Source organism: Biomphalaria glabrata, chromosome 15 (assembly GCF_947242115.1).
Source record: "Biomphalaria glabrata chromosome 15, xgBioGlab47.1, whole genome shotgun sequence".
Lineage (NCBI taxonomy): Eukaryota > Metazoa > Mollusca > Gastropoda > Planorbidae > Biomphalaria > Biomphalaria glabrata.
Window position 1 is genome coordinate 7,848,765 of NC_074725.1, and position 288,358 is coordinate 8,137,122.

The window sequence follows — 288,358 nt, forward strand, 5'->3', positions numbered from 1 at the left end:
AAAGAAATAACGCACATTTTTTGGTTTGAAACGCGATTGCTATATTTCACCAAGAATGAATAATAGGTGAGAATATTTACCAAAAAGAAACATTTTCCGACGGTGAATGCATAAAAAAGTGTTTCTTATAGCATTGATGTAAGAACTATGTGTTCTGAAAAGACGTTGTCAATCTTTCTCTTGATAATACAAGGCGAGAGAAAGATATGGGTAGACATCCCCATTCAAATCTAACAGACAAACCAGATTTCGAAATGTTTTCTATTGCCGCTGACGAGTCTACCGACATATCTGATACAACTCAAAATTTTGGTATTTATTCGTGGTAAAAACAACAAATTTTGAAATCAGAAAAGTTAGTAGCTATGAGGAGCATGCATGGGACCGCCACTAGCAAAGTCCTGTCAAAGAAGTTAGTAGCTATGAGGAGCATGCATGGGACCGCCACTAGCTAAATCCTGTCAAAGAAGTTAGTAGCTATGATGAGCATGCATGGGACCGCCACTAGCAAAGTCCTGTCAAAGAAGTTAGTAGCTATGATGAGCATGCATGGGACCGCCACTAGCAAAGTCCTGTCAAAGAAGTTAGTAGCTATGAGGAGCATGCATGGGACCACCACTAGCAAAGTCCTGTCAAAGAAGTTAGTAGCTATGAGGAGCATGCATGGGACCACCACTAGCAAAGTCCTGTCAAAGAAGTTAGTAGCTATGAGGAGCATGCATAGGACCGCCACTAGCAAAGTCCTGTCAAAGAAGTTAGTAGCTGTGAGGAGCATGCATGGGACCGCCACTAGCAAAGTCCTGTCCAAGAAGTTAGTAGCTGTGATGAGTATCCATGGGATCACCACTAGCAAAGTTCTGTCAAAGAAGTTTCAACCATCACAGTGGATCTTTCTCTTGCTTGGGAGAAATTAATGGTAGCAACTACTGACGGTGCAACAAGTATGATTGACAGCAAGAGTTAGAAAAGTTGTCAAGTCAAATGGAACCGAGCCTCTGTATCTTCACCGAATTATTCACCAACACAATCAATGCGGCAAGCTGTTCAGTCTGGACCCTGTGATGATGATCTTTTTTTTCACATTGAACAAAGTTTGTCGTTTCGAAAATCTATCTGTGGCTGATGTATCTAGTGCCCAGACAGAGCTGCAACTGGAACTGATTGACTTACAAAACTTAACATCTCTGCTTGACAAATTGTATTGGATGCAGACAATTAATTTCTTCTCTTGTTGCTTGCTGAAACTTTTCAAAATTTCCGAAAACAAACGTTAAAGATGATCACAATCATTACAAGCACTTATTTGTGAGGACTAATCTTTTCAGTGTTGAATTGGGCGAAACCCATATTACGTAATCGTCTCACGGACGAACATAAAGAGTTCTAGATTCAGTGCTCCAACTTAGCATCTCATCTATGCAGCGGACATGTAAAGGTTGGTTAAGGATCAACTTTCATGAATCAATTTAAGTAGCCTACTAGAATTGTTTATTGTTCACTTCCTGGATATTTTTAAACGGTTTGTTGATCTGGCCCGCGTCACGACTGTCGGAAATTAAAATGGCCCGCCGACCGAATAAGGTTGAGCATCACTGATGTACACTAATTAGATATACTTCAATGACCATATATATTGATTAAAACACATATACCAGTATATGACATATAGATTATTTTTTATAGATCTATATAGGAAAGGCCTATCAGCGAAATGGCATATAAAGCGAACACCTCCCGTAATTTGTATCCATTCTTATTTATTTCAAAAGTAACTGCAGAACTAATAAAATGGTATTACAAAGACTCCATTTTTCTACATTTCCCACATATTCACTTTCGTTTTCCCTCATACAGTAAAGCATAGCTGAAGGTCAAAGTTGACATGAATTGAAATTTCCATTGTCAAAACGTTTCCGGATAAACATGAAAAGGTCCGAGAATAAGGCGATTTTAAAGCACCAATGGACATCAGCCGAAAAAAAAATCGCATATTAAGCTTTTAAATAAATGAAGAAATAGTTAGGTAGAATAGCCAAGGCTATTCATTCCGTTGAAAAAAAATACTAGAGGTGTTCGCTCAAAATGACCTTTTAAATGACCTTTTAACAAAAAAAAAAACACCTTTTCTACGAACACCCCTATAATAAGCTTAAAAGCCATTAATGATAATTTAGTAATTGATTAATTTACCTGTTAACCTGCTAGTTAACCTCTTGTTACTAATTAATGATATTACTATGTGTATAAATGCAGAATTCATTTTCATAACTTTTTTTTTTACTATAGGCCTACCTATAAACAAAAAAGTGCATTATCGACTAGAGGTCATCTACCGGCATGAATGAATTTTAATATAAGGTTTTTGCGAGCGTTGTACGTTGTGATAGGCCACACATGTTTTTTAAAAACTGGTTAGCAGGTCATCATTGGGTCTAATGGCTGTTATGAGATCCTAGGCTTTTTCAAATCTCTTCGTTTGTGATGCGGTCTTTGTACAGCAGCTCAGTTCCATTACTACGAGTCTTTTCTCTAATTCTGCAGTTAGCTTCCAAGATTCGCAAGCATTATAAAAATATGGCCATGACCAAGTATCGCATCAGTCTGATGTAGTGAAGAGAGTTAGCCGTATGCTTTTTTTGTTTCTAGATTGTTTTGGGTGTCGCTAGTGCAGCTGTGGACTTTAATTCTGTCTATTAGAGCTTCAGCCTGTGAAGGGCTCTGGTCTGCTTCAACACATCCCTACATTTAGATCTCTTCTGAGCCTTTCGTCTCCACGCCCGAAACCCAAGCTGTTGTAGATCTGCCTCCATACATCATCAATCCATCGCATTCGGGATCTGCCTTTGGGTCAATCAGCGCGTACCGCGTGTGTGTGTGTGTGGGGGGGGGGGAGAGAGATCGTAATGATTGTGATTAAGTGCACTGAACATGTGTTCCAAAAAAACAAAATAGTCGCAGTAATTAACGAGAGTTTATGAAATGGAGAGTAAAATGACGTGGACTAGCCTATAGGAAGGGGGCGAGATCGAATTTCGTAGTTTCTTTCTTTTAAAAGAAATATTTGATCACAAGTTTCGTTGGCTATATTATAAAGCTTCATGGAAAAAAATAGATGATAGAACTAATAGAATTATATTTTAACATGCTATTTCGCTAATTCTTACGGCCTTTCGCTCATTATGACTCCCGCGAAAATTGCGTTCGCTGATTAGGTCCGACCACTATCGCAAGTTGACTTGAATTATAAATTTAATAGCTGGTATGGAAAAAAGAGTCAAATTTAGTTATATCTCCCAATAGCTGAGGAGTCCGCAGATGTTTTCATTTTTTTTTTCAAAATTTAACCATTGCGAGCTATAAATTCTTAACTAAAAACTGGTACAAAAGCGTTCGCCATTGGTCCTTTTATATATATATATATATATATATATATATATATATATATATATATATATATATATATATATATATATATATATATATATATATATATAATTATGGCATACAAGGGAGATCAATCTGCTTAATTTGTCAACAATATGTCGGCCGGTTTGTGATATATCTCACAGACGTCTCAGTATCTTATCACAGGTGACAGTATGTTTACAAATTAGATCTACTTCTAGACCTCTATATAATCTAGATCTCTATATAATCTAGATATAGAACTGAAATATCTAGTCGAGGTATTAGTTTACGTGACTAGATACGCAGAATCAGGTTTCTCTTAAACTTATTATATAAGATTATTATTAAGACTAAGATGATCATGAAAATGATGATTATGATTGATTATCATGATCATGATGATTTGATAAGACATCATAAGATGCCCAGGCCAGGACCAGGACAGGAGATACCTAAATAAGAAATCTAGATCTAAATACTAAATGGTTCTAAATCGGCCACCATGTTCAACATGTTGTTTTTAAGCATATTGAGCTCCCTTTTTTTTTATCTAGAGATCTATCTATTTATTTCTATATCACTATATCTATCTAGATCTATATTGAACTTTCAATAACTTTTTTAAAGAGAGTCTAAAAATCATTAGTGATTAGAATTTAGATAAAAGATAGATTTTTTAAATTGTTTAGGTGTTTTTGTTTTAGGTGACTGGCAGAGATGCCTCTAGATAAGATTTACATTTACATGGCAACATCATGATGGAAATCCCAGACCTGGAAATGTGTATTTTGAGGGGCAAATGTGTATTTTCCTGAACTGCCTAAAGCCTTAGAAGGCTAAATATAATGAAATATACTCAGGAAAGACTAAAATCATTCAAGCATGTAACATACATGAAATGCAACAATCCAAAATATTAATTTATTTATTATAACACAGCATAAATTTATAAGATTACAATTGGTTTTTTATAATTTTTATGGATGAAAGTGTGGCTCACATCTCATCTATATGTTTATCTGTAGTGACAGCGTAGTGGCAGGAATAACTTTAAGTAAATTGCTTTAGTTCTGTAAAATGTTCACATCACAATAACTACCAAAATTATTTCAGATGCATATTTTGACAGGAACAATTTTAAGCAAATTGCTTTATAGTTCTGAAAAATGTTCACATCACAATAACTACCAAAATTATTTTAGGTACATCTGAAGGATGAAAGAATTTAATCGTATTCTAGTTTGAGATGTTAGATCATTTAGTTGGTTTTCCTAAAAGTCTCGAACAAAATAACAATCCATTTTCCACAATTTATTAAACTGTCACTTGCTACCGCTTTCTGCTTTTCTTTTGTTCCAGTTATTGCTAACATTAACATACCATTACAACCCTCCTGTTCTGGGTTTTTCGGGCTATTAGTATTAAAATGATGTGGGTTGATTTTTGTGTGATAGTAGCTAATGAGTTAAATTCTTTCATCCTTTTTTCTAGAAATCTGTTTATCTATTTTTTATTAGCAGCTGTTTTTTTCTTGTATTATCTGTGAGGTGTAGTGTGCCACTTATAAAGGTGCAATGCGCCACTTTCGGCACATGCATCATAGGTTGGCCACCCCAACTTAAAGTAATATCTCTAGAAAGTAAAATCAGTTTACTCAAATCTCTTGTCTTTTTTTTTAAATAGGCTTTTACACTTTAGTAGCTCCAGATCATGTCAGAAATAGATACTAACTTTTCACAAGAGTGTGAATTGGGGAACCCCAAAAAGTTGACTATAACTAAACCCAAACATTTCAAGTAAGTATACATGTATAACTTCATGGCTTTAAAGAATATGATGAAAATATCAAAAACACATTTCAGTAAAAAGTAAAAATCTAGCTTTATAACATCTCTATATTTTTTATATATTGACACCTAAAACCACTTTTGATTTACTGTTATTTCTAAAGCATGTAAATTTAACAAAGAGAAATTAGTATTTAGACTCAAGGAAAATTTTAGAATTCAAGTCATATTATTGCCATTATTTTCTATGATGATTTGTCGGCAACTTTTAATACAGTTTTAAAATTTCTTTTCATAAGTAATCCATTCTCTTAAAATCTAAACGGAAATGTCATGACTTTGAATCCTACTTAGATGGGATTTTAACCTCAAGATTTTTAGGACATACCAGAGTCACCAAAAATTTCTCAAATGGGTTTCCATTAGCAGGACACATTACACCTTTTTAAAAAGAGATGAGCTTTACACCTTATCCTCGGTGGACCACATGTAAAAGAAAAGTAAAGTTCCCCTTTCAGACCTTGTGGTCTATAGGGCAGATGATGTAAAGGGCATCTGTTTCTGTGGCCTACGGTTAACGAGGGTGTCATGTGGCCAGCACAACGACCAACCGCCTTTACTTTTCCCCAACTAATGTCAGGTACCCATTAGAGCTGGGTGGACTCAGAGGTGCCAGAAGATCCGAAATTAAAAATCCCAGTCTTCACCAGGATTCGAACCCCGGTCTCCGGTTCGGAAGCCAAGCGCTTTACCGCTCAGCCACCGCGCCTCCTGGACCACATGTACTGAAAGGGTAACTTTAAAAAATTATAGAATGTAAATTATAAGGAAAATTTTTGCAAAATGCAAAACACAAAGATTAAAAAAAATTATGATTAGACAAACTGATACAATAACTATTACTAAAGGTGTATGAAGCAGTCAAGTGAAAAGGTTAGATTTATTTAATAATGTGGACCTTAAGGTTTGATCCAGAACATCATTAAGTCATAAAATATCAGTTTAACTCTATCACTTATTGATCAAAATTATGACAGGCTCTTTATCAGTATTGCAATAAGACTTTTAATAATTGAAAACAAATAGGATATAGAAAGATGATGATCACCTCTGATATGAATGCCATAGACTGATGAAAAAAAAGATGATTACCTAAAGTAAAATGGTCACATCAAAATGACTAACTGGATAGAAAATTCTGAACAACACCTCTAGTTGACAGTATTCTTACTAGTTAATTTCTGTGGAATGAAAAGTATCATTACATTATGGTGCCAGCACCCAGTGCTTTTGTCACCTTTGTTGCTCAGTCATCTCTTGTTAATTTGTTTTATAATGTCATAAAAATGTTCATATAATCACTCTTTCTGTTTTTCATAATTTCTGTGAACTATTTTTCTTAAACTAAAGTCACAAGCAATGGAGAGCCTACTTGAAGAAAATGAAAAGAAAGGAAAAGAGAACTGCTGCAGCAAAAGAGAGAGAACGGCAGGAAAATAATGGTAGTGTTGTACTACATTACATATATTAGAATTTCATATAGCATTTCTTTTTTTATTAACACTATAAATACCAGAATAAGTTGGTTTGTTATTCTCATTATTTTGTAATGCAATGATCAGAAGCCGCAGATGATCTTAAAAGTGATTCAGAAGAGGAAAGAGAGCGAGAGCGAGAAGAAAATGAAAGTAGAATACAAAATGAACTTTGGTTGGAGCGTGAAAGGCAAGCTCAGGCAGCATTCAAGGCTAAGAAAGAAAGAGAGGAGTTTGAAAAGAAGCGTATAGAAGAAATTGAGGTAAGATATAATGATTATAAAATGCCTTAATTATGATTATTCCATTTCTTAATCATGTGGATAATCATCTCTGCCTGTGGTCTCTGCAGAAGATTAGGCCACAAACCAGATTCCTCCAGGCATCTCAATTCTGGGCAAGTCGCTCCAACTGTCCCCACGTCTTGCTCATCTGCTTGGCATCTGCTTCCAAATTGCTGCGCCATGTAATGCTTTAATTCATGTTGATCATTCCAGAATTATTACTTTGCCTTAAAAAAAACATTCAGTCTTGCTTTACTCAAAGAATGAAACTGTCAGACTGATGTTCCAATGTTGTAATTTCAGAGAAAAATTAAAGAAGAATGGGAAGAGAGGGAGAGAAAAGAAAAAGAGGAACGAGAGGCCAAGGAGAAACAAGAACAAGAAAAACGTCTCAAGCAGGTGATGCTATTGGCCCACTGGGTTGAATGATATCCTATAATATCAAATTAATTGTTATATGTTGTACAAGATATTATATGTTTTAAATTATATTTTCATTTATATAAAACTATAGGAAATTGAAAAAATCTTGATTTAGGATCTTGGTTTAAAAAAATTGTTCAGAACCTCTTTTTTTTTTTTTAAACAAATATCTTAATTTCATTGACATTCCTTAACCTTTGTAAGTCCTGGTACACCTTGCAGAACCTTATATGTGTGGATTGTATCTTTTTTAAAAAGCTAGTTAATTCATCATAGGTCGTCTTTTCTATATTGAAACTTAGTTGATAGGAGTACATTTGTAAAATGTTAGCTGTGATTATCTATTTTTAGAGATCTAGCAATGCTTAGATGTCTTACATTATCTTTTTAAATCATATTTTGATCTCTCATAAAGTTCAAATTTTTTTTGTTCATAAAATGGACAATTTTTGGTGAGTTATTGAAATCGAAGCAGTTATTTGAAAAAAAAAAGACACTGACATTAATGTTATAATATAGGTCACATATTTTAGTTAAATAGACTGGGACTACCATCCAATAGTCTAGTTCACTTAAATTTTCTAAAGTTTTTGTCAGATACTTTGAAAATTACATTATTACATGATAATTACCCTGTGCTGTGGGTAGAAAGCAGGGATAGAGTGAGTCATCTTATAAAATACAGATGTTACTTCAAAAAAGAAGATGATTATGCCCTACACATGTTCTACGTCAATCTATGTGTTTTCCTGGCTGACTCACGCAGTCTATCCCATGCTCTAATAGCACTAGGGAAGAAGGAGTAAATCTTCAAAACTCTTCAACTTTATACCTACATATATTTTAGTTATACAGCAAATTATGTTATAATATTTTTAGCCTTTAATTTCTTTAGTTTTTTAAATTTTTATTTGGAGAAAGAATCTTAACTCAGTCTCTAGCTTTCCAGATCTACTTAGACTTTGTTAGTTCTGAATTCTTCATCTTCTTGTCTTCATTGTTGGGTTTTTAGGACAAGCTTCTTAAGGAAGCAACAGCTAATGAAAATCCAGTAAGTATTTGTTTATACACATCTCAATATATGTCCATCAAGTAAAATATCACTCAAAACAGAAAAGTCAGAATTGAATTACACTACTTATCTACTTATCACTTTGATGCTAAACATCATTCAGAGAGCTAGGTTGGGTCCAGACCATGTCGTGGGCTATGCTGAGTTGTGTCTTAGGCCATTATTGTTTTTATTGATTAACAAAAAAAATATGTTGACTGTTATTTTTATTTTACTGTACTAATAGTCATGGAATCAGTGAAATTTAAAACAAATGCATCTTTTATACAATTGACATCCTATTTTGTACTACTTTCTCTGTTTCTATTTGGTTTAAGGAATTTTAAAATGTTTTGTTTTGGATGGTTACAAAAAAAATCTTAAGTAATCAAAAGAAATTTTTAAAGAGAGTTTCTGACACAAATTAAATTGTTCACCTATGTAAAATTGTATATTTCAAAGAGTGCCTGGCATAACCCTTTAGCCCCTGTACACTATGGAACAGAACGTCAAGTCGATGCCTGTCCTTTCTTTAAAAAGATGGCAGCGTGTAGATTTGGGGATCAGTAAGTAGAGCTTACCTGGTGTGAAATAAAACTAAAATTCATCTGTGTTTTGACATGCTGGTGTAAGAATTAAAAAGTTATCTTTGCTTTCAGCTGCTCACGTTTTCATGATTACCCTGAAGTCAGTCACACCATCTTGATACCAAACATGTTCTCAAGTTTTCAGCTGGAGCAATCTATCGTTGACAATTATGATACAGGTATATTTGTTTGTATGATTTCTAATTCATTATTTTTCTTTTACTTGTTGTTCAAATTAGTACGAGTAGACTGATATAGATCCAAAATTTTAGTAAAAGTAAAGTTCCCCTTTCAGACCAAGTTATCTATGGGGCAGATGATGCAAGGTCATCTGTTTCTATGTTGTTTCTATGGTCCACAGTTAACGAGGGTGTCATGTGGCCAGCACAATGACTTACTGGCTTTACTTTTCACCAAACTAATGAAGAGCTTGGTGGACTCAGAGGTGCCCTAAAGATCCTAAAAGTAAAAATCTCGCGCTTCACCAAGATTCGAACCCTGGACTCCCAGTTCAAAAGCCAAGCGTTTTTACCATTCAGCAACCATACCTCTATTTCTTTACTCTGGTTAAAAATATGACTAAAATTGCAATTTAAAAAAATAATAATTAAGAGTTGTTCTTTTTTAATTTCAAATTAAATTATATTTCTAATTATTTAGCAAATTCGCACACATATATGCAATTTTTGACATAAATACTGCACTGTTACCTTTTATACCTAATGTATAGGTCTGTTTGATCACTTTGCATTATATAGTATTCTGTATCACAGTAACACATAGAAGTTCTCAAAACACTAGTACTGGGTTTTTATTTTACATTTAAAATATATATTATGTTTGCCATTCGGAATAGTCAACTATATGTCATAGTATAAAACATTTTTCTTTTAAGGTCTGTCAAATGCTCAGTAGTTATAAATTTAGCTGACTTAATCCTCCCAAACCTTTATCCCTAAACCTGTCCCCTATCCCTAAATTCCCAAGGAACATGCCACTCATATCAATCTCTGTTATTTGAGCTAAAACATGCATATAGATACCTGACTTCAAACCAACCCCAAACAAATCAATTTTAAGGCTTGTGAAAAGCCTAGACCTAATGTTAACATGCCTGGTTCATCAAAAATGTGAATTTTAAGAAAATATTCAAACACTTGGAGCAGATTATTGATTGGCTAATTACTAAGCAAGTTCCACAAAATAGATCCAGCGGAATGGCACCATTTCTTAAATTACAAAAAAAAAATGTAGAGTTAAAGAGTACATATTCATTTAAACATTATTCAATTTAACTTTTTGAATGGTAAGATTAAATTTTTTTTCAATATTATTTTAATCTTAGATTTCTTATTGTTATATAGCCAAGTTGTTTATATAAATACTGCTTTGATAGTGCCACTATTTTGTAAGACACATTTTCTACTTTGTGTTCAGATGTTAGTTTGGAATATGATGAGAATGAACTGTACAATAGCTTCAAGGATTTTTATGAGGATATTGTTCCTGAGTTCAAATCTGTTGGCACCATAGTCCAGCTAAAAGTCTGCTGTAACTGTGAGCCACATCTACGTGGGAATGTCTATGTCCAATACAAAAGGTAAATTCCTGTTCTACTATGATTAATTTACTGACACGCTAATAATAATTTAATTAACAATATCTTGCCTTCATATTGGATGTCTAACTTGTAAAGTGTAATCACAACAAATTTCCGTAAGGATCAATAAAGCAGTCTTAGTCTTAGTCTTAGTGTCAGTAAAATTTAAATCGAAAAGTTGAAATCTATGCTGCCATAAAGTGACTAATTAGTACTTAAAGTCATGGAATTTTGTATCTTCTTTCAAATTTGCCGTGAAATAATTGCATTAAATTCATACTACCTAAGCTTGTCTTTCTTCACATCAGTCAGTGAATTTAACTCATGAAATGAGACAAGTCATATTTAACTCGCTGATTTGACAATAGAATAAGTTGTTTGAAACCTTTAAGGTGGCCCCAAGATATTAAGAATGAATTTGATTTTTCCCTGTATCTTAATATTTCATTTGTTTGCATGACAGAGAGAATCAGTTTAAATGCAACGAGATCCATGCAGAATTTTTCAGATATTTCCAATTCCTTATGCCAATTTTGTAAGTCCTCATATAATACTAAAATCTATATTTCTAGGTGTGAAATTTAGGTACCAGTATTAAACAAATTCTAACTAGAAAATAATATTTAGAAAGATAGCATCCACTTTAACTCTTTAGCTAACTTCAGTCACATATTGCAGACAGAATAAATTTTCTCTTTATGATGTATTAATTAAAAGGTTAATTTACTCTCAAGTACATTTTAAGACCTGTTCCATCCAAATAACTTGTGTCATGTCGGTTTGTTAGAAAATAATACAAAGAAAGATATTATCCACCTTAACTCTAGCTAACTACAGTCTGACTACTCTCAAGTGCATTGATCTACATTTTCTGCGTCCTTTTCATGCATCTTTCCAGTTGAAATCTGTGTCAAGCACAATATTATTTTCTATCTTATAGTTGTTAATGAAAGACTTGGTACTTGGTTGACAATTTATAGCTTCAATAATGTGACAATATTACATGAACAATCAAATGTTATCTCTGTCCTCAAACGTGTTTATACAAGAACTAACGTTTTCTAAAGTTCCCCTGATGTCACCTGTTAATGAACTTGTGATCTTATAGAAAGTAAGACCAGTATTTGTTTTTATTTAACTATCCCATGGTGATCATTTAGTAATAATAATTTAAAGTAAGGAGTGTTAATGCTTGCCAACTTTTAATGGTACTGTTCATTATGTTATAAAACGATTGGCTGTAACTCTGTCTTGTGTGAATTGTCAGGATAATGTTAAGTGCTTTTAATTAGTTTTAGGGCTATCTTGATACTAGTAGATTATTGAAAATGATTTCTGTTGAAAGTTTAACTGTTATGATTAATCATGGTGATTCCATAAAGTTTAATACAACTTTTTAAAAAATTTTACCTATAAAACAATTGTTCAATGTACCAGTATGTATAAATCTGCAAGCTTTTTTTTTTTTTTTTTTTTTTACTAAAGAAATAACTCTTAATTTTTGTTTCAGGGAGTCAGCAGCGCAAAAAGCTTTTGAGAAATTTAATGCTCGGTGGTATGCAAGTCGTCAGCTGACTTGTATATTTGTCAATATTGAGTCCTGGAAGTCTGCTATTTGTGGTAACTGATTAGTATCTCCTCCTCACTTGTTTTAGGAACCTCAGAATAGTACTTACATTATACCAATTAATTTATTTTTAAGCTATACTTTTTTTGCATGGGAAGATCTGCACTAATTATTATTTTTTATTTTTTTTACATTTATAATAATTTTATTAATGACAACTTAAAATCTGCATGAAAGACATATCTTTTTATTGTCAAAACAAAATTTAGGCTTAGCACTGAAGAAATGTATTGAACTGTGGTTCCGATAGGATACTGAACTAAGAAAGAAAAAAAACTGGATAATATCAGCATAAATACTGCATCACAATAGCCTGTAGAGTGACTTTTTATATATTTCAACAATGTACCAGTATATATATAAATTCAAAAGTACAAAAGCTGTGTTTTTTATCAGATAAGTTGAATGTTTTACTGTAACAATAATAAAATGAACCCAAAAAGCTGATCAAACTAATCTTTAATGATAATGTTTAACGTCTTTCATTTTATGACAAAATAAAAGATATTCATGTCCATGAAATCTATAAAAGAAAATGTTTTCTTACTTTCAGGACTGGCCTCAAAAAAACGTTGCCCCAAAGGAAAGTCCTGCAACTTTTTACATGTGTTTAGAAACCCTGGTGGAGAGTTTACAGAGTTAGATTATGATGATGTCTCTACAGACAGAAGTGACCGCCAGAATGGTAAAGACAGAGCCGGCTCTCAGAGGCATTACTCAAGAGACTCTGTACAACATGGCCAGTCTAGAAGACAATCTTCTTCCTCGTATCAGTCATCAAGACACAGGTCACGCTCTCCATCTTCATCTAGGTCACGTTCTTCCTCTAGAAGGTCGCATTCTTCAAGAAAGTCAACACACTATCGATCAAGGTCTAGGTCAAGATCAAGGGACAGAACACACAGATATGACAGACCAAGGTCTAGGTCTCCAAGACAAAGAAAAGTTTCACAGTACAGCCCCGAGCCACAACAATCTAGAAAAAGATATTCATCAAGAATGTCTGAACAAAACGCAAACAAAAATGAAACTGTAGCTGATGAAAAACATTCCAGAAGCAATAAAAGTAAATCTTCCCTGCTATCATCTTCACCATCATCAAATAGTGGTTCTGAATCTGACAAGTCAAGTTCAGAAAGTAACTCTGACTCCAGCTCAGATGAAGAAATTGTTTATGAATATATAGAGAAAACCAAAGAAACATTACATCACTAGAACACAGCCTAATTCATATTTCATTTGTTGTTGATTAAAGAAGATATTTAGTGCACTAAATTATTTTAGTGAAAGTTATTTTAGACATGTATATAAAAAAAATGTACCTTCTCTTGTTTTAATTTTTGTTTACAAAAATGTTATGTTTATAAAGTTTTTAAAATTTAGTCATTGAAGTTGATGACAGTTGTTTTAATACATTAAAATTCACTTAAAAAGAAGTTTATTTTCATTGGTCTTACATCCTGTACGTTACACTGCCATGTGGAACTTAGTGAAATATGTTGGGTGGTATTTGAACAAATTAAACATGTCCAGTTGAAGCACTTATAATGAACCCTCAACATGACAATTAAACCTTGATTTCCCTATGACTGACAGTCACAACTTGTGGCCTTTTTTCTTTTCTGGTGCTGTTTCAGGGAATGAGAAGAACTATCCTTAGGAACAGCGACCTTTTATTGTATATGTTTCTTACTTTCTTTGCACCTGGTAGTGTGCAGGTAAAAACAAACAATTCTAGCTTTTTTTTTTCAAATTATTGAGTTACTTAAAAGGGCTGATAGTATTTCAGTTTGTACAGAACTCTTATATGACTCAGTGTAGTGTATTTTATTTATTATATTTTTTTCAAACAGATTATACCAGTACTTGACTGGTTAATTAGAAACCAAAGCACAGTCACTTTCTTCATTTTATAATATTTTTTTTTCACATAAAAAAACTGAAGGTCTCATTACTTATTCAGTCAGATAAACATTAGCAAAAATTCTCAGTGGTCTTGTGCCTCTGTGGTGAAGTGACCTTACAATTTCAAGGTAAATATGCTGTCCTTACTATGCAACTAGTTTTATTTGCTGCCTACCTTGGAATCCAAATTATTACTTTAATAGACACATACATTTTCCCTTAAGATGTTCAAAAACAATTTACATTGAATAAAAAATATAATTTGCTTAACTCATTATTTGAACAATAAGCACAAACATTTTAAATATTTTTAAGCAATTTTTTTTGATCAGATGAAATCACATTTATCTTTTCAATTCAATGCATCGCATTTATGAGATTGTGTAAAGCAGTACAGCCTTAAGTTCCTTTATGTTGACAGATTTGTACTAGAATATAAGAGCTCCTATGGGTGCCTTATTACCTTTGAGCTTGAGTAAATATTGTGACAACATGCTAACTTAACAACAATGTTTTAATCATTCACTGTTGTGAATGTAATTTTAGTGCAAAAGTGTGTGTCATAATGAACAAGTTTCTTTCTTACGATCCATCCTGTACATGTCATGGTTAAACAGGTCAGCTTGTGTGGTGTTATGGGAAGTAATAGATGGCATAGCTTGCCATAGAGTAGGTTGCCCTTGTAGGGAACACTTTTAGTTGACCTAAGTGCTGTAGATTTTATTGAACAATGAGTTTAATTGTTAATGTTTGTTTATAGTCAATGGATTTTTTTATACACTCATATTTTCTAATAATCACTGAAATCACATCCACAACATAAATTGTGTTTAGCAAGTAAAGTTCATTACTACTGGCAATTTAGAAACAGGTAGAGGGTAGCACTTAGATACAGGATAGCACTCACAGCTGTCACTTTGTCAGATCATCTTCCAGACAGATGCCAACAGTCCATGAAATCTTAAACACTCTTTGTCTCATAGCACTCAAGACACCACTTATAAATCTAAAAAAATAGCAAGAAAACTGTTTCCCAATGGATCCCAGCACACAGAGGGAAATAAAAAAAGTTGAAATACTGGCCAATGAGAATGAGCAGGAAATTAAAAAGCCCATCCTTATATAGGAAGAAATTCTATATGTAAATGATAAATGGCCACCTTAAGTCATGAAGCAACTATGAATCATGTCAAAGAAGTGAGATGAATGCCTGGGTGAAGACATAAAGAGTACCGGTACTATTATCCAAGTTGAACTAATTCTTACCCATAAATCAAGAAAAACTAAGCTTATATGAAGCTCTTCCTACAGCATTAACAATTCTTTCACCTCCATACATGGCACACCAGAATGAAACAACACATGTTGCAGAAATGAAAACTGCCCTTGTGGAGTGTTACCAGCCAGAGAAAGCTGCCCAAACAAGATAATGGCAACAGAACACCCCTTTTAGAAATTAACCATTATGGAGAACAGACTGACATGTAACCATTGCACAGTTCATCTCAGATAAAAGACAGCTGTCTAAACCTAACTTCATAATGAAAAGAAGAAGAAAAAAGGGTTTAGCCAGTTAGACAAGTACATAAATAAAAAAATTTTTAGTTTGGGAGAAGTGACTAGCCAGCAATTAGCACATGTACATCAATCTCATGATAGAGTCAAGTATCCATTGTGAGAGATTGATGATTAATGTGGTAATCAAAATAGTTTTGTTATTAGGTTAGACCTTGAGTGTAAATATTGGAAATTAAAACTTGTGAAATTAATAATTCAACATAAATGTTTTTAGGCATTTTAAATACATACAATACAAATACTATCTAAGCCTTGAAGTAGATTCAGTTGTGTGTATAATTAGTTTCTCATAAAGCAAAATAAGATTTACAAGGTTACAAAGGTTGTGTGGAATATCGACCCATGAAATAAATGGTCCATCCAGACAGGTTTCAATATTTTCAGAAAGAACATCAGAAAGAAATTCTCTCAAAGACAAACAACAGAGAAGAATGGAGAAAGATGGTTGACAGATCTTGTGTGGAGCCCCAGCAGTCCAAAGGATTGGTGAAAGTGAAGTTAAATGTGAACATAGCCTAACTGATGTTTTATAATTAATATCTAATTGATCCAATTGTTATGTAAAGGGTCAATCTCTTATTCCTCAAAAAAAAACATTTTTCTTTAGTTATGTGTTCTGTGGCAGTGGTAGAGCAGCGCAGTATCCACGCGATAATATGAAAAACTACTTATTAATTGTTTCAAATTATGTCCAACTTATATGCATACTAAATAGATTTTTTTCTCTTTTAAAAAAAAAGTAAACATTTTTTCTGTGTATAACAGAACTTACTTAACTTTACAATACAAATGTAAAAAAATAATTTTTGGAAAAAATCTAAAACCGTTTGCATAAATGTGTTAAAAATATGGTAAATAGTGATTTCCCCTACTAATATTTGTTACTATTAATAGTGAATAGTTGTAAAAGTGATGTATTTTTTATGAAAAAAACTGCTTGCATAAGTTATTATGAAAATGAGATTTTTCGCTTTCAGAAAAGAAAAAAGTAGACGTTTCATCAGAACTTTGAATGGTCTAAAACAGGGGTGGGCAAATTACGGACCGCGGGCCACATGTGGCCCGCCGGAGTGTTTTATGCGGCCCGCCGAAGTCAGGTGTGCCCACAGTATATACTTATAAAAATGCAAATATATTAAAAATAATATAAATATAAATTACTGAAACTGTCATTATAAAAAGTTTCAAGCAAACGAAGACTATGCTTTTTAGCTATAACATCAATAGTTCAATACACTCAATTCTAGACACAATCTCTGATCAGTTTTATTCAATGCTATGAAGAACTATATTGAATGTTGGGTATGCTGGAAAGAAGATGACAAGGGTGACAACTGGTGGAGCTCGATCTTTGACTGAGTAAAATGGTGGAGGTTTTTAATACCTCAGGAAAGTTTGCACAAAGCTTCATAAAATTTCAACTTTATGATAGCAAAAGGTGAACAGAAATCAAACTCATTAGAACTAGGGTGTACTAACCATAGGTAGTTCCGATTATGAACAAAATAATTGAATATTTCCTCTATCTTATCATGGGCAAGGTAAACGAGAGCACTATAAAATCTGAAGGAAGAAATTGTTCTGTTACTTGAAGGACATTGACTATGACTTTGTTACCAATATTTCTAATGAAGGGTGGAAGACAGATTTCAGGTTTCATAATTACCATTGCAATGAGTTTTTTTGCATATGAAATGTAAATGTATGTTAAATCTTTTCAAACAAGGCCTTCCCATCTCTACAAGCAAGCAAAAGAAAACAGGCTTTGTCATTTTCCTTTGCTGAAAGGTGAAATTATTTCTAGTAAAATGATTAAAAGTACACTTATTTAGATTCCTTAATTTTGCAATTTATATAAGCAAATTTTAAGACGTCAAGAACCGGTTTTCAATACCATTAGCTCACCATTTAGCGCAGAAGCTGATTTAGCTCCAGAGGACATAACTCCGAGCAAAGAGAAGCTCCAGTCAGTACTTCCACAGGAGTCTTATAGGTGCCAGAAGCTGTAATTCTACACTTTAAAAAATGTGCTACTGTTCACACTATTTGTGTACACATACATCTGTTCTTCTTCTTCTTTGTTCTCATTTTACATGTTGGAGGGTTCAGATCAGTAATCCTATATCTGAGATGAACCGCGCAATGGTTTCCAGATCAGGCAGTTCTCCAAATAACTTTGGTTCTATAGGAGGGATTTGGGGCCAGAGTCCTATTCGGGTCTCTGATTTAGTATGCACCATTGAAGGACATGGTTAGCATTCTCTGGTAATGCTCCAAAAGGGCAAGTTTCGCTCGACCCGACATTTAACTTCCGGAACATATGTTGTCTCATCCAGTGAACAAGCATTATATTTTGGGTGGGGGAAATTAAACAAGTATAATTACTGGTCGATTTTGACTGACTGTAATTTGACAGCAGTCACAAGGGTAACAACTAGTAAGCTAGTTCCACAGTTCCGGAACATTATGCACGAGTGTAAAAAGTAAAATACTGCACATTAAGTACAACTGTATATTATTGGGGTTATTGTAATATAAAAAGACAACAGCAATTAAAAAAAATTATTAATTGATTTAAAAAATTGCTAACTCTTCCTGTAATTCCTTAACTTTGAGTGTGGTAAAAAAAAACGTGAATATGTGTAACTATGAATTAAAAGTTAGCTAGAGTATCTTTCTAAGTTGGATATACATATGCGGCCCGCCATTCCCAAATTTAAAGAAATGCGGCCCTTATCCAAAAAGGTTGCCCACCCCTGGTCTAAAATATTATGATGTCGGATTTTCACTATCTTTTTAGCTTACACGATCTAAACAGGGCAGACGGACATTCCACACATAACTAATAGCATCTTTTCCCCTTTTGGGGGCCGCTAAAGATGAACACCAACTTCAATGTCCTCGAATTTTAACAAGTTTTATTAGTACTTTAAAAATGTTTTTTTTTTAATTTGCAAGTTATAAATACTAACTAAAATAGTTCACAAAAATCATTCCTTTGCTTGCATACCTCTATAGCAATATCACTCAATTGTAATAAAAAAAAGAAAACTGTAATTCATTAATTATAAATAAAAATAGGTCTACTTTGTAAAACTAATTAGATCTTCGAACAAAAAAATAAGTCACAGATATTATTGAATGAATTAAATGTATTAACTTAATATATGATACATTGGTCTTTCTTTCTTCAAACAGTACAATTTTTAAGGATAAATTATTGAACAAGTTTAATAAATTCATTCTATTGATAAATTCAATAATTATCATCAATAGGAATGGTTAAACATTTACATCACTATATAAGTAAGAAAAGCAAAGGTATTGGTTTGATCACAAACAATGTTCTTAATCAATACAACACATTACTTTATCCATATTGAGTGTTCTTTATTAATCAAAAATAATTTTCAATCAAATCACATTCAAGTGGGCAAAAATCAAATGACTTATGATGCAGTGACAGTGGATGAAGATATTTGAGCAATGATAACAACTACAAGTGCTGCTGTTGATTCAATTCACTGTATGCCATAAACTAGAAAAGGTCCAAGTTCAAACCCCAATTGATAGGGGGAAAACAACCATCAGACAGGTTTTTCAGCACCTAAGAGTTGCCATAAAAATGTACACTAACACATACACTAACACAGAGAGAAGTTGAATGCAATGGGCTTCATACCAATTTTTCAAAATGTTTTGTCTGAATTAAAGCATGTAGGACATCAGCCAATGCTACACTGAGCTTATATAAAAAAATGTAAGAAAATATTCATTAAGTTTTCTTTTTAACCAATTCCTTTTCCCATGCGTAAATACAAATTGGGCAGGTTATTGGTAATGAATAAATAAAAGAAGAAAACAGCTCACAGGTCATGAAAAATATAAAGGCCAACAAGTTGATGTACCACACTATTCTATCATTTCTTGCACACTTTACGAAGCATAGATGTCAGAAATATCACTGATCTGTAGTAACTGTTCACTAAGCCATTACTACAAACTTTTAATAATATATCCATCAGCATTAAAGTTTATATGCCAAATTTGTGTGTGTGCAGGATTTTAAAAACTTAAGTATTTTCAGCAACACATTAGAATTAATCAAAGTGTAATTACAAAACAAAACAAAAAAACACCCAAAACTTTGCAATGTAGACCAATGATAGTCCATAGCCATTTTATGTCTACAGAACTTCTAAACATTTTTGTTTAAACTCTTTATTAATATGTCTTATTTATCCCAGCTGTGAAACACAATTTGGTTCATCATCCACACTTGAGAACAAATATTTCAACAATTACAATGAATCTGATTTTATGTCACACACATGCTTTGAGACAGCAACAAGGCACAAAAATATATACAACTGGTACAAATCTTTAGAACCAAGGGTAAAGGACACTTCTGAGTGTAATGTTTGTAGAATAGAAACATTCAGAAATGTTATTCTATTTGATCACAAATAAACAAAACAAAAACAAATTGAACTTTGTGGTAAAAGTTTTAAATTGTGCTTTCCTCTAGTCTCCAAAATAAACTTTGCTGGAGATGAGAGACTGTAAACAAGGTGAGTGACTTAGTACCAAGAAGGTCATCTAATTACCAGTCATGAAGCCAAAGTCCTCAAAAAAGCCTTTAGGTTCCTCAGATTCCTGTGAAGAAAAAAGGTCAAGACATGTTGATAACAATCAAGACAACAGATAATAAATTCAATACTATCATTTCAACAACAGGTCCTTGTCTTAAATAACAGTCAAGAGGTCATTTGATTCAATACAATCATCTTAACAAATGGTCCATGTCACGACATCAGTCATTTAATGCAATACAATCATTTCAGTAAACTGCTTTAAAAATGTTTTATAAGCTTTCATTAAACTCTGATCTTATTGGTAAATTGATAATGAAACAAAAACTGCTGCAAGTCAAATTGTTAATGAGGGAAACATGCCATACAGAGCTAACTAGGCTATAATTCAAAACAATTCATAATTATTATAATCTTATGTGATAAATTGGAAGGTAATGAAAACACTTAAGTTTGAATATATTTTTTAATATAATTAAACATCTCCAATAATACATTAGAAAAATGTAAATACTTACCAGCTCCAATTTATTTTAAAAAATGTGCATAAATATATTTTTAAGTTTACTAACTATAAAGAAACAAGAAACACAGAATGGTGAAAAGATCAAGCTATCAAGATATGCTCTTTGGTCTGTTTTTACAAAGAATTAGAATAATGTAATAAACTAAGTCAACGCAATCAGGAATCAATAGACTTCCCTTTAGGACATTATGTCACACCCAGACAGGTAGTTAACACAAAACAAAAACACACAATGATGTAATAGAAACAATATCACAACACAAAATATCACAATCTTGCTTACAAAAGTTCCTATCACACTTAATGAAGCCCATGGTCTAGCACACTATCCCACTGCTTGTCAAGTGGTCCACACCAATAGCACCATAATAAGACAATGAGACAAAAACGTTTGACTAAGAATGACTAAGTCAAGAAATCTTTCAACTAACTGGATTTATAAATCAAATATAAGAAAACATGCAACTTAAATAAGCTGGTTTAGCCACAAAGCATATCATCACCATTGCTGCTTGCAATAAAATAAATACTGTCTCACAATCTTAACAAAGAGTTGATCAAAGTGTACAGATGCTGAGTGTTGCAGGCCAAAGAATGACCTTCTGATGTCAGCAAGTAAAATGACTTGTGTGGGCTACATAGTCAAACACATTGACATGATTGATGAGTATCAATAAACAAGACAAAGCTGGGCCATGCTGTTAATTGGGCAAATTATTCATTCATTTCCACATGCATTTGGTTAAACTAGGAGGAAATAAATATCAATTGCATAATAGTGGGGTTTTTTTTAGTTGGCATATTATCTGTTTTGAATTGTAAACAAGCATTAGGATGTAAATAACTAACAACTTGATATGTACGAGGTACAAACAAAGAGAACTTCTGATCCAATGTGGGTTGCTGAATGGACAAACTAATTAATAAGAGCAAAGTAGTTTAAATGTTATTATATAGCTTGAAACTTTATTTTAGTTTTATATTAGTCTTATTAAACACTGATATCTTCAAATCTAGCAAAGATAATGAACTAATTAACATTATAATTAAATTATACAAACAATATTCTTTCTTTACCAACCTTTTCTTAGGATGAAGTTAAACTGACAGGTTAATTCAAAGCATTTTTCTACGGTCTAATTCAAAGCATGTCTTTGGTTTGAGATAATAAACTACACACACAGAAACTAAAACTGATTGAAACTTTAAAGAATCTATTTTTCAAGTGTTGTTGCTTGTTTTGATTTTTTTTACAAAGACAACTTTGTTGATACATTGGTTTCAAAAAGACTGAAAACAATTCATCACAAGCCTTTTATGAGTCACTTTGTAAGTTGTGGCATAAGGCTATTTTAGCATCAAAGCCACTTTTAACATAGAGGCAGACAGCCAGGATTTTTAAAAAATGTTTTTTAACCCACAGGTAAAAATATTTATGTGTATAAATGCTCACTGTCTTTGATAAGCTTATTAATACAAATATAATAAAACTTCAGGTTTAGAATGTTTACAAAACCAAATTTAATGTCCACATTTTGACTTAAAGTTCATTACATATTTATAAAGTCCACAAATGTACATAAGTTTATACACACTGACACATAAACAGAAACTAAAAAAAAAACAAAAAACATTTTTGTAACAAAATAAAAAAATGCACAGTAACTAAACTGTTTGGTGTTAACAAAATCAAAAAGTCATGGAATGAAAATCACATTTTCAACATAATAATGCCTCTGTAGTCATGTTGGAGCTAATTGTCATTGAAGATATGCTTGACTGTTTAAAAAAATAGCCACTCCTTTACTGTCCCTTATAAAAACAAGCTTAACCATTCTAAAATGAGTTATGGTTTTTCTTTCTCTCTACCTTCCCCAGCAGAAATATGACATCACCTTCTATAAAAAAAAAATGACAATCATTTTGACTTCTAATCAATGAATTAGGACCACTTTTGTAATCAGTACTTAAATTAGCACATTAGAACTGTCTCTTATGTTACACTTTATACTGAAAAAAACAACAACAACATTTTGGTTTCAGGATAGGAATAAGAACTAGAAAGTATTAAAAAAAAAACAAAAAAACAAAAGTAAATTCTATTGAAAAAAAAAAATAATAATTTACGAGACGAAGAGTTCACTTGTAACAAGGTATATTGCAGGGGATCTGTTCCTAGTGACACTCAGTCAGCACAAATTATTGATGTCCATTTTTTTAAACAACTAGAACCTTAAATAAATACTTCAGAAATAACTGAACTTGCATGTTAGACTCCTGGAATGATTTGAGGATACTGATACAGGGCTAAAGATTTTCTTTAAAACATTATAAATCAAAACACACACGCAAAAGATGAAAAAAAACCTGTAGCAACTCTGAATACAAAAATTGCCAGGGTACACAACCAAAACTCTAATTTACTTTGAATATCTTAAAGTAAATACAAAATACAGCAACTAAAACATACAAGCTTCTTATTGTGCTGTTAAGAAAACAGGCAAGGATGTCATTAAAACATATAACAGAAAAGTAATGGAATTGCTTACCTGTAGTCTATGCAAAATACAATAGTCAACATGGCATTACAAATACAATTAATCAATTTTAAGGTCTAGACTCAAGCCAATACAAAATAGCCACCAATCTCGACAGTTAATGTTGGTTTTTTTTTTCTATCATTGTTTTCTAAGGTACAGATGTTTTCTTTTGTACTATGTTCCACCCTGCAGGAGATTTGTAGAAAGGAATGCTTTTATATTTTATGAAGAAGGACATCCTTAGCTGCTCATCATTTAGTATGATCCAAATGTTCATAGTACATTTATGTCCTCCCCTTTTTGTTTATTACAAAATAATATCCCCATGAACTTTGAGTCCAGTTTATCAAGACATATAATAATAGGTTGAAATACAAATGACATTTACTTGTACAGAAATATTTTGACTTTTAAATAAAACTATCACTTAATCTCATGACAAGCAGTATACAAAATATATTTTATCAATGAACAGTATTGTTACAAGACAAACCCAATCAATCTGATTACTACCAAACATTGTGTCATAGAAATAAACCAAGATGAATGAATTCAGTCAGTCATGCAATGCAGTTAGGATGAAGGGAGTGGAAGGTGCAGTGCTGAACAGGAAAACTTTAGCCTAAGCCATGGTCCTCGAAGAATCCCTGTGGAGTTTCCTCCTAGTGGACAGAGGATAAAAAAATACAGAAATTGAAACAAAGAAAGTAAGATATGAGACAGGGTGTTGTTCTGATGAGGAGTGAATTGCTAATAAGAAAATTGAAAAGAGTGTTGTTCTGTTGAGGAGTGAATTGCTGTTAAGAAAATTAAAGAGTGTTGTTCTGTTAAGGAGTGAATAGCTGTATAACTGAACTGAGTGTTGTGCTGTTGTGTAGCAAGTGAAGATACACTGAGCCATTCAATACTAAAACATGAAGATTCAAGTAATTGTAAAGAAAAAAAAACAACAACTAAATAAATAATAAAAGGAATCCGCTCTTCAAGATTTGTTAAATACTTTACAAGCAAAATTGTAGTCAAGTATACTTAAATACTAAAAAAAATGAAAAATTATAATATATGTCATTGAAAAAAAAAAAAAAAAAAATGTGTCTACTAAAGTAGCTGTTAAAAATGCAGGATACATACAAAAAAAAAAACCTACTGTTTATTTCTTTCCTTTTACCATAAAACTCAAAAGTAACTAATTTCAAATATTGTAATTCAAATATTTTATAATAATTTTTTTATTACAATAACATACCCTTTTGCCTAGTTAAAAACAAAAAATAGGTTGTAAATATTAATTGCAATAATTAATTAACAAATACAATGCGATCCAATTTTAAACTTTACTTATTTGTATCAATATTTAAACACAAAACAAAATTACTAGTATTAAAGAGAACTTCAGCTGAAAAGAGTGCAGAAACAAAAAAAAAAGCATGTAGAAAATGTTCAACACTTGAAAGACATGCAACCAAAGTGAACAGTGAAGGAATAGTGAGAAAAAAAAGAAAGGCTGCTGCCAGTACTTAACACACAGCTGTAAAATCAAGTTTATTTATATATGAGCACCTCCTTGTAAAGCATATCAGTAGATTGATTTAAAAGTTTTCTGCACTTAGAAATGCAACTCTCCAAATTACCTCTAGAGGAAAGTAAAAAATGAAAGACCTTTTGCTGGTTGATAAAAAAAACAAAACAAGTAAAATATAAGAAACTAGTCGACCTGCGCATAGCATACGCCTCTTTTTTGCATTGCCGGCCTTAAGATCTCCTGAAATTGCAAAGTATACAAAAAATCCTGGAAATCTCCAGAAATTATTAAATCTTTTGATAACTCATACAAATCTCCTGAAAAATATAGACAAAATTGTCATTTTGGGGTGTCATACAATATGGAAAACGCCAATCCTATGCGCGATAAAAAAAATGGCACTATGCAATACCCATACTTGTGGAATCTAGTGAAAGAAGCTTCTCGCACCTCAAATTAATGAAGAATTACTTGAGATCTACAATTCTTGCATGATCTATGTAGGAAACAGAATTCTTATATGATATATTGTATGACTTCGCCAAACAAAAAGCTCGTGTAGTAATTCTGTGCGTAGTAAAGAATGAATAAAATGCAAAGACGAATACAATAAAATTTCATTACAATACAATACAGTTTCTAATACAAACTCTAAATTTTCACTCATTATACTAATACATATCCCTACTCAAACTGGGCCCCACAATGGTTAAGTCCACTACTTCTCCCCCCCCCCTTTTTTTTTCACCTCTAAAATTACTTGGGGTAACTCTAGTCTGTCCGACTTTCAGAAATAAAAGAGTTATCTTTCCATTACTTGGTGTCCAAACTCTTGAGCCATGAAGAGAATTATATATGTAAAGTTAACCCACGGCGTAAGATACCCGCTATTTTGCATAGGCCACTACAACCTATGTGACCGCAGTGAACCCCACACTTTCATAGGACCCGCGCTAATTCTAGGTGTAAATTATTAAATCAACCCATTTTATAACTTATAACAGATTTCCCGCTGCCGCCTGATTTACCATTCAATATGGGAAACGCCAATCCTACGCACGGTATGCATTATGCATTACCCGTAATTTTATAATCTGGTGACAGAAGCTTCTCGCACCTCGAACTATGAAGAATTACTTAGGGTCAACAAGTTATATATATTGATACTTTTTTTAAAAAGACAATCCTCATTTAGGAAGCTGATGACTATGTTAAAATTCAACGTTAATAAGAGGATTCGTTAAAAAAAAAAAAAAAAAAATTATTTCCCAGATCTAACTAAATTTAATGTCATTTAGGAAAGTTTGGTAAAGTTAGAAGTGAAAGCCAGCCAAGTATTGAAAGGGAATGAATCCAACACAGATTCCCAGGTAATGAAGAATTTCAATGAAATGAAAAGCAAAATTGTATCCACTCAAACATAGTAACATATATAAAGTAATAGAAATAGAGTTTACAAATTAAAATTAAAAAAAAAATTTCATAATCAATGATTATATATAAGGGTATTTAAATTTAAAAAAAAAATGCGAAAACTGATACACACTTTCTCCAAAAAGTTTCTTCTATGTCTTATATGAAAAAGAAATATTTTGAATAACAGTGCCATAAATATACAAATGTTAAATGTATTATTAAGCTAAAGAAAATAGGCCTTAATAATTCCATCATATTTTTACTTTACTTAAGTCAATGCTGTATTTGTTCATCACATTTCAATGATGCATCCTCAAAAATTAACAGCTATTGACTCCATAACTGCAGCCTCATTGTAAAGGGCCTACTGTTTAGACTACACTAGATAAACAGGTGCCAAAAGAATTACTCATTAAATTTGTCAAATAAATATTATATTTTACCACTTTACTTGATTTTAAATATTTTCATTGTTGAATATTTTTTCCTTGGACATTATTTGTACAGCATTGCAGATGAGATTATTCGAGTGGATAATTGTTTATTGGTACCTAATAACATATGAAAATATCTGTTTAAAATACCTAAACAATAACTTAACTGTGTGCTATTAAGGTATACTTTATAATTTTAACATTAATTTTTAAAATTCTTAGAAGATTCTTGTAGAGACCCTAAATGTATTTTTTTAAACTGAAGGTAACTTTAGGAAACTTTTTGAGGAAATGCATTACCAATTTTCTAAAAGTATATTTGGGGGACATCAAAGTCCTCTTTTCAAATACAATACAATGCAAATGCTTCAAAATAATACCAAAAGCAAACACAAATGATCAAACTGGATTAAAATAATGTAAGATTTCAATTGACTAGAAATAAACAGTTACCCAAACACAGGCTTGTGATGAATCTATAAAACACTTTGAAGGAATTTGACTTGAAAAATAGAATCAGCTCGAATCATACCTTAAACAGGTATTCAACAATTTTAATTCAAGTAACTTACATGAACATTAGACCAAAAAAGTCAATCTCAACTAGTGTGTGCATGATTGTATAAATTAATTGAGTTGATACTTCTAAAATAGTAATAATTAGTTTCGCAAGACAAGTTTTCAACAAGGCAACCTTTTTTTTTTTTCAATTTATATTTCACTTGAGAACAGTATTACAGGAGAGAGTTTGTGTGACACACAAAGTAACAACAAACTATCAGGTTTGCAACAAGGCAAGCTTATTAAATTAATATTTCACTTGAGAACAGTATTACTGGGGAGAGTGTTTGTGTGACACACAAAATAACAACAAACTATCAGATCTAACATACCAAGTAAAGTGTATATTAATGACTTCAAAACAAAAGAATGATTTCTTTTCTGATATACCACCATACATGTATTAACCTATTATTATCTCAGTATGTCCTATAAAAACCTTTTATTCATATCATTATAGTAAATGTTCATTACAATATTTAGAGTTGAATAGGCCATTTAGGAGCCCTTACAAGGTTAGATATTATATATATAGCTCCTGCTTCGTGTTAGAAGATGAGCATATTTCTCATATCCTATGGACTCAAAGATGACTGTAAAGTCCAATCCTCTAGGTATTATATGTCAGTGCTTAATACGTCTTGGGAGCCCTAAGCTATAATTTATGTAATCTGTAGATAAATCCAGCCCTGTAATTGTTAGATAAGCCCATTAGACTGATTTGAGCCAAGCTGTATGAAGTTGTAGACAAAATTTTATTGTTCTTTAAAAAAAAATGAAACTTGTTGAACTTTAAAGAAAATCTATTTATTAATTCTGCTAAGCAGCAAAAGTGAAGGGAATATTCTTAGTTTATATTTGATACATGTATTAAAAATGTATTTGAAAAATTAGTATATATATATGTTTATACAAATAGAAGTAGCTGAGCATGCTCATACCTTTTTTTTTTTTTTTTTACATTTTTATATATTTATTTATGTATTGTTGCTAACATGCGTCTTATAAAAAAGCTAGTGCAGTTTCATTTACTTTTTAAATACAAATAAAACAGCAAAGATCAAAATGATCTTTTATATATAATTTGAAAATAATAAAAATTGTGTAAAATTGAAATTTACAAAAAAAAAAAAAAAAAAAAAATTCCAATGCTGAACACAAGATGCAAGTAAAATGTATAACTTTCCCGATACCTGACCTACATAATGCATGAGGTAAAAATAGGGCAACCAATGCTAGTACAGGCCATATTCTTTAAGGGCTATTTCAACTGCTTCATCCTTTCAAAAGAAAGAAAGAAAAAAAAGGAGGGAAAAATATATGCAAACAAAGGAAGAAAAAATGTATTAGTATTAGAGTTTCCATTTTAGAATTCTTTTGAAAACATTATATCTATAAGTAAGATCATTGGAAACGAATATTTTTCAATATCAATTTTTCCCCCCCAATAAACTGCAATAATTAAACTATGACAACTTCATAATTAGCTCATTAAAATATTTTTCAGATTTCTAATTTTACCAGTACTAGATTCGAAATTTCAAGTAGAGAAATGAATCATAATTAGGCCATATGTGGATAGAAGCTTGACTGGAGCTGCATTGTGCCTGCTGAATGCCTAAAAAAGGCAGCATGAAAACCTCCTCCCAGATAACCCCCCACAGACACACACTGAGCATTTTCTAGCATGAACTATGTGTCGTGCGCATCTTGTTTGGTATTTTCGTTTGAGCACCATAAGGTTTTATTAGTTCTGTTCCTAGGGATGCGCTATATTGGTGTCATTGTTCTCTTGTTGTGCCTTGAGATGAGTCTCTTTGTGTGTCTCTTGGTGTGCCTTGAGATTGAGTTCTCTGTGTGGTGCTCTTCCCCAGTATTGGGTAAGTTAGTTTATTTTACTATCTTCTACATGTCGTAGATCTAAAATCGTTTCTGTTATAATCGTGAGAATGGCGGTATCAAAGGAGTGTGTATTTTTCTTATCTAGGGAGGCAGGCTAGGGACTCTGCTGGAGTCAAGTCTGAGTTGTAGGCTTGGTAGTTGACTATTGCCCGTTGGCGTTGGGTTGGCGTTGTGAGGCCTGATTGAATATGGCACTGAGATTAAGGTGTGCTATAGTCCTTGGAATGTAATTTCATGGATGCAAGCAACAGAGCCCCGTTTTGCCTGCAAGGGGGGGTCGGCAATCCTAAAAAACCTGCAAACATGATGCCTCTTATACTTCTCAACATAAATATATATATATATATATAAATATATATATATATATATATATATATGTCTTTAAATACAAACTATAAATTCTAAGCTTTTAAGCTTTTACTTAAATTACTATAATCTACATGTATGTTTAAACATACATTTCATTTATATATATATATAATATGCACATAGATAGGCCTACCTACTACCACTATATTAGTATAAATCAAACTTTGTAGCACCTATGTTAAAAGTTAACTCTATTTCAAATAAAAGATCTAATAGATCTAAATATTTATTGGCTGACAGAGTAGTCAGTAGATCTTACCAAATTTAGAACTAGTTAACTGGATCTTCTAACTAATAGTAGCTTAGAGTACTTAGACTGATTTTTATACTAGATATCTAGATCTAGTCAAGATGTCATTTTAATTATATGATAATAGTAACAGAGTAGATCCATCAATTTACACCTATCTATGTTTAGGTATAATAAAGAAACTAGTAAGTATTAAGTTAATTAAGTATTATAGATCTAGACATACAATAGTCTAAGTCTAGACTTTAACTTGTCTAGGAATAGAGTGTCACTAGAGCTACTATTTAACTAGATATTAGATTTTCTCTAGATTTAGTTCCAGATCTTGAAGTTAGATCTATATACACACTAATCTAGTAATGCTAGATCATAGAAGTGAGCCCTGTCTCCCTAGCTAGAATCATCTACTAGATCTAGAGTCTTGCCTTTTTAAAAATAAGTTTTTTTATTATTAGATCTAGAATCTAGATTTAATTAGATCTAGACTTTACTAGTAGAATATTATATCTGATAATAGATTATAATACTAAAGTAATAGATACGATCTACTTTTGATCTATGCTGCTTCTGCCCAGGGACTAGACCTAGTCAGGCTAGTTGTAGATCGTAACTGTAAGATTCTAACTAATTATTCCAATTATCTAGATCTAATAGTTAATACTCATTGAATTGATATCGATCTATCATTATCATCCACTGAGACGTCTGAGATGATCTATCGACTATTTAATTATACCACTGCCACTACTAGTCTAGTGAAGTCTAGTGCACTAGCTAGCCTGACTAGTCTAGTCCCTGGATATAATTAAATCTAGATCTAATAATAAAAAACTTATTTTAAAAAAGGCAAGACTAGAATTGACTAGATCTAGTTCTATATTATTATATAAGTTTTAAAACTATCGTTACTATCATCGTCATCATTCATACGCCGATACGGCGACGATAATTATGATACGGTACGGTAAATTCGCATTTTCGGGTAAATACTAAATACGTTCAACTTCTAAAATCATTTTAAAATGTAGAAATATATCAAGAATCTAGATCTCTAGACTAGATCTAGCCTCTAGGTCTGGTTTAAATTTTTATGCCGGCAGATCAAACTTATTAGAATTAGATATACTTTCTAGATGTAACTTAAACGTCTCAGGCCGGGGTCATACGGATTTGTTTCTAGCTTTTGTTTACGTTTTTTTGGATACAAAACGAAAGTTCGGAAATAGCGCATGCGCCGTAACTTAAGAATTGTAACTTCCTGACTTTCTTTGAATTCGACTTATTAAGTTTTAGTTTTAAAGTACAAAACGTGAATGTAAAAAAAAAAAAAAAGTCCGATACTGAGCCGGCAATCAGTCGGACTGGCGTTTGCCGGCAACCTTTTTTTTTTAACTTCGATTTTGCCGGCATGCCGGCTATAGCCGGCGATCTTGCACCCATGTGTAATTTGTAATTGCTATTGATAATTATTCCTAATGTATGCCTCATAATATCATATATCATTAACTCATTAAACCTTTGTTGTTATATGCAATATTGTTATTCACTAGTATACGTTAATATGTGGTTTATTCGTTCCTGGATATTTATTGCATAAATTGATTGCTAGACTGCAAGGGGTGCCCAGGCAGACGAGCCAAGGCTAAATTATAACCCCAGCATAAAGTTAATAAACACTTTTCAGGTGGGGAGCCCGGCGCAGTATATCATACCCTAGATGAGCGCGAGGACAAAACCCACCTGACACTATACAAAAGTAATTTTTAAAAAAAAGCATCTTTGTTAGTCAAAAATATTTTTTGAATTAATCTATTAACAATACTAGTCTTCCAAGTTTCCACCCTTGCATTTTATTATCTATCTTTAATTCAATAGATGCTAAGTATACAAGTAATAAATAGCTTCAGTTTGAATTTAAACTTTTTCACCTTAACAACAGAAAGTGGAATAGAGAAAAAAAAAAAAAAAAAGCACCAACACATGTCAAGAGAACAGACTGAAGTTCACCGATTGTATTAAATCATGATTTTCTGTTTCAATCCTAACTTGTTTTTTGTCTCCATTTATTGACATTGACAATGCTTTTTTTTTTAATAAGATTTTTAAGAAACTATATATCACAATATTTACCCAATGAGATATATATATGAAACTAAAATATCTATATTTATAAGAGTCACTCATTCTGTATGAAGAAGAAATGCAAAACAAATATAATAATATTTTAGGTTGTGGTTAGTGTGTATAAAGGATAAGAATGAAATAATACAATTTCTTTAATTATGTTTTCCTAACAAATTTTCCTGATGATTTACAAGACTTGTTCTATAAAAAACACAGTCATGTGTACAATAGTAACAGTACAAGGTATTAATCGACATAAACAGGAAATTGATGTATTGCTAGAAAAATGTCAGGCATTGAACACAACATTGTTATCAAGACTGACATTTCCATGGAGAGACAATGATGGCCTAAACTGACAAGAGTGAGAATAGCAAGTGTCAGTTCATGATGCTGTTGGACAACACACAAAAACTGTACAAAGTGAGCTGCTTGCATAAGAACAAACAAAAAAAACACCACACAAATATTTAGATATACCAAATGGTGAGAGCGAAATGTGAACAACAGGGAAAAACGAGGGCTCACGTTTAAAGCTTGGGTTTATATCAACCCATATTCTACAAGGATTTCTTGAAGAGCTTCATCCTTTAAAAAAATAAAAAGAGTAACTAAAAAAAAAAAAAAAAAAAGACAGAAAAGAAGACAAAAAAAAAAGTTTCATTTAAAGAAAAATGTGTCTGTCTTTTGACTTACCTGTCTGCATAAATGTTATTAGTAACATGTGATCCTTATATAGTATTTAGTACCTTCCTATGACTAAGTTAGACATTCACTACAGGTTTTATACTAGAAACTAAAAAAAGTTTAATGTTAAATTTAAATCATTTTGTATATTATTTAAACAATTGTTGTAAGTACAGCATTTATAATTGAAATTACTTTCTGCACTCTAGTTTTGGTTGTACATGACTAAACAATCAATGGGTTGTGTTAATGGAATGATGTTAAGTGCTGAGATGGAGAGTTTGGAAAAACCAGAGCCAGGCTTGGAGACATGTTAATATGTGTGTCAGTAGGTCATACATGTGTTAAGTGCATTGGTCACCATCTAAACAAACAAAGTGGTTCATAGAGAAATATCAGTGCCTGCTTTCAGGGTTGATATTACCCTTTGAAATAATTTTTAAAGCAAATATTGCAAAATTTATTATAGAAAAATCTGAAGATGTATTAATTGCTGCTTACTTCTGCTCCTTATGGTCACTGATATTTCCAATATTAGTATCAAATAAAAAGTTGATGTCACCCCAATTATTAACTAATCTAATTCTATGAGTGCTAAATAAATAAATGTTTGGAATTAAAAGTGAAATATAGTCTTAGCAGCCTAAAAGGTAAAGAGCCTCTACAAAAAAAGTACTTTTTAAATTTTTGTTTAGAAAAGAATGAAGAACTAATTTTCAACCTATTATTAAGGTCTTTTGATTTCGTTTGATCATTGTCTAGTATGTGCTTCAAATCGGTATGTGTTTTCATATTACAAAACACTGGTTCTGAGTTTGAACCTAGAGGGGAAGTACCAGTAGTAATAATCTTTCAAGAAAATATGTTTGTAACATACAAAACAATCTATCATTAGCCATGAAGAAGACTGATTTCATATTCTATACTTACTGTATCAGGTAATAGAATGAGGTCATTTACCAACACACATTTTATAACAAATATTTTTAATGAGCAGCATATTTTTTTTTAACAAAGCTAACAAATGGTTAAGCAGTTTTAACATGTTCTTGAAGAATGGACATGCGAGTGGCTAGCACTGACAGCATTCTGATTTCTTTAGAATAGTCCTCATTATAATAAATTTCTTTAACTCTGGGCACATCCTCTAATGCTGGAAAATACAATCCTGAACAAGTTGCAGCTGTGAAATTCAAAACCACTCAGCTTAAACTGTTTTTCTGGAATTTACTTCAACAAAAAATAAGGTTTTCGATAGGACGCAGGAAAACACAAGTCTTAACATGAGATGACCAACAAGAGCAGCATTCTTCTAAATAGCCACCTACTACTTTTTTTACTTTAAATATTTCCTTTGCTTAGCTTATCATTGTGGTGTATAACCCGAAAAGTTAAGTGCAATATGAAAGGTAGTTTATGTTACAAAAAATATATTAGTATGACATGTAAGCATCCGTTATAACACATTGTATATTAGATTGTATGAGAAATATTTTACACAAGAGTCCGTCTCCATTAAGAAACATTATTGCATAAATAAATGCACCTCTGTTTAACAAAGTAAGACCTTTCCAAAAGAGAAACAAAAAGGACTTCATTTTTGGAAGCAGTGTCACTACACAAGAAGAAAATGTGCTTTAAAAAAAAAAAAAAGAAAGTTATAGGCTTTTATAGCTGGCTGGTGGATCAGCTTCAGCCATGGAGTGAGAAAATATCTGGAATATATATTCTGCTGTAAAGGGTCACTTACTGGTCACATAGTATAACCCATATAATCCACATCTTGAAAATCCATCTGTTGGATAAACTTAGTCCTGACTACGGGTATTGGTGGTTTGCATAGTAACAATTATCATGCTTCAGTGTTAATATATTTACAGTCCTTATACTGTGTTGTCAACAGACATTGAATAAATGTTGATAGTTCTAATTTATTAAAAAAAAAAAAAAGGATTTTCTGCCTATTCCACCATTACAGTCTTAAGTGCAATTCTGGTGGTTTCAAATTTAAGGCCCAAAATCTCAGCAAATAATTTATGACCCCCCTCCCCCCCCCCCAAAAAAATTTTTTTTTTTTTTATCAACAGTAAGCACACAACTTTTAGGGGGTAGTTTTATCTTCACAAAGCTATTTCTATAACTTTCTGTGTACTGGGGAATGTATTAATTTCAATCAAAAGTGTTGGAACACTTGAGAAAAAGGAAGTCCACAAATGGTTTAAATAAATTTTTTTAAAAGGCTGAAATTTATTGATTTCATGATCCAGTTACTCTCTTTTAGATTAGAATAACTATTTCATTTACTCTCTTTTAGATTAGAATAACTATTTCATTTACTCTTTTAGATTACAGTAACTATTTCATTTAATCTTTAATTATATTCAAGGGCTAAAAAAAAAATATTTTTAATCTCTTTTTCATTCTATCAGTTTTACAAAAATGTAAGAACCATTGTTTATTAGTATCATTAGTTTTGATTGTAAAATGAAATGTATGCAGTTGAGTTTGTTAATAATTTGTTTATACATTAATTTCTTAATTATATCAAATTATTATGTCATAAATAAAATAAAGGTTATTTCTCTAAAAAAAAAAAAAATTGCTTCAAATTTAAACACCCATTTAAGAAGTAATAAATGCCAAGTTTGCTATAAATTTGTTCACTCCCTACCTCAATAGTAATCACAATTAGACGAGGTTAAAATTTCAATGTATTTGAAGCCTCCCACACAAATGGTGAAGATGTCATTATTTTTGCAGCTAACATGTTGACTCACTAACCATGTATTTTATTGAGAGGCCACCTCACCTTAAAGCTACTCAAAACTAGATTTGCTTCTCAAACACAAATAAATGTCCCGTGTTCTATACAAATCAAAAGATGTTACTGTGCCATTGTCAAACCCCAAACCTGTGCATCACATTTGACTGAAAGGTTTAATCATCATGCACAGGTTAAGTGCTCATTACATTCTATCTACAAACCTCCTGGAGTAAATCCTGGGCTGCAATGGCTTTAAGAACATTTTTCTTGCTGGTCTCTTGCACTTCCCCCCCTAACAGAAACTCATCCAACATGAAGTAGGCCTTCTCAAAATTGAAGATGATGTCAAGTTCACACACCTGCACATTGCAAGAAACCAATCAATAAGTAAATAAAATCCATTTCAATGAAGTCTAGGATATAGCTGCATGACCATTACACACATTTTGTAAATTTTCCACAATGTAAAATTTTGATAATTTTTGTTTTAACAACAAAAGAGAAATGTAACAGTAAAAACAGTGCTGTGATTGACTACAAGGACAATAGAGGAAAAGAGCGTTGATGGCAGAACAGGAAACCAGTTAGGAAGGATGCTTGAACAGGCACTCTAGTCCAGTTCAGAGTCAGCATATATATTTATATATCTTCTTTGGGCAACCACAACAGAGAGGACAAGGAAACAGTAGATCTCTATCTCTGAAAATGTTAAATATTATAAGGGGACAAGGTTTTGAAAAAGAGATCTCGTTCATGGCCAGGATCAGGCTATTCCTAGAATGGGGACAAGGAGATCCTTAGACACACTGCTGACTTCCTTTCATGTGCTACAAAGGACAAAGTATCACATAGCCAGGATCAGGCTATTCCTAGTATGGGGACAAGGAGACCCTTAGACACATTGCCAACTTCCTTTCATGTGCTACAAAGGACAAAGTATCACATAGCCAGGATCAGGCTATTCCTAGTATGAGAACAAGGAGACCCTTAGACACACTGCTGACTTCCTTTCATGTGCTATAAAGGACAAAGTCTCACATGGCCAGGATCAGGCTATTCCTAGTATGGGAACAAGGAGACCCTTAGACACATTGCCAACTTCCTTTCATGTGCTATAAAAGACAAAGTCTCAGCACAGTCACAAGAAAGAATGGTTTCTGATTGTGATTGACGTACCAACATGTTAAAGTGTATGTACTGTCTCACCTTTCTTCACATTTTTTTTTATAATAAAACTATTTAAAAACATGACAATATGTAGATACTTACACTTCCAAAATATTTGTCTAAAAGTTCTACATAGCGATGAATAACTTCAAGTGTGAGTAACTCATTGTCATCATTTTCAATTGCACAACAGAAATACAAACTGGCATATCTATTGATAAGAAGTAGAAAGAAGTTTCAAAATAGAATTTATAAAGATCATAAAAACTATTTTTATATCATTATCTATTTGTACAAGAACACGCTAGTGAAAGTGGACTATTTGAAAATCATAATCCTTTCTAAGCGCAGAAAAGACTAAATCCAGGGGTATCACAGTACCAAGATATTAATCTAAACATGGAATTTATGGGTAATATTTTAATCAGGCATTTCCTTGAAATGAAACTACAAAAAGTTGATAATCATGATTACAATTAAGCTAACGCTAAGAGTATGAGGTAGACTTTTTTTTTAAGTTTCACAAATAAATTTTCTTTTTTGCTAGCATGCCTGACACAGCCCTCAATTTAAAAAAAAATCATTTTAATCCTAAAATATTTCCACAAAAAAGTTGGCTTTAGATACTCAATATAGATATTATAAAAGATCTTCGCCAAACAGTTTATTATTGGAATAATTTGACCTCAAAAAAAAAAAAAATCATTCGTTACCTTTACCTAATTTACTTTAGATACCAAAAACCAAATAAATTGCTTTTCTTGTAAAAAGTTGACTAAAATAATTTTGTTGATAACACAATACATAAATATGACTTCTCTCCATGGGCGCCCATGAAAGAATAATAATATAGTAGTTAACATCTCAGGGGGTCATCAACTCATTTGATCCTTGAAAAAAGTTTAACAAAAAAGACAGTACTATCAATTATATTGTGCTGTAAAGTTGAAATGAAAAAAAAAATCACTTTTATTATGAAACCTTTAATGTTAAAATAGAACAATTATATTTTGGTAGTACTTTACCTTTTATAAACAATTTTTAAATCTTTCCATTCTAAAAAACTGCACATCTTTGGCTTTCGGGCTAAAACAAGTGCTATTAATTCTCTAGTTATCTTCTTCTTTGTCCTGTCTGGGTAGGCAGTGAACCATTTCTGGAGTCTTAGTTTGCCTTGTCGACTAAACAATAGCATAAACTGCATCTATTGAGATAACAATATAAGACACTACAACACTACAGAAATTACAAGCCAACAGATATAATTTACTTTATTTAGAGAAAACCTTGAGTTGAGACACCAACATCAACTCGTTAACAAAATCAAAGTACAAAACAGCAACCAAAATTTTAAAAACAGTAACTAAATAGATCTAAAGACTTATAAAGACTTATTTTATTAAATTTAATTAAAGATTAAAGTTGAACTTAACATCTCAATTTAATAAACAGACTAGATTATGACTAGATATTAGATTTAAGGAAGAATGTCAAATTTTAGCTTTGGTATTTCTATTTATATATCTCTAGAGACTAGCTACTATTTACTATAACAGTTATATAATTATTATAATACTAACTACTACTTTGAGTTTGAAGAGTGACTAGATCTAGATTCTAGATCTAGACTTAGACTTAGACAGACTAGACTGACTTGGAATAGCTAGAATCTAGACTAGACTAGTCTAGACTAGATAGAACTGTCAGTGTCACCAGACTGTCAGTGTCATTATTGTGACTTAGATCTAGATCAACTACTTACTTAGTCTTAGATTTACTTTTTTAGACTAGTTACTTAGCTCTACTAAACTCTACTTACTGAAGTTACTTTACTTTTTTACTACTAGATTACTAGATTAGATAGTTACTTAGTACATCTAATCTATCTAAGTATCTAGAATCTAGATCATCTGTACTTGTAACTTGTATCAAATTGACTATTTTACTATAAATAGTACTATTGAATACTATTGTACTAGATCTAGAATTTCTAGATTTACCTAGTTATAATAAGAGTAGCCTACTCAGCCTAGTCTACTGTTACCTGTATTGGCTGTAACTGTAACTTTTAAGTCTTTCTTAAGTCACTTAAGTTATTACTTATTAACTAACGAGTAACCTAAACACTAACAGTTTTAGTTTTAATTTTACAGTGTACTGTAACAGTGTAAGTCTGCACTGTGTGTAAGTGATAAGTCACAATAAGTGTAACGGACTGTAACCTACTCTGTATAAACTGTATTCAGTTATAATATATATAACTCAGGCTACTCAACTAACTTAGTGCCAGTGCTAAATCTATATAAATAATATAATATATATAGTAATTGATAGCTTAGACTATAATCTAGATCTAACAGCATACCATTTTATTTAAATAATGATATTTATAAATAAGAAGATAACTAAATAGGAAAAATACACTTGAAGACACAACAGTAAAGCCTGCCTGCTTTTACGTCACTTTGTAGGTAAGTCCGATTACCCAAAAGTAAAATCCGTATAATTGTTGCCAATTATACAAAATAGATATTAAGATCTAGATAGATTATATAGTGGTCTAGAGTTTGCAAAACATAATTCTAGAACAAAATATTTTATAACTAATATGAAAATTACTTTTTTATTGATGTTATATAATTTACGTAATAAACATTTCGATCTAGATCTAAACTAAAGATACCTAAAAAATTATTGATAAGAATAGTCTACCTTGTAAACTTTCGGTGAATAGAAAAGACAATTTTGGTTTAGAATATTACTACTCTTTGACCTTGTCAAAATACATTTTTTAGAAGATCGTGAACGTTTGATTATTGGACCGGGTCACCGGGTGAGGTGGGGTGGGGTGCGATTTGTTTTATTTTCATAAAGGCATTAAAGGGTGTGAGACACATTATAATATGACTCTAATGTTTATAAAGATATAATTTAAGAATGAAACGTGCGTGAAATAAGAATGTCAATTTTCGCCAATGCTGTTACTTTATTGGTAAGCATGCTGCCGGGTCGTGGGTCTCATCTATATGCGTCTGGACCATTTGTCACGATGGTCAAGAGTTTGAAACCTTCCCGCTACCATCCACCGCCGTCCTGCATGAAGATTGAGCTAGGACGTAGGTCTAGTAATATTCATTTCTTAAACAATGTCCGAAACGACAGAATAATCCACATAGATCTATAAATAATGGATCTATAAATATAGGCCTACAACAATCGATGAATGACCGATATAAACTAAGAATTTTTATATATCTGTAATACGAATATTCTACAGTATGGTTTTTACAGTATGTCTCATGAAAATCGTGTGATAGATTAAGGCCTATCCCAGAGAGGCCCAACCTTTTTTGGGCCTGGGGATGTTAAATTCATTCGTTGGCAATTATACATATAAGACGTATATGGGTTAAAATTTCGCCGTGTCATAAATAAAACTTATTACACTTGCAAAAATACTTTAAACATTGTCATCAACCTTAAAATTAACGCTCATTAGCGGTTTACTGCTCTTTTTGTTTTGTTTTGTTTCCTCAATCATACAAATTTCCATTGGATCTATTGAAACAAAAATCTGTTTTCTAAATTCACTTAATTTAAGGCCGCGACTAATTTTAATTAACTTCTCTGTGATGTAATACCTATTCTATTTCTGTCAGAAAATTCATGAACCTTCTATCACTCTGTGGTTCCATGCCTATATAGTTCGATGAAGTTTACAGATTCGAGCTAGTGTCACAATTTTCAATGAAGCTGTAGGGGTTTGAGGCATGAGTGCCTTGCGAGTATAGCTTCTTTCACCAGATGCCACGGGTATTGTAATGCTTGATCGAGGCTTGCTGTAAACTTTCGTATGTCATCACGCTGAATTTAAAGGCTCATGAAGCTGACAAGAAATCCTAACAGATTGTGGTTTGGTTTCAGCTGTTCAAATCTCGACTGCAAGGATTGAATTGCAGTGTCCACAATTCTGTTGAAGCAATTTTTCCTGTAATCCTCTTCCAAGTGTGAAGTTTTCCACATTTATCATACTGCCTTTTTCTTTTACGTTTTGGCTGGAAAGATTGAAACAACTTCCATGTTTTAGCCAACTCTTTTGCTGTAACAATTTAAGAACCTAAACAAACCCATCAACTCTCAGTTTGCTTAACAAGTCATCAAGTTGTACGAATCCATTGCATTGCTCAAATCTACAAATCTAGAACACCTGGCAGAAATTAAGAGGCAGGCGAACGTTAACAAAGCTCAGAGAAAAGTTTTTTTCAGAGGACTTGTCGCAACTAGGTCTATTGGACTTATAGATCTATAATACAGATTTACTTACTCACGTGAAATACTGCACTAATCGTACTTCAACACTGCCTTATTTATTATGTCAGAGTAATTGAGATCTAATAATAGCAAAAGATCGATACGTTTAAAAAACAAAGCGAAACTAAAAGGTACAGTTGTTTTTTTTTTAATCATTAAAAGAAGGTATCGTATTCTAGATCTGATCTAAAAATCTTTATGATAATAATAATAAATAAATCAAGACCATAGATCTAGATTCTAGATCTAGATCTAAATCTGATCTTGTCTAGATTTATCTAATCTAAATCTAGATCTAATATGCATTAACTTAACTCTGAATTGCAATATATTTCCACACTTTCTTTTATTCAGACATAGACAGCCACTTTATTTTTAGTGAGTTACATAACTTGAATCTTGAAGTAAACTTCTAAACTGACTAAACTTGACATATTTTTTAAAGTAGATCTAGATCTAGATCTAGTCTAGTCTATATTTATAATAATTATATTTATATTAATATATATTTATAATATTATAATATTTTATATAGTATAAGTATGATCATATGATTATTATGAATATGATTCTTAGGATTCTATGACTCTATGACTATGATTTATCATAATTCATGATATATTATATATATTATTATAATATTATATCATATTCATTATAATTCATATATGATATTGATAATCATAATAATTTAAGTAATGGCTGGTTACACACTTACACTTACATAACTTAAATAGGATAGAGTTTGTCCTATGTCGGCTATGTCTACTATATTAGTATAGTATATACTATATATACTATAGAGTCATATACTATATAAGTTACTAGTAAAATACTTAAATAGTAGAATAATTATTTATAATGTAAGAATAGTACGAATGTAAGTCTATTGACTATTGGAGTCTGACTATAATATTAAATATATATAGTTAATAGTTATATCTAATAGACATATTAAAAATATTTTAGACAGTATAATATATAATTTACATTATATAGATATATTATATCTATTTCTAGATCTTGAAGTTTGAAGATTTAGATAAGACTGAGGGGCAGACTGGCTATATCATATAGATCTGACTATATCGTCAGTATTTGGGCATTTGCCTGATTTGGGCAAATACCAGGTGAGGCAGGTGGGTTGGCATCCAATGGACCGATTGGGCTGCTTTCGAATGGGCCATGGCCCATTTTGAATGACAGTTCCTAAATTCCATTATATAGAATCATCATGATGTAATGAAAATTTCATTTTATTTCTGTTGATAAAGATGCTCTAAAAGATGATGTCATTGATGATTTTGACATAAATGATAAACGATGTGTCAGCTGGTAGTTTATTGATCAGGGATCTTCTTATGCTTTGTATGGGGATATATTAATGTGTAGCCTACGCATACATTAGCAAGAAGTTTTCATCTTGTTTCCTTTTCAACTATTATAAAATATCTAGATCTATATAGATGCTTTTGTAAACTCTTTTAATAATTAATATCAAATAATTTCAAAATCATGGAATCAATTTAAACTAATTAAGGGGTTGAGCTGGTACAGTACATTTTTCATATTGAGATTTCTTAATAGCCTTCCTACATTTTATGTTACGTACACTGTACATATAACATAGTATGAGAACGGGATTTAGTAATTTAATGATAATGCCATGGCTGATTTTGACACCCAGTCTGCACTTATCTACATCTATATACATATTATAATTATTATATAATAATAAACATAATATTTTTAATATTGCGATATATGGCATATATCTTAAATCTATGATGATTGAGATCTATTCTAGATTCTTTCAGAATATTAAATATAATCTATTTTATATTGACTCTAGATAGTGGATTGAAGTCCAGATCCTATGGAATAATTAAGATAGTAGATCTAGATATATATATATATATATATATATATATATATATATATATATATATATATATATATATATAGATCTACATGAGTTACTGAGTATAATCTACTACCTACTTCAAAGTTTAGCAAGTTCATTGAAGCTGGAAAATTCAAAATGTCTCTGTATCGCAATGCAGTTTGGCTTGTGAAAGGCCTTAAAGAATATACTAAGTAAGAATTAGATCTATAGGTATATATTATAATAATTACTCACGATTAACATATAATCACATCCCCAAAATTATGCTCTTAAGAGTCACACTATTCAGTTGTTTTTGTAATAAACGCATAATAATTTGTAATTTAACCTTTAATACTAGGAACCAACAAGAGCTTTTCAGTGTTTTTTTGCACACACACACACATATACATACATACAATATTTCTTCTTCTTCTTCTTCTTCTAGCCAGCTTTTGGCTGCTGAGCTGTCAGCTCTTTTGCAGACTGTGCCAAGGAAAAATAGTGTGCTGTTTTCTTCAGTTGTTCAGCACTGCCGTACAGGGTGTTGGTTATGTTCGGCTGTAGTGGTAGTAGGGTCTGCCTAAGGTGGATTAGGAAGAATTCAAAGAGGATATGGTTTATGGTTTCATAAGGGTGGGCACAGCGTCTACAAAGGGGAAGTTGTGTGGAATTTATTTTATTGAGATGGTAATTTAACAGAGGTGTGTGTCCTGTCCTTAGTTGGAAGATTTTAGATTGCTCTTTGCGGGGGAGGAAATTAATACTGTCTAGTTTGTTAGGCATGTTCATTTCTTTTTACATGGCTCTGCCTGTGTTTCCTGTTGCCCATTAATTGAGCCCTCCTCTTTGTGGTTGTTGATTAACATTGACCTAACATTAACCAGCTCTGATTGTTCCATAGATGATCCTGCCTTTGAAAGCTTATCTGCCCTTTCATTTCCCATGATGCCAATGTGTCCAGGGATGTACTGTAATGTGATGTTGATGTTTAATTTTGTCATCATCTGATGTATTATCACTATTAGTTTTGTCAACTCTCTTGGGCTTTTTGAGGTGCTGCTGTTAAGTGCTTGAAGAGTGGATTGGGAGTCTGTAAAGACAACAATATCTGATGGTGATTGTATTCCTTTATATAATTTGTTTTTGACTGTCTGCAAAGCTATGTTAAGAACTACTTAATAGACTAGATCTCTGGCCAATAAACTATCTCTCTACTTTTGTTAAGAACTACTTAATAGACTAGGTCTCTGGCCAATAAACTATCTCTCTACTTTTGTTAAGAACTACTTAATAGACTAGGTCTCTGGCCAATAAACTATCTCTCTACTTTCGGCTTGGAAGTTTGAGAAGTAGTCGCCACAGGGTGCACTTATTTAAAAGTGTATATTTTTGGGGAAGACCAAGAAGGCACCAAGACCAGCATTGATGGTGGCTTTGAAGGCTGATCCGTCAGCCTATATATTGCTGGTTGTTTTTGGATAGCTTTCAATTGTTTTGAGCTTGCCTACTTTGAGCTCCAGTGGATTTGATTCTTTTGTTAGAGTATTATTTTTAAATGTATTTTAATGGTTGGTTGTTTATAGTTAAGTCCAGGAGTTATGTTTGAGAATCTGGTAATTTTTCTCTGTTATTGGGTAGATGGTGTTTTAGGGCTAGTTCGTCTGTAAGTTGTATCAGAGTTCTTTGCTTTCTTTGCTTGTTTTTATTTTTCTGTGTTAGTAGTTTATTTGGATGGTTCTCCTCCAATCTTCTGTATCTCTCAATAGCTTCTAATGCTGCTCAGTTGCGCCTTAACTTAAGAGGTTCAATATTGGAGTCTATTGGTTTTGGATTGTGTCTAAAGATAATTGGTAGGTTTAGTTGGTGGCTACTTGTATGGATAGACAGTTATCCATGACGGATCTGACATATCCAATGTATAACTGTCTTAAGGTTTTCTTTTCAGCTCCCCAGGATGTTCCTGCTAGGTGTTTTATTATGTTTAATCTTTGTGATGCCTTTTCTTTTAAATCTGCCATAAAGTGTTTTAGAGACAGTCTTTGGTCTAGTTTTACACCAAGATATGTTGGATTTTCTTCTTTATTTATTGGCTGTGAGTCTGTTTTTAGGACTTAGTTTCTTTTTGCTATTTTGTTGCTGTGGCTAAAGATTGAATAAACTGACTTTTCTTTGTTTATTTCCATTTTCCATAATTTTGAAAATGTGGAGATAGTTGTGAGGGCTTGTTTAATATGGATCTAGTCAGCACTGGATATTTCTGTGTAGTCCATTCTTCTTCTTCTTCATCGTTCTCATTGTTATGTTGGAGTGTTCATATGACTAGACCAATACATGAGATGAACTGCGCAGTGGTTTCCAAATCAGGGAGCTCTCCATACAGTTTTCTTTCTATTGGGGTGATTTGGGGCCAATGTCTTATACGGGCCTCTTGGTAGAGAGTGCAGTTTTGGAGGACGTGGTCGGCATTTTCTGGTGATACTCCACATGGGCAGATTTCACTGGTTCCAATTTTGAGCTACAATTAATTTCTTCATTTCTTCTGGATAGAGAGCAGAGTTTACTTGTGAGTTTGTTCTCCCACTCTTGGCGAGTGTGTCAGCCTTCTCATTTCCTGCTAGTTGTATGTGAGCTGGTATCCATTGAATGACAGTTTTTTTGCTGTTGTGGTTGAGCTTTGTGAGTGCTGTTCTGAGGTTTTTAATATAAGGGAAATCAGAGTTTTGCAGGCTTTGGAGGGTTGTTTTTGCGTCTGTTAGAAAGACAATCTGACTGTGAGGGGAACTTGGATGATTTGCTAGCATGGTAGCAGCTAGTGCTAGTGCTTCCCTTTCTGCTCTGTGACTGTCAGAGAGCTCTCCAGTTGCAAAGGATTTTTCTAGTTTTCCTCCATCTGGCCATTCGATAAGTATTCCAGCTCCTCCATTTGTGGTGGCTTTATGGGATGAGCCATCCGTGTAAACTCTGATCCACTGATTGCTAGGGTAATTGGTATGTAGAAAACAGTTCACTATTTCCTTGAGCTCTGTTGGTCTGTAATCAGATTTTCTTTTTATGTTTTCAATATGGTCCCTTATAGTAGGAAGAGGGCTTTCGTCCCAGGGTGGAGATTCATTATAGTGTATCGAGGATTCCAGAGTAATTTTTTCAAGTTGGTGTTTCTTTTTTAGGTTTAGAGATTCCTGTATGAAATTGGTCCTTTTGAGACGTTTTTTTGTGCCAGTTTTGTGGATTTTTGTTCTGAGTGGGTGCCTCTCCAAGGTTTCCAATTTTGTGAATTGGGAAAGGATTTTTATTTCTCTTCTTTCATCCAGAGAGATCAGGGCAGCGGTTTCCTCCATAGCTCTTATGGGTGTTGTTTTGATTGCTCCTGTCATTATCCTTAGACCAATATTTTGAACCTTGTCTATTTTTCTAAGGTTGGTTTGGGCTGCTGAGCCCCATGCTGTGGCACCATATTCTAGTACAGGTCTTACATAACTGGTATAGGTCTTTTTCAGGATGTTGTGATTTGCTCCCCAGTCTGTGCCAGCTAATTTTTTCAAGAGGGATAGTCTCTGGATGCCTTTACTCTGTGTTTTATCTATTTGGTTTTTCCAGGTTAGTCTCGGGTCATAGGTGACTCCAAGATAAGTAGGGCTGTCATTTTTTTCTAAAGCTTCCTTATCTAATGTTAATTTTATTGTTTGTTGTTTTGTTGACAGTGAGAATATGGTATATGTTGTCTTTTTTGTGTTAATGGACATGCCCCAGTCTTTGGACCAATTATTGAGTTTATCAAGAGCATCTTGTAATCGAAATTTCGATGTTCCTACATATTCTTCTGTGCTAATTAAGGCAAGGTCATCTGCATACATGCTGCTCTTAACTTTTTTGGGTAGGTTTTGATTTAGATCGTTTATGAATATTAGGAAAAGTGTTGGGGATAGGACTCCTCCTTGGGGGACACCATTTTTTATACCCACTGTGTGGCTTCTTTGTCCTTGCATGCAAACTAAGGCTTTTCTATTATTTAGGTATTCCTTTATCCAGTTGTACATTCTGTGGGATATGTGATGCTGGATTAGCTTGAGCAAGAGACCTTGTTCCCAGACTTTTTCAAATGCTTTTTCTAAGTCAACCCACACAATTGTTGTTGGTTTCTTTTCTTGAAAGCCGTCTTCTATTTCTTGTGTGATGAAGGCAATTTGATCTTCTGTTGATCTGCCTTTTCTAAAGCCAGCCTGGGCTTCAGTGAGTAGGTTATTTGACTCAAGGATCCATGTCAGCCTTCTATTTATCACTCTTTCCATCAGTTTGCAGGTACAGCTAGTGAGGCTGATGGGACGGTAGCTATCCAGTTTATTTCTTGGCTTGCAGTGCTTTAGTATAGGGATCATAATGGCTTTTTTCCAGATGTTTGGAATTCTGCCAGATTTCCAGCTAGCATTGAATAATTGTAGCAGTTTTCTTTTGGCTTGAGGACCCAAGTGAAGAAGCATGTCATTTGATATTTTGTCTGGGCCCGGGGCTTGTTTTGGTTTGAGGGCTTTTAGGGATTCATCTAGTTCCTTCATTTTAAGATTAGTGGTCATTCCCAAGGAGTAAGCTGGATTGTTTTCTTTAAATTTATCTTGGATTTCTGAGTTTACATCTTTATTTCTACTTTCATTAATTTGTATTTGTCCTACGCTTTGGAAAAACTTAATGAATTCATTTGCTGCTTCTTGGCCTTTCAGGGGTTTGTTGTCCTTTTCTATTACTATAGGAGTTGTTCTGTTTTCTTCCTGGTTGAGACATTTGGCTATACGCCAGAGTTTGTGGCCATCTCTATCTACGTTTAGTTGTTCTGTTTTTTCATGCCAACTTTTCCTCATGGCGGAAAGGTAATTTTTCCTGAAAACTGCATTAGCTGCTTTTAGATTTATGTTATTTTCTATACAAGGGTTATTTTCTACTGTGTTTCTGGCTTCAATAGTGGCATTGTGGAGTTGTTGAAGGTGATCAGACCAGTTGGGGATATAATCTTTTCTTGCTCCTCTAGGAATTGATTCCTTAGCTGCTAGGAGTATTGCTTTGGAGAAAGCTGAGAATGACTTATTAACCTGATTTGATTTGCAGTTTATTGAAGTTGTATATAGGTCTGTGAGCTTTGAGAATAGGTGCCAGTTGGCTTTTTTGTAGTTCCATCTGGGGATGGTGGAGTTTTCTGATATTTTGAAGGAGGTATCGATACTGATCAATATGGGTCTGTGGTCGCTGGTGGCTAGCTGGTCTGCAACTTCTCTAGTGCACTTTTTGGATAAGTTGTCTGTTGCAAAGGCTAGATCTGGAGTGGTTGATGTTAGCCAGGCTCTTGAAAAAAAGGTTAGTTTGTCCTCAGGTTTATTTAGCAAGATAAGTCTGTTCTCTGCTTGCCATTCTTCAATTTCTTCTCCCCTGGCATTTAGGTCTGGGTATCCCCAGCTCTGAGAGTGACTATTCATATCTCCTAAGATTAGACAGTCTTCTTGGTCAGGTATTTGAATGTGGTCAATCTCTATTTCCTTGTCTGGTGGGAAGTAGCAGTTAAATAGATTAATATTTCCATCTGGGAGAATTAGCTTAGTTCCCATTATTTCTGATTCTGAGGAGTTGGGCATAGTTATGTCTGTGGTAGGGATATCATTTTTAATGAGGGTGAGGATTCCTCCTTTGGGTCTGATTTCTCTATCTTGTCTGATGCAGGTGTAGCCTCTAATGGAGAAACGAAGATTACTGTTCAAATGAGTTTCTTGGATGCAAGCTACATCAATTTCTTTCTCATGCAGAAATATTTTTAGAGCTTCTTTTTTCTTTTGGATGCCCTCTGCGTTCCATTGTAAGATTTTTAGACTTTTGGTCTTGGAGTGTTGGCCAGTAGTATTTACTTTCTTGTCCCTGCTCCTGGCTCCACAGGCAGAGATAGAAGAACCACCAGCTCGCTTGTGTGGGCTCCTTCGAGGCGGAGAGCCCGGCCCCCTACCTGCGCGGCGGGATTCCACAGGCAGGACGCCACATCTATTAGAATCGTTACTGAACTCCAACATAGATGAGGTTGCGTGTCAATGTGTTATGCGCCAGGAGGCCCATTGACTCCGACTTCAGCCTGCTTTTCTTTCTGGGTGTGCTCCCATAGCCTTTGATCATCCAAGATCATCTGCAAGGCAGCAGGTGTTTATTTTCGGAGTTTTCTCTCCTAGATGAACTGCTATCCCTAGCTAACGGGTTTCATCTACCCGGGTTTAGAGTTAGAGCGCCCTATACTCGCTTTTTGCAATCATTTCCCTGGATTTCTGAGATGTTTTTAGTAAATATTCTAACCACTGGAATACTTCACCTCATCCTCCATGGGTGTAGTCCAAATTAAGAGGTCATCTGCGTAAAGTGCCTTATTGACTGAAATGAGGTCCGGCAGGTCATTCATGAAGATTATTTATATATATACATACAACTAGACCTAAACAAGGATGGTCAAAAGGCCTGGACCCTTCTGCATCAGCTAGAAGGAAAGAAACAAATAACAAACCCCCAACCATTAAAAGACACTGATGACCTAATATCAGAAAACCTTAAAAAGAAAGAAACCTTCAATAAATAGTTTGCTAGCATCAACAAGTCAAAACCAAGAAAACAACTGGACCAGGCCTTTAGTAATATCCTAAAGAGAGAAGAAAAAGCTCTAAATGTCAACTGTCATATCTTTGACACTCCCTTCACTCTATATGAGCTCAATACTGCCCCAAAAAATCTTTTGGGCAGAGAGGGATGGGGTGGATGAAAGTGTTAATTTTTTTCTCTAGGGTTGGTTACCCGAATGCTAAGAACTAAACTGTAAGTGCAGTCAGTGTAGGTCAAGAAATCTAGATCTCATTGACATTATGGCAGATTATATAGGCCAACGCTTCGGTACCTTCTATCAAAGGTTTAACTATCTGTTTTAGTTGAAACTATTTAAAAAATGGATTTCTAGTTTCTCCTGTTATTAACAAAATATAGTTTAATGAATACATGAAAACCACTAAATATTGACTTAAAATGCTTCAGATTCCCACTAAAAAGCACGGCGCGCGATGTAAACACAACCACCGCGTGACTCAGAAGAAATCCGAAACAACCCCATTGAAGATTATTACATCCTAGCCCAAACCTCCTGCAGGATGATGGAGTTGGCAGCGGGTTTGAACATATGACTATCGAGACAACAGTCCAGGGTGCGTACCACATGACCAGACATTTTCCAAAGTAAAAAGTGCTTAGATATTCCAAGTACCTTGTAAGGAACAACTGGTTAAAATGTCATATTCATTGGTAGCATGTGATAGTTTGCCTGCGTGTGCTAGGTATTCCAGATTTCATTATTTATTGTAGAAGGCATAATATTGAAATCTTTTAAAATGCCAAGATTTGCCTACATTGATATTTAAAAAAAAATTAATTATTAAGTTAATATGATTACATTTTTCTTATTGGCTAATTACTTTAAATATTATATTTAACTAATAAATTCATTATTCTATTATATTGTAGAAGTGGCTTTCAAAATGCAAGCAAAAGTTTTAATGCTTCAGACTTGGATGTTAACATCAGTCAGCGCAGTTTTATGATTACAGGAGCAAACAGTGGCATAGGTAGAGCAACTGCTTTGGCCATTGCTAAAAAAGGTTTGTATTTTCTAATTGATTTAAAACAGGCACTTGTACATTTCTTTTAATTCATATTTGATGCAGGCCACAGCATATTTCATTATGGATGTATAATTTGTTGATTGCAATGATTATGTCAAATCAGGAAAAAGAAAAAATATATCTATAGTAACGTAGACCCTTTACATCTCAATAAGTGGTTCATCATCAAGATGCTATCACTCTGTTGGTAATGTTTGCATCAAAGGCTATACCCCATTTTATATCTTGACTTTTCTTTTAAGTTCTAATAGTGTTAGCTAAAGTCAAGCTATAATTTTCTACTAAGTCTAGAACTTTAAAGCCACTTTCAGTTTATATCCAATTCATTTCCCTTTTATTACAGATCCTTTACTTAAATATCTTCCTCTACAGCTGCATTAAATAGGTTATCCTTCTTTTGGATCTCATCTTGTACCTATTAATTAAAGTCTTCCATTTAAAACCATCAAAATCAGTTTTTGAAGCATATAATATAGCTTTTCAACTGTCTTAATGACCCTAGCAGGGACAAGAAATTGCTAAATATCTATAATGTATTATAGACAGGAGACAACACTTTGTACAAATGAGTTCTTACATTGGGTTTCAAAATGTACACATCACTATAATGACTTTGTGTTTAGTTTACTAATTATTTTGTTCTGGTCCACCCAGGTGGCATTGTGCATATTGTTTGCAGGAACCAAGAAAGAGGTGAGGCTGCCTTAAAAGCATTGAAAGAGGAATCTGGAAATGAAGTAATTAAAACTCCTATTTTTTTAAATATGCTAAAGAATTTTTTTTTAAATGTTACAATTTTATAATTTAATCTTATTGTTTGAACACAAATTAAAATCATAATTGAATTGTAATATTTTTTTTAGAACATATATCTACATCTTTTGGATTTGTCCAAACCAAGAGAAATAAAATCTTTTGGAGAAAACTTTAAAAACAGTGGCAGATCTCTAAATGTTTTGGTAAGCATTCTAATAGAAAAAGCCTCTAAAGTAATTTTTTTTTTTTAGTCTTGGTTAGTTTCAAGTGTTTGAAGATTATAATGTAACCCAAACATTTTACATGAAGTTAAGAACAAACAAACTGTTTTTAAATGAGACATTGCAATCCAAAAACTTTTTATTTTAATTTGATATTCTTATATAGTCCCAGAAAACAGTTTTTATATAAACTCAGCCCCAAAAAAGTGTTAGTTCAAACAGGGGCAAAAATCATGCATATATAACTGTTATTTTATTTGTGTGTATAAATTTCTGAATTCTTAAAATGCCACATCTACAACCAACTGCATCAAGTAGACTTCTTTGTACTTCTTGAATTTTTGTTTATTTGTATCTATTAGGTATATAATACAAAGATTTTACTTTTAAAAAGTCTTATCAATTTAATTCATTTCAAAAGATAATTTCTGTCTTCTTTCACTTGTTTGACAACAAACAAATATTTGTACAGATAAATTTGAAAAAAAACATTTCTGTCTATTTTATTTAGTCTCAAATACATAATTATGGTAACATAATGAATTGGGCCAGGCTTTTATAATTACCAATCATCTTTTTTTTTTTTTTTACATAATCTGTTGTTTTTCTTCAAACCAATTCACATAATTTTATTATTTCTATCAGTCTTACACTTGTTTCACATTTTGGTATCTTTTTCATTTAGCATCTGGCACCATATAATATTCAGACCTTGCAATCTATAAAACTGATGATGTAAAGGTCATCTGTTTCTATGGCCAATGGTTAATGAGTGTGTCATGTGGCCAGCACAAAGAACAATCACCTTTACTTTCCCCAACTAATGCCAGGTATCGATCAGAGTTGGGTGGACTAAAAATTCAAAACCCCAGTCTCCATCAAGATTTAAACCGGATACTCAAGCACTCTACCATTCAGCCACTTCTGTAACAATATTTCCTCCTTACACAATCGATAGTGCAGGGTACTTTAGTCTTTGATCACCAAATCATATTAGGCACAATCGATAGTGCAAGCTACTTTAGTCTTCGGTACGTGACGTTTTGGCGCCGCCGTTTTGGCGACGGGACGTTTTGGCGCAAGATATCATTTGACGATAATTTAATAAGCACGTAGCTTTTTTTTTAATGAACCCTTGAATTCCAGCGACTTAGGCAAATAACCATGGTGTCTATATATACTTAACTTAGTATTTTGAGAAACATGGTACATGTATTATATTTTTACTTATTATTAGCAAGTGTTTGGTATGTATAGCTGGAGATACCATACAGTCATTAAATAAACCAATGTTAATGTAAACAAATAATTGCATCAATTTTTAGTCTATCATCGTTTCATTTTGTTTTTAATTTTAAAGTAATATCTTAAAAAACTTTTTTTGAAAATAAAAGTGTGCCTCTTAATAAACACACATACACAAGCCAAAATGTTTATTAAAGAAAATGATGTGAAAAACAAACACACATTTACATTTAGTACGTGAAAAATATGTCTTAACACAAACACTCAAGCAAAACATAGATATGAATAATTCTTTTAAAAGAAATAATACAATAAACGTACATAACGTATTTCACGCCAAAACGTCCCGTCGCCAAAACGGCTCGCGCCAAAATGACCTTCGCGCCAAAACGGCAGCGCCAAAACGTCCTGCTTCGTTTAGTCTTTGATCACCAAATCATATTAGGCACAATCGATAGTGCAAGCTACTTTAGTCTTTGATCACCAAATCATATTAGGAAGAAAATAGTAACATTGCTTTCAAAAAGAGTTACTGGTTATGAAATATTGTGCTTAAAAGATCAACATTATTTTGTCGTTTCAGATAAATAATGCTGGAGTTTTAGGGGGTGATAAAAGGGAAGTAACAGAGGATGGACTTGAAACCACTTTTGCCACCAATACATTAGGAGTTCACATGTTGACCCAAGAACTTCTGCCAGTGTTGGAAAATGGAGAGGATCCTAGAGTGGTATGAAACTGGTCATTAAGATCTAAAAGAAGTATCTAAATCTAAACAAACCTCTAAAGCTGGGATCTGTAACCTTCTTGATATACACAAATGTTAAAAAAAAACAACTTTCACATGGAAGCTGTAAAAAAAAAATTTAATTAAATTTTTAACATTAACACATTTCTTTGTATAGTTATTCTTTAGTCAGTATAAAAATAGGAGTTGACATTGTTTTATAATGAGTGCTACATACAGTAAAAATATCTGTACAGTGAAACTTAAAATATATGCTAAGTCTGCGTAAAGTAAATTTTATTAACTCAAATCATTTCACTAATTGGTAATATTGTTTAATGTTAGTGTTATTGGAGTAATCATGAACTGAACTTTTGTGTTCCTCATGTTTGTAATCATGCTAGTACTTGTAAACTTGTATTTATATTGTAGTTTGTTGGTCATGACCTGTCAGGTACTGTGTTATTGTGTGTGTTACATATCAGTAGTGTTATATTGGAATAAATCTTTGTGTATAAGGTTATGAGTTGATTCAGTGTATTTCAGTTATTTCTTTTAATAATCTTTATCTTAGTTTTCTGTCCTAGTACTTGAATATATCGGTAGTGAGTTTAATCAAAAAAATTAAAATAAATAAACAACAATTTGTTTTGATTGTCCTTTGGATTTTATGAGTTCAAGGCAGCTAAACCATCCATCCCAATGGTGCTACAGCCCATGGAGGGCTCTGTCCTGCTTCAACACATCTCTCCATTCAGATTTCTCCTGGGCCTTTTGTCTCGCCCTAATCCCAGGCTGTTGTAGATCTCTGCCTCCACATCATCAATCTACCGCATACATGTCTGCCTTTGGGTCGCCTGTCTTTTGTTTTTTGCCTGTATATTTTCGCTCCTCTGTTATCTGACATTATTTCAAGGTGACCTGTCTAACGTCTGTTCTTTTTCTTTCTGTCACTATCGGTGGGTCATCATACAATTGATATATCTCATGGCAGTTCTTCTTCTTCTAGCCAGCTTTTTGCTGGTTGAGCTGTGAGCTCTTTTGCAGGCTGTGCCAAGGAAAAGTAGTGTGCTGTTCTCTTCAGTTGTTCAGCACTGCCGTACAGGATGTTGGTTAGGCAGTTAAAAGTTAAGTAAATTATTTCAGAGAAAATATTCCTGCACCTATAAGTTTGTCTATCTATAAAGACTGTCTAGTTTTAGTGTTTTATGCCAGGTCTCAGTTTGAATACTTAAAGACCATTCCTGTCTTTCAGATGTACATTGCTTGTTGGTACATTTTTAATGTTTGAAGAGTATAGTATAATTAACTATAGTATTGTCTCTCTTGTTTATTTTTTTGTGTATCCAAAATAATAATAATTATGCTGAAGAAAAATTGATTGTAATCTAGCAATGTTTCAATTGGATGAAAATATTAATCATATCTTTTTTTTTTCAATTCATCTTTATTCTTAAACTTCCAATCTTTCAATCACTAAATCATGCTGCAAATTTTAATTTACTTTAAATAAACTTCATGAAAACCAAGAATGCTTCAGCTATACATATTTTCTTTCCTTTCAGATCATTGTATCATCTGGTGGTATGCTGGTGCAAAAGTTAGATTTAAGTGATCTTCAGTTTGAAAAGATGTCCAAATTTGATGCCACCATAGCTTATGCACAGACAAAGAGACAGGAAGTTGTAATGGCTTCAGTGTATGCCAAGATGTATCCCAAAGTGCACTTCTCTAGCATGCATCCCGGATGGGCTGATACACAAGGTCATTGGTCTGATGATTTACATGTGATAAATATATATATATATAAAATCAATGATTTAGAAATTAGACTTAATAATTATTGACATATCAATAATGTTTCTTGTATCCATAAAATATGTTTACTTGTGTTTCAATCAAAACAAAAGGTCTTTAATTTTTAGTGTCGTGAAAGATTAGAATAAAAAAATTTCCTTAAAATACATCTTTAGGTAAACTACCTTTAACTGGAAATCCCACAGTTACAATAGTACTTTTACCATTTTGCCCATCTGAGTGAAGCTTTGCAGTGATTGTCTATGATATACTTTTGTAAGGAATACTGTTTTTTTTTTTTTTTTTTTACAAAGCTTATATCAACTCACTCTTGTTTGTCTATCTGGTAAAAAGTTATTTCTCCAACACCCAATCTCGGATCAAGCTGAAATTTTTTACAATTATTTCTTTTACCTGACAACACTAGAATCAATAAAAAATATTAACCAATTATATTAACTATTGGTAATTAATTATTTTGTTTGGTTGAAGAGAAAAAAATGGTACTTGATAGAAGTGGTGGTATAAGCTGAATTAATCCCCTTTATAGGTTACTGCTTTAAAATAACATAAAAACAAACAATGCATAACTAACAATCTGTTATAGTCATAAGAACCTCACTAGAAGAGTGCTTAGTATGTCATCATAAGGAGGATTGAGTCATGAGTCTGAATTCAAGCCGTTCCCATTTTTTTATTTTTTTTATGGTAAAATTAATGCAGATATCACGTTCTCCTCCTCTCCCCCCCCTCCCCCCCCCCTTCCCCCCCTCCTCCCCCCCCCCCCCCCCCATTTTCCAAACTGGTCCATATAAGTGATAGGATTATAGCATATTGAGAAAGCTAAAAGCACAAAATTGCACTAAATAAAAACAACAATTGGTACAAATATTTCTGAATGAACAGATTTATTGTTGTTGGTCTAGATCTATGACAAATTTAATTATGTGACTGATCCAAACTAATTGATACAATGACACTTCGTATAAGCTTTGTTTTTTAAAAGGGTATTTTTTTAGGCTTTTCTTGTTTTCATTAAAGACGAAAAAATAAATACCAAAACAGCAAAAATAAAAAAGATTTTAAAAAATGTTCCATCTTTGAGCTTAATGTCATTAAGACTTCAGAATGATACTAGCTTTTATCTTTAATTATATTATAGATCTAGAATCAAATCATTGAATTCAAATATATGACATAACACAATTAAGGAAAAGAAAAAAAAGTTGTGGTTTCATTATAAGAATAAGATGTAATTTTTTTTTTAAATACTCAGTAGCTTTAACCTAAAAATAGATAAAATATTGTTTTGAAATAAACTTAAGATTTTTCCCATTTAATAGTTTGATAAAGATTTTTAAAAAATTAGTAGGTGAATTTAGACAACTTGTCCACGACATTTTTTGTGTTGTGCAACCAAAAAGATTGTGTCATTTAGTGTATGCTAGCTCCTTCTTTTTCTTCGTTCTCTAGTATATGCTAGCTTTCTTTACAGCCTTTAATAATGTAGAGAAAATAAGTAGATTTATGTATTAGTCAAAAGAATTTAAAAGTTAAAATGAATTTTACACAAATATTTTATCTCAGGAGTACAAACATCACTTCCTGGATTTTATAACAAGATGAAGGATCGACTCAGAACGGAAGATGAAGGAGCAGATACTGTGGTGTGGTTGGCTATTTCTCCAGCTGCGGTCAAATATGAGAGTGGGTTATTTTTCCAAGGTACTCTTTACTATTATTCTAAGAATATTTTGTATATAATTTTTTTTTTCATAACTGTGATAAAATTTAATAAATTCTAAGTTTGTTTTTGTTTTATGTTTTTAACATATTTTTTTTCTTTACATTAGTTTTAATAAGGAAATTGTTTTTTTTTAGATCGTAAACCAGTACCTGCCCACTTGCCTTTAGCTTGGACAAAGTCTAGTTCTGAAGAGGAAACAAAGCTTATTGACTTATTGAACGATGTATCTAAAAAATTTTAATCCTCTTGCCATTGTTGATACATTTTGTATTTGATTCATTTGTGAAAAAAATATTTTTTTTTATATCCATTTACATATTTTAGATTGTAAATTATTTTTTTTTTTTGGTCTACAAATGACCATTAAAAAAATTTAAAAAAAAAATTTGGTTCCGGTTTGATAAAACCTGTTGCCTTTGTTTATACATTTTGTATTTGATTCAATAGCTAGCTATGTTAGGGTTACAATGCATCTTTTGTAAAATCTATGTGTTGTATACTTAACTTTGTCAGCATATTTTTCTGTATAAACCATTTATGTTATATTTACTTTTTTGTAATCAATACAATATTTTGTTTACCTATATGTAATTTTTTTGTCAACACTATAGGTTGTCATTCCCTACTCTCTCAGGAGGAGATATGTTTGACATTATATTCTTGCTCTTTCTAGAAAAAATACTCATAACAAGTATAATATAAAGTTTAAAAAATATACCTAAAAATAGTTTTCTTTTATTGTTCACATCTGTACAGTTTTGGGACACCCGAGATGTAAAAGACTACCACTATTTGAATCTTTGCTTTAACTTTTTACTTAAGTAACTATCAACATGTTTATGCAAACATGGGTACTACTTAGTTTGAAAGTACTGATGTCTCACATTTGGAATGAAATCATGTAGCTCCAATTTTCTTTTTTTTTTTGTGAGTAGCTCCAATATAGTTGAATGTCACTAATGTAAACATATTTTTTTTTTAAATACTGAATCAATTTAAGGCGCGGTGGCTGAGTGGTAAAGCGCTTGTCTTCTGAACCAGGGTTCAAAGACTGGGATTTTCAATTTCAGGATCTTTGGGTGCCTCTGAGTCCACCCAGCTCTAATGGGTACCTGACGTCAGTTGGGGAAAAGTAATGGCAGTTGGTCTTTGTGCTGGCCACGTCACCCTTCTTAACCAAAGACCACAGAAACAGATGACCTTTACATCATCTGCCCTATAGACCACAAGGTCTGAAAGGTGAACTTTACTTTTAAATCAATTTGGCTCCAGTGTTGTATACTTAAGATAGAAACAAAATGCACAGAACACAAAATAACATTATCATGAAATATGCTCTTTTTACACTACCTCAATACAGAGATGATTCTCTTGACATTTCACTCACAATTAGTTTAGCACTTTGTGTGTAAATCGTTACTTCTAGCTCAACATATTCCTTGTCATTAAATAAAGATATATGAAATCTTAAATCTTTCTACACATTTCTCATTACTCTGTTGTTGTGTGTGACATTGAGCAGCATTAAGAATAGCATTGAACTATGTGAACAAAGTTTCGTTTTCAAAATAAAGCCCAGGTGGGAATCTTGGCAGTAAAATTTCATCATTATGTATGTGTCAGAATTTGTTGATGGCCAAATGAAGATAGATAAGAAAAGCTTATTTTCCGATTATGGTTCTTTTAGAAAATAATAATATTGTTAATGTAATTGAATTGAGATCCTAATGACATTAAGGTGCTACCCAGAAATGAACTTGCAGACTTCCTTATTTCTTGGACCATCAATACTCAAAACTGTTAATGTATGTAATGTGAAAAGTTGTGTAGGAATACAGAAAATGTATGTGTATTTTTGTTTAAATGTTAAACTTCTGGTACTTTTATCAAGGATGGTTTGGGAATCTGGTAAACTCTTGGAATATCAACAAAGTACATGGTTAGCATCTGGTAAACACTTATCAACACAGCACATGGTTGGGAATCTGGTAAACTCTTGGAATATTAACATAAAACATGGAGTGTGTTTTCAGCTTGGCTGAATAGATTCTTATCTAACCATGAGAAAATTAAAGATTTTGAGGTTGTAACTATGGGGAGTGACAGTAGAGTTGAATTCAGAGATAAGAGACAGCAATTTGTTTGTAACTTTGAAACGAGTGTATTTAATTTAAATTGTTCAATATCTTATTTCCCTTGCACTTCAGAATCTATCCACATTGCAATTGAAAACTGTCTATATTGTTAATCAAAATTATGTTTATTTTTTTTTTATTCAAAGTTCTGTATTTAAGCAAATAATATGCCTTCGACTGTTTAGTTGGACTAGCTTGTCTGGGGCTACAACCAAACACCAACCTTTTAACAGTTGTGCATCTGGTAAACCTTGGGGTCTGATTCTTTGTCACTCTAGCATCATTGTCATATGTCTTTCCTAGCAGTTACTTAATAGAGTACACTCTTCATTGAGATTAAAATTTAAAAAAAAAAAAAAGATTTATCCCCAACCCTACTTCATAGCAACAAGAAACAAGTCAAGTGTGAGCTGAGCTGATTTATTTGTATCAGATTCATTGAAACATATAACAAAATGTTGAGTTTGTACAAACATTGCACAACATGTAGGAAAACCAAATGGATCAATGAATATAAATGTCTGGCTTGTCAATACAAGCAAATGATCAACAACACTGATTTGACTATACAATAATTAAATAGGTTTGATTTCAATGGAAGTAGATTGTAGAAGATGGACAAGAATCGTTTAAATGCTAAGGTTAAAATTAATTATACAATGATAATCAGAAGTAGGAAATTGTCTTACAATCTGCCATGGGACAGCATTGGAAAACTGGGTTCTACACATTTTTCCAACAAAAATAGTCATTTGTAAAAGTGAAGCAACCATAAATTAGGTACCATCTTAAATGGCAAAAATAAATAAATAAAATTGAGTAATTGAACTTCTTACAAAGATACATCATTTATTTACTGATGATTTGTTTGCCAGACTAGATCTCGAATGAGGAATTGTGTCAAAGAACTAAGCAGCAGCCCATTGAAGTAGATATCCTTCAGAGATGCTGGAGATGAATAGGCCACACCCTTTGCAAGCCTGCATACAACATCACAACAAAGCTCTCACCTGGAACCGCCAAGGTAAGAAAAGAGGGAAGGGGGGGGGGGGCAGAAATTCATGGCACTATGATTTGGAAGCAGATGCCAAACAGATAGGCAAGATGGGACAGTTGTAGAGACTCGCCCAGAACAGAGACACCTGGATGAAGCTGGTTGGTAGCCTATGCTCCTGATAAGACCAGGAGCAGAGAGATGAGACTGTGTTCTGACTATCAATTCTCTTAAAATACAAAACTTTTTCTGTTGGGTTGAGTGTGAAGCACTGCAAAGACTTAGAAGAAAAATAAAACAAGTTCTATTTCACTATCAATAGATTTCAGAAATTGATATAGGACTAATGTTTATATTCACTGAAAAACAATAGAAGCCAAATAATATATGTTCAGGACAATGCTTTTTGGACCTGAATTTGCAAATACGGTCCACCCACATTTAATATAAACTGAGGAATGAAAAAAGGAGGGGGGGGGGGTGGGGGGAGGTTCTGTCAAAAGGCTGAAAACATGATGATACTGTATTCAGCTGAAATTAGTTGATTTACTTCTACCATGAACAGAGTTGTAAGGACATCTTTCACTTGCTACTGAATTGAATGTCCTGCAGAATTGTTTTTTCACATTGTGTGTATGTGTGTTAAGACTTCATTAAAACCTTTTAGTTGACAGCTGATGTCAAGAAAATGGTGGAATTACATAAACAGGCCAAAAGCTAGTTGGCAACAAGTGCTGTGTTTTTAAGAAACAAATTTACATGTATCAGAAGTATTTACAATGATTAGGAGAAATCATAAAGTATATTTAAATTTGGCCTTTAAAAAAAGCTTTTTTTTTTTTAAAGTACTTTGGCTGTCATAAAAAGTATAATGATTTCCAAACCTTTAATGTTTTGTTGCAAAAAAAACAAAAAAAACTAGGAAAACAAAATAATGACATTCATAAAACAAACAACTTTGGTATCACATGTTTTTGTCCTTGTGTCAAAAATAAATACATTAAAAGAAAAAACAAAAGTTGAAAGTAATTCTACAATCCATTTCTTAAAAAATATTTGGAATGAATGGACTATAGATTGAAGCCTCTACTTGAATAGGTTCAGGCTCCACCCAGTTCTATCAAGAGCCTATTGATAAACACCACATTTACTTCAACTAAATTATAAAACCTGAACAGACTCAACAGATGGAGCAAACCTTATTTCATTTAAATATAAAAAATATCGGATCAGACGTTTCTTAAGTCCCTCCTCTTCATATTCTACATAAAAGCAAAGTAAAGTTGAACAGGTGTTACATTATCTAGGCCATCAAGCACCATCATTAAGATGCTCCAGATCATAGAGCAAACCTTTTTTTCTTTGGCTTCTTCACTATTGAGTTAATAATGCTCCATGTAATATTATTGCTTTTTAAATTCAATAATACTAAATTAAATACTTCATCAAATGAAACCCTCCCTCCCACCAAAACAAAAAGGCAAAAATAATTCTACTAAACATAGGGAAACATTTTTCTTATAACATTTTGTAATTTGAAATAAAACACAAAGAAAAAAATCATTGCATATGAAATAAGAACAAAAATAAAAAAACATTCTGAAGCAGCAAAAAAAAAAAAAAATGTAAACATTTCTTTCACACAATGAAAAAAAAAAAAACAACAAAGTTTGCAACACACCATTTAGACTTCTGGTATGCAATATGATGAGGATAAAACTCTCAATCTACCATACATGGTAAACAATTTTATTTGGGCAACTCAAGCATGTAAGGCATGCAAATATTTTTTTGTTCGTCAGATTTTCTCCTGAAGAAATTCAATCATTCAATCTGACTTTTTAGAACAGATAATACATTGTATTATGCTTTTTAGTTTTGTTTTGTTTCAATAAATAACATTTCATGACTGCAAAAACATGTAAAATCAAATGTCATATGAACTTTCATTTTTGCATCAACTTTGGGACATTGACCAAAAGCAATTTATTTTGAAGTCCAGATGACAGTCATTCAACTGAATAAAATAGTGAACAGAATTATAATACAAAGATAAAACACAAAATCAAAATAAAAAAATCTCTTAGTCCTTAGACACATTTATTCTTTACTGAATCTCTCCTCATTCAATGTCTCCTTAGAAACATTTCAAGTAAATGCTGTACATTACAATTTGACAAGAGCAATAGCAACATGTTCTTTGTGTGGTATAGAACTTAATGTAACACCAGGCTCATATCCCACAACTGAAATGGGAAAAAAAAAGCATTTAGATTATTAATGCAAAAATTTAACAATGCAAACACAAAACACTAATATAGGGAATTTTTTTTTTTCAAAATTTGTATTGGAACAGTAGGAGTTAAAAAGAAGAACGTAAAGGTTCTCCTTTAAGACCTTTTGATTTATGGGAGGCCGATGAGGTTAAACTCATATATTTCTGTGGTCGATGGTTAACCAATGCGTCATGAGGCCAGCACAACATATTTCAGGTACCCATTAGAGTTGGATGGACTCCCTAAAAAATTAAAAATTTCAAAATCCCAGTTTTCTAGGATTCACCAGAACTCCAGTTTAAAAGCCAAGTGTTTTACCACTCATCCACCATGCCCCTAGAAGAGATTTTAGTTTAAATAGAAAGTGAGTCTTTGGCTTTAATATAGATGAATGGTAAAATTTAAGTGAACTTTGTTTTGAGTTCAGTAAGTAAGCCTAAGTAATCCACTTTCTTGAAAAGAAACTTGAGTCAGAGATTCAATAAAATGTAAAATACAATTAATTACACTGACATTGTCATTTTGAATATTATGGTCTAGTTTATAAGCTGATTGAAGAAATTCAAAGAATTATACCATTAGATATGCAACTCACCAAACATTACCAGCAGACCTGGACAAGTAATATCATGAAACAATTTCTGGAATCTTAAAGTCCTGAATTTTAAAGTTCTAAGATTTTGATACAATTTAAACAAAGGCTAATTGAGGGAGCTGTTGTGGTATAATCAATTTTCAGATGTCACTTTTTTTTTGTTACAATAAGAAATACATAGTGAGGCTTAGAACTTTAGGTAAGATATATATAGCGAAGTTTAGAACTTTATGTTTAGAACTTTATGTAAGAGAAACATAGTGAGGCTTAGAACTTTACGTAAGAGTTACACAGTGAGGTTTAGAACTTTATGTAAGAGATACATTGTGAGGCTTAGAACTTTACGTAAGAGTTACACAGTGAGGTTTAGAACTTTATGTAAGAGATACATTGTGAGGCTTAGAACTTTACGTAAGAGTTACACAGTGAGGCTTATTGTTATACTGTTATTGTTGAAGTAAAGCTGAGGTGGACTATTGTAATCAAACTGAATTTCCATTTGTTTGGACCAACAAAACTAACCTATATTATCGCTTTATGTAAGAGATACAAAGTGAGGCTTAGAACTTTACGCAGAAGAGATCATCTCACCTTCATGACTCTATCCTTTCCTGTAGTCAGGAGAATTTTTCTAGTCTCATCCAAATGCATATGAACAATACTGTGTTTCATATCATGGAAAGTGGCATGTGGAGCTTTTCTAGATATATACAGAAAAATACTTTTTCAATTCAGTGTCTTAGTTTGACTTAAATGTGTCTTTGAATGATTTACATATTAACTATGGATTAAAATAAGTTATAAGCTAACACTGGATCAGGTAAATGTCTAAACTAACTGCCGCTAATGTTGATTAATGGACAAAATTACAGGTAGTACCAAAAAAAAGATAAATAGTACCAAAAATAAGAAAGATAAAAAGTCTTTAAAAATTTCAATGACCAATTGGAAATTCTCTCTTTCAAAAGCCTTTGCTGTTGTATGCAATGCAAATGTCACCTAAAAGGTCAAGAGCAAGTGGCTTCCCAGACTTGTCAAAACGAAATTCAAGTTTTGGACAGGCAAAAAAGAATGTGACATGTACCATAAGTCAAAGTTTAGACTGAACAATACAAAATATGACCAACAGAAAATGTTTTCTTTTGAAAAGGCCAATTTATTTAGACTTTACAGAATCTTCGCTGAAAAAAAGATCTTGAAGAAAGGGCAGTTTTAACATTTTAGAAACATTTTATTTTAATACGTTGATTTTTTTTCTGGAACTAGTTTTGTTATAGACACAGCTCAATGTGATTCAAAAAAAATATTCTTAAAAAGGGAGCTTACTCTTCTGGTGTTATTGCCTCAAAACAGCTGTCACACACTCTGACCTCATATTCATAGCCCATGTTGGGGATAGTTGACAATTTGCTACAACAATTGTTACACAGAGCCTTTCCACAGTTTCTACAGTGGTGCTGGGGACAAATTCAGAGTTGAAAGAAATTAAATATAGAATTAACAAAAATAGTTTGGAATGTCTGCTCAAAATCTCTATGATACAAAAAACAACTCATTTCTTATTAGTAGGTAAATGCAGGGTTTCTGCACCAAAGTCAATATGAAATTCCAGAAGTATTCCAGAAATTTTTTAATTCCAGGACATAAAATTCACGCCAAAATATATAGCAATAGTCAAAGTTGATGTAATTTAGGTTTAATAATTAAATTAAATTACCATACTCATGGTATACAAAATTCTGTCATCACTTTTCAGATATAATACATTTTGCGCAAACTCGGAAACGCGAATTTCATATTTATTTCCGCCACGATGGCCCATCCACTGCAATGGCGCCCAATTTTTTTAAGCCGTTTTTTTCTTAAATCGGAAAATTCCAAGACATTCAAGGAGATATTTTAAAATTCCAGGAGAGAAAAAGCTAAATGTGGCTCAGCAAAAATGTCTAAGACAGATTTTAGTAGTCAGCAACAGAGACCCTATGTCGAAATAAGACTTGACCACTTCATGAGGTTGTGACAGAGTGTCGCATGAGGTTTGTGGAACATGTCCTCTGACAGAATGAATCATGAATACCAAGAGTTGCATAGACGCCAAAACAAAGAACGCGCAAACAGGGATATCCTCGTATAACTTAATGCCACATTTCATGGAGGGTCTAAGAGAAGTGGACTGGGAAGAGGCTGCTGACATTGCCAGTGACAGATCTCTATAAAGACAGCTTGCTGCCCAATGTGACAAACAGCTGGGGAGGATCTAAATCTAAGCAAGTCTAAGTAAAGACATGCATATTTCAAATATTTATACAATTTTTAGATTTGTATAAACAAATAAAAAAAATAATTCTTATTTAAAAACTTCTTGGCTTAATTCCCAATGCCTACTAATTGTCAGAAAGTGATAAGTACCTGCCGAATACCAACTTTTCTGTCTGACCACATTTTGCGAAAATTCCAGAAAAAAGGTGAGTCACACTTTTGACAGACATCACTTTCTATCCAATCAGGAGTCTGGAATATTCCAAAACATAAAATTAATTTATAGTTTGAAAAAAACAACAATACATGACATAATGATAAAAATAACTGTTTAAGTTTGGCTTGAAGTAAATAAGCTTTCCCACGTCCACACAGCTCTGGTGAATATTACATAGCCAAATTTAACAATTGCAACATAGAGCATGTTAAGCTAAGGTAAAATGTCAGGTTTGACAAAACTGCTTGTTACTATAAAATCTACAGACCTCCAGTCTTTGGATATCCATGTCCCAAATGCCCAGAACACAGTCATCAGAACCAGACAATAATTGGCGTGTGGACTTAGAATGAGCTAAACCTTGAACCTTGTCTCTGTAATATAAAACAATTTAATTCCCTTAGCAAAAGAGATGAACTTGACACAGGAGTTCCCAAATAATAACCACGTTTGAGAACCATGGACAGAACATATCATTAATAAGATAAAATATGCAGCAATATAAAAACACTTTCATTACAAGTTAAACAAAATTGGTAATACTATCAAACATAGATTAAACAAAGTCAAAGGCAGACATAATGCTTTAGATTCCTGAGACTCCTTGTGAGCCTTAACTTCGCAACTATATCAGAAGTTCTTTTAATTCCTATCTATAACATAACTTCTTGAAATGTCATTTAGATATTAAGACTTTTGCAAAGAAACATCTCAATATATCTTTAGACTAGAATGTTTCAAAAACTTTTTCAGGAATGTATTATAAGCATGAGTGGTAATGCTACATTGGTACAGCCTTTGATTGCCCTGCCAAATTTCTTGTATTTAAATCCTGATAAATACTACTATTAGAGGGCATTTTTCACTTCACTCAAACATCTATTGGGTAAGCTCTGTTGCACTATGGACCTTAAGCTTTCAATGGGACACTTTAAACAGTTATAATATGTCTTACTTGTGACCTTGCAGCTCAAATGCTGTTCCCTTCCTGCCACCAATGTCCCAGACAATCACAGACTGATCAAAACTTCCACTGAATAACAACTGTTTGTCAGGATCCCAGGACAGACATCGAATACTACCTGTAACATAAGATATACAGCTCATTGACAACTGGAATTCAAAGGTTCAAAATTCACAGACAAATAAAAGAAAAGTTATCATTTCAGGCCTTGTGATCTTTAGGCCAGATGATGTTAAGGTCATCTTTTTCTATGGCCAATGGTTAACAAGCAGGGTGTCATTTGGCCAGCACAACGAACAACCGCATTTACTTCCCATACTAGTCAGGTAGCCATTAGAGATGGGTGGACTCAGAGACGCCTTAAATAACAAAATTCAAAATATTAGCCTTCACCAAGATTCAAACCCAGGACCCCAAGTTTGGAAGCCAACGCTTAACCACCCAGCCATCACGTTTACCATTTATAGCTTGATGTCAAAATGAATTATGTTTCAAATAAAAGAAAAAAAGCATCTTACATAATTGAACATATTGGTTAGTCTACATTTAAATCAGAAATAGTTTTACTTTTCAAACGTGTTAGTTTTGCTTTATTTAATACCCCTTCATATAAATATTTAAGGACTTAAATTTGCTACTTCTAATTAAAAAAACTAAAACCACAATAAAGCAATGACTGGATTGTCATGAGAACAACAATGTTCTTCTTATGTCAAAGTTTAAAAAGTTCTGTAAAGGTGTTCTTGAATTCAATGAAGAACAGAAAGAAAAATTAAGAAAAGAAGAAAAAAAGAAATCTAACTCCAGTATATTTAACTTTTTTTTTTTGGCATGTCAGTGCATAACAAAACTTCGAGAACAAAAGGGAAACATAACATATTGAAATGAGGTAAGACTATTGTGTGTGTGTGTATGCGCGCTTCAGGATTCTGATTTTAGCCCAAGGTTCATGGAGTTCAATTCAATACAAATGACAGATAACAAAGATACTTAAGTTTATTAAGTCATAGGACCACACAACATTTATCATGTTAGCAGTGCAGTACATTGATTCATGCCTGAATTCAGCAAGTGATATCACAGTCACAGCTGACAAGTTATCAAGCCAGTCTAATACCAAAGTACAGCTTGGTGCAGTCTGATTATACAAAAAAATGATTTCATGTATTCTGCTTGGCTGGGTTTGATAACAAATAATTTTAGAAATGTATAGGGTTTACAGTAATTAAGTCAGTGGGAAGGCATTTAAAATGTGATCAAGATAACAGCAAACCAAGTTTAGTCATCATCAAGCAATCAGACATTTAAATTTAAATAGAATTTATATCCAAACTAGCCACAGTCTGTCTTATTTAAAGTATCAAGACTAATAATTGCCCCAGTTTCATACCAACAACACACCCTATTTGTCAATGCCAAGAGTTAATGTGTGATTTATGATGCTGATGAATGGTGTGTATCAAATATAGCACACTGAGTCACATCTGTACAAACTACAGAAACAGCACCTAGCACTTGGAGCTCTTTTCCAAGTTATCAGTAAAGCTAAATGTGTTCCAATTAAACATTCATCAAATATAAAAAATCGGCCCATTTAATACATGACTGCATAGTAATCTAAAGCAAAAACCTGTCAGAGAGTGCTATGCCATAAAAGTGATCTGTTGCTTATGTGTCTTTCACGTTTTCCAAATTTAATAAATCAAAGGTTATAAAAAATTCAGGATTCAATAACTCAAATTTGTGTGATTATCAATTACAAGAGTCATTTTTCCTGCTTGGATATTATTGAATCGGAGATTATTACATACTAGCCTAAAACTTCCAGCACGATGGCGGTGAATTGCAATGGGTAGGGTTTCAACCTGTGACCATCAAGATGAAAGTCAACAAGCTTTTTTGAGTTAGGGTTAGAGTATGAACAAAACTGAATCCCCAGTAGAATTTTTACAGTTAAAAAAAAATAAGTACAAAGTTACAATAATTACTGTGCATTTTGAAATTATCATTTTCTATATACATATAGACAAAATGTAGTATTAGTTTTTAATGATTTTTAGACAACAGTGATTTAAAAAAAAAGAAAGAAAGGACGGAACTGAGCAGCCAGTAAACCCAGGATAACGGCTGATGGTGAAACATGAGCATTTAGTTATTGAAACACAACTGGGAATGTGTGCAGACAAAAAGTGCCAAAAAAACAAAAGATAAAATCCTATAAAAACCAATTACAAGCAAAAATAATAAAACTATTTATTATTCTAGAAAATAGCTTTTGTAAAAATGAAGTTATGTATTTTATTTAATAATAATTTTATGTTATATATAATATTACTAAATAGTTCTATTTCCAAAAGTTATCTAATTGGGGAAAAAAAAAGAAATTTTGGACAACAATTATTATTGTTCAAATGTTATAAATAAAAATAAAATAAATAAAAAAAAAATAAAGAAGGTCAAGGTAAGAGGAAATAAAATTTAATCATGGTGTGAATTTTGCACCTGCAGAGAATTAGTAGCCACAATTTGACTGTTCAAATGTGTTTCACTTTCCATAGAAAAGAAAACAGGCATAAGATAGCAGCTCTAGTGTTGCTTAAATTTGTTTCTGTATTCTTTGTTTCATCTATTGGTTTTATAATATTAAATATACTGTGCATATAGCTCAAAGCTCAGAGGCCAGAGCTGAAAGTTCTCCCAGAACAAAAAAAGTCACCACAGAGAAAGACTAATAAGATCATTTAAAAAGTGTACCAAAATAAAACAAAACAATGAAATAACCAGGCTTGGATGGAGTGATGATGTAGTGATAGATCTGCAACAGTATATAGCATCAAAGATTTTTAAGAAAATCAAACAAATAGATGATATAAGTGGTGATCAAGATTAAGTTGACTTCTGCTACATGGGGATAGCTTCATTTACCCTTAACAAAAGTGTTAGATGTTTTTATTGTCATTCTGATGAAATGATAATGAATTGTATTATTTTTATTTAATTACCAAAGCAAATTTATTGCCCATTATTGAGCTTGTCAAAAGGTGAACTAACTTATATAAGCCTTAAAAAACACACACTATTTGGCATGGTTATTAGCAAATGATTTGGCACATCAAAACTTCCAAATTAAAGCATCATTGGTTTAGTAAAAACTTCTGTAAATTAAATTATAATTTTATTTTCTTAAACTGATTCTTATACAATTGTATATGAGTACATCAATCTCATACAATCATATATGCATGGTATGGTTTGATCTAAAATCCCAACATATTTATGTCTGTAGGTTGAAGAAAATAGTGAGCCTATAACACTCAAATGTAGAACAAAACAATCATGTCAGCCATTTTTACAAATGGTTTTCTATATTTTTCATAAAATAACTTTTAGATACTGTGATATCAGCAGCTAGTTAAATTAGAAAATGTTAGTTGCTTAATATATAAGAATTAATATTCTTTCAAAACTTTCTTGCTGCACAGTTGATTCAAATGCCTGTGTATTCAATTCTATATTTTCTTAAAATGGTTTTCTAAATTTTTACTGATAGATTTTGTATATCATTGTCTTGTAATAAGATTAAATCTTTATTGTTTCCTTTTAAGATAATATCTACAAATAATACACAAAAGTTTTTGCATCAGAATACTTTATTTAAAAAGGATAAAATTATTTCACTAAATTCTGTTAAAAGTTGTACTTGAAAAAAAATTGAAATAATAAATTAGCATAAGACTACAAAAATTAATCTCAATTGAGAATTTAAAATTTTAATGTGTATGTTCTTTTCTTATACAATTCAATAAAAACAGAGAAGCCCTTTTTTTAAAATTATTTCAAATTAATGACTAACTACTAGAAATATTTAAAGATTTAGTTTAAAAAAAAACAATATAGTTTTCACTGTTTCTATTCAAATGTATTATTTATTTATACCACATTGGTAACGATGGAGTACAATGACTATTCAATTTTAAATAGTCATTTAACTACAAATTCTAAGATTTTAAATGCAACAATTTAAGAAACACATTCCACATTTTTAAGCTTAAAAAAAAAAAGTGAAAAATATTTTGCAAAAAGCAGTTGGAACTTAATGCCCAATGTTTCAACTGTACATGGAGGCAAGCTTGGATGTACAAGGTTTTTCTTACATTATGTGAAGAAAAATAAAAGGAGATTAAATATGTTTTAACTAGTGTGATTGAAAATTGTTTTAACAATATGTTGAGAGCCTAAAGGTGAGTAATAATAGCATAAATGTCACTACTATTGTTGTTTTTTTTTACTTTAAAAAATGTTTAAAGTTGAAATAACATTTTTAAAATTTTTTAGTCTTTAATTTAAAAATATTTTTTTTTAACTTCCAAAATTTTATTTTTATTTTTATAAAGTAGTGTTAGGTAAATTTTATGCTGACACCAAGGGTAATGTGAAGAAAGCAAATTGTTTGTGTTTGTTTACCAAGACCAATCAACAAACGCAGAGCGGACAATCCAGGGGCTGGAGTTTTTGACAAATCTCTTCGAAAATTGAGGAAGCTCACTGTGAAAAAATGGGGAAGGGTAATTTCTATAGAAATTAATAGAAGCTTAGTATAACCTCTGACCTCGCCAAGTGATAATTTATTTTAATGTTCTTCCTTTCAATTAATAGTTCAACTAAAAAAAAAAAACTGCTGCTAAACACATGGATTTAAATAAAATATAGTAGTACAAAGCTGTGTTAACTAAATATAAGAAAATATTTGCACTAAATGTGATATCACTTAAAACAAGACAAATCTTTTGCTCTATAAGACAATACTTTTTGAAAAAAACTTTTTCTTGAAACAAGTCATCAAATTTATTTACATGAGCTAAATATTAAAATCTTTAAATCATCAAAATTCAGAGAGTCTTATCATTTGCAAAGCACTCTTGCGATTCCTTGGATTTCACCAGAAGGAAATGAAGAGGAACAGGTAACACACACACAAAAGTGCATTTCAAGAACCCATGAGTTGAAAGGTAAGAGGTTAAATGGTCAAAGAAAGTACAGGATCTAAACAAAATGTAATCAAGGATTTCAAGCAGTATTGTATTATTGTATTAAGTGAAAAAAATAAACTACTAGATTTGAGTAGCACTGAAGATCTATGTGGCAGTTAAGTTAATATGTAATTATAAAGAAGAGGCTCTAAATATGTCAGGGTAGTTTCAAATCAGTGGAGATGCAGATTAATTACATTAACAATAAATATGAAATATGAAAGAAAACCAATGATCTGGTCAAATGACTTGATTTCTAATTTCATTTTTTTTTAATTTCATGTGATAGTTCTCATACCTAAACCTAAAAAAAAGTTTAATCAATATTTTTGGGTTTTAAACATTTAATTTACCTTTCAATTAATTATGGTTTAGCATAACATACAATACATAAATGAAAAAAAAGAGCACGAAGAATAAATCCAACTGCTGAACCACCAAATGAACAAGTCCACCCTGGCATATTTTATTAGTAATATTCTTTGTCAAGAAAGAAACTGATGGGGTAAGACTACAACAGCCTGCCCAGAGATCATATCATAAGGTAAACAAGCAAATCCTATTCAGCTAATAAGCCTAAAACTATGTAGCAAAATGTGTTGACCAGACCTGCATGTCCTTTGAGAGTAACAATAAAGTCAAATGAGGAGTCCTTCAACTTGAGCACTGCTACCTGGCCAGAGTAATCACCTATAAACACATATTTAGACTGTTCATCATATCTGAATTCAAGTCAAGGCTATAACCGTGTTCTGTACAAAATAGTTGAATTCCCACAAATAGGAGTTAAGACTTTCATAGTTATTAGTCAGACAGAAATAAAAAATTTGCATAAAAAATATTTTCAGTTTGTAAGATTGTTAACTTATTAACATAAGCATAAAAAGATATTTTTTACAGTTTCATAATGGTGGCTAGCTGGAAAATTTAACAAATAAAAATGCTACCAAGAACAAAGGATACTCTAAACACAGACACATTGCATTAGCTTGATAGCCACAAAACCTGCGCCCAGTTTCAGAACAGTGCCACATGAAATATTTATCTTTTCCACAGCTAAGTACAGACTCCCATGATAAACAAAACTTGACTGAAGTCACACGACTTTGGTGAGCTGAGAATAGTAAAATTATATAAATAAATAAAAAGGATCACATCAATTAGACATTGCTTAAAAAAATTACTTTAATTCACATGTTAACCTAAAAGCCAAACTTTGTATATTGTCATAGGTGGTTGAAAGACATAAGGTAAAATACAATTGTTAATACAGGCAAAGCTGAAGTCTAAAGGAAGTTCACATTTGTGCTACACATTTTTTGTAGTGGTCAGAAAAAGGATGCAGAAAGAAATGTGTACACAGAATGTTTATAAGTGTGAATAAAAACATTGGCAGGAACAATTGATTCTTAGTTTGCTATTAATGCTTTTTTTTTTTTTAAAAACTTTTATCCTATTTCTGGCTGAATTGTAAACATCTTGTTAGTAAGCAAAAGCTGTTGCTTAGCAAGACAGAGATGAAAAAAAAACAACATATCATTCTTTTAAACAGATAGGACAACAATGTACATTTTGACAATAATAATAATCTTTATTATCCATAAGAAAATTTGTCTTACAATTCGTGCATTACACCCAACAAAACTTTTAAACTATAGAAAATGTAGCTAACTACTAGTTATGTTTTTGACAAATTATTTCAATCATATTATTATTTAACTCATTGCCTTCGTACCACTAGTATTTTAACACACATTTAGCACTACAACTAGTTAGCACACTAAGCACTTATGCTAGTTAACACATTAAGCATACAAGAATAAAAATCCCATCAAGCTATACCAATGTAATCTCTCCGATGTATGAGTCTGTTGTAGTCTTCTGTAATTTCAAATTCCTGTAAAAAAAAATTTAAAATCTTACTTTTACTAATGATAAAATGTACTTATTTAAAATAATTGATATGCATGACAAAAACATAGTCTCATACAATGATGATCCCAAATGAACAACTTTACAGACTCCCTTGTAGCATTCTAATTCTATTGTAATATAAAACACACTCACAGTTTACACACACATAAACAAAAGAAAAACAAGCAATTGTAATTAATGCTGAAGAATCAACATCTTAATTGATACTAACCAAGCATCAAACTGAAGTTACATTATACATACAAGGATACATATTAATACATATAAGGAAATCTGAAACAGGATTACAATGGCAATTGGGCCTTGCTGTAACAAAAAAATGCAAGCTTTGACTATATAACCCATGGCAACTTTTCTGCAGGGAACAGTTCCAGGGAAAGAAGAAAAAGGCAGACAAAAGAAAGGGAAGAAAACAAGAAATGAAAATGCCTGTCAATGAAACTCTAATCCTACAAATACAGAAAAGAATATAGAGAGATGGTCTGGTGCTCCAAAGGTCTGAAAGCCTAAAGAACAGATGAAGATGAATAACTATTTTGTTACAATTATGTTTAAGTAAATTTTTATTTGGTCCTGAGAGTCCAGTTCATGGGTTTCTATGCTGATGGCTAATGATTGTAATAGGGTTGTACTATGCAGCCAACAGAAATGGTTTACATTCTTCCCTGCTATTGTTTATGAAATGTATTACGAGTGGCTATTAAATATGCTTTCTAAAGTAAATGTGATATTATTAATTGGCATTATCATGTAGCATGGAGTCTTTGCAGTCAAGAGATTAGTTTATGAAACAAAAGTACAGAATATAAATCCTGTTTGTTTTGTTTTTAATTAAACTCAGGACTAATAAATTTATTTTTTGTCAGCATCTAAAAGAAATTAATGTGGCAGCATTACAATATCCTAGAAACATATATATATGGCCTTCGTCAGTCACAAAGCAGCTAGGGATCATCTCAAGGAAATAAGATGAATACTTGGGCATTAGCTATGGTTGGAACGATAATGCCAACACAGCCATTCCCCCCCCCTTCTCCAGGCAGCTGATCTATCCAAAGCAAGGGCTGATTCAGTTTGGGATCAGTGGCTATATAGGCTCTGCCAGGGTATATCATTGTAAACTGCAAGAGGGTCCAGCTGCAGATTTTTCCTCAGGATTAACTTCCAGAGCCTTTCCCATGTTTGGGTATAGTGCAAGGCAGCAGAGGTTTGAATTCAGAATTTCCCTTCTCCCTAGTAGGTAGGCAGCAAGGCTAACAATCCCTTCCTGCATTGGAAACAATGACCATAGAAATATGGTATCAGTCCTTTGCCTACCTTGAAAGTAATAGGATGTATGCAGAACTGCTTGACCTGAAAACCACTGCCCAGTTTATCTTAGAAATAGGGTTATCAGAACCTCTAACTTGTTATGAGAATGTAGAAAAACCAAAGCCTTGCATTATGACAATTATACATTACCTAAAATTCCATTAAGAACAAACATCTTCCTCTGATTGTTTAGCAGGTGCACAAAAGTAGTTTATGATAACAAAATACATGAAAGTGTATTACAAAAATGAACCTACAGATATTGTACCATTGTCTTGTCCAACAAAAAGCCTTCTTGTCTCTGGGTTGTAATTTACACAAGATGCCTCAGCTAAAAGAATTCAGTTGAAAAGATCATTGAACTATCTGTATATATCATTAAAAATTCACACAATGCAATCCCTTATATACTTTACACAAAATGTATTTCCAATTTAGTGTTGATGACTAAAGCAGATTAAAAGTTAGCATTTTAAAACCTTTTTGAAATTCAGTGTTTTCAGCTAACTTATAATGTTAAATTATAATGTAAACATAGCCTATACAATCTTTTGTCAATTAAATTTACATGAAAAACAATTCAAGATAAGAGTTTTATAGTTTGTTATTCTTTGTTTTGGTGACTCAATTTTTTTCTCTGAAACTAGAGCCAAGAACCCAAGCTAATGCAAAATTGGAAAACTAAACATTTTTTTACATTTGATTTTATCATTAAAGCTCCTTCAGGACACAATACATAATTTTTTACATTTTATAATTCCAATATTAATCTTTAGGCCATTCAATTATGCTTATTAATACACTGAAGGGAACATTAGACATTCTTAACTACACAATTACAAATTTCTATATTCAATATGAAGAAAAAAATGGAAAAGTTTTCTCTTTTACACTTACATGACATTGAATGGCAAATACTTGGCCAGTATTGACCAGAGTCTCTCTTCAGCCATACTCGAAGGGTTCTGAAACAGCAATAGATTTAAATGATAAATTCTCAAACTATTTGTTTAAAATTCTTGCTATAAAAATACCCATTAAATTCAAATTTCACCAATAAGTTACAAAGATTTTTGTTGAAAGGGGTAGAATCCAGATCTAAATAATAATTATGAGTCACATATTTTTGTCAGTACCAACTAAACAATTGTGCTTGACAATTTAGATTATATGATATCAATCTAGATACATCTATAGAATATTATATAGCTTGTAGAACTTGCATATCTAGATTCTAGATATTTCTAGTTCTAGAGATAATTTTTTCCCTTTAATTTATCTTTTTTTTTTTTAACAAATAAAATAGCTCATAACAAAGACATAGATCAGATCTAAACATTAGATTAATATCACTAATAAGACTCAGAAACTTAGTCAACTTCACTTGAACTGAGTGTCACTAAGATAGTTGAGTTAAAGTGGGCCTGAATAGGTGTTCCACAAACTACTGGAATAATGAACTATTAAGCCACAAGAACCTAAATTAATGTCTCTCAAAAATAAGCAAAGTGTTCCGCTAAATACTCCAAATGTGCGAAGTGTTCCATTAAGGAAAAAGTTTGGGAAACACTGTCTATAGTAACAGTCATATATATGATACTGATAGTATAGTACCTATTTTATGAATTATAAGTATAGAATCTCTGAATCTAAAGTAAATATATAATCTATACAACAGTAACTTGTAGTTGTAAGTCTAATCATGATTGATTCATTTTACAGTTTTACTTTTGTCTCAGTCTCAGTCACTGCTTGCACTAGTAGTTATTAAAAACAGAATCTAGCACCAAGAAAGACCTTATCCTTTATAGCTAGACATAATATAACCTTATTCTAAAGAATGAGTATAAACTAGATCTATATGATAATATAGTAATTTTGATAATATAGATCTTACTAATCTATCTTCTTTTTTATTTATATATCTTTTAATATTTTTTTTTAAGTAACTGTCTCAGTCTGTTATAAAACTTTATAAGATAAGTCATCATAATGATAAGTCTAAGTCACTGTTGAAGAAGAAAAGGGAGAATGACCTCCTCCTTATTAGTTTAAGTTTAATCACATTTAATGATTATCATTATATATAATATATTAAATTTTTATATTATATAGATCTAGATCTAATAATAATAATATATATAATAAGGTAAGGATAAAGTCAAGGCACATATAAAATAAAAATAAACAAAAATCAAATGACATGATTGTCATGATTATTCATTTTTTATTGTTGATTAAAATGATGTCATCAGAAGTAAAACTTAGACGATTAGACATTAGTAAAAGACTAAAGAGTAAAGTGTCTAAAGTAAAAGTGACTAAAGTTTCTAAAGTTAAAAGTAAAAGAGTTAAGAGGGGGTAAGGTAAATATTAAAACTAAAAGTAAAACTAGTAAAAGATAAAAAGTGAAAGTGAAAATCAAAATGCTTTGAAAAAAAAAGAAATAAACTCACTTATCATCACTAACACTTATAACTCCATCCTCTCTAGGAATTATTATGGCCTCGTTAATAGTGTCTGGACATCCTTCAATTTTATTTAGCAAAATGGGTTTTCTTACATTTCCCTGTCTCCTCTCTTCTGGATTTATTTCCGCTGCCATCTTGTTAATGTTTTTGTCATTGTTAGATCTATCACGTGATAAAAAGTAAGAGCGATAACAATAGATATTTAAAAATTTGGCCTAATAGATCTATATAGAGTTTTGTAGTTGGATATTTGAAAGTTTGACTTTGGAACAGTGAATGTCTTGAACAAAGTATTTTATAGATTTACTAGTCTTCTTAGCTTTAAAAAAAAATTAAATGCGCCATAAATATAATTAGATCTATAGACTATAATACATACTACATCTACTATTTGGCAACCAGTTTTCTATTGGCGATGACGTAGCTGGCAAGGGGATTTCCTGAGTGTTTTGGCCCAGAATGGGCTATGCATTTAAAATCTAACCTAGATCCTAGTAGACCAGTGATGCCCAAAATACGGCCCGCGGGCCAGATCCGGCTCGTGGCATGGTTCCATTCGGCCAGCCGAAATGTTGGCACAAAGTGTAGAAAATCCCCCATCCAAAAAGAAATTGTTGACAAATGTATCTTTACCTACGTTAGGGCCCTCAATTTTTCTTTAATTAATTGGTACAAAGACCAGGGGCGTAACTAGGGATTTGGGGGCCCGGCGGGATTGACCTCTTTGGGGGCCCCTAGCACTTTGACATTCGACATATGACATGAGATAATGTACGCAAATATATATACGCTCAAAATCAAATTGGTTCAGTATATCAGTAAACTTAACAAAAAAATAATCATGAAGACTCTTTTAATGAATATTGCCGTTGTTTATTAGTTAAATAATGCACAAGTGACAAATCTAAATTGATATCGCTTCACGTCGTGCATTCTGTGCAGCAAAGACATCTATAACAACATCTACATCGATACTTTCTAGTATTTGTGACTTCACTGACAATAAAGCCATGATAAGCCTTTCTTGCGTCATTGTGCTCCTGAGATAGTTTTTGATGAACTTGAGCTTTGAGAATGATCTCTCACATAACGTAATGGAAGTGGCCTGAGTTAGCGGTATTTGGAGGAGGTTGCAAAGTTTGAGCACACGTAATTACCATATGAAGCCTTTTTACGTAAATATGTCTATTGGTGATTGTATTACTGGTTTGTTGATGAAAAGTACTCGTGTATCAATGACATCATTGAAAAAGCGATTTTTCATTTATTTCATCATACAAACGGGAAAAGTAACATGGTTTGTCATAAGCGTGTCTTCATCTAACAGGTGTCTTGGTTCAAGAAGAAACACAAAGGTATCCATTTTCTTTCCAGCTTTTGGAATCTACCCTTCATCTCCATATGAAATCTGTCCAGCACTTCTGTCGCAACACTTTTGAATTGCAGTTCTATTGACAGTCCTACATTAGAACTCAACTTCCCATCAAGTCTTTTCTTTCTTCTGGTTGTCTTGATTACAGGGAATCCATAGTATTCACTACCTTCTTTTGCTTTTTCGATGGATTGGATTTTTGTCAGTTTCTCATCATTTTGCAGAAAGCATGAAAGGGTACTAATTTCTTTAGCAGCTTCCCGTATATGCAGTCCAGACTTTTGTAGTTTCTTCTGAACTATATTAATTGGGCGCAGTAGCTTTGACCAGAATTCAAGATAGGCAAAAAATTCTTAATTCTCCACTGCATGAAGAAGATTCTGTGCTAATATTATATGGTATAACGTCATTGTTGGTTGTTTATGTTTTCTGCGCAAGCAAAAGGATTCAGAGCATACAAAAGTGGGAAAGATCCATATCTCGTTATGCTCGAGTATAGAAATACTCCGATAAGTGGACTGCCGTATTCACCATCACAACTGCTGACGAGTAGAAGACTCAGGGAATCATTCCAACTGATCCCAAACTATTGAAACCATCGGTAGCTGAAAATGCAGAGACATTACTCAACGAACGATAGATGAAAAGCAAAGTGAAATACGATGCAAAAGCTAGACTACCTAAAGATTATTCTGTCAGAGAGTTCGTCTAGGTCAAACATAGCAGAAAACAGTTGTCATAAAAAAACATTCAGCACCCAGATCTTACATCATAAAGACAAACGATAGAAAACATACAGAAGAAATCAACGCTTTTTGAATATGAGTTTCGATGAAGACATCTCTGGGTACTATGATACCGATGAAGACAATGAACTGCAAACTGTTGGAACAACGAAACAAACAGTTATAGACCAACGTCTAGAGAACTTGTGGTGCCAGTCAAGACAACCAGAAGTGGACGAATTGTTAAAGTTCCTAGTAGAAACTCATATTCAAAAAGCGATCTGAATAAATTCAAAAAAAGTTCAGGACTTCATAGGCCCCGCGCTAATTCTAAGTATTAAATTAAACCATTATAACGTAAATAAATTAACCTCCTGATTTTCCAGGGCCTCTAGGAAATCTCATGAAAATGGCAAATTATGCGATAAAGTCCTGAACTTTTTTTGAATTTATTCAGATCTCTTGAAGAATAGACCAAATTGACATTTTGGGGTGCCAATAAATAGAAAAGTGGCATTGCGAGCTTTCATTTGATAAAATTTATTGCAAAGACGAAAGTAGGGCTATTTTCTAATAAAAAAAATAATTTTGACATTATCCTTATCCTTACCCAGACTAGGCCCCGCGCGATCCGTTTCGCATAGGGCCCCGCAAATGCTAGGGCCGGCCCTGCTAGTAGATATCACTCTTAAGAACTTTAAAAGGAAGGGTGTGATAATATCACTCTTAAGAACTTTAAAAGGAAGGGTGTGATAATATCACTCTTAAGAACTTTAAAAGGAAGGGTGTGATAATAACTTCAAAAGGAAGGATGTGCTAATATTATGTGATATTACGTCATTGTTTGTTGTTTATGTTTTGTGCGAAAGCAAAAGGATTAGATGGAAATAAAAAGGGAGTTTCTATTGAATGGAGGAAAGATTAATAGGAGGGTAATAACTCGAGTGTGAAGTTTAATTCTGAAATTATAGACGCCAAACCCGAATAATGGACTAGTTTAGCATTGTTAAGAATAACTTTTAGATCTGTTATATATACTCGATTCTGTAAATTTTGCTTCAAGTTTAATTAGTGTAGCCATAAAATACTCGCCATTTAGATCTATTATTAGTATGGTAACAAGATAACTGGAATTCGCTGTACATCATGCAGTTTTATTCGTGGCAACAAAGTTTAAAATGTAAAATTAACTTTAAAAAAAACTTTGATCTCTGTGGGAAAAAATATTTTTAAAATGTCAACAAAGTCAACGTACTGATAGACCTAGATCTAGGTTTAGTCTTTGTGATTAAATTTAATCCATAAATGTTGAAAAAAAAAGACACCTGTTGACACTATTTGTCAATCAAATATATTAATTTATGTATTTACAAATACATTTCGGACACCCATTTGGGGGACCCCCCTAGGTGGGGGCCCGGGGGGATTTTTAAATTCTCCCCCCACATCCCCCCCCCCCTTAGTTACGCCACTGACAAAGACCTTTAATATTTGGACGGTTAGTGAATGGAACTCTGAATGTAGAAACGGCATTATAAAACAAATATGGCGACATTCTTGATTTAAGCCGCGAAAAAAAAAAGTTTAACTACGCCTACTAATTGGAAGATCGATGAGAATATTAACCCAAAAGAGAAAATGAGTCTTAGTAAAGCTAGCTACAACGTTGCTAATTTGTAAGGACGTAATCATCTTCTTTTTTGAAATAACGCCTGTATTATATAAGATAAGATATAAAGCCATTTTCTGGCGCGTGAAAAAAAAAAAGTTCAAATATCCAATTCATTAATGTAATGGTTTCAAATCAAATAGTTTCAAATTCAAGTCAATTTCAATTCGTTTTTGTACCTTTTCGTTCATGTGGCCCGCGACACGAATGTCGGAAATTAAAATGGCCCGCTGGTCGAATTAGGTTGGGCATCACTGTAGTAGACCATCAATGTTGCTATTCTACAGAAAGTTCAAAAGAGACGCATATTTCTACAATTTAGTTCTTATCGTCCAATTACTTCATACACTTATCAAAGTGTTAATCCAATCGTGCATTTAAATTATAGACTTTGCTAAAGCATTGATTTTCCTGGCAGATACAGGCGACTAATAGTTCAACGGAAGGAGCACTTGTTCGAATTTGTCCTGGCATATGGTATAAGAAATGTATCTTTTTCTTCGTGTTTTCTGGGTAGCCTATTTAATTAGGTTGTGTTTTTGTATTTCCTAATCATGTTTCAGTGTTTTACACACACACTCACACTTTTCTTTGTTCTTTGTACAGTCACATGTCTAAATCATAACTATACATTCAGACCTTATTTATAAATGCACCTTACTATAGTGTAATCAATGTTCAATGTCTTTTAAGCCATCTTAACATTTTAGTTCCCCAAAATATGATGATAATGTGGGTATAAAGTTATTGGACAAATAAGCTATGTAGGCTACATAATCATGAGATTAGGCCTACGGTAAAACTCAAAGATGGAGTGACCTCTCTATTATAAAAAGAAAAAAAAAGAACTAGCTAAATATGTAGCTGAGCGTGTGTTAGATTTTTTTTTTTTTTTTATAAATTACAATAGTAAAAATTATCTTTATTTTATGAGAGCTGGATTTCGTCACAACAATTATAATGTTCACACCAATCGTTTTTATTCTAGTGTTATTATAAAGGATGACATCTTATCTGTTTTGCAGGTTTAATTTGATATGTTTATTACCATCTAGAGATCTGGCGATTCTAACAAATCTTTGAGATTCCTATTAGTCGACAACTGTGGAATATTTGTTGTTCCGGGGTTTTCAGAAGGACAAAGTAGGCTATTTTCAGATTAGATCAGATAGTTACCTCTCTTCAAAGATGAGACCTGATAGTAACATGTCTTTAATGATTAGACCTGTTGGTTACCTCTCTTCAATTATTAGACCTGACTGTTACTTTTCTAGAAGTCAAGTTTGGCAATTGTAATCACTCTTAATATAGAATTTAACAAGAAAAATATTAAAAATTATTTAAAAAAAAAAAACAAGCTTATAAATGAAGTGCAATTGTATCAATTTGGATCACTCATGTAATTACCGTGGTTGATTTTTTTGTTATTATAGAACTCTCGAACTGAGGTCATCAGATGTGTGGTGTGTACTGTGCACATCTCCATCAACAAAGGGGGGAGTTAAATAAAACCTGACGAGCAGACGACACTAGAGCCATTCATCAAACAGCGATCTATTTTGGTTCAATGTGCCACGTGTCAAGTAATGATGACGTTCCTTTAAGTCTGCGTCCAACAAATTTAGACAATAAAACAGCGGCATTATTTGTATTTCTAAAACAACTGTTTGGATGCATCGTTGTCCTACCAGGCTCATGCATGGGCCCGCCACTGAATCCATCTAACAACCACTCAATCGAACTAGGTGTCATGGCAAGACAACTGAACGGAATTTTCTGGCTGATATATAGGCCTACTTTAGGACCTAATAAAAGAAGTAAGCAAGAACGGATCCATAACTTTTGAGCGAGAAAGGAGGGATTAAAAAACAAATCTTGAATTGAGTAAAGTTCAATATATCCTAATCCTGGCCTGAATATTTATATAGTCGCAGATCGGCACACACAGGCCTACGTATTTAATTTTTAAAATAAAAAGTTCATTTGAAAGTATTTTTAGGCAATAATCAGGATGGTTGCCTAGTCGTGCAGTATGCGGTCATCTTGATGGTCTCGGGTTCATACACTGACACTTTCCGTACACATAGTCCAGCGGCAAGTTTGGGTTATATAATATAGGGCTCATGTTAAACATTTTACAAACTAACAATTAGTCTACAGTCTACACTCTACACTCTGCACGGAAGAAAAGAAAAAGGCAATTCTTTTTTTTTTCAGCAAGTCTGGATGGATTAGGAAGCTCATTTTGTTACAAAATTATTCCATTTATTTGCAGCAGCGCAATTTGTATTTTGAAGTACAATAACCATAGACATAAAATATATTTTATGCATGTCTATGATTTTATGTCTATGACAGTCACATACAGAGTTATCTTTCTTTTATTTCAGTGAGAACCATAGACTATATATATATAGTCTATGGTAAGAATGAACACGATTGATCCAATGTTCTCCACTATATACATCATCCAAGCATCTTTCCTTTTTTTTTTTTAAAGATGAATTAAGGCAAAAATTTAGGCAGTGGCGTAGCTAGGGTGGGAGGAGAATTTGAAAATCCCCCCGGGCCCCCACTGAAGGGGGCCCCAAAATGAGTGTTTTTTACATTAAATTTAAATGTTACGCAAAATTCAGGGGCCCCCAAAGAGGTCAAGCCCCCCGGGCACCCAAACGATGGAACATTCCTAGCTAAGCCCCTGCATTTAGCTAAAAAAAAAGTAGACTACATATTAACTATAGCTTTTTTTATAGCTCTACTTTCATGCTTGTAGCATGCTTAGAGCGTTATGGTCCAATCTCATTTGTGGACCAGTGTGTGTGGACTGTAGGGGGTAGCTGGGAGAAGGTATTCCGTGCTGCCTTTAGGCGCTCAGTAAACACAACTCTGCTCGAGTCGGGTGTTGAACCTCGAGCCCTCTTTATAGGTAGCCAAGTCAAGTTCAAGCGTACTTAGCATCTCGACATATTGTTAGTTTTATAATCAATGCTTGTGGTTGTCCTTTTGGAAGTGCAGGCCGCACGAATTTAAGATACGTCGTAAGATCATACGATGGGACATAATAATAATGATTTAATTTATTAAAAAACATAATGTAGGACACTGGCGGATCCGGGGGGGGGGGGGGGGAGGTGCGGTCACTCGGCCGACCTAAGATAAGGTAATATGTGGCGTAATTTGCCTACTCTCCCAATTTTGGAAATGTATACAATACACTGGATAATGTCAAATAATCTAAATTGTACAAAAGTATGAGCTAAAAAGAGTTTAAAAAGTTTGATTCTGCATTACTAAAAAGTAAACAAAAATTATTATAGCACTTAAAAAAAACATAGCCTCCCAAAATGTCCTTTATTCTATACACCGGATATACCAGAAAGCTACCTATATTTATATTTTTTCTTCCTCAGATGAATTATTTAATTAGGCTATCTTAAGTCATACTTAGGTGTTGAGTAATGAGCAGGCTACCGTTACATTTTTATTGGTTTCGAACTAAAGAAAGCGCAACGCGGACTAGATAAGCCTAAAAAAAACAACAACAACAACAAACAAACAAAAAACTGATAGACCAGCTCAAACACTTTTTGGTAAAGTGTGAATATAGATTTAATGATTGGGAAACACAAATTGGCGAGACGTCAGTTACCCATTCTTTTTAAGTGTTTCACAGGTAGGGCCTATACAATGCTAACGTTGTTTAAAAGTAGCCGTGTGAAGTGTTATGGGAAAAAGTAAACGTAAACTAATCCTAGAGCAGCGGTTCTCAACCTTTTTAGGTCGGCGACCCCTTTTTACAATCCCCCCACTCTGCCGTGGACACCCCCCCCCCCCCGCTCACACACATACAGCAATAGAAGAACAGACTTTTTCGATGGTCTTTGGCGACCCCTGGCAAATCGTCAATCGACCCCCAAGGGGGTCGCGACCCACAGGTTGAGAACCCCTGTCCTAGAGTGTCTGAAGAATACGTTAAAGAAAACCATCCACTTTTCTTGCACAGCTCTATACGACGCCAACAACCCACTTCATCAAACCACCATGCCGCTGTTGATTTTGTCTGTCACGACGGCATGTCACGCAAGGGCCGAATGTCAACATTCCCAAATCAAAAGTTGACATCTTGAGACACTTCGTTATTTCTCAGCCCCCAAGAATACAGGGACGATAACCAGACTACAGATATTTGTTTTTGCTGCTTATATAGAGAAACTAAAGATCTAGCAATTACACTTTTGACAAGTTTTTTTTTTTTTCACTTGACGAATTGTTCAAGTGGCGGTACTTTCTATTGCCTCTATATTTTTTAAATTGCAACTTTGGTTGTGTGGATTCTGATCACTATTTTTCACCACGTGAGTAGGATTATAAATTAGGCCTATAGACAAAACGTGTGTACACACATATCTAATATATAGCTATATTTCCACATTTTAAGACTTCTATATTCTAGAATTCTCTTATCTTCATCTTATATATTACAAACGCTCATTCAAAAGAAGATAATTACATCCTAATGGAATCTTTGATTGTCTAGCCGTACGTAATATTTAGAGATTTAAAGTCTGCTAAGTCATTGGTTTTCCGGACTGATTTAGGCAACTCGTTCAATGCATTCATGGTAATAGGGAAGAAGTACGTGTACCAAATAGTCCTAGTTTATGAAGTTGTATATAATATGTGGTGGGTTTGGCACAGAACAAACTAAAGGACAAGGCGACTCGTAGGGCGATTCAAAACTGTTTATTATACATTAAAGACCTGCAGCCATACGAACACATGGTGTAGAACCAAGCACAAAAGGGAGTGGAGACGACTTAGGTCCAGTAACATACGGACATTACAGCGATACGAGATGCCGGTCGAATGGACAGTGCCCACGTTGGTCTGCCTTGTCATGCGCGGACACAAGGTGCCATCTAGGGTGAAGGGTCACGTGGATATCGGGGTGGCCGGTGTTTTTCTAAAAAGATATCCACTCCACTACAAATATAAATAAGATGTAGACCTACAAATGTGTTGTTACTCACTGTCACTGTCACTGGAAAACTACAGCAACTACTTATTCACGCTGTAGCGTCCCTTGACATTTAGAAGCGGGAGGGGGGATGGGAATAGCAAAAATTTATTGGCTCAAATATGCCATCAAAAACTAAAACATTGTCCAGACATCTAGCTAGTTAATCATTTAATATAATCCTATTAATAAAAGACAAGAGAAAAATAGAATTACAAAATAATGAAGAAGAAAGTCTTAGTTCAAATTAGGCCTAATTTTAATAGTTCCAACATTTTCATAGATCTGCATACATAAAGCCAAAAACAAAGGCAAGTAAAGACTTCTGGTTATATTGCTGGCCAAGTTGTTTGAAGTAGGCTAGCGAGTCTGTAACTATAGTGATGTGTAAGTTGATTGAAGTGTCTGTTACTACAGTGATGTGACATAAAATCCTTCTACACGCAATATTAGTAGGATATTTTTTTTTAAAGAGCTTTTGTATAGTAGCATATTCTTCCGGCTATGACGTCGATATACTCAGTACGCTCTGCGCCAATCTTTTTGTGTGTGTGTGTGTGTGGGGGGGCTATCTTGGAAAATGTTTTCTGTTGCCTTAATAAGGCGTTCATCAAACACATCTCGAGCCCTCATCCACACTTTCCAATTTTTCCTACAAAACTCTTTTAGGTTTTTCTCACAAACACTTATGATAGTAAAACATGTAATCTATTTGTATCAATAATTAAATCTAGTATCATTTTTAAAATGGGTAATTTAATATTTTTGTTCTTCATAGGGGATACCTGTTTTGAGAAGCAAGAACAAAAGCTATATAGGCAAGTGAGTCAAGACCTACCTGAGGTAACCAATATAGATCGATTTCGGCTCTCCTCTCCCACTGAAAACCTCAAATGTTCTCATGGAGAAAGGACAAAGCAGACATTTCCGGGGAGGAGCCTATCTTCCACGTCCGTTACCTAGGCTACACGGACGCTTACTTATCCAGCGGAAGTGGCTGCACTTCCAGGCCGCTGTCCACTTTATGGGACAACGTATCAGAGGAGAAACAACTCCACAGAGTCGTCGTTAAAATGGGGCTGGCAGGTCTGGAGCTCAGATATTTGGATAAGTCTATCAAAGACGAGAAAAAGACATTTCCCATGGAGCACATTTCTTACTGCGCTGCGGACAAAAGCGTCAACGACCGACTCTTCTGCTGGATCTACAAAAATCCGACGACTGAGCAACTGGAAGCGCATGCCGTTCTGTGCAGCTCTCGGGAAAAGTCTCAGACAATGGCGGCAGTTCTGTCCCGAGCGTTTCACCTCGCTTACAGAGACTGGAAGGCTGAAAGACTCAGGGAAGAGAGAAAAAAGGCGCACAGCATCAGAAGACTTTTACTGGTGGAAAATTTTCACTTACACCTGCCAGAATTCCCCGCTAATCAAAACTTGCTATCGACGAGTCATAAAAAGTCTGGCAATAGAAAGGTAGTTAAATATTAAAGCTAAGAAAAAAAACAATGACTTCATCTAAATGCATTGTACGCAATATTGTTTTGAATGTTTAAACGAACATCCTTGAATACAGCCGCATTTGATGTTAGTACAATTTACGGTACCGGAATATATGACTCATTGTCAGAGTAGGGAAAAGAAAAGTAGCCTAAGCTATTGGACTATTGCATAAACACTCATATAAACCGCTCAACTCTTTAATATATTTCAAATGTAGGCCTACATTACCAGTACAAGCCATTACTGGCAAATCAGACATTACATTTTTTAGAATTGGTTGCTGTAAATGTATATCATTCAAAGGGAAACAATCAGAAAGACTTGCATTTTGTGCGGAAGGGAATACGCTTTCTAAATATTTCATTTTTTGTAAGCACTTATTACAATTTTTTTTTCATAGTTCATTTTTATCTCCCTTTGTCATAGTGTGTGATTTTTTAAAAATGCTTTAATAAATTTCCTATGACTTTGAAAAAAAAACTATTTTTTATTTGGTTACGGTAGTTGAGTATCTGGTACTGGAGTATCTGGTAGTGGACAATAAGACCTTTGTCTCATATAGCAGTACTTTACAGTCTTATCAAACGTGGCGTTTTCATCAGAGGTCAATCCATTTCATAACATCTTATATTCATAGCTATCACAATTTTTTTTTAAAGTGCAAATATTTTGCAAGACTTAGAATAAACATAAAATTCTGAAAAGGAAAATTTTACTTGGCGTAAATACAAGATCCATTAAGTATATATGTAATCTTAAGACATATCAAGTCTTGTTGGATCTTAGTGAATTCATTGAAGGGGAGATGTTTGTTTGTAAAATGTTTGACGTGCTTCGGATGTTCCTTCAGAGTTGAAGATAATTTACTTCCTAGACCAAACCTCCCACAGGACGACGGGGGATGAGACCGAGCAGGGTTTAAACCCGGGACCATCGATACGTCCTAACAAAAGTCCAGCGCACAAACCTCACGACCAGGTAAAGGGAAAAATGGCTGCACCTCATGTTGCTTAAACTTGTATATAGAAATAGAGAGGGAGGCGAAAAAGCAAATGAACTTTATTTTATAATTTTTATAATTAATTCCTTTTTTTTTAATTATTATTTGACTTTTTATTTACATTTTTTTTTAAATTTCTACTTTGTTTTGCTGACTAGAGAATATAATCCCCCCCTCCCCCGATAACATTTTTTTTTCATGCTCGCAATATTTGAGACAGAGAAAGATTTTATCTAGAAAAAAAACAAAAAAACAGTAGGCTATCACCGCCACTTGATCGATTGTCAGACAGTAAAGTCACAAACAGGATGTTTTTGTTTTTTTCACTGACAGAGTGAGCGCAGAGAATTGTCGTTTTTATTTTTTTTATTTTTGCATGTAGTCGCTCGCTAACTTCTTGTTTGTTTTGTTTTTTTGTTCTTTATATGAAACTGTTGACTGTCTTGGTGGAGGTGATGGTATTAGTGGTGGAAATGCAACTAAACTAACAAAATGGATGCAAATGTTATCTGAAAAATGTCCAGCTAAAATAATAGATTGTATGTTATTACTCTTGTGGCAATGGGTTGTTATACCAACAACCACAACTTCTGACTGACTGACTGGGATAGTGTTGAAATCGACTCAGCAATAACTAAGTGCTTCGTGCACAAATTAAGTTTGTCGCTGCCAGTCGACGTTCGATTTGCTAGAAATAATTACAATATTAACAAATTATATATATATTTTTTTATATCCGCTACAACATCATCATCAAAGCAAAGGCATTCATACAAACATTGTGCGAGAATCTACGTGATCTACTACTAGCTACCAAAACAACGACTGCTACTACCAAGACGACGACAAGACGCATAAGAAAAAGAAGTGGCTACTCTTTTGAACCAAGTGGTCTTAAGTTTGAATCCTGGTTAATTTTTAAATTGTCTCCTAATCCATTAAGCACCAAAGGTGTGCCCAGATATGTTGTGCAAGTTAAAAATATTTGTGCCCTAGTAAAAAAAAAAAAGGGTAAGTTCCCCTTCCAACCTGGCGATCTATGGGGCAGATGATGTAAAGGTTGTTTCTGTGGCCCACTGTAAACGAGGATGTCATGTGGCCAGCACAACAAGCAACCACTTTTACTTTTGCCCCCCAACTAATGTCAGGCACCCATTAGAGCTATGTGCCCTAGCCATGTGGATGTCACCAGAGGGGCTTCACGTCTTCAACCACCACTCACAAAGTCATGGACTAACTTGACAAAGTCATTGGCTAACTTGACAACTTTGACCAAAACTATTTCCTCACAAATTTTGTTTCATGGATTTCTGTGTGAAGTTTGAGGAGAAAACAATTATTTAGGATTTCACTTAGAATGTAAAGCATTAGTGAATATGTTAATTCTTAGCTTGTCCTGCATAATTATGTTAAACATTCAGTTCAATATTTGTAGAATTATGCTTATTTTGTATGAGTTATATATAAAACATAAAGACTTTTCTGTTATCTTTATATTCACATAGCCACATTCAGTTTATTGTGAAATACATAAATTATTACTACATTATATGTTTTTAACATTACCCACGATACTGGTAATAAAAAACACTTTGTCAACCAGAAAATAACATGTATTCTGTTCAATAAACATACATTGTGACAATGGCACAAGCTATCAGTTCATATTGATAGCAATTGTAATCTATTCTATTAACTAGTTTTTCTACCTCAAAAAAAAAAAAAACATTAAAAAATTCAATCTTAAGTTAGAATTTTTCACGCATTAATCATTCATTGGGAGGAAAAGGGGGGCGGTGTGGGTGAGAAAGGATAAATGATCTACATCCTGTTTCTACCAATGCAAAAACTCAGTTACAAACCATAGGCAGAATGCATAAGACATTTACATTTGATAATTCCAAATCAAGAAAGTTGTATGAACAGTAACCTATTAGCACAGTAACAGAAAAGTGTTTAAATATCCTTGGATACACTCCTATAACACTAGCAGGATTGCTAAGTATATGCATGGAATACTACCATTTAATATGCCAAACTGTCAGTGGGTTTAACAGTGACATTAAAAATAGAATTGAACTGTTTATTAAGAAACTAGTTCCAAACAGAATTCAGCATTTTCTAACACAATTATTATTTCTACAAACAGTATGAAACCATTACACAAGAAACATGGAAGTCTTCACAGACAGAATCATATGACTTACAAATTGTAAAATTAAAAAATCAATCTAATTAGAATCTAGCAAATCATAACTTTAAAAATGAACAAGTTTATATACAAAAGTCACAGATTCAATATAATAAAGAAAAAAAAGAAGTAGAAACTTGCATTGTAAGAAATATCCTTGATATCAAACTAGAACACAACATCACTCACATTTAGTTCATTCACTTAATTAAAAGAAACATGTTCAAATATTTTCATTGATAAGACTTTCACCATTCCTTCCAAGTGTAAAGCACTTTTACTACTTTGATTATTAGTTTTTTTTTTAAATTGACTATTGCAAAAGAACTATCTGTTAGAGTTTACCTGACCTAAAGAATGCACAATGATCAAAATGATCGGCAACCACCAAGACTGACAATCATAAGAAAAAATCCAAAATTGTCTAATAGGGTACAAACTCAGGAAATTCAGTCTTACACTCAACACATCCTAGCCACATCATCCCATCATTAGGCCACAACAAAATTATTGTATACCTGAAAGTTACAGTTTCAACAATTCATTTCAAATAGGTATTTCACATTTCAAAACACTGTGCTCAGAATGTCAATTTAATGTAACTATTTTTTTTAACAGATCCAAAGCAACAAAAAAGGACAAAGTTTAAACTGTTAAATCAAGATAAGCTTTATACTGTTAAATTAATTTAAGTCTCTGCACACACATATTTATAATGCCCCCAATAAACAAAATAGTGCAAACATCAGAATGTTTCATTTGGAAGAAATACTGTAGTAAGATTTAGATTTTTACCCCCCCTGCCCAAAAAAAAAAACAACAAGTTTGAAAAACAGGAAAATATCATTTTCTTATAATTCTGTTCATATCATGGTACTCCTTATGTTTATAAAATAATTGGCATTGCCTCTGATTCTGAATATTAAGGATAAGTGCAGTACTTCACATGATCGTGCAAACCCAGAAAATACAACACAAGCATAAAATAACCATCAAAAAAAAATTCAGAGTTAGCAATCAAAATATTCAATGTTTCATAACTCCAATACTGTCCACAATAAATAGTAGTCTCAGAAATTCTTTGTGAAGGAATGTTCAATGACAACTAAATGAAAGGTCAGCCTTTACAACTTGAAAACAATGCTTTCCCTCTGTGGTAAAAAATGTTGAATCCTTGTCTGTTGCTCAACATTTCCCATGTTCTGAAAACAAAAATATTCTTTTTTTTTAAATAAAAAAACAACAACATAACATTTAAAACCGAGTGTTTCTATATTTCGCTACTATAAAATGTGCCGTTGATGTATGAAAGGGTTTAGTAGCTAAAAAGCTGCAAGCTAAATAATATGAAATAAGTTTCTGAAGTGCCATTTGAATGTTTAATATAAATAATAACTAGAATCCCTGCTGACCTCTAACACATTTTCAAAAAGCTTTAAGCAAAGTTATATATAGTAGAAGAATACATAATTCACACCCTGCATTGCCGTTTTTCTCTTAACATAATATACAACTGCAGAACATTTAAGATTATCAGAATTTAGAAATAATTCAAATTGATTTCAAAATATGTATTATTTTGTACGTACAACTTAAAAAAAAAAAAAAGAGACTCACTTTGCATCTTGCTCTGCGCTGGCTTTGATCTCCTTAAAGTTACCAGCGACATGAACCACACCATAACAAGTGATGAGGAGAGCAAAAATGCATTGAAGGAGAATCTGTTGGCAGATTAAGATTTTTTTGTGTCAGTTAATAGAGAACTGGTGCATGAATAGTGAACTACAAATGAATTATAACTTTCTATACTCTTTGAGAGCTTTCACAGTTTTTATGACACATGCATCTAGATACTTCATTTGTTTAAATGAAATCATTACAAGCATTTCTGAGGGAAAACTTTCATCTGCTGATTTATTAGAAAATGGACCAAGTCTGAAATGGCTAGCCAATATAACCTGATTCCATATGACCACAATAATGTCTACATACAAGGCCATGCCAAATGTAAAGCTTAATGAATGTACTTTTTGTCACATTGTGAATGGATCAAAAAAGGGTAATTAGTAATGACTTAATCCCTTGTGGAGGGAATAGTTTTATTTTTTAAAAATTTAATCAATGTACATACAAAATTATAAATTGATTAACTCTAATATACTTTATTATTAAAAAAAAAAAAAAAAAGCTAAATTTGAAAGTGACACTCTGGGAATGAGACCTGACGGAGGTTTAAGTCACTTTTAGAGCTTTCACAAAGTTTTTATTGAGTGCCGAAAAATAAAAGTATATTCCAAACAAAAAATCTGTAATACTATGCTGCTATTTAATAAATATTTATTATAAATTATATTTTAAATATTTAGCCCTAACTACATTCTACCAGAGTTTTCTATTCCAAATGATTAAACCAATATATATATATATATATATATATATATATATATATATATATATATATATATATATATATGACAATGAATTAATTGAAATACTTACATCAAGAGGTAACATGGTAAACTCTTGCTCTGTTAATCTCAGATATGTACGATCTAGATTTAAGAAAGATTTATAAAAATTAACATTTAAACAACTCAATTAAAAAAAAAAAGGAAGATCACATTTGATTGTTATAAAGCCAGTACAAAACAGAATTTCCCTATAATGAATTGCAATAGTTGGAAGAAATTCGACCAATCTCAGGTAAGAAAATCCAGAAGAATCACACAAGCGGAGATGTTTTGAAATGCTATAATGCTTTCTTCAAAAAGTTTTAATCCAAATTGTTGCATACCCCTCTCGTGAAAACAGTCTACATTTGATAAGGTCTTATTAAAAGATGAAACGACGTCTTTTACATAAGATATCTTAATTTATAAACATTGGTAATATTCAGACACAGATTAATAACTACAATGAAAATAAAACAATTTTTTCATCATCCCCTCCATTTGTTGTTGGTCTGATGATGGGTTGATGCTCCTAACAACTAGATCTAGTAGCCTACAACTTAATTGTAGATCCATATCTATGATCCAAAAATATTCTACGCTTAACTAACTAAAAAGGTAACCTTGGAATAATGATTTGACCTCCCCTAACATTCGTCTGCCTGCGTGCAATGCACACATTGCACAATAGATAGCGGCGGTCCTGGATTTAGCAATGGCAGGGGAGAGCATACTTAATATAAATTATTTTGGGAGCAAAGGGAAGTAAATCTACAAACATTTTTTAGTTAATTTGTAAAAAAAAAGTTGTTTTTTTTTTTGTCAAAATAATGTTAAATAAACATGTATTTATAAATTGCTTGAAAAGTGTGTTTTGTTATCTTTTAGATACTAAAAATTCACTGATAATGTTTATTTGAATGCTTTGAGCATTAAAAAACATCGCATAGAAATACATGAACACTAAAAAAAAAATTATTTGATATTGTAGCATTTTTAAAAATGGTAAATCTTATTGATCACCCCTTATAACTCTGAATAGGCTTAATGAAAAGCAAGGGAAGTGTAATATATATATTCTCCTTTCAATCCTGAATCCAAATATAAACGTCTTGCTTGGCTAATGCACCATACAGTAGCCTTAGTTCCAGAAGCACCCCCATTCATGTGTATGAAGTCAAAATAACATGCTTTCATACCAGTGAACTTTATCCACTAGTAGAAAAACGATCTTGCACAGGAATACAAAAAACTATATGTGTAAAAAATAGAAAAATGGATCACACACAATACCACAGTATTTCTGTACTAACCATCTAAATAAAGATTTTAAAATAAAAATAAGGTGAGATGTCCGATATGGTATATGATACAAAAGAAGGTGTTTCTTCTTCTTCTTCCTCATTCTCATTTTTTTATGTTGGAGCGTTCAGATGACTAGACCAATATATATGAGATGAACTGTGCAGTGGTTTCCAAATCAGGGAGCTCTCCATATAGTTTTCTTTCTATTGGGGTGTTTTGGGGCCAGTGTCTTGTACGGCTCATGGTAAAAAAAGAATTACAGTTTTGAAGGACATGGATAATGGTCAACATTCTCTAGTGACACTCCACATAGGCAGATTTCACTGGTTCTGATTTTGAGCTTCCGTATGTTGTCTCTTTCTGTTGTGTCCGGTCCTGAGTCGAAAGATTAGACGTTGATCTTGTCGGGAGAGCTTATAAATACTTATTATTAAGTTATAACAGGCATCATCTTTCTTGAAAATTCTTGTGATTCAACGAACATGAGAACTTGTCCATTTCTCATATTTTTTATTTTATTTTAATTTACTATTAATAATAGTCTTATTAGACAATTAGTAGTAGGGCCTAAGTATTAGTTTCTTCATTTCTTCTGCATAGAGTGCAATGTTTAATTGGGTGGGGGGGGTGATATGGCAGCTTTACTCTAGAGTACTCTAACACACTGTACCTAGTAGTTATTACATAATAATAATAATCATATGATATCAATTTGTCATTATTATCCTGTCCACGGTCTGAGTCAGTGTAAGTGACAACTGAGTCACACTGACTTACTGAGAGTAATGTTAATTAGTATATGACTCAAAATGAGTGTTACTAACTACAGTTGTTACAGTTACAGTAATTACAGTGAGTAATACTAGATATCTAGAGTCTAGTAATAGTCAGTATTACTATTATGTATATTCAGACTCAGTCTCAGTCTAACAGTAACTTTACTAACACTAGTCACTAGTGTTACTAACAGTACTGTAGTCTAACTAGAGAGTCTCTATTAGAGACTAGATAAGTAGATTAGTTATTTAGTTAGTAGAGTACTAAGAGTAGAGTGACAGTGACAGAGTCAGTAGAGTAAAAGAGTAGTCAGTAGATCTATAATATATATTGATAATCTACAGAATAGACAGATCTAGAGCCTGTAAAGTTACAGAGATATAGATCTAATACTAAATTGGAAAAAATTACCACTCAGTTATAGTATGGGACTTACGTTGAGCCGCAGAATATGCTGCATGCGCAAGAGCTATCAGGCCCAAAACAACACACAACTTGTGAGCAGCCATGTTTATCAAGCTAATAATAGATCTAGGAGCAAAGAATTGCCAACTTGAACTATTTTATTTTGACAATTTTGATGTTTTTCTGGATAGTTTCGAAAACTAGTACTTTTTTAAATCTCTAGAGTACTCTAGACGTCTATATAAGTTCTTCTTGAATGGTACCTAGTCATGGCCGGATTTACCTATAGTAGACTATAGGCAACTCACTAGCTCGAGTTATAATTCACGTCGAAAATCCAGCACGGAAACCATCTCCCAGATTCCCCACATCCCCACCCTCAACTGAACTGCTCCACCCCCCTCCACGCATACAATTTAAGTGATTGGAGAAGCGCAATGAGCGTGTTGAAAGCATGAAATAATCAGGGGTGGACTGGCATTCAGGTAAATGTCCGGTGGGACCGCCGAACAGGCCGCTTTGAATGATAGGCCCTCGCTTTACCTACAAGATCTTAACAGACTTTACTGAACGATACTGGACACTTTTTCTGTAAAAATGGTTTAGCCTTATATTATACAGTGCTTCTGGTAAGCTTCAATTCGAATATTCTATTTAGTCTATAGCCCTAATTATTAGATCTAGTCTCCCTATAGATCTAGGGCCTACTTGCACTTAGGCTTTGATCTACATTAACACTCTCGAGTCAACTCTTTACTGATCTTTCAATGAAGTCAAGCAGACTTCCAATGTAGAGCTGGGTGTGTGCAGATAGGTTCTGACCAGTCGATGAACACTAAATAATTCATCATTCTAACTTTAGATGTCTGTCTTCTGATTTCCTTGATGATATACGGAGAGCAAGCATAAAGGATTGGTCCTGGATTACAGATAGATTGCTTACACACCAGAAATAGCCTAGAAAGAAGGTCTGATGATTACAGATGCTCAACTGTGACTGCAGTTGTGTATCAAGGATTTAACTGTCCTTTTTTAGTCACACGAAAATTTGCAAAGGGAAAAGATCGTCTCTCGAGACATTTAATGCCTCAGATTTAGATAAGTCTATATTAAAATCATAATGACATTTATTTTCTATATCTAAGCCTCCACATGACCAATATTTCCTAAAGCTATGTTGGTATAGACTATAGAGTAAGAAAATGATGTCGAAGTGGTATTAAGATGTTGCTGCATATTGTGTTCTCTCATTTTACGTGATGCTGGTTAGTGATACTCATCTGCCTGCATCAGTGACATACGCTTCTTTCCAGTCCCTCTCTACTTTACCTTAAGTGATGCCTGAAAAAAAACATTATGAACACTGGTGCTAGCTCGTTGCTTAGTTTTGAGTAATCTGGTCCAGGTTTTATTTTGGCTATTATCTAGTTTTTGAATCCCTTTTTTCTTGTATATCTTTTCCTCCGAGAATGGTATTTATTAAATTTATTATTGCTTTAATTCATTATGACCTATGTGTTTTCTCCTTTCAATTGTGGTATTCCTGTTATTAGATTTAATGTATGACCATCATTGTTACCCTTTGTACTACACGATTATATAGTTGTTCAGCAGCTATATACTTAAGTTTTTGAGTTATATAATAGGTGAGGTGTTAAATTGTATAATATTTTTATTGACTCTTATCTGTGAAAAGAATATCTAAATCGACCACCTGCGGACAATATATATGGTTATGCTTGCCTTGGATGTGGCAAAATATGTAGGTCATAATTGGGCTACGCAGCCACGGGAAATACTGCATTCCTCACTGATCTTTGGACTCAAGAATTTGTAGGCCTACTCAAAGGGAAGTTTACCAATTAAGATGAAATCAAGACGGTAAAACTAACTCGAGTAAAATTATACAAAGTCACCATATGGTTATTTGGTGGAGCCTTCCTGTTATTAGCAGGCTAAGATCACAGCCACATACCCTCGATAAATACTGCACCCCCTCCTTAATATTCAGACTCAAAAGACTATATAACTGGCTAATTGTATGTACTATAAAGCACTAGAAGACAACACAATGAAGCACATTTCAAATGATCATTTATTGTGGACAGTTGCTGATGAAACCTAACATCTTTAATGTATGTACTGGGACAAACTGCCAACACAGTCTGGACAATAGCTGTTTTATGTTAGACAACATACTATAGTACAAGTTTGGACAAGAAATCATTTAGTATCATTTGTAACAAAACAAAGAATTAAAAAAAAATGCATTGTATCTAACAAAAAATCTAAAGGATAATGCAGACAAACCCAACCACCTCCCCAGAATATTTTGATTTTGTCATGTTGAAGTACACTGTACCAGCCAACCTTTTCAAGAATATGTTTCTGCTGCAATTAGTTTGATTAATAGTCATGTACACATTTAATGTTATGCAAAGCAATGTATTGGAACACAAAAAATGTTCTAGGTCATGCCACAAGGTAACTATCATGTTACACTAAGTCATTCATCTCATAACATTGACAAAGAAGATTTGATTCAAGAGAAAACAAAAAGTTCCAAATTCAAGGGGACTGGGATGGGGAAGAGTTGGCAGTGTTAACTAAAAGTACTACAACTAGAGACTTAAATGAAGGCCTCATTAATTGTCTACTGGTGGATAAGTCAACAAAGAAAGAATAAGAGGAGATTTTTATTATCCTGACATTTTAACCTCCAACATAATTGTGTGTTGACTGTGACATCTTCTCATAACAATACTTGAGCATCATTAAATATATGACATCAGTCTTTAGCTGGACAAATTGGTGAGCAAGTGCCTCTTGTTCTTACTTTCAAATAGAAACCTAACAGTACATTGGCTTAGTTTAGATAAACCAAACACACACACAGATTATGCTGTTTTACAAATTGTATTAGAACACTATGATGTGCCTTTATAGCTTTAGTGAACTTAAATCTTGTTCAAATTTCCACTCTTACTGGAATCTGTTACTTGTTTATCAATTTCAGTTGGTACACAAATTGTTACATCTAATAGAATATGGTAGAGAAAATTTATTTTTAAATACTTTTTTTTTGTAGCCTAAACAACAGTATTTAATAATGACTGTTTAGCATTCCCAAACAAGATCTGACAACAATGGGGTGTCAGCAGGCTTACTCAACCAAAATGAAGTTCAAAAGAGGGAGTTATGTTTTCTTTATTACTATATTTCTTGTTTTAACACCAGCAGTAGTATGTTGTGTAGATGAAGGTCTGGATTTCTTTGGACAAAGTCAACAAAATATAGACATGTAACCCATTGTCCAGTGACAACACAGACTCAAGTGAGATCCCATAATGAGCATTTGGATGATACCTTTGCTAGTGTTCAACAAGACGAAATATTTTCTCAACATTAACATTGTAAAACTTGTACATCCAAAACATTTATTCTCAAACAGCGTAGTCTTTGTATAGAAAAATATAGATTGCAATTCAATTAGTACATCCACTGACAATAAAATCAAAGTTAAATACCGGTACATTTAAGTTCTGTATTGTTGATTGTAAAATGATTTACATGTTTCGGTTGTTCCATCAGAGTTGAAGATAATCTACTTCCTAGTCATAATTTCCCGCAGGCTGACAGAGACGAACCATGGACCATCGAGTCAACCGAATGCCAGTACAGTGTGCAAACCGCACGACCAGGCAGCCACTTGTTTAGAAATATATACCTTACCAAAACAATGTTCTATTCAATGTCAGAGGATGGGGTGGTAAGACACACTGCCTTACATTGAGATCAGTGTAGTTGTAGACAGGTTTCTGCTTGGTCTCTTGCTTGTTTTCAATTCAAAGTGCAGTTTCAGTTTTAAATGAATGCCACAATTTTTCTGTACTAGTACAATTATCCATTTAGAATAACAAATTATCCCAATCATATCTAGCAAAACTTATATGATATTTAAAAGGACTTGAAGCAGTGTCAACTCTATTCTTTACTGTATAAGACTGGTTAATTCTTGCTCAGTTTTTGTTTGTGTTGGTACATAACTATTTATACATAACTTAAAATAACCTTTGTAACTGAACAAAGAAAATAATGATAAAAAGAAACTAACCAACTATAATTTCATTTACTAAATTTTAAAAGAAATGTTTTCACTCTTTTGAGTGTTACCAAAAATATATCTACAAACTAGCCAATACAAAGAATTTACAATTGAAACAATTGATTAAAAAAATGTCTAAAATACTGACAAGCAATAATCATACCAACAAGCACTCACTATTCTTATTTCATTCCCACTGTTACTTACAACACAATACATATCAATTACAACCAAAGAAGCAGTCAACTTGCCAGTGTAACAGACACAAACCACACCATGTAGTAGCTAGATTTGTTTGTTTATAGATATATACATATAGTGTTATGACACACCATTTCATTGTCATACACATAATCTTGTATTCACAATACAAACTGGGTTGCAAAGATATTCCTGAACTGCTCAAAATAAAATCCAAGGAATATGCTGACATCACACTACTAATACAAAGGGTTGTCAATGGATGAAATATTTTCTTATATAGTAAATTACTATAAATAAACATATTTTGTGTAAAATTATTCAGTAAAAAGGGGAATTTTGACCAAATATATATTTTGAAGCCCTATTAGTTATTGAGATAACAGACACATGAATTTATGGCGACATAATGCATTTTATTAGATGGGTTAAAAAAAATAAAGATAAATGAACCACCAATTGGAACACATTGAGGTAAAAAAAAAAAAAGTTTCGTTAAAAAATATCCTTATGCAGTAGTGTCCCTTGCCTTATGAAAAAAAAAATCCACTCCAGTTCAGTTATCAAAACTTTGTCACACACAGCGAGGCGATCAAGATTTTTTTGAAAGCACATTTATTCATGGAGATATATTCTGTACACACTAACAAACAGCAGAACTAGATTGGGCTGCACAGCCCCAGTCAAACCAGTGGCACTCTCACAATACTGGCCCACTGGCCCAATCATAAACATTCATTGCAAATGATAGCAATGAGAGTGAGCAGACTGAAGGACAAGCACACAACTCAGAGGTCTCAGAGTTTGTCTTTAGCTGGTACCCAGATGTGTGGACCCGACTGATCACTAATCACTTCTTTGATTTTAGAGTAGATTTCATCAGCTGTGTCGCCTTGCACCACAGCTGAAAAAAAAAAGACAAATTGAATAAGCACTGCCATTACAAAAAGTATATATATACACAACATATACAACACAAAATTTTGTAAGAAACTTTGACCATGACACTCTAACTATAGTTAACTACAACCTTTTAAACAGAGCAATGACTAAAAAAATGTAGGCATATTTGATATCTATTACACTATTACAAAGAAGCACTAAACTTTATTTAGTTCTGTAGGCTAATAATGTCCACAGAGAACAAGAACTGTCACAAGTGATAATATCCTGAATAAACACAATTTTAACATCTCTAAGAAATACTTAACACCTTTATCTTCTGTTTTATTTCTTAGTGATCATAACTTGATGTCACCCTTAAACTGTATTAAACAAAAATATCCAGAAACTAAAGTGAAGTAAAGCTTACACAAATCTTAATCTCAGTGGTTACTGTATATAGCCCTTACCAGTAAAATATTCTCCAAACTCTGCTTCAAGTTTCAATGCTCTTTCATATGTCTTCTTGGCTTGTTCTTCAGTTATTCTTTTATTCATTTCCCTGATTAAAATTTAAAAAAAATGAAAATAAGGTAGGCTCCATAAGCAAGTTCATTCCCCCCCCCCTTCCCAAAACATGTACCGGTACAATAAAATAAATAAAAAATCTATTGGGTTTTCATCATATTTAATTAGCTAATTTAGACTACAGCCTTTAATATATATACACATAAATCTATTGGGTTTTCATTATATTTTCTAATTTAGAATACTGCCTTTATATATATATATATATAAATATAAATCAAAATGCTATTAACAAAAGCAATAACTCCATACTTACATTATAGACTCTGCTGACTTTGGCTTAATAAATATAGCTATAGGATAAAGGCCTGCCACTTGTAACCTTTTTATTGCATTACCACTTACATCTAAAATACAATGTTTGCCCTGGAGATAAACACAATAAAGAAATAGATCAAAACTTTTCTTAAGCATTATAAAGCATTCAACTTTTTTTGTTTAAATTTAAAAGCCACAACAGACAAAAGATAAGCAAGAAAACAAGTCGCTACAATCAAACAGGGAAAATAAATGCACACACTATTTAAAGGACATTTATTTAGCCTATGAACCTGGTGAATTATTTCAATGGCATAGATTTAAAAAAAATAATTTTATGCTACATCAACTTACTGTTAAATGAAAAATGTCTATCTAGTTTTTTTTTAAATAGTCAAATATATGTTAATACTCTAGTTTCAGTTCCCATGTAAACCATCTAATCTACATGGGACTATTTCAGGTCAGGACAGTGGCTGAAGGCTGATAGCCATATAACAATATAAGTTTAGAAAGATGATTAGACAAGGAATAATATTTTTATTATATTTGGGTGACCCTGACCACGGCCAATTTGTTTTCCAGCAAAATAAGCTTGTTAGGTGACCTCTTTGATAGATATTTTATACTTCTAACAAAAATTGTGATTTCATTAGTTAACCCAGTTAATTTTTTTTCCAATTCCAAACTATATAAAATAGGAACACTTTTCAAATATTTTTTTTCCAGTTGAACTACAATCCTTTCAATACAATGATAAAAATGATCCTTTCAATACAATGATAAAAATGAACAGAAATAGTTTTTTTTTTAATAGTCAATTTTAAGTTTAAAAATTAAAGAAATATAAACAATAAAAGTATGAAGAAATCAGAAATGATGTTCACTTTCGTACATTATCAAGATACATATATATATATATCTATATATATCTAAATATAGTCTAGTCTCTCTAGACATTATGCCATAGAACAGAGATCAATAGAATAATGCCACATAACCTAAATCTAGTAGATTATCCTAAAGATTGCCCTCTTTGGCGTTATCAATTACTCTCAGTATCATCACTAGATCTAAAATAAATAATATTATCATTCGATATAGCCAGCACTAACATTAGACATTGCTTGAAAAAATCTCAGATAAATACCCAATATGTGAACTAAGACATAAGTGTTGTTTTTTTTGTACCTTGTTTAATAGACCTGGGAGTTAAATAAAAATGATCACTTAAAAGCAGGGATTAGCATAGAAAACAACAGTCCAAGATTTCCAGATTATATCAGATTTGATGCCACAGAACAAAATGGCGCCATAATAATGGCACTTTGTGGGTTAAAAATAGTGAGAATAAATTGTTTTTTAAGAAGCAAAGCAAGCCCTAAAGAATATCATGGTTGTCTTCTCAGGGGAAGAGTCAGATCAAGGAAGTACTGGCTATTATACTTACTTGTTCTGCTACTTCCTTAACAGATGCTACACTAGTTCCATATAAATTATCATTATATACTCCAGCTTCAATAAACAAATGATTCTGTATGTCTTTCTCCATCTGTTCCCGGGAAGCAACAAAATGATAATCTCTTCCATCCTCTTCATGTGGCCTTCTTTCTCTTGTTGTATCTGTATCAAACATCATCAGACTATTATTTGGAGCTATTCTAGATGTAATAATAACTATCATTATATCCCATCATACAATAGTTTTACATTCTTTTTAGATCAATTTGATATGATATACATGACATTACGAAAAATAATTCTAAATCACAACAAATTTCCAATACGGATTAATAAAACAGTCTTAGTCTAAATAATATAAAAAAAAATGATTTATTTTTTGCACAAACTTTCTTGCTCTATTATTCTTTCCCATCAGGAGAATGACCCTCCCCCTCACCTCCCAGTTATGCCACTAGGCCACACATTTCTAAATTCAATTGGCTGGTTATGGTTTATAACTTACACTCACGCTAATAATTATGGCTAAAGCTTACTATTCTGATGTACACAATTTATTTTTTAAAGTAAAAATGCAGAGAAACCCCACATTTATTTTGTATTTGTTCAATGGACAGCATAGGCTATTAAATGCATGTTTATCCCAATCTATTTACAAGCCATATATGCCAGTCTCCAATAGTTGCTGCGCCTTTGGACTTCTCCATACCTGAACATTGTTGATAAGAAATCAATATCTGTTAGAAATGTGCATGTGCCCTACTAATTGAATATACTAGTTCCTCCCAAACTATAAAATAAAGTAGCATGGATGACAAACGCTGTGGCCGATTTCTCTTATGTGATACATACTTCACTTTTACATATTCAAGAGAATTTACAAACCAATACTTACGTGGAACACAGCTGCCAAATTTATCTGGGAATTCTGAAATGAGGTCATCATTAATTCTATCTTTTTGTGGACCTAGAATAATGACTGGTCTGGTATATTTCACTGTAGATACATTTAAGCATGAGAACATACAGTACAATACTTTGCACTAATAGAAACATTTCCATAAACATGATTACACTAGATAACTTTTAACTGTATAGAGATAACTACTTTAAGTTATTTACCATTGTATAAGTTACTTTCCATTGTTTTTAAGCATTACTCCACATTTTATAGAGATTATTATACTCTGAAATTCTTGCATTGTATATATAACTTAAAACTTTTATTTACACTGTATATCAAGTTATAAAGAATGGGCACGCCTGCCATCGAAAGTGATTCTATTCAAGGCAAAAGAATGAGAAGAATGGAGAAATACAGTCAACAGATCATGTCTAGTGCCCCAATGGTCCAAAAGACCACCTAAAAAAACTGAACATTTTATGGAGCTTAAGTCTGTTGTTGATAATCCATCATTTCTTTTTTATGACTGCAAGATTAATAGCATTTTCATATTTTTCTAAGGTCACTCAAAATGAAGGCACTAGACTTTTAAACAACCTCTGTGGGTCTGACCATTGCTATTTAGAGGGCATGTTAGTGTAGATAAGCACTTTGACAGGTTCAACAGAACTCTTCTTGTAAGTATAGCATAGAAAATGTATTACGTTACAAAGTTTGCAATAACTATGAAGACCTGAGATGAATTAGATTTTTTAGTTATTTACTTAAAAAAAACAGTTGACACATATGTGCATACTTTGTTAACATTTATGTCTTGTGTTTCAATGTATTTTTAATTTACATATGAAGACTCAAGTCAAAGTCCTTTTTTTTTTAAAGCATAATTCTTTTATTGGTATTTATTTATTATGCTTTGCCAAAAATTAATTTCTTTACTGCAAGTAAAGTATTCAAGGATCTCGTCAAGAAATATTGTATTATTTATGGAGCTCCCATGACTGGTAATCTTAACTTTAAAAAATACAGATGTAATTTTAAAAGAGAAGATAATTAATTATGTTCTACCCATGTGTCAATCTAGTCATGCATGTTAATCAGAGACTTAAACTCTGCTAAAGTTTTCATGGCTGATTCAGGCAATCCATTTCATGCTTTAATGGCACTAGGGAAGAAGGAGCACTTGTATGATTTGCCTCTCTCTCTGTGTCTGAGTATTTTATTAGGCTTTGTTTTTTAAATTTGTAAATCATGGTTGAGTGTTTTTACTTTTAGTTTTCTGTCCTGAAGCATCTCTAAATTTACTGATCTGAATAATTGTGTTATTCTAATCCAGTGTTTCCCAAACTGTGTTTTGCAGAACACTGAGGCCAAATTAGGTGTTCCACTAACTACTGGAATATTTAAGTAGCCACCACATGAATTAATTTCTCTAGAAAAAAATATATAAGAAATAACTTATAATGAACTTGACAATTTGCATGTTTAATGTTTAGAACACCAGGAAAGCACCTACCCTTAAAGACATTGATTAATTTCATTTGTAATATGTTCTCTTGACAGACAATACAAATACAATAACAGTACATGTATTGCTAAAACAAAGGGTACTTAAAGAAGAAAAACAATTCACTTACATTCTTGTTGCACCACAGTCTCATAAGAAAGAATAGGTTCATCTCCTCCTGAAAATAACAAGCAGACCAAGTTATTAAACAACAGATATATTGGGTTTCCCTCAATCTTTTCATGTCAGGGAGACAAGCACAAAACTCAAAGCCAAAAGTTCATACAAATGACCTAGCTACAAACATTGTTAAATTACTGCAGTCTTTACTGGCAAAAAACTCCAAAATTTGAAGATGGCATATTAAAATGGTAGTATCTACACTTGTAGTTAAATAACACATACCAAAATAATGGGACTTTGAAAATGCATTTTCATTATATAATGATAAAATACATGGGAGAAGCCAATAGTCAGTTCCAGCACAGCTTACATGCACTATGTCAGATTGCACTGAGTGTTTACATATACATTAAAAACATTATAGGACTTTAATTGGCTTTAGTACAAATGTTGACTTGATAAGTCATATTTTTTGTGTGTGACATGTTTTGCAGCAGCTGAGTCATTTGTATGTTCCATGATATATCTATTACAAAATAAGAATCATTTGTTATACCAGGTATGACCAAATCCTCACAAAATTGTGGTTTAAAAAAAGTTATAAATAATGCTGACAACTATCTAGAAGCATGCTCAGACACACACACACACTGAAACAACACCCTAGCAACTAAATAAATAAACTCATAGACTTTCACAATTGTAGTTAAAAAGCAATAAATTATGGGTAAAGACATTACAAATGTCAGAAAGAATATCAGTCAACAAGTTATGGATCAGTATCAAATACTCACTAGAGCTTGCCTCACTATCACTGTGGTGGTTGCCTACATCACAAGGAGGAGAGAAAACAAAATAAAAACATTGGCTCATGCAAACAGGCTTACCAAAGTCAAACATTTGAAAATACACTCATTTTTTTTTATGTACATAAAAGTTGGATGATTTTCACTGATATTATTAAATAAAACTTACAAAAAGACCCATAAAAACTCTAGATCTAGCTGGCAGAAATAGCTCTATAAGTAAAATAATCAAAATTTTGACTTTGGCAGAGAATGTGACTGACTGGTTTTAAAAACAGTTGATTTTAAAAATGAATTTAAATTAAAACAAAACAAAAATTTAAAAATTTAATTTCTCTAAAAAGTTTCTAATGACTAAACTAATCTACAATATTTACAAGCCAGTCTTTTTCAGTCAAATGCACAATATTAATTATCAAACAAAATATATCTTCTATGTTTGTTATATTTAACTAATACATTGACCACAATTATTCATAAGCATTAGAGAAAAAAAAGGTTGAATTAGAAATATATATATATATATACCAAAATAAAGTCCAAATCAATTAGCCTTATTACAAGAAACTAGTTACAACCATACTAGGAATGATCGTTTTAAAAGCACTACACTAAATATGCACAATTCCATCACTACTAACTAAGGTTTTAACAACTAATTAGGTATATGAAATATTCTGTACAATTTGATTGGCTAATATTAAAACCATGTTTGGATAAACAGAAATCTTTAGTTATATACTAGTAAATATACAATTATGCTAAAGTAATTAAAAGAAGTCTTTTGAATGGTGGTTGCAATAAATACATGCATTAAACACTTTGAAAACAAACATTCAAAAACAGAATGTTTAAGAGAAGACCAAGGCCATTAGGTGGAACAATCTTACATTATTTTATTCATGAAATTTAAGTCTACAACTGCTTTATTTGTATACAGGTGTTCTTATGTTGAATGTCAGCCCTTGAAGTTTTCTACGAATAGATAGGCTTTTGAGTCAGATCACTCTACTGTAAGCAGGGGTTACAGACAAGAGATACGCCAAACCTTTTATTGCACCTGCCAATACAACTGTCTCATAATCATTTTTTTAGTTGATTCATTAAAGCCAACAAGCAGAAAGTGGAAGTTAACATAATATTGAACTTAAATATATGCTAGCTGAGTTAAACTAATGTCAATTAGGGCACACAATTAGTTTGAAAACAGCAGTTGAGTCACAAAGTTAAACCGAGATCAAATAAGAGGCTATATTATTATTTTAAAAATACTATTTGATTTTCAAATTTGAACCAATGACAGGTGACACACATTTATTTGGAATATATTAATTGATTATAAGCAATATCTAATAGGTCACAGACTTTAAAAAAAAAAAAAAGAATTAATTATAAAACAAAAACAGTTAAAAGCTGAAGCCACATCCCACTGACTTGTAATATGTATACTGAATATTGAGATGCTCAAGCTGAGAAAAGACTTTCAAGCATAAATAAAAATACACAGAGCTAGAAGACCTGAACCAAAAGCAAGTCTGTTAACCTTTGTACAAAAGAAAATGTAAATAAAATCAGATAGTGAAAATAAAAAAAAAATTACCTTCTGCTTGGGGAGGAAAATAAGAAATGGGGGGGTGGGGATGTAAAATAAGTTATGAGGAGTTCATCATGTTTGAGCATGTCAACAAAACTAGTCAAACTATCAGCCAATGTTTAGTTTATGTTAGTTGTTATAGGTGAATGTAACACCAAACAGAACTGATCAACAAAACAGAACAACCTGTAGGTTAAGTACAACAGAGAGAAATAGAAATAGTATTTACCTTCTGCAACATCCGCAATGAACAATTTTCAAGGGGGAAAAAAAAAAAGAAACTTGTTTAAAATGTAACAACACAAGAGCTGGTAACATTTATCTTTTAGAATCTCTTGATTAAGAGCATCCAAAGTAAGAAACCAAATATTTAAAGAATGATAAATAAATAAATGAGCTAAAACAGAACTGAACCAAAAAAACAGAATCAAAATTAGTTTATTTACTAACTGTAACACAAAAATGAAAAAAAAAAAAGGAGTATTTATAGAGTAAGGATAATGTGACATACACTCTTCAGTTAGATAACATATTCATTGTTTCTAGATGGCAAATTCAAAGTGATAGTCCACCTTTCATAATACAAAATAGAATTAGCTTTCTACTTGTGGACCAAATCCACTTTATTAAGTATTTCAATGTCATGGGTGACTGACTGAATAAATAGTAGAGAAGTCATTTCATGCTTTTTTTTTTTTGTATGAATAAAAAACACAACTTTACCTTCTAAGAAATCCATCCAGATATGTCAAGATGCCATAAGAGGAAGAAAAAAAAGACAGAAATGAGTAACATGCAAAAAACATGCCAAAAGGATTTTGTTTAAATAATAATTGTTTTCTGACAAAATTCAAGTGAAAAAGAAAATCTCATTTAATCCATGGGTATATTCATCTTATCAAGAGGCTTATGGTTTGTTTTTATGGTATTCAGCTTGCTTATTGTTATAAATTTAAGCATGCATGTATCTACCCAAGGTTTTTTATTAAGATGGCTAATTGGGGAAAAAGTTGTTTAAATAGTGGATTACATCAAATTATATTTAAATGAAAACACAGGATGTGCTCAAGTGAAAGCCTAACAACTTATTAGCAAAATGTGATACATTGGAGTCGTTTAAGATCAAACAGTTTGCACTTAATGGTGCCAAGACATGCGGAGATCAAGAGAGCAAGTTTCAATCATTCCCAAAGCCATTGAGAAACTTACGTTCATCAGCACTGACATCCTCACTTCCACTTTGATCTTTGCTCTTCATAAAAGGGAAGCGTCTGGAAAATGAGAAATTTTTCTTCTTTCTATCGTTAGCTGCTGATGAGGCTGACGATGAAGTCTGTAAAAAAAAAATATAACATTATGTCAAAACAAAGGATACTACTTATCCCTGTTCAATGTCTTTTAGAAAGGGTAATAGTCATGGACATTCTTATATACCTGTGAATCTTAGACTAACAGCAACGTAGAACAAAAATGTTCAAGTGTTTTGAGTTGCTTAACAAAATTTGGACTAGAAGTGGATATTCTGACAATTATTGACAAGCACACATTAGGGTGGTACAGTTATGGATTAGAGAAACGATGCAATACTTGGCAAAAAAAAAATATTGGAGTATTGCAAAAAAAAAAAAAAAAGGAAGACATCAAGTGAATGGATCACAAATTGGACAAGATGCAAAGAATGGACAAAATCAGAAGGTAATTGGAAAGAACTGGTTGGCAGGTCATGTGGTGGCTCCAATGGTTCACAGACTTCAGGTGAAGTCGTAAATTTTGTTTATATTGAAATTAGTATTTACTCAAATTCTTTCCCTCATATATATATATATTATATATATAATTAAATCTAGCACACATGAATAAGTATGGTCACTGCTGAGAAGGAAAAGCAGCTTAGCCTGCAGTAGAGATTTAACTAATGATTAATGTTGCTTTATGATAGTTTTGAAATAACGTGATTAGATTCATTGTGGTGTGTCAGGTATGGCTAGAGTAAATATTTTATTTCTTTGTTGTTATTTTGATACGGAAGAATTATATCCCTTTGTTTACATCTCCATGTATGAATGTGAACAGTATACAAGTGATGTTTTTGAGTGTATTTATTAGTTTTTTCCATACATTAACTCAGTGAATCTGGCAGTTACTTTTGGAGATTAATAGAGAGAGGACTATATGAGATATTGTATTTTGAGACTTAAAGTGTCTCAGTGATTCTGTTCATACATTGATATATTCAGTGATAACTATTTGTATGGCCAGCAGTATATGCCTGGATATTATTATTACCATTCTTGATTCTATTCTTTATGCTCATTAAATCATATGTCTGTTTATATCAGACTTTTTTTTTTTGGTGTACTGTAACTACTTATTATAGATGTAAGTTAATCGCAGTTCAAGCTCCACTCCATTCACCTGCAAATGAATAACCCACGCTTATGTCAACCAGAGAGACACTAAATTATTACAAGCAAGCAAAAGGACGTTATATTATGGTAGCTACAACTACAGAGATCCCAGTTATACTTTTCCTAATTACCCCGTAAGCCAAATAAAAAGGAACCTGACATGTTGTAGAATGTGACTTGATTTTCAGTGATATTTCTTCTCAAGTATCATCTATATCACTAGAGATGCTTTTTACTTATGGACCTATACATAATGAGTCTATTAATTTTGACATTAAAGGCTTAACAGTAGCTTGAGTTCCTCTTTAGACTTTTATTTATTTAAAACAAAGTAAAATCCATAGCAATTTGTAAGCTTTTATTTATGTTCACTTTAACTGTAATCTCAGCAGCACACGCTGTACAAGGTAGATGTACCTACATCTGCTAAGATTCAGGGCTAAAGGGTTAAATGTAGGTGTGGCATTACCAACATTAGTTTCAGAAAATAATTGCCTTCTTTACTAGTTTTAAGCATTTTTACTATTAAGAAAATCTATTTTAAAGGGAGCAACTAGGCTAGACCTTGATAAATGGAGTGGAGAATTGAAAAAAAAAAATTATTATTTTTCTCTTAACTAATGAATGGAACATTTTTTACCCTGCCCACAGAAAAAAAAAATCCTTATTAAGTGAATGTGCAAATGGAATAGAGGAATGGTAAAAAGAAAATTCATATAGCCTTACTTAAGGCTCTAAGAAGTGATGACTAAAATAAACAAGACTAGCTTTATTAAGTCAATTAAATGATGTTAAACCTTGTCTGAATTAGTACTGTTTTTCCCTGTAAACTTGACATTTTTTAACCTTGCTCTTTCTTTCCTTTCAACTCTGGGGAAAAAAAACAACTTAATTTTTTGTTGCTGAAATTTATACAAACGTTTATCACAAAGAAAAACTTGAAACAACAAATTACAACTATGTACAATTTGATCCATCTATCAAATAGCTACACTATATATCAAATTACCACATACAACTTAACAATACTAGGAATGAAATTACTAGCTTAAAAAAATAATTAACTTGTTCATAGGTGTATTAGTAATTATCCAATCAATCTATGGTAAATCAAATGTAGCTAGTTACAGTTTCATGCTATTAAATACAAATTATATAAAACAAGGTTACAAAAGACAGTTTGTGTGGAAACACAAACTCAAAATCGGCCCCTGAAGTAAAATGTTTTACATAATTCGGATAATCCTTCAGAGTTGAAGATAGTTTACTTCCTAGTCCAAACCTCCCGCAGGACGATGGGGGATGGGAGCAGGCAGGGTTTGAACCTTCGATCGTCGATAAATCCAAACGACTGTCCAGCGCGCAAACCGCACGACCAGTGGTCCACCCAGGTAGGCTTCAATATTTTCAGAAAGAAAATCCGAATGAAATTATATCAAAGACAAATGAGAGATAAGAATGGAGAAAGAAGGTTAACAGATCTTGTGTAGTGCCCCAACCGTCTCGCAGATCAAAGGATACGTGAAAGTGAATGTAAAGTTAGATGTGAACCTGGCCTAACTAGTTTGTGGTCTATAGGGCAGATGATGTAAAGTTCATCTGTTTTTGTGGCCTACGGTTAACGAGGGTGTCATGTAGCCAGCACAACGACCAACCGCCTTTGCTTTTCCCCAACTAATGTCAGGTACCCATTAGAGCTGGGTAGACTCAGAAGTTGAAAATCCCAGTCTTCACCAGGATTCGAACCCGGGACACTCGGTTCGAACTAAATAAGTTAATTGTTTTGAAAAGGCTCAATCTCATATTTGAATCCTCAAAAAAAAAAAAAAAAAAAAAATTTCCACTATATAGAAAAAATGTTCACGAAAATGATGTTTATAAGATTACTATTCGTCTTAAATTAGGTCTAACATATAATGCATACTAATTAGCTTTTTCTTATAAAAAAACTGCTTGCATAATTAATTTTAAAAATTAGAATTTTCGCTTTCAGGAAAAAAAAAAGTAGCCGTTGCATCAGAACTTTGCATGGTCTAAAATATTGTGAAGTCGGATTTTCAATATCTCTTCTAGTTTACGAGATCTAAACGGGACGGACGGACAGACATTTCGCACAAAACTAATAGCGTCTTTTCCCCTTTCGGGGGCCGCTAAAAATACTTGTTCTTTGTGGTTGAAAACAAAGAAAACCCAGATGTTTTACTAAAAGAATTTCTAAACTAGAGTTAACTTATAGCAATTTAAAAAAAAAAAAGAGGCGTGTGGTGGCCAAGTGGTAAAATGCTTGGCGAGTGGTCAAATATTGGTGAAGGCTGAGATTTTGAATTTAAGGATGTTTACAGGATGCCACTGAATCAAGCTAACTATAATGTATACTTGACATTATTTGGGGAAAGTAAAGGTGGTTGGTGGTTGTGATGACATTCTTGTTAACTGTCAACCAAAGAAACAGATGAGCTTTACATCATCTACCCCATTGATGCCCAAAATACGGCCCGTGTCTCCATCCGGCCTGATGAAACGTCATCACAGAATATATTGTTTATATAAAGAAAGTGTGGCTGTTTTTTAAAAACAAGAACAACAAAATATAAACAGAACTTGCGCCATTTTTTTTTAAGTGTAAAGAAAAAATTCAAATATACCAATAATTCAATGTAAGTACTACATCCTCGGGTTTGAAATAACAGAGTTTCAGTTCAATTTCATTAAAGGTTTTGGACCTTTTCCATCATGTGGCCAGTGACACAAGTGTTGGAAATTAAAATGGCCCGCCAATTGAAATAGGTTGGGCATCACTTATCTACCCCATAGATTGAAAGGGGATCTTTACTTTCAATTTAAAAAAAAACAATCAAGTTGAAACCCTCCATTCATTTGAAATAAACATTTTGAATTCAAGGCTCACTACATTGCTTCAGCAACAAAGAGAGCTAAATGAGAAAAAAAAAAAAGGGTCAGGGGAGCATGAAAAAAGGATGTTATTAATAGTCATAATAATTGATGAGACTATGTTTCAGTACTCAGGTCATTTTATCATTTATTTATTAAATTTCTGTTAATTTTCTGGTTAAGTTCAATTATTCTTTCTTGTCTTCAATCCTCTCATTAATATTTCTTGAAAATATTTTTAGGTCTGCTGCTTTCTTAACTCTTTCTCTCCGTAATTATTTACGACGTTCTGACGGAATTATTAATTTAATCTGATTGTCATGCACTAACATGTTTTAATTAAAATGGTATAACTTTTTTATTTACAATTATAGAATAATATTTTTGATATTTGATAAATTAATGTCCTTTTTAGATATTACTAAATCAAATATATAAATTGAAGTGATATTTTTTTGCTTTATGAAAAGTAAAAATGAAAATCTGAAAACTCACCAATGGATGACAAAAAATTTAATCCAAGTCACATAAGAAGATAATTTCTATTCCAAACTGAATAAAATGCTATTGTTTTATAATCCTTATTCACATTTTCATGAACTAGAACTGGCACTAAAACAATAAAAAACTCATGGAGTACAAAACTGGAGCACATTATCCAATGTCACCACCATAGAAAATTTATGAGAAAAAACAGCAACTTGCAACATTACGTTCCAGTAAGAAAATAATTACACTGTACATGATATATTTCAAATAAAAGTGATGCATTTCTATTTACATAATGTTTAATATTTAAAACAATTCAAATGGATGTGTGGCACGTAATGACGAGTTTAATCCCATCATTCTAGTCATGGCCAGAAATGTATAAATTTCATGGTTAGAAACTGGTTTCCATTTTGTAAAAATGGATGTACTGCGTGCTGGAGTGTTTATTTTTATTATGTAGACTGCATAACTGTTTATGGCATCAACAAGATTATCAAAAATTGGGGAATCTAGTAGAGTAAAAAAACAGTCAAGCTCAGTTGACTCAGAATTGAGTAAGTTCATGTTGACACCTGTATATACTACATTGGCTGAAGTAGACCTAGATTCCTAAAACTAGACATATTAACACAAAGAATACATCTAGATCTAGGCCTGTTTTAACAAATTTGAAAAAATGCAGAGATGGGTACTAAAACAGAAATCAATTTTAGATTTATTCTAGAGTTTTTATGGGTCTTTTTGTAAGTTTTATTTAATAATCACTGTCATCTGAATCAATAAGGCCTCTTACTTGTTGATCAGATTATAATTTAGATCTACAAGTTTTAGTAGATCGACCTCCAGAAGGGCCAGGCTCCATTTCCATTTTAACACACACACAAAAAAAAAGACGACTTTCAAAACGCTCTGTAACATTAAAGCCATGTTGAAGGAAGTAAACAATGAACTCTTCTGCAAGCGGAAATCACGTAGATTAAGAATATAAGCAGTTAAAATTATAACCGAGAATAGGAACGAAACAAAAATGTTTAACTGCACCGACAGCAATATCGCCGCATAATCGGCTTTTACACCAAAAAAATCAACGCTATTAACGTCGCTTGGGAGAGAAAGAGTTAAAGTGGATAAGTCGGCTAACTTGTTCAAAGTGAAATGTTTACAAACCTTTGTTTACTTGGGATAATACCCATGCCCTCTTCATCACCATCTGCCAATATCCTCTTGGCCTGCCACCACTCATCATCGCTAGCATTGGTCACATGCAAGATATCGCCATAATGAAAGGCTAATCCTTTACTGGGTAAACCTGAGTCTTTGCTGGGGTCATAGTCAAACAATGCCCTGCCATGGATAGGTATTACATGCATAAATATACAAGCGCTAGTCTATTTTTCTCAATTATAGCCTGATGACCAAAGATCAGTATAGGGATGGTAAAATTACATTTCTTGTAAATAGCGAAATACTAATACAAAATAGTTTATAAGAATTTTATTGCATCATTATGTTCAATGTGTCCACAAATATCAGTACAAATTACTTACATGTCTATTTTGCAGATAGTCTTTTTAGAATATGTAAAAAAAAAAAAACAAACCCCAGAGATGCCATGAAATGTAATATTGTAGCCAACTTTTGACATCTCAGTCGATTCCTTTTAATCCACTAAATGCTCAAAGAAACCTATTTCAAATATGTCTAACTTAATGTATCCCATCTCTCAAGTACTGTTCTGTTGGTCATCAATTATATACAATAAATCTTAACGTGATTGAAAAACAAACTTGCTTCATGGTTTAAAATATACTAATACTATTTTAGATGCAATGTACACGCTTTTATTAAACAAAAAATAAAAATTTTCCAAATTTTTCACCAACCCTGAACAGCAATACAATAATTTACTGTCATGGTACCTATAAATTGTACCTCTCTCATACTAAAGCTACAACATGCCTATTGTAAATGCTTGTCAATACATTTTCCCCAATAAATAGCATAACTTTTTATGTAATACCCAATCAACACTGTATTTGCCATATTGCACCTACAGAGAGTTGACTAAAAGAAATAAGAGAAGACAGAGATGGTACTCTGGAGTGCACATTGTAATACCAATGGAATTTTAAATAACCGTTACAAGTGCTATGTTCACAGAACAATATTTCTTAAGTTTTCTTTGGCTAGGATCACATTTATATTTCCTACTTTGATGGGTAAATGACGAACTGAATGTATTTTTTTTTTAGATGTAATGCATATTCTAGTGTGAATTTGACCCCCAGAGCTATGAAATCATTCATAAATACATTTCTGCAGAAGCATTCTTCACCTGTGATACATAAATCTTATACGTAAACTATGCTTCAAAGCTAATGCTAAATAAATTTAGAAGAAATTCTGGGCTTTACCTGACAAACAATGTTTTTTTAGGGGTAGTTCTGAGACTACCAGTGCTTGTGTTCATCATTTGTTCTCTGAGATCTTGAATCTTGGCCTCAAATCTGTTGTAATCTGGAAAGAACATAGTCCACTGTAAGTCACCTGGGCATCAACACAAGCCAGTTCACTCAGAGTACTTTCAAAACATTATACAATAAAACACACTACTGAAAACTTAGCATTAACTTAAATCTTTCAATAATATCGACATCTTAGGTAACACCATAAAAAGCCTAGCAAGTCCATCCCCTGCTAACAAGCTCTCCTCTGGTAATATCACCAAGCCTGTCCATAACATAGTCATGCTCCAAAGCTTTCAGTCCTATGCCACACACTTGCAGGGATAGTCTGCATAAACAATGGTATAAACAGACAATTACTTCAGCAATAGATATATGTGTGAGTTTGAAAATGTATTGACACTGATCATTGGGGGTCTTTCTTGGCTTTCTTAACTATAAATACACACATATATATATTGTTCAACAAAAGAGACATTATTTCTTGACATTTTTTTAGTGGCTATATTTTCTAGAAATTTAACTATATTTATTTACAGCACTTTCTAAAACAAGACACAAGACGATTGATCCAATGAAAAACAAAACATTCACATTTAGTTGTAGTACTGCATAGAAACAACAACAACAAAAAAGTATGAATCTAGGATTTGGCTGGCAAGTTTGAGTGTAGCAATACTTACTCAGGCTATGCTGGTATTGTATTTATCTAAGATAAACCAATTATTTCTTTCAATGATCATTAAAAGTAGTCATGAAATATATGCTACATATCCCACAGCAGACACAAACACCGAAAGCTTAACAAAATTACAAGAAAAAAAAAAAACGCCACATTTTTTAGCTCATGCACTCTAGAAATCAACTGGCCATGAGCTCCATGTGTTGTCTTAAATGACACTTTCAACTAGAATTTTGGATGATTTTGTTCTATTGTTTCCAGCAGAAGGGAGAAGAAAAAAAAAAGACTCAACTGTTTAGATACAGAAAAACCAAGAAGTGAGCAGACCTTATAGAGTGATTGGTTGTGAAACAAAAACATAATCATCCATAAGGTCCTCTCTCCAGATACAAGGCAAAATAAATATTCTACTACCCCAAGTGCAATAACAACAGAACAAAGGACACAAAAACAACAGAACTCCTTAGATTTTTAATCTGTTTAAAAACCAAGTTTATTGGCTTGATGTCTACAAATATTTTTATTATCATGATAGAAAAATTGTGAGCAGGAAAAAAAAAAAAAACAAAAAAAAAACATACAAACTTTTAAAAGTGTTTTTGAAGTTACAAATATTCAAATAAAATGTAAAAAAAAAAATGTATGGAATGATTACTGAAAATATAAAGTAGATATGTATTTATATAAATATAGAACATAACAAGTAAGATATGTGGTCTAACAAACCAACTCACTTCTTGGTTATGTGATTGACATCACCTATTTAGTTAGTATAATTTTTATATCTGTTAGCAAAATATACATGGAATGCAGTTTTTTTTTTTAAATTCTTTAAGTAATTTGTGCTTCAATTCAAATATATATGATTATGCTTCAATAATAATACTAAAAAAAAAAAAAAAAAAAAAAAAAGTATTGAAAGGAAAAAGAAATATATACAACTCAACTAGCTCTCAAAACAGAGGAAAATCAAATGAAATGTGCACAACCCAATCAACTCAAACTGAACAAAATCTGTATGAAAATAAAAGAACACAGTATATTTGCAGCTAGATGTTTTATTGCCTTAATCATCTGATAGAAAAACAGAATTGTCTGTGCCAAACATGCTAGAATGACTTTTCTTTAATGTGGCTGCCTCTTCATAAAACCTTAATTGTATGACAAAAGGTTCTAGATTTCTTACCTAAAATGAAGTCAAATCAATGAACATGCACAAATCCCTCTAAAGCCTCTAGATAAGATTTAAGAAAAATGAAAGGAAGAGTAGATCTTCAAAACCCAGACCTTTAGACGAGGTGCATCAGATCTATAGTTTATTGATCCAGTATCAGTTAACATTTCAAGTCAACCCCCTGTGCTCACACATTCTTGCCTCAGGTATAATTAGAAAAAAATTCTTTTCTGTTGTCATAGTGAATACATAAGTAGACCATCTTACCAAGAGAAAAACACACAATCTTCCTAGCACTAAAAGAGAAATAAATGGTGGGGTGGATGGTTATGTTGCAGTCTTACAGGGAACGAGGTGCAGGGAGGAGGTGGAGAGAGAAAAATCAATGGGAGGAAACAGTAAAAGGCAGCATTTAAAGCCAGTATTGAACATGTTCTGTTACAAGGTAAGAAGAAATGGTGATAGGCAGTGAGTGGAAAAACACAACGGTGAACTCTCTCTGGGGTTTTAGTTACTTTGAAAAGAATACATTAATAAAAAAAAAAAGGATAATGCTTATAAGTAATATTTTAACTACTATTTACATTTGTTCTAAACACCAATAGCAAGAGCACAACCTCAAAAAGGAATCAGTTTCAAGAGCTGGTCAAGCCACTTGATCACTCTATTAACACTACAGCTGTTCCTGTTTTATACAAACATACAAACAAAATTTTGATTTCTTCCCCTTAATTTTGTATGTACATCAGAGAGCAAGAGTTCAATGAAAATGCAAGCACTGAAAATGTCTACCTCAATGCACATAATAATCTATGTAAAGCCAGTGCCTAATACTTCCTTTATTCATTCACACTATTACTAACTATAAAACATAATAACAAATGAATTTAAATTACATTTTAAGCTATTATTACACAAATTGTAAGGTAATAACATTATAATCTCATTAAAAAAAAAAGCAAGAATCATATACATGATGTTTAAAAGAAAATATTGATATCAAAATGTTTATTATTTATAAAACTACAAGATAAAATGCTTTACCTGACAAGACCACAACAATAAAATAGACACATGCTTGGTAATACAAAAAAAAAAAAAAAAAATGCCATGCATCACAATCCATTATGAGCTTAAAACTTTCAAAGAGAAGAAGAACAAAAGTATTGATTGAAGTCTAAAACATCTGGCAGTAACAAATTGACACAACTGGGATACAATGCATGTTAGGAGAACAAGCATGGGGGATCAAAAGTTGTTCCAAGATATCTTATCAAAATGAGGGAGACTTACTACTACAACAACCCACACACAGTGGACACTGGGAAACAAACACTCAGAAAAAACAAAAAGGACTTTATCTTGCCATGGTATTATTTAAGGGAAAGAAAAAAAAAAGGATTCCAAACAAAGTTTTGTTAAATGAACTTTAGACGAATCAATCACTTGATGGAATCCTAAGAATGACACACTCTGTAACAGACATGTAAAGCCGATGCTAAGAACAATAGGACAGTATAATAAAGAAAAAGTTAATAGGCAACATTCAATACATTTTTTGTCTTTGTAGTCTAAGTGTTGACATGACAAGAAAACAAAAAAAGTGATCTGGAAGACAATTAATTATAGTGTTCAAAGAAATAAACATTACAACGTGTGCAATGTAGACAAATAAACTGCAACACATTCTATCAGAAGGTTTCAGTGCTATAAAGACATGGAAGGAAGGAAATGAACATATTTCTGAAGATACAAAATGACAGAAATAAGGCAAGATAGAAGCATATTAAGAAAAGACAATTACAGGAGCATCATCTTGATAAGATATCATAGAATACAACCAAAATAAAGCCATTGATTATGAAATTGTTGAAGGTGTAAAATCAAAATAAATTGGAATAGCAAACATATTTGAAATTTAGCTTGAGACGTTTCAATAGCTTTCTCATTTTAAAAATACACCAACACTATATCTTAAATTGTATAAAGTTCTCAAATTTTTTATTTTAAAGAATTTTTGTTTTAAAAGGTTTTTACATACACAAATGACATAATTTTGTTTGAGTGTCCTTTTCTTAAGATAAAAACAATAAAAGACAAAAAAAATAATTGGTAAGCATTTTAATGAATGAGAAAGCGTCAAGAAAAGTGTCACAACAATTGACACAAAATTATGCACCCCAGAATGTCAATTTTTGGCTTTGACAGTATTATAATGCATCATACCTTCTGGCCTATATTGGGCTATAATCTCCACAGTATCCCCTGCTCTTTTAAGGGCCTGCGCAGCCTCTTCATGGGTAGCTAGCTTCAAATCAGTTCCATTAACCTAATGGAAGACAAAAAAAAAAAAACATAAGTAAATTGAAATAGAAAAAGTATTTTTTAAAAATTAAAAGATGATTTTTCTTTTTTTTAAATAGAAAACTTAAGCTATATATAGTTTACTCAAACTTACCGAAATAATCTGATCGCCACGCCGCAACTCCCCAGAGAGATCCGCAGGCCCTCCAGCCAAAATAAAGGATACAAATATTCCCTCTCCATCCTCCCCTCCTACAATATTAAATCCCAGCCCCGTTGACCCCTTCTTTAATACAATTTTCCTTGGCTCCCTGAAAGAAGAAACAAATAAAATGCCATTAATATGATGTCTTAGTGAAAAGATATTTTCATGAACTTTATTAAACTACACTATTTTTATTATGACCTGTATTTGAATGGTGATGGTGGAAATGTTAACTTTGGTTGACAAACTGCTTTTAAGATTTTACCCAGAGATAAAGAAAAATATAAGTGATTGAGCTTTTCAGTGACCTTTCTGAAGTTCTGCAACCCATCTAGATGAATATTTGTAGGGTCACTCTCAAACACCATTTGAGTGAGGGCTTGAGAGATTTAAATCCTCTCTTGCAAAAGCCCTGGACAGAAACCCTGCTGTCTTGCATAGTGCATACATGTCACCATACAGGTCGAGAATTTTTGGCTTCCCAGACCTGTCAAGATGAGATCAGAAAGTCTGGGGCAGTCAAACAGAATATGAGGCACAGTTTCCTTTTCTTCCCCACAGCAGGGGCATAGTGAATCGACATTTGGCCATAGCCATGTGAAATATGGGGTGGGGTAGAATTTTTTGCTCAGGTGCCTTGATAAGAGGAATCTCTATAAAAAGATCGATAATTCTTTAACCAAGCTATTATATGAAACTAAAAAAGAAAATGTCACTTTCTAAAGAATGAGTAAACAATGGATATTTTTCATTGTTATACTTCAATGACAAACGGCGAAATGGAAATGTGTATTCCCAGACCTGGAAATGTGTATTTTGAGGGGCAAATGTGTATTTTCCTAAATATAAAGAAATATGTAACATACACGAAATGCAGCAATCCAAAAAATTAACACAGCATAAAGTTCTATAAGAAATTCTTTACATTTTTCAAAATAGTTACACATTTAGTCTTTGTCATAAACTTTTCTAGAATATGTTAGAATGTTGCCATTCTTGTCACTTTGGCAATGGTTTTATTCCCGATTCCATAATAGCACCAAAAGAAAATTTATTTAAAAGAATGCATTTTATGCTAAAAGTGAATTTAGAGTTAAACTAGATGCAATGGTTTTCTTGGCTGGATAGGTGACATCTAGTTTTGTTAATAGGCGATTTCTATCAAATGTATGCAGAAACTGGCATTTTATAAGCAAAAGCCTTTGTTTTGTAAATAAACTCAGCTTTCAATGTCCTGATTTTTTCATTCTTTCAATTTAGGCTTTCATAAGTAATGGTAGCTTTAGATCTTCCTACTTTCTTTCTTTGTCATGCTAAGAGAGAGATTAACCAACATTTCTTCCATTAAAACCTCTGCCCTTCTCACTTTCACCTGTATATGATTTGTTGGTTTGCAAAAAAATCTAATCTAGATCTAGAGGCAGTTTCAGTAACAGTTGATTGGTTTTAATGTGCAAAGGCTACTTAAAGCTATTTTAATAATCCTACGGAATTGTAGGCTACTGTCTTGAATGTACTAGATCTAGACCAATTAGATCAGCTAATTTTGACAATTTTTAAATTTTAGATTCCATAAATGATAAGAAAGGAGATCAATAAATCTTTTTATAAGATGGCAGAAGTTGCTGGGCACTTGTGAGTATACATCTAGATCTATGTTAGTTTGATTTGGTTTTGATTTTAGGCACATCGGCACAATTTAGGCCATGTCGTGCCTGCAGTCCTTTAAGGACTACTCTCTCTCTAAACAACAGGGGCCAAATTCTATACAGTCATATCATAAAAATCAAGGTCTATTCACAGTTAAAATAGTAAAGGTGTTACAGATATCTAGATCTAGAACCTAAAGCTACCAGAAGTCAGTAGTCTAATTCTAGATCTATAATTAGATCTTTGATCTAGATTAAATCTCTCTAGATTTAATTCTAGTACACACCTGGTCATATCTATCTCTGAAATGCCTACATGCCAAAATAGAAATGAGTATTCCCAGACCTGGTAATTTGTATTTGGAGGAGCAAATGTGTATTTTCATAAATATAAAGAAATTTACTCATGAAAGACTAAAATTCATTCAAGCTAATAACATACACGAAATGCAGGTGTCATAAAGTTAACACAGCATAAAGTTATAAAAAACATTTTCTACATTAAAATATTTAAACTATTAGTATTTTTCATAGACTGTTCTAGAATATGTTAGAATGATGGCGTTTTTATCACTTGGTAATGATTTTATGATCACAATGCCTCTAGTGAAATTAAAATTCTACCAGATGTGATGGTTTGCTTGGTTGGATCAGTGACATCAAATTCTATAAAAGTAGTTTTGTTTAAATGCAATGTCTTTACAAGGTATCCAGACACTAAAAAATGTATAAATCACATTTTGAAAGAATTCAGATTTTCTTCTTTTAGACCATTCTTTGCAGAGTTAGCAATGAAAGCTTTGGCATCATCTACAATCACTAATAACAAACATTTTAAAGATTTTTTTAAAGACAGATGTCATGTATCATTATCAATATTTTATTATTCAAAAAAATATATTTAATTATTTAGATTAAACTTAGGTCGAGGTTGAAATTCAAATCTAGGTCGCTGGTAATTCCAATGTCTTTGACATCTGTCACTCAAACAAAAGAGGCCCTTGTCATGTGATAGAAAGCTATGATTTGATTGGTTACGCAACTGGAAATAAGAAAAGGGACGCAGTGTGGAGAACAAAGATGTGCAATATAGAATCTAAATTCTTCAGTCTATCTGGAGATTTCATAGGGTTAAGATGTATCTAGTGGTTAAATATTTATTACAGTTTACTTTTGTAATTACTGTACAATATATTTTGTGATTTCAAGTTTCTGTATTAAAAATTTGTATTTGAATTAAAGGATCTTCACTTATTCAATCTACTAGATAATATTAGATCTAGAGATATAGAATCCCCAGCATGTCACAGTAATTCATCCTATCAGCTGACATCTTCAAGTAAAGTTTATTTTATCTTATCAGATGACAACTTCAAGTAAGGTCTTCTATCTTAGCACCTCTCAGCACCATCGACTAATTAGCACTTCTTCAGCACATATATCCACAAGAAGAGAATTCCCAACATATTTAAATATATTCAAAGCAAGATAAACTTGTGACAGCAGGTAATCCTAATTAGTAATTGAACTTTTTGTAATATGAAAATTGGGCTATTGAGTCTGCTGATTAGCTGTTGTAAGAAAGCTATTCATTCTTGTTTCTGATGCTTGAAGTTGTTTTAAAAAACAATTGTGTTGAAGGAGGGCACAAGGAATCAAGAATTTAATGATTTTTGTCAGCATAAAGCTTTTCTTTTGCAAGCACACTCAGCCTTGAATGCCTCTGATTTCAATCTTTGAATTTAGGCCTTGTGGGACCTAGCTAGTCACGTGACTATATCAGTAGCTTTTGATAGGCCACAGAGCAAGAGCAAGATTAAGCTCAAACAATATTTCTTCTATTAAAACCTCTGCCCTTCTCACTTTCATCTCAAAAGAACTCTCACCTGAATTTAGAGTTGAGTTTGAGTTTAGGCACATCGGCACAATTTAGGCCATGTCGTGGCCCCTGAATTTAGTGGTTTACAAAAATCTAATCTAGATTTAGAATTTGTGAATGTGAAATATTAGATCTAGACAAAGTTAGAAAAGTTATTTTAGATTCCATAAAGAATAAGAAAGGATATCAATAAATCTCTTTATAAGATGGCAGAAAATGCTGCTTTTAAGTGGATCTAGATCTACCTACCAGTGCCCAAGAAACCAAAAATAGATTGCTTAAATGATTTCCGCCCAGTAGCACTAACACCTATTGTTATGAAATGTTTTGAAAAATATATGCTTAAACAACTTGTAGCAAAAGTCAATAACAGCCTAGACCCTCACCAATTTGCATACAAAGCAGCTAGAGGAACTGAGGATGCCATTCTATTGCTTTTGGACCAGCTTTATAAGCATCCCGATATACCCAAAACATATGCACGAGTCCTCTTCGTAGATTTCTCCTCGGCTTTCAATACCATACAGCCACATCTAATGATAAACAAACTGAGTAACTTAAATGTAAGCCCTTACTTACAAGCATGGGTTCTAAACTTTTTAACCCAACGGCCCCAGTATGTTAAAGTCAACAACACCAAATCGTCAACTCGAGTACTATGTACGGGTGCTCCACAAGGTTGTGTACTTTCTCCTGTACTATACACTCTTTACACTAATGACATAAGAAGCATCTATGACTCAGTTAAACTCATTAAATTCAGGACACGAAACTCAGTATCAAAGCTCGATAGAAGAGTTTACAAACTGGTGCACCGACAACTTTCTAGAACTGAGTGTAACAAAAACTTAAGAACTTATTGTGACAAGTCAAAAACTCGCTGTCAGAGTCACTCTAAATTATCACAGCATTAATTATTATTATTTATTTATTTTATTTCAATTATTTCCCCGTCCTAACCCCAATTTCTTCACCCGCGCCACCTTTTCCTCTCCAGGCTAGACTTAGTTGACCACATTGGAGATAGCTAAGGCGCGTCCTTTCATTTATCTGCCCTTGATCGGGGAAAGGTAAACACACAATCTCTTTTGTCTTACCCGCCAGATGTCTGAAGGACGGTCGCGGTTTACACCACCTTGGTTTGAATGCAAGCTAATCCCCCCCCCCTTCTCTCACGTCTCTCTTTGATCTAAGAGATTACCCTGGTCAACACACCGCGTGATATTCCAAGGTGCGACTCCCACCTCGAGTCAAATCCACCCACGTGTAAGATAAACCTTAGCCTAGGACATTTCCTGTGTCCGCCCGCACTTTCCAGGCTTATAAAAAGTAAACCAACTCAAATCAGACTCTCTTTCATTCTCATTCGAGCTGAGCTATCGAGTCTGGACCATATCATTTATTCTCCCTCCTAGAGGAATACCTGGTGGTAAGCCGAACTTAATCACAAGTTCCATCTTAATTACTCTGTGTATATTTCCATTGGATTTTATCATGTGTAGTTTATTATTTCATTTATATTTAATTAGTGCATTGTGTATTTCTCACTGTCGTAAGTAGAAAACATGAACATGGCTAATGTATATTTTATGTATTGCATTAATCTATTAATGCTACGTTGCATCAATTGATCATTGATGCAACCATGTATATATTTGTACACCTTATTTTATTTCCTGTATCTCGGTTGACAGCCTTGATAATTCTACTATCGCACTAATACTGCGCTTAGAAAGGAGATATGAGTTATCTCCCCTTTACTCATTTTACTCTAATGAGAGTTGCGCCGCTTGAACGGACACACCATTCAAGCGCGCTCCATTGTTCTCGACCCACGGTCATATGTAATCATACCGTCAGGGTCGCTGACCACCGCCCAATTCAACCCCCCCCCCTTTTCTTTCTCTATCCACCTGTGTTGTTTATTTGAGATTATTATTTCCCCTTTTATGTACATTTTTATATTATTACTTTCCCTTTTATGTACCTTTTATATTGCTACTAGCAGCCATCTATTATTCCAAATCCCATTTGTCATCATCTCCCCTTTTGTGCTCAAAAGCAATTTTACCAATCTGACAAATGCGCCTCAGTCGAGGGCATTGATAAGATGCATGAGAGACATGTCCTAACTTGTCTTTATTTATCCGCAGCCTCCCTCAGGTGTCTGCCTATTGCCTACTTATTGGATCAACGATCTATTTACCTGCAGTTGTGCTTAGTGCTATTCAGCGCTGCACTTCCCTATTTAGTTGATATCAAGAATCACCTACTATCTTTGTGCTTAGTGCTATTCAGCACTGCACTAGCTCACTGACCTGCCTATTTATTCATTGGATCAACGATCTATTTACCTGCATTTGTGCTTAGTGCTATTCAGCACTGCACTTTCCTACTGAGATCTGCCTATTTGCTGTTGCTGTTCAGTGTCTACACGACACTACTCAACTCTACTACTTGGCGCTATCGGCATTGCCCGCCTATTCGACAGCCCACCTGTCATCTTATTAGGTGCGACGTCCCTATGGACTCAGGTCTGTGTGAGACGTCATAGCTACGCCAACCCTCTGCGACTCACTGGACATATCCTGTCAACTACGCTGCCCACGGCAGATCCGCTCTGCCCGCAGTAACCTTGTGCCCACGGTAGCCGGCCACCCGCCCTACTGTGCCCACTACAGATATTAGATTTTGGGGATTGAGACTCCACAAGAACTATATCACCGGCGTCCCTCTATCCGCTAGAGCGCCACCTCCAGCTGCAGAACCTCAAGCCAGGACACAGCCAGCTGCGACATCAACAGGACAACCAGCTAAGTCAGAGGACAAAGTGACATGCTCTCTTATTAAGTGCTAGAGTGATGATCAAAATACCTTACTAATTAGAGATAGATGCAAACCCTCCCTCTTTTTATTCTTATATGTATATTTATGTAAATAAATATTCTTCATTTTTAACTTTTGTATCTATCTTTCATTGCTTTGTCTAGATTTACATAAATTCCATTAGATCAATTATTAATAGATCTAGGTGCCAGGCATTATAAAATATCTCTATTTCTAGATCCAGTCTAGATAAATTAAAACTAATTAATCAATTTCTGTCTGTTTCTACAAATGGAATATATATAAATAAATAAATAAACATATATAGAAAAAAAAAAGATCTATGTCTATGATTAGATTTAGGTCCTGTTGAAGGCAGTTATGTTTTCAAAGGATTGCTGAATATACACACACACAAAAAAAGCCTTCTAGTAGATACATTTGTGGTTATAGAAAACTATTTTGTGAATCACTACAAAAAGAATAATTGATAATGTATTTACAGACTTTAATGCAAGTATAGCATAATTCTATTCTCTTTTAAAAAATCTTATAATTTAAAAAACTTTTAACAGTAGTGTTACAGGTGCTACATTGTCCCACTTTTTAAACTGAGCGCAAACATAAGTGCTCAACATCTCCAACGTCTCTATCTAGTAGCTCATTACAATAGAAAGAGAGAGAAAGAAAGAGAGAGAGAGAGAGAGAGAGAGAGAGAGAGAGAGAGAGAGAGAGCTATAGTATATGAGTTTTTGGCACATCTGCACAATTTCGGCCATACAGTTAAATCATTAAAACAAGGTCTATTCACAGTTAAAATCATTAAGGTAGTAAAAATTTAATAATTAGTAAAAATCTTATGTAAATATTATAGGGTCATAATTTCACAAATCAGATCTTCGTAGTCAACCCCACCTCCCAGACAAAGCCCAGTATCATCCCTGGGTCAACATTGTCGAATAGTGTTTTTAAGTTGTGATCTCCAAAAAATTTTTCCTTAACATCCCCTTTCTTCAGCACAAAGGAATGTGTGATGTAGGTGTGTCCAAACCTAAGTCTGGAAATGGTCGTGCTACCACGCCTTGTCAGACACATCAATGTGGGCCGCCACCTGACATCTGCCTGAGTTTGTTGTGAGTCTCAGCCTCCCATTTTTTAAACTGAGCGCAAACATAACATAAGTGCTCAAAATCTCCAACGTCTCTACCTAGTAGCTCATTACAATAGAAAGAGAGAGAGAATAGTATATGAGGCCATAGACTATAAATACATCTTGCAGAAGTGAATCTACTTCTTCTAATACATACAATCTAGAGTAGTTTATGCTATTCAAACACCTATAGGCCAAAAAAATTCAAAGTTTGACTTTGACAGCGCATTATTTGATAATGGTTTGACATAGAAAAGAATCTCTAAGTTTAAGGAGAATAAGATGACTACTTATATTTGTACCCCTAACCTATATTTCTTATTATATTTAAGGTCAAAGAGGCCATGTGTTTTATTTAATTCAAACAAATTTTACAAACATTAATTGATTCCAAACACCATATAATTTATTTCAAACAGTCTCTATATTTTGGCATCAATAAACTCAAGATTTTTATTCTATATTAATATTAACTAAATTTTAAGATCCCAGGCATAGTCCCTCACATGTAATCATAAAGATGTTTTCAAATTATGCATAAATACGAACACAAAAAATAAAAATATGAACACATTTATTCTACCAAAATTAGGTCAATGGGATAGCGACTTCTACACTGACTTTTAGACATTTTATGTTTGCATGATAAGATGTGTGTTGAATGTTTGTGCTTTTTGTTTATTCATTTAATACATTTCTAATACAGAATAATATTCTTGCCTAAATAGCTGAATCCTCTATATTCTCTCTATATAAATCTAGATCTATCTAGTAGGTCTAGAATCTGATCTAGGCATTTAACTTCATTCAATGTATCAAGCTCACTCCAAACATTTGCCCATTTATTCTCTATAAAAAACAACAACAAACAAACAAATATAATATAAGATCATTAACAATGATGTACAAAACTGGCTGTTTGAAATAAATTTTGTTAAGAAAATCATTATTTAAAACAAACACCCTATTAATTTTTTTTTTATGGAATCAAACAACTTGGCTTATGAATGAATCAAATAAAACAGCTCCAAAAACAGAATAAATATTGCCGGGCTCATTAGCATAGACTTAGCCAACCAAAAAAATATAGTCTTAACCCTAGGAAGAGGTAAAGTCATCCTGGTAACATAGGAAAAAACAACAACCTAACTAACAAATTTGAAATTCTTTTTTTTCTTACATAAATAGACAGCTAAATGGAAGGAAACTGGGTGAGAATCATTAGAAAATGGACAAGCACATTATTTAGCATGCTAGTTTCATATTAAATATCAAAATAAAAATGTAATTACCACAAAACAGCAAGTGTTTGAATTCATGTAATGTTCAGAATAAATAAAAACTACTCTAAATAATTTTAAATGAACACAATTATAATTTCTTAGCAACTAGATCTAGACGTTCAGCGATGGTGATCAGTGACACTGACACTAGAGTAAGAGTGACAGTGTCCAATGAATGAAAATGAAAGGGAAAGCACAAAAACTGCGTTCACTATAGGTAGGCCATAGGGCAGTATATAGGGGAATGAAGTGACCCAATTTATTTTAAAATAAAATATTGAGTGGTATTACATCGGAACACAGCTATTTTTTATTGTCCATTAGTTGAAGAAGAAGAATCTGCTTTCATTTAATTTTATTTGTAAGTTAAACCTGACCTTCGGCTTCATCAATAAAAAAAAACCCACTAAAATTGACTAAAATTTGACCTAGATCTAGATTCTAGTCTAGTTCCGGAAAGTCGGTGTTCAGAATCTACGATAGATCTAGACTGATGGATTTAAGTAGCCTACTAAGCAAATTTAAGTTAGCAATTCAATAAGCATTGTAACGATCGTTGAGTGACAAATTGAAAATCAGTGGAAATGAAATATGAAATAAGAAAACAAAAATGACTCACCTACGAACCCTTGGATCATAGAAATAGGGCTCTTTTCGCCCTTCCGTTTTATACATTTTATTATCTTTAGATTGATTAATGTTAACCTTCCATTATACGTTTAATTAATCCACCAAATTAAAATTGATTTAGACAAAGTATCCCAAAGAATTTTACATTTCCTTAAACAATTATCTTAAGTGACTTAAGGAAGCCATCTTAAATCGGAACGTGAACCGAACTAAACCGTTTTGTAAATTCCCATTGGTTGTACGAGTCGGAACTAATCGGTAAAGTAGCCATTCGCATACAACTTTACATTTCCTTATAAATCGATGACCTACAAGTCTTCTTAAAATAGAAGACGAGAGCGGCATAATGCTAAAGCCGGTGCAATGCTGACAGGGGTTTTAGGGTGTTCTATTCATAGCCAGACTACACATACTGACATAGATATAGATCTAGAATCAACTGCAAAATAAATTATAAAATAGAACCAAACTAGTTCTAGTCAATACTGATATAGAGTGAACAGGGTTAGGGTTATTTAGAATTTACGCGCCCATTTTCTTATCTTATTCTAATTATGACTAATATTTAGTAATATGATAGTTTCAGGAAGGAAAAAAAAAAGACTTTGGAAATAATCTATTTAATACATTCCATAATACAAGTAGAACTAGAGTACTGTGATCGTAACTGCTCTGTTTTTGTTTTTTTTTTAATACAGCGTCTTTATGAGAGAAAGTCCTTACATAACTTAACAGATTTCAGTGGTTATATATGCGTGCTATTTACTGTATGCACAAGTGACATTAAAATAGATGATCCTAATGTCTTGAGCGTATGGGTAGTACAATATTTGAATAGGGCGTGTTCCTCCCCTCTCAGAAATGATGAGTGTGCGTTTTATTTTAGCCTAGTAAGTAAGGTATCTTTACGCAAGGTGAAATCTCGGCACTTGTTCTATTTGGATTTGGTTTTTATTTATTTAAGTTCCAGAACGATGTTTTCTACCAGATCTGCTACTCTTGAATTTTGCTAGGAAACATTGTCTTGGAGAGGAGCTAAGTATTCGTTATTTCTTTATATAAGGCTCCTCTGCAAATTCATCTCCTCCAATTGCCATACGAGATGGGATTCTTTGATAAATGTGATGTAATCGGTTCCAGTCTTGAAATATGATAGAAGGAGCTTCAGTCTCATGAGCGCTTTCATTTTGTACAAGGCCAGTAGCGCATGGTGCGAGCAACTTAGCGAGTGAGAGTAGAGCTGCCACTAGTCGATGACACTCCCACTGTAAAACTAACCAGTCTAGCTCAACATCTTAACTTGATAAGTAAAAAAAACAACAAAACAAACAAAACAAGTCTAAGCGTAACATTACAAGAAATAAAAAAAAAAAAAAACATTAAGAGTTATATAAACAAAATTAAAAAACTGCAAGCAAGGTTAGGCATTAAAAAGACATTCAGTAACAAATTAAAATAAGTCTCCATTCCCTCAATCCTGACAAAATTAGCAGCAGTAGTTCCAGACTGGAAATGCAAGACAATGTACAGGGACATTAAGTAGTTACAAAGTCAATTGCTTTATCATTCAGATTTTGCTGCCTTGAAATTGAATTCATGTAACCAACATAAAGTTGGACAGCAGTACTCGTTTTTAGACTTGAATATGCATGAAATTCTTACACTGCCTGAAATAACTTAATGGTTCAATTTAAATTTCACTCATAACAAAGGCATTTAAAAAAAACATTCCGTTTAAGATCTAGTGAGCTTCTATGGAGCTGAAGATGTAAAGCTCATCTATTTCCAACAATTACTTTTAACCATAAGAGCCTGCTTGACCCAAGGTGGCCCCTAACTTTAAAGTCCAGCTTTCACCTACATTGGAATGTAGAAAGCAAAGATTTTACCTCTCTGCCAAGTGCCAAAATACCACCCTCAAAGGGGAAGGGTTTGAAATTGGATTAACAGTGTTAGGGTGTTGTGACATAGTTGAGCTTAATTATGGAATTTTATGTAACACCAGGGGTTTTGTTTATGACATACTGTGCTAGAGGTTTTGAATGTAAGTCTGAATTTGAGACAGCAATATTGGTCCTTGCACATTTTCAAGGAAACTAGACAACTTTAATCATGCTGATACATAAATAGAAAATATAGACAATTTGTATTTCATTTTTTAAACAAATTCTGTGATGACTAATAAAAATGCATTACTTCAAATGCAAAAAAAAAACAACAAAAAAAAAATTAAAAAAAATGCCATCATAATTAAAGTATTTGTTTCATTTTTGTTTCAATTATTATCAAATTTATAGTAATTAAAATGTTAAAACAATGGTGAGTCAAAAAAACAAAAATATAAAACAAAACAAACAAAAAAAACAACAAAAGCTCCAACTGGCAACATAAACAATAAGTGCCAACTGGCAACACAAATTGTTAATGACTGAATTGATCCAACTTACATCAACACAGCAGTCTGCTGCAGTGTCACACTCAGTGCCCAATTCTGTCCCTCTACAACACTGTTTTACCCCTTCTCTGTAGTGTGTAGAGACAGAGTTCAGACAACATTTTATACATAGCATTTACCATGTTATATGGAGAAAAGTAATACTGATGATATCTGACCAGCAAACCAAAAATAAGAGACACAACATATATGTTTTTCTTGAGTGTGTACTAGCACCCTTTTTTTGTGTGTTTTTCAACAGTTAATGAGCCTGACGGAAAACAAAATCTAGTTGTAGGGTAGACATAAATGATATTGATATTTTGTTGTCTTTTTGGCACAATTTAGGCCATGTTGTGCCCATAATCCATCCCAACCCATCTATTGGAGATCATAAAGATAAATAGACAAACATAGATAATCTCTCTATAAATATATTCACAGTTTAAAAAAGTGTTAAGAATATGAACTAATGCAAACTACTAATCTTCTTAATTAGACAATAAAACAGGAAAAACATTAAAAAATAAATTTAAAAAAAAAGACAATATCTCCAATATACAATTTAAAATAAAACTTTAAAAATTTTTTTTTTTTTGCTTAATCCAGGTATTGAACATGTAGTTTGGCACCATCCTCTTGAAATACTTGTGATGTTGCATTAGGCCAGAGGACATTGTATAATTGGGTAATTATTTATTGGCACTTTCTACTTGAAGAAAAATCTCAATTAGGAGGTTGGACTACAAGTCACAGCTTACTTAGAGATTCATTTCATTTACTGAACTATTAAACACACACCTACAGAATGACCTTTTGCTAGACAAACCACAAGTATATTACTATCATTTCATAGCTCACAAAGCCAGTAATTAATTTTGAGGTAGATAAAAGTACAAGGCTCAGCTTTAGTCTATGGCACTGAATTTATTGTCAGACATTGACAATTTTTAAGCCAGAATGGATTAACACAATCTTACTCCTGTGTTGAGTGTCTTGATTAGATAATCATATTCTTAATAATTTAGGAATGCCAGTAATTCCTTGTCATTACTGTTACAATGTGTATCAGGCCCTAGATACCAAGACCAGATGCGTTTTGTGGTCTTTAAAACATGAGCCCGATGACCAGTTGATGGTATGAAATAAGTGAACACATACATCTACCCACTTTACAACCCATATTGCACTTGACCTTGAGAGCTTTACATTAGTTCAATATACATGTATATATCCTACATTGACAAACAAGTTACACAGTTTAGTTTGTAATGTCTGTTAATAAATTCTGATTAACTTTAATTCATCAATGAGTGATAGAGTTTAAAACAATAAGGTCATTTCATCCCCGGTCACTTCATCCCCAATTAAATATTTTTTTTATTCATTGTTTAATTGAGCTGTTAAGGCTTTAACTTTAAGCCCTCATTCATCTAATATATAAATATGATTATGTAGAATGCTTTTTGATATTTTTTGACATGTTATTAATGTGTTTATAGTGTTTCCTCTTCCACTTTACATTGTTGATGAGAAATCTTGTAATATATTGTAAATCTGGGTGTGTACTTAGCTATAGCGCTTCTATTGGATGTAGGGGATATTATAATATTACCCTGCGCTTGACGTAATGATCAAAGCCCAAGGTGTGGTGGAAGTAGTGAAAATCTTTTGCAAAAATGAGAACGATCAGAATAATTATGACCATGCCGCTGATAAGTTATCATCAAACGCCGAGGTGTGGTGGAAGTAGTGGAAATCATTTAAGAAATGAGAACGATTAGAATGATCATGCCGCTGATAACTCCTGACGACCATCTTTCACTTTATTTTATTTTTCAATTGCTCTTTCTTAAAAATGGGAGCATCCTTTTTAGCCTTGAAATAAGGTTTTATTTTTTTTCTAATAAAGGCTGACTTCACCCATCTTCAGGATAATGTCCTCTTTATAAGTTTTGATTTGATTCCTTTCAAACATTAAAGTTGTAAATTTTGTTATAGGCCAAGAGAATTACAAATATTTTTCAGCAATATGAATCGATCTTCTGAACTTACAATCAATAGCTTATCTATCTTATTAAACACAAAAACACTTTTTATACTTGAAATGACCAGGGGATGAAGTAACCGGGGATGAAGTGAGTTTTGGCACATCTGCAATATTTAGGCCATGTCGTGCCCCTTTAAGGGTTACTCTCCCTTCATATCAAAAGGGCTAAATTTTATACAATTATACAATTTTATACATTAAAAGCAAGGTCTATTCACAGTTAAGATAGTAAAAAATTTATTAATTTAATGAAATCTGTTGTAAATATTATATGTTCACAATTTCTTTGCCCTATCACAAATCAAACCTTCGCAGACAACTCCACGTCCCAGACAAAGCCCAGTACCTTCCCAGGGTCGACATTATAGAAGTTTTGCAAAATATTCAGCATAAAGCTATTTGCTAGACATGTAAGTAGAGCATCTGGCTCCAGCCGGATACCTTATTTTACTATCAAGCCAAATCCCCTTCCAGTTTGGTATGAAAATGTAATATCCGGTACACCCCCACATACAACAAAATTAAATTATACAAATATTGGTTCACAATGCATTAGAAAATATATTGGATTTTAATTCATCAATTTGTAATAACTTTAGATGAAAGATGTGCCCTTTGGATGGCAGTACTAATTAGCAGGCATTAATAGGAAATTTGTTTTAAAATTCATCACTTAAAAAAACAACTTAACTTTATTGCAACTATTTTACACAGATGTTAGGATTATGGCCCTTGTCACAGAATATTGGTATAAGTTTTTAAAAATGTTTTCAGTATTTAGAGATTTTAAAGAATTTCTATTACAAAATCTATTAAGATTTTAAATGACTTTTAGTATACTAATAACAAAAAACCAGTTTGCTTGTCACAAAACAAAGCTGTGTTTCTATGCTGTCATCAAGAATCACCTTTCAGCAACCTGAATCTTATTTCCTGAAAGACTCATGCATTTATTTCCGAGATAAACACAGATTTAAAAGAATTAGTTGCGATGATCAGAATTGATAGCAAGACCACTAATAAATGAGAAAGCTTTTGTACATTTTATTTCCTTCTAGCATTGCTCTACACTTCAAAATGTTTAGTATAGGAATGATATGTTTATTTTGCCAGGTGTTTACAGTTCTATGGTTAAATAGAGTTCAGTCACAAAGTTGAATTCAGGCACTAATGATTTTTTTCAAGTCAAAGGAGCTATTTTGTGATTTCTGTGCACATATTCAATATAAAATAGAATCACCGATCATTACAATGTAACTATAATAAGTAATCCTCACCTTCCTGGTTCATCCTCCGTTACACTTGCTTTAGGAGCAGGTGGTGTCGGAGGTCTGAAGCTTGATACTGGATGTGAAGTGGAATGAGTTGCACTGCTTGGTCCATGCTCTGAGAAAACAATGTGTTAGAACAAATGTCATTATAACAAATGTTAATATCTTAGACACACATTAGAACAAATGTCAATGTTTCACACACACACACACACATACATTGCAACAAATGTCAATATATGAGACACACATATACATTGCAACAAATGACCTTTAATCCTTTCATGATTTTATTTCTCTACTCAATAAATACAAAAGGGATTATAAAAACTATACAAGATACAATATGAATATTAAAAACAACTTATTTATAATTTAAATATTAAAATGTAAATTTTTACAAATGACAACAAAGTTGCTAACAGTGAATGAGTGTTATCATATTGATAGGCATATTATGGCCAAAGAAACTATAGCTCCACACACTAAATAGTTTGTCATTTAAATGAATAGAAACAGCTACGCAAAAATACTACTAAATCACCAATGAATGAAAATTAAAAATGATAGTCATGCATTCATTAAATCATCATAAGCTGTTAGTTAAGTCCAACAACAATCTACCAGTGTATCTCATGCAGCAAAAAAACAAATCAAGGAAGGTAAGCAATGTAAAAATGATATTAAACAATTTAATTAGATATTAAAAAAAAAAAAAAAGTGTATTTAAAAAAATGACACTGATTACTATTTTTATAACATCTCAAATGAGTTAATGTTATAAATAATGGTGTCTACCTATAACCTTCTGTTGATTTTTTTTCTTGCCTCATTAAGAATTGGACTAGGATATAACTAGGAAAACAACGTACCAGTCGAATCATTGAGGTTGTCTACCACAAATGTGGGCTTGGCTATAGTCAGACGAACTATTTCTGAGGTACTTTTCAAAGCCTGTACAGCTTCCTCATGAGTGACATCCTCCAAGTTAGTGTCATTAACCTGGAGAAGAAAATCAGTCAGAAATCTCTTGAAATCTTATTGTGAATGCATCTTGTATTGAAAAACAAAATTAACATCGATTTACACTTTGTTGATCTTAATTGAAAACTTTGCCTAAATGGTTTGTGAGAGTTTGGAAACAGCTTTGTCAAACTAATGTACTTGTGAGCGAACTTACTGCAATAAGTCTGTCCATTACAGCCAGCCTGCCATCAATTTCAGCAGCACCTCCATCAATGATTTTAGTTACAAAGATGCCATTGTCTCCTGGAATGTGTTGGTTACCCTTGCCACCAGCAATGCTGAAGCCAAGTCCTAGTAAGTACAATACAAGGAACAAAATAAAATGCTGAATAAAATCATCTTTGCATTGATATATAGAATATTTTTTAAAATTATAATTCTGATGTGGTCTTGTCATTGGAATTTGGGACATTAAATAATTTATTCTTTATTTTAAATTAGGCAGAAATGTTGAAACTATGTGTATTGTATTCAAATATTTACTTTTTATATTTTCTAATTAATGTCCCAATACTTCTATCAGACTATGATTATTGAAGGTATCACAAATAGATTACTAAGTGTCATGCTTGACTGCACTTTCACTACAGTAAGCAAAGGAGATGAGAAGATAAATGTTATGTTCTAGATGTCCAGCCAAGCCTCAAATTGAGACCATGACCAGTTGTGTACACAAATACACTGGCTGGGAAGAGAGATTCAAAGAATGAGTCAAGAATAGTTCTGAAAAGTTCTTTCAACAAGACTTAAAGAGAAAGGGCAAGGATGTTGAGGTTTATTGTTGATAAATTCAGTCAGTGGAGCTACCTTATTATCAGTTCAATGAATTAATACTTATAGGGATTATATTCAATTTTTTACTCTTATTTCAATGTGTGGATTTATATTCTTTTACTGAGGATTGAGTTTAAAAGGATTGAACCACAATGGACTTAATATTGATATATATGGCTACAGTGTATTATGAAAAGAATCCTAAAGTGTGTGGTTACAATGAGAGACAAAAATGATTAAAAACACTTCAACTTGAAAATGCTACACTGCGAGGGAAATATCAATTTCAGTTAAACATAAATTATGATTTAAAAAAAAAAGGGTTTAGCTAAGGTACAGTGAATAAAGTGTATCAGGCTATCAGCACAGCCCATTAATGAGACTTCATCTCTAACACAATCAGACTAGTGAAGGGAGGAGTATCGCTCACAGAATTAATCATATTACAAACATTAATCTTGAAGCTAAAAGCATTGGAAGTTACATGTCTGGCTGGCTTGTCTGTGCATGAGACTGCAATGAGGGGAGGTAATTTTTAATATGCCACACAACACAGATATAAAAAAAAAGCCACAAAAAGAAAGAGAACTCTTATTAATGATTTCTTCACCAAATTTTCAATTCTCAACTTTTTTTGCTTTTTACTTCCCTTCAATTGATTCTTTTCTCCAGATAGTTCAAATGGGCAGCTTAGCCTCTAACCCAGGATTAAATTGAGAGAAAAGGGAAAGCAGTAGATAGTAAAAGAAACATCAATAATTTCTTCTCTAGTCCAGCTGGTCTGCACTACAACAAAATATGTCTCCCTTTCCATGTGTTCCAACTGAGACCATGTCACAATATTTCAGCCGAGGTGAACCAGTTTTGGGTTCCTTCCCCTTCCTGAGCACTCCAACCAGCAGCTGGAATGAAAATCTATTTGATCCTCTGTCTATCCTGCCAAGCCAGAAAAGTCACAGCTAAAGCATTCTTCACATTTCCTAGACTCAAGTGGTCACATGGGCTTGACTTTAATTGACTCTTGCTCTTTCATTTTTTTTTTCTCCCTCTCAGCAAGGAAATTGTCAGTATCAGATGATAGCCAGTTTGGTTATAGTAGATTAGAGTAGGTAAATTAATTCCTCTATTCATATCATTGAATACAAAAAGTTTGCAAGTAGATAATGTATATATTTTGTTTGTCAATGTACAAGTTTAGTTTTAAAAGCAGGGTAATGATTGATTGATTGTTTGATTTGAGGCACATCGGCACAATTTAGGCCATGTTCTAGGGTGTGAGTTTAGGCATGATAATAGTTAATGCTTCAGATTGACATCTCCTTGTTGATATAAGTAGACAATTTACATTAATTCTTCATTAGAACAGTGTGATTTTTTACATTAATTCTTCATTAGAACAGTGTGATTTTTTAAATTAATTCTTCATTAGAACAGTGTGATTTTTTAAATTAATTCTTCATTAGAACAGTGTGATTTTTTACATTAATTCTTCATTAGAACAGTGTGATTTTTTACATTAATTCTTCATTAGAACAGTGTGATTTTTTTATATTAATTCTTCATTAGAACAGTGTGATTTTGCTATGTTGTAGTCTAGGGAGAAAAGATAATATCTCATGTATTGACAGTGTGGCATTGAAATAATTTATTTTCAAAACACAAAGTTTTATTTCAACATTTAATATGACATTTGGTCATGTCACATCCCCAGTGAAAAGTAAATCTGAACAAGTGAACTTATATACAAGAAAGAAACTACAGCATAGATGAAGACAAGAAAAAAGCAACTGTTCAGTATAAGAAATGTATATACAAATAATTTATTCAGAAACAAAGTTGATGTAATTGCTTTGATAATGTTGATTTTAAAAAAAATGTGCAGAAAAACACAATTCCAGCAAGACGAGAAAGAGATTAATAAAGAAATTATTATTAAAACTCAAAATTTGATTTTTTGAAAATAAAAAATTGTTCACCTAATGGATTTAAAATCATTCTAAGCAAAAATAAGGAAAAATAAAATAAGATGAATATCTGTGTTGATGGCAACTACTAGCACTCAGTGTAAATTGGTGTTACATGATTTAATGTGTGTCTTAATGGAAATTACAATCTAAACAAGGTCAGATAAGTTTGACGTCTGTCCTTATGTTGTAATAGAATAAGATCAATTTAATGTACATCCTAATTGCACAAACCTTTATTTCCTTTAACAAGCTCAATCTCCATTATATTCTCTGTAGGAACTTTGGTTCTCTTGACATACTAGGAAAACAAAGGGACATAATTACTGCAAACATCATTAGAAATGATCAATAATTATTACCCCAATTAAGCTCTTTATAAAAATCTCATTTGTGCACAAATGCAGAATATTTTGATGGTTTATTCATCAAACAAATGAACAGTAACAGAGAAAAAGTAATAATTTAGTCTTCTGTAATGTTAATATGAATAAATAACATAACATGTCAAGTACTGTCAAGTTAATGTGAAGAAATAGCAAAACATGGCAAATACTGTAAAGTATTCAACATGTTCACAGGTGGAATACATTTTTGTTCAAACATGTTTGGGATTGTCTACTTTTACAGCACATAGTACTGTTAGTTCTGTCTAGTTGTACAGCATATCATTATGTCAAGAATTGTCTAGTTTTTAAAGTACATATTTAGGTAAGGTATTGATACTTTAGTTTTTAAATATGTTAGGTATTGATTCTTCAGTTTTACAGTACATAATTATGTCAGGGATTGTTACAGTACATAGTTATGTCAGGGATTGTTACAGTACATAGTTATGTCAGGGATTGTTACAGTACATAGTTATGTCAGGGATTGTTACAGTACATAGTTATGTCAGGGATTGTTACAGTACATAGTTATGTCAGGGATTGTTACAGTACATAGTTATGTCAGGGATTGTTACAGTACATAGTTATGTCAGGGACTGTTACAGTACATAGTTATGTCAGGGACTGTTACAGTACATAGTTATGTCAGGGACTGTTATAGTACATAGTTATGTCAGGGGCTGTGACAGCACATAGTTATGTCAGAGATTGTTACAATACATAGTTATGTCAGGGATTGTTAAAGCACATAGTTATGTTTGGGATTGGTACATTAGTTTGATAGTACATAGTTTCACCAAACTTTGATGGCTCTGAGACTACTCTCCAACTCTTTCCCACCTTTCCCAAACCAAATCAAGGTAAAAATCTGAAGAATAAAGCGTGACTTACCAAAACTACTTTGCGACCAGCCTGCTTTAAGGCTTCAACTGCTGCAGAATGTGTGGTGTTGCTAACATCAACATTATTGACACGTACTATCACATCATTCAGCCTGGACACATGAAATAAAAAATAGACACTATTAGAAAAAATCATAAGATAGACACATCTTAATTTACGGTATTTTAAAAAAAAAAAAAAAAAATTGATAAGGGAACCGTATTATTACTAAAAAGAATATGTATCAGATGCTGTGTCTATGAAATGTATATTGAACAAATTGGCTTTAGCTAAAATAATATCTTTAGTGAAACTAAGCTATTTGTATGCATACATGTTCTTAAGAATAAGCCATTCATAACAAAAATACAAAAAAAATGTAAATGTTACACTGGGACTATTAAATCAATTGTAGAATTCGGATCTGACATTCAATTATAAGGTTGTCTCTATAACTACGTGCTTGGCTAGAGGAAGTAAGAGTTATGCCCCTTTGTAGGTTTAAAGTTGAACACAAATGTATTAGTGCCATGGCTTCTACTTATTCATGGCTCCAGTTTCTGTATTAGCGGCTCGTTCTAGCCCAGATTAAAGCCTGGAGTTACCCAACCTCCTTTTTTTGTTTTTTTTTTCTATGTGGATATTTCAAAGCACACAAACAAACCCCTAAAAGAATGTCTATTACAAAAAAAAAAAAAAAAGGTAGCACATTATAAAAGGAATGTACCAATACTTGCAGTATAATTGATATATCAACTGAATCAAACAATAACAAAATAAATGCAACAATTAGAATATAGTATCTCAAACAGAGTCTTCACCTAACAAGAACTAACCAAAATTAGAAAACATCAAACTAAACCTTGTACATCATGCAATCAGATATGTTTTATGGCTAGCTTAGAGAGCACATTGTTATCTACCTTGTGATTCGAATTTCATAATAAATTGGAAACATCTCAGTTTGTCCCACTAAGAATGCTTGGTGTCTGCTCACATTAGTCCAGGCCCATTCAACTCCTCCTAGCAACAGTCTGGCTACCGGAACCAACTACTCTAGCCATCATTAGCTCAACTACAAGGCAACATTTAACACTTGGCTATCAATATTCTCACACAGACATGAAATCAATGACCAGATTTGGGAACAATCCTCTTACTGTACAAGTACCTTAGGGAATCAAACACACAATGTACGAGGAAAAGAAAAAAAAAAAGGCAGGCGTTGAGATTTCAATGTCCCCCTCAGTTTTCTGGTAGTGAAGTAATACACTATGGCATCTATGTCCTCCTCTTGTGTCCTGTTAGTGAAATACTAAAGTAGATCGTCTCAGAGTTAAAACACATCAAATGCCTAATAGTGATGGAGTCTAACGGTTGACAGCAAGCCCGCCACGACAGCACTGAACTTTGAAGTCCAACTAATCTCTAAGACAAGAAAACATTTTCTCTGCCTCATTACGTTGGTGAATGAGACGCCCCCCCCCCCTTCCCCAACTCCCTTTACTCTCTCACGTATGATCCCCAACAGCCACTTTCTAGCTAATTACATTGGCCACTCTGTGTGTCTTGGTGTGGGTTCACTAATTGAATAGGGTCTTTCTTACGTCAAGCATCTAGACATGTCTCCAAACATCAGCCTCAACCAGGATTTGTTGTCTTTTGAAAAGAGTAAGACGAGACTATTTGGCACCTTTGATAGACTCACTATCAGCCCAACACATGTCTTAGGAAATGGTTCATGTCCTCTACGCCTAAGGAAATGGTTCATGTCCTCTACGTCTAAGGAAATGGTTCATGTCCTCTACGTCTAAGGAAATGGTTCATGTCCTCTACGTCTAAGGAAATGGTTCATGTCCTCTACGTCTAAGGAAATGGTTCATGTCCTCTACGTCTAAGGAAATGGTTCATGTCCTCTACGTCTAAGGAAATGGTTCATGTCCTCTACGTCTAAGGAAATGGTTCATGTCCTCTACGTCTAAGGAAATGGTTCATGTCCTCTACGTCTAAGGAAATGGTTCATGTCCTCTACGTCTAAGGAAATGGTTCATGTCCTCTACGTCTAAGGAAATGGTTCATGTCCTCTACGTCTAAGGAAATGGTTCATGTCCTCAATGTCTAAGGAAATGGTTCATGTCCTCTACGTCTAAGGAAATGGTTCATGTCCTCTACGTCTAAGGAAATGGTTCATGTCCTCTACGTCTAAGGAAATGGTTCAAGTCCTCAACGTCTAAGGAAATGGTTCATGTATTTTAAGTCTGAGGAAATGTTTCATGTCCTCTAAGTAATATGTTTCATGTCCTCTAGGAAATGTTTCATGTCCTCTAAGGAATATGTTTCATGTCCTCTAGGAAATGTTTCATGTCCTCTAAGGAATATGTTTCATGTCTTCTAAGTCTTAAGGAAATGTTTCATGTCCTCTAAGGAATATGTTTCATGTCCTCTAAGGAATGTTTCATGTCCTCTAAGGAATATGTTTCATGTCCTCTAAGGAAATGTTCTACAATTTTTGTTTGTTTTTAAAAGGATTGTGTATGTGTGAGATAAGAAAAAAAAACGGGGGAGGGTGTGTGCCCGGGACGACAACCGACACTTCTTAAGAAGCAGAAATTGTAAAGCACCTATAAATAAAGGTGATTGAATTAAAAAAAAAAAGGTTGGGTCGGAGATAGAGTGCAAAGCGAAATCTAGGGATTGAAAATATGACAGACACTCAGCAGAACTGAAAGGTTATCGCAGTGCGACATTGCCTTCACTCAACTCCTAATGGACAGCAAGCAATGTGGCCTAAAGAATATCTAGTTCAGTGTAGATGCAGGTACAACCAACACAAATGTCCGAACTGTCAAGAGACACAACGTCCAAATGTGCTGAGTAGTAGAAAGGATGGAACCTTCTGGAACAATCACACATACATAGCATCATATGTGTGTGTGACTGTGCGTCACTGACCAAGGGATAATTATAGTCACTTGTAGCTTGACCACTAGGAATCCAGTTCACACTACGCACAGACAGGAAGCCTCAAGGGATCCCAGGAAGGAAATACACAACAGAAGAAAAAAAAACCAACTGTCGCTTGCTTTAAAGTGATTTAAAAAAATGTCTCTCGACTAATCCTAGAGAAGAATTCTCGACTGTTATTACTGTACACCTTATCTTATCTTATATATTACAGACGTTACTTTAAAAAAAGTTAATTACGTCCTACGCATTTCATTTGTCAATCTAGTCATGCATGTTAATCAATGACTTAAACTCTGCCAAGTCGTTGATTTTTCTGGCTGATTCACGCAACCCACTCCATTCTCTAATGGCACTAGGGAATACGAGTTTGTCCTAGCATATAGACTAAGAAATGTTCCTCTATTATTGTGTCTTTCTGAGTATTTCATTAGATTTTGTTTTTCTATTTGTAAGTCATGGTTTAGTGTTTTATGTATTATAGCCACTTTACTTTTTAGTCTTCTCTATAAACCAGAAAACTTTAAAACGTCTTAAAATCTCATTCAAGATTACAAAACTACTTTTGGCTCACATGGTCCTGTAGTGTGCCTCGACCCAGGGGCAGCCTAATATAATTGGAGGCCCTAAGCGATGTGAATTTGGTGGTACTAAATGAAATAGAAAAAAAAAACTACGCCATTTGTTTCAAACCTAGTGTACTCCAACAATATTTTAAAACATTGGGCAAGATTTTCACTTTTTTTTTTTCTAAAAGAATAGTCCTGTGCGAGGCCCCAACCAACCGGAGACCCGAGGCGGCTGCCTCCTTTGCCTAATGCCGGCAGACAGATGATGAAAGCCAATTCACCTCTTCATTTCAAACTAACAATCATTTCGTTGGAAATTGCTGTCACCTAAGTTCAATTTTTCCTGAATTCACGCTACCGTCAGGGTTACATTAACTTGTCTTTGATCCTCAATGGCAATTCCTTAAACTATTTCTATTTATCATCCACACAATCATCTAGTGACTAAACTATTTGTTTTTCAAACACATACACACCAACTAAAAGATAAGTTTGAGTTATTTCAATGTTAAACCTGAGAGAGAGAGAGATAGATAGATAGATAGATAGATAGATAGATAGATAGATAGATAGATAGATAGATAGATAGATAGATAGATAGATAGAGACAGAGAGACAGTGACTGACATAATATTAAGAGACATAGAAAAAGTGCTAGAGAGAGACAGACAGACAGACAGACAGAGAGACACGCACATAACTGGAAACTCACCTGAGTCGGCCGTCGTCTGCTGCTGCACCCCCTGGAATGATTTTAGTAATGAAGATGCTGGGATCGTCCCCCACGTGAGGGTTGTCACTACCACCGGCGATGCTGAAGCCCAGCCCAGAGTTTCCCTAGCAATGAGAAGAAAGAAAAAAAGTATAGAAAAACACAGCACAACCCCAAACAAAGGGAGACTTTTCAAGTGAAAACTATATATATATATACTTTAGAGAGTTTGAGTTTAGGCACAATTTAGGCCATGTCGTGCCCGTAAACCTTTAAGGATCACTCTCCCTTTACATAACAAGGGCTAAATTCTATACAGTTAAATCATTAACAACAAGGTCTATTCACAGTTAAAATAGTAAAAGTAGTAAAAATTTAATAATTTGGTAAAAATCTTATGTAAATATGATATGTTCACAATTCAAAAATCAGATCTTCGTAGACAACCCCACCGCTTGTCCTAGAACTAAAGGAAGTTACAAATGTATTATGTACATTTTAAAGAGAAATCAAAGCGAGCATCTCATCATCACATCCCAGCTGAACGAGCCGCCAAGGTTGTGAGAGTTATGTGACCTCACGTCACATCTGAATGAGCTCAACACCAAACTACAAGTTGATTTCGCAATTGTAGCCAGACATAAGAGCTTTCCAAACGAAATCGCTACGCTTCATTTAGCAGGCGGAAAGGGCATACCTTGATCACGTTCCCTCTACCGCCCTAAAACATGATCAGCAAAAAAAAAGCCAACTTCTGAGGCTCTTCAAGGAGATTTTCAGTTTTGTGGATATTCATAGTTTGAAGAATGAATTATGTCTTTTGAAAAATCCATTTGCTGCCTTTGTGTCAAATACCCAGACAGATCAGTAACTGGAACATATTCACTTAATATATGGCTTTTTTTTTCTCGGAAGACAATGAATGAGTCACTGGCTTTGGTTTCGTCTTGAGACGAGTCAGAATCTGGAGTGACTGATCAAGCCAATTCTGGAGCGGCAAAGTTTGCCACAGTTCGTACATGTATATGCATCTGTCCTAGGGCTGGCTGACAGGACAGCTTTCTTTTTCTTTCTCAGCTTTGTTTCTTTTGCTCTCGGCGAAGTTCGTACCGGCACGTACAGTCTGTCTCCATGCTGTCCGGTCTAAGTTATCTCCTGCCACATACTCCTGCTTGATAAATTTTGAGCGATGCAGACATATATATTTCCACGCCGTTTTGACTACAGAAACGTTTCAAAGTATCCAAAAACAATCGTTACGAATGATCTCAATGTTTACAAGCTGATGTGAATACAAGATCCACGGGTTTCTAATAAAACATGGTTTCAGTTCAATTTCATTTCGTTTCTGTACCATGTCGTTGATGTGGCCCGCGAGTGTCGGACATTAATATGTCCTCCAGGACGACTGAGGCTGACCAACCATAGTCTATGGGATCATTCTATACTGCAGGCCAGATTTATGTGAAAGAATTAGAAACAATATGGCTTCAAAGTTTTCAAACACCCCCCTCCTTCACTCCCTCCGCTTTGACAGAAAAAAGAATGTGCTCCCTATTGGCCTCGTTGTGCGGAATGCTTTACGGCAGTTACAGCTTCAACACGGGAGTATATCTTTGACCAATGTTGTTGTTTTCTTTTTCTGTTTCTCATCGGTTCTGACACTCGTGTAACTGACAGCAGCAGTGGAAGAGGGGAAGAAAAAAAAAGTCATCGTCTGTCTACAACAGAAATATCTTCACTTCACTATCCCCAACAAATCTCATGTCCACAGCTCTTGCACTTATGAGTTATGCTTCAACACACGCGCGGAATCTTTCACATGCTTGAAAACGTACTCTATAGCAGATCTATACATTTAACTTCCCAGTTTGTTTTCAATGACATGCAAACACTGAAAGCTAGGCGATTGTTCGGGTTTGATGGAAGCGTTTTAAAGGAAGTCAATGACATTCATTCAGTGGTTGAACATTGTTCCATGACGCCTTTTTTTTTTTTTAGAAAGAAAAAACAAATAACGTGAGCAATTTGACCAGTATGTCTCTTGACGCATTAATTCGAACTGGTAATGAGAACTTTGCATGTGCATACTGTTACATCAACTCCCCCCACCACCAGACACACACACATACACAATGTGAATCAAAGGTTAAAAAACAATGCTGATATTAGAACGAGAACCGAATGAGTAGAAAGCGTAATTAAAACGGGAAAAAACAATAAATACTTAAACACACACACACACAAAGCTTATATTGAGTGACACTGCATCATTTTGCATCAATCTTGTCATTAATTTTCAAAAGACCAAGACTAACAATAATACATATTGGTGCGATTGGAAATAGTTTGTTGTTTTTGTTTAGGGCAACTCTCATGACAGAGCACGTTCAGTGCGCTATGATCCAATCACTTTTGTTGACCAGTTGAGTTGAAAGGGGTGCTGGAGGGGGTATCTGGGAGAAGGTTTCTGTGCTACCGTTTCAAACGCAATTTAAAAAAAAAAAAAGATAGTTGCTCTAGTCTGAATTCGAGGTCGAGTCTCCAGGATGGAAAGCCGACCTGCTAACCACTGGGATATTCAAGTACTTATAAAATAGAAAGTTTTAAGGTCTAGAAAAAGATCTATACTTTTTAGCGAACCAACTTATTCTCTACAGAAGGCTTATCTATTCCTTAGCTGAGTACATTGCTATATAAAACAAAGGTAATTAATTACGACTAATTGATTAACAAATCTCTTTTTTTTTATTGGTTCACGTGTTGACAAAGTTTTAACTTGTTCCGAGAATGGGACGTGGGAGACACTCCCAGTGTGAGTTGATGATAAGCTTTGTAAAAAGTGAAGCACTTGATTCTATCAAGCTGAGAAGATGAATAAATAATTCACCAAACAACATGCTTGTAATATGAGTGAACAGATTATTGACCTACAGTTCAAGTGAAAAACTAACCAATGGCTCGACTCAAATGAGAAACACTTTTACTACCAGAGATTTGGTGTAATCACTGCTAATAAACTTACGAAAACTAGAACTCTCCAGACACAGATTCACGCGTGCTGTCTGCCGGAAACTATCACGACCATATACACAGCAGAAGTGTACAAGTATCTCAAGGCTAATGACTTCACGTGTGTAGATGAGCGCTGAGTGTACCCAGGTATGTGTGAGCATGTTGATATAATGGTTGGGGGAGGGAAGGTGAAGGTTGTACCTGTCAGCTTCTGTTACCATCTTTGTGAGTGCCTGACATCACCATGCCCCCTCCCCACCAGAGACCAATCATTACAGCTAGGTAGATCTAATTTAAGCGGTTACATTCCTCGACATAAGTCACTTATAGAGACGTGCCAGAAGGTACGAGCATAGGTGGTGGCATTTGAACCATCAAAACTACAATAATGCCATTTTAATATTAACATCTACCAAGAGTTTGAGTTTGAGTTTTTAGTTTAGGCACATCGGCACAATTTAAATACATGCAACACTAAACGTTATACGCCACAATACTAACCCTACACTTAACAATAAAAGCTTAATCTTAACTCAATTGCTAATACTAAAACTTGTAGCCAAGCAGAGATATAAGGAAACAGAAAATCTTTTCTATTGATTCTTGCGTTGTAATTTCTTTACAGCAACTAATTAATTGTTCAATATATAGATTTAAGACCTCGCTGTCACATACCTGTTTGATATTTTGTTATAATCATTATTTTCAAAACACTTTGTTTTATATAAATAGACTTCAAAATAGTTGATTGGTATGGATAAGGTTAAAATGCACAGATCTACAAGGGTTTAATGTAAGGGATACCGCCAGAATACAGCAACGATTAAAGAGGATCAAGCTTCACAAAATATCAGACTGGTATCTCATTTAAAAGAGAAGCTCAGGTCAACATTATGGATAAAGCTATGAAAATGGCCACAATAACTGCATCGGGGCATCTCTTACGGAGCAACACAATAATAAGTACTAGACAGTCATCAGTTATTTTGAATTCACCTTTAAAGAAATGCGTTAAGAAAACGAGTGTTTTTGTTCCCCCTTAAAACTACTATAATTATTTATGGATATTTCCTGTCCTGAGTGTAATCTTAAGGGGGCGGGGTGTCACCCAGATTGAGAGAATCCTGAAACTTACCCTGTCAAGAAGGATTTCTTCAAACTCCCACTCGCCACTTCCATTGGTCTGAAACAAAGAAAGACATCATTAACCAAGATGTAAGCAATTACAAATGTAAGCATAATAAACTCAACGTACTTCATTGTTCATCAGTCAGAATCAAAACAGCGGGTGTATTTACTAGGTGAAGGCTAGTCTTCAAAATACTTCTAATTAGTTCAAGAATAAGAGCCGTAAGCCATTCTTAATATGGAATTTAAACAGGAAACCAGCCGCCCACTATTCAATAAAATCATATATTATGCTATGGCTGCGGAAGATCTATGCTATTACATTTTGCGATGAAACATGAAACGTAGCCATTACAACCAGAAATATTACAGCATGAATTATTTCGACACGAATGTTTACAGTTCTGCATCCATCTTGAACTGGGGATAAACTAGTATTTATATTTCGAGAAAAGGTAAAGGTCAGGGGGTCAGGGACACGACCACTTCCAGGCATCAGGCTAGAAGGCCAACCTTTTTAGTTCAATACACCACCCTAGAATCTACTGCCCGATTTGTATTGCATCACAGTCTTTAGAGTAAAGAACAAGTCAATGTATGAAGTTAGGCTTTCAAAAATTATGAATAAATCATCATTCTAGAAATATCTTGGACATTGTATTTCACCACGGAACGTTAGATGGCGAGCACATGTCAGTGCTTCAAAACCGATTCATCAGTTAGTCTTCAAGTTCGTTTAAACTCGGTGCGTGCATTGCACCACTGGGCATTGGGGAAACGCTTTCGCTAGCATTATCTTGACATCAACATCCACAGGACAGAAGATTTACTTTCGGATGTCTGGCGACTTCGGGTCAAGTCTAGTCATATTTGACACGTGGCCATCAAACAAGAATTAACGCCCCTGTCATTCAGACGGCATCTCATATTTGTCTTGTAATTTTTTATTTTTTTTTGTTGTTTGAGGGGCGATTTAAAAAAAAAAGTCTGTTTTGGCAAGTAGATTCTAAATATTACCAGTCCCAATGATGTCTCCACACCAATAGAGACTAACTAGCCAAGGGTTACTCACACAGCCATTGCATGTTTGTTAGATCTAGTCTAAAGTAAGCAATATTTGTTGAAGTCGCAGGAAAACATTTAGATTTCCAATTCATTTAGATCTATGTCATCAAAATCGAAAAATCAACAATAAATATTTTTTAAAAACCAGTATCACACACAAACATAATCACATATTATTTATATAATAGTCTAGATCTACCAGTAAGGTTTTGAGAAGCAATGTCTCTAGTGCCAATACAAGTGTTATAGATATTATTCAAAATACCCATAAGAAATGATTTGATTAATTGTAAACATTATAAAAAAATAACAGATCAATCATGACACAGACAGTGTTGCCTATAACATGCAGACGTCTTCTGGCTGCTGGACTTCAACAGGAAGTTACGTCTGCTGATGTAGTCCATGCAGGGCAGCCCACTCTCCCACCACCACCCCTTTTTTTGTTTAATCACGCTGCTAAACTCAACACGACAAAAAATTGTTCTCACTTACTCCCCTCTGCCATAAAGTAAATAAATGATGCAGAGACAGCCTTTCTTGTTGGCGCTGAATGCCTGGTACATTGTACAGCACAAAGACTTAGTTTTAATATTCATGAAGATAAATGTAGACATGATTTTACTTGAAATTAACGATTTTAGACAAAAAACAACTTTTTTTAAAAAACTGTAAGCCTACATCAAAAAATATATTACCTCAAGGAACATGGGCTTAAAGTGGAGAATACTGCCATGATTGTTCAAAAGATATGAGCTCAAAGTGGAGAATACTGCCATGATTGTTCAAAAGATATGAGCTCAAAGTGGAGAATACTAGAATGATTGTTCAAAAGATATGAGCTCAAAGTGGAGAATACTAGATTGATTGTTCAAAAGATATGAGCTTAAAGTGGAGAATACTAGAATGATTGTTCAAAAGATATGAGCTCAAAGTGGAGAATACTAGAATGATTGTTCAAAAGATATCAGCTTAAAGTGGAGAATACTAGAATGATTGTTCAAAAGATATCAGCTTAAAGTGGAGAATACTAGAATGATTGTTCAAAAGACATAGACGTAAAACCAGGTCAACTAATGTCAATTGACGGGCGGGGGGGGGGGGGGGGGGGGTAGGCGGGTAAAGAACGATAACTGGGGTTTGTTTCAGTGAGACTAAAGTTGAGAGATGCCTGCAGTGTGCTGGATCGACCCTTCAGTATTGAGTAAAACATCTTCTTGATGGCTTATTTTGTCAACAGCACCGTGGTACAGAGCTTGGTAGACGTTTTCACCGTTCTGATGGGATGGGTGGAGACGTTGTCTTCTATAAGAAAATGTTTTGATTGGATCACCTCATCGCCATCACTGAGCTTCCTAAACCAACTTTGTAGCTCCAGATCAAAACTCACGTCACGTCCAAACTAACACAAAATGGGAATTTCCAAAAAACTAAAATAAAGAGGTCTAGAAAATACTAATACATTTGCGTAGCTTACGGAAGTGTCGAGTTGCTAGCTAGCTTTAGATGTAGTAAGCATGGAGGAGTTGCTAGCTAGCTTTAGATGTAGTAAGCATGGAGGAGTTGCTAGCTAGCTTTAGATGTAGTAAGCATGGAGGAGTTGCTAGCTAGCTTTAGATGAAGTAAGCATGGAGGAGTTGCTAGCTAGCTTTAGATGTAGAAAGCATGGAGGAGTTGCTAGCTAGCTTTAGATGTAGTAAGCATGGAGGAGTTGATAGCTAGCTTTAGATGTAGAAAGATTTAGATGTAGTAAGCATGGAGGACTTGCTAGCTAGCTATAGATGTAGTAAACATGGAGGAGTTACTAGCTAGCTATAGATGTAGTAAGCATGGAGAAGTTGCTAGCTAGATTTAGATGTAGTAAGCATGGAGAAGTTGCTAGCTAGATTTAGATGTAGTAAGCATGGAGAAGTTGCTAGCTAGCTATAGATGTAGTAAACATGGAGGAGTTGCTAGCTAGATTTAGATGTAGTAAGCATGGAGGAGTTGCTAGCTAACTATAGATGTAGTAAACATGGAGGAGTTGCTAGCTAGATTTAGATGTAGTAAGCATGGAGAAGTTGCTAGCTAGATCTAGATGTAGTAACCATGGAGGAGTTGCTAGCTTGATTTAGATGTAGAAAGCATGGAGAAGTTGCTAGCTAGCTATAGATGTAGTAAGCATGGAGGAGTTGATAGCTAGCTATAGATGTAGTAAACATGGAGAAGTTGCTAGCTAGATTTAAATGTAGAAAGCATGGAGGAGTTGCTAGCTAGCTATAGATGTAGTAAACATGGAGAAGTTGCTAGCTAGCTATAGATGTAGAAAGCATGGGGCAGTTGCTAGCTAGCTATAGATGTAGTAAACATGGAGAAGTTGCTAGCTAGCTATAGATGTAGAAAGCATGGGGGAGTTGCTAGCTAGCTATAGATGTAGTAAACATGGAGAAGTTGCTAGCTTGATTTAGATGTAGAAAGCATGGAGAAGTTGCTAGCTAGCTATAGATGTAGTAAACATGGAGAAGTTGCTAGTTAGATTTAGATGTAGAAAGCATGGAGGAGTTGCTAGCTAGCTATAGATGTAGAAAGCATGGGGGAGTTGCTATATAGCTATAGATGTAGTAAACATGGAGAAGTTGCTAGCTAGATTCAGATGTAGAAAGCATGGAGGAGTTGCTAGCTAGCTATAGATGTAGTAAGCATGGAGGAGTTGGTAGCTAGCTATAGATGTAGTAAACATGGAGGAGTTGCTAGCTAGATTTAGATGTAGTAAGCATGGAGAAGTCGCTAGCTAGATTTAGATGTAGTAAGCATGGAGAAGTGGCTAGCTAGATTTAGATGTAGAAAGCATGGAGGAGTTGCTAGCTAGATTTAGATGTAGAAAGCATGGAGGAGTTGCTAGCTAGATTTAGATGTAGAAAGCATGGAGGAGTTGCTAGCTAGATTTAGATGTAGAAAGCATGGAGAAGTTGCTAGCTAGATTTAGATGTAGAAAGCATGGAGGAGTTGCTAGCTAGATTTAGATGTAGTAAGCATGGAGAAGTGGCTAGCTAGATTTAGATGTAGAAAGCATGGAGGAGTTGCTAGCTAGATTTAGATGTAGAAAGCATGGAGGAGTTGCTAGCTAGATTTAGATGTAGTAAGCATGGAGAAGTTGCTAGCTAGATTTAGATGTAGTAAGCATGGAGGAGTTGCTAGTTAGATCTAGATGTAGTAAGCATGGAGCAGATGCGGCCTTAGCAGAGCGCAGGGCCCTGGGCGAGTGTCATATGAGCGGTCCTGAGCCGTAAGAGTAGACTATATATACCGTACCACTTAAAGTTATTGGGCTCGTCCCCTCTAACGCTGTAGGCCTTATTTTTGTTCCAAAACATAGTACTTTACTGTTGGCCGTTTGGCTACATTACGTACTGTATTGCAATTGTTCTGCTCAGAAACATTTTGCAATAAAAAAAAAATAAACAAATTAATAATAGTTTCTGCTAATCTTGCTGAAGTGGGAAAGTAACTATCAATTATGGACGAAAACCGGAACAGTGACAATAAAACTAACACTAAATAATTGCTTAGACGGTCACAGACGGACTTACTTACGAAACTTTTATGGCTTTTCGCTATGCAAACTGGTGTTTTTTAAGCCAAGGTGAACTGTTAAACCGTTAAATAGCCCAGACATGCCTACCCCCAAGACCCAGATTGTGGAACACTCAGGTTGAAAATGTGGAATTTTGGGCCCCAATGTGGAACATATGGGCGTTTACGTTTGTCAGCCATATTGTAGGCAATATAAATAAAACTTCAATTATATTACTTTAATAACAATACTAGTTTGCTTCTTATAAATTAGATGTAAATAGTATAATTAAAAATAAGAAAATCTTTAATTCATAATTATGTCCTTTGTTTGAAATCAATAGTTCTAACTCCTATATGATGAATTCTAACGAAAATGTATTCTAATGACCTAGAGTCTAGACTCAAATGTTACTATCTATTTTTATTTGTTACTACTAGATCTAAATCTAATGACTAGATCTAGATTATTCTAGATCTACTTGATTATCTATCCTTTTCTAGGGCTCTACTCTAGTCACTCTAGATGCTGTCTCTAGTTCTAGATCTAAAATACATAATTTAAGAGTCTACTAGGTTACTTACTTACTAGTACTAGTCTAGATCTACATCTAATAAGTCCTCTAAGTCCTAAGTCTAAGAACACAGATTATAATAATTATATTATAGTTATAGATCTAAATATTTATGTCTAGATCTATAGACTTATTGAGAACTAAATTTATTACATAATGTGCAATAATGATACGTATAAATGATCTAGAATCTAGAGATCTATCCCCTTCTAAGTCTATTTCTAGATAGATCTAGATTTAGTATTGACATCTAGTTATCTAGATTCTAGTCTAAGTGCTAGTCCTACTTCTAAAAAAAGTCACTATGTAAATAAATTAAAAATGTAATTATTTTAATTAGTAGATCTAGATCTAGAGCCTTATTTACTCAAATAATTTAGGCCTTAGCCTTACTGTGTCTAAGTTAATTAATTACATTTAGAATCTATGTCTTAGGTCTAGATCTAGATCTTTAATAACGTATTTTGTTAAAAATCCTTTTCTTTGATTTTACTTAGAAACCAGTTCAGCTGTGTTACTCAGATCTAGATCTATACTAACTATATGAAACTATCTATAAAGACTAGATCTAGATCTATATCTACTCAAAAACTAGAATAGACTAAAATTCACTAAAAATAGATCTAGTCGGTATACTAGACTAGATCTAGTACTAGTAGTAGAGCCATTGTCGGGAAAAGAAAGGGATTTAAATGGAAAATTTGGCTTATTAACTTATTAGCACTTACTAGATTCTAAGATTAGATCTAGACTAGTATCTAGACCTAGACTACTAGATCAGTAGATCTAGCTGCTAGCTCAACCATATCTTCGTAAATTTAGGACTCGCCGGGTCCGGGAGATAAAATGTAAACAATAAACACAGACCTATATATATTTTAGTTTGCATTCAGTATTTTCATTTCGCACTATTAATAAATAATGAAAAAACGGCGATTTTTTGTGTGTCTCGGAATTCAGACTTGGCGGAGCAAAAAATCGTGAATGCGGAACGGCGGAACATGTGAGCTTTTTTTATGATTTTGCGGGACGGTTCCGCATAATGCGGGACTGTAGGCATGTCTGATAGCCACTTAGAATCGAAAGGTCATAAGATGCTGTCTTTACCGAAATTGAACGGTAGTTCGAAACCCAAAATGTTATTTTAAGAGCTTACACCCCACTTGCCACACCCTAAGGCCGCTACTGCATGTTAGCTAGCTTTAGATGTAGTAAGCATGGAAGAGTTAGCAAGTTAGCTATAGGAGTGTAGTAAACAGACGAGTTGCTAGCTATAGATGTAGAAAACATGGAAGAATGTAAGTTTGACATTATGGTTCTATTCTTAACTAGTCCATTTTTTTAAAAAAATAGTATACACTGTTTAAACTTCAACTTGTACAGCATTTAAGCGAAGAAAAAAGTCATTTCAATTGAGTTCGACAACACTTGAATGTGATTCTAACCAAGGAGCTTATTGTTGTGACGATGTCTATTATATTTATCATTCTAAATCGTCATCAGCTTCGCGAGTGCTGCAAACAATCGGGGCCCTGATCCTTCATCAACGACACAAGGTCCAGAAAATTTTCAAGCTTTTGACACGTAATCTTGCTTCACGTTTACAGTTTTGATAGCGGAGAGCCTTGTATACAGATGGTCAGTTTTCTGGGACATTGATAAGCATGCAAGAAACAGATGACGTCTTCTCGATACGCATCACGAATTCACGTCCACAAAACATACGTTTGCAATTGTCATGTTAATAATCAACTAATGCTTCATGACCCTCTTACATTTAACGCCCCACCCCCGTTTTTTTTTTTATTTCCTCCAACGTCACGGCTTATCTTAGAACAATGAATTCCCAATCTCTCTGACAAGGTATTCTAGTAGTACACTCTACAATTCTATTGCTAACTGACCAGGTATTCTAGTAGTACACTCTACAATTCTATTGCTAACTGACCAGGTATTCTAGTAGTACACTCTACAATTCTACTGCTGTATGACTAGGTACTTACATATTCTGAGTCTGCAGCCTCAGAACCGTCAGGCTGTGAAAGAAAAAAAAGAAAATGTTTTACTACGACATCCACCAGTTCACAATTTACACAGGCCACAACAAGTAGAGTTTGAGTTTTGAATTTTTGGCACATCGGCACAATGTAGGCCATGTCGTGCCCGTAATCCTTCAAAGGTTTACTTTCCCTTCATATCATTAGAACTAAATTCAATACAGTTGAATCATTAAAAGCAAGGTCTATTCACAGTTAAAATAGTAAAAATCTTTTGTAAATATTATATGTTTACAATTTCACAAATCAAATCTTCATAGACAACCCCACTTCCCGGACAAAGCCCAGTAACTTCCCAGGGTCGACACTATCGAATAGTGAAGTCCACAACAAGTAGACAGAACGTAGATCTAAGATCTTGTTGTACAGACATGCTGCATTTTTTAGTATCAACAAAAGTAAATGAGAAATGATTTGATGATTCTGTTTGGTATGGGAGACCAATGAGACAAATCGATACATTTGAATGCAGTGAACCAATGCTACAGTAACAGTGTCACAGAAATGTTCAAGGTATCAAAGAGCATTAGACAGATCTATGGTACTATTTTGAAAAGGTATAGGGGAGTATTCATTGTAAGTTCTAAATTAGCTTCTACTTTATTGATGCATAATTAATATTGATACATAAGTTTGGGTTTGATTGCGTACAGGAATAGTCTTGAAAAGAATGGATTATAAGAATAAAAATAAGCTAGACTCAATGTGTTCGGTGTGTAGGGGGTTGGGATAACACTCTGTGTGTGTGTGTGCGTATAGTTTTAAGACAATCCCCGCGGTATTTGTGTTGCCGTGAACTAATTCATTTTCCATGAGACCTGACCAGGTCATTAATCCCGCTCCTGACCCACGACAATCAACTGGAAGAAGTAACGGTACCAGAGAGTGAGAAAGAGAGAGCCAAGGAGAGGGGGAAGGAGAGGGGGAGGAGAGAGAGAGAGAAAGTGTTAGAGGAACTAACAGGCAGCCATTGTTTTGATCGGCAGAATGGATGAGTCCTGTCAGTCGCTCCAAGTTTCCACGACCACAGGGCCAGTGGACACTTTGACTCCGCTTCACGCCTTGTAGTTGACCAATCACTCAGAAACCCATCAGTCACAGAGGAACTTCGAAAGCTCATCATTTACAGTGGAACTTCTTTAAAAAACAACTACATTCCCTCCCTCTGTCAACAACTTCATATCTTGTTGACTTCTACCCGCAGACCTACACAGCGAACAAAGAAAATAGCCCGAGGCACAGATCAACACCAGAGAGAAGTTCAGAAATATAAAGAGATCTTTTCTTTCTTTCACGAATGTAAGTTACAGTTTTGGTAGGACTATTAGAATATGTTTACAACATTACCAAGGTTTTACAGTGAAAATAGTTTTAGGTTTGCCCAAGCTAAAGACGCAGAATTGGTAACTACAAGTAGGCTCTTTTGGACACCATCATCTGTGAGCATAGCAAACACTAGGTACATAGCTAAGGGAAAAACTCTCTACTTTGTTCTGTATTATCCACCATTGTAAGAAACTAAACAATATATTCGTCACGCCTTTGATTATTACCACAAATTTCAAATTGAAAGAGATTTCACTGCCTCTTTCTGGGATTTTGGAACTGTTTTTTTTTTTTGTTTTTTTTTTGGAAATTCGGATCAAGATTCACTGCAGGCAAATCTTGGAAGGGCAGGATCAGTGACATTAGTTGACCAATAGCCTTCTGTGAATTTTGAATTCACTTGGCTAACAGTTTGTTTTTTGAAGTAATCTACCAATTTAAGGTTTTAAGTCCATTTATTGGAGATTTTCGTAGATGACGAATTACTTATTCTTTTATTTTGTGTAGAACTGCACAATCAAATGTTCTAAGCTCTCCCATCTTTCTGTATATCATTTCACTAATGAGGAAACATTAGACTTATACTCAGTGAATTGTAACTTGTAACTAGGTGACCAACTAGCAGTGATCAAGTAGATTTGCTTACTGCCACTCACTGAGACAGTGTTAACATTCAAATTCAATTCCTTTTATTTAGTTGGCAACAGGGAATTTAGCGTCCTTGACATTGTTTGATATTTAATATTTTGGCACAATGTAGGCCATGTCGTGCCCATAATCCCTCAAGGGTTATTCCCCCTTCATATCTCAAGAGTTCAATTGTATACAGTGAAGTCATTAAAATCAAGGTCTATTCCCAGTACAGATAGTAAAAAATTTAGAGTTGCTTTAGTTTATCGTGAAAATCTCAGATAAAACGTTTGCTTTATGAGGCCTAATAGTGTGGACTAATATCGTCAACAACTATTTCACACAATAATCAGTATTCAATAATAAGCCCCGGTCTCAACAGCTTGCTTGACCAAATCAATACTTCCAGTGATCTACATCAGTCCACATCGCGCCCGTGGTCCCATTTACTGACCACAGCCACCACCTGATCTCCAAGTGAGAAGATAACCCAAACAAAGGGAAGTAATCCCAGTCACGTTGGCGCGTTATTCCCTCCCGCGGCCTTCGAAAGTTACAAGTGGCAGACGGCTATCTCTTCAGCTAATAAACAGCTAACATTAGTTCTGTCAACCCTCTAGTTCCCCAATCATACATATAGAAAACCAACAGGAAAATATGAAACAAGGCAAGCGTAATGAAATCATGGCTCGATATACGAGATTAAATAGAATGTAGAACTAGGAGACAATAACAATACATACAACAACAAATATGAACAAACCAATAAAGCAAATGGAATTTGAGTTGAGGGGAATGCAAAGATAAAAACAAACAACAACACTATATTTAGTATATAGTTTCTGGCATATTAGCATTATTCAGGCAAGCTCTTTTTAAAAAAAAAGTGCTCGCCTCTCAGTCAGACACAAATTCATCATTGTTATCGAACCTAAAACATTTAGCGGAATAATTTGTTCTCAATTACCGATCTACAACTATGACAGTAGTCCCAATCTGCTGATAACATTTAGCATTTTAGCTGTATAGTCCATATGAACCACATTGTGGTTGTATATCTGGTCGGAGGTAGACGTGTGTTAAATACAAAAGTAATCAGATCTGACGTGATCCTATCTAGTCTGTGATACAAGTGTGGTACAATACAAATCTAGTCATAACTGAAGTACCTAGTCATCGGTTAAAGGGTGGTACAATACAAATCTAGCCATATCATACGTGATCGTATCTAGTCAGAGGTAGAAGTGTGGAACCATATCAGTCCAGTCTCTATGTTTAGAATGTCACCCAATAGAATATATTACAAACTTTCCTATGCTCTATAATTAATGACATTTTTTAAAGCCATGCCGTGCCATTCTGTTCTTATTCAGCCTTACTTTTAATTTGAGTACTACCAGACTAGGCAAGAGCTTACGATTAATTAAAACTATAGTATATTTTAGTAATAAATAGTGTCTTGCTCAATGCTGGAAGGACTATCAAGTACACACTACCTAAAACTACTTTAACAACAAATGATTGGCTGCCAATTGCTGACAAGTCAGTCTCTATAGGAAGCAAAGAGACACTCTCTTTAATTTCCGTTGTTAAGGAAATGGTTTCTCCCGGTAATAGTTTAGACTTAGTCATGAGCTGCGACCACACGGTGCAGAGATTTCCTCTTCCCAAAGAGATGTAAGCAGCGTGCAGACCGCAAAAGATATCCAATGGTCAGTGCTAGTGGCACACACACACACACACACTTCCCAAAATAAAAATCCATTTTTTTAAATGAAAAAAGGGATAATAAGTAACCTATTTAAAACACGAGGCTGACCCCAAGGGTCAACTAATTTTCTCTGTAACAACATTACTGACCAGCGCTGGTTACCTATGACCACTTTCGCTGTGCTAGAAGTCCAAGATCAGAACTCAGTGCCATGGTTTTTAAAACTATCTATGTGGCCAGTCTCAGATGTAAAGTAACTGCTAATTGAAACTATTTCAGAACCACGCATTCTAAAACCAGAATGCGTTACACTGTATTTTGTAAGGAGGTTTATTGCCAATAGGACGACTAAAACATGAATGTGTTACACTGTATTTTGTAAGGAGGTTTATTGCCAATAGGACGACTAAAACAAGAATGTGTTACACTGTATTTTGTAAGGAGGTTTATTGCCAATAGGACGACTAAAACATGAATGTGTTACATTGTATTTTGTAAGGAGGTTTATTGCCAATAGGACGACTAAAACATGAATGCGTTACACTGTATTTTGTAAGGAGGTTTATTGCCAATAGGACGACTAAAACATGAATGTGTTACATTGTATTTTGTAAGGAGGTTTATTGCCAATAGGACGACTAAAACATGAATGTGTTACATTGTATTTTGTAAGGAGGTTTATTGCCAATAGGACGACTAAAACATGAATGTGTTACATTGTATTTTGTAAGGAGGTTTATTGCCAATAGGACGACTAAAACATGAATGTGTTACATTGTATTTTGTAAGGAGGTTTATTGCCAATAGGACGACTAAAACATGAATGTGTTACACTGTATTTTGTAAGGAGGTTTATTGCCAATAGGACGACTAAAACAAAGCACATATTTCAGTAGTTAGGTGTGGTCACGTGGGAGGGATTACTTTGTATTCACATGCTAAAATCTATTTCGTCTTTTAAGGGAAAAAATACACACGCTCTGTAAAGTCTCTTATTTGTCCAGGTTCTGTCGCGTGTAACTTCGTACTGCCTGAATTAGACAACAAAAAGGCACTGCAGTTACCTTACGATATAAGCTAAGATAATTTTTATTGGTCCAATCAAACGGAAATTCAGTTTAACTAAAATTGGCCACCTCAGCGTAACTACAGTAACAATAACAATATAGATGTAAATACAAACAACATCAATACACGAAATGACTGAAAGGCAAAATTCTTTCAGAAGTGTCATTTGTACTAACACCATCTTCAAGTAGTGCCATTGGTCCTAACACAATAATCAAGTAGTGTCATTAGTCCTAACCCCATCTTCAAGCAGTGTCATTTGTCCTAACACCATCTTCAAGTAGTGACATTTGTCCTAACACCATCTTCAAGTAGTGCCATTTGTCCTAACACCATCTTCAAGTAGTGTCATTGTCCTAACACCATCTTCAAGTAGTGTCATTTGTTCTAACACCATCTTCAAGTAGTGTCATTTGTCCTAACCCCTTCTTCAAGTAAAGTCATTTGTCCTAACCCCTTCTTCAAGTAGTGTCATGTGTCCTAACCCCATCTTCAAGTAGTGTCATGTGTCCTAACCCCAACTTAAAGTAGTGTCATATGTCCTAACCCCATCTTCAGGTAGTGTCATGTGTCCTAACCCCATCTTCAAGTAGTGTCATTAGTCCTAACCCCATCTTCAAGTAGTGTCATTGTCCTAACCCCTTCTTCAAGTAGTGTCATTAGTCCTAACCCCATCTTCAAGTAGTGTCATGTGTCCTAACCCCAATCCCACAAAGACTGGAACAAGAAGACTTACTAGGAATGAGACCAGGTACTCCCTGTCATACGTGATCAAGTCCACGTACTTCTTGAAGCTGACCGACCTGGTGGTGCGGTGCTGAGGGCGCCCCATGTAGCGGAAATGAAGCCACGACAGCATCATCAATACTATGCTGGGCTTTCTCTTCTCGCCGATTTCCCAGAACATTCTAGGCGGGCACCGGCATGGTCACTCCACAGACCAGCAGGTAAGGCAAAAATAGGCTTCTGCTCACCCCGAATTGACGTCACGAGTCACGTGCGACGTTTCGCACATGCGTCCGCTGGTAATCCAAAGAATATGCACAAAGTAACAATTACGTAATCCATTCTCGAACGAGAAACAGTTGCAACTATCGCCGTCATCAGCCAACAGATCTCCAATGATGCATTCCGAAACATCACTAAGGAAAAGACCCTAATGGTCACGGTAAGACACGATCACATTATATTAATCACATCCGTCTCCAGTGGGCTTTTACATCAATAAACTTACTAGTATGGTCTGTATTGCCAACTCTTAATAGAATTAAATCTAGATGGACTGTTACTACAATAACATTAAACGCTAAAACAATAGAATATTTGCCTACGATCTTGAATTCCATTAGACAAGCATGTGCTGCCTAAAAATAATTTCCTGCAAGTGCATTTGGACACTCATAGTTATTTATTCTTTTCAGTCAAAGTGTCAAATATATGGTCCAGTGAATGATTTTTAAAAAAAAATGTTCACATTTACTGACAATTTCAATAAGTCCAGTGTCTATCACAATCTTTGCTTGTAGGATGTGCTGATGAACTGTGAGGATTCGGATAGAAACCTTCTCTATAATAACACAGTATCAGCACAGCGGCTAGATTACGTAGACTGTACAAGATGGTCTCTTAGCAATGCAAGCTAAAGGTTAAGCATGACATCTCCATTCCATTACGTTTCTAATCCAGCAATCTAAATCTAAGACAAGGTAAGATCTTTCTGACAACACCCAGCCAGACAGTGCACGGACACCCACTAGTCGCTAGCAGACTTCAGTGGGGCTTCACCCCCCATTCAAAGACAAAGCCCCTACCCTCCTCAATACCACCCACCAAAAAAAAAAAAATACACTGCGATCTACTTTTAAATCTGAGATATTTTGATGTGTGAGTGTTTGCGTGTGTGAGTGTTTGTGTGTGTGTGTTTGTGAAAGAGAAGAAAAAAAAAGGGGGGGGGGGGAAATAATAATGTTTCATCAATCTTTCGGTTTTAAATAGGAACATCTGCAATATTGTGAACGACCATAAAATTGCCATGAGTATAAATATAAATAGATGATGACTTGAAGCAGAATGTTCAGAAATGACCCTCTGAATCTGGTTCGTATTTATCAAGTGCAAAAGCCTTTAGTTTTTAGTTTACATGGAGTACAGACTTGCTACGGATCATCTCTAAAAACTGTAACGGGAAACTCTATAGGACGAAACAAAATGAAACTCATCTACATCTTTTGTTCAAAGACAACATTGCTCTCTATTTTTGTTTACATTTGTGAAAATAGAAAGACTTCAAATAATCTCTTTTAGTTGATGAATGAACAGACATTTCAAGTGTTCCTTCTTCCCTAGTGCCACTAGAGCATGAAACATGAAACGGTTTGTCTGAATAGCCAGTGACTTAGTCTTCAAATAATGTACATACACGACCACACTGACACGTAGAAAGTTAATTTATTCTCTTTGGAAGGAAAGTCGGTAACTTACAAGATAAAATGATAAGTGTAACTATTAGTCTAAAAACAAAAGGCACACTTGTATTTGTTCGCTCCATTGACCTGGCAGTGCGGAAATGTCAAAGTAAGGAGAAGTAAGTCCAAACTTCATGTCAAGAGATAATGAGAACATAAGAACGACAATTAGTGCACCTTTCCAACACGCACAGAGTAGACCCCCCCCCCCCCCAATTTTCCGAATCCAACACTCATCACTGAATGTTATACAAACATTCTATTGAATTCAATTCATTCCGTACACTACATGGAACAAAAGCCATGAAAATAAATGACAAGAAGTGTCAGCAACACTTATGAATAAAATAACACCTTAATGAAAACGTTTTCTCGACCCTGAGGAGAGAGAGAAAGAGAGAGAGAGAGAGTGAAGAAGAATAGGAAGAAGGGAGGAATGGACACATTATACGGTTTGAATATTAAGTGAACCTTCTGCTTTTCCTTCACCAACGCAACAAGTAATGTGGCCTGCAGACGAGGGAGTCCTAGAGTTGGTGTGAGCCCCTGTGGGAGTGAACGAATACATTGAGACAGACATTCACTTGACGGGAACCGAAGGCTACTGCGTCTTTCGTCTTCCACTCTTTGACAGGGTTCACCCCAACAGCTAGTGGCCTACTCGCATTTCACTTATATGTTTTGACATCTACCATAAGAAAGCTACTACTAACATGGTTCTCACTCATTTCTCAATTCAATAATCCATACACTGGGATGCCACCAAGAATGACAGTCGTTAGGATTAAGTAGCTGTGAGATGCATGCCCTTAGTGTGAAGGCTAAGAGCATCATGGATAATGGCACATCAAAAGGAGATGTTAAGCAACATATTTATTCCGCGCTTACAACTGATGCGCGGCGCGGTGTTTGGGTGGTCAATCGCTTAGTTTTACCGATGGTTCCGGGTTCGAATCCTGGTAAAAAATTTACATTACTTTGCAGTGATGCAGACTCGGAAAAAAAAAACCCACTAAAACTCTTTCTAGAAAATTAAATCAGGCACAAGAATAAAACGAACAATATCAGTAATTTCTCCGGATGCAACTTATCAATGTTATAAAATGTGTTAATGAAAAGAACAGTAGTACATTTTGAATTTAAAACTTTACATTTCTAACTTTGTATTCTAGCAATGTTTACGTTGCTAAAAGTAAATATCACTGTGGTTAAATGTCTAGACTGCAATACATTATATGAAAATGAACGGGTCAATATTTGATGCACCAGTCACTACATGCTCCGAGTACTGTGATGTCCTAGGTAACTGTCGCTGAGATTCATAATGTTCAAAGAAGAAAGAGCGATCTACATTTCAAAACAGAACAAACCCAGACGTCCCAGAGTTGGACTAAAGTTTAAGAGAGTATATGTGTCTCTTTCGTCCTTCACTCGAATGGCCCTCAAACCCCTATTAGGGAGTATGCACAAACACTTCTTAGGTCCATCAATTGTAGCCTTTCATCTCCCTGCACTATAATGCCCCCATATTCAAATGAAACACGCCTTCCCACAGAACAGTTGCAAAGAAGAAACATAACTATTCGGAACATTGTTTACAGTTTACATATTTGTATTTTGTTTTGTTTTGTCAGTCATGTCATAGATCTAGTTTTAGATCTAGATTTAGAGGGGCACCTTTTTATGACGAATCCATCTTCATAAACCGTATTATACCCCCCCCCCCAAAAAAAAAAAAAGACGCACACACACACTTTTAATAGCTCCTTATGTAAACTGACAATTTTGTTTGCTAACTTTAGACATCAAAATGTTTTTCAAATACATAATTGGTAGAAATTGCGAATAAAAAATCAATTTATGGTCAATTTGAAAATGACTTAGTTATCCAAGGCTGCAGGGGAGAAAGAACAGGTTCAATTTTCGTACTTAAACGTCCACGGCACGTGATCTGTCAGTCAGTGGTCAGGACCAAGAATTTTATATTGTTGATAATGAACGTTTTGACATCCTGCTGACTAGTTTAGAATTAAATAAGGCGCATTCTGAATGTGTTACATACATGTACAGCTATTTGATTTACCAGAAAAAAAAAGTAAGTACGATAACACATCTACTAGGATTAATTACTAAGCAGATAAAATTGCATCTATAATCTATGTGTAATACAATTTTTGAGCTGAATGGAATACCATAACTCAATTTCGATGATTAAAAAAAAACAACAAAATGGACACTAATACCAAAGCAGCAAATTTCAGTATGTTACAGAAAATTACAATATATTAAAGAAAAAAACATCTATCTTCAACGTAGGATTTAATGTTGGGAAAAAAAAAAGAAGGGAGGTTTCAACATTCTCAATTATTATTTGTCTCAATGACGATCAATGTTCAAGTCAAAAGCTTTTGAAACCAGGTATAGACGACCAGCTCTACTCACACAACGAGTGGTCGTCCTGTCAACACAGCTGGAGAGCATGTTGTTTCAAAACAATGTTATTATGCCAGGCTGTAATCTGTTAGCAGCAATTTCAGCCGCGTTGCCAAGGTAACCAGAAAATATGACAACATGAAGATGACCACGTACGTCCGCCACCTAGTGATCAAATAACCCCTTGCCCGCACGAAGGGAGGTCACCACAGCATGAGCGATACCCCCGCTTCTTGCTTTAGAAGTTTCCTGTGCATGTAATTCAGCGGGAGCTTGTCGAGGCATTGCAGTTCAACACGCGCAGAAAGATGTGAAGGAAAAACGACAACCGGAACTAGATCTGGTGTCCAGAAGTGAAACAATGGGCACTTCCTGGACATAAACAACGAGCCACAAGCTTGATATTGCTTATCAAACGAAGGAAACGGACAAATAATTCAGCGCCTTGAAATCATTTCTAGAACTAGATTCAATTTAAACAGACTCTAGATTAGATCTAGAAACTTTGTAAATCCCAGTTAAATAAGATGAGCTAGTAGAGTAGAAAAGGTTCCCATTTCAGACCTTGCGGTCTAGATCTATATGAGCTAGTATTAAACATATTCGCTGCCTCTTAATAGATTAGTAATAACCTAAAACAACAACACTGAAATGTGTTAACAATGTATATCACTCACTGGCCAGGGCCCTAAATATCAAACTATTTGTTGGGAACAGATACGATTTAAAATGGTGTTATACTAATCCATGTTTCGCAATTTTGTTCTCAAAAAAGAAAAAAATAATAATTAACATTTGAGTCCTATGCAAGACTTCCTCCCCACCAATCGGAGGCTCTAGGCGGCTGTCTAGTTTGCCTATGCCTAAGGCCGGCCCTGTAATAATAATACAGATCTGGTTCAGATCTAGGTCTAGTCAAAAATCTAAATGATTAGAGTCCAGTATAAGCTGTACATCTAGATAACAGTGATCTCGTCAATTAAAGAGAAAATCTACAAGTCGATGTACTATAAAGTAACTATTATTATAATTATAACTAGATCTAGACTCTATATCTAGGTCTAGATCTAGGTCTAAGTATAGATTATAGATTAGATCTAGATTAGAAATTAGATATTGCTAGGAACAATGCTAATCGAGAACCATGAATCTGAACTCTAGATCTATCATCTAATTAGTCATTAGATCTAGATCTATAATCATAGTCTAATTAACTATCTATTCTAGATCTCGGTCTCGGGTCTGTCATGTAGACTTTAGTCTATGTGGATCTATCATCTAGACTAGACTGTAAACTGTTTTAGATCTAGCCAAATCTAGATCTAGACGTCTAGATCTTGGACTAGATTAACTAGATCTAGATCACTAGATCTAGATCTAGATCTACATATAGATCTAGCTACTAAGCTAGAACTAGAGAACTCTTACTTTATTCTAAAGGAAGAAACAAACTTACAAAGTTCGGCTCAGGGGTCCTAAACTGAGCGGGGACCAGCCGATCAAACAGACGTCTCCTGGATGTTTTGTTCATTTTGGCCCCTGTTTTAGACCAAAAAAAAAAAAGTACCTTTTCACGTACAGCTCAAACACGATGGTACTAGCGGCTTGTGCGGCTCTTAAAGAGCTTGTCTGACGTCAGCGGATATGGGATGACGTCATATTCCGTCTACAACCAAAGACACTCTGCAAAATGTCTAGCACGCTCGATTCCTAATGTTTCATTTTGCGCATCAGAAATTGAAAGCGAAAGTGAGATTTTTTGTTTGTTTGGTAATCGCATGTCCCAGGGTGCTATAGAGAAATTAATGAACTCAAGATTCTCGAACGTTTCACCAAAAAAAAATAAAAAAGGTACCTGCGCCCCATTAACGACCTAAGATGGCAACTATAAAGAATGATGCTCAAAAAACAACATCCTTAATCTTTGGAATTGAAGACATTCCCTTTATGATTTAACTATTGCAGACACTAGAAAAGGTACTGCTGGTTAGGGCGATTTTCACGTATGACCGAATGCCAATGGCATTATTTTTTGTTTGTTTGTTAAGCGAGCGAAAAGGACGGCGTAACAGCCCCCCCCCTTTTTTTTTTAAAATAAAAAACATCAAAGACCAGCTCAAGCACTGCTACCTTTTTTTTTTTTTTTGGATAACATTGGAGTGAACACAAGACAGCAAATGGCTTCCAAATAAGATAGTGTTTCTCTAACAGTGAATGGTGTCAAAATGAGATAACTAATACACAAGATAGGAAATGGCTTCCAAATGAGATAGCAGGACTTATTGGGTAGCGAATGGCTTCCAAATGAGATAATACCCTAGGTGGTTAAAGGCTAACAAATGATAACCAGGTAGCGAAAAACTTCCAAAAAAAAAAATAAAAAAATACAGCACTGTAACTATTACGATGAAATAATATTTTTAACGAACAAGAATTAAATTAGAAATAAGTCAACAAAAGATGTCCTACAGTTTGAACTAAACACATCAAACTAAAGGAAATCTCTCATCACCAACCAATCATTACCTACATTCAATTTATTCAATAAGCTTTGATAGTAGTGAGCAAGTTAAAAGAATTTCATGAGAGGAAGACTATCTCCCCCCCCCCCCAATCCCCTTATTCTGCTGGGGAAAAAAAAGAGCGGAAATGAAGTAACGAAACGAGTTAAGTCTTGGGTGTCACTGATGATTTGACTGGAAACGTTCACACGGCCTGGACCAAGTCGTGTCGCCCGAAGAGCGGCGGTGACTGGGAAATAGAAAGCAGTGCTCCTGGTCACCCTAGAGGGGATGTACTCTGAAGCAAGTGGACCAAATCTGATTAGGCCCGGCACACAAAAAGTATTCCAATAGGCCGTTAGGTGTAATAGGTCAGAGGTCGCAAAGTTGACGGTAGACCAAAGAAGAAAAAAAAGGCGATCTTGTCTCTGGGCAATTCCTAAGATGTACAAAAGACTTCTAGAACACCAAACATTGCACTGCAGGGGAAGAGTATCGAGTGCCACTGGATGTGTACAGCGCACACGGCTCAGATCAAAAGGATAACAAATTTTTTAAAAAAATATTCAACAACAAAAAAGTCACGTACAGAAATCAAAATTAGCAAAAGCTGTTAGGTAAGCATCAATATAAAACATGCAAGCAATAGAAGAATTGAGCATTTTCATAAAATATAGGCATAGAGGACGCTTTTCGGTGTATCCGGTGCAAAGAATAGGGAATTATTGATTAATTATACATTTTAAAAACTAGGTAATAATTATGTTGCCCCATTTTAGCATCCAATAAAAAATCTACTTTGTAAACAAAGAGCAGATTACTATGAATAAACGTCAGTGGGAAAATCTCCAATAGTCTGCAATAAGGACCTTAAGGAAAATATTCGCGCTATTTGGATACACGTTTCATATTGTTCCTCTCAATGCTACGCGTTCCTCTCCGTCTTCAACCATCCACAGTGGCATTTCAAAGATCAAGACAGTCGATGATTTCAAAGGGACTGGATAGCGCTTCAATCTGTGCTCTAACTGTACTGCCTACTTTTAAAAATCTACTTAAAACTTGAAACGATACGATGTCCACTTCACGAAAGGTTTAACATGATTGACCATGACCGTGGCCTTATGAAACGTGATGCTGGAGACAATGAGGACAAAATGGAGCCTGGATTACAAAATTCAACACATCTGCACACATCTGACAACTATCAACATACAAACATCTTTGATCTTCGGAATCGAAGACATTGTCATAGCTTCCAAATGAGATAGATAGATAGATAGATAGATAGATAGATAGATAGACAGACAGACAGACAGACAGACAGACAGACAGACAGATAGATAGATAGATAGATAGATAGATAGATAGATAGATAGATAGATAGATAGATAGAGTGGGGGGGGGGGAGGTTGAGTGTTACAAAGAAAAGTCAACTGCATGAAACAGAAAAACATCTACAAGAAAACCCAATTCACATTTCAACAACAAACTGATCTAATTGATGGAGACAAAGAACTTCCTTTAATATCGAAAAAAAAAAAAAAAAACGCACCCAACTCCTTGCCCAACACAATCAGGCCCACCATTCACCCACTGAACTCCATTTACACTTGTGCTTTCATTGTTGTTGGTTCCCTTCTCTGTTTGCTACAATTATAATCTCATAACCACATTTATTCTAGACTAGCTGGAGATTAACACACACAAAAATCATAGAAAAAGAAAAACTAAAACTAGCGAACGAGATAAAAAAAAATCCAAAGACTTCCCACCAAGGCGGCAAATGATAATGGACGTCTAGAAACAAGCAGACAGATAAACCAACTTCCGGTCCCCGGGGACCAAACCCCCGAAGTCCAAGTGGAGGCTGGAAATCAGACAATATCTCGGATGTTGGATAGCAGTAACATCCGGTCACGTCAGACATAAGTGGAGCTAAAAGAAAAGTTGAAGAACTAATTACAGACAGATTGAGGAGGGAATGGGGACCATCTTTGGAAGAATTGACGAAACCATGGCCATGACTTCAGTAATGACCAGATTATCTCCTTCCGACCTTTGCTTCCACAAAATTCAATCAGTTCCTTAACACCCCCACTCCCATTCTGTTTTTTTTTACCTTCTCTTTCTCTTTTGAATTTGTTTTTTTTTCTTGTCAGCTAAGTTCGACAATACGTATTGGCTTTGCACAGAGGCCGAGCTTTGTCAAAAGAGTTTTACATTTAGGAGGAGATGGGAGGTAACTCCACAAGTTGTTCAAACATTCCACTAAGAAGTTGCTGATCCTCTAACAGTGACACATATTTCACAAACACACTCTCAGGCAACATGGAGACCATTCTTTCTAACATTATTAACATTAACCATCACGAATCTTGTGAACAAAATTGTAACCAACAGAAATGAAGAAAAAAAAATGTCCCCTGATCAAAGAGGAAACAAACTGTATTTACATCAGAGCCAAAACTTCACCTCTTAGATCAAAGAAAGACTGAGATTAAAAGACCAGCACACATCGCCAAGTTGATGTTATAGCGACATGAAATCAAAAATGTACAGGATGGTATACAAACTTTTCCTTTAAACTAGACTGGAGGAGACCAACTGAACGACACTAAACATTTTTCAAACGTTTAAATCCTAATTCAATCTGACATCATCTTTTCAATGTCTAAGGAAGCATCCAAACGTTCTCACTGGTGACTGCCAGAGATGACCAAATAATTCAACATGAAAGCGGACATCAACCCGTAATTAATATGTCAGAACTCCCCCCCCCCCCTTTTTCCCCGAGAACAGTAAGCCTCCCTCTTCGCCACTTTGGCTTATCCCCCGTTTATTTTATTCATCCAGCACTCACCCTGCTCTTGGGACACAGCCAGGAGAGGAAAAGTAAAAGTGACAATTATACTGTTCAGACCTGCACGCTATTAAGTCCATCTCTGGCAACTGTCATCAGTTGCAAGATACACGACTACACACGAACATGATACACGGCTATACACATAGGATACTTGGCTACTAGCGCAAAGGATACACAACTACAAATATAGGATACTAGGTGACACACACACGATACACGGCTACACACAGGATACATGGAAGGCTACACATACAGAATAAATGGTTACAAAAACAAAAATATACATGGCTACAAACACAAGATACTTTGTTGGTTACGCATGCACAATACATGGCTACACACACAGGATCCATGGCTACAAACACACGACACATGGCTAAAACAGACACAAAGTCACGTGATCTTCTCATGTGATTTTAATATGACATCCTACACAAATCACAACCGCCTCGTCCATACATTCTGTTTCACCGTAAACTATTAAAAATGATATTTCTGACTTGGTAAATCTAAGTGACTCCACCCACAATAGCTTCCAGCTGGTCAAAACGAGGCGAGGGGAGCAACACTGAAGAGATTTGTAGTAACGTTTAGCAAAATGTTTTGTTTTCAAACCAAGTCTTCCAGCTCCATAGCAACGGTGTAAACCACGTGACCAGATCCATCGTAAAGGTTGGAACGAACGACGATGAAAAGAAAATATATTAAAAAAAAAAAACGCAGCGAGCACAATTTCGGGGGGTGATACTGTTGGGGGGGGGGGGGGGGGGGAGGAGGACAAATTGCATTTCCTTGCAATAAATTTTTATCTCTAGCGGACGTTGTTACGCCAGTGAGGGGGGGGGGGGATCAAATGAATTTTTAAAAAATTATTCTTCTTTCACCAGTTCCACCAAGAAATTTCCCAACTGGATTAGAGCAGCAGGTTGATGAAATGAATCGACAGCATCAATCATAGAAGCTGAAGCACGTGGAGCAAGTCCATGACAACATCAGGGGAGAGAAGAGTTTTCCTGATCTACTGACTAACTAAAGTGCTACAGCTTACAATGTGCGATAGTTTGATCTCATTCACGTGACACTAACCACGTGGTTTCGCGGCGTTTATGCCGCAATTTCTAGCAAACAAACAAACAAATTAGTGTGTCTAAATTATGACTTCTATTTTGTGTCTAGTCAAGACTTATATTTTGTGTCTAGAAACGAAGTTACAGAGCTAAGCTTCAATTAATAAAGACCTAATGATTTCATTCAGCTATTTGTCAACCAGAGACGAAGACAACGCATCAAGACAAACCCAAGAAAATATTTTTTTTAAAATCTAATCAGGGAAAAAAAAACAAGAAGAAAGTTGATATTTATCGAATCCATCATGACGACAGCTCCCAAAGCTACCAATTAACACACATTCTGATCCTCTCTCTCTCTCTCCCCTCTCTCAATAAGAACAAAATAATAAATTCGGAGGTTTCATTGTTTGAATTGATAACCAGAAGAAATAGAAATTCACATACAACGATGAATTTGTAAACTGTTCTATCACAGATCTACGGTTCTATCGAGGTCAGCAGTCTACTGAGTTTGTAAACTGTTCTATCACAGATCTACGGTTCTATCGAGGTCAGCAGTCTACTGAGTTTGTAAACTGTTCTATCACAGATCTACGGTTCTATCGAGGTCAGCAGTCTACTGAGTTTGTAAACTGTTCTATCACAGATCTACGGTTCTATCGAGGTCAGCAGTCTACTGAGTTTGTAAACTGTTCTATCACTGATCTACGGTTCTATCGAGGTCAGCAGTCTACTGAGTTTGTAAACTGTTCTATCACAGATCTACGGTTCTATCGAGGTCAGCAGTCTACTGAGTTTGTAAACTGTTCTATCACAGATCTACGGTTCTATCGAGGTCAGCAGTCTACTGAGTTTGTAAACTGTTCTATCACAGATCTACGGTTCTATCGAAGTCAGCAGTCTACTGAGTTTGTAAACTGTTCTATCACAGATCTACGGTTCTATCGAGGTCAGCAGTCTACTGAGTTTGTAAACTGTTCTATCACAGATCTACGGTTCTATCGAGGTCAGTAATAAACGACTTCTTCTTTTGCGGTGCGTTGTAATTCGATGTTAATGACGTATAGTTCAATACTATGTGACCCAGAAATGATACCAGTAGAGTGGGCTGTAGAATCAGTGCATTGTAAGTGCACAGTAAACACAAGACATAAAATAAAGCCATTGTCTCAAATAAATGTTTAACTGTACAACGCAAAATGGCACACTTTTTTTTTCATAATTCGGAAGAAAAAAATATGGATCATTATTATTGACAAGTGCGTTCCAATTAATAGAAAAGTTCTTTACTTCCTATCGGAGATCTAGCAGAGGAAAATGTTCTTGTTAGTGCATCTCAAGATTCCACCCAATAAGTCATCCTCCCCACCCCCTTCCCTTCCTCCCCTTGCTTGCACTACTGACCAAAGAGAGAGACGTGTGTGTTTGTTTCTGCACCAGATCTATCCTATGAAATACTTTCTTACAACTTTCCTCCAGAAATCCTGGCTGCTCTATTTATTTTTTCTTTCCATCCGAACAAGCCAACCTTTATTGTGTAGTTCAACTCCGCGGTCAAGCGGACAGTTAGGGTCCAGACTTTACTTGTGATCCAAAACTAATTTGACACGACAAGTGGCTTGTGATTCCAGACATTTTCACAGGCAGAACATAATTGTTTACACTATTTCTGTCACGTCAGTTTCACCCCCACCCAACACCCACCCGTCCCTAGCTATGGCCTCGTCTTACTCCTTTCTATAGCTCTACCAATCTCTCCCCCCGACCCCAAGGGTCTGTCTTCTCCGAGTCCGCTAACCTCATTACTAAGACATAAGTGTCCAACATGAAATGACAATGTCTAGTACCACCGCGCGCGCTGGGAGGAAAAGCCTCCTGGGAATGTGCAGCACACACTCGCACAACGTACTTCTGATGGATTTAAAATAAAAAATAAAAAAAAACAGGAAGAAAAACTAAAAGGAACAAAACACTGTCGGTTACAGAAAGTAGCTGAAAGCAGGGCAATGTAAGGAAACAAAGTGCCATGGCTAAGTCACAAGGAAGCTAAGAACTACGTGGTGGGCTGAACACTGTTCAAAGAGGAGGCTAATAGAACAAAACTAACAGATTGAAATCTATAGTGCTCGGTTTCTTTCGGTCAAAAGAGAAGTCTTAAGTTGCTCAGTTTATAAAATGGGGACTCGAGCACATCTATGTCCAGATTGTCCAGTCAACTAACCGCATTTTATGACCTGGAGACAGCAGATTGAAATATTTGACAAGTCGCTCAAATTCATTGAAACATTATCGCTGTTGTAAATTACTGGTTTGAAATAGAAGTTTTGGGTTTCCTTAACGATGTGGTTGATCTACTTTATAGGGTGGAGTGGTTTCAGGCATAGGGTTAGAGATAGATATAAACTTAACGTATAAGTTAGTTTTGTATTCTGTTTACTACTGTAGAAACAACTTTTAGTTAGGGGCTATTATTAAATGAGCAAGATTCTGTACAATGTATCATACAGTTAAACATTCGATATTCTTTGGCGAACAATTTAAAGGCTGATTTTCTATTTTTATCCACAGGCATAAAAACAAAATTGGACCAGATCTATCATACCAGATAACAGCAGTAATGATGTAAGAAAGACTATTTTTAAAGTGAACAGAAAATCTATCCTTTCAGTCTCCCACTCCCTGGCCTTAATCTGAGTAGAGAAGAATGGATTGAAGGATTGCCTAGTTGTCTTGCTAATGGAGCTAGTCGAGGCGTAATGTTTCCATCCGGGGACCAATAGAGCGCCTTGCCAGCTACAGGATTCTACGGCCAGACAGTGAAAATATGATCCTCGGATGTCGACCAGGTAATTAACAATATTTCAAGATACGCGGCAACAATCGATCCGCATCAGATGGGTGAAGAGCATTCAATGTATTAGAAATAGAGATGTCGTTAGAGGCCAGCCAAAATTCAACGCCAAACTCCGGCATTCAAAGGGTACAGAGAGAGGGGGGGGGGAGAGGAGTAAAATAAAAAAAGGCGTTGTGAGGGTGACTGGGAGAGAGGTCCCTAGAGGGGCCCTTACTGCCTTAGGAAGACGGATCGCAGATCAATAGGAATGAATTAATTTTTCATGACAGGAAAAATGTCGGCACATAAGGTAGTGGTCTAGGCAGTGTAGGTTGAGAATTCTAGGAGGATAGTGAGAGAGGAGGGGAACAAGAGGGGTGGTCACATCTATTTCTGTATGACACATTAACTACCTGTACATCAGGACAATCAAAGAGAAGTCTGCTCTGTAAAACGAGCGCAGTTTTATTCACAGCACTCGATAATCATTCATACGTCCTATTTGTTCAACCTGGCTATGGCCATTCAAACGTCCTGTTTGTTCTACCGGTCTATGACCATTCAAACGTCATGATTTTTCTACTAGTCCATTCAAACTACATATTCTGCCAATCTATGACCATCAGGGTTAGTAGCACTTTCCATGACAAACTTTTATGAGGTTGTTTTTTTTTTTTTAAGGATGAAATATATATATATATACCGGTGTATTATATACATATGTGTGTGTGTCCCGCCTGTTTGTGTGATACATTGTAAAACATACACAGAACTATGCATTTATCAAATCAATTATTGTTACTCGATTTTGGGAATAAAAAATATCTTGCCAACATCCCACCCAAAACAGAAACAAGGTGGTATTTCCACAGAAACTGTAATGGAAGTTATCTTTTAATCAAGTAACAACTTGACTGTCATCCCAAAAACCATTTTCTTTTCTATACGGCAACCAACAGCAGTCTAATTAATTTTGCCATCACCTGCTGGTATGGTAATACTTCACTGGCACAAAGACTTAGACTAAATAGAGTATTTAACAAGGTTACAAAAGACAGTTTGTGTGGAAACACAAACTCAAAATCGGCCCCCGAAGTAAAATGTTTTACATAATTCGGATAATCCTTCAGAGTTGAAGATAGTTTACTTCCTAGTCCAAACCTCCCGCAGGACGATGGGGGATGGGAGCAGGCAGGGTTTGAACCTTCGATCGTCGATAAATCCAAACGACTGTCCAGCGCGCAAACCGCACGACCAGTGGTCCACCCAGGTAGGCTTCAATATTTTCAGAAAGAAAATCCGAATGAAATTATATCAAAGACAAATGAGAGATAAGAATGGAGAAAGAAGGTTAATTGATCTTGTGTAGTGCCCCAACCGTCCCGCAGATCAAAGGATACGTGAAAGTGAATGTAAAGTTAGGTTAACGAGGGTGTCATGTAGCCAGCACAACGACCAACCGCCTTTGCTTTTCCCCAACTAATGTCAGGTACCCATTAGAGCTGGGTAGACTCAGAAGTTGAAAATCCAAGTCTTCACCAGGATTCGAACCCGGGACCCTCGGTTCGAACTAAATAAGTTAATTGTTTTGAAAAGGCTCAATCTCATATTCAAATCCTAAAAAAAAATTCCCGCCATATAGAAAAAATGTTCACGAAAATGATGTTTATAAGATTACTATTCGTCTTAAATTAGGTCTAGCATATAATGCATACTAATTAGCTTTTTCTTATAAAAAAAACTGCTTGCATAATTAATTTTAAAAATTAGAATTTTCGCTTTCAGGAAAAAAAGTAGCCGTTGCATCAGAACTTTGAATGGTCTAAAATATTGTGAAGTCGGATTTTCAATATCTCTTCTAGTTTACGAGATCTAAACGGGACAGACGGACAGACATTTCGCACAAAACTAATAGCGTCTTTTCCCCTTTCGGGGGCCGCTAAAAAAGCATCGCATATCACTCGAACGCAGCTACCATCTCTCAAAGAGCTTTTTCATGAAAAACGCCTTTCCAAAACACTCACGATTCTTAAAGAAAACCTGCACCCATTAGACCACTGTTACATAAGATATGAATGAAGTGGTCGTCTCCTTTCCATTAGGACTAAAACAGAAAGATTTTATAACTCCTTTATCCCACTTTCGGTCAGAGTGTTACAAGATCATCTGTCGTCATCGAGAAGTTCATACAAATCTAATTCATAAAGCGCTGGTTGTGAGTGTGTATGTGTTTCGTGTGTGAATGTTGTTCGAATTTTTCATCTATATTGTTATTGTAAAGTGGTTACGCTGAGGATGTCAATTGTAGTCAAACTGAATTTCCATTTAATTGGATCAATACAAATTATCTATCTCTTTTTCAAAGATTTATTAAAGAACATTACAAATGGTTACTATTCCATTATTTTTTTTAAAGAAACATCCTTAGAGATGCCTTCATTACGTGTATCCACTGTGGTGGAAATGTACATTTTTAGTTCCCATGTGTAGGCCTATCTTATAAGTACTAGAGTCTTGGGTGTGCATTTGAGGTAATGTTTTATTCTTTTATTAAATGTGCTTAAATAATCCTCATAAACAGAGCCTGTAATATACAGGCCTGTTTGTATGTTTAGTTGACATTTGGACCACTAAATAATGGCTTTTGGATTGGGGGGGGGGGAGGGTAATAGAACTATTAGCGTGTTGTTGTTTTCAAACACAATTTCTTTTCAACTATGTAGTCTCCCTGGCTTTTGCGACCGAAAGTTATTAGAACTTTACGGACCTTTCACAGCTGTGTGTGCGAAATATTTTCGTTAAATCTACAGTAGATCTAGACTCTTGATCTGTCACTAAAATTCGCGGACCTTTCACGGCTGTGAGAGAATTATCTTCACCGAATCTACCGTAAATCTATAAATCTAAGTTACCAAAATTCGCGGACTTTTCACGACTGTGTGCGAATTATCTTCACTGAATCTACCGTAAATCTAGACACTAGATCTAAGTCACTAAAATTCGCGGGCATTTCATGGCGCTGTGTGCGAATTATCTTCACTAGATTCTAGTGATTTAGCGTAAATCTAGACTCTTGATCTAATACTAACATTTGCGAGCTTTTCACAACTGTGCGCGAATTATCTTCACTGAACCTACCGTAAATCTAGACTCAAGATCTGTGATTAAAATTCGCGGACTTTTCACGCCTGTATGCGAATTATCTTCACTGAACCTACTATAAATCTAGACTCTAGATCTAAGTCACTAAAATTTGCGGGATTTTCACGGCTGTGTGAGAATTATCTTCACTAGATTCTACTGATTAGCGTAAATCTAGAATCTAGCGTATTTCTAGAGTAATCTAGACATAAGATGTATCGAGATCATTAAATTGACTACGATTCACAAAGTTTTCAGGTTAGGTGCAAATTATCTTCAATAGATCTAACTTAGATCTAAATCTAGATACTATTTCTATCTAGATCAGTGATGACCAACCTAATTTTAATTTCTGACACTCGTGTGGTGGGCCACATTACCAAAATGTTACAAAAAAGGAAACGAAACGAATTCGACCTCAAACTAATTTCATGAGAAACCCGTTGATCTAGTAATTACATTCATTAAGGGGATATTTACAATTCCTTTTTTTTAATTACGAGTCGAAAAATGGCTTCAATTCTCTACTTTAAAACGTGAGAAACATTGGAGCTTGACCACCGCCATATTGGTTTCATAATGACGTCTATATATAGCTCTTTTTTTTTTAAACAAATATGTTGGCTAATTACCATGTTCCATAAAAAAGTAAAGATCCGTTCACTTTTCCTGCTACATTTTACATCAGTGTTAAAGATCTTGATGCTAATTCATCAGAGAAAAATTGAGGGCCCTAAACATAGATAAAGATACATTTTTTCTACCTTTTTTGGGGGGCGGGGAGGGGAACATTCTACACTTTGTGCCGACGTTTGAGCGGGCCGGATATACCATTGTCGCGGGCCGGATGTGTCACGCGGGCCGTATTTTGGGCATCACTGAGCTAGATGATTCACGGAATTTCCTCGCGAAGTTACTCTTACTGTTACAACAAGAAGATTTTAGGCGAGGGAGGGCCCAGAGGGGTGTAGCCTACACATTAGGCTGGTAATTGGTCTAATTATAGACTCTATACAGATTAGATCTAGCGCGTCTTAAGTTGTAACAATGAAATGAAACAACCATTTCTACGCTGCCTTCAGAAAAATAATTTCAGGTGAAATGCTTGCTTGAGCCAAGGCCATCTTCAATCACGCTTCACAAGTGGGTGAAAGGCGGTGTAGACGCGTCACTGGTCAGCTCATTAACACAGCTAGCCCGTAGCGTCATGCGATCAGAATGCCTAGTTACGCTGTTGTTTTTTTCCCCAACATTTTTAGCAAGAAATAAGCAAATTATAGGACAATGGACAAAATTTTAGGAGAATTCTGGCAATTTTTAGGAGAATTATAGGAGACTTTTCATTTTTTAGGAGATTTTAGGAGCGCTACGAACTGCCTTATACCAACATAGGATTCGAGGAACAGCTTTTTCTGTGCAACTGGCAACTCTACTAGATTCTAGAAGAGTACCACAATCAGAAAACTCTACGATGTTATTACTATGTTGATAGAGGAAAAGAAATTTTTTCTTGAAGGATATTGTGTCCGTGGGTGCAAAGCCAAATGTTAACGTCCGCCAATAACAAAACAATACAGAAATCTCAAAGAATTGAATTCACCAGTTCATGTTCAGGATACAAAAGAAATAAATTAAGAAATAAATACTCATTAAATCGGAACTGTGCAGTGCAGTTAGATATCAAGCATTACCTTACAAGTCATTAGTAGCAGACATCATAAGCTAGTGGAGTCAATTCATAGACTATTTCAGTAGTCATTAAAAGTTTTTCGAGTAGACCCACGGGGAAATAGCACGAACACATACACAGACCCCCCCCCCCCCCAAAAAAAAACAAAAAAATCCGGTAATGTCTGAATAGAAATAATTAACGGACATATTTAGCTTCAGAATCTTCTTCTTCCTCTTCCCTTTCACCCATAATGTTTTTGTATTTCGACATCCCCCTCATTACTACAGAATTCAATGCTTTTTTTTTTTCTTTCTTCGTTTCGACCTAATGGACAACATCAGCGTGGGGAAAGATTTGATCAAGTTTATCACCAGATCCTTCAGACATTAAGAATAAAAAGAAAAGAGAAACATTAGGCTCATAAAACCAGTAGTTTCTTTGCATTAACAGAAACATCTTTCTAGTGTATATTACATATCTGCACATTAACTTTACTAATGCCTATATATTTATTCCGTTTCAGTTAATGTTTAAGGCTTTAAAAAAAAGACTCTGTTTCTAGTTGATTAAGATACAAGAATTTAAAAAAATCAAAAGAATTGTCATAGAGACTATGAGGGCCTATATAAAGTATGCGAGTATGTGTATGTGGGAGCATTCTTTGGTTAATACGGTTAGCTATATGTAAAGGAAAATACAGGTGTGTATAACGTGCGTCTCTAGATAAGTCTAAAGAGGGGACTTACGATCTAAAACGGAGGAAATTTTAACAAATTGTGCCTAACGATAGGGCTAAATGGTGTCCTGTCCCTATTCGAAATGTTTAACGGGAGCAGTAAGGAGTATGTGGGAGAGCGTGGTGCATAAAAATAGGGGTGGGGGGTTTTCACTCTTTCCTTCTCTCTCTGAAACTCCCACCCATGCAATGATCCATTTATCTTTACAACACATATTATCTTTACACCACTGCAATGATCCTATTATCTTTACACCACTGCAATGATCCTATTATCTTTACAACACTGACAACGATTCTACCTTTACAATACGCTGACAATATCCCTATCTTTACAACACTGTAACAATTATGGTATTAACAGATAACGTTATCAATTCTTTTTTAAAAAGTCAAAATTCCTGTATCTAAGAATCTGAATTGATTGTGTTGGTCTCCATGGTGGATCATATTGTGGCCATATTTTAAAAACAAAACGAACCAAGAAAAAATCAAAGAATGATCGACTAAGAACATAAACTGTTCTACGAGATTAAATAGACCGACATGGGCTGATAGTGAAGTCCACCAGCGGCTAGCAGGCGGGCAACAGCTGATAGTGAAGTCCACCAGCGGCTAGCAAGCGGGCAACAGCTGATAGTGAAGTCCACCAGCGGCTAGCAAGCGGGCAACAGCTGATAGTGAAGTCCACCAGCGGCTAGCAAGCGGGCAACAGCTGATAGTGAAGTCCACCAGCGGCTAGCAAGCGGGCAACAGCTGATAGTGAAGTCCACCAGCGGCTAGCAGGCGGGCAACAGCTGATAGTGAAGTCCACCAGCGGCTAGCAGGCGGGCAACAGCTGATAGTGAAGTCCACCAGCGGCTAGCAGGCGGGTAACAGCTGATAGGTGAAGTCCACCAGCGGCTAGCAGGCGGGTAACAGCTGATAGTGAAGTCCACCAGCGGCTAGCAGGCGGGCAACAGCTGATAGTGAAGTCCACCAGCGGCTAGCAGGCGGGCAACAGCTGATAGTGAAGTCCACCAGCGGCTAGCAGGCGGGCAACAGCTGATAGTGAAGTCCACCAGCGGCTAGCAGGCGGGTAACAGCTGATAGTGAAGTCCACCAGCGGCTAGCAGGCGGGTAACAGCTGATAGTGAAGTCCACCAGCGGCTAGCAGGCGGGTAACAGCTGATAGTGAAGTCCACCAGCGGCTAGCAGGCGGGCAACAGCTGATAGTGAAGTCCACCAGCGGCTAGCAGGCGGGCAACAGCTGATAGTGAAGTCCACCAGCGGCTAGCAGGCGGGTAACAGCTGATAGTGAAGTCCACCAGCGGCTAGCAGGCGGGTAACAGCTGATAGTGAAGTCCACCAGCGGCTAGCAGGCGGGTAACAGCTGATAGTGAAGTCCACCAGCGGCTAGCAGGCGGGTAACAGCTGATAGGTGAAGTCCACCAGCGGCTAGCAGGCGGGCAACAGCTGATAGTGAAGTCCACCAGCGGCTAGCAGGCGGGCAACAGCTGATAGTGAAGTCCACCAGCGGCTAGCAGGCGGGTAACAGCTGATAGTGAAGTCCACCAGCGGCTAGCAGGCGGGTAACAGCTGATAGTGAAGTCCACCAGCGGCTAGCAGGCGGGTAACAGCTGATAGTGAAGTCCACCAGCGGCTAGCAGGCGGGTAACAGCTGATAGTGAAGTCCACCAGCGGCTAGCAGGCGGGTAACAGCTGATAGTGAAGTCCACCAGCGGCTAGCAGGCGGATAACAGCTGATAGGTGAAGTCCACCAGCGGCTAGCAGGCGGGCAACAGCTGATAGTGAAGTCCACCAGCGGCTAGCAGGCGGGCAACAGCTGATAGTGAAGTCCACCAGCGGCTAGCAGGCGGGTAACAGCTGATAGTGAAGTCCACCAGCGGCTAGCAGGCGGGTAACAGCTGATAGTGAAGTCCACCAGCGGCTAGCAGGCGGGTAACAGCTGATAGTGAAGTCCACCAGCGGCTAGCAGGCGGGTAACAGCTGATAGTGAAGTCCACCAGCGGCTAGCAGGCGGGCAACAGCTGATAGTGAAGTCCACCAGCGGCTAGCAGGCGGGCAACAGCTGATAGTGAAGTCCACCAGCGGCTAGCAGGCGGGCAACAGCTGATAGTGAAGTCCACCAGCGGCTAGCAGGCGGGCAACAGCTGATAGTGAAGTCCACCAGCGGCTAGCAGGCGGGCAACAGCTGATAGGTGAAGTCCACCAGCGGCTAGCAAGCGGGCAACAGCTGCTAGGTGAAGTCCACCAGCGGCTAGCTGGCAGTGAGTTAACGAACAAAAGAAAGAAATAATTTGATAGCGCAACAACTCCCAAGTTTCAACCGATCCAATCGCGATCTTAATGCCATGCAAGTGTGAGACACTGACACATGCAAACAATTGTCGAAATAAGAACATTTCAAAGTACGAAATAGCATGAAAACCAGTTTCTATTTAGATTACAGTTGGACCACCGAGAGGTCGTGACCTGCTTCGCTAAGTGTCTGTTCTGTCAGAAATAACTGAATAGTATGAGTACTTATAATAGTAAGCCAAGTCCATTCTGTCATCAGCAATATGTTCTGTCACATGCGAAAAAAGAAAAGAAAAAGTCCTGCCCACGACAAAAGTCATGTCAAGACACATGTCACACAGAACAGGGCACGCCCATATCCATGCCAAGAAATCAAAACACAAGTTGTGAGCACACCCAGCGCCAGGTAGGGCGCCACAAGGTAAGAAGATCCAACACGTCGGTTCTTATTCTATCCACAGGAATCACGAGGTGACCACCGAGTTAGCAGCGTTTGGCTTTGGTGCCGGCGCCCTGACCCACTCTCCCTCACATACACACATGAACAAGTGGCAATTGTGTGTGAGTGTATGTTTAGAGTGTGACGCCCTCCACGCCGCCACCCCCCCCCTCCGGTTCTATTTATTAACGGTCAGTGATGATGAAAATGACGAACAGAGCGCTATGTGGACACACGCGCCTCTCCATCCCTCCCCCATTATCTCCCCCTAACAAGGAAGAGAAGCCAAATAGAAAACTAAAAGCCCTCGTCTAACGCCCTGCTTCCTCTGCGTCTCCCTCGCTGATCAATACACAACTCGCCGTAGGCAAGCAGTGGTGGGAGGGGGGGGGGGTAGAGTCCGAGATAGAGGGGGAAGTGGGGGGGGGGGGAATGATAAAATATCGTTTTAAAACATGGCTAAGCTGGAGCGAAACAAAAAGAGAATTATGAAACAATGAACACCACAAGAGAATGCCTTGATATCTTAAAAAAAAAAAATGATGAATTTTCAAGGGAAAGAGAATGCAAGCGACTAGAACATTGGGGGGCTATGCCCACTGCACGCACACAAAGAGATGATCCATCACGGACAGGTTCGACAGAGCTATTTTGTTAAAAAGCCTATTTTTTTTTATATACAAATTTTTGTGAAGACACACAAGGGAATTATTTTAATATTTTATAAGACGGGACATCAATTGACGTTTCCTCTAAGGAAAAATTCGCCAACGTCAAAGCTTTTTGCATTACACTCACGCCATTTACAAAGATTTTTTGAACACATCAAACAAGGGACTGAACTCACGATAAATTTGAAATGCGATTTAGTTTCCTATATTTACCTCCCGTGCATTGATCTGTTCCTTCACAACCCTGACAAAAACTAACATTTATAAAAAGAAGAAATATAACAAGTTATGCACACTTTTAAATATAACAGATAGTCCAATTGTCGTGCGTTTTTTTTTAAACCTATACATTCAGGCTATAAAGGATAGCAGACGTCAATAGACAGGAAATAGACTTTCTCACTAATATATTGGGCTGTGACAAAGAAGGAATGGAATGCCTCTCATTTCATCATTATTTTTTTTCCCCAGGAAATATCACTTACATATATATATCTGTATCCAAAAAAATAAAAATATTTTCTACACGAAACTGGAACACGAGAATGCTTGATGAGAAATTCTTAAACGTTTATTGAAAGAGGGGGAAAAAAAGTGTTCCTAGAATAGAAACATTCAGACTGAATATTTGATAGAACCAGCAGCAAAATGTGCGATGACCAGCTGAGGCTTGGTTTAGTTCTAACTCTTTTTGGGACATTCTTATATCTCTATTGAAATTAATGCAATGCTCTCAATAAACCATATAATCATCTAGTGGTTTGATTTGAGAGAGAGAGAGAGAAGTTACTATGGTAGAGGGAGTAGGACAAGGAGAAAAAGAGTGGAGATTGAAGAAGAGACAAAGGATAGTGATGAGGGATAAACAAAGAAAATACAACAAGTGTTTTAGTAGTGTAATGTTATCACTGATCTTTGACTATAACTGCAGATACTATACATTTGTATTTCAAGTCAGTCCTTGAAAACCTAAAATAACTTAAAGAGACCAATAGTTCTAGAATCCAAGTTAACCCTTCAAAACCTACCAAAAACCAGTAATTCTGGAATCCAAATTAACCCTTCGAAACCTGAAATAGCTCAAAGAGAACCAATAGTTCTGGAATCCAAGTAAACCCTTCAAAACCCAAAATAACTCAAAGAGAACCAATAGTTCTGGAATAAAAGTTAACCCTTCAAAACCTACCAATAACTCAAGACAGCCAACAGTTCTGGAAATCAATGAATCTTCAAGATTTAAATTAAAAGTAAAAAAAAGTATCCTTTCAAATCATGCTATCTATAAGGCAGATGATGTTACAGCTATGATGACTGAGTGGTAAGATGTTTGACTTCTGAAATGAGGGGTCTTGGGTTCGAATCTAAGTGAAGACTGGGTACCTGACATTTGTTAGGAAAAGGAAAACTGGTTGATCATTGTGTTGGCTACATGACTCCCTCAGTAACAGTCTGCCATACAAACAGATGACCTAATTTATTGCACTTCACAATAGATATTATTGTAATGCATATTTCAGAGACCTAGCCTCTGCAAACAGGTTTAGAGACAAGAGATAAAAAAACAACATACAGGCACTGAGACTATCTGTAACTAAGTTTAAAAACAACAATAAGTCAAAGAAACTTACAGGTACTGGGAGCTGCTTGTCATATGATCGGTTGACTTTTTCTTCCATCAAAGGTGAGGAGACAATCCTGCTGTGTGAGATCTCTGGTGGTGGGGGAGGAAGGTCTTCGTCCAAAGCATTGTTTCTCTGTCAGTGGGAAATGGATAAGTGTTGCATTATAGAAGAACATAATGATGTCTACTTAAACTGACTACTATACGAGATATAGAAATGTCTGCCCAGATTTTGTTACATACATACAACAGCATGGAGAAGCACACAAGGGAAATAAATGGAAAAAAATACAAATGTGAATAAGCAACAAAAACTGAATAGTTTTCTACATCAATTAATTTTTTTTTTAAATCTAAATCTAAAGATGACTAAATTATTTTAGTTAGTTTCTGTTTATTTCTATATGTATGTGAACTATTTAATAAAATGAAATACAAGTGTGTTTGTTAATTCATCCGAAAATGAGCTAATACATTGACTAATGGGAATTACTTTGGTGTCAAGGATTTTAAAAAATATATTGCAAGTGCAGTGGGAGTATAACAAATATTATATGTTTGATTTGTTTCTGGAATTTCAAATATAAAAAGTTATGCTTGAAAAGTAAGTGACAAATTGGACTGCAGAAAACAAAATGGTTAAAGGATAAGAGATTTAAAAAAAAAAAAAAAAAACACTTTACAAAGAATTATTTTTTCTTTACAGAACTTCATTGAATTAATTGGATGCCTGTAATCATCAAAAGTTCCACAGTTATCATTATTTTTAGCCAATTAAAAGTTGCATCCAATAATGTTTCAAGTTATCAATCATATTAAGAAAGCTCAGCAGGCTTATGATAAGAGTTAAAGGGAGGTAACTAAGTTTTTTTTTTTTGCTCATTGTTCTCCAAACCTCACAAGTGACAACAAGTTATCGTCCCTGCTTTAAGAGTACCGTTACTCAATCAATTCGCTCTGTTAATAAACGAGCTAAAAGTTTTTTTTTGACATTTTCAACTCTGTAAATATTTTTATATTGCTACATGGTATAGGACAAGTCTAATATTATAGCTATGGGTTTTATTATCGCACTTTAAAACTTTGAACTACCATACAATAACTTAAGACTTGAAGTTTAGTTTCTAATTTAAGCTTACAGATCCATATTTGGTATGAATAAATAATAATAATAATAATAATAATAGCAATTGCATTTGGCATATAATTGAATATTGAAGGTTTCTGAATGTATTCAAGTATGTGATTGTATTTAAGTGGGTAAGAGTTATGTGCATAAAGTCAAATCTTTATTTTCTCTCAGGCAGAAGAGAAGCGTGAGTAAGGCATGCAGTTAGCTGACATCAAGTTCATTATCATCAAATTGTAGTAGAAGAAGAAAAGGAAGGTCACGAAGATGTACAAGAGACACTGAGCATGGTTGTAGACTTGAACAATGGCGTCCATTCACACCAGCAGAAAAACAAAAGAGAGACAACTCTGCAGTGTCTCACTCTCAGAGCTCATATCGATTGTGTTGCCTAAAAAAAAAATTTAGCCCGCCCCTGGCGGTGTTCACTTTAGTGCATGACCTTTCTAAAGCTGATGGCGTGTGTTTTGGGGGGTGGGGGGAGGGAGGCTTCTACATTCCTTAACATTGTTTAAGCTTTTTTTTATGAACCCCTCCCCTTTTTTCCCCCTCTTATCAAGTTTCTTCCAGTTTATAGTTTGTTTGATTTAACAGCCACTTGGTCAGTTGGAAACTGGCCGCCACTTGGTCAGTGTAGAATTCCACTGTCACTTGGTCAGTGTAGCATTCTACTGCCACTTGGTCAGTGTAGCATTCCATTGCCACTTGATAAGTGTAGCTTTAGCTTTCCACTGCCACTTGGTCAGTGTAGCATTCTACTGCCACTTGGTCAGTGTAGCATTCCATTGCCACTTGATAAGTGTAGATTTAGCTTTCCACTGCCACTTGGTCAGTGTAGCATTCCACTACCACTTGATAAGTTGATACTAGTTTAGTGTGGCACACAGAAGAAACACATTCAAGGTCAAGGATCATTTAAAAAAAGCTATTAAAAGAAAACTAAAAAGGCTGGATAACATTATTGAAGCAAGTGTATCAACAAATCTGGAGATAAGAAACAACGTCTAACAATAATGATAAGCAACCAACATTTAACAAGTTCTTTATATTTTCTAATTCAATAATGGGAAAAACGGATTTGGGGGGGGGGGGGGTGTCACTATATTGTGCACCAAGGGTGAAGCCTTTCACTTCATGGTATTGTCGCGTGATTCAAAATTGAAATGCAAACTCATCAAATGATCATTACACTTTTAGGTTGGTGATAAGACTAGTGACAGTAGACTTCTAATCATCAGATAGACTATTGGAATGATGATTTAGACGCATTGGTATTAGATTATTGGAATGACTATTTGACAAATTAGTAGTAGCTTTCACCTTCAGCGTGACGATCATACGTACTGACAGATTTGTTAAACTTAAGATCAGACTATGAATTGATGTTTTGACGTGTGCTGCCAAGATTTCTCGGTCGAGAAACGTTTGCTTGTTTAAGATAGTTCCTTTCTTTTTCTCTAGGGTATTACATTTATTCAGAGAAGACGAAGTTAATCTCTTTTACATCATGACAAAATAAAATTCTGTGTGGCAGTAGCTGTGAGCGCACTTCCGTTTCCATGCGCAGTGGCGTCATTTCTTTAACACGGAATCCGTCAAAGCCTGGAGCGCTCTGGGTTGAACTAACTCCAATCGGACATAAGGAATTTTAAAAAACAAAATGGAAGAAGGTGCAGGTAACGGACTTCCGGACAACGCCATCTCTCGGAAGGCAACTGAGAATAGCTACAGTGTCAGACATGCTACACTATCTATGCTCGAGTCCACCACTAAGAGATTAATGCCGCTGTTGCTGTCGTGGGATGACTGATCAAATTACACATAATAATAATAAGTGAAGAATCGAATCCTTTTTAATAGATTCAGAAATAAATTAAGGGGCTTGGTGGCTGAGGGGTAAAGCGCTTGAATTCCAAACCGAAGGGTTCTGGATACGAATCTCCGCGAAAACTATTGGGTACCTGACGTTGGCAGGGGAAAGTAAAGCGGTTGGTCGTTGTACTGGCCACATGACACCTTCGTTAACCGTGGGCCATAGAAAAAGTTGATCTTTACGTCCTCTGCCCTATAGATTGCAAGTTCTGGAGGGGATACTTTATTTATTTTTTAAAGAAATTAATGTATGGATGCAAATGAATATGCTTTTAGAAGTTGATTGATTTTGTATTTTGAGTACAAATAAACTTGTCTTTTATAACAAAACAATTTTAATTATTTTTTTAAAAGGAGAAAAAAATGGTTAAGCCTAAGCAGTTCAATAGCAAGGCAATGATAGAAATAAAAAATAACATGATAAATGATAAAGCAGACAAAAGGAATATGGGTTTTAAAAAAAACGAGGTTAACAGTAATCGCCTGTGTTGGTAAAATAAAGATCTTAATATAAATTAAGCTAAAAAAAAAGCTAAAAATTCCCGAATGATATTTCTGTTCAATCTTTCACTGTGCACATCTCAAAGTGCAACCAACAAAGGCAATACAAGCCGCTATAGTTAGTGTACAAGCAAGCCAGGGTTAGGGTTAGAACAGTAGGGAAGCCTCATTGATAAATAAGAGCCAATCAAACCACACAACAAAAACCACGTGGTTAGAAGCAAGGATAGGTTACAACACAAATCATTAGTCAACTCTTTGGCTTCAAAAAAGAAAAGAAAACACTGAAAAACAAAAACAATAAAAAAAAAACAAAAAAAAAAACGTGTAAGCACTTTTAGTGTGCTGGAAATAGCAGGAGCGAAGTCAGGGTGCGTGTTCCAGTTGATGGCAGGTCTTCTGGATTCGTCTTCAGAGTCATGACGAGAAGGTCTGGGCGGTCTCGGGGCCACTGGGGGCGGCACCGCTGGTCTGGCCGTCTGAGGAGGCGGGGGTGGTGGCAGCTGCAGAAGTGTAACAACAGCATGCAGAAAGAAGACCGGCAAAGTCAATCAAATACAAATCATCACAAATGTAACAAGTCTACCACCAGGACCGTTTCTAAGCGTCTTGCAAAAAGTAACAAAGGACAAGATATGTTATTTTGTCTCTCCCGCCCCATTTCTCATTTAACCACTGCTAAGACTGAGCCGGGTAAGGGCTGGTTAATGGTAGAAACGGTCCTGTATGTAACACGGGCACAAGCCTACTATGTGGGCTTCTACACTGGGCTTCTACAAGCAACTAGACAAGCGTGCTGTCCAGAGAAGCTGGGAAACTTTTCTCGGCATTGCGCGACATCTCACGGAGACCTCTGTGAGGGAGTTATCTGTCGTGTGTGTGTGGGGGGGATAGTGTGAAACGGATGCTTATGTCGTGTGTGGGGGAGAGTGTGAAACGGATGCTTATGTCGTGTTTGGGGGAGAGTGTGAAACGGATGCTTATGTCGTGTGTGGGGGAGAGTGTGAAACGGATGCTTATGTTGTCTACATGTAAGCACGTACAAAAAGTAAGATGGAGGTTCCATTACGCTCTGTAAACGCGGCACGTCACCGTAGAATACACGAGAGAGAGAGAGAGAGAGAGAGAGAGAAAGAGAGAGTGTGTGTGTGTAAAAGAGAGATGGTGTGTGTGTGATATGGCAATTACAGAGAAGCTATCTGAAACTTTCTGTGTTTGTGGGATAACTTTTTATTTAATTACTTATTTGATTGAATTTAACAGAAGCTTGTCTCTGCTGACTGTAAACACTGGTCGTTCAGGGGAGACAAATCATTACAGATAGTGAAACTCTTTTATTTAACAATTTTCTGCAGAGTATCCATATGTTTTGTTTTGTTTTTTTATGAACTTCCTAATGAATAGAATTGGATGAAAAAAAATTTGTTTCGGCTTTATCGTCCGACCTATTTTTTTTTTAAATGTCAATTTTAAATGTTCTGTTTGTATAATGTAGTAGTACCGATGCTCTTAGGAAATGTAAAAAAAAATATGTTTTATTTAGACTGCAAGGAACATAGGATAGGTGAAGACAATGAGAACTACATAGTTAGAATGCGCTTGTAGACCTGTATGAGGAACGAACCCTATAGCTGTAGAATACAAGTCATTTGCGTAATGGACCTCATTCTCCAATCGTAAACAAACAACATTTAGCCACGTGATAATATTGATAAAATATATTGATAAAACAACGCAAAAAAAACATCACGTGACAGCCTTAGTGTATTACGTAATTTGTATAGAAGAGATAGAGAATCACGTGGCTAAATGGTGTTTGTTTACGATTGGTGAATGAGGTACATTGTTTGGAAGTGTTGAGTACACAGAAAGCCAGGATTAATTGAATTAGTAATACACCAAATAGAAATGAGTGGCGGATTAAGTTTGGGTCTTTTAAAAACTAGTGGCTTGAGAGATTATGCTTTGCTTTAAGAATACAAGAGTTCTAGTACATGGTACTACTGTTGTTTTCACGTGCCAAAAGTAAATTTCAACTTGTCTTCAATTAGGTAAGACCAATTTGAATAGACAACTGAACATTGTCTCCCCTTGTCTCTAAATCAGCCACTAGGTTAGACAGTCCATTATGCCATGACACTCAGATAATTGAAATCAGCAAAGTTGGCATATTATTTTACATATATATATATATATATATATATATATATATATATATATATATATATATATATATATATATATATATATATATATATATATATATATATATATATATATATATATATGTATATATATATATATATATATATATAAAGCGTGTTAATAGTCTATACAAATAAGTATATTTAGAGCAAAAAATATGTATAATACAGCATTATGATAGAATATAATCATAGGAGATAGAATATAATCATAGGAAATAGAACTGTTATATATTATTATGTCAGTACAAATAGTATATCAACAATACAAGTATGATGTAGTATGGTGTCCTCAACAGCTAAACATTCCTGAAGAATCAATCTTTTTAAAGCGCAAACCAAAATATGTATCAAAGCATCAGGCAGAAAATCACATTTGACATCTCATTTCATGGTGTACAAGTTATTTGGGTCCAGAAAGGTCAGCCCTCCACAAGGTCAAGGTGACAAGGATGGAAGAAACAGAAGGGTGGGGCGCGCCTCCTCGTGAATGACCAGGTCTAGTAGCCAGACGACTCTGTTGAACTTAGATGTCTACGAAACCTAGTGACTAGGAGGCGAAGTCTGGACATTTCGAAACCTTAAAAAGAAGTGTCATATCTTCCGCGACATTCAAACACTTCACACTTTGTGTTAACGAAATTGAAAAGTCAGCGAATGTAAATCAAAGAAAGGGAGGGAACAAAATATAGCCTTAAAAAACTTAAAAACATAACTCTAGTTAAAAATGGAAGATCTTATAAGTGATTGTAACAAGTCCAGCTCATTGGGAAGTGTGAGTGTAACACGGCACAGTATCAGGTAGGTGACTCTTGGCACAGGTTAGACATTCAGGCATGAACGGGGGTGTGTGTGTAGGGGTGCAGTTTGGATTTCTTCTTTAGTTGTCCATTTACAATACTTAAGTGACCACATTCTTCAAGTGATCATTTCTTTCAAGGACCACATTCTGTAAGTGATTATTCCTTCAATGACCACATTCTGTAAGTGATTATTCCTTCAATGACCACATTCTTCAAGTGATTATTCCTTCAATGACCACATTCTGTAAGTGATTATTCCTTCAATGACCACATTCTGTAAGTGATTATTCCTTCAATGACCACATTCTGTATGTGATTATTCTTTCAATGACCACATTCTTCAAATGATTATTCCTTCAATGACCACATTCTGTAAGTGATTATTCCTTCAATGACCACATTCTGTAAGTGATTATTCCTTCAATGACCACATTCTGTAAGTGATTATTCCTTCAATGACCACATTCTTCAAGTGATTATTCCTTCAATGACCACATTCTGTAAGTGATTATTCCTTCAATGACCACATTCTGTACGTGATTATTCCTTCAATGACCACATTCTGTAAGTGATTATTCCTTCAATGACCACATTCTGTATGTGATTATTCTTTCAATGACCACATTCTTCAAATGATTATTCCTTCAATGACCACATTCTGTAAGTGATTATTCCTTCAATGACCACATTCTGTAAGTGATTATTCCTTCAATGACCACATTCTGTAAGTGATTATTCCTTCAATGACCACATTCTGTAAGTGATTATTCCTTCAATGACCACATTCTTCAAGTGATTATTCCTTCAATGACCACATTCTGTAAGTGATTATTCCTTCAATGACCACATTCTGTACGTGATTATTCCTTCAATGACCACATTCTGTAAGTGATTATTCCTTCAATGACCACATTCTGTAAGTGATTATTCCTTCAATGACCACATTCTGTAAGTGATTATTCCTTCAATGACCACATTCTGTATGTGATTATTCTTTCAATGACCACATTCTTCAAATGATTATTCCTTCAATGACCACATTCTGTAAGTGATTATTCCTTCAATGACCACATTCTGTAAGTGATTATTCCTTCAATGACCACATTCTGTAAGTGATTATTCCTTCAATGACCACATTCTGTAAGTGATTATTCCTTCAATGACCACATTCTTCAAGTGATTATTCCTTCAATGACCACATTCTGTAAGTGATTATTCCTTCAATGACCACATTCTGTACGTGATTATTCCTTCAATGACCACATTCTGTAAGTGATTATTCCTTCAATGACCACATTCTTCAAGTGATTATTCCTTCAATGACCACATTCTGTAAGTGGTTATTCCTTCAATGACCACATTCTGTAAGTGATTATTCCTTCAATGACCATATTCTGTACGTGATCTTTTTAAACAAATCACTGTATGAGCAATGGTCAAGTATTCAATATAAAGTATTTGTGTTCATCTAGTAATAGAATACACTGTTATTAAAATAAGGCTTCCTAATGCCAGCACTGTATGATTTGTAGTTTTACAGAGCCTAAACAATGTCTTAAAAAGAAGGCCAGTGTTCAAACTGGGTCTCTTAACAGAGATTAATCGATTTGTGTAATTTAGAAATATTGGTGGACAAAATATTAAAGGCGCCTTCAGTTTTTGGGTAAAAGCACCATATTTTTTACGCAGGTAAAACAAGCCCTGACAAGGAATGCAATCGTGGGTCGAGTGGTATGCGTTTCGGACTGTCATCGTGATGTTCCTGTGTTCAAATCCTGCATGCTGCCATCCTCCTGCGGGATGTTTAGGATAAGTCTTAAATTTTTTTCTGTTTTTGTTTTTTAAGGGATTTCTCTTAAGTTAATACACCGCAACGGACACTGTTTTAAGGTCGGCTTATAAAGCCTCTGTCCTCATGTCAGGTCAAGCCTTGGTATGCTATTGACACAACCTTGTAACCAAAACAAAATTCTTCCGTGACCCTCAAACAGTGGAAGTCATTTGAACATGTCTTACTTAAACATTGATACACGTCTGCTGTCAATTTCCTGCTTGCAGACGTGACACCCCCCACTTTGTGATGTATAAATGTTCTTTAGTTTTGAAATTTATATTCTTTTGTATTAAAATTAGGTAATCCAAAAATATGAAACTATTTCAGACCATTTTATAATTGAAAGTAAGTCTAGCAGTATAATCAAATCCGTTTTTATAGAACGTTGTTTGTTTTTCCACTATTAAAATACAATTAATGTAAGGGAGAAAAAAAAAAGAGTCAGGGCAATGGGTTTGTCACATCAGCACTTCAACCACAAAGTAAACAGGGAATCGTTGTTTGTTTTTTTCTTTTAAGTTTTGCTCATAACTCCCACTTGAGAATCGAGTTACTTCCCTTCTAGAATTGGAATCCCAATAAAACGCAGCTCTACAGATGGGGCTGTCTTGTTTTATATAACAAGGAGCCCTCAAACATCGCCGCTGTAAACCCACAAGCCAAAGGGAGGGGTGCCATGAATCAATGTGTGTGCCTTATCTGCGTGCCTTGTTTGCTCATTGAGACTTCTCAGCAGTCACACCGTAGATCAGAGAACTGACGCTCTGGAGACACACACACACACACTGGGACAATGGTTTCAAGAGGAATACAACTCACAGAGAGAGAGAGCGAGAGAGTAAATAAAATTTGGCCATACTGAACGAATCTACCTAGAATCTCTGTATTAGCTCATGTTTGTTATCCAAAACTACACTAACTATTTGTACATACATAACGAACTTGTTTCTACCTTTTAATCCTTATATAATTTTATAGGGAATAAAACGTATTTCTTTCAATGCTGTGTTGCTTTGCACAGACCAAACTGCTATGAACTGTGTACTAATTTGGTTACACCGCAGACTATTTTGTACAAAGCTTATATCAACTCACTCTGTCCGGTACAAAGTTTTTACTTCCCCCCCCCCCTCTCCCATTTCCTTTTCTCGGATCAAAATAAAACTCTGCACAATTATTTATTGAACCTGACAAGACATGAATCAATATAAAAAAACAAAAAACAATTAGTTAATTAATTATTGGTGATAAATTATTTTATTTTATATCATAATAAGGGGAATAAATCTACTAAATGAGAGAAGAGGATGTATATGGATTTAGTCCACTTTTGTACGTTTTGACACGTTTTTTCTCCCAATCCTAAGATTAACTAATTAGTTAATCATTTAATACTATTAAATTAATTTTGTTTTATATAGAAGAAAGGGAGCTAAATCCCGTAATTTTCATATAAAAGACAGTAATTAGTGGTTCTTCCCCTTATATTAGGTTTGTTTTATACGTATACTTTTTTTTACTAATGCTTGTTTAAACAATATTTTGGGCTAGTACAAAGTGTGTACACTCTTATAGATGACTATTCAGAAGCAACGTGTCACAGCTTCGTAAGAACCTAATTGTGACATACGACTAATCCTAATCCGTGTTTAATAGAAAGGGAACACGATATATTTGGAGAGTTGTTATTAAGTCTTTGTAGACAGCGACCTATTTTTTTATTCATGGTGTTCAACGGACTTTGTGCAATGTTCATTATTGGATATTATTCATTATGTTCACCGGACTTTGTACTATGTTCACTATTGGATATTATTCATGATATGTATGTTGTAATTATGTGCAACGCTGCTACTAGCCGCTCATGGCTGGAATGCTTCATCTTTGATTATATCTTCTTATTGAAATTATTGTCTGCTGACATGAATGTTGCCCAGTATATTTAAATCTTCATTGTGGTCTCAAAGTACGACTTAAGCTTCACCCAGTTTCAGGTACACAAAACAATACATGTTTAGGACCGGCGCTAACATCCACAATAAGAGATGGTACACAAAGCTGGATGGAAATGGTACTCCCCTTTTACTAATAAAAACTGACCTAAGACGAGTGTATTTGTAAGGTTCTATTATGTCAAATTTGCTATAGCCAGGAGATAGACTTGCCAGCGAAAGTCATTTTGGCTTCATTCACTCGCTTAACCCAATTAGTTGTATGAAGTCTTGTGTGAGTGAGATGCGAAATGAGAAAGAGAGAAATGAGAGAGAGAGAGAGAGAGAGAGAGAGAGAGAGAAAGAGAGATCGAAATGAGCGGCTATAGGGTATAGAAACATGGAGAAAGACATAAAGGATATATACTTAATCATGCAGTCACACATACTTTTCTGATTGAGCTAGAACAGTTAATCAGTTAAAACAGGAATATTTTGGCGCATATCACTTTCAGAAATCAATTGGCAACAGGTGTCAATTAACTATTCACTCAATTTAGATTAATGTCAATTTCAAAATGTCCAGAAAACTCATTAAACATTTGGGTTAATGGGAAGGGTGGAAACAATAACTTTAAAATCAACTCTGAATGTCATTCATACAACTGAAACGAAGAAAACTGAGGAGGAAAAAAAAACAAAAACAAAACAAACAAAAAAAAGCAAAAAACAAAACAAACTATTACTTGTTATCGATGACCACAGGGCCAACGAAGGGCCATGGCCTAGGGCAAGTCACACTGAACACCTGACAAGATGGAAGCAACAATCTACATCAGAAATGAAGAGGCACCTGCATCCTTTAAGTCATATCATACCCAAAAAAAAAATCCAAGCCATGTTTCCTATTCCATATAATGTATGATTATATCAAGAGAATCTGAAAACGAGGCGAAGGGAACTGACGATATCAACTCCCTGGTCACGTGGTCCATGCCTCGATGGAAAAAAAAAAGCAGGTATGATCTACAAAAGCCAGACAACTGCCACTAAACATTTAACCATCTAAAGGCGACTGTATGCCAAAAAGTAGTGCAACAACATGCTAGAGAATAAATAAATATATATAAATGGACTGATGCAAGTTAGGTTGGGATATGGCATTGATGAACTGATGTTATAAAATGTGCTTCTCAAACTGTGGGCACAATCTACTCATCCACCCTACATTTCCAAACCAATCTATTGTTTTTTTTTCTAGCGGAACTACATACGTCATCAACAGACATCATTCTTAGTTCAAATCTTACTAATATGGTCGTGGATGGCTGTCTGGCAGTGCGGTTTGCGCGCTGGACTGACGTTCGGACTTATCGATGGTCCCGGGTTCAAACCCTGCCCGCTCCCATCCCCCGTCGTCCTGCGGGAGGTTTGGACTAGGAAGTAATTATCTTCAACTCTGAAGGAACATCCGAAACATGTCAAACATTTTACAAACAATTAGTATTGAGTACCAGTCACTAGTGACCAACACTTTGAAAAGCGCAAGACAAAACAACTTTTTATTTTAGCACACCAATTTCAAGTGTGTCCTCTAGAACCAATCAGGTATAAATATACATAAACAAAACGGCATAGGGTAAAACAAAAAAATCAATGACTGGGTAAGAGGATCTTCCAAGCCATCTGAAACCAAATCGATTAACAGTGAGCGGGGGAACACCTTGCTAACACACCGCAGCGGCTCGGAGACTGTATGATCTGTGAGCAGAACGAGATTTCATTAAGACAAAACAACAGTGAAAGTCATGTGACACATGCAAGTCAATGGCCGTCCCACTCACCTCTGCTTTAGGCTGGCTGTGGGTGAATGGCTGGTCCCGCTCCCATTTGCTGGCTATCCTCAATGTCTCCAGGGTCTTTTCGTGGGAGGTCTTGCTCTCGTCCAGTAGGGTGGACTCGTAGAATTCCTGGATATCTGCAGAGGGAACATTGAAGGGGGCAATATGAAAGACACGGTGCATCGTATTCACGTCACAGACTATACATTCATCAGAACAAGTTGTATGTACATTGATTTCACAAACAAAATAAGGCAATCATTGTTAGCATGCCGAGATGCAGATCAAAAGTGGATGTTTCAAAACATAATGAAATTGCAACCAATACATAATTTATTTTAAAAGGTCTACTAACATTATCCGACCAGCTAAGCCTGATTCATTTTTTCTGAATTATTAGTGCTCCGCTCTCTTTAATTTCTCTATTTATGTGCTTTAAAAAAAATTATTATTTACTGCCATTTGTTTGGATCAAAACATTTTTTCCCCTTCACTTTTGCTGTAGTAAGTAAATGTATGCGTGGCTTGTTTCTACTTTGAACACGTAAACTGAGTGGAAATGTTTGAAGAAATCAGCTCTGATGTAAAGACTCTGAGGGAAGGGCCGTGTTTAAATATTTTTTTTTATTTGTAATGGAAACACAAATATTTTTGTTTTGTTTCCAAACTGCACAATTTGATCAGCTGCTGACTGGCTTGTGGCTAGAATGAGAAGTGAAATGAAAGAAACGACGGGCGAGGGGAGGGGGAGGGGCCAAGACAAAATGACCTAAGTTCAAGACCTTCAAAATAGAATGATACAGTATGAACTAATTAAGTTCAAGACCTTCCAATAGAATGATACAGTATGAACTAATTAAGTTCAAGACGTTCCAATAGAATGATACAGTATGACCCAATTAAGTTCAAGACCTTCCAATAGAATGATACAGTATGACCCAATTAAGTTCAAGACCTTCCAATAGAATGATACAGTATGAACTAATTAAGTTCAAGACGTTCCAATAGAATGATACAGTATGACCCAATTAAGTTCAAGACCTTCCAATAGAATGATACAGTATGACCCAATTAAGTTCAAGACCTTCCAATAGAATGATACAGTATGACCCAATTAAGTTCAAGACCTTCCAATAGAATGATACAGTATGAACTAATTAAGTTCAAGACCTTCCAATAGAATGATACAGTATGACCCAATTAAGTTCAAGACCTTCCAATAGAATGATACAGTATGACCCAATTAAGTTCAAGACCTTCCAATAGAATGATACAGTATGACCCAATTAAGTTCAAGACCTTCCAATAGAATGATACAGTATGAACTAATTAAGTTCAAGACCTTCCAATAGAATGATACAGTATGAACTAATTAAGTTCAAGACCTTCCAATAGAATGATACAGTATGACCCAATTAAGTTCAAGACCTTCCAATAGAATGATACAGTATGAACTAATTAAGTTCAAGACCTTCCAATACAATGATACAGTATGAACTAATTAAGTTCAAGACCTTCCAATAGAATGATACAGTATGAACTAATTAAGTTCAAGACCTTCCAATAGAATGATACAGTATGAACTAATTAAGTTCAAGACCTTCCAATACAATGATACAGTATGAACTAATTAAGTTCAAGACCTTCCAATAGAATGATACAGTATGAACTAATTAAGTTCAAGACCTTCCAATAGAATGATACAGTATGACCCAATTAAGTTCAAGACCTTCCAATAGAATGATACAGTATGACCCAATTAAGTTCAAGACCTTCCAATAGAATGATACAGTATGACCCAATTAAGTTCAAGACCTTCCAATAGAATGATACAGTATGAACTAATTAAGTTCAAGACCTTCCAATAGAATGATACAGTGTGAACTAATAAAGTCAAGACTTTCTAATGGAATGACACAGTATGAACTAATAAAGTCAAGACTTTCTGATGGAATGACACAGTATGAACTAATAAAGTCAAGACTTTCTAAAGAAATGACACAGTATGAACTAATAAAGTCAAGACTTTCTAAAGAAATGACACAGTATGAACTAATAAAGTCAAGACTTTCTAAAGAAATGACACAGTATGAACTAATAAAGTCAAGACTTTCTAAATGACACAGTAAGAGGTAAATAGATGCACATCTAGTCGAGTGTTGACACGAGTAGAAAAAAAAAAAGGAGTAAATACAATGATTGGTTCGGTAGCACCGTGTAATGTCATTTGGGAGGGGGGGGGAATGAGAGAGAGGGAGAGACGAGAGAGACACAAAACAGTAGTGTTGGTCAGAAGACATTTTGGATTGGGCTGGCTCAATTTCCCATGGGAGTAGACACCCTGATGAATAAATTAGTACATTGTAGCCAGAGTTTTTTTTTCCTTACCGAGCCTCCCCCGCCCCTCTCCATTACGCCTTCTAATACCTCATCACGTGGCTTTAGTTACATGGAATAAGATGGAAACTTTGACCTCCTGAGAGAGAGAGAGAGAGAGAGAGAGAGAGAGAGTAAAAGAGATATTACTGTGTCGAGATCATGACCTGTACAAGTAACTAACAACCCAATATAAAATATAAATCGACTTTTTTTTTTCTAAGACTAAAAATCTGTGTTCGCATTATAGTTAGAAATTCGTATTTAACTATTAATCAAGTAAAAACGATATTACCGATGTTTAAACATAAAAACCACTGTGCTAAGGAAATGCCTACGAAAATAGAAGGTTTTATAGAGTAATAGATATTGTTTCAAACTTTAAAACGGCCACTTATTACTTTCTACATAACTTAAAGGGGACTAATTCAATTTATACCATAACATCGATCAAGTACTATTTCTTTCCATTTTTAATACCAAACTACATAATTAATTACCAAAAGTAAATTAACTATTTTTTTATTGATTCTTGTGTTGTCATGTAAAAGAAATAATTGTGCAAAACTTTTAGCTTGATTTGTGATTGGGTGTGGGAGAAATAACGTGTACAAACTGATTACCAGACAGACAGACAGACAGGTTGAGTTGATATAAGCTTTGTAAAAAAAAAACGTTTCTAACTAATATGTAAACAAAATTTTACAACGATTGGATCTAACTCAGTAACTCCTACTTAATTTAAACAGAAATGTTACACTAATTAGAAACAATCCTGTATGTAATCTGACATCAGGGCAGTATTATCATTATAGTGTGATCTACGGTTTATTAATGAAATATGATCGGAATTTTGTTTTCGAAAATTGATGAGGCATCTTTAGCTTTTGTTTCAGTAAACCTTGTCCACCAAAAAAAAAAAAGCAATACAGGTAGGGGCATATAGTGTAAATATCTTGAATTGGGTAATACATTCTATACGTATCACTACTTATTTGTATTGAAATATTAATATTGAGCACATTCTATTTATTAGCATATAATTTTTTTTAAATCCACTTTCAGACCGTGTGGCCTATGGGGCAGATGATGTAAAGGTCATCTGTTTCTGTGGCCTACAGTTAACGAGGGTGTCATGTGGCCAGCACAACGACCAACCGTCTTTACATTTCCCCAACTAATGTCAGGTACCCATTAGAGCTGGAAGGAGCCCGAAAATCCCAGTCTTCACCAGGATTCGAACCCCGGATCCCGGTTCGGAAGCCAAGCGCTTCATTTCATTCGTTATTTAGGAGAACATCTTAGGCTGTCTTTCAAGAGAATACAATGACGTCACAGCCTTTCTTTTCACTCCACACTACGACGTCACCTGCATCTGGATCTATTAGTAGAAACACATCAACAGCATACAAAAATGCCATCAAATGCACTCTCCATTACGTCAAGCTAACACTTTGGGAGAATGGGCATTCCGCCTCGCCCCCCCCCTCCCCCCAGCAACTGTCCGAGAAACTCTTTGAAAAGACATTAGGTAATCAATGAAGCCGTGGCCAGCCGCGATTGCATCGGGGAGTTGAGACACCAGGAGTATCAAAGTCACATAGCGCCCCTTACACCGCCCCACTCTCGCGCCCGTCCCCCCCCCTAGTAAGCTCTTGAGTTTTTATTCCTGAAAATGTATTTTGAGGACAGGAGGTGACAAACCCTCCCATGTCCAGAGGGGAAGTGGGGCGCTAAGAGAGAGAGAGAGAGAGAGCAGGAAGGGGGAAGGGTCTGTGTTTGTGGCCGACTTCAGGAATGAGAGACAGATCGAGATCAAGCCATAAACAGCACCAAATAGCTTTTCGGTGTTTGCAGACGACAGTCAAGGACGCAGGAAAAGTAAATGGTCATGGAGAACTCAACTTCACCGTGACGTTTTGGATTATCCGCCCCAACGCCATGTTGGCTTTGCACAATATCTGGGACGCCGAGAAAAGAGGCGATGGTATCGAGTTCGACTCCAGATAGAGATCGGAAAATGAATTCAGAATATATTTGTGTACAACCATACAGCTCAAGCGGGGAGCTAATGTAATTTGAGGAAAATAAAAATCAGCTGATCTTTGTGTTGGTCACTTGACAACTGCACGCTTTGAATTGGACGACAAAAAAAAAAAGTAATGTACTTAACACAACCCGCTTCGAAAAAACTTCAAATGGCCACACATACAAAAGTTTCTAATAGAAAGTAAAGTAGCAATTATACATAAAACAATGAACCATAATCTTCAAATACAAAAACAAAATTTAATAAAATACTCAGAAAGACACAAAAATAAAGGCACACTCCACGTTTCATATGCTAGGACAAATTTGCACAAATGCTTCTTCTTCCCTAATGTTATTAGAGCATGGAATGAGTTGCCTGAGCCAGCCAGGAAAACCAGTGACTTGGCAGAATTTAAGTCATTGCTTAACATGCATGACTAGATGCATGACGCGTAGGACGTAATCATCTTTTTTGAAGTAACGTCTGTAATATATAAGATAAGATACGAAGATGAAGAAGTGATTTATATGACACTAAGTTGACAAATAGTGCGTTTTAAAGCCGCAAAACGTTTTGCATAAATCTCTGAACTGATTAGGATTTGCAGATACAACTTTCTTTTTGACAACATTATCTCTTGGGTAGAAAAAGAATTCCTAATTACATTAGCTCTGTGTCTTGTAGATCTTGACATGTTCAGCCAATGGCGTGCTGACGTCTATCGATAAAATAGATAAGCTGACCTAGCCCGTACGCATTAGTAAATGAACAGGTCAAGCAGTCAATCAATACTCAATAAACTCTATCTTATTTATCCAATCTAAAGAGGCACATCCCCAGGGCATCAGTAAACATCAGAAGAATAGATTCACTGTAAGCTTTCTCTTGAACCAAGTTACATGGGATTATTATCACTAAGCCAAAAAACAAAACTCTTGGTCATTTTCATTAGAAAAAACAAAACATTTGTAATTTCTTTAAAAAAAAAACGCAATGCGATATTTCTACCGTGTGAAACTTTGATCACCGGTAGCCTAATCGATCAAAATAGTGAACTTGGTTGGTGAGTAAGACCTAGTTGGTTAGAAGTTAAGAACTAATGAGAACAAAAAAAGAGGAGGGGTGAGAGAAACTTGAAGAGCATACGGTGTGTATCTGTGAGATAATATATAAAGAATAAGTAGAAAGACCTATTGGTCTTATCCCAAAATAAATAAAAAGACCTATTGGTCTTATCACGAAATAAATAGAAAGACCTATTGGTCTTATCCCGAAATAAATAAAAAGACCTATTGGTCTTATCCCGAAATAAATAGAAAGACCTATTGGTCTTATCCCGAAATAAATAGAAAGACCTATTGGTCTTATCCCGAAATAAATAGAAAGACCCATTGGTCTTATCCCGAAATAAATAGAAAGACCTATTGGTCTTATCCCGATTCGATCTCAAAACTCGTTAGAAAATGCAAATGACTATCCATTGCAAAGCAGAAAATTCTTGATGACTAGTTATGTACATTTGTGAAAAGTACTTTATTTAATTCGTTTTGTATAGTAACAATGGGGACTATTCTTTACCATAGAAAAAAAAAGTGATAGATATAAACACAGTATATTACACTCTAGTAAGACTTCGCCACCAAAGTGCGCCAGTTTTGTCCTCAACAGCGTAAATGTCAAGGAGTCTATTCTGACAGCATGTGTTGGGCGTATTTTATCTTCAAGTCGAATGTAAAGAATAATATGAAGGAGGGGGGAGAGAGAGAGAGAGAGAGAGAGAGAGAGAGAGAGAGAGAGAGAGAAACACTTAAAGTTCACTAAGTATTAATAGAAAGATAAGGAAATGTAAAAGCGAAACCTCCCCTAAAAATATATATATCTATATCAACCATCATGATTTCATCCAAGAACTGTTGGCCCAGTCTAGAATGTTCAGAGATGGGGGCCTAATGGAAAAAGTCTCCCTCCTGCAAATAGATCGAAAATGACGTGCTGCCCAGTAGCCTTGAATCAAGCGTCAAATACACTACGTCAATTCAATGTTGGCTAAGAAGTAGCGAAAGAGAGATTGGTTGGGAAAGGGGGGGGGGGTGGAGAGGCCACAAGATAGTATTGGACTAAGATAGTGATGCCGGCTCCACAATGTAATTTCAGCCTGGCTATTGAGGAAGTAGATCTAATCCTACCTTAGGAGAAAGTAAGCTGACATACAGACGTGGCTTACATTCAGAACTGTTTGTCTTTACACATACCACACCACTCCCTTCTCCCTCTATATCCAAGTAGAGTCATTTCACTGAACTCATCAATACTATAGACTGGCTCGTTAGTAACATACAGAGAGACAACAAAAATCAGGAATTACATTAAGTTTAAAAGTTAGCATTTAGCTCCATAAATTATTTTGTTCAGCGTTTGAGCACATTTGAAGATTGAAAAACATTTTAGCTGAATGTTAACCTTTTTATTCCAGACTTTATATTAGCGTTCTGTGGCCTCAACAAAAAAAAAACACTAAGCCTGTCCCAACCAAAATAAAATGTAGTTGATTACAAATTACAAGCAAATGGTAAGGGATTTAGTATTGCTTTCATGAGTTGACCATTAAACCAAGCAACCAGAACATTCATATTTGTACATATTGAGGAAATGAAGTCATCTAGAAACCGACAAATAATGTACTTTTTGTTTCATTTTTAGGAGACACCACTTTGAGATGCATTGTACATATAAGCAGGGGCGTAGCTAGGGATTTGGGAGCCCGGGGGGATAGACCTCTTTGGGGGCCCCTTGCATTTTGACATTCGACATCATGGCATGAGATAATGTACTTAATAGGTACATAAGCCTACATTCAAATTGGTTCAGTATATCAGTAAAATTAAAAAGAAATAATCATTAAGAATCTTCTAATGAATCTTCCGTTGTTTATTGGCGAAATAATGCACAAGTGACAAATCTCAATTCATATCGCTTCACGTCGTGCATTCTGTGCAGCAAAGGCATCTATAACATCCTCTATATCGATACTGTCTAGTATTTGTGACTCCACTAACACTAAAGCCATGCTAAGCCTTTCTTGCGTCATTGTGCTCCTGAGATAGTTTTTTGATGAACTCGAGCTTTGAGAATAATCTCTCAAATTACGTATTGGCAGTGACCTGTGTAAGCAGTAATCGGACGGAGGTTGCAAGGTTTGAGCACACATCATTACCATATAAAGCCAGCTTCCTCAATATTTCAATTGGTGATTGTGGCACTGCTTTGTTGATGAAACGTGCTCGTGCATCAATGACATCATTGAACAAGCAACACAGTTTTTCATCAGCGTGTCACCATCCATAAACTCCAAGAGGTGTCTTGGTTCAAGAAGAAACCCAAAAGTGTCCACATGGTTTTCCAGCCTTTGGAATCTGTCCTTCATCTCCACGTAAGCTTGAGTTTGTTTTTGCAAAGCACATAATAGCTGATATACACGCTTCAGAATATCTCTCCAATACTGCTGATGTGTCAAAATTTGCGCATGAAACATATGTGACAGTTCATCTGGTTCTGCCTTAAGCTTTTCTTCTTCTAGCTTCCTCTACAAAAGAGTTTGTCTGTGAAGGACTCCTTCTTCATGTTCTTTCAGGTTTCTTCCATTTGGTGAAACCAACTCCAGGTTTGCTCAATGCACTAGATGTCTTTTCTGATGCCTCAGAAAATAGTGCACATGCAAAACAAAATAGACTCCCCAAGTGTGGAGAGAAGAGGAGCCAAGATCGTTTGCAAATCGTTCCTGTTGGAAGCATTCGAGTGAACTATGATGTCAAACTTCGTGATTTATTTTGGTTAAATCCTACTGGAAATAAATACCGTTCATCTTTGTTTAGGAAAAATAAGCTACCCTTTAACACAATCTTTGCGCTCGCAGTTCCTCAGATAAAATTCCAGGCTGGATCTATCCAAAGTCTTTGTACTTAATTACAGCTTCTTCCACTTTTGGAGAAAGTGATTTTGGAAGACCATCACTTGACTCAACATCACTTACTTCAGATGTTTTCTGTGACTGTGGTAAAAGGTATTCCCCTGGAGTCTCTTCAGCACTTCTTCTCTAATCAAGAGACATTTTTACTTCTTCGACTGCTTTATCTTTCCATGAATCATCTGAATAATGAAACTTTTCTTGACACGTTCATGGTCTGCTTTGTTTTCGGTGCTCTTATCAGGTTTCTTGTTAAATGATAAGGATGATGAAATAAACTACCCTATATACCAAGTTACTTCCTGAGAGTAACACGGCACTAGTCAGCGCTACTCCTTGAGATTGAGAGTAACCCCTCATGGAAAGTGTTAATAATCTGTGTGGACTACATACAACAGGGTCACTAACTTATATAACAACGTGAAAAGCAGGATTACAAGTCAGTGACGTAGTATTTAATTAATTCAAAAACAAATTTCGGACACTCATTTGGCCCCCCCCCCTTTTCAAGTGGGGGCCCGGGGGATCTTAAAATTCCCCCCCTCCCCCACCCTAACTACGCCACTGCATATGAGCATTGTCTTGATAATCTAACTTCACCTCAGACTCTTACAAAGACAAGGGAAAAGTAAAGGGGGGACAACTCAATTTCACGTTGCAGCCTCCCTTCCCCCCAAACAATCCACGTGATCAATCGGAAAGCTTCAAAGATATGAATAATAAATGCAGTTCATTTTCCTCACGCTGGCTAGTGGAGGCGGGAAAAAAGAAATCCCGGAGCAGACCTGCCACCATTCCAAGACCCAGAGGCCGTATAGGAAGCCCAACACGAGACTAGTCTGCCAAACTCCAAATTACATGTCAGTAAGTCATTCACAGTGTGTGTGTGTGTGACTGTGTGTCAGTGTGTTACTATTTACTTTATGTAGGGAATAAAATACAGTCGTATACGGGGTTAGATACTCAGCTAGTCAAAGGAATGTTCTGCTAAAAAAAAATGATACTATACTCCTGTGATAGAAAACTTGCAACAGTATAAAGATACTTGAAATTGGAATTGACGTTGGTAGAAAGCCAAGTATGAAAAGCAGCAGTTTTGAAGCAACTTAAAGTACATCTTTAAAATATCTTGTAATTTCATTTGTATTTTCGTACATTTAAATAGAAAACTGAAAAGATCAGAGAAACAAAGTCACGTTTGTTTGTTTTTTTTTTGTTAAAAAAAAAAAGTTTGAGCGCCATTCAGGTTTCTTATCAAGTTAAGTGATACACATACAAGGGTTAGTTGGACTAGCTGTTAGGAGCTACAGCCCAACAACCACCCACACCAACATCCCAACCAACATCATGTGAGTTTGTGTGTCTAACAATCACTGCCCTAGATGACTAATTCTACAGCAAGCGTCCAAAGCAACAAAAAAGGTATGAGAAATGTCTGTGAAAAAGTTCCAGTAACAACTTCTGTGGAATGAACAAATTTTTATCTGATGAGGATCACACCAACATCTACATGATCTACCACATACACACATATTTATGACAGGAGATTGGGGGGAGGGGGGAGGTAAGTAGTGAGACATGCTACATAACTCTTGTTTGTTTAAGGAAATAAAGTCAGAGATGCTTTCCTTTGTCATGTGGAACATTTGTAATAAAGGGAAACATGACATGTGGCTAGAAATAATCTCATATGTTAATGTAGTCATACATGGCAGTACATTATTTCTTGTTGTATGTCTCTTCATTAAAGCCTTGAAACAATCAGATCATAACATAAATATGATGATGATTTTTCTTTATTAATTCATTTTTGGTCAGAACTAGTGTACTATATTTGGACAAAATATATCAATAGTGATACAAATTACTGACAATATTCATATTAACAACAGCACATATAAAAATAAAAACTGACTATAATTTACAATATAGTACTATCTGTATCATTTACATGATATTTGATCAAGAACATGGTAGAGTTTATCTACTTCACATTTATTTCACTTCTTCATAATATGCTATATGAGAAAAAACTAATACAACACTTGCCTTAAGTACTATGTTAAAGCTAGCGACATAACAAATGACAACTGATATTATAATAAATTGTGTAAATCCCATCAAGCTGGGCTAATTGAGTTTTTAATGCAACAGATGAGATACTAAGACTATCAAAAAATGAGCAAATAATACAAAACAATGCCAGCACTTTAGATCATAGCCCTAGATGAAGATTATAGTTGGGGATGCCTATTTCATTAATATAACTTAGTAAAGCAAGTTGTGATAGTAGCTTTAAGACAAGAATAACAGATTACCTAAAGCTCTATTAATGCAAATATATTTCAAATTGTTGATGTGGGTAAAGAGCATTAGAACTCAGAAGACTACAAATGGTAGCTAACAACTAAAAAGATGTTAACTACCAATAACTAGGTCTAGATCTAGATCAGTCAGGCTATGTTTAATACACATTCCTAATTCCTAGACTCTACACAAGTTTCTATTGACTTACCTAGAAGAGCTTGAAACAAGCGACTTTTAAAAATACGAATGACCCTCTCAATAGCTGTTTTAAGAGGCCTGTCTTGGGGTTTTGTAAGTCTGGTGTGATAATCCTCAAGGAGCTCAAGAGCTCTGTGTGCATCTGAAAGATAAAAAAAGATTAGAGATAAGTTTAATACAAAAAAAAACACACTTGCAAGCATTTATACAAAGACTAGTCTTTAGTCTTTCACAAGTCCAGCAAACTAAATATTTTACATCTTCGTCCAGTCCAAAAAAAAAAAAAAAAAAAAAGAAGAAAAAAATTGTCAATGTCCTTTACAACTTATATAACATAACTTTATAGATTTTTAAAACTTGTAGTTCCTGCACTCCGTTGTGGACATATGCTGGCTAGACTATATGCTAGAAATGATGAATGCTAGTGTTGACAATGCAGAGCCACTGGTTTGAGCAACGATTCAGGGATGACTACATGTAAAAAACATTTATTTTTTTTCAAGCTTTTTGGAAGAAGTGATAACACAAGTACGTTAAAATAAAATATTTAAAGAACAGCTCAGGCGTCACGTTGTTCTCATTGGAATTGAAAAGAACAAAACACTAGCAGCAACTGGCTAGTGAAAGAGACAGCTGGAGTACTCTAACTATAATAATAATCTTAATTATCCATGAGGGAATTTGTCTCACAATTTGTGCATTACACTAAACAAAACATTATAACTATAGAAAGCAAAATATACATTCACACCAGACTCACTCATAATTCACATGCAAAACATTTTTATATCAGATAGTTTCTATTTAATGATTTGATTGCCAGGGGAACAAAAGACTTTTTGCTATTGGTATATATAGCATTTATAATATATTTGAGAACTAAAGGTAAACTACTGCCTAAGACAAGACAGAAAAAATAGCACTCTGGTGCTGACTGCATTAGATGTAACAAAAGATCTAGGTCATGGCTGTGTAATCTTGCTAAATAAACCACACTTACTTACTTATTAGAAAGATAATGATTTATTACAATATATATATATTATTTTCACCTACTTTGACATAGTTGTTAAATTTCAGAAATATGGAAGTGTTTCGTTTTTTTTTTTAAATGGCTGTTGAAACAAAAATTTAATTAACCTTAAAAGTCAATCAAGTTCACATTGTTATTTATAATGCCGCAAGTATTAAAAAAGAAAAGAATATTGATGATACCGTTTTTAAGTTTACTAGCAAAGTATCTGGTACATATAGCTAAGACTGTTAGTGTTATAAATGGTTTTTAAAAAATATAAATAACCTTACATCATGCCAGAATTTTTTAAGATAATGTAGCATCAGATTACATTATTATAAATATGAGTTATGATTGCTTATACCCAATGCAGTCAAAATTATACAGTTGAATCATACCACACCAAGATGTGATTATACTGGTTTTAATAACTCTAGAGAGCTAATTTAACTGTATGGCTTCTGTACTTAAGGATTTGGCCCAAATATTGGCTGGTCAAAACCAGTTGCCCAATTTACCAGATACTTTAATTAGAACCAAGCTATATGGAATTACTGAATCAGTAAAAAAAAAATAATAATAATAATTGAAGCAATTAATTCAAAGTCTTGAAAATATTTAATTTACACTCAGCTAGAGAATGACCTTATGTTGCACTTCTCCCGTCTGTTTTTTTTTTTAGCTCTTTTTCCAATTTGTGACTTAGATTGGCATTCCTTTATTTTCAACTTTTTTCAGTATTTTAATGACAAACATGATTACATTATATAATATTTACTTCTTTTTTGCATAAAAGAACTAGTGTAGTTTTAGTCTTTCAAATCATTATGATTAAGACTAGAATTCAGTTGAAAGTCACTTTTTCAGCTCCCTTGAATGGATTTGGTTCAATGACTATTTTAAAACTAGCACTATAAAATACAAAACACTTAGATCTAAATTCTAAAATAATGTAATCTAGATCTTTCTATATCTGTTAATTCTGTTGTCTATGACTATTGATTTAGACTCTATGAGAAATTAATATTATATTATAAGTGAATCTCTATCATAATAGTCTTTTATTAGTCATACTTTTTAGTCATAGTCAGGAGTGATGATATCAGATTGTGAAACATAAACTGGCATACTGCCGCATAGTCATACTTCATAGTCAATACTGGAATACTGTCAATATATGAATATGAATAGTCACAATACATACTGTGATCAGAATCTAAACTCTGGTCTAGTCACTGTGAGTGTGAGTGACTGTGTAGTTAAAATCATTTAGATAAAGTTATTAGATCTATATCTAGAATAATCTAGATAGAGATGATTAGATCTATTGCTATTCTAGTACTAGCAACTAGTATCATAATTCATAATCATAACTGACTTAGACTTACTCAGACTAAGTCTAGATCTAGAATCTAGTAACTAGAATAGCTCTACTTAGTACTTAGTCGACTTAGCCTTCTAAAGGCTTAGTAAAGGCCTTAGACGGCTTAGACTCTTACTCTTAGACTTTATTTTATTTTAAAACGGAATCAGCCTTATCACTATTAATATTATCAGGGATAATAATAAATATGAATATAAATAATATAATGACATTCAAGTAAAAGCTTATTCACAATAGCAGATTATGTAAAGATCTATTATTTAGTGCCCTGTTACAAAGTTAAAATTAATGGCCTTTTTTTCTATAAATTGAATAAAAATTTAAGTTTGTTTTACCTTCTTTTCTGACCGGCATGTTGAAAATGCCAGAAATGCGGATGTATCAGTCGGTGGTTGACCCAATTATGAAATCAAGAAATTGCAGTAACAGGCGAAGACTCTTAATGATGCCTCTAGAAATGAGACAAAAAATCTTTTTTTTAATTATTGCATTGAACCAGTATATGCCAATGTTACAGCAGTGAGAATGTGTACTCCTAAACGCTGCTAATACAGTGGAGATAGAATCCAGGAAATAGCTAAGATGAGGAATATGGCGTCAAGCTAAACAATTGGTCACGTGACAGAGGACTGCGTATTATTTAGATGTGATAGGCTTTGAATTATTAAGTTCACAATGTATTTAGAACAAAAATAACGATACTTTAAACTGTAATGAATGTTTTAAAATCACATATTGCTAATATATTAATGATAATTTAGAAATATAAACATCTGTTAATATGATTAACAAGTGGTTTTGCCATTAAAATAAGCGCCTCGAGTCGTATAAAATGAATGAGCAAGGGAAAATACTCTAACAATTTTAAAGATGCTCGATTTATTTAAGTTATGCTTCCTTAATTTTTAGGTCTAAGTTATGGCATTTTGACATTTTCAATTAAAATGACTATATCTACTATAGTCTCATAAGTCTGTATACTTAGATCTAGATCTATAACCTTTTCTCTTTTCCTCTTCAAAGCAACCATAGGCATACAATTTAATAAATTTGAAATAAACCATAGGAAACGATTGTGTAAACAACGTAGTGTTAAATTACGACTGAAAAAAAGGCTAATAGAACACAACACACATAACATTATTATTACGTAGCATGGTATTTTCCACTGATTCAGTGCCGATTACAAGTTGTTTGAATGCCACAGATATAAGAATGCACGACTATTTTGTGTTGGTTACATGTAGGCGATTCAATTTTTGTTTTATATTGAATCAAATACGTAAATAGCTTTATCGATTCTTCTTAACTTTGTTGATTCTGATTGTGTGACCTAATTCTGAGTAACGCTTTGTGACTAAACAAACAAAACGTTTATCTTCTAGAGAGTTCCGACAATCCAATACACAATTTTAATGCTGTTGGGTCTACTTTAGTCTACAATTCTGTATTCTTAATACAAAAGACGATTTGTCCAACTCAGACAACAGAAAATATTTATAATATCTGTTCAATTATCCCCGGCTACATGTCAATAATGCAGGGTAGGGGGGGGGGGTATCAGGCCTCTAGTCTTCTGGTGAGGCCCTCGTCACGCTATATATGCATCTTGTAGGCCTATACGGATTTGAAGGGCTCACACGTACTTTGTTGTCCTGATTGTATGGGTGTTACGTTGTGTGCGTGTGTTTCTATAGTGACGCCTGACGGTGAAAGGTAGTTTGCGATTGGTTGGTACACGTGGATGATGTGCTATGTGAAAATGATGCAAGATAGCGGCACTGTCGTAAGATGTCTTGGGTTCGCCAGACGAGTCCAGAATGTCAGAGTCAAAACACGTGTTTTTTGTTGTGAGTTAAATTGGGTTCAAAAATCATTTTATATTATTACTGAAATCTACTACATTTATTTCATTTAATCTCAAGTTAAATTTGTCAATATTGTAATAAAAATTGTGTAACGTAATCACAGAAAAAAATATTATAATTTAATATATAATATGCCTATAGCGGTTTAGTTGTCTATTAGCAGTCTGTATATAGAAATAAAGAAAATTATTAAAAAAAAACAACAGAAGCGCCAACCTAACTACTTCCAAGGCGGTGTGACAAACATAATATAGGTTAGGGATAACGTCTGTAACGTCATCTAGTCACGTGCTAATAACATTTGCTAGTCACACATGCTAGTGCCTTTTGCTTGCAATATTGCGAGTCTTACATTCTTGAGACCCTTAGAGATTTACATTCACGGCTGAGAAACGCTAACTCTCGATCGTTCCTCATGGCGTGAAGCCCTGAGTGTCAAGATATGAGGCAAGAACATCAACCATTAGCAAAGAATAAAGATCTCAAAAATAAGTAAATAAAAGAGCTGAAAAAAAAGCAAGCATATCTGCAGCAGACCAAATTACTTCCCATGTTATGTGTGTTCTCGGCTTTTGGTGACTCCGTAGCCATCTTCGAGTTCATATAAAATGAGAAATGTGCTCATTTTCGACTATAAATATTAGTCCGTTTTTCATATAATAATATAATAAGGCTTGTCTTCGAGTCCTAAGATTAATGAGGAATGCTGTATTTCCTTGGCCACGCAGTCCCAGCTGCGACCTACATATTTTGCCACACTCAGCGCAGACATTTTCTTTTCGTCGTCTACGCCTGTCATCGGCAGCGGATTTTCTTTTGGTCTTAAATGTATATCCTGCGGCATTTGTAAGTCTGCCTCGTTCCGAAGCCACCCGCAGCCAGGTGCTCTCTTCTATGTCAGTTAAAGCGATTGGCGCCTAAGCTGGTCTTTAAAGCGTTTCCGACTGTTACGTCGACCACCTTTAGCTCTACAAAAAGGACTGCTGTTGGCATACGTTTGTCCTCCAAACAATTACATGCCCTGCCCAGCGTAACTGTCGGACCATAAGAAGTTCCTCTATACTAACCATATTCGATGTTCGCAAGGACATCGCTGTTTGTAGTGCGGTCTAGCCACCGTATGTCCATAATGGAGCGCAAGCATCTTTGGTGAAAGCGTTCAAGAAGTCTTGCTTTCCGTATAGTACCCGTGTCTCTGATTCAATATAGAAAGGTTGAGAGAATCACTGCTAGGTAGATACTGATTTTTGTAGGCAAGTGGAGCGATTTTTCCGCCAAACTCCCGCCCGGAAGCTAGTCGCATATATACTACTGACATAGCAATATATTTACAGACAATCACTTGTTAAATAGATAATCACCTCCTCTATGTTATTCCCGATTCACATCTGTGTAGACCTAGTATTTTAGCACATTTTATGACGAACTTCTGGTTTCATTTATTCATATATTGCATCAATAAAATTAAAGACTGCGAAGGTAAAACACAATTAAGGCTCTTACTGTAAACGCTGCAAATTCTAAACTGTTTATAATCAAATCTCTATTGAAGAGAATTCATCTAATAAATCTTCTTACAGTTATTTCCCTTTCTCCCATCTCACCCCGCACGTTCCTTTCTAAAACGCTAGGAACATCTTTGTATAGAATCTAGTCTAGATATACATTGAGCCGTTCCCATTCTTTAGTAAATAATATCTTTAACTCAATGAGAATGGTCTAAAATACATCCATCCATCCTTTATCGGGATTCGGCGACGCAATTGACATAAGATCGATACAATCTAAATATAGCCCCTCGCGCTACAGCACTTGCCAATGCCCGACTCGACTTGCTAAATCCTTCGTTGGTCTAGCGTTATCAACCATAGAGAATATTCTCTTTGTAAGAAATAGTTGAAATAAAAGTGAAGTCTGTTTTTCAAGCAAGTAACTGGTCATCTGAAAGGACAACTTGATCCTTAGTGCCATTAGATAATGGAATGGGTTGCCTGAATCAGCCATGAAAACCAACGAGTTTAAGTCATTGATTAACATGCACGACTAGATTGAAACATGAAATGCATATTAGGACGTAATTATCTTCTTGTTTGAAGTAACGTCTTCAAAGATAAGATAAGATGTTGTTTTTGTTTTCAGCTGCATTTTTTAGATCACTGTAAGATAAATTTGTGTGACATCTTGCGACAAAGAATATAAGCTAGTTACCAGAAAAAAGAACATGGTAAGACAGAACATACCCTCAATAACAGAACAAAATGGACCAGAACATACCGTCAATAAACAGAACAAGATAGACCAGAACATACCGTCAATAAACAGAAGAAGATAGACCAGAACATACCGTCAATAAACAGAACAAGATACACCAGAACATACCGTCAATAAACAGAACAAGATAGACCAGAACATACCGTCAATAAACAGAACAAGATACTCCAGAACATACCGTCAATAAACAGAACAAGATAGACCAGAACATACCGTCAATAAACAGAACAAGATACACCAGAACATACCGTCAATAAACAGAACAAGATAGACCAGAACATACCGTCAATAAACAGAACAAGATACTCCAGAACATACCGTCAATAAACAGAACAAGATACTCCAGAACATACCGTCATTAAACAGAACAAGATAGACCAGAACATACCGTCAATAAACAGAACAAGATAGACTAGAACATACCGTCAATAAACAGAACAAGATACTCCTGAACATACCGTCAATAAACAGAAAAAGATAGACCAGAACATACCGTCAATAAACAGAACAAGATAGACCAGAACATACCGTCAATAAACAGAACAAGATAGACCAGAACATACCGTCAATAAACAGAACAAGAAAGACCAGAACAAACCGTCAATAAACAGAACAAGATAGACCAGAACATACCGTCAATAAACAGAACAAGATAGACCAGAACATACCGTCAATAAACAGAACAAGATAGACCAGAACATACCGTCAATAAACAGAACAAGATAGACCAGAACATACCGTCATTAAACAGAACAAGATAGACCAGAACATACCGTCAATAAACAGAACAAGATACACCAGAACATACCGCCAATAAACAGAACAAGATAGACCAGAACATACCGTCAATAAACAGAACAAGATAGACCAGAACATACCGTCAATAAACAGAACAAGATAGACCAGAACATACCGTCAATAAACAGAACAAGATAGACCAGAACATACCGTCAATAAACAGAACAAGATAGACCAGAACATACCGCCAATAAACAGAACAAGATAGACCAGAACATACCGTCATTAAACAAAGCAAAATATATCAAAACAGGTATGAAAAACCAACATGATATGAATAGGGCTGGGCAAAACAAATTAGGACAAACAACAGTTTTTATTTCTCTCTCTCTCTCTCTCTCTCTTAATTTCTCAACCCTTCTCTCCACCTTCTCTCTCTCTCTCTATCCCCCCTCTCTCTCTCCTCATCTTTCTCTCTTCTTATCCCTCACTTTCTGTCTTATTTTTAAATAACCTTTCTGTTTTCTTTCGGGAAAGAGAAAGATGTAAGTTAATTTTTTTAGAAAGAGAGAGAGAGAGAGAGGGAAAGACAGAGACTGAGAGAGAGAGAGAGAACAAGGGATCTGATGTCTTAAATATCTTTGTCAGTTTTGAAATCTCAATCCTGTCAGGCCTAATAAAATACCGATCGATTCAGTTCACGTTTGATTTCGCCGATACTTTCTCCCTAGTCTCGGAGTGTGTGTTCGTGCTTATCAAGTCTAAGCGTATAAATACACAATATATGTGTTTATATGAATAGGGCGGAGCTACCCAGCCCTTCTCCTTTACTTGTCAGCGTTGTTTGCGCATATAATGGTTCTCCAGTTTAAGAAAGTCGAGCTATTCATATTCAAAGGAAGTGTTCAATAGTTGGCCGATACTCGAGTTCAATACTTGGCTGATAGTGAAGTTCAATACATTCCTATGCTAACCGTTGAGCCAGTGCTTGAATACGGACGAGCTCTTATAGTGTGTCACTAGAGATCTGCTGTTATTTTAGTTTAATTGTTGGTTTCATCTTAAGGATTAAAAACATATAAATGTATACGAAACTTCTATTGTTGTTTTTTGGTTAAATATGATTGTATATGCGCGGCCGTGTAAAGTTTATTACTGTGTTTATTATTTTGTATTTGTGATTTCCATGTATTGAATCGGTCGATTGATTTGTGAATAAAAGCGTATAAATACCGAGCATAGCTGTACAGGTGGTCTACCATTTTGAAGTGAATTTAAGTGACACATTTTCACCATATTTACAACTGTTGAGTGCATCTCGAATGGTTCTTGCTAACATGATAGTGTTATCAATGTGACGATTCAATGGATACATATTCCCTTGAGGCACACACACACATGTGTTAATTCTTCTGAGACTAATGAATTAAATGTTTCCCGCTTTAAAGCATTCTGTGAAAATTAGGATTATAAAAAAACATAGTCCATAAACTATTTCAAACCTGTCACAAAATAACCTGCGTATCTCTAAGCTAATATGCCATCAAAACGTGTTGAGGTTTACGCGTAATTTCGTTGGTTAATAGTGTACGCACGAAGTCATTGACTATGGACTCAGAGGTGCAGATAGTTCGTGCAATATTACGTCAGAATGAGTTTTTTCTACGACGTCACCTTATATTATCAAAGACTGTCCTAGACAAACTCAAAGACAACAACCTCATTACCGATATCAGCCGCAGGAAAATTCTGGTGAGTAACTCCTAGTCGCAACTTTACATAAAATCGGCCTAAAAAAACAACAACAACAGAATTTAAACACTGTATAAAGAACTCTAGATCTTATTTTGTAGCTCGTCCAGAATTTTGATCGAGAACAGATTTATTCAAATTTTATTTTTGTCCATAAGAAATATTTTATGAGGATTTTATTTGTACTTACGGACCAAATAAAGTAAAGTAAAGTTCTCCTTTCAGACCTTGCGATCTATAGGGCCAGTGGCGTAGCATCCGTGGCGAAGGGGTACAATCGGCGCCTTCGACATACACGGAGGTCACGGTACAATGAACCCGGGCCTACGACCATTAGGGGCTCACAGCCTTTGGAGTAGCAACAATGGCGAAGGGTTTCACTGAGCTTGGATCCATGACTGAGACTAATTGGGGCCCACATAAGAACTTAGGGATGATATCAAAGTGAAACAAAATTATTGTACTTTTGTAAAAAAAAAAAGGATTAAAAAGCTCCCAAAAATGTTCTACAAATGCTGTAAACGTTACACGAAACTTTAAAACTTTAAATTAACTTCAAACAATTTCACCCATGTTTCTATGTACCAGCTGGTTAGATTGCTGTAGTGCAAAGAACTGCTTTCATCAGATTTATTGCAATGTTATAAGAAAAGTAAAGAAAACTAAGAAAAGGTCCCTTTTCAGATCTATGGGTCAGATGATGAAATGTGATCTGTTTCTGTGGCCCACGGCTAACGAGGGTGTCATGTGGCCAGTAGAACGACAAAACGCCTTTACTTTTCCCCAACTAATGTCAGGTACACATTAGAGCTGGGTGGACTCAGAGACATCCTTAAAAAAAAAACAGTGTTCACCAGAATTCGAAGCCAGGCCATTTTATTTGTTTTTTCTTTATGTTCATAAAACCATTGATAGTATTACATACATCGGGGGTAGGGAAGAGAGACTTTGGTTCTAAAAACAATAATGTGTTGCTTAAAAAAAAAGGATGGGGCAATACTGATAATTAGTTCTATATCAGGGGTTCTCAACCTGTGGGTCGCGACCCCCTTGGGGGTCGAATGACGATTTGCCAGGGGTCGCCTAAGACCATCGAAAATTGTCTACTCTTCTATTGCTTTATGTGTGTGTGTGGGGGAGGGTCGCGGCAGAGTGGTGGATTGTAAAAGGGGTCGCCGAGCATAAAAGGTTGAGAACGCTGGTCTTTATAGTCATGATGGTCAGGATTTTTAACAAATTCGGCATACCTGTAATGAATCAACGTGATCAAAGCTCAATCTGTTTTTTTTTTATTTTCAAGTTTTCTAAATACTGTCACATCATTGATGTTATTTCTGACTTTGTATCAGTTTGTTTTGTAGAGAGGTCATTCTCAAGGTTGCGATTGATCAAAACTTATTTAAGAATTTCTATAACACAGAGCAAGTTGGCATCTCTTTGAGTTATTTCTATTGCTTGAGAAACAGCCAAAAATTTATAAATGGATTTATTGGTTTCCGATTTTGATACTTAGAAGGCTAGAAAAATTTTAGTAAATAAATGCTAAATTCTTTTTTTATGTTTTTACAGTTGAATGATGAGCATAGAACTAGATAATAATAGTTGAATAGTTTTACACCAAGAAGTGTTTTCTTAATATAAGTTTGTATAATGGGAAATAGAGCACTTAAAACAATTGTTTGTTTATTTGAAATATCTTTAAGTCATTTATTCAAACATTGACTTTAAAGACAAACGTGTGACAGTATTACATATAACAAGGTACGCTACTTGCTTTTAAACGTCTTTTTGGTCAATGTACCGATACATTCAGATTAATCCATTGTTTTGTCTCGCACTGAGTTCGTCTTAATGGGCGGAGGGGGGCCCACCATGATATTCTTGAACCCAGGTCCACAAGTACCTTGCTACGCCACTGTATATGCGCCACTGTATATAAGGGCAGATGATATAAAGGTCATCTGTTTCTGTGACCCACGGTTAAGGAGTGTGTCATGTGGCCAACAACCAACCGCCTATACTTTCCCAAATAATGTCTGTTACCCATTAGAGCTGGGTGAACTCAAAGGCGCCCAAAGATCCCGAAATTAAAAATCCCAGTTTTTACCAGGATTCGAAACCGGCACCTCGCTTCGGAAGCCACCGCGCCTCCTACGGACAAAATACAGTCCGAATATGTAGATCCATATTTTAAAACTATACACTCTTATTTTTTTCAAGTTAGGTTCTTACGTCCTTCAAATCGTCCACTTACTAGATATTTTCCGCACTTTCTTCTCTAAATTGCCGCATTGTAACAATCTAGAAGGAATACTTCTACGATACTAGGTCTACATTATACATTTGAAAACAAACAGGGTGAGTTGATATAAGCTTTGTAAAAATGGATTGATCTAGAAACCTTAACAGTAAAAAACAGAAGATTTAAAGTTTCTTCAAAGCTCTGTCGCTGTCTGGCAACAAGTTTGTATACGTTATTTCTCCCACACCCATTATCGGATCAAGTTGAAACTTCGTACAATTATTCATTGACATAGACAAGACATGAATCAATAAAAAAAATAATAAAAGTAATCAATTAGACATTTACACAATTATTGTTTTGAACCTAATGAAACATGAATCTATTTAAAAACTAACAAATTAGTCAATTAATTATTGGTAATTAATTATTTTGTTTGATATCTAATAAGGGAAATAACTTCTGCATTATTACGAGATATAGCTGTTAAGTGTGGAGCTATTTACTGTAGATAAACTTTATCTTTATTTTTTTTTTTATAAAAAAGGATTTAAAAATTTTTTTTTTGCTAATGTTGTTATTTCACTGATAACTTGATAATATATTATTGTCTTGATTCTTTGAATGCTACTAGTTGGAGCCTGCCCATAGACAGGTCCCGGTACTTATCAACTGTTTAGAGAACAGAGGTATCCAATCCTTACGCAAGTTCTTGGATGTGTTGAGGGAGACTGGACACGGGTGGATTGTGGAACAGCTGTTGGATACAGACATTAGTCTTGGTGGAGTAAGTATGTGTAGCCTTAGATGAATAAGTCTTCCTTTGTAGCGTTAGTGGAGACTTTATATGTAGTCTGGGTGAAGTTCTGTGTGAAGTGAGCCGAATATAACAATAAAAAAGAATAACATTTAAAAAAATACACATTCTATAAGAGAGAATACAACTTAAAATAAAATAAAATATTAAAAAAAAAATTAATTGAAAAACTTAGACCGAATTGGGTATCGAACTCGTGATGTTGGCACCGTCATTTTCTTTGTACGAATGATTCTACCAACTAGCTTAGGCCAACGGCCATTGTAGGCTATAAGAAACCAATTATTTATTGGTAGGGCCTATCTTTATTGCACGTAAACTATATTAGGTCTACCTAAAAATATAAATAAAGCTTAGATAATCTATCAATAAACTTACAGCAACTTCAACTTCAATACTTCAATAAGAAACTGTTTATTTTCTTGAATAATCCCAATATAATAAAGCGTGTCTTCTAGTCCTAAGGGATGCAGTACTTCCCGAGGCTACGCAGCCCCAGCTGTGACCAACATATTTTGCTACATCCATGACAGCCATTGTCCACCGGTGATCGATTAAGATTTTCTTTTCGCCGTCTGCGCCTGTCTCCAGTAGCAGAAGACGATGTGCAAATTTTTCCTGAACATTAGTTTATTAAACTGTTGAAATCTATAATGCCTTAAATTACTTTCGGAAATTTCCGAACGCGATAGTCCTTTCAAAACCGATGTTGGCTCTAGATAGTCTATAGGCCTACCACAAGGCCTACTCTAGCCAAATTTGCATGTATTTATTTTTTACTTTGAAAAATTATAACCTTCAAACTAGTGTTTTTTCCGACGTGGCCAACGAACAATTAATTTTTACTCAGCGATGTACATCAACTGTTAAAATTTTAGAAAAATCGTTAGAGCTGTTTTTGAGATCAGCGTTAAGGTTCCGCCCACCTAACTACCATGAAGTTGTGACTGTTAATGTTATAACTTGAATACCGCTATAGTAAAAAAGGAATGTCTCATGTTCAGGGACGGACTGGCTATAGGGGCATTCGGGCAAATGCTACCGGGCCACCGAAAGGGTCGGATGAATGCCAGTAAATTATTTTAAGAGATTTTTTACAATTTAAAGTCCAACAATTATCTAAAGCATGGCTAACAATTTGTGGGCCGGATTGTAAAGAAAAGCCGGTCAGATTTTGACAACCAGTCCGCCCCTGCTTATGTTTGTAATTTTTTTAATTTATAAAATTTCATTCACCTAGAATCTATATGTATAACTGTTTTGGCTCCGTAAGGTTGATATTGCACTCCATTACCTATTAAATACTTCTAATGAAATGCGTCTCAATTAGCCTCTGACAACCAGTCCAACTTCTGGCCTTCTCGTGTGGCCATAGACTATGGTGTAGCTTATACATAAAGTGGAACTGTTATCACTGACGGAGAAGGGGCAAAGGCGAGCAACTTTCATCTTATTTCTATGAGATGATACGTAGTTGCCTCGCGACTGAAGGCCATAAATAGTTGACTTTCTTAATAACAATATACATTCTTAATGTATGCCTTCTTTATTTAATTAATGGACTTTGATTTCTTGCTATTTAATTATGAAATAACGAAATACAAAAATGTTTTCTTGATATGCAATGGACCTAATTTACCAATCGTAAACAAACAACATTTAGCCACGTGATTCTATATATCTTCAATACAAATTATGTAATTCATAAAGGCTGTCACGTGATACGTATTTTTCATTGTTTTATCAATATTATGAATGGCTAAATGTGTTTATTTACGATTAGTGAATGAGGTCCATTATTACGGTACATCCTTCTATTACGGTAAATCCTTATATTCCCCCTTCAAGTAATTGACAGTACTTACTCCTATATTAAATGGTTGAATATGTGATCTTCTATTTCACTTGTAAATGTTAATAAGTATGCGATAGTGTTCCTTAACATGTATTTTAAGATTTATCAGTAGGGCTACATTGTAGGCTTGGGTCACATTCGTAATCTCATTAATCACTCTTTACTGACGGTTCATAGACTTATTTTCTGTAAATAAACTTTATTGAACTCTCTCTCTCTCTCTCTCTCTCTCTCTCTCTTGGTTCCAAGCCCTAGTTTAGACCAGTGATTCCCAAATTGGTCTATAATATCGATCCTCAAGGGCAGACGACGACTTACAAGGGCTCAATGTGAGTGAAAAAAAAAATGTAATGGTCGGTCCATGAGATATAGATGGACAGGGCCGGCCTTACGCATAGGCAAAATAGGCAGCCAGCTAGGGCCTCCGATTGGCGAGGGGCTTCGCAATCACCCAGGACTCTTGCATTGATACTGACAAGGGAAATTAATTCTTCAGTATTCAGGGATTATGCTAAATATTTGAGGTTTGTCTTCTTAGATAATTGTTCACGTTATTTCTCCCACACCCATTCTCGGATCAAATTGAAACTTGAAACAGTTATTTATTGTACCTATCAAAGCATGTATCAATTTTTAAAAATTAATCAATTCATTAATTATTGGTAATTAGTTATTTAGTTTGATATCGAAAAAGGGAAACGACTTCTACATTATTGAGATACATAGTGTGGAAATGTGGAGTCCTTCTCCTAAAATAAGCTTTTTTTTTTTTTTTAAATATTTTGCTAGTTTTAACAGAATGAGAAAGGAAGCGAAATATGAAATGGTAATCTTGGAGGATAGGAGGGTCTAAGTGTCTGACGAATTCGTTGGCAGTTTGAGTATCCCCTCCATCCGTTCGTCACATTTAGTTATCACAGGTTACCGTGCTTATAATACACCTATGAAATTCCAAATTTAACCACACACAAAAATATGTACCAAAACTTATTGCAGTTCATTTTATTTGTACTATCCACAGAAAGCCAGGAGTAAAGATGATATAGGTTACAGAGACCGTCACCAGCCTACCTACTCTAGACCCAACGCCCAGACAACAGACTACTTTAGCACTAAAAGGACTAGGTTCGATACGCTAAGGGAAGATAACCGCAGGAGCTTAACGGCGGGACAGGAAAGTGGTTTGTCGTTATCCACCTTGTTGAAATTAAGGTATATCTATTCTTGAGAATGTAAAAGGATAGAGACCCCGAGTAGTATCATCTTTTCGGAGTAAATAAAACTATATAGTACCGTTAATGTTTCTATAGACATATTTGTATACATTATTTGTTAATGTTCATTGAATAAGTCTAGTAATAGGCTATATAAATAGAAACAGACTCACTTGTAGATCTGTACCAATAGGAAACTCATACTTCGTAAATATATCCTATTACTAATCAATGGAAAAAAAAATTTGTTTTGTGTGTTCAAATGAGATAAAGGCCTATTGGAATTTAAATAAATCTTCTGTTATGTACATTCAAACTGCAGAGTCACGTGACATTTGGATAAGTTTGTATAGTTATTGTTCCAATAAAAAGGTTTAATTTTACCTTTTATTAATACAAAATTTGATAATTTTATTAGTTCAAACACATTCAGTATAAACTATTTTATTCTATCTTGTTAGTAAAAAAAAAAATAAAAAATTACTTGCTGAGAGATAAAATCTCAAAATAGGGGCTTACATATTCAATATTAGTACGCAAAATAGTACAATTGACTTCAAAATTAAATGTAAAATTTTATAATTGTTGGAATTATCTCAAAGTAGGAGCTTACATATTCAATACTAATATGCAATAAAGTACAATAGACTTTTAAAAATTAAATGTAAAATTTTATAATTGTTGGAATTATTATTATTATTGCGTTGCGTCTAGCGAGTTGTCTTCCATGCTTATTATGCATGCTCGGTGCGTGTTCTTTTCAAACTTGTAGAGATGTGGCTGAGGACATCCGTGGGAGAAAGTTATGCTGCCTTAGAGCGAATCAAATATTTGAATTTAAAAAGTTGTCTACATCGGATTTAAAAAAAAAAAAAAATTCATACGTACAAGAAATGATTTTCTTTCAGGGAACCAGTCGATGAAGCTGAAGCTGTTCCAAGGGGAGTAATTCATGCAAGAACAATGTTGGCAGATCCCATTGCCCAAGGTTACCCCCCACATCCTGCCTTGCTTCCAGGCTTAGGTTTACCACAATACACCCAGCCCCCAGTGATGTTCCCAAGATCGAAAGATGAGATTCCAATGACTTTATTTGGCCTCAATCAAGTAGGTCTTTTTTCTATAAAGCTAAATTAAAATTGTACGATTTTTCAGAAATTACAAAAAAAAAAATATAAAAAAATTATAAATAGAGTTGAGAACTAAACAAATTTGTTTTCTTATTTTTTGATTGTCTTTTTAGAGAATTGCTTAACAAAATAACAATAGGCTATCTTACATTATCTTAATGAAATCTTTACTCGCCGTTCTTCGCGTTGGGTGGAAACTGGAAGCTGTCTCCACAGAGATTGGTCACCAGCGATGTTTATAACCTCCTCCAAACTGGTGTCCACTGCCCTGTAGGTCCTGCATGAAGGTGTGATGCGTGTTACAAAGCTTAGATCAACTCACTCACTAATATTGATAAAACAACGAAAAAAACATATCACGTGACAGTATTATGTAATTTGTATAAAGATATAAAGAATCACGTGGCTAAATGTTTTTTGTTTACGATTGGTGAATGAGGTCCATTGACTGAAGTGGTGGTATAAGCTGAATTAGTCCCCTTTCCCATGCAAAGAACTAGCACTTGACTGAAGTGGTGGTATAAGCCGAATTAGTCCCCTTTATAGATTGTCGTTTGAGGATTATTACAAATTCAATTACATGACTGATCCAAACTAATTGATACACTTAATATAAGCTTTGTTTTTTTAAGAACTTTTTTTTTATTTTGTTAGTTACTAGTGTTGTGGACAGTCATTGACTTGTAGCATCAAACTGCTGGTAGAAAACTTAATCGCCGTAGGCATATTTTATCTAAACACGAGATAACTTGAATGAGTTCCTTGTGAACAAAACCAAATAGAACTCTTATTACAATATAGACCAATCAACTTGAGATAAATTACAATAAATGTAATAATATAAAATGGTGTTTTGAAAAAAAATCGAACACCACAAAAAACACGTCTTTTCACTCTAGCATTCTGGAGTTGCCTGTGGCCTACCCAAGACAATGACGCTTATCTTGCATCATAAACACTACATAACCACCAACCAATCGCTAACCTCTTCACGCCGTCACAATAGAAAAAAACACACACTCTATAATCACTGGTACGACCTTGATTGCGTTTTTTCGGCCTCTGTGTTATTGCTGTAATGAGGAAACATGTTTCATTTTGTCTATGGACATGTTCCGCAAACATCACGAGAAATTCGTTAAGTGGGGAAGTGTCCATTAGGGAAAGGATTTCTCTGTAGATGACACGATTTGTGCATGTCCTGTGGATGTGACTCGGTCATGTCGCAGAGCCACATTTATCTTTCCTTCGACCTTTACACTCCATCATTTACATCTTTTACAATAAATAAATATATATACAAATCAGGAGAGATTTAATATATATATATATTTATTTATTAGCGATAACAAAGACTGAGCTATAAATATGATTATGTTTAGATGAAAAGTATTTTTGTTCAAAGCGTAATATATACAGAATATAAACAGTAAACTAAAAGCTACTACAGTGCCATTTCGTAGAGTCGCCCGATAGTGAAGATTATTACAGTGCACATAAAAAATGACCACGCCCTTTTGTTCTCCAGGCTTTCTCAGACCAGGATCAGAAGAACCAGCAGGCACTGTCCGTCTTGCGCCAGGAAGAGGTGGCCATCAAGCAGCTGATGGAGCAGAACTTGAGGGACCAGGGCAACGTCCGGCGGAAACAGGCAGCCGTCCATGACATCGTCAATCGGCTGAAGGACATCCACAATCGAGCTAAAGACGTGTATGAGCCTTCCCCTCAGCCAAACATCAGCCGTTACAGGCTGGCCCAGTTGAATCAGATCCCTTGGTCCATTGATGGGTAACTCATATTGGCTACACTGTAAAGCCTTTTGTTAAAAAAAAAATTGCATATATGTATTGGCGTTTTAAGTGTTATTAATTATTGCTTGATGTGACATACACACATATAGTTTTTAAAAGAATTTCTATGATTGCTACTGTGTAATATTATCATTCTATTTTTGTACATTGCGTTCATTGTTGTTATTGTAAACTCTGTGCGTTCGGTCCCATTTGTGAAAAGTCAATGTGAATGTGTTATCTGTGAGACAGGGGCGTAGCTAGAAATTTGCCATCATTTGGGGACCCGGGGGGCTTGACCTCTTTGGGGGCCCCTGCATTTGCGTACTATTTAATATTTAAAGTAAAATAACACTCATTTTGGGGCACACCTCAAGATGGGGGCCGCCGGAATTTTGAAATTCTCCCCTCCCCCACCCTAGCTACGCCACTGCTGTGAGAGGTTAATTATAAGTCCCTATTTGAATAGGCCTCGATAAAAACAAGTCTGAGCAGTACTAGGCACAATGTTTTTTTTAATAATTTATATAATAATAAGGCTTGTCATCGAGTCCGAAGATTAATGAGGAATGCAGTATTTCCCGTGGCCACGCAGCATCCCCAGCTGTGACCTAGATATGTTCAATAAAATTACTGGGACATTATATTTTCACTTTGCATGTCCGTTACATTCAAGACCTGGGCTTGGTTTGCATAGACGCCATAGAGTATCTTCGTCTTTCTGCAGTCATTTGCTAACGGTATTTCTTGTTCCTTCATAACCAGAAACCCTTATCAGTAATTATCACTGAAAACTCCGCGCTAAGACGATTATAGGTCTTGAGTCCATAGTAACATAGCTCCACTGATATTATTGTCCGTAAAAAACAACAACACTAAGATGGTTGTGGTTAAATGCTATGCTCAGACAATATGAACTGAGTGGGTTCATATTACCAGATATTTTAACAGAGTGCAATATAAATGCCAATAAAAGATTTAACCGATAAGAAATATTCACTGTATGGAACACAATATTGCTCTGGACTGTCGTTCGGCGGTCTCGAAGGTTCCGAGATCGAACCCTGTCCGCTGCCATCCCCCGGGACTCACGCGGGACGTTTTGGCTAGGATGTAGTCTCCTTATCTTCAGAATCTGAAGAAACAACCAAAACATGCCAAACATTAAAAAAAAACAACAACACAACATTTTGCAAAGAATTTATTTTCTCTTTGATTCTTAAAAATGTTTTCTTTCTAGAATTATGGTGCCTTAAGGTTGCCTGAATCAGCCAGGAAAAACAAGGACTTAATTTTAAGTCTGTAATTAACATGCACGACTAGATTAACGCATAGTTACGCGATCGACGTAACAATCTACTGTTTTGAAAGAACGTCTGTAATCCATACCATGATAGTGTCACATAGTAGGCTCTGTAAATACCAGTGACAATAAATCACCAGTGGCAATGACAACACTTTGACAGGTCAATGCAAACTAAAACTCAATAAAGCTCAATGCACTGTGACATTCAATATAAGTCATATATCATTTGTGGGATTCATTATTACTGCCGGACTTGTAACCATTTTTTTAAAGACCAATTTTGTTATTGCTAAAATAAAAGATATATAAATAACCAACTCTTAATTTTTGCTTCATGTATGCAAAAAAAAAAAGAGAAGTGGAATGAATTTGTTGATATCTGTGGTCGAAATAAATTTCTGCTCTGCAGAATCGTAATAATTTCATTTAATTAACTGAGACTTGTATACATCACTACCAATTAGACTAGATATGGGCTCTTTTGGTACAAGGTACATTTACGGCAAGTTAGGCACTATTTAACCATAGATTAACCAACAATTATATATGCTTAAACTAAGATTTAACAGACATTGAGTCAGGGTAGAAAGAAGCTGTGTTATTAAGACTGTCTTAATAAGGAAACGCAACAAGTCAATAATAAAGTGATCGCCGACACTGCCAGGTAACAAGAGACAGAAGACAAGTAGAAACAAGGCGTGGAGAATGGGGAAAAAAATGGACGAACTATCAAAAGCCTCTACTGAGGCGTTCAGTATAATCGTTCTGTCACGCATGACTCTGGCAGGCCATCTTGACTTGTTCAGTTTTGGTCATACAACATTGGCAAAACCGGATTTAGAATTGATAAGGCCCTAAGATAGTAAAGATATGGTGCGATTTTTCCATTGCTATTTCTTCAATAGGATTGAAAGTATCCCTTTAACCATTTTTTGTTGGGGGGAGGGGGGCCTTCAGGCAAGCGGGGCCCCTGGCTAAATATAGGCTATAGATAGTGTTGCCTTTAGGTTAATCCAGCATGCACATAGGCACATAGTCCTTTTAATAGTTGTTCGGACCAGCGGTGCGCCAGTCTGGCTGATCTCTTCACCCTCATATATATTTATATATTAGCAGAAATACCCGTCCTTGACCGTGTTTATTTTAAAAACTAAATCAAAGCCAATTTAACTACTGTGAAAGCTTTTTAAAATTTTACCCCCCCCCCTCCTTTTTCCACTTCCCCGTTGTCTGCGTAAGCATATAGTCATATTTCACAGCCTCTACAAGGATCTAAGAAATATTCATGCCATGTTTCAACAAACATTAAACATAAATGAACAGCAGCACCAGGGACCAAGGTTTCAAATAATAGAATGTAGTGAATTAAATCGCAAGGCGTTGCTGTCGTTTCCAGGGTCATTAATTCATTTAAAAATGTGGTCCCTGGTGCTGCTGTTTATTTCTGTTTAATATGTTTGTATCATCATTTGTTTCAGCACCTATAGATTCACATCTATATTTACATGTTTCAACAAGATTGGTTTATTTCCGTAATTTCTGATTTCTATCTACTTTTTATTTTAATATGACAAAATTACTTTTAAAAATGATACTACTATTGAGTCTTTATTCACACTCCCCCCCCCAGACACGCACACACTTATCGCCACAACGTATATTTGTCCTTCCTCCCACTTTAATGACGCTCTGTCATCTAGTGCTACTGCTGACAACTTAGTAGATTAGTTGGGCCTACCGTGAGGAAAGTAGAAGTTGTTGTCCGAAGCAATTTAGCGCCCTTGAATACTAAAGATTGGTAGGCAATAGGCCGTGACCTCCGTGACATAGGCAGTGGAACGTTGTTGGTAGGCCCTATAGAAAATACTAAAGGTGACAATGGGGCAAATGTGACAATAGAAATTACAATCAAATATGAAACTTCAGAAAACAGTTTTTGAAAATTCTCCAATTTAAGTTTGGGGACTAGGTTCAGGTTTCTCTGTACCTCTACTCCCCAAAGTGACAGCTGACCCGGAAGGGCAACCTGTCAGCCATGTTCGGGAGATGGGAAATGGGTTTGTGTAAATCTACTTTGATTGTATTGAACTGTCTTATACTTTGTTATCTATGCCTAGCGATGATCAACTGGGTTCAAAAGTTTTGGCTTTCTGCATAAATGTCATTCAGTTTACTCAAAGCAACACAAGAAAAATTTCGCTGGCATCTGTAGGCCTATATTGTAGACTAATAGACATTTTTTGCACAATCCAACCAGTGTCAAGTTTGGCTTCATTCCTTTCTTCATCACCTATGTGCCTTTTATGGAAGACAGTTTTAAGTAATGACGCCATAAAACCACGTAAGCTGGAGGATCAGTTGAGATGATGACAGGGACAATCTGATAGATAAAGATTTAAAATACTTTCGCGCAATCAAAGATAAAGTTCAGAATAGACCCTTATTGGACAAAATGTTTGCTTCAACACTAGGCCTACAAAAGGAAGAAGTTAATGAGATTCTTACAATATTTCTACTTATAACGAAATCCGGAAAACTGCCAACCATTGAAGACATTTTTACAAGTGTTTTACATAAACCTGCATTTGATATCATAAAAAATTCATATAAGCAACAATACACTTCAAAGGCATATTGATGAGGTATGAAGATATAAAGAGACGGATGTAACATTACAAGAAGAATTGCGCAGAAGAATTGCTCAGAATAAGTAGTAAACATAAAGTGCAATCATAAGAAAAGATATCAACTCTTCTGGCTTCAAAAAGATTATTCCTGATACTTATCAGATGTTATTAAATTAAAAAATATCATCAGAATTATTTTTTTTTCATCTTCATTTCTAGTAGAAAAAGATTTCAGCAATGTTTCTAATCTTCTAATTATAAAACTATAAACTTAAAAATCGTTAACCGGGAATTTCTTATATCACCTCACTAAATTGAAGTCCAATATTTAAATTTTTATTATTAAATCAGCCTACTAATAGGCGTTTTTTTCTTTTTTGTTCGGTGAATTCGTGTATTGATTTATTTAAATTTTATTAATAAAGATATACATTTTAGAAATCTGTGGAAAATCCCATTTGAAGTTGATGATTTTTCAAAAATGCATAATTAGTTAAGCAGGGGGCCTACCGAAAACTGGAAAATATGTCAAATGGGTCTACGTGACAAAAAAAGTTTGGGAACCACTGCCATACACACTCTTACTTGCGCGCATTAACGCAATTCATGAGTGTTGAGAGTTAAAATTTAATACTATAGATATTTCTCATATCTTTTATGCGATGAAACACTCCTGATAAATGTCTATTCAGAACCTAATAAATTAATGAAGATAACTGGACATCAACTCTTTTATTATAATTTTTATGGTTAGAGAAGAATGCATAGTTATATATTGTTTGTTTCAATTTAGTGCGTTGATCTATAAAGGACTAATTCAGCCTATACCACCACTTCAGTCAAGTACTATTTTTCCCTTGTTCGAGATATTAAACAAAATAATTAATTATCAATAGTTAATTAACTAATTTGTTATTTAAAAAAAAATGGATTCCTGTGTTGTGAGGTAAAAAATAATTTTGCGAAATTTCAGCTTAATCCGAGATTGGGTGTCGAAGAAATAACGTGTACAAACTTTTTACCAGACTGACAGAGTGAGTTGATAGAAGCGTTGTAAAAATGGTGGGAACTGGTTGGTGGTGTATCGACGCTTCATATATCTCAGTCAAGAGTGAGTAGCTTGTAATGTACATGTTAAAATATCTTGGGGTGTCTCCTCCCACACATGCTACTTTGTTCGATGCCCGTGGTTCTCATGTTTCGCTTACAGACATCTCTGTGGGTTAGTCTTGGGTGGTCCTTGGGTCTGACTCCCTCTGCAAGCTCAGCGTATAGGATGTCTTTAAGGATTCTTCCATCTAACATAGCAAGCGACATGACCGAGCCAGCGCAGTCTTCTTTGTGTAAGAAGAGCATAGATGCTGTGCATATTGGCCCGTTTCAGAACGTCCTGGCTGGACGCAGGAGATGCACATTATGCGTCGCAGGCAGCGTAAGTGGAAGCTATTTAATATGTGTTCTTGACACGTGTAAGTTGCTCAGCTCTCACTGCCATAAAGCAGTGTGCTCAGAACGCAGACATTGTAGACCAGGATTTTGGTTACCGTAGTCCATTTGGTACTTTCCCCCACACGCTTGGAGAGTTCTGCCATTGTCGCAGAAGCCTATCCTATTCTTTTTGTCAGCTCAGTGTTTAACCCCTTCGTACACGAAGTCATAATTTTGTTCCAAAAAATTATTTTGTGGGTGGGTTATGATGCAATGGACCTCAGGAGTAAGTGAAGCAAAAATTTTGTCCATCGGTCAACAATTAAGCGAATTACATCATGTGTACGTTTGTACACACCGTGTATCAATGCAGTAAAAGGGGACATAATTTAACATAGCTATATAGAGAAAAATTTTAATAAAAATAATTAAACAACCAATATAAATCAAATTATTTATTTACTTTTATCAAATCTATTTATTTTATTAAGCAAATGGCATTCTAAAAATCACTTTTTTCTTACTAGTACTACATAAAAATAGCATTTTGAGTATTCAGCTTCGCCCATTGTATCCCATCCTACCATTTGTACACCTTTGACTTAATTAATTCTGCAACAACTTTTCAGATACATGCTTCAAAAGAAGCCTAAAGCAAGCCCACATTCACACACACGTTTTCACAAACAGTTATATCAGGGTTGACAAACACTTGTTTGTGGCATCTGAGGCTGCGAAATAAGAAAAAGACCATGTTTGAATAGGATCTCTCTTTCTAACAGCACAACAGTACATAAATATATTCTCACATTGTATATAATCTAGATAGCTTAAGAATTGTTAATATTTATAATAAGCTTCAATGAATGAAGTTTGAGGTTTCAGTGACCAGGGCATGGAAAAGTGCAGGGTTCAAACAAATGACCACCATGAAGACAGTCCGAAGCTCATACCAAATGACCATGAAGTGACTTGTTGCAATAAGTCCTCAACAGTAAAATGTCTGTGGGTGTAGACATGATAATTATATCCTAGCACAAACCTCATTCAGGATATGCAGGGGACGGAACGTAGGCCAGGTTTGAATGGGTGACCTCTAATCCTCTAAGACGACAGTCCGAAACGCAAACCAAACGATTAGGCAGTGATTCGTTGAACAAGTCTTCAACAGTAGAATGCTTCTGGGTGAAGACATAATTAAATATTAATACATCCTGGCACAAACCTCCTGCAGGCCAGCAGGGGACAGTCATTGGCAGGGTTTGAACAGGTGACATTTAAAACGACACTTCGAAGCCCATACAGAACGAAGGCAGTGATCCGTTGTAATATAAGTCCTCAACAGTAGATTGCCTCTGGGGGGAGACATGGTATTCTAAGTAGTAATATTACATCTTAGTACAAAACCCTGCAGGACACAGCAGGGCGATGAAATTGTGCAAGATTAAAAAAAGTGACCATCATGATGGCATTTCGAAACCAAATGACGAGGCAGCAATCTGTTGTAATAAAGATCTCACAGTTACATGTCACCGTGTGTGGTCATGAAGATTATTAAGTAGTAATATTTCGTCCTAGCCTAAATCTCTTGAAGGACAGCAGGGATGGAACCGGACAGGTTTCGAACAGATGATCATCATACAACCAGGCAATGAGTTAGGCAGTGTTCTGTTGTAACACATCCTCAACAGAAAGATCTAATAGGGTGTTTTCTGAAATAAAAACAATAAAACAAAAATGAACAGATGTAATATATAAAACTTATAATTTATATTTAATAATCTTACTTTTTAAATTATGTGTATAAATGATCATTTAGGGCCTACATAATTGATCAAATATATTCTCTCAACGCTGCAATGGACACGCAAAGAAATTTAATTTTAAGTCTAGAGACTACTTTTAGACTTAACCTTTTTTTAGCTTATTAAATTATACATTAATTAAATCTAGTTGATTTTAGATCTAGTCTTTATATCCAAATTCTAATCTAAAACAAATACTTTGTCTTTGAAAAACTAAACAGAAACATACAAGAAAATGAAATGAGATCTAAATCTAACATTTTCATTTAGATCTTTTAGATCTATTTTTAGATCTAGACTATATTTAGAAATAAATCTAATAAATCTATAATCTATGCTTCGAAATATTTAAATAAACACCAGTAGAATTGTTACTATTTGTAAAAATCTAGTAGATTTAGATCTTAATTCTATAGATCTAGAATAGAATCTAGAAGGACACAGTCGTAACACCAATTATCGATCATGTTTTTTTTTACTCAAGTGAGACACGCTGTGAACATTTGTACACATCACTATTCACAAAATTATTTAGGACAATATATTAATCTTTATATATTTCAAATGGTAAAATATTAATTACGTACATCTTAACTACAATATTTAATATGATTTATATCGAAGAGAATAGTTTTAATAAGAAAATTAGACCTAGGAATTTACTTACCAAATAGGGCTATTTGACCAACTGGATTCAAGTTGAAATTAAAAAATATTCGCTTCCTTTCTGTGTAAAATACGGTGTATAATAAACAAAGAAGAGGTCGATAAATTTATTTCCGGTGTTTAAAAAACTTGTCCACAACTTTTCATGTGAAAAAAAATCGTTTTAAAGTCATGTGTACATATGTACACACCGTGTACGAAGGGGTTAAATATAGGTTGTTGTTCCCAAGTATGTGAAGTCACATAAGTTGGTCTATCATCCAGTATTCCAGCAGCTGCATAATTTGAATTTCAAATATGTATATCGATCTACTTGCATCTAATATTTGTCGATGGGAAGTAAACATTAAACATAAACTGTGAAGATTTCAAATATTGTATGAAGAGTGAGAGAGGAGAGTGAGAGAGAGAGAGAGAAACATTAAAAAAAAAAAAATAAAAGCACCTATAAATCCTATGCTCAATTGAGTCGAGAAGTGACTGGGAAAGATGGAGGACAAAGTTTGGAATTTAACCATATTAGTAATGTAGGGCTGTAGGGCCTATTGTGAACATAGAATTTAACCATATTAGTAATGTAGGGCTTTAGGGCCTATTGTGAACATAGAATTTAACCATATTAGTAATGTAGGGCTGTAGGGCCTATTGTGAACATAGAGCAGTAAGAATCCCTCCCCCCCCCTTCTTTTCCAACTACTCTCAGTCAACATATCTGGTAAGTGTTTAATAGAAAGATAAACATCTAGATAAACTGACCACTGTCCATGTGGCTCAACATAGCAGGTCATCTGAGATACGAAGTAAACATCTCCGGCCTGGTGTAGCTCTCTTAGGAGGGACAGCTGAAAATAGTGTAGGCCTACCCGTCCTATAGTCTTGTCAAGTTCAAAACGGATATGTCGCTGGGGTTATGAAAAAAAGAAGGACAGTTTTTTTTATTCATCAACACTTTATCCAATCTGGAAATAAAAGGAAACAAGTGACTCGTTGTTGTGCCAGGCCAACGAGAGGATTGTGGATCCACACCAGTGGTGTCATTGACGTGGAGATACTAACATACGGCATCTTCGCATGGATCTCTACCTGACAGGTTTGGTGTAGCCTATACTATATATGTTCCATTGACTTTTGTGTGAATGGTAATCTGTTTTGAGATGAATTTATAGCTATTTATATAATAGTATTTGACAACGCTGTTTATAATGATGATATAAGTTACTTCAACGTAGGCCTGCAACTTGATGTAAAATTTATTTTACATTTGTATGATTAGTTTTTGGATGGGTGCGACAATAACAGAAGAAAAAAATAGATCTATGCACTTAATGCTATATTTTTTTTATTAAAAAGATCAATTCTGTTTTCGTAAAAAAATAATTTGATAAAAGCTTTTTTTTTTCTCATAATGATGTAGGCCTAATTAAGCTCGACCTGCTGCTCGGGTAATTTCTACTTTCACTTGTTTGAAAGCTGCTTCTTTAAACACATTTTAAAACACATATTGTAGTTTAAATTTTTTATTAATTAATTAATTTATAAATCGATTTCCGTAGGGAAAAGAATGAAAATGATATTGTTTGTGTAGCTGGAGAGACCATTGAAATAGTGCAAACTTTTAAATACCTTGGTAGGCCTACTATCATAGAATATTAATTAAATTTTACTGCAAATATTGATTATATCAGCAAAAAAGGGCAGCAAAGATTAGGCCTACGATCACTGAGAAAACTGTCCTTGTTTAATGTTAGCGACAAGGCCTTGGCTATGTTTTATCACGCTTACATCTGCAATATTATAAGTTTCAATATCACTGCTTGGTATGGCAATCTGAACATTAAAAATAAAAAATTAACTTCACAGAATCCTAAATGCTGCTGGTAAAGTCATTGGCAAAAAAAAAAACAAAAAAAAAAACAAAACATTTGGGCAGTTGTTTGAGACAAACATCCTTAAAAAAGCTAAAAAGATTGTAAAAATGAAAAAATCACCCTTTGAATCAGGATTTTGTGATTTTACCATCACAAAAAGAGATACAAGACACCGATAGCAAAGACAAACAGACACAAAAACTCTTTTGTTCCCCTGGCAATCAAATCATTAAATAGGAACTATCTGATATAAACTTTTCTCATGTAAATTATGAATGAGTCTGGTGTGAATGTATATTTTGGTTTTCTATAGTTATAATGTTTTGTTTGGTGTAATGCATCTACGGATTATAAAGATTATTATTATTATTATTATTTAAAAAAAAACACCAGTTTAGCACGACACGTGTTAATTACATATTAATTATACCAATAACAGTCGACACCGTATATATTTCCGTAGACTATATCTGTTTTACAGTCAAAAGAGTTGAGCCGTGGAAACTCTTGAAACGTTAGGCATGTTAGCTAGTTGAACAAATTTTAAGCACTCTGTCTCTATAATCTTCATATTTAACATAGCTATTTCCGATGGGTCGGACATTCTGGACGCAAGGACTAGAGTACGTGGCCGAAGGCCGAGCGCACCGGGAACCCCCGTCATTTTCCTACAAGCTAAATATTTTATTATGTTCATATATCTTGTTTGTAACAGTCTAAAAAGTCTTTAAAAAAAGCCAACGGCCACTTTAATTATATAATTTATAAATATAAGGTAGGTAAAGTTGTCAACAACATTATGGAGATGGCTATTCACATGCGTCACTGTCCATAGAAATAGACAACCGTCTCGCAAAGATCAGCGTCACTTTTGGTCACCTTAGACTCAGAGTATGGCGGAATAGGTCTCGTCACCTGGCAACAAGGGTCAATGTTTATAAAGCAGTGGTTCTCATCACACTTTTGTATAGCTCTGAGACCTGGGTGCTCTACCGAAGGCATTCAAGGCTCCTCGAACGTCCATCAAAGGTGTCTTCGCTTCATGATGGGCATATGCTGGCAAGACTACATCACAAATAACTATGTTCTGTTGGAGGCCGGTGTGGACAATATGGAAGCACTAATTTCCATTCGACAGCTGCTGTGGGTCGGACACTTATCCTGCGTGGGAGACGACCGCATGCCAATATACGATCTTCTTTGGCGAGCTTAAAGGAGACGGCGTAACAGAGGTAAGCGCTATTAAGATCAACTCAGGCGCCATTTCGCCCTCACTTGGCATAGAGAAAAGTAGCTGGAAGAGACAGTTGGAGAGTTCTCGCAAAGGCTGCGGTACAAACATCGGAGACTCAAAGAAAAGCCATTATTAAAGACAGGCGCAGAAGACAGAAAGAAAAGTTAAATAGACCGCTAGCGAACAACAGATTTGTCTGCACGAGATGCGGCAAAATATGCAGGTCTCAACTGGGTCTGCATTCTGCATCTATAGGCATGTGAATCACTGCACGCATCCTTAATCTTTGGAATCGAGGACTTTACCTTTATTAATATATAAATATAGATTTAACTCTCTATAAAAATATAGTTTGGATAAGTTCTACTACTAGACAACAATTAGTTACCGTCTACATGTCGCAGCCTCATGATAGCATAACCTATATACGATTTTCTGATTATGCGTGTTTTTTTGTTATATTTTTTATTGTGAAATAAATAAAACGTGAAAGTGATAAAATGAACAAGCCTTGAAAAATGTAAATCATAACATCGTCACATTCAACAATATTTAGATTTGGAGATCTCAAGATCTAGATTCTATATATAGACTAGACACTAGTCTAAAAGGTACTATTAGTGAACCCCCTGCATGAAAAATACAAGATCAGCAAAATAGGTCAAGAGCACTCAGTTTACTACTGTATGATTTCTAAGGTTGACTCCAAAATTTTAAAATATCGGCTGTGATATGGCTGCTCCTATAAAATACCACGGATACAAGTTAAAGGGAAGAGCCGTCATAGGGCTTTTTCAGTATATAAAGGTAAACATTGTCCGTTTTAATGGATATTTTGTGATTTGATAAACTTTGCGTATGCAAGATAAGTCTAGATAGCTAGACTTGAATGGTTAATGTTGTAGATAGATTTTACCGTTGTCCAAAAGAAAGGTCACAGTCACACACACAGTCAACACAGGCCCCGGCTTCAACTCAAGCCAAGGCCCAAGCTGCTCAGGCACAAGACACCGTCACCGATCACAAAGGAAACCTAAGAATCGAATTAAATTAAAGCTATAAAATCTAGATCTAGAGGATTTAAATAATAATTTATATAACTATATTATTAAATTTATATAGATCTAGATCTAGACTTATCTAGATCTATCAATCTAGACCTCTATAAATAATAATCTATCATCTACCTCTCCTCTAACCTCCTAAAACTACTGCTCCTAGTCACACTAGTGACTAGTGACGACTAGTCTATTAGTCTATAGTATAGAGTCTAGACAGTCTAGATCCAAATTAGTATTACTGAGATAGAATCTCAATCTAGGTCTACCAAATATCAGCCAAATAATGATAAATAATCTGAGAGTCCCACCCCTAGTACTACTAGTAGATCTAATTATAATAGTAACATCAAACATACTATAGCTATAGACTATACTATAATATATAGACTATATAATATAGAATCCATATTTATATGTACAGTGGTGTAGCAAGGTACCAGTGGGCCCGAGTTCAAGAATATGTTGATGGGCCCCTCCCCCCGCCCATATGACAAATTTTTGTGTGACAAAGAAATTCAGTAGTTTTTATGCATTGGTACATTTACCAAAAGACATTCCTATGGAACTTCATGAGCACAGCTGACAGAATCATTTAAGACCATGTTTAAGTACTGTTTAGCACAGTGAACCTAATGTGCTTTTGCTGAAGGCTATCGTACTGTCTGCTCATATTTAAAAACCATCATTGCCTTGGCATCGTGAGTAATTTAAAGAAAGATGGCCATATTTTAGAGAGTATTTATTCTCTCAATCCTGCAGACTTCTGGTTCTCACAAATATAAAAACCTACAAATGACTATATGATGGGTAGTTCATCATCATAGCTCACAAAACATTTTCAGAAAATATTGCAAATTTAATACATTTTTAAATCTCTTTGATTTCTGTTAACCATGATAGAGTAAATGGCGCAGATTGGATCTCCTTTAGGTATTTGGATAAAATTACATTGCCCAACATTATCTCCTTTTGAATCTGTGGGTCGAAGTAAAGGGTTGTGTTTTTGTTTTCTTAAGAATTTCTGTACTGCTAAGACATTTTCGTTGTTACTTGTCACCTAAACGATACTCTTTGCGATGACCACTAAAAGAAAGGTTGTTGCTTATTTAAGTCAAAACTAACATTCACTATGCAATGAGTTACTTTCAATCTGTAATTGTAGACTTCTTCAATGTTTGCATCATCCACCGTTCTCAATCTTTCATGTTGCTTGTAAGTTATGTTTGGAAAGATTGTTAATGAAGTTAAGTCATTAGTAGGCCTTTCATTTTTCTTTTTGACGTTTCGGTTGGAAAACAAGAAAACATTGATGCTGTGTCAGGGTATAAAACAGAGACCATCCGAACGACTTTCCAGTGCACATACCAGACGACAAAGCAGCCGTTTAAGTGAAAGACACTATTTCTCGATAAATGTAATTATCGCTCTATCTTAAAAGTATGTTACAAACCTTCTCCCCAATTCAGTCACAACAAGTAGCACAAAAAGTCAACATCTTTAACGTTTCCCTAAGTAACAAACAGAATATGTTGTTTCCTTTGCTTGTTTAATATCTAATTTTAAGTCAAAATCTAGATTTTAGGTAATAGAAAAATAAAAAAAAAAGCTTTCTTTAAAAAAAAAAAAAGGTAATACTATCAATGGTTATAGAGGGAAGAAAAGAAAGAATGGGAGTATGGGACCCAACCGTCACCACCAACGCACCATCACCACATTACAATAAACCTGATGAAAGCAGTTCCTTACAATGACTCTATCTGAAAACATGGGTTAAATGCTTTGATATTAACATAAAGTTTGATTTTTTAACCATTTTTTACAAAGATACAGTCTAAGGTAGGCCACAATTGGTCATTAGTCATGTGACCAGTTTATATGAAACCCCTACGTGCCATACAGTGCTGTATTTAGACTTGAAAAAAGGCCTTAAAAAGCTATTTGAGATATGGGGCCCCATACAAGTCCAGATATTGTATGTAACTACTACAATAGGCCTTAAGCTATTTGAGATATGGGGCCCCAAAGAAGTCAATATATTGTATGTAACTACTACAAAAGGCCTTTAAGCTATTTGAGATATGGGGCCCCAAAGAAGTCAATACATTGTATGTAACTACTACAATAGGCCTTTAAGCTATTTGAGATATGGGGCCCCATACAAGTCTAGATATTGTATAACTACTAAATATTTCTTGGATGACCTAAGTTAGAGCTTATGTTGCATAGAAGTAAATCTGGCCCTGGCTCTATGATTGTTGCACCATCGAGTGTGGGCCCCTAAATGGTCATGGGACCGGGTTCATTGAACCCCTTCATGCCGTGGATGCTAGGCCACTGTATATGTATATATTTATATTATGGCTTGACAGATTCTATGCTTTCTTACTTTGTTATAAATAAATACATTTCCTGGGCATTCCCTAATAATGCAGGTGATTCGTTCTCAAAACAGGACAAAATCATATGATACCATCACTGACTATACACACAATATGTTCTTAATACTGAGTATACCATGGTGGATCTTAATACATAGTCATAGTGCATAATGTTGGATGATTTCTAGGCCTATGCTGGCTCCCCAAAAGTATAATCTTAGCTGTGATGTGGCTTCAATGCATTAAAAAAAACATCTCTTAAAAACTCATCCGAAACATGGTTCACAACTCATAGAAATGCATGTGCAACAAGGGTCTTCGTGTCTCAAATAAGCACAGATAGGAGCAATCCCAACAAACAAACAACATAATGCTGAATGCTATACCAATGAATACAACCAACAGCTGGAAGAGGAAACATGAGCAGGTTTTAGGATGACAAGGGATAGTAGAAAGCAGGGGGAATGTATACTATATATACACTAAAGTAAAGCATTTATATATAATAGTGAAAACAAAATGTTTATTATAAAAAGTTCTAATTATCATTAGAATTTTATAATGAGAAAAAACTTTCTGGCTATGCAGTTCTAAGCTTTTTATTGACGGCTTATCTACATGAGAATACAAATTGTTGACAGATTACAATATTAATCTTAAACATTTTTTTCTGTACAAACGCTATAAAAAAAATTGACTTTTGAAAATTTTTTTGGACCCTTTAAAAAGTCAAACTATCCTACATACATAAAGAAACTTGAAAAGTAATATAAAAATATATTTTTACAATGTATGTGGCACTGGGGTACAGACTTCTTCACAATTTAGGGACTTGTCTGTATTGTGTACTTTGATTGAAAGGACAGGATCTATCTCAGCCATTGACAGAAGGTTATTATCATAGTTGTACAACCTTGTGTTTCAAAGTAAATGACACCTGAAGATCTTCTCTGACATATTTGAAGTATTACATTTTTTTAAAGCCTAATCCATTTGTCTAAGGAACACTTTTACTTACTGTATAATTGTCTTAAGTATATAAAATCTTAAATCTTGTTGATTACTTATCCACTGTAGATATGTTCATTTCTTTGTTTTTCTTGGTTAACCCAATACCCAAACAATTCATCACATTTTCATATTTATTTTGCCTTTTGCATAAAAAAAAATATCATTGGCATAGTCTAGATCAGTTGATTGAAAATCTTTTGATCTTGAAACCATATAAAACTTGGACTGTTCCATAATAAAATAAATCTGCAATGTAAACAGTATTGATGATAATAAGTATTCTAATCCTAGTCAATGTTAATTTCCTTGCTACATCTCAAGGCTACATCGAGCAAGCTAAAGGTACTGAAAATATCAATAAATTTCTGTGGGGATTGTAATATTTAAGCACTTTAGACATGAAGCATGCTGTCAAAAAGAATTAAAGCTAGTAGTACAGTACAGGTGTTTGTAATTTGTTGCTTTCTCTTGTTATAAATGTGAAAGTGATTGTTTTATTGCTAATTATACATAAATTTCTAATCATTATTAACTTGCAAGGATTCAGTTTACAACTTTGTATAGAGAGTGGTCATATAAAACATGTCCTGCATTATATGCTAGAACAATACATCAATTTTTTAATGGCTATTAAAATGTAAGTCACAGCTGGGGCTGTGTACCACAGGAAATACTGCATTCCTCATCAATCTTCAGACTCGAAGAAAAGCCTTATTATAACATTGGTTAGCCTTAACTATCCTGAAAATTGAATCCCATCTAACTCTTAAATATTCCCTTATTAAATATGATGATTAAAATTTGTTCGATATACTTTTCACTAGCATCATATTTTTTTAAAAATACATTAAACTTTTTATAAATAATTTAATGGACTTATTTTTTATCTACAGTATTTTAACACAAGTAATAAATTTAGTTGTCACAAGCGAACACTTTGTACCACCATGAGGCTGTATGACAGAGATATGTATTGGAATGACAAATCTGTGGCTAATGAATCTGTAAGAAATGTTTTTTTTTATTCTTCTATAAATAATATGATTTTAAAGGTATTAAAGGTATATAACATTTTTCTAAAGGTATACAAAAACAACATGCTTCTAAAGGTATAAATATGTTTTTCTAAAGTATTTTCAAATAATTTATTTCTTCTTTCTAGAAATTTGAGAAAATCTTGATTGCCAATCGAGGTGAAATTGCTTGTAGAGTGATCAAAACATGCAAGAGGCTTGGCATCAAAACAGTGGCAGTCCACAGTGAAGTAGACTCTTTGGCTGTAAGTTTCATAGTTATTTTAACTTTTAATTTCTCTATTTTAATTGTATAAAATGTTTTCTACATTCTTAAGTATGGTATATTTTTTTTTTCTGCTAGATATATTTATTTATTTTTTTTTTTTTAAATCAGCTCCACACTCGTATGGCAGATGAAGCCATTTGTATTGGGCCAGCACAAACAAGTGAGAGCTATCTTCGAATGGATAAAATATTGAATGCAGTCAAAGAGTCGGGTGCACAAGCGGTATGTAGTCTACTGTTTCCATTAAGATAAAAAAACAGCTTAATTGGTCGTACTCACTGAAGCTTCTATATGTAGTGTATTTATGTTGTCCACTTGTCATAATGAGAGATACAGTTAGATAGAGCCATTGTTTTGTAATACATGCCTAACAGCTGTCTATATTGGCTCTGTTGAAATTGTTAGTGAACACATGTGTGGCGAGGTGGGGGCGGGGCTAGCTGGGCATGTGACCATTGACCACTGGGGTGATTATTTGCATACAGGCGAATAACTCTGGACCAGAAGAATGGTTTATTGGACATTCCGATGGTCGAGAGGTTAAGTTGGCTTTGCAGTGCATTACTATTAGGAGGTGTTGTCATTTCCAGAGTCACTGGTTCGAGCCTTGGTCGGCGCAGTCCCTTATTTTTGACGCATTTAATCCACTACTTTTTCTCATTTAAAAACTTGGTCCCGGGTGCTGTTTTTCATTTATGTTCAATATGTATGTATCATCCATTTGGCTTTTGCCATTTAGCTTCTTTCATAAAGTATTCAAGAAAATTGTGCAACTTTAGAAAAAAATTTTTTTTTGAAAATATCTAGCTTGAGAAAGAAAGAACTCAAATGGCAATGAAAAAAAAAACTAGACAAAAATGACTAAAAAAAATTCTATGCCTGATTCTTGTCTTTGCAAAAAAGTTTATAAGTTTATAAAAACTGAACTGGTCTCTAATATACTTTTATGGGAACTCAGCCATCAGTAATAATCTTCCCAATTCTTTGTTAAATTTAAAGATAAAATAATTTCATGAATAATGAGATTGGACCATTACCCACTGAGCATATGCTATAAGCATGAAAGATGCACTTTATGAGGGACTAAAATAAATAAAAGGATCATCGTCAAGCTAATTATTTTGTCTGTTTACAGGTTCACCCTGGCTATGGATTTCTTTCTGAAAACACAGAATTTGCAGCTAAACTTGTAAGATGTTAAAATTATTTTTTGTTTCAATGTTTTAATTGTTTGATGATGCCATTTAAAATGATTAACTTTCCATCCTACACCCTGGTGTATATTCCAACAGGATGAAATTGGAGTAGCTTTCATTGGACCAAACAGTAAAGCCATCAAAGCTATGGGGGACAAAATTGAAAGTAAGCGCATTGCCACCAAAGCTCAAGTCAACATGATCCCTGGATTTGATGGTGTTGTTGAAGATGCTGAACACTGTGTTAAACTGTCCAATCAGATAGGTAATAGCTGGACATTACAAACCCCCATTTTTTTTTTGAATTTAAAAGGGATATATTATGTCCTGTTATACATTTATTAAATTAAGAAAGTTATCCAATTATTATTGTTCAATTTGTGTCTTGTATTATACTACTATTTTTCTCAGTTATCATTTAGTAACATATATATATTCTAAAAAGAATTAAAATTCCCCTTTGAGTTCTTGTGATCTATGGAGCAGATGATGTAAGGTCATCTGTTTCCGTGGCTCATGGTTAACGAGAATGTCATGTGGCCACTACAATGACCAACTGTTTTTAATTTACATCAACTAATGTCAGGTACACATTCAAGTAGGATGGATTCAAGGGCGCTCTAAAATCCTTGAAATTTAAAATAATTATAGCTTTTATATTTAATTATAGCTTTTATATAGCACTACTTTCATGCTTATAGCATGCTCAGAGCGCTTTGGTCCAATCTCATTTGTGGACCAGTGGGGGGGAGGGGGTATCTAGGAGTTGGTTTTCCGTGCTGCCTTTAGGCGCTCAGTAAACGCAACTCTGCCAGAGTCGGGTGTCAAACCTCGAGCCCCCTTCTAGGTAGCCAAGACAAGCCAAGTTCAAGCGCACTTAGCCTCTCGACCACGCTTCCCACAAAATCTCATTTTTTTACCATGATTTGAACCTGAGATCCTTCAGTTTGAAAGTCAAGCGCTAACCACTCAACCATCACACCCTAAAGGAACATTCTATTAGCCAATTGTTGTTGCTTACTATACTACTTTTGTTAATCAGGGATATTTTTTTATACCTCAGTATTTTATTATTTTAAGTTATTTATGCAAGTTACATTTTTTTTTTTTGATTACTCCTCTAATTATTATCAACTTTTCTCTCAGGATATCCTGTTATGATCAAAGCCTCAGCAGGTGGAGGTGGTAAAGGCATGAGAATAGCTCATAATGACAATGAAGCTAGGTAAGTGATTGTGTACTCATTGAGAATCAAATTAAACTGGAATAGCCAATTTAAAGCAGTAGTCTCTATTTTTCAGAAAAAAAAATCTTTTTGAAAAAATTCTCTATTATCATTATATCATTTCTTAATGACCTAATTATTTTATTGAAGAACGTCATTTCGTTTGTCACAACAAGAAGCTAAATCAAGCTTTGGAGATGACAGAATGTTGGTTGAAAAATACATTGTCTGTCCCCGACATATTGAGATTCAGGTAAACATTTTCGCTTAATAATAGTCTGAGTACTTTAGGGAACACCATATTGCTGAACTAACAAAAAAAAATTTAATTTGTAAATTCTAATAATATTCTTTACTTGTACTTTCTAAGGTTCTCTGTGACAAACATGGAAATAGCTTGTGGCTTAATGAACGAGAATGTTCCATTCAGAGAAGGAATCAGAAAGTAATAGAAGAGGCTCCAAGGTAATAATAGCAAAAACAGAACTGTCGGCCTATATAAACTGTTTTACATCTTCTCAACAAGGATATCTGTCATTGTTTATTATATTTTTCATTGGAAGTGTCATACATGACTTTATATTCATTTTTTATAACAGCCGACCGTAGGGATGTCACCTTCATCTGGGTCCCCTCCCATGTTGGCATTGAGGGAAACGAAGCCGCAGACAGAGAAGCAAAGAGAGCCCTAAATCATGCGGTGTCAGGAACCCAAATCCCCTACTCGGACCTGAGACAAAGTATTGCCTCTGCCACCTATCGAGAGTGGCAGAACCGATGGGAGGCTGAGACTCACAGTAAACTCAGGCAGATTGTGGCGGATGTCAGGTGGCGGCCCACATCTAAGGGTCTGACAAGGCGTGGTAGCACAACCATGTCCAGACTTAGGATTGGCCACACCTACATCACGCACTCTTTTGTACTGAAGAGAGAGGAGCCCCCACTTTGCGAGTACTGTGACTCTCGCCTCACCGTGGAACATATCCTCGTTGATTGCCCCAGATACCAGGATGTCAGGGCGAAACATTTTAGAGCTACTAATCTAAAAACACTATTTAATAATGTCGACCCTGGGAAGGTACTGGGCTTTATTCGGGAAGTGGGGCTATCTACGAAGATGTGATTTCTGAATTTGTGAACATACACTATTTACATTAGATTTTTACCAAATATTTAAATTTTTACTACCTTTACTATTTTAACTGTGAATAGACCTTAATTTTAATTATATTACTGTATAGAATCTGGCCCTTGCTGTTTAGAGAGAGAGTAGTCCTTAAGGGACTGCAGGCACGACATGGCCTAAATTGTGCCGATGTGCCTCAAATCAACAAATCAAATCATATATTCATTTTTAACACCTATGGTATTTTTAGATTACATAAATTTAACAAAAGGTTTTTCCAATTCAAATATGGGCCACTCAATGCAGTTTGCTTGAATGACTGGATCCACCAACACACTGGTCTTTAAATCAGATATTTTCTCTTCCCTACTATGAGGTCGTAGGCATGTCATTCAAATTTTTAAGAATGCATGCCACACCACCACCAAATCACATTGGTCTCAAGAACAATGGATCACAAAGATGTTTACTGAGCAGTAAGGAGAATAATCTTGTCAGCTGTGCTCATTTTGAATCTCACAGCAACAAATTCTCTAAACTAATCTAAGAGATTAAAATTTTTTCTAAGTTTTTTTTTTTTTGCTTTTGTTACTAGCACATTTTTGGATCCCCAAACTCGCAAGGCTATGGGAGAACAAGCTTGCAGACTGGCTCTGGCTGTTGGTTACGATTCAGCTGGTAGGCTGTTTTTCTTTCCTTTAACCAGTGTTATGAACATAATGATAACAGATTCGAAAATGTGTCCGCTTAGTATGGCATTAATACACTGAATGACTCCACAACACACATTTCGTGAACACATTCTTACGGACGAGTTACAAGCACATGTAAACATAAGAACGACAACCGATACAGCATATAATTTTCATAACAACCAGCTTTGAGAATTTCACTTTAAAATTGACTTCTTCTTAATGTTAGCTTCAGTAATGAAAATGCTTGTTTGGTTGGGGTCATACATTAAGAGTTTTTAATGTGCTTTTGTAAAATTATTTAAATATACACAAAGCAGAACATAATCCCACATGAAACCAGCAGACTAAATTCAACCAGATCACAGCAGCAACGATACATCAAATAATTGATGATCTAACATTTCAAGTGGTTTGGTCAACTAGTAAAAATAGCATCCAGTCAGTCAACTTAGTCCTGAGAGCATATGCATGATATAAGCAAGCACGTACCAAAAATGTGGATTAATAGTGTGAAAGCAAAAGTACAAGAAGGTCTAACATTTTGGACAGATGTAGAAGAATAAAGTATTTATATGTATGGCCTCCTTCAGTCGCCAAGCAACTACGGATTATCTTATGGAAATAAGATGAACTCTTGGGCATTAGCTGTGGTCGAAATGATGCCGCCCACACATCAGTTCCCCCTTTCCACGCAGCTGATATATCCAAAGGAACGGCAAGTGCCAAAACAATTTCGAGTCAGCGGCATTGCAGGCTCTGCCAGGGTGTAGCACTGGTTGCTGCAAACTGCCTAAGAGTTGCTGGCTTCTGATTTTTCCCCAGGGTTGACTCCCGAAGCCTTTCCCATGATTGGGTATAGCTGCAAGGCACTAGAGGTTTGAATTCAGAGTTTTCCTTCTCCTAGGTGAGTAGCCAGCCATGGCTAATGAGCCCTGCCTGCCCAAAGTATTTAATATTTAAAGAAAGGGATACTCCTTTATAATGCTTCAAAAGACTTAGTGAGGCTTTGCTGTGACCTCTTATTCAATAATTTTCATAAGGGTTTTTTGTTTTATTTCTCTGTGGTGAGGGTTTTGCTAAGGCAGGAAAGATAATCATTAATTTTTCACTAGATATTGAAATTAATATTTTCAATTGCTTTGTATATTGCCATATCTAAGAGTTTTACTTTTTCTTTTCCAGGCACTGTTGAGTTTCTTGTAGATAAAAATAAAAATTTCTATTTCCTGGAGATGAACACAAGATTGCAAGTAGAGCATCCAATAACAGAGATGATTACTGGTGTCGACATAGTACATCAAATGTTACGAGTGGCCAAAAATCATAAACTTTTACATGAGCAAAAAGATATACCAGTTGATGGCTGGGCCATAGAATGTCGTGTTTATGCTGAAGTAAGACTTTTTTTTGGTTGCTATTTTAACATTAAAAATATAAACATCTTATATGTTCTTAGTTATGAAATAGAACAAGTTTATTCCTAAAATCACTAGATTGATCAAACTCTTAATTTAAAGTTTAGACACTGAGACATGTTGCAGTAAATTTAAGCTATTTTCTGTACATGCCAAAATTAACATGTATCTGGCTAATGATTAAGGGTACCAATTTAAAAAAAAACACTATAAGACTACCAAAGTGACATTTAATGTATATTATATTAAACTGTGAGATCTAAAATAAATTGATCTATTGTCAAATAGTTTACCAGTTAATAGGAAAGGTAAAATCTGTGTGTCAATTATTTCATTTTGATATAATGTAACCATGTATCCCTTTTTTCAGGATCCATACAAGAGTTTTGGAATGCCTTCTATAGGAAGATTATCTCGTTATGTAGAACCAACTCATCTGAAAAATGTAAGACAATGATGTGAATGGATAAAAATAACATTGCATTGCTTGGAGCTTAGATGTAATGTTTTTGTCTCACTGTGGCATTGTAATGCTTTTGTCTCACTGTAGACCTGCTGTTAGAATGTAATGCTTTTGTCTCACTGTAGACCTGCTGTTAGGATGTAATGCTTTTGTCTCACTGTAGACCTACTATGACATTGTAATGTTTTAATTATATCTTTACTTTGCTGGAGGAAATGTTTTACTATAGTGCATTACACATGAACAAATAATATCCTGTGTCTAATATGTACCCTCATGCTATAGTACATCTGGAGTTAATATTCAGTTTATTTTCATTTCAAAATATTTGTCTCATTCTAGACCCGCTGTGACAGTGGCATCATGGAGGGCAGTGATATCAGCATTTATTATGACCCAATGATTTGTAAACTGGTGACCTACGGCAGGGACAGGACTGCAGCCATGGACAATATGATCCAAGCATTAGATTCTTATGTTATTAAAGGTAATAGTGTGCTATTCAGCTAACAGCTTTAAGTAAGATGGCATTTTAATGTTGACTTCTGAATGTCGCAGTTTTGTATCATTAGAGATTGTATTCAAATATGAGATTGTTTACCAGATCCTTCTGAACCTGATATGTTTTGAGATAAGTAAATGTTTCCCTCTGCTGGCTGGCCATATTTTCTTGCCTCTATTACTTCTCTCTCCAGCACAGTTTGAAATTGTCAACAACTTGTTTTACTCAACTTATAAGGGATCAGTTATATATTACATTATAACCCAGTTCCAGGAGTTTGTGATGGCTGGTTTCATTTAGGCATGTTTAATATAATATAGTAACCTAGTATTTGAATTATTTAACTTTTTTTTTTTTGAATAATTAAAAAATTTTAAAAAGAGTCCACTGTGAGACTTAAGTAAAACCCTAAGGAAAGCTAACATGAAATGTTGCAAACCTGACTGGTCTCTATTGTATTGTTTCAGGTGTTACACACAACATACCTCTACTTCGTGATATTCTGACTGAAGAAAGATTTGTCAAGGGTGACATTAGTACTAATTATTTACCAGAAGTGTTCCCTGATGGATTCAAAGGTCAGTCAGCAACTAAAGAAATGTTTATTCTCAAATGCATCTTTTGTTGTTGTGTATTCTACAAATTTAACAACCTCAGATAATGCTTAAGACAGACATTTAAGCAAAAAAATCAAACTTGTATAACTTGTGTCTGTAAACAATGGTTTAAACGTGGGGTAGCAGTTTGTGTTTTGTTTTTGTTTGTAAAGCCATTTATGCAGAAGTTGTTTTTTTTTTCATTAAATTCATAAATGTTGGGTAGAAAAATACAACAAATATGAAGCTGAAGAGAACTATTACATTCTTTCATGTAATATTCCAATATAGGAAACTAAGGGAAAGCTAAATACATAGCATTTCAAATTATTGCCTTCTACTTACTGTGATATTGGGCAAATCATTTCACACACAAGCAACAAGACATTTTTCACCTGGAAACAATGTGTTTTTCTGACCTAGAACAGTGTTAGCTTTCCCTGATTTACTTTCATATGATTCAAGCTCCATAGAATGAATTAAATGTTGCACTTGTGAGAAGGTTTTACTGATCCTCCATGGTCTGCAGGATGACCTTAGACTCTCCAAATAATGGAATGTGATACATGGTTGAACATTTAGAAGTACATTAGCTTCTAATTAGGTGTAGTATGCAGTTGCCATGCATTTTGTAAGGCCTATTCAAAATATAATTTTTTTGAGGACTTGGATTGACACCCAATATTTGTTTCTCACTTCCCATGGTTGTAAATCATGTCTAGCTTCTGGACTTGAATTTTTTTTCACATTTAATAAATGAAAGGACAAATATTAGCACAAGACTGTGCCATCTGGGTACAATATTGCCTTAGTCATCAACTCTGTAATTGAATGCACCTCTTTTTCTTGAGCACTGTTGATGCTTTGTCAGTGCGATCAATATGTCAGATATGAGAGGTTTAACCTGTTGGAATACTTGTTCAGTGGATTGAAATTTCCACTGATGGCAACATGTAATAGAAAATCATGACAGCAAGTATATTGTTTCGAGAGCTTACTGCCCTTTTCCATTTCCAGACTTTCTAGCTTTAATCCTCTTTGATTGGCAAGGTTGCTCTGTAGTAGAGGTTGATGGACCTTTTACATCAAAGGCATTATCTTCAGGTGCTTATGTGACCATCCTCAGCTCTGTTATATTTTCAGATAGAGATTTCAATTCTACTGGTAGAGGTTTTTCCTAATGTAAAGTCTTATAACTAATGCAACTTAGGAAGCTTTGGAAGTAATAGAAACAAAAAATCTTGGGGCATGATGTGGTTCAGAAAAGCTATCTTTAGCTCTCAGAGGATTTTAATCTCTTCCTGATGAGATGGCAGAACACCAATATCTGCAATTCAGTGTCTAACTCTGTCCATGAGAGGATAAGATGTATCCCAGAAAATGAATGTGTATGAAAACTCAGCACAGCTGTGGCCATCCACATGATTACCAGCCCAATGAAAAACTCAGCATAAATGGGTTGAATCTGGTCGTTGTTAAACACTGTTATAAGCTTAAAAAAACTTAATCATGACATATTTAGTATCTGTATTTGGCTATTTAAAAGTTTTTTTTAAATTGAAGACCAATAGTATAGAGCCTTTTTCAGTTAGCAGCATAAGATTATTTGAATGTTTGAACAGGACAAAACATTTACTTATGTACTAAGCTAAAACTTTTTTTTTAAGTAAATGATAAAGTGCCTGTAATTATGTTTTTAACTTTTCTATTGCTAATATATAATATAATATAATATATTGTAATATAATTGTACACACTTTCTAACTCATTGATGTGGAGTAATTATAGCAAAGCTGCTTCTTAGTTTCTCTTAAATGGCTTTTTAATAAATCTTTTGAGTTAGTCTTCTACTTGATACTAAAATACTCAAATATATTATAAGGCTAATTAGAAAACAAAAATATAAAAATGATTGAAAAAAGATCAATCAATGAATTATTAAACTTTCAGGAGAATGAACATTTACTAATGTGAATTTGGTGGTGGTGATTTAATAGTGCTTTAGCCTCAAAGCGTTGCTGAATGCATACATAAAAAAAGTATAAACGTTTGCTTCAAGATGTTTTACATTTTGTGTAAATTAGGTAAAGTTCTTTCTGTCAAAGAAAGTCAAGAACTTACAGCCTTAGCTTGTGCTATCTATTTGAAGGATCAACAAAGATGTAGAGCTTTTCAAAACCAGAAAAGGTTAAAACTTACATTTGAAATACTTGATAGCTACAGCTTTTTAAGCCAACTTAGAAGAAAACATTGACATTAGGTTTTAGTTCAACACACAAATTTCACTAGTAATATTTATTTGTATTCAGGATTCCTAATGTTAGCTCATCAATCAATAGCTGGTCACTTAATGTTATTATCAACAAGGCCAGAATAAATGCTCACGCTTCCAAATTACCAGATGGTTACAAGGTATGGAACTTTTGTTGTACATGTCCAGTGAATTCTGGTTTATGGATACATTCACAATAGTTTATATTTTTACCATTTCATAAAACATCATTTTTTAACATCTTTTCAAGATTGTCATCAATAGCGATGTATATGAGATTAAGGGCAATTTGTCATTTACATCACCACTAATGGAAGTCTGTTTGAATGGTGACCAAAGATTGCTTCAGGTTAGTGCCTGCATTTGGCTCATTTCATGGAGTTCTTTAATTACATGTTGACTTGTTGTCTGCTGGTTCCATCAGTCTTCACTTACTTTCTCTTTAAATCCTTCTGTTCATATGACCTAATTATATTACATATTGTCTTAATTAAACTTGCTCTTTAGACATTTAAAAATTTTTAACATCTTGTAATATCTTAATCTTGTTTTATCATTGTTTTCTGTTGAATTGTTGTTTTGCTTCTCAGTTATATGCATAATATTTTAAAACATGTATCAGTCCATTGATCTGGTTTGTTAACAGGTGCACAATAGACTTGGTGGTGGTAAATATGATCTGCGTTATCATGGGACTGTGGTAAGTTCTCAGTATGCTTTATTTCAAAGTAACTTTAGTATAAATGCACTAAAGGTTTCTGTGTCTATAAATGGTTTACTCAGCAACATAAGTCATTGTGGTTGCTTGTTCAGTCATATCTCTCATATTCACTGAATGAACTGTACTTGGTCTGGCTAAACATCTTACTGTGAACCAAAACTAACTATAAATTGACTGTTCGTTGTGAGCCATTCATATTGTATGACATGTAGACTATGTCAGTATGTTGTAGAGGCCTGCTCTGAGGTCCTCCTGCTTGTGTATTAGCCTTTACGTCATTGCAACTCTTAGGATGCATGATTCATCCTCTGGAGGACATGTCCCGCAAACCTCGTGTGACGATCAGTCACATCCTCATTAAGTGGTTGATTTCTTTGTTTGTGACCTGACCTCTGTAATGGACTCCTAAAATCTGTCTTAGTTTTGCAGACGACATAATCGACTCGCTGTTGGGATGATGGTTGTTTAATTGGTGGCTAGGCTTGTCCTAATTTACTAGCCAATGCCTTTCCAATGCAGCATGCTATGTCATGATAGGCATCCCCATCATTTACTATGATGCTGCCTAGGTGCTGTCTACCCAAAACAATGTACACTGAAGTTTCAAATTTAGCAATTGTACAGATATACCAAGTCTTTTCTTTTTTATAAATCATTTATTTCAACCTACTTCTTCTGGCTACAAAAACTCAAAATGAGAAACCCAGAGTCATAGTTCATTCTCACCATTTCACCTGACATCTTTATATGAACTGTTTCAATGGGTTTAGGATTTTATACTTTATATTTATTTTTTGTGGTCTTTTTTATTGCTGGTCCAAATATTTAAAAAATAAAAAATAGACAATCAATCTAGTTTTTTTAAGTTAGTTTGTTTTTTTCAGCCCAACTGTTTAGCCTATGTTTTGTAATTTTAATTTTGTGAACTTGTTTTAGGGTAAATAAGGCTCTCATTAATTTTATGACTGAATTTGCCATATTTAAAAAAAAACAACTTAAAGTAAAATGATTGAGTTTTGTGGCTAATGCTCAGAATTTTTTTTTTGTTGAAAAAGAAAAATCAACATTGAAAAAAATTTTCAAAATAAATGCTTTTTGAGGTTTTCCAAGTTCAGAAAATAGTAAATATTCTCTAATTTGTTCTCCTTTAGTACCCTGTGAAAGTTATGGATGATTTGGCATTTAACCTTAGTCAATACATGCTTGAGAAAAAAGTCTTGGACACCAGTGCCATGGTGTTGGCTCCAATGCCAGGATTGTTGAAATCTGTCAGTGTTAAAGCTGGTGATATGGTAAGTTGACTCTAAATGTCTCAATTTCATTTGTATATGAATGTGTGTGTCTTTTAAAAAAAAAATTTTTTTAGATTAAATGTTTCTTGTGTTTATAAAGCTAAAAAGATTCTAAGCATACAATTTCTCAAGGCCATTTGTATACGAATGTGTATGTGTCTTTTTTAAATTTTTTTTTTAGATTAAATGTTTCTTGTGTTTATAAAGCTAAAAAGATTCTAAGCATACAAAAAAAAAACAACACCTTTAGGTCACAACTTTCACAATTTTAAAATCACAGAAGATATAAAAAACAGACACAATCAAAACATTAAATAAAATGCAATTTTTTAAATGTAAACTACAAAAGTAGTTGGTATAAACACACCTTAAGTTTTCTATAGTTTTTGTTTTGTGTAATGCTCAATTTGTAAAACAAATTTCCTGAAGGATAATAAGGATATAAAGATTATTATTTAGTTTAAAAAAGTTAAGTGTGAAAATGGTCTCGACTTTTTTTAACTGCAATTAACCAAAATGCTTGATACGTAATAAAAAAAAAAACAAAAAAAAACATCAATTTAAACTAATGTGTCATTTAATGAAATCTTCAGTCTAATCCCAAGATCGTTTTTTTTTTGTCAACACTTCTTTGTCATTAGTCATGGTACAAATTAACATTTGATTCTTACATGCAAAAAATGTAAAATTGTTTCATTGTTAATAACACCAAAAGAGGTTGATGATGGTGGTTAAATTCTTTAGCATATTTTATGTTTGACCTGGCACAAACACCTACCTAAAGTCAACCTCACTTGTACAGTCTGGTCAATAACATACATTAGACTATGTCTGTTTCTTGATCTTGTTAGAGCCAACATGTAATGTAAATAAGAATTATATTTTTTTTCCATTTCAATAAAATCTATTGGAAGAGGATCCTAAAATGAATGTTTTTACAAAAATTTTAAAATAGTTTATTTGTTTCTATAAGAGTTGAATTGTGCCACTTGTACACTTTTCTTTAACAGGTGGCTGAAAACCAGGAAGTGTGTGTTCTAGAAGCAATGAAAATGCAGAACAGTTTAGTGAGTCTTAAAGTGGCTAAGGTAAATGTTATTGGAAATGATTGAGGGAATAAAAATGTACATAATATTACTGCTTATTGTTTCAATATCATGTTAGTGAAAACTAAATAATTTTATAGGTACTTCTATTGCAATTCTTTTTTTTTTTAGAAAGTCCAGAATAAGTAAAATGAAAGTAACAGATAACTTAGTGAGACATTTTAACACTACTACCCTGAATCTAGTGCAGAAAAGTGTTACTGAAAATCAAATGTACATCTTACCTTAAAATAATACCACAGTCTTTGTAAACTAGGCCTCAACCATGCTATTTGTTTTGACTCTAGAAGTTTGAAAACTCAGAAACCACAAAATTTTGTATAATTAACTCATTTTTAAAAAACCATGGTTTTCATTTCCATTTTCCTACTTAATCCTTTTATCAAATGAGTTACCAGACTTGGCTTATTATAGAAGCTTAATATATTACAAAAAGGCCACAGTACATTTAAACAAGACTCCAGTTGTTCATGATCCATGTTTTATAACCAGCAACAGTTTGGCATCTACACATTTATAGACAGACAACAATCACATACACACTCTCTAACACCCCCAATTTTGTGACAGGTGTACCTAATTTCATTTCTTGACCCACTTCCTCCTTTTTCCTCTCTCATCTGATCTATTGGGTTACCTTTTAGTGACTTCCTAGTTCAACTCTCCACAGTTTATGATATGGGTCATTTAAAAATTACTTCCCCCTTATATAACTTGTTTGTTTCCCGCTTTGAATAATTCTGACGTCTGCTTCTATTTTATACACATCCCAGCGTAAATGACCTCTTCACCAAGACAATGAGACCATCATTAGTTTGACAAATCTTTCATTTCCTAAATACGAATGCTTTGTAACCTGTTTGTTCTATGACCTAGGTAAAGAAAGTGCTGTTCAAGTCAGGAGACACAGTCAATGAAGGCGATGTTATTGTTGAGCTAGAATAACAACATCCCAGCCTATCATCTTCATCTCCAGTTCAACATTGTTTGACCATGTTAAGGATACAGATACTTGAATTATTCCTAGACAAGTTTTCCAAACTAAGACCCACAAAGTAAATGAACTGCTGGTACATGATTGTGCTTGTTGCACTGTTTAATTAGGGTACCGGTTCTCCATTTTGTTTTGTTTTTTCTTATGAGTGAAGCTCCACATTGTATTGGATGTGTGCTGTTTTAAGAAAACAACTGATATTATGATTATAGAATGTATTTATGCATTGGTGTTGTTTCAATAATCAGTCTTATATTTTCTTTTTATTATCATGATTGAAGTTGAACTGAAGAGAAATATTCTAGACTTCAAATATGTAGCTACACTGTTTGAGTTATTCATTTGTTACTTTATAAATGTGATGCATTTTACACTTTTTACATTTGGGAAACATTGTTACTTCATCACAAAGGGGGATGTCATTTATATTTCTTCTACATGCTGCCTTGTTATGAATACAATGTTCAATTAAAGTTGTGCCCAAAAAGACAAATATTACACTGCTGAATGTTTTGTTTACTATGAGTTTGGCAGTTATGTTTAGGCTCATTCCAATAAAAAAACAACATACAAATTTAATTTTGCTCATTTATTTGTTTCTTAAATTATTTTCAATCATTTAAGTAGTTTGTTAATTTTAAAAATTACAGAAGCCATTGGTAAGAGTTTTTTATTTTAATCTAGTTCTTTTTTATGAGTTTTGCTAAATTCAACTCAGTTAGCAGCTAGATTGATAGTTTAAATAGATCAGTGCAGGTTATTTAATGTTTCAACTGATATTTCAGTTGTGCTGGTTGTTTTGTTGGGGTAAATCTATTCAGTATTAAGACTGGCTTCAAGCAGAAATCCAAGATTTATAATGCACATGTTCTTTTTATATGAAAGATTCTGATGACACATGGACACCTCAGTTGTTTCTTAGTGCTAAAATCAAACTAAGGCAGCAGCACTTCAAGCATTTTCAGAAACATTTTTTTTTTGTTCATGAAATGTTGAACTTTTCTTGTTACTGTCCCTCATAAATCCCAGAGGTCACAAAATAAAAAAGTTGTCATCATTTTTAATCGTGCTTTGCTTCATTTCATTACCAGTGGGGATTTCTGTATAATTTTTGTGTGTGTGTGTGTGAATGAAGCTGTGGGTGTGTGACTTAATTTGTAACATGTTCTGCAAAACCTAACAAAATCTTTGTTGGTAAAATTACAGGACAGAGATTGTGAAGTGGTGTAATGTATTGCAGGTTGATACATAAACTGTCCCTAGATACCTTATATCTTTAAATTAGTGTATAAATAAAAAATGTGATAACTTGTTAGGAACTCTTGCACCCCTTGGGCAGTCTTATGAAAAAGTGTCAGTAAGCACACACATCACTCCAGCTTATCTGGATGAACTTTTTCAACATTTAAATAACATTTTAACACAAATGGCCTTGAAGTGGGCAACTTGTGTCCATTAAGGCAACAACTGAATGATACATTTCCTCACTCTGTGGGAGACTGCCCCTTAACCAGGTATGGTATGATCAATCAATGAAGGATATCTACTTCAATGGGCTGCTGCTTTGTTCTTTGCGGGAATTCCTTATTCGAGATCTTGTCAGACCAGTGGATCATAAGAATCATCAGGTAGGTATTGATGAATACCTGGATTTTTTTTCATGGTGATTGTGGTTATCCAGGTCTCTGCTCCATAAAGTAGTATAATTAACCAATTAGTATTTAATTTTGTTTTTATATAGAAATGTATAAGCTAATTTAAGATATGTAAGCCTTGTGTAGAATTAGGTTGATTGCTAGACATTTGAGACTATAAAACCTACTTCTAGACCTATAAGTATTTGTATAGCTCAGTGGCTAACACTTCAGCCTTCCATCACAGAGGCTTGAGATTTAGAGTACGAATTCAGACTCAGCAACTTAAAAAAAAAAATAAAATAGAAATCTTCTCCCACATACCTCCCCCCAACACTGGTAAAAAAAAAGTGATTGGACCAAAATTTACTGAGTATTCTATAAGCATGAAAGTTGCTCTAAATGTAATCAGTAAATAAAATACAAATATTTCCAATCATACAAATTTATTATTTAGTCTAGCTCTATTAAAAACTAATTACATCATTGATTCATAGTAAGTGATGCAATTTCACTCAAATTAAGCTGTTTTTTTTTTTAAAAGTATTTTGTAAATTTAATTAAGTTTTGTGTCTATAGCAACCCTTTATCAGTCCTAAAACACTGCAATCAGATCAGTTATAAAGATAGATGCCACAGAAAGTCTTGTTCTTAATGTCTATAGTTCATGATACTCAATATTAAGTAGTTTAACTTCCCTTATTAATTTTCTCCTTCTTTCCCTTAATCAGTGTGTACTTTGACATATGGCTTATCTTTCCTACTCCATGATCTGTTCCTATAATTAGATGAAATCATGATCTTAGTGAAAATTATCTAAGACAGTTACAACTAGAATAATTAATGGTTGCCATTGCAGCAAACTATCAGTATATAGCAACACTTTGGCATTGATTTTTTTTTTTTTTAACTTTTTGGGGGAATTGGGTTATCTTACATTGACTAATTTATTTCTATGGCCAACTAATTATGAAGGTCTGTGCTGGTATATATCCTCAAGTACTTGAAATCCATAGAGTCAGATAAAATTTAGATCATCAAATTCAAAGCACCTCCAGAAACTGAATTCAAGACGCCACTAATACCCACATTTTTCATTTTAACAACTCTAATAATACATACACACACAAAAAAACAAAAAACTTCAATTGGCAATAAAATTTTTATTTTGGACCCGGTGATGGAAACTCATCCAACTCTAACTTACTTGCCAACTAAAAAGAGTTCATAACTTGTGTGATTAATGAAGTTAGCATCATAACAAGGACACTGAGTCAAAGAGAATTTTTAATAAATACAGAAAACAAAAAGAGAATGTATAAATTAGCATCAATCTACAATTCAAGTTGTAAGTATATCACTCACTAAAATAAATGACCAGAAGCTTCAAATCAATTCTGATAACATAATCCTTAACAGAAGAAAACAAAACCATTGTATAGATATATTTGTGTGTTTATATCAGGTAATAGGTAGACATAATTTGATTATTTCTATCATTTCTAGAAATATTCACCATCACCAAGATGGAGAGACAGTAATACAAAGTGGAAGAAACACCATACAGAAATAAAGGCCTGTATATGTAAATAGGTTTACTCTATTGTTTTTAAAAGTTAAAATCACAAATATATAAAGAAAAAATATTTTTTTGTTTTGTTTTTAAGTATTCATTTGCATTTTTAAAAATTATATTACACACATTTTAAGGAACATGACTCTGGGCTTCCGACTTCTGTCAAAATGCGTTTAACTTGTCTATTCCTTAATTTCACTTGTACACACCCATACACAGATTTACAAGGTTCATTCTTTGTCAAGTCACATCAACCAAATCAGTCTTTCATCTCAACAAGAAGAGGGAAAAAAAAAAGTAAAACAAAAAAACTTCCAACAGGCTTCTCACATGAATGAATGGTTTGAGCTGGAGGTGTCATGACATGCGGATACTCTGTATGATTTGGAAGACGGCTGAAAAAAAAAAATTAAAGATTTCATTTCAGTTAAATAAAGAAAGTTTACCCTTTAAAAACTGTTTGATAGGCAAGTGAAATGGAATTGAAAATAAACAAAAGTATGTCCAGTTCCACAGAAGCTCGATACGTGAAGGACAACTAAATGTGCTATTGGTCAGATCGCAATGTTAGTACACATTGGGGAAAAAACAACACAAACCTATATATACACTTCTTTCAAAACGTCATTTATCATAAAAAACACTGACAAATTATACCCTACACCTGTATTAGCTAACAACTATGGCCACCTTCATTTACATTAATTATTATGACCCCTCCCTTCCCAGATAAGATGGGTTAATTAGTGCTGAAATCATTTTTTAAGCCACCTAGAAGCTGAGACTATAAAAAGGCAAAAATATTCAAAATGAGGAAAATAAAAGATTTTAATGGGGATAAGAGCAAACAGAACCAAGGTGATATAGTAACCAAGTCTCTGAATGCAGAAGTTTGTTAGCCCACAGAAACTAATAAGAGTAAAATGGCTTGTGGATTTATTTTTATTTTTGTTGTTTGTATCCTTTAGGCTAAGCCTTGATTTACTTTGCAGTGTGCCTGCAATATGAGGAGGTTGACGGTAGAGGAACTGTTTTTTAAGAAAGTCTCTTCGTTAGTTTTTAAGTAATATAATATGCACACAATAGTCGGGCTTTACCATATACCTATGTTTAAAAATGAAAGAGAATTTCATGCCCCTTGCTCAAGTAAGTTCCTTACGCTAAACATAAAAAGCTTTAAACTGATATCAGGTATATTTTATTTAATGAACGAAAATTTATTACAATAATAATATATCAAATGATATATATAGTGTATAAGATAACTAATCAGCTGACAGAAGCAATAAAATATCTCTTACCTGATCCACAAACAACAAAAAGAAACAAAGCCATCAATGCAGGGCCAACAGGGTATTTGTCTTCAGAGTTTTTCTGTGAATAAAAATAAAATTATACTATTATATTTACAAATTTCATATCATGAAAAAAAAACAAAAAAACTACAAAATATGTAAAGCAAGGGTTAATTTTAAAGCACTCAAGGCTAATTAATAAAAATATAAAATTTACTTATTTTAAAGTATAGTCCTTTATTCAAATTAATAATAAAAACAGTAATGCCTTTGATTAAGAACGAGTACATGGTGTTTCACATGACTATGCAAACCCAGTTGTGACCTGCATATTTTCCAACATTTGATGAAGACAAAGCCATTGTCTGGTTGGGGGGGGGGGGGGGGGGGTCCTATTTAATTTTTCTGGTTGTCTTCTGCATCTGGGTCTCAAATGTGTTTCAAGCGGCTTTTGTGAGAGCTCTCCAACTGACTCTTTCAGAGACCAACATAAACTGAAGACTGAGTTTGAGTTTTTGGCACAATTTAGGCCATGTTGTGCCCGTAATCCATCAAGGATTACTCTCCTTTACAAGAGATAAATTCCATACAGTTAAATCATTAAAAACAAGGTCTATTCACAGTTAAAATAGTAAAGGTAGTAAAAATGTAATAATTAGTAAAAATCTTAAGTAAATATTATAGGGTCACAATTTTACAAATCAGATCTTCGTAGTCAACCCCACCTCCCGGACAAAGCCCAGTATCTTCCATGGGTCGACATTGTTGAATAGTGTTTTTAAGTTGTGCGCTCTAAAAAATTTTTCCGTAACATCCTGTTATCTGGGGCAATCAATGAGGATATGATCCACCGTGAGGCGAGAGTCACAGTACTCACAAAGGCTCCTCTTTCTTTAGCACAAAGGAATGCATGATGTAGGTGTGTCCAATCCTAAGTCTGGACATGGTCGTGCTACCATGCCTTGTCAGACACTTATATGTGGGCCTCCACCTGACATCGGCCACAATCTGCCTGAGTTTGTTGTGAGTCTCAGCCTTCCAACGATCCTGCCACTCTCGATAGGTGGGAGAGGCAATACTTTGTCTCAGGTCCGATCAGGGAATTTGGGTTCCTGACACAGCTTGATTTAGGGCTCTCTTTGCTTCTCTGTCTGCGGTTTCATTTCCATCTATGCCCACATAACTTGCACATTGGAGGGGACCCAGATGAAGGTGACATCCCTAAGGTCGTCTGTTTTTTAGTCCAACGGCTTTAGGCTCTTGTCAGTCTTGTGTACCAATGGAATGTCAGTCTTCATCCGCCCCAAAGCTTGCAATGCAGAATTGGAATAGGAGCAGATTAAAAATTTTCTCCTTTCGGATGCTATGACGGCCATATCCAGTCCACACCACTCTACTACTAGATCTTTGATCGCCTTGCGAGCGCTTTCCATCGCTTAGTTGGCCATACAAGAGTTGTTTAGGAATGTGGTGGTCTTCCATTCTGAAGACATGTCCTGCCCATCGCCAGAGAAGAAAAGCAAGGCCAATGAATAACCTGTCCATTGTGCAGCCGAACATTCCAAGCTCACATAGATCTAGGTCTCACCAGCCACATGAGGAGGCACAAAACCCTAGTGAAGTGAGGGCCCAGTCAGCCCAGTGCAAAGCAAAGCCCTCAGCTCCCTGAATGACAAAGTGCGTCATCATCGAACCACGATGGAAGAACTATATAAATATATACTAGACCTAGTATCTACTTCTAGTTTCTAGTCTAAGTGTAGGTCTAGTCTACTGGGTCTAGATCTAGTCTAGATAGAGTGACATATGCTCAGTCATTTTACTGACTGATTCTGAGTGATGTGATGTAAAACTTAAGACTTACATTACTTACATTACAAGACTATTGACGTTAGACTACATTAAAATCCTGTAATTCTTACCAATGTTTTGGGAACATTCCCTCTTGTAGTAATGTTTTTACTGTGTTTTTCGCTAGCCAGTCGCATGCGCTGTTTGTTAGCCATAATTTTATTAGTAAATTTAACCAAGATGTATCAAAAAGAAATGTGGTTTCGTCACACAAGATAAAATAAAAAGTGACAACGAAGCCGGAAATACGTGAAATAACCTTTGACATGGGGTCAACCTATTTTTAGGAGTAGGCGCCTACGTGTATATTTTATTACTAGATCTAGATCTGTACTTTTAATTATTTATTTTTATTTGATTTTAGCAAATATGATTAATAGTTTTTGTAACTGAAATTCTTTTTAAAGAATAGATATAAAAAGTGCTTAAAGAAAATAATATATTTAAAGAAAAAAAAAACGTTGAAAATATTTTTAAAGGATTACTTTTTTCTGCGTAGTTATAAAATATAACGGTTACAATAAACTATTAAAACTATTTTCGAGTCCCTGGTTGCAGCGAAGATTCGACTACAGCGAAATGATACACTCGCTTTAATTAATTTAGAAACTCTACAACAAAGCTAAATCTATGACGAATGGCTCTTTAAAACTTATAAGACTAGCATCACACATCAGCTACGCCTGTTGATATGTTCCCAGGTTTTATATAGTTTATTAGTTTATAGTTTTTTTTTTAAATTTTAAATAAACTGTCCTATTTTCGCGAATCCCCCTAACACACTTTTCATCCCGTGAATTATTGTATCTGCTATAAAATGTATGGGAGGGGGTTACGGTCTGACCCAGAGATAGACCCTTTGCAAGGAATATAGGCATTGATGGTTATTTCAAAACGATACGAATACAATATGCATTGCTATATGTAATATAAAGTTGTAAGACACATTTAGGAAATCCTCTTTTAGTTTTTGGGATTCATCGTGGCATTCGTGGCGCATGTCAAATTTGGTTTGGTGAGGGGAGGGGGGGGGGCGCCTCTTTACAATATTTATAGTGAATAAATTATATATATATATTGTTGGAGTAGGCCTACACTAGGCTAGACTTTTAATAAAATGCATAATTTTAGTTGTTGTTTTTTTTTTCGATATATATTTTTTTAAAAATTCACCTCGCCTTTATTTCATTTGCCCAATAATTGACTTTCGTCGTAGGGGCGCTGTGACTGTCACGTAACCAAATCCCTCCACGTTACCAGGTCAGCAGCTGTTCTTAGCAGGATATCAAGAGAGAGGCCGGTCCTATCTTTTATGTTAACCATCCAGCTCTTTTTTGGACGACCCTTTCTTCATGCAACATCTACTGTATCTTGAAGAATCACTTTTGATAGTGAGTCGTGTCTTACATAATGACCCAAACCAGCTCCATTTTCGTCTATTCACAGTATTGAGTACTTCCTTCTTACCAGTTATCTAAGGCCAGCCCTGGGCCGAGGACTAGTCCGATTGTGAGCTTTAGAAATTGCTAATGATATTGTTACCTTTCATTTCGGGTATTATTATTAGTAGGCCTAATGTTATGTGGCCGAGTGGTAGAACGCTTGGCTTCTCGAACTCCAATCCCGATACAGTCAATTGGGGAAGTTGATCGTTGTGATGGCCTGTTGACACCAGAGGCGTAGTGAGCAAAACGTGCACCCGGGGCAAAAAGCTTTATGAACATGAACATCGCATAGAGCAGCGGTTCTCAACCGTTTAAGCTCGGCAACCCTTTTTACTAATATAATACAAATAACCTAAAATGTATTACGGTACCTAACTAAAATATCTACAATAATTTTACTTTTTTTTGGCGCCTCTCTGCGTGTGGAGCCCCCCCCCCCCCATTGAGAGGTGGCGCCAGGGGCATCGTGCCCCCTTGCCCCCCCCCCCCCCCCTCACTACGCCTCTGCCTGACACTCTCGTTAACTGTCGTTAAACAGATTAGCTTTACATCATCTGTCCTTATAGATCGCAAGAAAGAAAATATTCACATTTGACTAGAGTAACACCTTTAGTAAAATCACTAAATTTAGAAAGCCTTCAGGACAGAAGGCTCAAAAGTAAAGTAGCAATCATACATAAAACACTGAACCATAATCTTCAAATACAAAGACAAAATTTAATAAAATACTCTAAAAGACACAAAGATAATGGCACATTCCTCGTCCCATATGCTAGGACAAATTTGTACAAATGCTCCTTCTTCCCTAGTGCTATTAGAGCATGGAATGGGTTGCCTGAGCTAGTCAGGAAAAACAGTGACTTGGCAGAATTTAAGTCATTGGTTAATATGCATGACTAAATGCATGATGCGTAGGACGTAATCATCTTCTTTTTTGAAGTAACGTCTGTATTATATAAGATAAGATAAGAAACATCTTTATTAATTTTTTGTTTTTTGTTTTACTTTTATTATTACATCATCTTTTTAGCGGCCCCCGAAAGGGGAAAAGACGCTATTAGTTTTGTGCTAAATGTCTGTCCGTCTGTCCGTCCGTCCCGTTTAGATCTCGTAAACTAGAAGAGATATTGAAAATCTGACTTCACAATATTTTAGACCATTCAAAGTTCTGATGCAACGGCTACTTTTTTTTTCCTGAAAGCGAAAATTCTAATTTTTTAAAATAAATTATGCAAGCAGTTTTTTATAAGAAAAAGCTAATTAGTATGCATTATATGTTAGACCTAATTTAAGACGAATAGTAATCTTATAAACATCATTTTCGTGAACAGTTTTTCTATGTAGCGGAAATTTTTTTTTTTTTTTTGAGGATTTGAATATGAGATTGAGCCTTTTCAAAACAATTAACTTATTTAGTTCGAACCGAGGGTCCCGGTTTCGAATCCTGGTGAAGACTAGGATTTTCAACTTCTGAGTCTACCCAGCTCTAATGGGTACCTGACATTAGTTGGGGAAAAGCAAAGGCGGTTGGTCGTTGTGCTGGCTACATGACACCCTCGTTAACCGTAGGCCACAAAAACAGATGAACTTTACATCATCTGCCCTATAGACCATAAACTAGTTAGGCCAGGTTCACATCTAACTTTACATTCACTTTCACGTATCCTTTGATCTGCGGGACGGTTGGGGCACTACACAAGATCTGTTAACCTTCTTTCTCCATTCTTATCTCTCATTTGTCTTTGATATAATTTCATTCGGATGTTCTTTCTGAAAATATTGAAGCCTACCTGGGTCTGGGTGGACCACTGGTCGTGCGGTTTGCGCGCTGGACTGTCGTTTGGATTTATCGACGATCGAAGGTTCAAACCCTGCCTGCTCCCATCCCCCGTCGTCCGCGGGAGGTTTGGACTAGAAAGTAAACTATCTTCAACTCTGAAGGATTATCCGAATTATGTAAAACATTTTACTTCGGGGGCCGATTTTGAGTTTGTGTTTCCACACAAACTGTCTTTTGTAACCTTGTTTTGTTTCTTGTTTTCATTTGAAGAAAACTTCTGCGTGTGTATGTTTGTGTGAGTATATATATGTGTGTGTGTGGGGGGTTAAAGGTCAACCAGTTCACACTGGTGTATGTTGAGATGAAAATGAATGTAGATATCATGGGGCTTGAACTTCTCTCAAGATCAACACACCAGAGGCTCTCAGATCACACAAGAGTTATCTGTCTTTATAGCGAGTGTATTATTTTTGCTTGAAACTCTGTCACTGCACACAAAGCAATTTCTTTCCGAGGATTTCTGTGACCTTTTTTTCCTTTGTGATTTCTTGCCAAGTATTTATTCATCATTTTTGTCTGTTTCTTCCTGGTATGTAAGTAGGCCTATTGATACTTTGATGTAGCGCTAGAATTTTTTCAGCCGATGTATACAAGAAAGTTTTGTAGTTTTTTTCTAGACTCGAAAGAAAATATACTTCAGTCCACACCATAGAGTGCCCTAATCTTCTGCAATGGGAGGGGGGTTATGAGGGTAACATTTAATTACATGTAAAATGTCTACATGTGACCAACATTATGGGTAAATTACATGCACAATGTCTGCACATCTGGCCAACATTATGGGTAAATTACATGCACAATGTCTGCACATCTGGCCAACATTATGGGTAAAATAGCCTACATGTACAGTACGTGTCTTCATCTGGCCAACATTATGGCTAAAATACATGCACAATGTCTACATCTGGCCAATATTATGGCTAAAATACATGTACAATGTCTACATCTGGCCAACATTATGGCTAAAATACATGTACAATGTGTACATCTGGCCAATATTATGGCTGAAATACATGTAGGCTACAATGTCTACATCTGGCCAATATTGTGGCTAAAATTTGTGTACAAGGTCTACATCTGGCCAACATTATGGGTAAAATACATGTACAATGTCTACATCTGGCCAACATTATGGGTAAAATACATGTACAGTGTCTAAATGTCAAGCCCAACATTCAAAACAAAAATAAAACATGTTACTTTAAAGGGTTGCGATAGTCATCAATTGGTGCTTCTAATTCCTTTCATTTTAGGTTTTTTGAAACACACTTCATATTTGTCATGTGCTGAGCTAACTTTTAAAGTTTCATAAAAAAAAAGTAAAACGCATTCTTGTTGATAAATGCAAAATACTGAACTTTAAAAACTTGAGTGAACAACCATAAATACATAAGCTTTTCTGCTATTTCTGAGGAAAAACTAACCAATGTGAAGGACTGTAAATTAAACTTCACTTGCCAACTAAAAAAAAATAAATATAGCTATAATTTTAACACTTATCTCAATGCATAGCCATTAATCGTCCCATAAAATATACGCCAAAATTACCGCTAGCTAATTGCCCATTTAAGTTTTAGGTCAAAAAGCGAAAGCCTAATTATTTTGTGTTACGAAGGGAATAGCTTTGAAAATCTGATTCCGCAGAACTAAACGCAATAAAATTATTTTATTCCTATGAAGAATAACTTTGGGCCTATCAACACGTCCGATATATTGTACACAGTATGCACAATAAATCTAGCTATTTATAGTTTTAACGCCATGTATGGAAATCACCTGTAGAATCAAATTTCTAATCTATTTTAACACCGTGATATTTTTATTATTTAGCAGGCAACAGTGATCTTTCAATGTGGCGCCAATATTAAAATATCTCCTATCTTTTTTTAATTTTTTTTTTTACGTTTTTTGCTATGATACCTTGTATGGCTTCCACATTTCTCTATACCACTATATTCTACATTTCTGAAATCCGTTTTAATATGTATTATACAATTTATTCAATATACTCAATGATTAATTATATTTTCATAGGTTTCATTAATGGAAAGGAAGACAAGTCTTACAAAGTAACGAAGCTCGTAAAATAGTAAGCTCAGAAGCTGTTCATAGAGCCCTAACAAAAACCCAGAAAAACCCAGCTCCAACGTTTTGAGAAAATTGCTTTCTACCAGAAAAGCTTCGAATACTAAACCAGACATGAATTCCTCGTCGGAGCACAAAAGTTCTGATGTACAATTATTCCTGGACAAGTTGACTAAAAACAAATCCAATAGCACTCTAAGTCAATGTGACAACGGCATGGGTTTAAGCCCAATCCAGTTATCAGATAATCCTCGGATGAAAAAAACTATTCAATTAGAAAATGCAGTACCAAGCACCTTAGCTACAAAAGATCAAAAGATAACATATAATAAGGAAAATTCTGCCATTGATAAAGATACTACAGGCAGCCAATTACAAAAATGCCAATCTGAAAATATCCAGCCTCAAAATATCCAGCCTCAAAATAGTCAGCCTCAAAATATCCAGCCTCAAAATAGTCAGCCTCAAAATATCCAGCCTCAAAATAGTCAGCCTCAAAAGAAGAAAAAACGCAAAAAGGCAAAAACTAGAAATATAAATTTGGACAATGATATACAAGTCGACTTCTTGCCCCAGGAATTACAAGCAAAAGCTTGTCAGATGAAAGGCAGCCAGATGAAAGGTAGCGAGATGAAAGGCAGCCAGTTAAAAGGTAGCGAGATGAATGGCAGCCAGTTAAAAGGTAGCGAGATGAAAGGCAGCCAGTTAAAAGGTAGCGAGATGAATGGCAGCCAGATGGCATGCGGATCTTTAACATTGTCTTTCAAAACAACCCAACAACAGAACTTAGGACAAAACAAGAGCGCAATAAAAAACTGTCCACATGTTAAAAATTTTTATCTCGGAGGTAAAAATGGCCAAACTGGCGATGTTGAACTGGCATCAATTTTACAAGATTTTGATACAGATTATCCTTTAATTTGTGAAAACTGCGCAGAAATGTGCCAAGTGGAAGAAGCCAAGATTGCATCGCAATCCCACAATCCAATGCTAAAATTAAATTCACTTGGCAAAGAATATCGTGAAAATAATCAACCTGAAGAACGACTCAAAATGTTGGAAACTAAAGGACCATTTTTTAGTAAAGACGCAATATTGAATCCATCAACAGAACTTAATCAAAATAACTCAAATGCAGCACCAAAGCCGAATCCAGATAATTCCAAAGCAACGCCGATGTCCAAAAAGATGAAATCAAACTTCTCACCAAGGTCTAACAGAACTAAAGATCTTGCTGACGTAATCAGCCCCAAAGCAGAAGAAAGAAGAAAGATGTTCATGTCTCTCTTACGTCTCTGGCCGGCTCGTGTTAATGACGTAGCTCTTGAACAACACCAGAAGGTCAAGTACATCACTAAACTAAGGGAATCCCTACAGTACATACGCTTCTTCCGGCCAATCAACTACAGCGTGACGGAAGTGACGCTTGGAACGCCTGATACCATCCCCACATTGAGCGATCATGGGGTAGGCCTGTACGATTTAGCCAACATGTTTTTGCTACAGGATTTGATGCCTTACTTAAGTGCTCCTCCAGATTCAAGTCAGTTTGAAATGGTATGTGAGTGCTTGGCGGTCAGAGAAAGCAGTCTCTTGGATATTCCACTGCTCGAAGATCTACACATTGGTAATCTAGAACCTTTACCGACATTCTCGGATGCATTTAAAATGAAAAACAAAGAAACTGAGAATAATGATGAAAAGCTAAATGAAAATAATCAATTAGCAGACGTAGTTGATAGAATTGCATCTGCTACAACAATGGAGACAAACACATTACCTCCGACATTTATGCAAGGGACAAATTCGACGACACTTTCTCAGAACAAAACCAATCTAGAGATACCAGGCTATACCGAACTTTCGAATGAATCACAATGGAAGCCAATGGCTGTAACAGAATCATCAGCCAAGCCAATAATGGCTAAGGAATCGCCGAGAAAGTCATCACATGCAACAGAATCATCAGCTAAGCCAATAATGGCGAAGGAATCGCCGAGAAAGTCATCACATGTAACAGAATCATCAGCTAAACCAATAATGGCAAAGGAATCGCCGAGAAAGTCATCACATGTAACAGAATCATCAGCTAAGCCAATAATGGCAAAGGAATCGCCGAGAAAGTCATCACATGCAACAGAATCATCAATGAAGCAGATTTCTGCCCTGGCGTTGACCGAGACTTCCAATAGTTCAATAGACTCGCCTACTCAACAAAATACAACGAAAGAATCACCCATTAAGAAAAAAAGATCAAGAAACAAGAAAAAACATAAGGATAAAAACCGACCCAAGCAGCAACTAGAGATAGAATTGCTAGTCAAGCAGCAACCCTCGATAGAATCGCCAGTCAAACAGCAGCCCGCGATAGATTCGCCAGTCAAGCAGCAACTAGAGATAGAATCACCAATTAAGCAGCAACCCTCGATAGAATCGCCAGTCAAACAGCAGCCCGCGATAGAATCGCCAGTCAAGCAGCAACCCGCGATAGAATCACCAGTCAAGCAGCAACCCTCTATAGAATCGCCAGTCGAGAAGCAACCCGCAATAGAATCGCCAGTCAAGCAGCATCCCGCGATAGAATCACCAGTCAAGCAGCATCCCGCGATAGAATCACCAGTCGAGCAGCAACTCGCTATAGAATCGCCAGTCGAGCAGCAACCCGCTATAGAATCGCCAGTCGAGAAGCAACCCGCAATAGAATCGCCAGTCAAGCAGCATCCCGCGATAGAATCACCAGTCAAGCAGCATCCCGCGATAGAATCACCAGTCAAGCAGCATCCCGCGATAGAATCACCAGTCGAGCAGCAACCCTCTATAGAATCGCCAGTCGAGCAGCAACCCTCTATAGAATCGCCAGTCGAGCAGCAACCCTCTATAGAATCGCCAGTCGAGCAGCAACCCTCTATAGAATCGCCAGTCAAGCAGCAACCAACTATAGAATCGCCAGTCGAGCAGCAACCCTCTATAGAATCGCCAGTCGAGCAGCAACCCTCTATAGAATCGCCAGTCGAGCAGCAACCCGCTATAGAATCGCCAGTCGAGCAGCAACCCTCTATAGAATCGCCAGTCGAGCAGCAACCCTCTATAGAATCGCCAGTCGAGCAGCAACCCTCTATAGAATCGGCAGACGAGCAGCAACCCTCTATAGAATCACCAGTCGAGCAGCAACCCTCTATAGAATCGCCAGTCGAGCAGCAACCCTCTATAGAATCACCAGTCGAGCAGCAACCCGCTATAGAATCGCCAGTCAAGCAGCAACCCGCTATAGAATCGCCAGTCAAGCAGCAACCCTCTATAGAATCGCCAGTCGAGCAGCAACCCTCTATAGAATCGCCAGTCGAGCAGCAACTCGCTATAGAATCGCCAGTCAAGCAGCAACCCTCTATAGAATCGCCAGTCGAGCAGCAACCCTCTATAGAATCGCCAGTCAAGCAGCAACCAACTATAGAATCGCCAGTCGAGCAGCAACCCGCTATAGAATCGGCAGTCAAGCAGCAACCAATTATAGAATCGCCAGTCGAGCAGCAACCCGCTATAGAATCGGCAGACGAGCAGCAACCCGCTATAGAATCGCCAGTCGAGCAGCAACCAACTATAGAATCGCCAGTCGAGCAGCAACCCGCTATAGAATCGCCAGTCGAGCATCAACCCGCTTTAGAATCGCCAGTCGAGCAGCAACCCTCTATAGAATCACCAGTCGAGCAACAACCCGCTATAGAATCGCCAGTCGAGCAGCAACACTCTATAGAATCGCCAGTTGAGCAGCAACCCTCTATAGAATCGCCAGTCGATCAGCAACCAACTATAGAATCGCCAGTCGAGCAGCAACCCGCTATAGAATCGCCAGTCGAGCAGCAACCCGCTTTAGAATCGGCAGTCGAGCAGCAACCCTCTATAGAATCACCAGTCGAGCAGCAACCCGCTATAGAATCGCCAGTCGAGCAGCAACCCGCTATAGAATCGGCAGTCGAGCAGCAACCCGCTATAGAATCGCCAGTCAAGCAGCAACCAACTATAGAATCGCCAGTCGAGCAGCAACCCGCTATAGAATCGCCAGTCAAGCAGCAACCAACTATAGAATCGGCAGTCGAGCAGCAACCCGCTATAGAATCGCCAGTCAAGCAGCAACCAACTATAGAATCGCCAGTCGAGCATCAACCCGCTTTAGAATCGCCAGTCGATCAGCAACCCTCTATAGAATCGCCAGTCGAGCAGCAACCCTCTATAGAATCGGCAGTCGAGCAGCAACCCGCTATAGAATCGCCAGTCGAGCAGCAACCCTCTATAGAATCGCCAGTCGAGCAGCAACCCTCTATAGAATCGCCAGTCGAGCAGCAACCCGCTATAGAATCGCCAGTCAAGCAGCAACCCGCTATAGAATCGCCAGTCAAGCAGCAACCAACTATAGAATCGCCAGTCGAGCAGCAACCCGCTATAGAATCGCCAGTCGAGCAGCAACCCGCTATAGAATCGGCAGTCGAGCAGCAACCCGCTATAGAATCGCCAGTCAAGCAGCAACCTGCTATAGAATCGCCAGTCGAGCAGCAACCCTCTATAGAATCGGCAGTCGAGCAGCAACCCGCTATAGAATCGCCTGTCAAGCAGCAACCAACTATAGAATCGCCAGTCGAGCAGCAACCCGCTATAGAATCGCCAGTCAAGCAGCAACCAACTATAGAATCGCCAGTCGAGCAGCAACCCGCTATAGAATCGCCAGTCGAGCAGCAACCCGCTATAGAATCGGCAGTCGAGCAGCAACCCGCTATAGAATCGCCAGTCAAGCAGCAACCAACTATAGAATCGGCAGTCGAGCAGCAACCCGCTATAGAATCGCCAGTCGAGCAGCAACCCGCTATAGAATCGCCAGTCAAGCAGCAACCAACTATAGAATCGCCAGTCGAGCAGCAACCCGCTATAGAATCGCCAGTCGAGCAGCAACCCGCTATAGAATCGGCAGTCGAGCAGCAACCCGCTATAGAATCGCCAGTCAAGCAGCAACCTGCTATAGAATCGCCAGTCGAGCAGCAACCCTCTATAGAATCGGCAGTCGAGCAGCAACCCGCTATAGAATCGCCAGTCAAGCAGCAACCCGCTATAGAATCGGCAGTCGAGCAGCAACCCGCTATAGAATCGCCAGTCAAGCAGCAACCAACTATAGAATCGCCAGTCGAGCAGCAACCCGCTATAGAATCGCCAGTCGAGCAGCAACCCGCTATAGAATCGGCAGTCGAGCAGCAACCCGCTATAGAATCGCCAGTCGAGCAGCAACCCGCCATGGAATTGCCAGTCGAGCAGCAACCATCCATGGAATCGCCAGTCGATCAGCAACCCGCCATGGAATCGCCAGTCGAGCAGCAACCCGCCATGGAATCGCCAGTCGATCAGCAACCCGCCATGGAATCGCCAGTCGAGCAGCAACCCGCCATGGAATCGCCAGTCGAGCAGCAACCCGCCATGGAATCGCCAGTCGAGCAGCAACCCGCCATGGAATCGCCAGTCGAGCAGCAACCCGCCATGGAATCGCCAGTCGAGCAGCAACAGTCTCCAACAGACTCTCTTCCCAAGCAAAAAACTGCAACGGATTTTTCAGCCAAGCAAAAACCCATGAATGACAATCTAACCATGCAAAAGTCTGATGCATATACTTCGGACATGCAAAAACCTTTGACAGACTGTAAAGACAAGCAAAAACCCGCAGCAGACTCTCCTTCTAAGCAAAAAACTACATTTAAGTCTTCAGAAATACAAACATCTGCAACGCTGTCTCCGGCTATGAAAACATCAGATTTGCAGAGCACAGCTAATGTAGACTCGAACACAGCTATTGCTTCAGTAACTTCGCCTTTTAAAATACCTTTACCGTCAGAGACTTTACCACTGCAAGAGCCTGAGGTAAATATGGCGCATGTAACGGATATTTTATCTTTTACAGAACAAATGCATACAGCAATTGAAAAATATTTTACACCAAACAAAGAAGATTTCGATTTTCTTCATCAGCAAAGTCCACAAGACGCTGGAAATGGCCATTTGGTGGACAAAGAAATACCTAATCCTGATCAGGGCTCTATAAATATAGTTGTCAGTTCTTCTGGGGCAGCCTTTGACTCAATGCCAAAGTATAGCCCAACTATTCGAAGGGCCGGGCCTCGCAAGGGGCCAGTTTTGTGCTTTGATTGCGACGGCGAAGGATGCGGGGACCCCAAGAAAGAATGCTATGCGAATGGGTTCGCAGAGAGCATCTATGACGAGCTAAACAGTCACCTCTCCGACTCCTCCGACTCCACAAGCTGCGAACTGGGTGAGTATGAAGACGACAATCTGGAGAGCGTGGATGACCTCTTGGACGATGACATTGACCTATCACCTCCACCGACCCATCAAAGAACTTTGGAGAGGATTGTACGGGGCACTGATGACAGCAGAGAATTAAGTACCAGAAAACAAAGAAGGTCAGTGTGAAACAGAGCACTTTGGTGTAACCCTTTAGGCAACCAACGTTTTGACTGAAACAAACTAAGTCATAAGACCTTTGAGTCGTACAGTACCTAGTCATAGTGATATATATATCTATATATCTATATCTATATCTATCTATCTATCTATCTATCTATCTATCTATCTATCTATCTATCTATATATATATATATATATATATATATATATATATATATATATATATATATATATATATATATATATATATATATATATATATATATATATATTGGGGGAAGTGATAGTGGACAAGGTACGTTACAAACTACCTTAAAAGCCTGATGAATACAGTTCACAAGAATGACATACTTTTAGAATTATTGCTATTATTTAGAGCGTTTATAGTAAAGGTTGATGGGGCTAGGGAACTCAACAATAGTCAAATACGCCGAACGCATGAGAAAATCTTATTCTAAGTCAAGTCTAAGCAAGTCTGGGAAGATTAACATTAAAGGGATGTTTCTATCTATACTGTTATTGTACAGTAGTTACGCTGATGTCAAACTGAATTTCCATTTGATTGGATCAATAAAATTATCTTATCTCTTCTTATTAATTGTTTTAGTGACGTTTTCTTTTTCTTTCTATGTATCAACCTGAAACTAAAAATAAATGAAGTCTTGTTTTTGTCTACGCTTGTACTAATAAACTTTCGTATCGATAGGCCACGCCCCCACCTCAGCGAAAACTTAAAAAGATGTCTGAACTGCCGTCGCAGAATGGGGAAGCTGTTGGTGTGTAGGCAGTGTGACACTGCCACCTACTGCAGCCAAATGTGCCAGAAGGAGGACTATCAGAAGCACCGAGTGGAGTGTAGTAAGTGAATTCAAGATTGAGACACAGTAATTTGGTTCATGTTTGATTTAGGACCAAAGGGAAGCTACCACCGAAGACACGAAGTCGACCCCTGGCAGACGATGGCTTTCATTGGGGGTGGCAAAATATGGAAGCCACGGCAGGGGAATGCACTATTCCTTAATCTTAGTACTCAAAGACAAGCATAATTATTGTTACTATTGTTAAATTGGAAACATTGGTAATGTTTGAGTTCTATATAGGTCACATTCACATTCTTTCCATTTCAACCTTGCTACCCCACTCACTCTAATCGAGACCAATTGTACGTCAGACCTGTGACGTGGCAACAAGATATTGGTCTACACTGCCCACAGGTTGCCACGTTGCTGGCCAGTGTTCAGGCCTTCTTTGACGATTGGTGTCGCTCTAACGCTTTATTTCTCTTAATATCACTCTCTTGACCTCAGGGGCGGACTGGCTATATGGTGCATTCGGGCAAATACCCTGTGGGCGGTTCAATAATGGGCTGGTAAGGTCATTAAAGGGCTGCATGGATGCCACTATGGCATGCATCAAATTGTTAAAGGTTTTATACAAACTTATAAAAGGGCCCTCTGAGCGTTGTGTTTAAGAAAAAACTTTTACAGACTGTACAAGGGTAATGCTATTTTAATTCAATAAATTGTCCGAAATATTGTGATAGCCTACATCCGCAGATAGTGCTGCTTCATCCTTTTAGGGCCTACACATTTAACAATTTAAAAGCAACATAAAGCCTATATTTCTATAAAGATTTAGAGTTCACTGTATGCATGCATATCGATACATTATCAAACTTGACATAATGACATTAAGTACAGGTAGACATAGAATAGGATGCCCATCATATGATATACAAGTTATGGGCCAGATTGCATAGAAATTCCCCGGCCGTTTTCGACACCCAGTCCGCCCCTGCTTGACCTCTCTCTCTCTCTTCCATAAAACTTTACATTGCTCTCTCTACGTAGCTTGCTCTTTTCTACCTCGCTCTGGCTTTAAAACTAACTTTCTCTCTTTCTCAACCCAGAACGTGTAGTCAAGTGGAACTGCGCCTGTCATAGACTTGGTGATTATATGGTCAAGTACCTGACAAATCAGCACCTGAAAGTTATCACCGAGTTCAGGCAAATCCCAGACTGTTATCAATGTACGTATCCAAAGTGTAATGTACTGTGATCTCAATAGAACCGTGTCATCTAAAATGCCTAAACATACGCATGTATACTATACTAAATGTTTTACAAAGTTTGTCTGGTAAAACTGATAAAAAAAGTTTGTAGGCTTACACGTCATTTCTCCCACACCCAATCTCGGATCAGACTGAAATAGTACACAATTATTTCTTCTACCCGACAACACAAGAATCAATTTTAAAAAATTAACCAATTAGTTAATTAACTCTTGATAATTAATTATTTTGTTTGGTATCGAGCAAGGGAAATAAATGGTATGGTCTCGATGTGTTCAGTAGCTACTTATGTTGAGCGAAATAATACACTTGCGTTTTCATATTTTCATATATTCACATTATTTGCAAATACTTATAACCAATTTTAGAGAAAGATTAGCTGAATGTGTTAATATGTAATTAATTTTGCGATAGGCCAAGGAATAAAAGACTCATAGATGAGCGGTAAAGCGCTTGGCTTTCGAACCGGAGGGTCCCAGGTTCGTATCCTGGTGAAGACTTTTTAATTTCGGGATCTTTAGGGCACCTCTCAGTCCACAAAGCTCTAATGGGTACCTGACATTAGTTAGGCGAAAAGCAAAGGTGGTTGGTCGTTGTGCTGGCCACATGACACTCTCGTTGACCGTGGGCCACAGAAATAGATGAACTTTAGATCATTTTCCCCATAGATCGCAAGGTCTGAAAGGGGAACCTTACTTGTACTATATACATGTTTCTGTAAATCCTAATGTTTGACTACAATGTACCCTCTGGGTCCGTCTAAGAGTTTGTATCATAAACTAGATTTTAGTATCTTTTTGTTATTGCTATGGTTTTAATGTTGAATGTTGGCTTTCCACATAGCTCTACAAGGTTACAACAGAGCAGTACTGTGTGAATTGGCAGGACGATGTGATTACTATCCAAAAGAGGATTATGCTATCTTTATACGGGTAAACTCTTTGTTTAGGTGGCATCTTTATACGGGTAAACTCTTTGTTTAACTGGCATCTTTATACGGGTAAACTCTTTGTTTAGGTGGCATCTTTATAGCGTAAACTCTTTGTTTAGGTGGCATCTTTATAGCGTAAACTCTTTGTTTAGGTGGTATCTTTATTAGTATACGTTTTTAATTTGCATCATTATACTGGTACGCTTTTATCTTAATTGACATCTTTATACGGGTAAGCTTCTAATTTAGTTGGCATCTATACACGGGTAAGCTTAGAGTTTGGTTGGCATCATTGAACTTATAGGGCTAAGCTTTTACTTTAGTTTGTAAAATGTTTTACCTTCAATGTTAAAGATAATCTACTTCCTAGTCCTAACCTCCCGCAGGACGACGGGGGATGGCAGCGGGCAGGGTATGAACCTTAGGCCATCGAGACAACTGAACGACAGTCCAGAGCGCATACGCACGACCAGGCAGCCATTAGGTTTCATTATTTCGCCCCCACATTTCTTTATATTACGTTCTCTTCTTTAATGGTCTTGTATTTTATTGCATTAAGAAAGTAAAGAGACTCTTCAAAATTGATTTGCAAAGCGGTGATAACTATACTTTAAAATTTACCGTGCAAACCCCTAATTAGCGGCCTAATATCCCTACGTTGGTCGTTGTGCTGGCCACATGACACTCTCTTCAACCTTCGGCCACAAAAAGACCTTGATCTTTCCATCATCTGCCCTATAAATCGCAAGGTCTGAAAGGGGTACTTTAATAGCCAAATGTTAGTCTAAAATATTTGTATGTCAGCAAGACTTTCTGCCTGGGCTAGGGCCATGATGTTACGCCGACTGGGATAGGCTTTGAGTATAGATTATAGAACTGTATACCTGTTTTAACTACTTCTTGTAAAATTCAGAATTTGTTTGTTTTCTTTTCTTAGGATGAAACAGGCATGGAAATTCCTCTAGTTATCAGTGTGGATAAATCGTATTATACCTCCCAGCACTCCAAAGAGGAGATTCCTTTCCCCCAGCTGTTTCAACCAGGGCGCTTCCTCGTTGTTCTACACCCGGTGTGGGTGCTGCTCTGTGACTTCCGGGAAGGACTGCGTTTGACTGATCTGCGTAGTCTCTTGTTAGTGAAATACTTCAGTGAGTTGTAGGTGTTGATCTTAGAAGTACCCTAGGTGTAGATACTGACTACTGAAAAGTACCTGAAGTGTAGATGTCGATCGTTGAGAAGTACCTGAGATAAAGACTGCTGAGTAGTACCTGATGTGTAGCTGCTGACTGTGGAAAATAGCCACAATGCTTGTTTTTTCAACCTAAATTTACATAGTATTTATCTTAATTTTTAAATTTTCATTCACAAATTGTAATTTTACATTTAGCCTACAAATTTAATGCCTATTTTTTTATTATGACATTAAACACAATATTAAATATTATTTAAATCTTTTTCTGTTTTGTTTTACCCTTTATAAATGCTTTATAGAATAAAGTTTTAATAAGAAATTATTTCATACAATTTGAGCAAGTGTGTATTCTGTATGGGCGGTTTTTAGTTCTATTATTAACTCTGAAAAGCATTTTCGCCCAAACAGCGAAGCAGGACGTTTTGGCGCCGCCGTTTTGGCGCCGCCGTTTTGGCGCGAAGGTCGTTTTGGCGCGAGCCGTTTTGGCGACGGGACGTTTTGGCGCGAAATACATTATGTACGTTTATTGTATTATTTCTTTTAAAACAATTATTCATATCTATGTTTTGCACGAGTATTTGTGTTAAGACATATTTTTCACGTACTAAATGTAAATGTGTGTTTGTTTTTCAACCAAATCACCCCTACCCAATTTCTCAAAATATATCTTTTCAAGTTAGAGTTTGTACTGACCACATTCCGTGTCTTGATTTTTACTATGTGTGGAGTTATTCTCGTCATTCAGCGTAATAGAGCTTTAGATGTTAACATGGTTTTTGTTATATTAAAGTGTGACACTTAGCTAGTTCGTACATTACACTAATGTCAAATAAAAAAAAATCTTTTGGAAAGAAATCCAAAAATGTCATCCAGTGCGATTAGCAGAACTCACATATCATTACCATTCAGGAATCTGACTTATTATAGACCTATATTCATGAAATAAGCAAAACCTTTATAATTAAAAAACAACAACAATTCGCTGAACGGTGTTAGAATTCATACTATACATACAATATTATGGTAGAGTGAAATAAACATTGTTATAAAAGCTACGTGCTTATTAAATTATCGTCAAATGATATCTCGCGCCAAAACGTCCCGTCGCCAAAACGGATGGCGCCAAAACGTCCCGTCGCCAAAACGGCTGGCGCCAAAACGTCCCGTCGCCAAAACGGCGGGGCCAAAACGGCGGCGCCAAAACGTCACGTACCGTTCTTGGGCATGTAGAACACACACACACACACACAAAGTTAGTTTTTTTCATGTATTAGTCAAATGGGTATAAAAGTGAATTCTTACGGTAAACTAAGTAGTGTCAAAAAAAAAGATAAATAGAACTTCAGTGTTGCCAAATAAAATATAAAAAGAACTAGAAATGGAAGAACTTAGAAAATTATGTAGAGCTAAAATAAAAAAAAGTGCATAGAAAATTAAAAAACATCGAACTTATGGTCACGTCTTTTATGCCGTATTCCCTATACACCAAAAGGCTAGTTATTTATAGTTTTCCCGCTATAGATGGAACTAGTTCAAAGTGAAAGTAAAACGCGAGCAGATCTCGAGTGAACTCGTTTGTACAGAAAATTTCAATTGGACATCTTCCCCCCTACCCCACAAACTTGTTGATTTCTCTGATACATTTTAATTAAAAATAAAAAGTAAAATAAAAAAATAATTGTGCTAAAACATCGCTCATATTGAGTGAAATTTTATCAATTATCTGGAATCGATCATGTAAATACTTTTTAATAGATCTAGACCAGGGGTGGGCAAATAACGGCCAGCGGAAGTGTTTTATGCGGCCTGTGGACACCTACAGAAATAAGGTGTACTCCCACAGTATATGTTCTGTAGTCACAGATTAATAATAAATTACTGTAGACGTTACTAATTAATAATGATAATAACGAGACTGTCTTGATCAAGGTAGACATATATAACTAACTTTTATTTCCGTCCGATTCTTTGCTTTCGCATAAAACATAAACAACAAACAATGACGTAATATCTTCTAATATTAACACATCCTTTCTTTTGAAGCTATCATCACATCCTTCCTTTTAAAGTTCTTAATACTTATATTTACAAGGAATTTTGACAACTCGACCACTTCTGGTTGTCTTGACCGGCACAGCAAGTTCTCTAGATGTTGGTTCATAATTGTCTGTTTCTTTTGTTCTAACAGTTTGCTGTTTATTGTCTTCGTCGGTATCATAGTACCCAGAGATGTCTTCTTCGTAGCTCTTGTTTAAAAACCGTTGATTTCGTCTGTATGTTTTCCCATCATTTGTCTTTATGATGTAAGATCTGGGTGATGGATGTTTGTTAATGACGACTGCTTTCTGACATGTTTGTCCTAGACGAACTCTCACCTTCTCCCCGACAGAGTAGTCTTTAGGTAACCTTGCTTTTGAATCGTATTTCACTTTGTTTTTCCTCTGTCGTTCGTTGAGTAATGTCTCTGCATTTTCAGCTACCGATGGTTTCAATAGTTTGGGATCAGTTGGAATGATGTCCCTGAGTCTTCTACTCATCAGCAGTTGTGATGGCGAATAAAGCAGTCCGCTTATCGGAGTATTTCTATACTCGAGCATAGCGAGATATGGATCTTTCCCACTTTTGTATGCTTTGTTGAATATCTGCTTTACGATACCAACATACACCTCACTTTGTCCATTTGATTGAGGGTATCTGGGACTTGATGTTGTTATCTTGAAACCCCATTCAGAAGCAAACTCTCTATATTGATAGCTATTGAATGGCATATTGTCGCTCCCTATTTCTTCTGGTATGCCATGTCTAGCAAAAATACCTTTCATTGCCCTGATAACACATTCTGCTGTTTTGTTCTCTAGTCGTTTTGGAGAAATAGTCCATAACTAGCAAATAGTCATTGTTTCGCCATTCAAACAAATCTGTCGCAACCTTTTTCCATGGTCTGTCTGGTACAGCATGAGGTAGCAATTTTTCCTTCACATTATTTCTTTTGAACGTTGCACATGTTGCGCATTTCATTATTGTCGAAAAAATATCTTTAGACAATCCTGGCCAAAACACACTCTGTTTTGCCTTCGATCTGGTTTTCTCAAGACCAAAATGACCTATGTGCAACTTGTCGAGAATTTCATTTCTCATACTTGAAGGAATTATAATTCTGTTCTCATAAAACAATATTCCATTCTCTTCATGAATACTGTCTTTAAATGACCAATACACTTTCACTGTTTCATGAACTTGAGTTTTTATCTTTGGCCAACCTTCTCTGACATAATTCAATACAAGTTTTAATTTAGCATCAGATTCAGTTTTCCTTCTAATTTCAATAATCTTCTGATCACTTCCCGGAAACTGTGCTGTTGCGCTATGAATTCTCATAACCATGTCATCATTTGAATTTGATTGTTCTTGACCATTGATGTACGCACGCGATAACGTATCAGCTATTTGCATTTTTGAACCTGGAGTGTAAGTTACTGTTAATTGATATCTCAACAGTCTTAACATCATCAACTGAAGTCTTGGTGAAATCTTATGTAAAGGCTTAGTCACAATAGTTTGCAAAGGTTTGTGATCTGATTGTACAGTCACAGTTCTTCCAAAAATATAATGGTGAAAATGTTCAGCTGCAAACACTATAGCTAACATTTCCTTTTCTATTTGTGCATATCTGCACTCTGTTTCTGTCAATGATCTTGACGTATACGCAACTGGTTTGTCTTCTTGCATTAAACATGCTCCCAACCCTTTAGAAGAAGCGTCACACTGAATAGTAACTGGCTTTTCAGGGTTAAACAATTGCAGAACTGGAGCTTCACTAAGTGTTTTCTTTATTAGTTGGAAAGCATTTTCTTGCTCTGCATTCCACTGCCACAATACATCTTTCTTTAGCAATTCACGCAATGGACTGGTAATTGTTGACATGTTTGGAATGAAACTTGACAGAAAGTTCAACATCCCTAGCAGTCTTTGAATTCCTGTTCGATCTGTTGGTGCTGGCATCTCCATTATTGCTTTGATTTTAGCTGGATCTGGACGAATACCATCTGCTCCGATTTGTCTTCCGAGATAATTAACACCAGAAAGTTTATATTGTATCTTGTTCTTGTTGAACTTTACATTGTTCTTTCTAGCTCTCTCCAGAACATTTTCAAAAATTTGATCATGTTCTTTTTCATCTTTTGCTGCAATCAGCATGTCATCTGACATGATATGTACACCTGGGATGTCTCCGAATACTTGATAAGCACGTTTCTGTAATACTTCACTAGCTGAGGATATACCAAAAGGCATTCTCAAGAATCTGTATCTTCTAAACGGAGTATTGAATGTACATAAATAAGAGCTTGGTTCATCCAACTCAACTTGCCAATATGCATCCTTTTGATCAAGTATACTAAACACTTTTGCTGCTCCCAGTGAACTATTGATTTGATCAACTGTTGGTATAGTGAAATGTTCTCTCATTATATATTTGTTCAGTTCTCGGGGATCTAAACACAACCTCAAAGAATTATCTTTCTTCTTTGCTATAACCAAGTTATGAACCCATTCTGTTGGTTCATCAACTTCTGTGATCACTCCATCTTGTTGCATTTGTGTGAGTTTTCTTTTTAATTCTTCATAGAGTGATGGTGCAACTCTGCGCGCACATTGAATAACTGGTTTTGCATCTGACGTCAGTTTAATGTGATACTTCATTTTGTATGTACCGAGTCCTTCGAATACTTGCTTATATTTTTTCATCAACACTTGTGGAACTTCATTTTGTTGCTTGACATCGTGTACATTTCTCTTTGCCTCAATTAGTTTTAAAGCAATAGATGTCTTCAGACCTAGTATAGGATTTATACTTTTCTTGATCACGTACAGATCATCTTTAACTTCTACATCGCCGACTTTAAATGTAACTGATGCAACTCCCTTCAGTTCTAATGCTTCATCCCCCAATGCTCGTAGGGTAGTATTTGAATTCTTTAACTGAGTATCAGTTTCTAAATTGTTCCACGTTGACTCTGATATCACATTAGCTTGTGCTCCTGTGTCAATCTTCATTTTGACTATTTTTCCCATAATATTGACATCAACCATCCAAACTTTGACATTGTTGTCAGTACCAATTGCCTCAAACCACAACTCATTTACTTGGCTTGACTGACTTTCATCTTCCATTGAATAAACAGCCTAGAAGTGTTTCGAACGACATTTTGCAGCGAAACGATTTCTCTTTTTACATTTTCGGCATGTCTGTCCAAATGCTGGGAAGTTGTATTTTCCATGAGATCCACCACAAGATCTGCAATCTCTAATGAAACTTGTTACATGATTCTTTGCCATATTTTCCTGTGAGGTTTTGACTGGCTTTCTATCTTTCTGGTCTTCTTTAATTTGTTAGCAGCATCCACATGTAGTCCTTTCATATCTATCATTTGGTTCTGGGTATGCTCGTCAGCACGAATTATGCTTGCTGCCTTCTCTAAAGTTAAGTCTACATCTCTCAGAAGTCTCTCTCTCACTCGATCCGACTGTATGCCACATACCAATCGATCTCTGATGAGTTCATCTCGAAGGTTGTCAAACTTGCATTCTTTTGCCAAATTCTTTAACTCAGTATAATACTGTTCAAACGTTTCTCCGTCTTTCTGCTTTCTTGAAAAGAATTTAAATCTGTCATACACAGTGTTGGACTTAGGCAAAAAATAATTCTGAAACCTTTCAATGAGTTTGTCTACAGTCTCATCTTCACATACTTGAAAAGTATTGTAGATGTCTCGAGCGGGTTCACCGATCAGGTGTAACAATAAAGCTTTCTTCACTGGCTCGGGCTTCGTATTTTTTTCAGTGGCGACCATAAACAGTTCAAAACTTTGTCTCCATTTTTCCATCTTTCAGATAGATTACCGTCTAGTGACAACGGTTTAGGAGGATCGAATAATTCCATTATTCGTACAGATTCTAGATTCTATGTCTAGATCTAGATCTAACAACATGAACTAACGACACCACAAATAAAATGTAGCCTACTTTTAGCAATTTAGAAACCACTAGATCTAAATCTACCTGTTACCAGCACTTTAAAGCAATGTGACACTTAATCTAACACCAGATCTGACACAAGATCTGAAAACAAATCTGACACCATGTTCTGTAGTCACAGATTAATAATAAATTACTGTAGACGTTACTAATTAATGATGATAATAACGAGACTGTCTTGATCAAGGTAGACATATATAACTAACTTTTATTTCCGTCCGATTCTTTGCTTTCGCATAAAACATAAACAACAAACAATGACGTAATATCTTCTAATATTAACACAGTATATACATATTAAAATGCAAATATATTAAAAATAATTCTAAATATCTATATAAATAATAAAACGGTCTCATTATAAACAGTTTCAAGAAATCGAAGATTAAGCTTATTATTCAATACACTCAGTCTAAAACACAATCTCAGGCCAGTATTTATTTAATGCTATGAAGAACTGTGCTGAGTGTTGGGTATGCTTGGAACAAGATGGTAAGTGTAACAACTGATGGAGCTCGATCTTTTGACCGTTACAAAACAGTTTGTTTGTTTGTTTCTTTTAAAGAATATCCCAACCATAAACTGTAAACAGGAACGTTTGCACAAAGCTGCATAAAATATCACCATGTTATTAACGTACACATGATAATGACCAAAAGAATCAGAGATAGGGGTCATAACCACAGGCAGTTTCGAAAATTACTTGAAGATTTAGAAACAGCATTTTTCGATGTATCCGCTGTCATAGCTTGGTCAAGGTAATAAGAAGATTATAAAATCTCAAGGAAGAAATTATGTTCCTTGAAGGACAGTGACTTTGTTACTAATATTTCTAATGAAGAGTGGAAGATAGATTTCATGTTTTTCAAGGCAGCTATTGCAATGGGTTGCCAGCACATGAAATGTAAGTGCATGTTAAATCTTTTCAAACAAGGCTTTCCAATTTCTCCAGGCAAGCAAATGAAAACAAGTTTTGTTATTTCCATTTCCTGAAAGGTGAAACTATTTCTTGTGAAATGGTTAAAAGTACAAGACATTTTTTAGATTCCTTAATTTATAAAAGCAAATTTTAAGACGTCAAGAACCCGTTTTCAATACCATCATCTCACCTGGTACTGATTCAGCTCCATGCAAATTATGACTTGAAAGATAAGTTCCAGTCAGTACTTCCGCGGGAGTTCAATGGTTGCCAGAAGCTGTATTTCCACACTTTAAAAAACTTTGCTGCTGAACTTTCACATTTTTTGTGTAAACATATATTAGTGAACAAACATGTTTTTGTGTGGAAACAATGGTGACTGATTGTAATTTGACAGCAGTCACAATGATAACAGCTAGTAAGCTAGTTCCACAGTTCCGGAACATTACGCATGAGTGTAAACAGTTAAATACTTCACATTAAGCACAACTGTACATTTGTGGTTAAATTGTGATGTGAAAAGGCAATAGTAATTTTTTTTTCAAAATCTCGTACAATTTGGTTTCAGAAATATACATATACGGCCCCCATTCCCAAAATATTTTTAATGCGGCCCTCGATACAAAAAGGTTGCCCACCTGATCTAGAATAACAATAATAAATTTGGGCAATTGGAAAGATTATATTGTCTTTGTTTAGCGCGAAGGGCTTGCTTATAGTGTAATCAGAGCGCTATGGTCCATTCAGGTCCAATCACTTTTGTAGATCAGTTTGTATCTGGGAGGTTTCCGTGCTGTCTCTACAGAAGCTTATTTTTTTAAGTTGCTCGAGTCTGAATTCGAACTCGAGGTCTCGAGCCTCCATGATGGTAGGCCGACATGTTAGCCACTGAGCTACTTATATAGATGGAAGATTTTATAACCTATTGTTAGTTTAAAATTTTAATGGTACGTCTACGAATTGTCTACACAAGGCTTATATTCCTTAGCTTCGTACACTTTCTAAATAAAACAAAATTAATTTTTAAAACTCTTGGATTAACTCATTAGTTTTTTTTTTTTAACTCATGTGTTGTCATCAACAAGGAATAATTGTGCAAAGTTTCAACTTGATCTGTATAATGAAAATGAAGTGGGAGAAATAATTAAAAATGCCACTCGATGTTTTAGTAAAATGGGCTAGCTTCATGATGGCTTTAGTCACTAAAAGCAGAGTACTATAAAGCAGCTTGTATTAGAAATTAGAAAGCTTCTATCAACTCACTCGGTCTGTCAGATACAAAGTTTGTACTCCTTATCACTACCTTACACACAAGTATCAATATACCTGATAATAAATAAATTAAGTATCTATTAGTAATTAATTATTTTATTTGGTATCGAAAAAGGGTATGGTATATGCTGAATTAGCGCCCTTTATACTTTGTAGGTCGCCGCTTTAAAGTTTGAAGCTGACAATAGATAACTATAAAACCTTCTATTTTCATAAGCAATTCGCCGGCAAAGTGGCTATTGTGGTTGAGGAAGCTTAGGCTATCGAGTTCGGATTCAACTTTCAACTTTTTTAAAATAGATAAATAAATAAATATATATACATCATACAGATATTACACTGTCAATAAATATTACGGTTAAATAATTTTTCTAACGTGTTAACTTGAATATTACTCCTGCAGTTAAGT

At 34.9% G+C, this 288,358-nt stretch overlaps 10 protein-coding genes and 1 long non-coding RNA gene across 41 annotated transcripts; 6 read left to right on the forward strand and 5 right to left on the reverse strand.

The window, feature by feature from the left end:
• Nucleotides 1–3,508: 3,508 nt before the first annotated feature.
• LOC106057185 (U2 small nuclear ribonucleoprotein auxiliary factor 35 kDa subunit-related protein 2-like) lies at nucleotides 3,509–13,738 on the forward strand. Of its 2 annotated transcripts, none has more exons than XM_056013210.1 (11): nucleotides 3,509–3,591; nucleotides 5,092–5,204; nucleotides 6,606–6,697; nucleotides 6,818–6,993; nucleotides 7,318–7,413; nucleotides 8,450–8,488; nucleotides 8,951–9,054; nucleotides 9,148–9,254; nucleotides 10,513–10,675; nucleotides 12,186–12,295; nucleotides 12,856–13,738. In XM_056013210.1, exons 2-11 carry the CDS (start codon nucleotides 5,119–5,121, stop codon nucleotides 13,515–13,517), a joined length of 1,635 nt encoding a protein of 544 aa, XP_055869185.1. In that variant the 5' UTR covers nucleotides 3,509–3,591; nucleotides 5,092–5,118; the 3' UTR covers nucleotides 13,518–13,738. The 2 variants fall into 2 exon arrangements, with proteins under 2 accessions (XP_055869185.1, XP_055869184.1); XM_056013209.1 differs by having other exon boundaries at nucleotides 3,532–3,597.
• Nucleotides 13,739–18,917: 5,179 nt separating this feature from the next.
• Nucleotides 18,918–39,121, reverse strand: LOC106065610 (AP-1 complex subunit sigma-2-like). Of its 11 annotated transcripts, none has more exons than XR_008774991.1 (7): nucleotides 39,005–39,121; nucleotides 37,665–37,843; nucleotides 36,742–36,850; nucleotides 35,694–35,831; nucleotides 28,579–28,656; nucleotides 27,269–27,347; nucleotides 22,401–24,105 (listed from the first exon to the last, which is right to left on the reverse strand). XR_008774991.1 is itself a non-coding variant. In XM_056012196.1 (6 exons), the coding sequence occupies exons 1-5, from the start codon at nucleotides 39,005–39,007 to the stop codon at nucleotides 28,612–28,614; spliced, it is 474 nt and encodes a 157-aa protein (XP_055868171.1). In that variant the 5' UTR covers nucleotides 39,008–39,121; the 3' UTR covers nucleotides 18,918–20,441; nucleotides 28,579–28,611. The 11 variants fall into 11 exon arrangements, 8 of the variants coding, with proteins under 8 accessions (XP_055868171.1, XP_055868172.1, XP_055868170.1 ...); XR_008774993.1 differs by having other exon boundaries at nucleotides 28,575–28,656; XR_008774992.1 differs by having other exon boundaries at nucleotides 28,570–28,656.
• A 319-nt stretch (nucleotides 39,122–39,440) lies between these two features.
• Nucleotides 39,441–58,485, forward strand: LOC106057149 (dehydrogenase/reductase SDR family member 12-like). 13 transcript variants are annotated; one of them, XM_056012107.1, is made up of 10 exons: nucleotides 41,144–41,328; nucleotides 41,971–42,089; nucleotides 42,964–43,047; nucleotides 50,363–50,496; nucleotides 51,175–51,257; nucleotides 51,384–51,479; nucleotides 53,326–53,472; nucleotides 55,035–55,233; nucleotides 56,854–56,991; nucleotides 57,148–58,485. In XM_056012107.1, exons 3-10 carry the CDS (start codon nucleotides 42,992–42,994, stop codon nucleotides 57,252–57,254), a joined length of 960 nt encoding a protein of 319 aa, XP_055868082.1. In that variant the 5' UTR covers nucleotides 41,144–41,328; nucleotides 41,971–42,089; nucleotides 42,964–42,991; the 3' UTR covers nucleotides 57,255–58,485. The 13 variants fall into 13 exon arrangements, with proteins under 13 accessions (XP_055868071.1, XP_055868072.1, XP_055868075.1 ...); XM_056012102.1 differs by having other exon boundaries at nucleotides 41,971–42,080; nucleotides 42,916–43,047; XM_056012105.1 differs by having other exon boundaries at nucleotides 41,971–42,080; nucleotides 42,959–43,047.
• Nucleotides 58,486–59,552: 1,067 nt separating this feature from the next.
• Nucleotides 59,553–77,644, reverse strand: LOC106057188 (WD repeat and FYVE domain-containing protein 2-like). 3 transcript variants are annotated; one of them, XM_013214282.2, is made up of 14 exons: nucleotides 77,580–77,644; nucleotides 77,186–77,362; nucleotides 75,627–75,694; nucleotides 74,987–75,060; nucleotides 73,326–73,380; nucleotides 72,447–72,597; nucleotides 72,093–72,205; nucleotides 70,918–70,998; nucleotides 66,445–66,571; nucleotides 65,758–65,863; nucleotides 65,423–65,524; nucleotides 64,340–64,470; nucleotides 63,605–63,713; nucleotides 59,553–62,388 (listed from the first exon to the last, which is right to left on the reverse strand). In XM_013214282.2, exons 2-14 carry the CDS (start codon nucleotides 77,332–77,334, stop codon nucleotides 62,359–62,361), a joined length of 1,296 nt encoding a protein of 431 aa, XP_013069736.2. In that variant the 5' UTR covers nucleotides 77,335–77,362; nucleotides 77,580–77,644; the 3' UTR covers nucleotides 59,553–62,358. The 3 variants fall into 3 exon arrangements, with proteins under 3 accessions (XP_013069736.2, XP_055868070.1, XP_055868069.1); XM_056012095.1 differs by lacking the exons at nucleotides 77,186–77,362; nucleotides 77,580–77,644 and adding an exon at nucleotides 76,933–77,025; XM_056012094.1 differs by lacking the exons at nucleotides 70,918–70,998; nucleotides 77,580–77,644 and having other exon boundaries at nucleotides 77,186–77,446.
• Nucleotides 77,645–85,004: 7,360 nt separating this feature from the next.
• On the forward strand, nucleotides 85,005–91,496 carry LOC106057150 (PTB-containing, cubilin and LRP1-interacting protein-like). The gene is made up of 2 exons (XM_056012720.1): nucleotides 85,005–85,321; nucleotides 86,762–91,496. Exon 2 carries the CDS (start codon nucleotides 86,877–86,879, stop codon nucleotides 87,468–87,470), a length of 594 nt encoding a protein of 197 aa, XP_055868695.1. The 5' UTR covers nucleotides 85,005–85,321; nucleotides 86,762–86,876; the 3' UTR covers nucleotides 87,471–91,496.
• On the reverse strand, nucleotides 90,195–95,786 carry LOC106057189 (ER membrane protein complex subunit 5-like). The gene is made up of 4 exons (XM_013214284.2): nucleotides 95,642–95,786; nucleotides 93,173–93,225; nucleotides 92,291–92,394; nucleotides 90,195–91,875 (listed from the first exon to the last, which is right to left on the reverse strand). The coding sequence occupies exons 1-4, from the start codon at nucleotides 95,712–95,714 to the stop codon at nucleotides 91,791–91,793; spliced, it is 315 nt and encodes a 104-aa protein (XP_013069738.1). The 5' UTR covers nucleotides 95,715–95,786; the 3' UTR covers nucleotides 90,195–91,790.
• Nucleotides 95,787–97,687: 1,901 nt separating this feature from the next.
• LOC106057190 (disks large homolog 1-like) lies at nucleotides 97,688–212,064 on the reverse strand. Of its 6 annotated transcripts, XM_013214286.2 has the most exons (26): nucleotides 211,713–212,064; nucleotides 208,989–209,120; nucleotides 198,105–198,238; nucleotides 189,824–189,991; nucleotides 185,994–186,119; nucleotides 156,449–156,481; nucleotides 149,261–149,308; nucleotides 145,111–145,235; nucleotides 140,875–140,977; nucleotides 139,829–139,895; nucleotides 137,011–137,147; nucleotides 136,703–136,832; nucleotides 135,837–135,945; nucleotides 120,608–120,764; nucleotides 120,376–120,478; nucleotides 116,243–116,345; nucleotides 114,996–115,172; nucleotides 111,242–111,314; nucleotides 109,246–109,369; nucleotides 106,431–106,463; nucleotides 105,644–105,691; nucleotides 104,001–104,102; nucleotides 103,095–103,267; nucleotides 101,643–101,752; nucleotides 101,269–101,360; nucleotides 97,688–100,820 (listed from the first exon to the last, which is right to left on the reverse strand). In XM_013214286.2, exons 1-26 carry the CDS (start codon nucleotides 211,729–211,731, stop codon nucleotides 100,714–100,716), a joined length of 2,733 nt encoding a protein of 910 aa, XP_013069740.2. In that variant the 5' UTR covers nucleotides 211,732–212,064; the 3' UTR covers nucleotides 97,688–100,713. The 6 variants fall into 6 exon arrangements, with proteins under 6 accessions (XP_013069740.2, XP_013069741.2, XP_055868833.1 ...); XM_013214287.2 differs by lacking the exon at nucleotides 106,431–106,463 and having other exon boundaries at nucleotides 211,713–212,063; XM_056012858.1 differs by lacking the exon at nucleotides 189,824–189,991 and having other exon boundaries at nucleotides 211,713–212,052.
• Nucleotides 212,065–217,134: 5,070 nt separating this feature from the next.
• On the forward strand, nucleotides 217,135–228,677 carry LOC106057192 (uncharacterized). The gene is made up of 5 exons (XM_013214293.2): nucleotides 217,135–218,006; nucleotides 220,883–221,035; nucleotides 223,942–224,132; nucleotides 225,043–225,241; nucleotides 226,793–228,677. Exons 1-5 carry the CDS (start codon nucleotides 217,863–217,865, stop codon nucleotides 227,054–227,056), a joined length of 951 nt encoding a protein of 316 aa, XP_013069747.1. The 5' UTR covers nucleotides 217,135–217,862; the 3' UTR covers nucleotides 227,057–228,677.
• Nucleotides 228,678–232,855: 4,178 nt separating this feature from the next.
• Nucleotides 232,856–235,255, reverse strand: LOC129923213 (uncharacterized). The gene is made up of 2 exons (XR_008775141.1): nucleotides 234,888–235,255; nucleotides 232,856–234,127 (listed from the first exon to the last, which is right to left on the reverse strand). It is a non-coding gene; the product is annotated as an uncharacterized LOC129923213 (long non-coding RNA).
• A 3,369-nt stretch (nucleotides 235,256–238,624) lies between these two features.
• On the forward strand, nucleotides 238,625–258,407 carry LOC106057151 (propionyl-CoA carboxylase alpha chain, mitochondrial-like). Its single transcript, XM_056012491.1, has 21 exons — nucleotides 238,625–238,795; nucleotides 243,332–243,442; nucleotides 243,601–243,717; nucleotides 243,849–243,962; nucleotides 244,876–244,929; nucleotides 245,033–245,201; nucleotides 246,083–246,161; nucleotides 246,312–246,414; nucleotides 246,532–246,626; nucleotides 247,883–247,965; nucleotides 249,165–249,376; nucleotides 249,768–249,842; nucleotides 250,203–250,347; nucleotides 250,830–250,940; nucleotides 253,043–253,145; nucleotides 253,268–253,370; nucleotides 253,481–253,579; nucleotides 253,877–253,930; nucleotides 255,103–255,243; nucleotides 256,254–256,331; nucleotides 257,226–258,407. Exons 1-21 carry the CDS (start codon nucleotides 238,721–238,723, stop codon nucleotides 257,292–257,294), a joined length of 2,190 nt encoding a protein of 729 aa, XP_055868466.1. The 5' UTR covers nucleotides 238,625–238,720; the 3' UTR covers nucleotides 257,295–258,407.
• An 8,944-nt stretch (nucleotides 258,408–267,351) lies between these two features.
• On the forward strand, nucleotides 267,352–279,952 carry LOC106057193 (protein piccolo-like). Its single transcript, XM_013214294.2, has 6 exons — nucleotides 267,352–267,513; nucleotides 269,019–275,524; nucleotides 276,235–276,386; nucleotides 277,438–277,557; nucleotides 278,443–278,531; nucleotides 279,468–279,952. The coding sequence occupies exons 2-6, from the start codon at nucleotides 269,184–269,186 to the stop codon at nucleotides 279,687–279,689; spliced, it is 6,924 nt and encodes a 2,307-aa protein (XP_013069748.2). The 5' UTR covers nucleotides 267,352–267,513; nucleotides 269,019–269,183; the 3' UTR covers nucleotides 279,690–279,952.
• The last annotated feature ends 8,406 nt before the right edge of the window (nucleotides 279,953–288,358 follow it).

Excerpts from the sequence above, each read along its gene's own strand:
- LOC106057185 (XM_056013210.1), top strand. The coding sequence starts at position 5,119 with ATGTCAGAAATAGATACTAACTTTTCACAAGAGTGTGAATTGGGGAAC. Across the intron at positions 7,414-8,449 it reads AAGAAAAACGTCTCAAGCAG|GACAAGCTTCTTAAGGAAGC; the intron begins GTGATGCTATTG and ends TTGGGTTTTTAG. Across the intron at positions 9,255-10,512 it reads CGTTGACAATTATGATACAG|ATGTTAGTTTGGAATATGAT; the intron begins GTATATTTGTTT and ends CTTTGTGTTCAG.
- LOC106065610 (XM_056012193.1), bottom strand. Across the intron at positions 36,851-37,664 it reads TTAAAAATTGTTTATAAAAG|ATATGCCAGTTTGTATTTCT; the intron begins GTAAAGTACTAC and ends TCTTATCAATAG. Across the intron at positions 20,442-35,693 it reads CCCAGGATTTACTCCAGGAG|GAATCTGAGGAACCTAAAGG; the intron begins GTTTGTAGATAG and ends TTTTCTTCACAG.
- LOC106057149 (XM_056012096.1), top strand. The coding sequence starts at position 39,599 with ATGTCAATTTTCGCCAATGCTGTTACTTTATTG. Across the intron at positions 39,632-42,958 it reads CCAATGCTGTTACTTTATTG|TTTAGCAAGTTCATTGAAGC; the intron begins GTAAGCATGCTG and ends CCTACTTCAAAG. Across the intron at positions 51,258-51,383 it reads AAGAGGAATCTGGAAATGAA|AACATATATCTACATCTTTT; the intron begins GTAATTAAAACT and ends TATTTTTTTTAG.
- LOC106057188 (XM_013214282.2), bottom strand. The coding sequence starts at position 77,334 with ATGGCAGCGGAAATAAATCCAGAAGAGAGGAGACAGGGAAATGTAAGA. Across the intron at positions 65,864-66,444 it reads TTTGAGCTGCAAGGTCACAA|AGACAAGGTTCAAGGTTTAG; the intron begins GTAAGACATATT and ends TTTATATTACAG. Across the intron at positions 62,389-63,604 it reads GAAAGGATAGAGTCATGAAG|TTGTGGGATATGAGCCTGGT; the intron begins GTGAGATGATCT and ends TTCCCATTTCAG.
- LOC106057150 (XM_056012720.1), top strand. The coding sequence starts at position 86,877 with ATGTTCTCATGGAGAAAGGACAAAGCAGACATTTCCGGGGAGGAGCCT.
- LOC106057189 (XM_013214284.2), bottom strand. The coding sequence starts at position 95,714 with ATGGCTGCTCACAAGTTGTGTGTTGTTTTGGGCCTGATAGCTCTTGCG. Across the intron at positions 93,226-95,641 it reads AGCATATTCTGCGGCTCAAC|ATCGTACATATCTGAGATTA; the intron begins GTAAGTCCCATA and ends TCTTAAATCTAG. Across the intron at positions 92,395-93,172 it reads TTACCATGTTACCTCTTGAT|ATTCTCCTTCAATGCATTTT; the intron begins GTAAGTATTTCA and ends ATCTGCCAACAG.
- LOC106057190 (XM_013214286.2), bottom strand. Across the intron at positions 145,236-149,260 it reads AAGAAATCCTTCTTGACAGG|GGAAACTCTGGGCTGGGCTT; the intron begins GTAAGTTTCAGG and ends TCTCATTGCTAG. Across the intron at positions 109,370-111,241 it reads ACAGTACTAATTCAGACAAG|ACTTCATCGTCAGCCTCATC; the intron begins GTTTAACATCAT and ends TTTTTTTTACAG.
- LOC106057192 (XM_013214293.2), top strand. The coding sequence starts at position 217,863 with ATGGACTCAGAGGTGCAGATAGTTCGTGCAATATTACGTCAGAATGAG. Across the intron at positions 224,133-225,042 it reads TCCACCTTGTTGAAATTAAG|GGAACCAGTCGATGAAGCTG; the intron begins GTATATCTATTC and ends ATTTTCTTTCAG. Across the intron at positions 225,242-226,792 it reads CTTTATTTGGCCTCAATCAA|GCTTTCTCAGACCAGGATCA; the intron begins GTAGGTCTTTTT and ends TTTGTTCTCCAG.
- LOC106057151 (XM_056012491.1), top strand. The coding sequence starts at position 238,721 with ATGGCTGCTCCTATAAAATACCACGGATACAAGTTAAAGGGAAGAGCC. Across the intron at positions 238,796-243,331 it reads GGCTTTTTCAGTATATAAAG|TATTTTAACACAAGTAATAA; the intron begins GTAAACATTGTC and ends TTTTATCTACAG. Across the intron at positions 250,941-253,042 it reads GTTCCCTGATGGATTCAAAG|GTAAAGTTCTTTCTGTCAAA; the intron begins GTCAGTCAGCAA and ends TGTGTAAATTAG.
- LOC106057193 (XM_013214294.2), top strand. The coding sequence starts at position 269,184 with ATGAATTCCTCGTCGGAGCACAAAAGTTCTGATGTACAATTATTCCTG. Across the intron at positions 275,525-276,234 it reads AGTACCAGAAAACAAAGAAG|GCCACGCCCCCACCTCAGCG; the intron begins GTCAGTGTGAAA and ends TCGTATCGATAG. Across the intron at positions 278,532-279,467 it reads ATTATGCTATCTTTATACGG|GATGAAACAGGCATGGAAAT; the intron begins GTAAACTCTTTG and ends TTCTTTTCTTAG.